A 260,126-nucleotide genomic window follows, 5' to 3' on the forward strand; every position below is an offset into this window, starting at 1 on the left:
ACACATGGTTATTGTAGGAAATCCATGTTAGCCACACATTAACCATGGTTTTGCTACACTATTTTTTTCGTGGCTTTGTACACTAACTGAATGTGACACAAGTTGTAATGTTCTAAAAAGCTTATCATTTGTGTGCGTGCGTGCTTATGTGTGTGTGTGTGTCCTGCAATGGGCTCATAGATAGGACTAGCATAACCCCAGTGGGCTGCCAGCGCAGGGCATTGAGAGACTGCTCACTAGCAAAATTGTTGTCCCCTTAGTGCTGGCCCCTATGGGCAGCCCTCAGGAAGCCCTGACTAGGCTCACACAGTAATTTTGCTTGATGGCGGCAGGTGTTTATCATCAATTTTCAGAAACACTCAGTTAGCTTACTTATCACATTAACTTCATCAATGCATCTGTGTTTTTGAATCTGTTTCAATCATCGATAAAACATTTTTAGAGGGTGTAAAGCTGATGAAAACCTTGAAATTCCAACCTTTTGGCTGATTAAATGCTAACTCAACAAAGGTCTGCTATTTGGGGTTCAGCCTCAACCCCAGGTAATTGTTTAAAATAGTTCAGATTTTAGTTGTATGAGAGGTTTGGAAGTGTTAACAGAATGACACAAAATTAACTGTAGTAAGAAAGGTGTATTCACAAACAACTCAATAAACCAAGAATCTCAATCTGTTGAAAGCATATAATTCAATGCGCCATACCCTAAAAGCAGTTCAAAAATCAAGCTAGCCTATGCTGTAAACGTTTGACAAACAACAAGCTTGCAAGATTATTCTAGAAAGGTAAGTACGGATGAAGGAATCTCTACAATCCAGAAATGTTGGGAAGCTGTTAGTAGCCCTGAGTGGTCTTCCTCCATACTGTTCTAAAGACATAAGCTGTGTCTCAAATGGCACACTATAAACTATGCATTTATGCACTATGTTCTTATGCACTTACACACTCAACAGCACAGTACATGTATGCAGTGTCGTCCCAAATGGAACACTAATTTCCGTTTCCCTGATGGCATTTGACAGTTGCCAAATCAGTGAAATAAATGACCAAACTATTAAATAATACTTGCCATGAGTATAACCGCATTCACCATCGGGAGGCGCTATAATCACTCTCGTAGGAGAATTTTGCTTTCACCATCCAAAATAAATAAAGTTATCCAACATGTGCGCCCGACAGCTCCGCCCCTTCCGCAACGTGAGCAAACCTGCTTTCCTTGAGTGTGTGAAGTCATTACACACTTCATTTTACCGGCTGAATGAGTGCATCACCCGGGTAATTAAAGTGAACTTATTATTTTTAGAGTTTTCAGTGTGAACGCACTACTTACACTATTTATACTACAAAATGGCGTAGAATAGTGCATAAGTATGCGATTTGGGACACATCTATACACACACTAGAATGTTAAGAGAAATAAAATGGACTGACAGTATGGTAAAACATGTCTCTCACGTGACAGTGTCATTCATATACAAGACTTCCATGCCACAAATCAGGGAAGGGACCATTTCAGATCTTCAAACTTAAAAGTGGATCCTGCCCATCTTGGGCCAGTGTGGGCCTACATTGAAAAAAAATATTCATTTATTTCGTTAACTTTTTTTAAGGTAAGTGGTTGCAAACAATTTATATGGGCTAAATTTAAACAAACAAATTAAATTTAGTAATGTTCAACTTTGAGTGGTTAGCACTGTCGCCTCACAGTAAGAAGGTCACTGGTTTGAGTCCCGGCTGGGTCAGTTGGCATTTCTGTGTGGAGTTTGCATGTTCTTCCGGTGTTAGCGTGGGTTTCCTCCGGGTGCTCTGGTTTCCCAGTACTGGATTGCAGCTGGAAGGGCATCCGCTGTGTAAAACATATGCTGGATAAGTTGGCGATTCATTCCTCTGTGGCGACCCCTGATGAATAAAGGGACTAAGTTGAAGGAAAATAAATGAATGAATGAATGAATGAATTCACCTTAATTTGTTAACTTGTGACCTTAAAAAAATTTAGTAAATGCAATGAATATTTTGTCGATGTTTAGTGAGGCCTGTGAGCTAGGTGTAGGCTGCCCATTCAGGGCAAACACCAATGCCTCCACATTTAGCCATTAATCAAAGTCTCAAGGGCTCTGAGCTCACAGCCTGCTGTGGGCCTAAATGTAGGCTGTTCACTAGTGTGGGCTGCTCATATACAGAGCCCGCTGTGCAGCTGTGGGCAATACCTGGGCTAGCATGCACCGGACCTGTTTAGATTTGGTTTGGGCTTGCTGTAGCCAGCGTAGTGCCTGCAAAGAGCCAGCATGGGCCCTGAACGACCATGTTTGCTGTGTGTGTGTATTCCATCTCTTATCAAAATCATTGATGGATTCATTATTGTTAAAACGTGAGACAAACGCAAGTCATACATTCCACATGTATGGTGTTAGTTTTCTCAGATGAAATTGTGGCGCCATCTTTTGGTAAGCACCCGTGATCAACACCAGAAATTTTTAGCTCAAGTTACTAAAATGATTAGAAGTTATGTTATTTAGACAAATCTAAAATAATCTAAAATATAAATACTGGATTAAAAGTTGAAATAAAATGATTTGCCTTTTAAATATATAATTTTAAGATCTAAAATTATTAAAACTCATTATTAGAAAATTAAAAATTATATTATATAAAAAATATTTAAAAAGCAGAAATATTTATAAATCTAAAACTAATAACAAAAATAACCAGAACATAAGCTATGACTAAAATGAACTTCTACTGTGGTGTTAACAACACGTAATAAAGTAAGCTGTTACTAAATATTTTACTACAAATATTTTAGATTTTAAACCAAAACTGTGTTGTTTCACATTGCAGTATAATAATGCCATCATTAGACTTAAGAACAGCGGTGTTAAACTCGGTCCTGATGGGCGGTGTCCTGCTGAGTTTAGCACCAACTTGTTTTAACACACCTGCCAGGAAGTTTCTAGTATATCAAGAGATTTAGTTGGTTCAGGTGTGTTTGATTAGGGTTGGAGCTAAACTCTCCAGGACAACCCTGAGTTTGGACACACCTGGTTTAGAACAATACTGTGGTGACTACCAACATAATCTGTGTCGTCATATTTTGAATTAAAAAAAAAAACCATATTATAAGACCATTAAATAACCAGTCCAAAACCTTGTTGCCATGTACTATTTGTATTTATTTATTCAAAATAAGCTGCAGACATCCTGTAATGCTCTTTGTGTCCACTAGAGGCAGTATTGATGCACACTTAAGAGTACACGTGTTCAGTGCATCAACAGGGAACAGCACACAAGTTTGACCTGCATTGTGTGACCTTGGCACTAAACATGGTAAATCACTGACAGCAGTTTTACTTTGTATTCCAAAAACACCACAGTGAAGTTTGTCAGCGCATGGCAAATCTGTATATAATGTGGGAAGGCAACGCAAGCCTTTGTCTTCAAGGTTTAGTATGCAGGATTGACTTTCACAAACTGAGGAGCCTGGAACAAACTGGCTGAATACGAGATTAGATTTCCAGCTTCCAGTATATCAGCCCATGGGTAAACTTTAAACTCCTTGGAGACATTTCTTCTGCTAAGTTTGAATCATATTGGTGTCTCAGATGTGTGTTTTGATGGTCCACCACAGCAGGGTCTAAATTAAATCAAAAGGGGTGTTTTAAAGTATATTATATATAGTAAGTCCGATGTTTTGACCAGAACAGCTCATGATAACATGTTTAAATGTTTTCCGGTTGTTTGATTTGCTGTATATTAACTTCATATTTGTAAGATCTCAAACTGAAGTTGCTTATGTGCATTTGAAGAATGCATAATGCAACAAACATCTTCAAATAATCACGCTTGTTATAAGAATGATTTATGAATTAGAGAAGCCAATTTAAAATGAAAAGTGAAAGCTTGGTGGTTTTGAAAAATTTTACAGTTGTGATTTATTATAAATAATTGTATGAATTATAAATAAGGAATTTGGAAATATATTGCAATAAGGAAAAGTGAGTCTTACTTTAATAAATAAACAAATAGTACTTTTTATCATTTTTATTTTTTAGATTTAATCCCACCTGCAGCTTGACTCTGCTTTTATAATCATCTTTGTAGCTAAAAGTGTTTGTATAAATATCCATAAGCAGATTATCCCTATATTGTCATAGTGTTTCTATTAAATTGTGTCTGCAGCCTACTTTTCTTCTGCTTGTAATACTCTTCAATGGAGATATGTGTTCAAGGGGATGTGTTGTGTGGCTCTGTTCATGTATAGGGCTACATGTGCTGCTGAACTGGGCCAGTGTCACTATATTGCAATGGATGATGTAAAGCTCACTATTAAAGAGCACTTTGTGTTTGGAACAGAAGGCCATTGATGAAGAATGAGTGTGTTTCAGCATATCATGATAAAGATATTGTTTTGAATAATCAAGAGTCTAATGTCCCTCATAGGTTGGGTATTTGTTTGTTTGTTTGTTTATTTATTTATTTATTTATTTATTTATAATATGATATATATATATATATATATATATATATATATATATATATATATATATATATATATATATATATATATACATTATTTAAATACATTATATAAATACATTATTTAAAAGTAAAACCTGCGTTTATTTGATAATAAATAAATAAAAAAAACTGTATATCTTTGGATATACAGCTGAAGTCAGAATTATTAGCCCCTCTAAATTATTAGCTCCCTGTTTATTTTTTTCCCCAATTTCTGTTTAATGGAGAGAAGATTTTTTTAAACAAATTTCTAAACATAATAGTTTTAACGACTCATTTAAATAACGCAACTAATAACATTTGACTGGATATTTTTCAAGGCACTTCTATACAGATTAAAGTGACATTTAAAGGCTTAACTAGGTTAATTAGGTTAACTAGGCAGGTTAGGGTAATTAGGCAAGTTATTGTATAATGATGGTTTGTTCTGTAGACTATCTAAAAAATATAGCTTAAGGGGGCTAATAATTTTGACCTTAAAATGTTTTTTTTTTTTATTTAAAACTGCTTTTATTCTAGCCAAAATAAAACAAGACTTTCTCCAGAAGAAAAAATATTATCAGACATACTGTGAAAATTTCCTTGCTCTGTTAAACATTATTTAGGAAATATTTTAATTTAAAGGGGTATTAATAATTCTGACTTCAACTGTATTCTGATTTTTTTTTTTCATAAATTTATATTCGTGTATAAACAGTTGAAGCAATATTTTTGTGAAAATATTTTTTTGTATTTTTTTGGTGAATTGAAAACTCAGGAATAGTAATTTAAACAGATTTTGCATTAGTAACAGAATTCCTTATTGTCACTGTTAGTGTATATACAATTGAAGTCAAAATTATTAGTCCTCCTGTGATTTTGTTTCTTTCTTTTTATAACATTTACCAAATGATGTTTAACAAATCAAGGCTTTTTTCACAGTATGTCCGACAATAATTTTATTTCTGGAAAAAGTCTTATTTGCTTTACTTCTGCTTGAACAAAAGCTGTTTTAATTTTTTTTTCTAAACAATTTTAAGGACAATATTATTAATCCCCTTCAGCAATATATTTTGACTGTCTACAGAAAAGGCGACACGGTGGCGCAGGTTGCTGATTCGAACCCCAGCTGAGTCAGTTGGTATTTCTGTGTGAAGTTTGCATGTTCTCCCCGTGTTCGCGTGGGTTTCCACCGGGTGCTCCGTTTTCCCCCACAGCCGAAAGACATGCAGTATAATTGAATAAGCTAAATTGGCTGTAGTGTATAAATGTGAATGCAAGAGTGTATTAGTGTTTCCCAGTGATGGGTTGCAGCTGGAAGGGCATCCACTGTTCAAAACATATGGTGGATAAGTTGGCAGTTCATTCCCCTGTGGCAACCCCTGATTAATAAAGGGACTAAGCTGAAAAGAAAATGACTGTCTACAGAAAAAACATAATTATACAATGATTTGCCTAATTACCCTAACTCGCCAAAATAACCTAATTAACCTAGTTAAGCCTTTAAATAGCACTTTAAGCCAAATACTAATGTCTTGAAAATATCTACTAAAATATTATTTACTGTCATCATAGCAAAGATAAAAGAAATCAGTTATTAGAAATGAGTTTAAAACTATTTGATTAAAACTGTTATGTTTAGAAATGTGTTGAAAAAAAAATCTTTTTGTTAAACAGAAATTGGGGAAAAATATACAAAGGGGCTAATACTTCAGGAGGGTTTATTTTTGTAACTTTAACTGTATATAATGCATCACTGATTAATAAAATAATATTTACATTTTTTTTTTGAAGAAGAAGAAGAAATGTAGCAGTGCATTTTGTTTTAGTATCAGATGAAATGTTTAATTTGTGTAACCAGTAATCAGCACCAGATTACAAACACACATTTGGGTTTACATGCACTGCACATGTAAGACTTTAAGTCCTATTTGTAGCTATAATCCTGTCAAAAATATTAGGCTACTATAAAAATAAAGCAGCCTATAATCCATTTGCCTGTATCAAAATACTGTGTATGTGACCCTATATGATTTAATTTGCTATGTTTTCTATTTTATGTATTTTTTTTTATAAAAAGTGTTTTATTTTATCTTAATCCACGTTGTGTGTTTTTGCTCGTAACATTACATTTAAGGTATTTTTTGTATTATGAATACATGCATACATCACGTGGGGTTACTCTGACGCTTTTCTTTGTATGACGTTATTGAAGTGCAGCACGAATGCAGATGATCGGAACACCTGTCCGGCTGGAGGAGTCGGGGGCGCGCCCGCAGGAGCGAGCTTCGGGAAGCGAGCGCGCGCTCTGCTGGAAGGGACGCACAGGCAGACAGAGCGGTGCGAGGAGAGAAAATTACCCGCCTTTACCGCATTACAGTGCTGCATATGGGAGAGCATCACACCGCATCATATGTGGCCAACCCGGCAGCGACACAGGTAAGAGGAGCGATGTGATCACAACACTGTCAGGGTCAGTGATTTGCAAGCAACTGTCCTCGTTCCAGAGCAGATGAAAGCAGGCTAGATCTGTGCTTCTTTAATTCGGCCACTGCTGGTAATCCTCGCGCATCCCGCGTGTTCAGCCTCTCTGCGCATCCCTGAGTGATGCGGTCTTATTTCTGCTGCTCTGCGCAAATCATACCAGTCTCTCTCTGTTGAAGATCAGGGCAAATTCTCGCTGAATGATGGATAAACGTGAGCGCGGCTTCATCTGATGTGAACGTGCATGTTAAGATGCTTAAAGCCGGGCGTTTTTGAGGCTGTCAAGTTAGTTGTTTTTGAGGCCGAGTGTCGGGCACGGATGCCGGAGGGAGTGAAAGTGTCATCGGCCCGCGCAGGACGCCGCTTTTAGCTCAAGGATACTCGGAGAACAGGACGAACATTTGCTGCTTCATTACACGAGGGACATTGAGGTCACTTTTGTCGGTAAATATCGCATTGTAATGTAATTAACTTTTACAGGGTGTTATAGTTTGGCCTGTGTGGAAGAACTTTTACATATAGCCTGCAGGGCTCAGATAATCATATCAGCCATGAATATTATAGATGTAGGCCTACATTTATATTGAAAAAGTGGTTTAGGCTAGGCTTTATGAACTTTAATCGCAGGAAGAAAAGTTGTAGGCCTTCAATCTATCTATCTATCTATCTATCTATCTATCTATCTATCTATCTATCTATCTATCTATCTATCTATCTATCTATCTATCTATCTATCTATCTATCTATATGTCTGTCTGTCTGTCTGTCTGTTAGGATCTGTTCTATCTGTCTGTCTGTTAGGATCTATCTATTTATCTATCTATCTATCTATCTATCTATCTATCTATCTATCTATCTATCTATCTATCTATCTATCTATCTGTCTGTCTGTCTGTCTGTCTGTCTGTCTGTCTGTCTGTCTGTCTGTCTGTCTGTCTGTCTGTCTGTCTGGATCTGTTTTATCTGTCTGTCTGTTAGGATCTATCTATCTATCTATCTATCTATCTATCTATCTATCTATCTATCTGTCTGTCTGTCTGTCTGTCTGTCTGTCTGTCTGTCTGTCTGTCTGTCTGTCTGTCTGTCTGTCTGTCTGTCTGTCTGTTAGGATCTGTTCTGTCTGTCTGTCTGTCTGTTAGGATCTGTTCTGTCTGTCTGTCTGTCTGTCTGTCTGTCTGTCTGTCTGTCTGTCTGTTAGGATCTATCTGTCTGTCTATCTATCTGTCTGTCTGTCTGTCTGTCTCTCTGTCTGTCTGTCTGTCATGTCTGTCTCTATCTACATTAAAATTACTTTAGCTGCTTGTTCAAACGGCATATTTAAATTGAAACAACACAATTCCTCATGTTTTTTGAGAGACAGCTAACTTTTTTATGTTCAATCCACTTAAACTTGTATAAACAATTAAGTTAACTTATTGTTAAGTTAACTTACTGAAGGAATTGTGTGGAACTCATATTTTTACAGTTTATCCATTCATGTCTAATGTAAGCATACAGCATGTGCTCTGGGACTCCTCTTGAATACTGGTGATTATGAACTATTCTGTTTGATCTATGATTCTACATATGAACTCTATATGTAAACAGCTGTAGATCTGCTGGGAAAAGGTTTCCATTTTTAATTTTTGACTGAAGCTTGGGGAAACTCGGAGCAGCTGAATTGGAACACTAGCCAAACTCTTTTTTTTCCCATCATGAATTAAAGATGCAAAGCTGCCCACATCAGATGATATCTGAGGCCATGTGACCTGGCCTGAGCCCATATTCTCAGTGAGCTGGACCACGGGCTGAATGATCCAGAGATGCACATGTCATTGCCCATTCAGTAGTCTTTATGATATTGTGTTGCAATCATTCATGGAGGCATTTCATTGAACTTAGAAGGTAGTGAAATATGATAACCTTTGGCAACCCGAGAAAGGTCTCTATATTCTGATTAGGAATAGCTAATGGGTAAATTAATGAGAACAGTGTCAGATTAAAGATTAGATTTGTCAGAGCAATGCATTTAAACTGGTAACAAGGGTTATTTTAGTGTCACTGGGTAATTATTGTAGTTTTCAGTAATAGTTTTAATTATTTATTTGTTTTATAATTTTGTTTTAATTTTGTTAAGCAAGTTTTACCACTTTAATATTTCTAAATACTTATAATTAAATATTCATGTTATTTAGTTTATTTATTTATTTTTTTTATTAAATTTAAGAAAATTCTAAATATATCTTTGCTAAAATATTATATTTTAAAAATATTCCCTTAAAAAAGCTTTTTCAGTTAATAATTTAACAGTTTTAGTAATACTGGTAACATTGTACATATTTAAAGCATGGAAGTTGAATCAAATAACATACCAAATATATTGTCTCTAACATAAACGTTTGTAGAGAAATATTGTTCTATTTTTTGCTCTTTTTGATAATAAATAATAGAACTTCATTATTGGATGAAGTTGTAGTGACTTCATCACACCACTTGATGTCGATATTCATCTTGCTTTCTATTGCTCGCTTTGATCGTATTGCAGTATAACCACCAGAAAACTCATACATTCATGCATCATACACATATTGACGTTTACTAAGATATTACAAGCTATAAAGTTGATTTATTATAAATTTTGTATAGAAATTATCTTCCACAACTGATGACCACATGCTTTTACCTGCATGGCTCCTCTCACAGAGGTATTTTCTGCCATATGGCGAATTCTGAAGAAATCCTTACACTTGGCAACATGCTAGTTATGGCTCACCCCTGTAGATATTCCCACTGAGCCCACAATTAAAACAGCATTAGAGAAACCTGCGATTCTCCCCCAACACCTTCTGCCACATCAAACACAACTTTAAATGGGCAGAATCTTGCGTTTTTAGTCAAATTCATGTAAATAGCCCTACCTTTGCTTTCAAGATGGATACACAAACAAGACTAATTAGGTTTTTTGGGAAGATTGAGGAACTTGTACACTGTAAACATGATATAAACAATAATAATGACAATGTTTATGTTAATTTTACTTAATAAAATAGGTAAATGTTTTAACTTAAAAAAACATAAGAGATGTTTTAAGTAAGTTTAATATAATGTAAGTTAAAATTATGGCCACACTTTATTTTATTTGACTTTATTTTACCATTACTAATACTTTTAGCTCAATAAACTACTTATTAGCTGTTTACTAATAAGGTGGCAATTAGGTTTAGGTATTGGATAGGATTAGGGATGTAAAATAAGATCATACTTTATAAGTGTTAATATATAGTTAATATGTCAATAATAGGCAGGTAATAAGCCACATGGGTGTGAATTGTTACTTAAACTAAAGTGTTACCAAAATTACAACCTCAAATTATTTACAGTATATGTCATGATTTACTCACTCACAACACAGAAGATATTTCGAAAGATGTTGGAAACTGATATCTATTTACTTTAATAGTATTTTCTTTTTCTTATTCTGAATGTCAATGGTTACCGGTTTCCAACATCTAACACAACTTTATATGGGCAGAATATTGTGTTTTTAGTCAATTTTATGTAAATAACCCTACCTTGGCTTTCAAGATGGATACACAAACAAGACTAATTAGTTTTTTTGGGAAGATTGATGAACTTGTACACTGTAAAAATGATATAAACAATAATAAATGACAATGTTTATGTTAATTTGACTTAATAAAATAGGTTGATCATGTTTCAACTTAATAAAAAAAACATAAGATATGTTTTAAGTAAGTTTAATGTAAAGTAAGTTAAAATTATGGCCACACTTTATTTTATGTGACTTTATTTTACCATTAACTAAGACTTTTCGCTCAATAAACTACTTATTAGCTGTTTACTAATAGTAAGGTAGCAATTGGGTTTAGGTATTGGGTAGGATTAGGGATTTAAAATAAGATCATACTTTACAAGTGTTAATACACAGTTAATATGTCAATAATAGGCAGGTAATAAGCCACATGGGTGTGAATTGTTACTTAAAATAAAGTGTTACCAAAATTAAAACCTCAAATTATTTACAGTATATGTCATGATTTACTCAAAGCACAAAAGAAGATATTTAGAAAGATGATGGAAACCAATATACATTTACTTCAGTAGTATTTATTCATTTATTCATTTTCATTTCGGCTCAGTCCCTTTATTAATCAGGGGACGCCACAGCCGAATGAACCGCCAACCTATTCAGCATATATTTTCCGCAGCGAATGCCCTTCCAGTTGCAACCCATCTCTGGGAAATCAATAGTATTTACTTTTTCTTATTCTGAATGTAAATGGTTACCGGTTTCCAGCATTCTTCTAAATATCTTCTTTTGTGTCTAACAGACATAAAAAAAGAAACTCATAAAAGTTTGAAACCACTTCAGGCTGAGTAAATACTAAAGTAAGTAAATGTTCATTTTTGGGTGAACTATCCCTTTAATGACTGCACTGAAATAAGGTCAAGAGATGACAAACAGTATACATATATACAGCATTCCCATCATCCCCCTCCTCCACAGTTCAGATTCAGCCAGTCTCAGGTTTCCCACACTGCAACGGGATGCTCACCTTGTACTTCTCAGGGTTTTTGTTTCCAGAGGTGCTATTTTTAACCGTATAGCAGCAGCTTTCCTCCAGAGGGGGGGTGAAAGGTGCGTCTGGAAGTGGAGTCTGGCCCGCTGCCCATTTGATCTGTTGCACACTGGAGGCTGATAAACAAGATGGAGCCCTCAGTCTAGTCCCCAATCCCTGTTTCTTCTTCAGACAGCAACAGAAAATGAGGAAGACTGTTACAATGGGGTCATCTGAAGCAGTTGGTTGTTTTAGGAGACACTCCAAGGCCTCGAGGCTCGAATGGAGCGCTAATGGAAGATTGTTATGGCCAGTAAAGTGCTCTTCAACTGGATTCAGCTGAGTCAAGGCGCTTGAAAGTTATGGATTTCAGCCTGGCCTAAAACAAGGAGGACAGATTACTAGCTGCATTTGCATTGATTTTTGCAGAGCGCTAGAAGAAAAACATTAGAGTAGGGGGGTGTGACAACAAATTATATTCCAATATGTTTGGAATTGGAATATTTTTATTGTATTGTATTGGATAACAATAATTAAACTATTGTCATGTTTTGTGCTTGTACCTTGGCACTAAAACTGACTGTTTGCAGTAAGTTCCTGTCTTGATGACTGATTCATTTAATCATTTGTTCGAATGATTCATTCAAAATTCTTGATTCATTTACAACAAAAAGAAAGTAAATGATTTTAAATGATTAATAACTCCACCACCATTAAAAAGGTCCAACATAGGCTCTTTATAAAAAACGTAACCCTTTAAACGATTTTAGAGATCGCAAATTATGTAGCCAGAGCTACGAATGGCTGCATTTCATCTTTAAAACGAATGCCATGGGGTCATTATGACGCCATTCCTTTTCTCACTTCCCAGCTGACTGCTAACTTCCATATGGACGGCTTTTCTATTGGCTGACAGTACCAGGAGAGGATGCTTTAAGTGCATGTGATTATGCAGAGCAGATGTTGACAGATGTTTGATATCTCTGCCTCTGCTGATTTGACTTTTGCACACATTACATATCACTTGTAAAAGGCTTCCACACAGAACTTGAGCAAGTTTTTTTTGGCTGGTGGAGGACCAAGAGATGGCTCAACAGCATCCACATTCTTTCCTATTTGATTGCCCAAATCCATGTGAGGAGTTTCAACTAAGTTAATGAGTGACGGGAAGCTATGCTAAGGTTAACTAGCCTATAGCCTACATCTTGCTGTCTGCAAAAGACAGAGTAATTTAAATGCACCATATAACTATCGACACAACTACACAAGCATTGTTTTAACCTTTTTAACCGAATGTTAACATTACTCTGTTAACAGCCTATTGCCAAAATTACCGCGCTAAGAGCTTCGCGAACAGAGCGAATACGAGGGTGCAGACGTCAATAATGCAGCGTAATGAAAAAATCTCCCAACCAAACTCCGCTTTCCAAAAGTTATAAACTGCCTCCGGAACCCAGTTAAGGGACAATCTTGAATCTATTCAACGATTATAGTGATGCATTGAAGTCTTTTTTCGCTCAGCCGAGCCTTATTTGTTGCTGTGTGAAGCAGCCTGTGTCAGTCACCTTTGCTACCCTCACCCCCCGACTCCTGAATGCCACTCACTCACTCACTCACTCACTCATGCCGGCATGCACTGCGTTCTCATGAGAAAACGCAGCTTTTTTGAATTGAAGTTTTTCTTGTTATCGAATATAATTTTTTTAAAAAGTATTTGTTCGAAATAACTAAAAAACCTTTCTGAATACCGTATTCGGGTTTGGCTCCAACCCAATGGTTGGGTAAAGGGAAGGAGGATGAATCAGTCAATCGGTCAGTCAGTCAGTTGACAGCGGCTTCTGGTGGATTTACACGAGAAGAGCAGGCGTGAATGCCACTCTCAAAATAAATTTGAGATCTGAAAATGCATACACAGCGCCCTCTGGTGGTTTCATGAAAACAAAAACTGCAAAAAACGTAGCTCCTAGTACATATTCTGCTCTTTCCAGAAATGTGTATAGGGGCACTTAATCAGAACGAGCCTGGGTTGAAAAGTACATTCCATATATTATGAATCTAATCTGGACTATATTCATTATGTTGACATTGTAGTTTTTTTAACAACTTTGAATTCAAACATTATTGTGTTTACACCTTACTATGTTGGCATCTTTGAAAGCCACTATTGTGTGAACGAATCACTAAATTACTGACTCAAAAATGATTCAGTGATTTTGAATTCAATCTAACGGGCTTCTTAGGGCAGTCAATGCTCACAAATATTGTTACCAATAATATTTTTTTCTATTGATTATTATACATTGATTGATTTACCATAAGATAATGTACACATTTTCATTTAAGAGATATATACATACAAGCCCGAAATAAAGTTTTATTCAGAAAATATCTTTTTTATTATAAATAATTTTATTTTTAATTAAATTGCATAAAAATAAGTTTTAATTATTTTAAATTAGTATTGTGCAAATATTTCAGTAAAATTTGTTCTATATTTCTATATTTGTTCTCGCATATATTGATCCTTGCCTGTCCTGTAGCGCTGTCACTCATAATCGTCATGCACAGCAGAAATTCACAGTTAATATCATTACAGAGAACATGAAGTTACCCATGCATCTCACTGCATGACTCACTCTTGTTTCCTTATTAAGCTGGTCCTGTCTGCTGCAATGACCGAATACATTATCATTGCTCAGTTGCTCAAAATCCAACAGAATAAGTGAACGTGAGGCACCGGCAATGTTTGTATTTGCCACACCTTCACGTTAAGTGTGGTTCAGATGTGCTCTTCTGTTTGATCTATAGTAAAGCTCACCTTTTTCTTTCCTACAGTGACCTGTGACTTATGACTGGGGTTTTGATGTACAACTTCAAAGCATTGGCAGTGCATTGTACTGTATATGCACCTTTATTCGTCTTGTTTCAAAGCGTTCAAGCATTATAGACACTATGAGAACAGTCCTCCACTGGCCTTTTTGCTGCAGTCTGTGTCTGTTCTGTTTCTCCTAGTGATTTTAGCAGAATGCACATGGTGCCCTTCACCCGCAGGGGTCCCATTGGCTCTGTGAAGCCAGCAGCTCTGCACCTGCACAGGCTTCTGAAGCAGAGGGTCATTCGTATGCATCCGGGACAGAGTTTTCCCAAAGGAAAAGCTACTAATAGATTAAGCCCATGAATTAAGCATGGGGAGTACAGAAAATACTGTCCATAACAATTACTGAGGAGAGTGATGAGACTAATGATTGTGTATGTGTGTGTGTGGGAGAGAGAGAGATGTAATCAGAAAATGTAATACTGTGGTATACATTATATATAAAATTTCTTATATTTCTGATATTTCTTCCAAAGTTCCAATAGAAATATGGTCATAAATTTTGACCATAAAAATATTGAAAATATTAAAATATTGCCTTAAAATAAATGTCTGAAAAATACATTTGTTCAAACATGTTTATATTGATATGTATACATCACATTTTTATATAATAGCAGTGTTTTGACTCCTGAAGAGTTATGAAATCAATATTTGGTGGAATATTCCTGATTTTCAATCACAACTTGAATCAATGATTAATTAATTAATTCTTTAAAAAATGCTAAGGTTTTATGACAAAGTTTTTCAGTGTTATGAAATGTTATCAAATCTTTATAGAATAAAACTAATTTGAACATTTTACATTTTCTAACTGAAACATGTATTGTTTAGTGTGTGTGTGTTTAGTAATGCTTAATTATTGTTATTCAGATTGGATTCCCTCCAGTGTAACATATGTTGACATCAGGATTGATTCAGTTGACCTGTTTTTGTTTTTAATTAGTTGCATGTTTTGCTAGCCAGCGTCAGGACATGAACACACTGGGGCGCTGTTTTTGAACAAGTCAATGTTTACGAATAAATTACACCAAAAAGAACATGAGTAGTCTTGACAAACTATACATCAGTATAAAGCTACAACCCTCAAGCACCAATTGTAGCTAGTTGTTTTTTTTAATAGAAAGCTTATAAAGAATGTATTTGCTAAATTTGTACACAGTGGAGTACATACATTTATCACACATACGCATTCAGTTCTGTACGTTGTGGCTTATTTTGAAAGGTAAGGGTGAATTACAATACAATACAATATTTATTTATAAAGCACATTTAAAAACAACCAAAGTTGACCAAAGTGCTGTACATAGGAGTACTAAAGACAGAGAAGAATTTTAGACAGAGAAGAAGATTACGTACCCCTATATAAATTTCTGGAGAGAGCAAAATGCGTTGCAGGAGCTATGTTTTTTGCAGTTTTTGTTTTCGCAAATTCGCCAGAGGGCGCTGTGTACACCTTTTGAGATCTCAAATTTCTCTCGCCAGTGCCATTGACACCTGCTCTTCTCACGTAAATCCTCCAGAGGCCGATGTCGACTTACTGTCTACTCACTGAATGACTGACTGACCCTGCCCTAAATCCAACCGTAGTGTTTTAAAACGCAATCCAGAAAAAGAAAAGCCTCCTGATTTTTACCACCTTTTCAGATTTTACCACATTCTTACCCTGTTATTTACTTGTTTATTTTATTTTTTAGCTTTTGATTTTGTCTTACCTGCTTTCTGAATCCCTTCTTCATCAGACTCAAATCCCGTTGTCACAGTCAACTTGAGGGATAAGTTTTCAGAATGAGAAAACGTTAGACATTTAGTCCAACAACACAATAATGTTGAATTATGGATGGTTATTCATATGTTTACATCACCATTTCTTCCAGAGACCTATTGAAATGACGTCTTCATAGTGAAAAGCAACACATTTCTTAGATTACGGTGTGAGACCATGAACTGAATAAAAAGGGATTTTCACATACTTACCTTTAACAAAGTAACAGTTCTTGACCCAAGTAAGCTACAAACAAAAATTATGGCCCATTTCCACTAAGTGGTTCGGTTCGGTACGCTTTTATGGTGTCAAAAAGTACCAAAAAGCGAACCTCTCGGAAGGGTACCCAGCACAACAAAAGGGTAACAAAAGGTGGAGCAAGACGCACAGCTGAACGCCATTGGTTTACAGAGAAACGTCACTAGCGTGTGTACAAGCTAGGAGAATAAAAACAAAGGAAGCGCCATTTTTAAATACACAGCCGAGACATTACATCGTAATAATATATACGTATAATAATGAGCCATGGTCGACCTGAGCTCAAACAAACCTTGTCGTCGTCTTGATGAACAGCCTTAAAGCTAAGGAGAAGAGCAAAATCTACCCTGTCTTAGTGTCCACTTAAAAAAATCCAGCAAGCTTTCATTCATTACACGCAATCAACCATAATCACCTTTTTAGAAAGTATAGTCAAACTCTTTATCAACATTCAGTAAAAGCCAAGTTTCCTTCTGTTCAAATGAACTCATTCTAGAGTTTTAATATAGTTGTGCTGTATAGTGGCTACAAAAAGAAAGGAGTCTTCCATTGATTGCCTTTGTGAATCATTTTAAAAGTATTTCTTTTCAGAATCTCTATATAGTCAGATGCTGCTTCCTTTGACTATCAAACAAAACAGACATCAGAGAGGCTCTTTAATCACATAAGTTGACACAGGTTTTACATTGTACATACTAAACATGACTTTGAAAGGTTATAATATACCTTTTATGTGGCTTCTTGTTGTATTTACACTATTGTTTATTGCTAAAGGCAGGAAATCTTTTTAACAGAGAGCTTCTCTTTACAGTGAAGGACCGTTTCTTTAGGAGTTTGTTTTGTTAAAAGTCATTGAATGGCACATGTTTGAGCTTTCAAAGTCAAAGAAAGCTAAAGACTAGATGGTTCACATTAGCTAAAAAAGCTAACCATTAACTAGGCCATGAGAGCATTTGTTAGCCTTTGTTGAAGACACGGATACAATGAAGGAAAGTTGTATTGTATTTGATTGGCTTGTAATATTTACAATAGGTTAGGTCAATTGAAAATGTAAAGAACCCATACGGAAGTCTTTATATACATGCTTTTGTTTTGTATGTCATTTTATTCTAGCCAGATTGCTTCTAAAGTGCTCCTGTTTATAACATCTGGAGGTCGTTTTCTACCTAAAGTGACCTATTTGAACTCAAAAACATTGGTTGTTACTGTCATTGTTTGTTGTTTACCAAGTATTTAGGTCTCAGTGTGCAGTTGTATGGCTCATTATCTCAGTTTTGTAGATATATGTTATTTTACAGAGCACAATAACAAATCTAATGTGTTGTTTACCTAAAAGTTTCCAAGTATAGCATACATTTAAAGGCATGGCTTAATTTAGTTCTACATTTTTTTGAGCAAAGCTTATTAACGAAGAGAGAGTAAAGTGTACTTGAAACAAATTATCAAAAAAGTTAACTTTAAATTATTACATAGAGATGGGAAGCAATAATACAGACTTCTCACAGTTTGCTTCGGTTTTCAGTCATGGTTTTGGTGCAGTTCAGTATATGATATATTTGGTAAAAAAAGCCCTATCAGAAAAAAAGCAAGACTTAATTTGCGTTGTGCTAGGTCTTGTTCTGGACTTCAATACTCACGATGCGGCCCACACTTTTATTTTCACTTAAGTGCTCACTGATGGGACATTTACTTGCAGGGAGCCATGTTTCAGCACATGGACATGCATTCTAACATGCACAGAGCCAGTTTAGAGAGTAATAAAAGGAATTGGGTAAGTGCAAAATAGAATTTTTTTTTACTTTAATGCAAACCACAAAAACCATAATATCCATATCCAATATGTATTGAACCGTTGAGGTCGTACCAAATGGTTCAATATTATATTGAGTACTGCAGCATCCCTAAAAGGGATTCAACAGTGTTACTTTTACACAGTTAAATAGACTTTACTTCATACTAAATTGACATCTATCTGAGGGCAAAAAGACTTGCCAAAGAAAATAAAACAGCAAATTCGTACTTCCAATGAAACTTTAAAATAGCATAATGGGAACACTTTGATTTTGAGTGCCACTTTACAAGCTTTAATTGACAATTAACATATCATTTGGGCAGAGTTGAGGCTGATATGTTTCAGTTTTTAGATCAATGGCGTTGATTCAGTGTATTGAACAGAGCTGCCAGTCATGGGAAATCCTTTTATAATGTAAAAGGGATGCTGCAACCAAGATATCAGTTTCAACTTCTGACAGCTCATGGAAAACCGGTTATACTCATTAGTGAAGAAGGTCAAAAGTAATTGCACATCTTCAGTTCCTCTGTGCATGTGTGGGTAAAAGCTGACATTTTTAAACATTTTTTGGTGGATTGGCATGTGTTTTGTAGGATTGGGTTAGGGTATAGAAAAAGTGTTTGGTCATTATAAAAACAATAGGAATCTATGGAAAGTTCCTACAATTCACATAAACCTAATGTGTGTGGGGTATGTTATATGGGGACCAATAGTCCTCACAACTATAATAAAACTTGATATTTTTATGGAGGCTGGTCAGTCAGGGAAATAAATACACTTACTAAATGATGTCTGAAAGAATTAGCAATATATATGCTATGCTATATCTGAAAGATTTAGCAAAAACGCTTTATGTGAGGATTAGATGGAGGGTCAGATTAGTTTTGGTGGAATGGAATGAATTTTTATATGTCCCTCCCTTTTCAGATGGGATGGCAGGCCATATCAAATGGCCCAACTTTGGCCCACAAGCCCTACTTTGGGCGTCTCTGATATAGGAATTAGTAAACGAGTGGATGATTGAGTGGTTTTGGACACAGCAAACTTTTCCTTGGTTGTCCAGTAACTGTTTTATACCTGTGATTCATTTCACTTTAAAATATTCTAAATAAAGGTACTTCGCTGGCATCAGTTGTTCTATAAAGAACCTTTAAAGGGCACCTATGATGAAAATCATCTTTTTTAAGCTGTTTGGACAGAACTGATTGTAGGTATAGTTTATCCACAGTCATATTAGGGTGATATAAAGACAATAAGTATCTTTTTTTACATTTCCTGACGTTAAAATAGAATCCAAATCCCTCCCATTTTGAGGCAGACCGCAACTTGATGGAGGAGTGCGGCTTCCCCGCCCACTGAATTGATTGAGAGCTGCGTATTAACATGTCAGTTCAATCATTTCATTTTGTTCATATGTTCTGTGAGCATATATAAAATACAATAACCATGGCTCTTAAAATATTAAAAGTAACACATTTAGAAAGGTTTTACTATCATCAAAAAAGATCAAAGTAAAATGATAGACAGACAGACAGACAGACAGACAGACAGACAGACAGACAGACAGACAGATAGATAGATAGATAGATAGATAGATAGATAGATAGATAGATAGATAGATAGATAGATAGATAGATAGATAGATAATTTATTTTATCAGAATTGCTTGTCATAATGAATAAGTCAGTGGTTGAATTGAATAACAGATTATAAACTGCTAAGTTAGCCTATAGATAGAAAATCAATGACTCTAATCAAGTCAGCAATGAATTCATCCGATATGACACATTTTCAGCTTGTTGGTCTTCATTAGATCCATGCTTCCCTTGGGATCACAGACAGCCAGAAAACCCTGGAATTTCCCCATCAAACCTGGAAACACCTGTCGTGGCAAACAATGTAGAAAACACAACACATGCCTTGTCTTGCTCTCTAGTGTGAATGGAAGTACAAATGGACAATAACAAGCCATCTTTATCAACGCTGATGAGATCGGAGGTCAAGATGTGAGCTTTTCTTGTTACTTTCAGGTGCGCTTGATTCCGTTTGTAATAGAAACAAACACAGAGCCTCCATGACAGATTAAAATTGTCCTCTCTGTTCTTATTAGTGTGGTTTGAGATGTGTTGTAGAGTCACTTGGGACAGAAAAAGCTCAGGGATAGTACAGATGATTCTTCATTAATGTCAGCAGTTTTGTACAGCCACCTCGCCGTTACCGTGAGATTGTGTCATGTTGTCATTCACAGAAAAAAAAAAGAAGACTCATTCTTGGTGAGAAACCTGAGCCTCAGGGCTTGAGGGGAGGGAGGATTCGAGAAAGAGAAAGATTGTTTGTGTCCTCAAATGTTGTTTTGGGATGATCTATCTATCTATCTATCTATCTATCTATCTATCTATCTATCTATCTATCTATCTATCTATCTATCTATCTATCTATCTATCTATCTATCTATCTATCTATCTATCTATCTATCTATCTATCTATCTATCTATCTATCTATCTATCTATCTATCTATCTATCTATATGTCTGTCTGTCTGTCATGTCTCTATCTATCTATCTATCTATCTATCTATCTATCTATCTGTCTGTCTGTCCGTCCGTCCGTCCGTCCGTCCGTCCGCCCAACATGTTGTATAGATGAATTGAATAAGCTAAATTGGCCATAGTGTATGTATGTGGGGCAGCGCGGTGGCGCAGTGGGTAGCGCTGTTGCCTCACAGCAAGATGGTCGCTGGTTCGAGCCTCGGCTGGGTCAATTGGCATTTCTGTGTGGAGTTTGCATCTTCTCCCCATGTTCAAATGGATTTCCTCCGGGTGCTCTGGTTTCCACCACAAGTCAAAAGACATGCACTAGAGGTGAATTGGGTAAGCTAAATTGTCCATAGTGTATGTGTGTGAATGAGAGTGTATGGGTGTTTCCCAGTGATGGGTTGCAGCTGGAAGGGCATCCACTGAGTAAAACATATGCTGGACAAGTTGGCAGTTCATTCCGCTGTGGCCATTCCTGATGAATAAAGGGACTAAGCTGAAAAGAAAATGAATGAATGATTTTTGATGTATTTAAAACCATTCAACATCTTATTAACAGGTTTGTCTTTTAAGAATGTTCTGTACAGGCAAATGTAAGAAAATAAGAACGATTGATAAAAGCATCTCGTATTTTGTTTTAATTTAAACTAGTCTAGTTTTTTCTATTGGTGACCTCTGATAAATGATAAATAAGAGACTAAGCTGAAGGAAAATAAATGAACGAATCAAAGTTTTTTTTTCTAATTTATTAAATACTTTAACACTGAAAAATACTATTTTATAAGCTGGGAACACTTTAGGAACATCAACCAAATGTTAATAATTTCAATACATTTTTACAAAGAAAAAAAAATACACCAATATATTGAAAACTGAAAGAAAGCTGTCCAAATGAACTCAACTGTAAAAATTGGTATCAGCTATCATATTTTTCCTCACATGAGGGACCCAAATGGCATCATTTGACAGCTGACATAGAGAAGCACGACTGACTTGTTCAAAACAATAAGAAAAAGCGAGAAAGAAGCGAGAGACGAAAGTCTGTCATCATCGTGTCTCCTTTCTCACTATCGCTCCGTCTTCCCTCATTTCTCCCGTTATAAGCAGATGGACAGTGGGGGCTGAGGAAAGCAGCTCTCGGAGTCTGGCGTGGTGTCCATTGTGGGCTTTTGATATTTAAACTCACCCTCCTTAGCCCTCAGGGGATGCCCGATTGTCTCCATTGTTCAGTCGAAAGTGGGCCAAGAAAGAGAGAAATGAAGAGGGGGATCAGATTGACATAAAAGGGGAGGGAATGATTGGTAAGATAAAAAAAACTGAGGCAAACAATCTCTGACTGACAGTTTTTTTCTGGTTCAGCCAGATTTGTACCGAAGTGTGTTTTGTGGAGAATGTGACATGATGGACAGGAGCACAGAAAGACGGTGGCGAGGGAGTTTTCCCACATCGTGAGAGGATTTTCTTATTTATTGTCAGCAAATAAGAAAGATGAAAAAGTCTCTTGAAATTACTAGATGAGCTGCTTGATAAAAGCAAAATCAATTGAATGTACATCAAGTTAATTCTGCATAGAGCTGCTCTATTAAAGCCAAAAAGGTTGCAAGATTTGACGCAGATATAATTGCAATATTACGATTTGTATTGTCCGTATTCTTAATAGTGTGCAGGACACAATTTAAAATACAACATATTTTTAACTGTACATCTATATAAACATGCATTTACATTTCAGCCCTGTGTTATTAACTAATCCTAATGTTACAGGATTTATCACGAGTTATCAAAATCACTATAATCAATCACACTTTCGGTGGTAATAAATCTTTTTTAACAGTAATTCTAACCATCAGAAAATTTACCATGGTGTATCTTGAAACCAGTAATCATGTCAAAACTGATATAAATATACTCATTTATAAATTATGATATGATGGTTTTGTTCATACCTATTGTTTATACCTATGATGCTTTATGATGCTTTATGACCTAAAGATAATTTATCTTCATCTTTTTTTTATTATTATTTTTTATAAATAATTAACATTTTGGTTGCAGCATGTCCAAAAAATGTTTTGTAAAATACATGCTTTAATGTGTAAGATGATTAAATTTTAAATAAATTTTCATTTTTTCCTCATGCTATTGTTTTGATGAAAAGACGTAAGCCGCTGTTTTTAGTACTATTAAATGTAAATGGTGTAAATCTGTTATGCTGCAGAACATATCGGCCCAAAAGGGCGCACTAATGTTTACAGTAACAGTAAAGGGTTGTCTTAAATGGCTATTGAGTAGAGCCTTGGACCTAGAAACAGTATTACATGTTGCCACAACCTAACAAACGAATTAAAATAAAATTTATGTTCGGTAGATGATTATTTTAAATCAAGATGTTTCGAAGAATGTTGAAAACCAATATATTTTTATAAAATGTTGATGAATGTCATGAATGATGAATGAATGTTGATAAATGTCTATAATTGTTGATGGTTACCAGTTTCAAGTCAAGTCGAGCTTTATTGTCATTCCGCTACATGTGTGGACATACAGAGGAACAAAATGACGTGTCTCGAAGGACAACGGTGCTACATAAACGAATCATAAACACAAAGACAACACTGGACATAAGAGCTATTTTAAAAAAAACCTATGCATAGCTAACATATTCTATAAGATACTTAACTATAAGACAGGCTATACACGTACTTTTACATGAGACTGAACAATGTTGTGCAGGATATTGTGCAAGAAAAGTATTAAAGGTGAATATTGTGCAAAAGAGGTGTTAAAGGTTTAAAAGTTTCCAACATTCTTCAAAATATCTTCTTTTGCCTTCAACGGAAGAAACTCATAAAGGTTTGAAGTAAATGCTGAGTAAATTAAAATGATTGGTTGAACTATCTCTTTATCATTTAATGTGCAGTTTCATACATCCTCGGTTTTGTATTAATGTTTTGGTGTTTCAGTTCACCTCAGTGCTGACATGAATAAACAGACAGCGCAGATGCATGAGAGAGAAAAGGCTTTCCAGTGCCACTGCCAGATGTATGGCTGTGGGGTTTTTAGGGAAAGACCAGCCAAATTGCACACAATCCCATCTGTACACTAAATAGAGAGAGAGCGCAGATACAGAAGAGTATCAAATGTGAAATCAGCCTCTGAGACAACAGTGTCTGCTAAATTGGCCTCTAAAGGCTCAGTAAATGTCCAGAGCATGCTTTGGTTATGAGTTTATTGAGTTTAAGCTGCCCATTTTTCGGTTCGAAAGGATCAGAATGAGATTATGATGAATGGAAAATCTTATCTAGAAATGAATCAGCGCTTGAGGAAATTTGAATTCATAGACCAGTGGGTATAATAAGATATCACGGACCAGAAAGAAACAACACTATTTTATTTATTTGTTTTATTTTATTTTATTTTATTTTATTTTATTTTATTTTATTTTATTTTATTTTATTTTCTTTTATTTATTTTATTTTCTTTTTTTATTTTCTTTTTTTATTTTATTTTATTTTCTTTTTTTATTTTATTTATTTATTTATTTTATTTTATTTTTTTATTTTATTTTATTTTATTATTTTATTTTATTTTATTTTATTTTATTTATTTTATTTTATTTATTTAATTTTTTTATTTTATTTTATTTTATTTTATTTTATTTTATTTTATTTTATTTTATTTTATTCACAGGTCTCTATAAATATTCAGGACCGTTTAGTTCTACTTTAACCAGTTTTTATGGGAAACTGTTCTGATTTGTATTTGTCTGTCTTTCATATTTAATTAAGCTGAATATTGTTGCATTCAAACATGCCATCAGATAAAGCATTAGTGTGTAACCTGCATTGACATGAACTGACCTAAATGCAAACAGCGACTGTTAAATTATTCATGTGTACATTTGCTCAATGAAAACTTTATCTTAGGTCAATTTTTTGGCTTAAAACAGCAGACATTCATACACCAGACATTCGTTCATACATTCAATTCATATATATAATCCTCATATGAATTTAATTATTACATTATTATGTTACAAATAAAAGTTACAAATATAATTTAGAATAAATGCTACAATGAAGTTTCAGACTAAAAACCAATGAATTAAAAAACAAACAAACATAATATTAAGATTTTTGTGACAGTTAACAAACAAAAGTAAAATAAAATGAGGCTACAAATAGAAAATAAAAATATATAACAGAATAAAATTGATTAAATAATAAATAAATAAACCACACTATAACCCTCATTTTTCCAGTGTTGGGTTGCAGCTGGAAGGACATTCGCTGCTTAAAACATATGCTGGAAAAGTTGGCGGTTCATTCCGCTGTGGTGACCCCTGATTAATAGAGACTAAGCCAATAAGAAAATTAATGAATACTCTCATATTGTGCAACACAGATATGCATAAACGATATATGATGTGCATTCATTTTACAAGTTAATCATATAAACAAGTCAGTACTGAAAGTTGAGGTTGGCAACATGGTTTATTAAGTAAATAAACAATGATAATAAAAGAAAATAGAAAGAACAAATTAAAAGAGAGAGAAAAGGGAAAATATATTAAACTGTATAGACTGTGGGGTGGCACATTCTTCAAACTTGGGGTTTTATGTCAAGAAAGAGTTGTATGCTTGTGCTATATTAGCACTAGTACTCATCTGGAAGGTACAGACGAAAAGTGCAAGATAGGCAAACATTCATTCTACAGTAACTGCATCAAGTTTCAGTGATTTAACATCCTCAAAAAAATGTTAGAAAATTCAATCACTGAACCTCGAAGACTACATTTAATTTTTTGTAATGTTTTAAAAGTATTTTTGTGTGACATTGATCTATCATTTAATAATTTTAAATACTTGACTTTAATCATAAACATTTCTACACAAGCAATACTAGCTGTTTTAATGAAATAAAGAGTGCTCAGTAAATTCATTTGTTTACTAAATTTCATGATGTCAAATAACATTCACCACACTGACAATGATTGCTCATTTCGTTGTTAGCTTTAGCGCTAACTCCATTGTGCCCCACAAAATACAGGTCATATTGACCTCAGGCTAAATACGTGCGAGTCCGTCATGTCATTTAAGTTGTTTAGACTGCTAGTTACATGCTGCAGCTCCTCGTTTATGATGTTTTAATTGGGTCACCACAGGCTAGCGGCTAATGTGTTCAGACAGTCCTATCCTGAGCATTGCTAAATGGCTAATCTCAGCAAAGGTCAGGAAATGAGGGTTTGTTAATGTCAGGATGTCCATCAACCATCAGTCTCCGTTTCATCTCCTTTATATCACTCTTCCTCATCTCCTTACGCTGCTGTTAATTAAACTAGCATCTCCTTTTAGGGGATGTGGATCGATCTGTTTGTCATTGTGATTGCTCGCAGATGACACAGATTGCTCTTTATCTCGGCGAGGTTACGACATGCGGTTTATTTTTCCTTCTCCAGGGCCGTAACCCAAAGGTCAATGTCACCACGGCTGTTTCGGAGGTCATAATGTGCAGAAGTGCCACACTGTTTTGCTTTTGGCATTTCATGTTGGTGAGTCAGCCAGAAGGTGACTGTGTTTATAAGCTAATGCAATGGTGCAGGTCAGCTGGAAATGTCAGGGTTTAATTTGGATTACAGAACAAATTTCTAAGATTCATTTTGATGACTTGGTTGCTCGACGAGATGTAATAACTACAGATGGAGGTTGTGGCTGAGGTTGAAGTATCAAGGGGGAGGTGAAAGATTTATGTAGACACAAGACATTTAATTTAAGTGTGTCGAATGAAGAGTAATTTTTCCAGTAATGGGGTTTTCATAGAGTCTATTTAAAAGGTCATCTGAAGTTCTTTGAAATGTGCATGTTTTTATTTGAATTTTGAAGTAATCTCAACTTAAACATGAAGACAGGGCGGGACATAAAGTAGCCCCTCCCCTTTATAAAAAAAGGCCAATAGCGTTATGTTTTTATCACACTTTGCCACTAAGAGTGGTTGAGACCAAGCACATCAAATGAAATGCAAATGACAAGCATCTTGAAGAGGGTGTGGCATGTCAGATACTAGAGATCATTTGATTGGTGAAAAGATATGATGAGAAACTGAGGTATGAGGTGATGTCAAAAACATTGTTGACCCATTTAGGCGGAAGTGACAAACTGCAAGTTTTTGATGTTTAAATCTTCTAATTGCAAATCATGTCACCTTTTTGTAGCACACTAGCTTTTAGATATTAGATATTCTTTGTTTGGATCATGATTATAATGTAGTGGTTGCCTCTCAAAACACAGACAAGGCCTTTGTTTATATGAAGAAATTTCTTTAATTTGCGTAAAGTACTCATTTAATTTGTGGTCTGTTTTAAATTAGACTTAGTTTTGTTGTATTTAAATTTTAAAAATAAACGTGTATCAGTAAACTAATAAAAGTAAACCTTAATGTTTCATGTCCTCAATCTCATTTGAAAAATGAATTGTGAAAGCAAAATCATAAATCCGTGAATCCTTTCATCCTTACACATTTTTTTGTGATAACTTTCAAAATAACTTAAATTAAATAGTCTATAATTAGTCGTAAACATAAATGTTTCAGTTGTATATATATATATATATATATATATATATATATATATATATATATATATATATATATATATATATATATATATATATTGATAATTGCAACAAAATGTTTTTTTCTTTTTTGTTTTTTTTTTAAATACAACAAACAGTGTCTGCTGTCTGTCTCATTTGTCTTCTCTTAACATTAATAGATGATTGAAGGATCCCAAATGCGATTTATGTGTGTTTTCATCAAGTTATCAGAGTGGCTGACTATAGTATTGGTGACCTAGTAACCAAATGAAAACAAAGCAAGCGTAATGGAGACTGCTGATTAGTCACGTGATCTGGGTGTAATGTTCGCTGCAATATATCAGAGTTTATTTTGCAAATGCGCTTCATCTCACAATTTTCACACTCATTTTTTGCACAATTTCAAAACCACCATAAAAACCTTTTTTTGCTAATTAAGGGATATTTAATCAAAATTTTTCATTTCAATAACTAGTTTTTTTATACGATACTTTAAACTCTGTATTAACACAGGGTGATGGGAACCCAGCTTGTGACAACAGCATGAAAGCTAATTTATTAATTGCTGCTTCTTTGAATTACCCACTTTCCCAAAAGTGTTATGCTGATATATTTAAAACTCATGGGTGTCTCTGCCTGCATTCATTCCATCAAATTAGTTGAGATGTGATAACCTTGGTTTGGCACAAGCGTTTTGTCGCTAGAAATAATAACCGCGCCTGCAGGTGTTTCTCAGAGGGGGTGTCTGTAATTCGACGCATCTAAAATAACCTTATGGTAAGCAGTGACACTTTTATCCTTGTCTTTTCCCACGGCTCTAAGGAGGATGAGACTGCAGTTGTACTGGCATTCGTTGTCTTTGTTTTTGTTGGCGTTTATTGTGATCAAATTTGACAGCAAAGAGATTATTGTTACATAGACACTATTACTGTTTCACACTGTTGTAGATATGAAAATATTTAGCAGCATAACCATTTTCAATGTTGATAGTAATAATATCTGTTTCTTTAAACCCAGTCAGCATATTGTACTGTAAAAAAGTATCTGTTAAGTTGTTTCAATGTAATTTTTTAACAGAAATAATCTTTAGTTCATGGTTCACGGGTGTTTTTTGTTTATTTACTCTAACTTTAACTTCAGCTTCTGATGCCTGACAATTACTCTGCAGTTTCACAAAGTAAATGTAATTAACATTTTAGATAAGCCAGTCATTTAAATTGTCATACAAAAATATTAGGAGCTGCCAGTGTCTTATATTTTACAGCTTAATTTCTTCAAATTTAATTTCTAAAGAATCACGTGCACTTAAAAAATGACTTTTGCTACTTATTTAAAAATGAGTTGAAACAGCACAGTTCTTAAGGTTTTTTTTGGGACAACTTAATTGTTTTAGGTTCAATTCACTTAAATGTGTAAAAAAAATGATTAAGTTAACTTAAGCGGATTGTGTTGGGACAACATTAAGGAATTATGTAAAACCCAACATTTTTTTTAGACATTTACGCTTGCTTTTGCTTGCTAAATAAATAGATAGTCTGGGGATTTTAAAATAAATAAATAGATACAGTTGAAGTCAGAATTATTCGCCCCCCCTTTTGCATTTTTCTTTTCTTTTTTAAATTTTTCCCAAATGATGTTTAACAGAGCAAGGAAATTTTCACAGTATGTCTGATAATATTTTTTCTTCTAAAGAAAGTCTTATTTGTTTTACTTCGGCTAGAAAAAAAGCAGTTTTTAATTTTTTTTGATAGTCTACAGAATAAACCATCGTTATACAATAACTTGTCTAATTACCCTAACCTGCCTAGTTAGCCTTATTAACCTGGTTAAGCCTTTAAGTGTCACTTTAAGCTGTATAGAAGTGTCTTGAAAAACATCTAGTAAAATATTATGTACTGTCATCATGGCAAAGATGAAATAAATTAGTTATTAAAACTATAATGTTAAGAAATGTGTTGAAAAAAAATCTTATCTCCGTTAAGCCGTGATTGGGGAAAAAAATAAACAGGGGGGCTAATAATTCTGACTTCAACTGTAGTCAGGAGATTTAAAAATAAATAAATAGATAGTCAGGGGATTTAAAAATAAATAAACTAACAATAGTCATAATACACAATGACAAGTTTACTAAATTAGAAAACAAGCTAAGGAGTTCAAAACTCTTTTTAAATAAGTAGAATTAACTTTCTGTAAATTTTGAGTTAACTACACTCATTTCATTTGATAAAGTTGACTGTTGGGTATATATTGCAGCAAAACAAAATATTGCAATGTCAGATTTTTCCAATATTGTGCAGCCCTACTTCCACGTAATTTCTTCTTGTCGTCCAAACACAAATCAATTAATTTAACTATATTGTTTTTATAAATTGAAGTGGATTGAACATTAATTATATTGGCAAGAATTGATTTTCAGCTTGTATTTAAATACATAGTCTGAACAAGCAGATTTATTTGTTTTCAGTGTGTGTTTACTGTGTTTTTGATCAAATAATGCAGTCTTGTTGAGTAATATTTTATCATATCTATCATATCTTGTAATATTAATTAGATATTTTAGGATGTTCTCAGTCTATCAAGAGAGCTCCATTCGTGGTCCTATTTACATCCTCAATTTTGTATGAGGCAAAAAAATCTAAATAAACCAAAGTGATTAACCACACAAACCAACTAGACCTTCTGTGACCTGCATTGGCTTAAAAGTCACTATCCATTTTCTTCAACAACAGGTGTCCATTGGTCCCACTGGGAGGTTACATCACTTCCAGTCCTCTTGTATTATTACTTCAGAGGCTTAACCCGCCTGTTATGTCATACTGTAAGGAAAGGAAGCTTTGAATTGATGTATTAGGATACTTTTAGATAAAAAAACACAATCCTCTTTCTTTATTTGTCCATGTTATTGATCTAAAGCAGATGTTGAGATCTCTATGGCACAGATGGCTTGTCTTGGTTTTGTAATTACGCTTGCTGGACTCTCTTGCGGTTCTGCAGTCCAGCTGCTTTCCCCATTGTATTCAGAGACGTTGGTGTGAGCGTGTGTGTGTGTGCGCGTGTGTGTGTGTGTGTGTGTGTATTTGGGGGATACACACACACGCTCTGGCAGGACACCAAAGCTTTCCGTCCCCTGTCCAGACCTCTCGAGGGCAGATCGGGCCTCCGCCAGCAATTAACTGAAGAAATGACAACAGCTCCTGAAGAACCGAGAGGGGGGTTTAACGCGTCTTGACCCACAAGAATGGAAAGCTTTTTTTTTTTTTGGTTAACACTCTGAGTCAGCCTTCTGTCAGTGTGGATGTAAAGTAGACTAAACTGAAGCGCGACCCCTGGGCTTAACAACACGCTGCGGTTGACTCTTCAGCTGACACGGTTAAACGCTCGTCCTCGTCTGTGGAGCGTTTCAGTCTGATCCATATGTTTCTGATGTCTGGGTTATAAGTTTGATTTATAGGTCAAGTGTGTGTGTGTGTGCATGTGTTTAGTTTCTTGTTGACTGATTGGTTTATAGTATAGTCAACTGAGGCTTAATAAATTTAGTGTGGATGTATATGCTGCAGATTTGGCGTATGCTTTTTTGTTTTGTGTGGAAGTTGCTTCATATTTTTATGGTTGGCTTATATCATTTGAGGTATTCATCATGATTAAGATGTAATTTGTTGTTTTTTATATAGATTTGTTTTGTTTATTTGTTCAATTTGTTTGGTAGTGTTGGAAAAATGTGTATATACTGTAGCTGGACAAACTAAAATCCATGGATATATGTGAGTAAAACTATATAAATGCATAATAAAACCATAAATGTTAACTAAATTTTATTATACATTACAAAATAATAATAATAAGTAAATAAAATATAAAATAAAAGGTAATACCCAGGGAAATATTTGTCATTTATTAGCTTTAAAAACTAACAAAAATTGCTCAATTAAAACGAATGCAGGAAATGTAAAAGTAAAAACTATTTAAACCTACTAACAATAGTTACTAAATGATAGTATATCGTCGAATTGACAATTGACGTCAAATATTTTACATTTCAATGAGAGAAAAACTGAGCTGGTCTGGTTTGGGGATCTTGCTTCTCCAGAATTATCAGCTTTTGGTGAGCTATCAACTTATCAAAAACCTGTCGTTAGAAACCTACTCTTACCCTAACAAACAAGTAAATTCAGTTGTAAAATCCAGTTTTTCCAATTTATGACTTGGGAAAAGTAAAGTCGTTTCTTTTTTGAATGACCTTGAGTTTTTTGAATGAGAATTGACTATTACACCTCTTTGTTTGTGGGTATCAGTCAAAATGCCCTGAATAGACTGCAATTAGTCCAAAATGCGGCTGCGAGACTTCTGAAATATCCCCAATTCTTTCCTCTCTGGGCTGGCGGGCTGTTATGTCACGGATTGATTTTAAACGATAAATTTTTGTTTATAAATCATCAAATAGTCTGGCACTATCGTATTTATTAGATCTCCATGTATATAGCTCCTGTTATGTCACTATAAGGTCTTCTGATCAGTTTATTCTTTCTGTACCAAGGTCTCAGTGTAAGTGAAGTGGGAATCAGGCTTTTGCTGTTCTCGCCCCAAAATACTGGACCAAGCCTCCACCACATATTAGACACGCTCCAACTTTATCTGTTTTCAAAAACCTTTTGAAACTGCATCTTTTGTTCTTTATCATTTGAGTCTTTTCAATAAGACATTGGGTCTTATGTTTTAATTGTTATGTATGTGCTGTAGGTATTGATTGTGTTCAGCACTTTGGGCAATGTTGTGTTGTAAAAAAAGTGCTATGTAAATAAAAATAAATATATATAATAAAATATTAATGACATTTGAAATAACTAACTAAAAGTGGCATTAAATAGTTAATTTTATGAAAAATATAATATGAAAAGATATATAGTAATAAAATAAGCACATTAATGTTTTACATAATCTGTTTTTTCTGTCTTTTTGTACAAAATTAAATTACTAAAACCAGTGATATAACTGTGTATTCAAGATTAAAAGGAGTGTATGAGATGATCATTGAAAACTTATAGTACTGATCTCAAAATGTTGTATTTGTTCATAAAAAAATCTGGATTGTCCAATCAGCATCCAGGACTGTTTCATAAATATGGATATAAAATTATCCGGAGGTTATGTCCTTTCTTGACCATCTGCTTGCATAATGCTTTCCACTCTCATTCCCTATCACTTTACAGAAACCATCTCCGTCACCTTCTGATCCAAATACTCAGACATTTTACACAGTCATGCTGTTGAGGGTGTTCCTTGAATTACAGAGTCGTCTTCTTGCTTCACTAACTCATGTGCCGGCAGGTTTTGGGGGGAAACTTAGACATCCAGGTATCCTGCTGTTAGAGATATTGTGTTTGTGTCAAAGTTGCGGCCTACATGACATCTGCTCTGTGGTCTGGACAAGGCACATGAGCTTAACCTGTGACCTTTCAGCTATTTAATGCTTTACATGACTGATGATGTCACGACCCAGGTCATGTGACACTTTCTATTGAAATTTCTCTGTGGAAATTTTTTCTGAAATGATATTATGTTGTTTTTTGTATATTTCAGAGCAAATACAAAGTAAATTGTTTAATGAGTGATGCTAAAAATCATGCTTTGTTTTCTCAGAAATAGACAAATAAGACATGTTATGATGTTAGTTTATGCACATATTGAAGCAATTCAAAAATGTCAATGCTTCTTGAGTGAACCAATAAGTTAATGCTTTATTATGTCTGAAAATAACATACAACCCTAAACCTTACTCTAAGCTTTATCGATAAAGTTTGAGAAAAACATGTTTATCTTTATGGAAAGTAGTCGATGAATGCTTGTTCTGATGTTATCGTTTTGGCCCAATAAGAAAATAAATCATTGGCCAATAAATTATGGTTGATGTTTTGATTGGTGCATTATAAAAGACATGACTTTTCTGAACGGATCAGATGCACATGTTTGAAGAGTTTATGCTAGAGGGAAGTAGGGCTGGACGACTAATCGTATGTGATTTTCACGTTCATTTTGTTAGTAAAGTAGGTTCTAAAGCTCCAGCATGTGTTTTCAGATGGAGCAGCATTTACTACACAGAGCCGTAGTTCACTGACAAGCTACATTTCATTCCAAATTAAAGTTGACTTAGTTAAACAATAATGTTAAAGACACAATTGTTCTGTACAGTTGAAATTCAGCCCCCCTTTGATTTTTTTTTCTTTTTTTTAAATATTTGCCAAATGATGTTTAACAGAGCAAAGAAATTTTCACAGTATGTCTGATAATATTTTTTCTTCTGGAGAAAGTCTTACTTGTTTTATTTCAGCTAGAATAAAAGCAGTTTTTAATTTTTTTGATAAACATTTTAAGGTCAAAATTATTAGCCCCTTTAAGCAATTTTTTTGCACAAACCATCGATATACAATAACTTGCCTAATTACCCCAACCAGTTAACCTAATTAACCTAGTTAAGCCTTTAAATGTCACTTTAAGCTGTATAGAAGTGTCTTGAAAATCTAGTCAAATATTATTTACTGTCATCACAGCAAAGATAAAATAATCAGTTATTAGAAATGAGTTATTAAAACTATTATGTTTAGCAATGTAAAAAAATCTTCTCTCTGTTAAACAGAAATTGGGGAAAAAAATAAACAGGGGGGTTAACAATTCTGACTTCAACTGTAATAATGACATCTGCTTCTAAATAAAGTACAGCTATGTGCAGTAAATACTTCTAGTGAAAATACCACATACACTCTCAGCAAATAAAGGTACATGCGCTGTCACTGGGGTGGTATCTTTTCAAAAGGAACAAATTTGTACCTAAAAGGTCCATATTATTACCTCAAGGGTACATATTAGTACCTAAAAGGTATAAAAGTGTTCCTCTTAATTTTTTAGGTACTAATATATACTTTTGAGGTACCAATATGGACCCTTTAAGTACAAATGTGTACCTTTTGAAAAGGTACCACCCCAGTGACAGCTCGTGTACCTTTATTTCTGAGAGTGTATAATAATTCTTTTACTGCTAATAATGCTTCATAACTATTAGGGATGGTTCGGAACACACATGGCCCACGGATTAATAAATTTTCTTTTACTGGTAGTTTAATCCTAAATTTTTAATAATTACAGAGAGATCGCCTCTCGTGTCATTCAAATCACATGTATGAAAGCATTAAGGCTTTCCTGTAAAATACAATGATGACAGAAGAAGTTGTGGTAGGTCATTCAGGATGGAGTTATGGTATTTAGGTTATTAAAGGTGTTTTCTGTCACTACTTGTTTAGCCTGCATCAATGTACTCAGTGTAAGCTGCACAATTAATCATTAAAATATCGGAATCTCAACAACCATGCAACATAAATTATAAATGGTGGTGATTTGCATATGTTTATACTCCTGTTTGTTAGTCACGCTGAATGGGGTTAAATCTTCTGTTTATATTGCACTGCTATGCGGATTTCTTGGGTTTCTTCTTCGTGGGTGTTTGGAGTTTCCATGTGAAAGCGCCCTCTGGCCTTCGGAAGAGATTTCACAGAACTGACAAGATTTGCTCAATCGCATTTGTGATTTCAATTCGATTAATCGTCCAGTCGGAGGGTAGATAGGAAATGAAAGAATTTGTAAGTAATTGCAATTTGTAAATTATTTTCAGAAGGATCAAGACGAATCTTGTTTTCTTTGCAGTTTTATTTCTGTAATGACCAAATTAGTTTTTGTATTTGGGTTCCATATGTAAACATATATTACGATTATAGCCAACATTTCTATAACTACCATTCAGTTTTAATGGATAGTTTATAATTTGGGCGACACAGTGGCTCAGTGATTAGCACTGTCGGCTCACAGCAAAAAGGTCGCTGGTTCGAGTCTTGACTGGGTCAGTTGGCATTTCTGTGTGGAGTTTGCATGTTCTCCCGTGTTCGCGAGGGTTTCCCTTGGGGTGCTTCGGTTTCCCCCACAGTCCAAAGATATGCGCTACAGGGAAACTGAATAAACTAAATTGGCCATAGTGTATTGTATGTGTGTGTGTGTGCATGTGCGTGTGTGTGAATGAGTGTGTATGCATGTTTCCCAGTACTGGGTTGCAGCTGGAAGGGTACCTGCTGTGTAAAACATATGCTGAATAAGTTGACGGTTGATTCTGCTCTGGCGACCCCTGATGAATAAAGGGACTAAGCTGAAGGAAAATGAATGAATGAGTGTGACCCAGGTAAACATGTTTAGTCAGATTGTGAACCTGGCTTTGTTTCACAATCGGTTCAGAAGCACTGTATAAAAAGTAGAGTAAAAATTGTTCTAAGTTAAAGCTAGGACCATTTTCACTTCAAATTGGCCAAAAGAAGGGCTTCAGGATATTTGGAAGAGGATCAATATAATTGATCAGAATATAATTTATGTTGTTTCAGGTCATAAAAAATCCTCTTTATTCTTTCTTTGATTTTTGCTGTCTTTTTATGTGCCTGTTAAATAAATGTAAGACAAGAGTGAATTGGATCATGGAAGAAAGGAAGGACTGTCTCAAGAGTCGGCAGACTAATGTGGATGTTTCTGCTTAGCCCTTCGGCGGCAGCTGTTCTGAAGGGCCGCCATTAATCTGACCCTCTGACCGGCTCTGTCCACAGCAGGATAAGTGGAAAGGGGTCTTCAGATCAATGGAGGGTGGGACAGACAGGGACAGAATGTGTGTGGAGAGGAATGGACCTCATAAACGAAAGACCAGCTGTCCTTAAGAGCTCCCAGGCCCCATCAACAGGATCAGAGGGAAATTTGGGATGCCCTTGTCAGCTATTTGTACTTCTTAAAGGTCTTTTAGGTTTGAATTAGGTATTCATATTCAGTCTGAATAGGTTAGTTCACAGAACAGTTATTATTCTCTAAACATTTACATACATTCATATCATTCTAAACCAGTGTGACTTTTTCCTGTAGAACAACTGAAATATTGTCAATGGAGTCTAAAACGGCATTCAACACCATTGATATTCTTTCAATGTTTTCATGTTGGGTAAACTGCTTAATTTTTTTAATTATAGGGCATGTTATAGGGCATGGCAATATTGCAAAAAAAAAAAAAAGTATCACAATATCATGCTTCATATCATTCAGTATAGATAATTATTGAATATTATTTAACAATACATTTAGGTATATTAGGATTTTTTTATTTTTATTTAACCACTTTATTTTAATTTACCAACATTACTAAGTCAAATAGTTTTAATAGTCAAAAACAAAAATATTTAAACAAAATATCTCATCTCTTTATAATAAAATAAACATAAGTGTTAAATAGACTCTTGATAAAATGTTACAAAGTGTGTGCAGTGGTAAAGTGTAAATACTGAACAATCAAAGCAAACTTTAAGTGTGAATAATAATGATACAGTAAACGAAATTATGATAATCAAATCTGAGCTTTCAAGTAAAGGAACCAGCCATCATTATTCAAATACATATAACAATATTACAAATTGTAAAACTGAATGACTATATTAACCTCTATGCTAAAAAATCCTTCAGATGGGGAGCTAGTAACTGGGATGCACAAGAAAAGATACCAAAAAGCCACTCTGGTGACATCCTTACATCCTTTTTTATTTACAATCTCCACACTGCTGCTAGCCACCGCACCTCATTTCTGCGTGTGTTGTTATTCTAACGTTTAGTGACAAGCACGAGTGCGTGGTTTCCTTGCATTTACAATGGATTTTCTCAGAGGATGACAAATAGACAAATCATTGCTGTAGCTCTGATGCAAGTTTATGAAGAAAAGTAAAAACCGCTGCAGTGTTTGGGTGTGCTGTGTTTGTCTGCTGTTACTGAAATGTGTATATTCTATACAAGATTGGTTAGTTCTTCGTAGATGAATTGCGGTGCGCTCAAGGCATTCTAAAAAATTTTGATGTTTTTCAACTAGGTGCAGCTGGAAATTGTGCGCGGTTCACGTGTGCGCCTCCATTGAAAATGACAAACTTACACCCTACACTGTAAAAAAACGGCAGCTGTGGTTAAAAATACAGTACAAACCATAAAAGTAATTCCTCATTTTTACAGTAAACCACCGTATTTCATTAATTTATAGATGTAATATGTCTGTATTTTGAATTAGCAATATCTACACATCTTTTGTTACACAGATAGACACCTTAACACAACCATATGCTGGTGGCAATGAGTTACATAATGAACCAATGCTCATCACAAACAACTCATCTCACAAGCAGAAAAGAGTATCAGTGTATAGAAGGTGCTCAGTGTCATTCACACAGCTACTAAACACCAGTATGGTGACACGCATAAAATTAAAGTCATGAAATAAACATTGTTTATCAACATTAGATGTAACATAAATCTCTAATGTACATAACTGATGTGGAAACATCTAAAAAGATCCATAGTAATGTCAACAAAAAGATAAAACGTAATGTGCCATGCAGGGATTTCTTACAGTTATTCGCCGTATATATTAAGGAAACATACTGCTAACCAGTTTACCATTGAAATCACGGCCATTTTTTTACAGTGTAAGCATATTAGCATTGCATCCAAGGCGCGCATTCAGCAGCCACATTTTAATAAAACTATAGCACTTCATAACGAAACTACATACCGAATCTTGCACTAAAAAGCAATTAGATGACTTTACCTTAAAAAAAGTGAGAAACCAGTTGCCTTTAAAATTATTAAGTAAATGAATTATAATAATTATAAAATTTCAACTTAAGAATTTCAAGTTACAAAGGGTTTACTTACTTTTTAAGTAAAGTCAACTTGTCGCTTTTAAGTCAATGGGTTTACTCACTTATTTTAAAGTGAAGTTACGAATCGCTTTTCATAAAATATGTTTTATGTGGTGCTTTTGGTGTTGGAAAAGCTGGCTCATTTGTGATATATATAAGGCCTCTCATTGGCTGTGGAAATGATATATCACATTAACAGATGGGAGGCATGAGAACCACATACAGTACACACCTGGATCCTACTTTGTCTAGATGACTTTAACACTTTGTTGACCTGACCAACCACTGAGAACGGGATCATTGCCATGTGCCATTAGCTAACATGCAGCATACATCACACTTATACACATGCTGTCTTTGGCTACGTCTGCACTAATGGAAACACTGACAAATGGTGTTACGCTTGAAAAACGCTCTTCGTTCACATTAGCATCTTCAAGCGTTATCCAAATTTTGCTCATCCACACTGAAATGTTGAAACAAGCTTACGTCCCTGTACTGCATTTTGCTGCCAGACAACACATGTGAGTAAACGTTCCATCTCCATTGAGGAAATGCAATATAAAGTATGTACACAACTGGCATTAATCTTTAACAGTGCTAGCAAACTGGATAGCAGCCAAAACAACAGTGCTACAGTATCGTCTAGCAACTTGCTTTTGGGCTGATAGGTGACATCACATGATTAAAAATCCACCATTGTTTGCAAAGGCCTCCATTTTCAGAAATGTATCCACTTTAGAGAACATTTGCACAAAGCTTTGTTTCCATTGACAAAAATGCAGTTTCAGTGTGTATGGAAGGCCAAAATGGAAAGAGATTTTTTTTTTTCAAATGGAAACGATCGTGGACAAGGCCTTTGAAACAAGTCAGACGTTGTAACTGTTGTTGTTTATTCTTAAAACTGTTGTTACACTACTGTTAAAAGGTTGGAGTCAGTAACTGTAAGGAAAGAAATGTATACCTTTATTAGGCAAGGATGTATAAAACAAATAAATGTGACAGTCAACTTTAATTCATTTTAAAAATAGGATGACATTTTTTCCCTTTTGTATTTATTTAAATATAAATATTTATTCACTAATCAACATAACTAACTACATCAGCAGAACACAAGTAAAATCCAACAGCATCAGCATCATTTTGTCCACTTACAAAAACATTTGGCTTTAGAAATAATTTCTGAAAGGGCGCCACATGGCAGTGAACTTGGACCCGGAACCATTTAAATTATCTTTTTTTTTTCCAATTAAAGAACTGCAACAGATCATTGGCCCACTCTTTCAAAGATGAGGCAAATGATTGTTTCCAAATTCAAACGTCTTGCCAAAAAAAGAAGTAAAGGCAATGCAGTGCAATCCATTTTTTGACAAATTGTAATTTTCACACACAATACCCAAAAAAGCAGTTAAAGGACTTGCACAAACATCTTTACAAAATATTCTGGAGTAAGATAAAAAATTATTAAGATGACATTTAAAATTGGACTGAGCTAACAAGAATGATTGACATTTAGAATTAAAGAAGATTTCTGTTTGGACCTAATTCTATGATCCAATACAACACCAAGAAACTTAATTACATATACTTTTTCTATAACTTCATTATCAATGTGTAAATCTTTATTATGACTACTTTTTAATTTCCTAAACAACATAACCTTTGATTTACTTATATTTAATGACAATATGTTTACGTCAAACCACAATTTAAATTTATTAAGTTCTGTTTCAATCAACTCTATAAGTTTTGGTAAATTATCCCCAGAACAAAAGATACTTGTATCATACACAATTAAAATAAACTTATCAAAATAATGATATATGATATAAATTATATTTAAATAGAAAACTGTTATTTTAAAATATAATATAATTTTTTTCAATATTACATAATTTTTACTGTATTTGATTTATTTTTATGCCTTTTGTGAGGATCAAGGAAGAAAAGGCTTACTACTACTCTTCTAACTGACATAAGAGTAAATACCAGTAAAACTGCCATTATGTGTATCTGTCTGTCTGTTATCTGGTGCTTTGACACACAAAACAAGTGCTCAATAGAGTCTGATTTACACGACCGAACATGTCAGAGTGGGATTCACTCCAGTGGGATTCACATGGACCCGTTTCAACTCATTACTGACAGCTTTTGTACATGGCCTCTCTCATAAACTTGGCAGCTCCCGGCCTTCCCAAGTGTGCTCTTCAGACCTCTCGTTAGTTTCTAATGAGCCGCCCCGTTGATTACTGGGAGAGGAGAAAAAAAAACATCCAGAACATCCAGTTTGTCCCATTCCATCTTTCATTCCTCCCGACACAAACAAAAGAAGCCTTACTTTGCTCAAACAGCCATGATGCTCCACCGCCGCTTCTCTTTGTTTCGCTCATGTCCTGTCCTGGAGTTCGGCAAACAACAAGATCCTTTCTTTCCATCTTTCTCAAATGCATCCATATTCCTCTTTCCTTTTTTCTCCTGTCATCTCTTTCTCTTTTTTCCACCCCCTCACCCGCTCTTGCTCTTTTTAACCCGTGCCCCTCCTCTGTGTCCCTATCGCTTTGTGTCCCTCAAGCTGGTTTAAATATTTAAACAATGCAATTAGCGTTACACCTGATGCAATTGAAAGACGGGCCCTTTGTGACCGTATGCTGTGGCACGGCAACACAGCAGGAATGTCTTTGCCCATAGCCTTTTAATGTCAGTTACGAATAAATGCAGGTTTCTTAAGAGCTAAACTAGTCAGTGAATTAAAATGGCTTCATGTCACTGAAAAAAAATTCCATTATAACATGTTGTACATCTTGTTTAGCTCCTAATAATCTGTGATTATTAAAGAGTGGAATATTTCTGAAGCAGAAACATTCAGGGTAACCAATGTACAATATTGTAATAAATAAATAAACAATAAAACGTAAGTCCGTTACCTAATAAATAACTCTTGTGAGCTGATTCTTTTATTTGAATCAGAAACCTCTAGATTAACCACTGTACACCAGTCTGATTCTCTAGCAATTAACCCTAAGGTATTAGTCTATATTGTTGTTTGATTCCCCAACACATGACCGTAATTAGTCTGATTCTGTAACAAATTATTCTTTCAAATTTATTATTTTTAGTGAATATGAAGATGCAGCACAGCCAGTGCATAGTGATTCTAATTCCCTAACAAGTGATTCTTTTGAACTAGTGAATCACGGTTAAGTCAATCAGAAACATCTTGATTAAAGAGTGTACAGTAAACTGATTCTGCTGTTTTTCAGCACAGCAAGTATATAGTGATTCAGATTCCTATTCAAATGATTCTGTTAAACTTCTAGATCTAGATCAACTAGTGTAGTGCATTTATTCTTTTGAACTAGTTCTTTTAAGTAAATCACAAACATCTAGAGAGCCATTACTATACAGTAGACTACAGACATACTGTACTACAATATCACGGAACTGGACTTCAAATCCCATCATGCACCTCACACACACGCCAGTTCCAGTTCTCTCCCCGATTGCATATTAACAGCTGGAAGCGAATCCTAGACTGATTACATGGACTCTATATTCACCTCTTACACACACACACACACACACACACATTGCTGAGTCTTGTTGTATGTTTACCTGTAACACTGCAAACAGTTTTCTTTGTCTGTCTTTTCTGTGTTTGATCCTAGCCTTGTTTTTTGGTGTATGTTGTTAGCTGTCTGTATCGACCTCTTCGCCTGTGACTTTGACTACGCTTCTGGATTACCCCATAATACTGTTTGTGCCCATTTGACCATTGCCTGACCATTCTCTGTTTAATAAGCTACACGTGGATCCTCAACTCCGCTGTCCAGCATCTATCAGTTATAAGTAGACTGATTCTAAAACAAAAGATTTAGTCTGAAAGATGCAGCACAAACAGTTTATAATGATTCTGATTCCCTTAAAAATTATTTTTTAAAACTAATTCTTTTAAGTGAATCAGAAACAACTTGATCAACTAGTGTACAGTAGCCCAATTCCCTAACAAATGTCTCTTTTGAGTCAGTTTTTTTTAGGTAAATCGAGAGCAATGACTGTAGTAAAGTAGACAGATTCTGAAATAAAAGGTTATTTTGAACTGGTTCCAGCACAGATCCACCACAGCAAGTGTATAGTGTTTCCAGTTTCCTAAAAATATGACTCTTTGGAGTTGGTCCTTTTAAGTACAAGTATATTATTATCACAATCACTTGCGATCTAGTCCTTGTAGATCGCTGGTAAACACGCAGATTGCTATAGCACTACAAATCTGCAGTTATTTGGACTACATATTCAGTCATGCACCACTCACATGCACCTGTTCCAGTTTCCATTGAATACACAAACACACACACACAGCCGGAGGATCATTATGGATTGATTACAAGGACAATTTAAACAGCACACACACATGCATCAGTGCTGAGTCTTGTTAAACTGTACTGTGACGTTTACGACACTTTTTCTTGCCTTGTCTTGTCGTGTTTGACATTCGCTTTGTTTTATTTTTTTATTTTTTTATTTTATTTGTCTATCGCTTCTTTTAAAAGGCTGCCTGCCTTTTGACCGTCCACATGTTTATGACCACGACTGTTTGACCCTGTTGGCCATTGCTTGCCTTACCATTCTTGTTAATAAACCTGCATTTGGATCCGCACCTTAGTTGTCATATTAGTTGTGTGCTGTTTAAATTGTCCTTGTAATTAGTCCATAACTATCCTTCGGCTGTGTGTGTGTGTGTGTGTGTGTGTGTGTGTGTGTGTGTGTGTGTGTGTGTGTGTGTGTGTGCGTGTGTGCGTGTGTGCGTGTGTAATCAGTGGAAACTGAAACAGGTGCGTGTGAGCGGTGCATTACTGGATATGTAGTCTAAAAAACTGTGGATATGTAGTTCTATAGCGATCTGCGTGTTTGCCAGTGATCTACAAAGATTAGATCGCTGATGGTTGTGATAGTTATATATAAGTATATTATCTTATTTAGATTTATCCTGGGCATATTATTAAACATTTATGGGTGAAAACTCTTTGTAAACCCTGTGTCTCATTACTGATTTCTTTGTTCTATTAAATTCTAAAATGATTTCATCTTTTGGCAGCAGATTTCTGATGACACTAAATGCAGATAGAAAAATGTGATGCATTTCTTTCATATTTCTTCATCAAAAGTAATAAAACGTATCCAAATCAGAGTAAGAATCATTAAAAAGCCTATACATAATGATTCCCAGCTCTGTCATGTGTAACGTTGCGTCTGGAAGCTTTGGCTCTGTTTCTACTATTACTTTTTCATAAACATTTTCATGCCAATCATGAGGAACTGAAACAAACCTTGTATTTAGTCTCACTCCCTCTGTTTTGCATCTGCCAACACAGGAGCCCCCACAACAGACGTCAATGGAAAGGAAAAAATGCCAACCATTTCTCATAATAAGGGAAACCCATTCTGTGCTTGGACTGTACTTGCTTGAGGTCACAAGCAAACATGCTTCAACAGCACGCACAGTTTAATCTCGACATTTCTTGATTTGTGTTGCAAACTGGGGAGTTGAGAAGTCGCTGCAGTGTTTAATCTCACTTTGCACTGAAATTAGCGGTTGAGCTATTATCTTTGCATTCATGTTCAGGGTTACACGGTTAGATATGCAGTCACAGAAGAGACTTCTTATCATAATTTAATGGGCTTAAAATGGAGAACTAAATGCCTTCAAATTGCAAATCCACCTTAGAGACACAGCATCAAGGGTCCTGCTTTGAGTCAAGCTGTCAGTCACCTGCAGTCCATAGTTTGAAGATGGCAAATGCTTAGCTATAGTAATTTCACTTGAACTCTTCACTAATATGGGTTGTTCATCCCAAAATGAAAATATGGTGTCACACTTTATTTTAAGGTACAATTCTCGCTATTAACAAACTATTGACTAAGACTTTTGGCTCAATTACGCATGGCCCGGTGTAAGATTCTGATGGTATGAAAACCAGGATGCGCACTACGGGGAAGCTAGGTTGAGCTCGGCTCCTCTAAAAAAGACATGGGCTCCTCTGAAAACATGATTTGTGAAATTGTTGGGGTCTCAAAAAATATTCACAATGTGTTATTGTGACGTGTGGTTTCAGTATTGTGTAATGTGATCTTGGATTATTATGTGTAAAAGTGCAAAAAGTGTCATTCATTCATGCATGATGGCAATTTACGCCACACTTGAAAAGAAGAAAACTACACATGCTTTTCTTGTCATGAGCATCAAGCTGAAAAGCAAAGTCCAGTCATGTCAAAGACTGACAGTCAGATGCTTTCATGTTGAAACCAAGCAGCAACCTCCCGCTCTCTCTCGTGAAGCAAATACGGAAGTAACTGAAACTGCAATTCATTGAAATTCCGCTAGACCTGGCTCCATAATAGAGCAAATTTCTATTGAGCCCACTGTTAAAATGGCCAACTTTACAGCAAAAAAAATGTGTTTACAGCCATTTACAAAGAACGATTTTGGTTCCTATATAGCTAATATTACCCTTCATGACAACTTTAAGGTTTTTTTTTTTTTTTGTAACTCATCCGTTTCGTTCATATTAAGTTATATTAAGTCTGCATAATTAAGGGCGTTGCCATTTGAGTGACAGCTAGGTCTCGCTGGTCGCCATCACTTTGAACTACACTGTTCCTATTTACTGTGACCTTTTATGTGAAGCTGCTTTGACACAATCTACATTGTATAAGCGCTATACAAATAAAGGTGAATTGAATTGAATTGAATTGAATTCACCTTAGCTGATTCCAGCTCATTAGCTGCTGAGCTTGACATATACATCGTATTTTTGTTTTGTTTTATGTGGCTTTACACAGTCAATTGCTTTTTGGAATTATTATTCTTACAATTATCAGATGATATGGTATGCTGTCCGCACTTATTTGTGCTCACAATCCATACAAGGGGCCTAATTTCCCAGGTGAGTGAAATTATATACTTCTTATATATCTCTATAAATGTATTTGTTTTATTTAAGATCATAGATCATTTATATTTTTCTTTACAACTGTAATGCACTCCATAATCTGAAAGATTGATTAGCTGTAGGCCTGAGAACAGTCATCTGAAACGTTGTCATACAGTGTTATGCCTGGATTTCATCGATAGCCTTGAATTTTCTAACACAGACTAAATTTGAAGTTTTTGTAAGTATTTTGCGTTTTCCTCCAGTAGAAAAATGTCATCAGAGCAATGCTTTGTGGCTCAGTGTATATCAACAGTGTTTTTAAAAGTCTAAACACTTTTATTGATGTAGTATACAACTAAACACATGTGGTCAGAACACAAACGAGACACAGGTAATGAAGTATTAAGCATTTCTCCCAAAGAAAATCCAGTCTAAGCAAGATGCTAGCAGGCGTGTGTAGCTCTGCTCACACTCCGCCTCTTTGCCCTTGTTTGGTATCCCCCGGTCGGTCCGATGACGTGCGAATAAAATGGCGACGGTTGGCCACGCCTACTTGTAGCTTCTTTTGCGTTCTTCAGAAACCTATGGGTGATGTCACGAATACTACATCCATATCTTTTACAGTCTATGGTTGAAACACTGCTTGATGAACGCAGCTAAACTTGACAAAATGGAACCCCTTTCAATAGTGTTTCTTTCATTTTTGAATTGCGATTATGTTTTACCGGAGTAAGAAGGGAGATCCCATGACAATCTATAGGCCTATGTAAAATAAAAAACATGCTGTCCTTGGTGCCATCATGTTGAACTTTACAGAGCAAATAAAAAATTGAAAGGCTACATGACGAGGTTATTTATTCTGTCGTTAAGTGAAATACATTTATGTTTGTTGATTTTATATAAATAAATGAATTCTTATCACAGAAGCACTGCTGGTAAAATTAGACAAAGATGTTCTGTTCTTTAGGCTGCTGCTGTTTGTGCATGTAAAAATAAATCCCTCAAAAGATATTTTTAAGGGTCAATGAAAGTTATTGATGGGAAAACGAGCACTTTTTAGCGAGAAGGTAAACCGAAACTATTGTGGTGTTTTGTTCATTTAGCCTACTTTTTAATATTAGTTACAATTATATAAATATTTTTCTTATATTTATAGATTTTTATAGGCATCCTGTGTGTTTTATAGCCTACATCATTGTGGCAAGGTCAAGATCAACACCTTGCCCCATCCCCCCTTAGAAAAACCGTGGGCTCCCCCAAAGGTCACAGTATAGTTTGAACATGATAACCCCATTAAACACAATATATTTTATTTTAAGAAACATTTAAAATATTTTGAAACTGTAAACATGTCAGGCTAAATAATTCAAATAAATCATTGACTTCTGCAGCCTTCATTAGTTTCAAAAACACTGATTTCTTTACAATTTGAAAAGTCATCTTTAGATATCTTTATTTTTGGTGTATAAGCATATTGTGTTTCAAGTGTTTGCTGTATTGTGGGCTGACCAGTAGATTTTGATGTGGTATCTCCTTTGCTGCTGGAGATACTGTTGCCCTTTTAATACCTTGACATTTCTAAACTGCTGTAAACCTTGAAACCGGTTATCATCCCATGCTTAGGCTCAATTTAGTACAAATTAGCTGCTTATTAATAGTAATGTAATAGTTGGGTTTAGGTATTAAGTAGGTAGGTGTAAGAATGCAGAATAAGATCCTACTTTTAAAGTACTAATAAACAGGCTATATCTTAATAATAGGCAGGTACACGAGTACTTAATCTAAAGTGTTAGCGTATATGCTGTTTGACATTAGAAGTTTTTCTGAATGGTTATTTATCACTGATGGCTGGATTGAAGATGCTACAAAAATCAGCTTTGAAATGTATATATAAATAGAAATAATTTAAAATAAATACAATTAAAAAACATAAATAAATATATAACAATTCTTAGCTTGTATGATTATTACAAAATCCAATGCTGTCATGTCTGACTACAGTAATGATAAACCTTTTGTTTGGAGAATTCACGACATTCAGTTATTATTGCTGTGCATTATCTAACACCTCATTTTAATTAGACTGATCTCAGAAGGCGTTTACTTTATTAGATCGTTTTTAATGATGTTGCTAGCAAAAATGAAAGTGTATGACCTTGCTAGCACATCCCAATATGTTACAACATACATTAAGCCAGGGATGCAAGCTAATAGCGAAAGGCCGATCGACTCATTGGCAAACATTGCTAAATGAAGTCATCAACGTGTGAAGACATCATTACATAAACAGAAAGATGATTCAAATGAACTGCTCATTTGCAGTTTGATTTTATACATATTCTGTGTATTATTAAATGGCACATAGCAGCATTATAAAAGAACCTTAAATATATTTAGTATGATAAAACAGCGCTGCTTCTTCCCTACGAGATCAAGAACCAGAAATGGCCAACAGTGGCAAAATAAAAGTGATGCGCTCGTCTCTCATCAACAAGTCTAATTTCAATGTCTTTCAGCCTAATTCTACTTCATACTACTATGATACATTTTGAATGCTTTAGCTCGTCCATGATAAGGATTTCTACAGGAGTCCAATAGGATATACTGACGGTGAAAACTTCCATGATTCCATCACCATTATCTACATTATCTACACAAATACTCTTTTGTTTGTTGTGAATATGTGCCCTCTAGCTGTGAAAATGACTTTAAAACTACATGTTTTTAACACTTCTTGATTTTTAATTTTAATTTTTAAGCGGTTAGTGATAATAAGTTGCCAGTTCAATGTTTTTTTCATTACAGTCAATTTTTAAAAGTTGCTAAAAGCTGCCAAATTATTGTTACATTTCCTAACTATCTTTATTTAATTAATTAATTAATTAATTTAAAAAATCCTTTTCATAACATTTTTTACATTGGCACAAAAATTCTGAGACAATCTTTTAGTTACAGTCACCAGCGGTCTAGTTTCTGCGGATCGCTGGAGAACTACAAATCTGCCACCAAATGAGCTACAGTGCCCAGCATGCACCGCACACACACCAGTTCCTGATCCCGACTGATTACAATCACGCACAGCTGAAGCTGCTCAAGGACCCATTACATGGACTATTTATACAGCACACACTGACATTGCTGAGACTTGTTTTTGCCTGCAACCATTACGAAGCGACTTGTTTTGTTGCCATGTTTCTAGACCCTTGCTTTGTTTATGGTTTTTGCTGCTGGCCGCCTGAACTGATCTCTTGCCTGTTTTTGACTGCTCTTTTGGATTGCCCTTTATAATTCTGTTTGCTCCTGTTGGACCATTCTTTGTCAATTAAAAACACTGCCATTGGATCCTCACCTCCGTTGTTCAGCATCCTATGTTAAACATTTACATATGTATACAATTTTTTTTTTACAGTTTTTAACATCACAAACTGTATATGAGGTATAGGGAAGAATGAAACAAAAAAGAAATTCAGGGGAAAATAGGAAAAACTAAATATAAAAGGAAAAGAGAAATAAATAAACTGGGCTTTTTCTGCCATAGTCTTCAATTGCTGCTTTCTTGTTAAAGTATTCAATAAATTGATTCCATGTTACATACATTTTTTGTTTTATTTAAGGGATACTCTAATCTTTTCAAGCTGCAGGTAACATTTTTTTAATCATAAGTTTATTTTAATAGTAGTCAGAGTTAACCATTCATATTTTAATTAGCCCATTTTTAAAATTAGAAGCATTGGGTAAAATATCTTCATCACCCAACTTTCGCTCTCGCTTACCGGCTGTCACTGACATCTATCAATATCTGTCTGTATTAGGCTTTTCTAGTCATATACAGTGAGCATTTGCATGTATTGATTTGTCAGTAGGTGACACGAGGGTGGGCGGTGAGCGAAAAGAGCTTCAGACATACATGAGAATGAGATGCGGATCATAATGGAGAGGTCAAGCTCACAGGGGAAGCCCAGAGGAGGGGAGAGCCTGAGAAATACTAAATTCCCCCCAGCTGTGAGCACCCAGTGTCCCGTCCCCCCACTCTCGCTTTTACATATCCGTTTTTCCCTCAATCGACCTCTGCATTCAGAACCGAAACAAATCATTTCAGATACTAAGGCCGCACTACAGATAAACCAGGTACATAATAATGAAAAATGATTTAGAGGTATGTTTAGTTTAGCTTTATTTCATCTGTTACATCCGTATCATGAGCATATCTGTGGCAAAACTAATTTAAGTTCCAGATTATATTTTCTTTGTGTTTCCTACAGTAAAGTATCATTTAATACATGTTGTTTTAGTGTTTTGAGATTATTCAAGGTCTGCCAAAAGTAATTTTTCAATGGAAAAACTATGAGGGGAACAATGCATCCTCTCTGTGATTACTTGTAGTTTAATGAAAGTTACTTCCATAAGTTAAAGCATCAAGGGATGTAGTAAATGATATGCTGATATGTCATGTGTTACGAACTCTGTCTCAAAAATAATAATTTACTAAATAAAATATTTACTTGCACACAACAATTCCCATTTACAAAATCCAATTTGTAAATTCAAAACACAATTCTTAAATGCACAAATACCATTTGTAAATTGATTTCACACGTTTAATGATGTTTTGCATTTTGTCACCTTAGAATTATGAGGTTCCATCTGACAGTTTTGTCAAAATTTGAGTTATTGACATATTCTTATTAAATGACAACTTATTTACATTACGGGATCTTTTTTAAAAAGTTGTTTACATTTTAAGACTTTTTTTTTTTTTAAAACAAATGTTACACATAAACTGTTTGCTATGGAATACAAAATCATGGAAGCTCAATATCTCAAAATCAATCAGAACGCAGATAGAACCTTATAATTCCAATGTGACGATTTAGCATGGAATTTGTTTGTCGTTTGAGTGCACCATGCATTTCGAGCATGCAGCTGTAACATCAAAGGCTTGTTCCATGTGCCCCACACTATCCACACAAGATCTGCTGATTACAGGTGTGGGAGGAGTTTAGAGACTGCAGTCTGGTCGCACACTGTGCTGTCAGTATGGTGTGCTAAACCAACTAAATGAAACTTTTGTTGCTGTATTTAATGTCTGAAAAAATACAGAGTATCTTATTTTGAACTGTTTCTCCAGTTTACAATATTTGCTAATAATTTTCAGCAACTTTTTTTCACAATATAATTGTTAATATCCATTTTTGACATCAACATTTACATTGATATCAAAATTTGAATTGTTGATATCTAAATTTGAGTTGTTGATATCAAACTTTGAATTGTTGAGTACATTTACAGAAAATGTGTTTTTTTTTACATCAATCATTCAAATTTAGATATCAACAATTTCCTTTTGATATCAACGATTGAATTGTTGAGATCATATATTTACATTTTGATATCAACAATTCAATGGAATCAAATATTTGTAGTTGATTTAAAAAATCTGTTTTTGATATCAACAATTTGTGTCCACAATTTTTGAAATCAGACATTGAATTGTTGATATCAACAGTACAATTATGTCAATAATTAAAATTTAGATGACAACAATTGCATTTCTGACATCAACAATTGAATTGTTTATATCAAATATTTACATTTTCATACAAAAAAGAGTAAGTTGGTTGTTGATATCAAAAATTCAGTTGTTGATTTAATAAATTCACTTCTTGATGTCAACAATTCTATATTTTTGTATATAAAAGACGTAGTAGTAGTCGTCGTTGTTGTAGTAGTAGTAGTAGACATTGTAGGAGTAGTATCAATAGTAGTAGACGTTGTAGTAGTAGATGTTGTAGTAGTAGTAGTAGTAGTAGTAGTCATTGTTGTACTATCAGTAGTAGAAGACGTTGTATTAGTAGACATAGTAGACGTTGTTGTAGTAGTAGATGTAGTAGTTGTCATTGTTGTAGTAGCATCAGTAGACGTTGTAGTAGTATCAGTAGTAGTAGACGTTGTAGTAGATGTTGTAGTAGTAGTAGATGTTGTTGTTGTTGTTGTAGTAGTAGTAGTCATTGTTGTAGTATCAGTAGTAGTAGACGTTGTAGTAGTAGTGGATGTTGTTGTAGTAGTCAATGTTGTAGTAGTCATTTTTGTAGTATCAGTAGTAGTAGACGTCGTAGTAGTATCAGCAGTAGTAGACGTTGTAGTAGTAGATGTTGTAGTAGTAGTAGTCGTTGCAGTAGTATCAGCAATAGTAGACGTTGTAATAGATGTTGCAGTAGTAGATGTTGTAGTAGTAGTAGACACTGTTGTAGTAGACGTAGTAGTAGCCATTGTTGTAGTATGAGTAGTAGTAGATGTTGTTGTATTAGTAGTAGACGTTGTAATAGTAGTAGATGTTGTTGTAGTAGTAGTTGTTGTAGTAGTAGTAGTAGTCATTGTTGTGGCTGTAGCAGCAGCAACAGCAGCAATAGTAGTTGCTGTAGTAGTAGCATAAGTAATTTCTGTAGTAGTTGTAGCTAGTGTAGTACTTGTTGTTGAAATGATTATTATTATTTGTCGTTGCTGGTGGTGTTATTATTACTGTTGTCCTGTTTTACTGTCATTATTACTATCTTTACATTACTATCATGTTGTTACTTATTTTATATCTTTTAATTGATATTTGTTGTATATATGTATATGCATATGTATATAATAATAATGATATTATTATTATTATTATTATTAATAATAACAATAATAATAATAATATAATATATATATATATATATATATATATATATATATATATATATATATATATATATATATATATATATATATATATATATATATATATATATTTTAGATATCAGTAATTGACCGTTAAACACGGTTACATTTTGCTTTGAGACTGATCTGGCTCAATGTTTGTGTTTGGCTGAATGAGCACGCGTGTGTGTGAGGATCTTTTTCCAAGAGGGGGAGGCGTTTGCCCACATGGTCATTAATTATTCATGAGATGGGCAGGGACATGGTAGTTGTAGGAGGTGTCAGACGGGGGAATCTGTGTTTGTTGTGTGTGAGGGAGGCAGAAAGACAGAGGGAACATCAGAGACAGTTAGCAAGGGCTGGAGGTGAGGATGCACAGACACACAACAGCCCCCAGAAGACACGTCATTAAGGAACTACACACATGCTTTGCTTCTTCATGGCACAGATTGTAAGCCTCAGTGACCTACTGGTCTAGTCAAAGGATTTAAACCAAATGAAAGAGGAATCTACTTTGATAGAGATGACAGGCCAGCTGATTTTCACCAGATACTGAGACCTACTTGTCTGAAAAGGTAAATTGGGTTTTCTTGTGTATTTATTGGTGTGTGTTTGTGTGGACTGAATAGCAGACACAGATTGGAGCGGGCTGATAATTGGCTTTTTTTTGTTTCTGAAAGGAGGGAGAGGGTTGCCAGCATGGCTCTGTTCTCTTTCATTCATTCTTATGTGCATTTCATCCCACATGCTGACTGTGATACGCTGGGCTTTGTTGGTCTGACACGTTTGGACTTGTGGCTCTTTTTCTATAAGTTGCATTGAGCTTAAACGTTATAATAAAATGTAGCCTTAATATGAAATGTGTGGGGTTTTTTATTAATAATTTGTATCTTGCAGTTTGCATTTAATGGTTTCAAAAGGGAGATTTTAATTGTGGTATTGCAATTTTTAAATTTTAAATATAAATGTCTACTGATGGGTTAAAAAGCTTTTGTCTGCATTAAATTATGTTTTTAAAAATAATATATACATAATATATACATAATATATACACAATGTATACAATAATATATTAATATATAATTGGATGCAAATAAATTGTCTACTCTGGAAATAAAATGGAAGTGACGCGGTGGCGCAGTAGGTAGTGCTGTCGCCTCACAGCAAGAAGGTCGCTGGTTTGAGCCTCGGCTGGGTCAGTTGGCATTTCTGTGTGGAGTTTGCATGTTCTCCCTGCGTTCGCATGGGGTTCCTCTGGGTGCTCCGGTTTCCCCCACAGTCAAAAGACATGTGGTTCAGGTGAATTGGGTAGGCTAAATTGTTCGTAGTGTATGAGAGTGTAGGAGTGTTTCCCAGTGATGGGTGGCAGCTGGAAAGGCATCCACTGCGTAAAACATGTGCTGGATAAGTTGGCGGTTCATTCCGCTGTGGTGACGCCAGATTAATAAAGGGACTAAGCCGAAAAGAAAAATGAATGAATGAATGAATGAAATAAAATGGGAAAATATGGATGAAATAATGTTTTGTTTTCTTTAAGTGCAACAGATATATTTACGTAAAAAATGAACATCCATATATTTTCTGACCTGTAATTACAAATAAATTATAGAATAAGTAAATATACTAAATGTAATTATGATTTATATGATCAAAGACAGATTGATCAAATCTAATGGTTTAATGGAAGATTTCTGTTATATGTAAACTATTGTTATCCTAAATTACATTTTAATGTCGTTGGAAGGGCATCCACCCTTATATAAAACATATACCAGAGTAATTAGTGGTTCGTTCTGCTGTGGCAACCCCTGGTAAGTCAGGGTCTAAGGCGAAGGAAAGTGAGTGAGTGAGTTATATGGTTGACTTAAGTAAATGATGGTTAAAAAATGTATGATAGTCATCAAATTCATAGTCATTGGTTGTACATCTTTGCGTCGAAAAATGTAAACATGACATATTCTAGAGGAAAATATTTAAAGCTGTAGCTCTCTCTTTTTTATTGCTCTTTTCAAAACGTCTTTTTGCCTCTGCTCCTTATATAAAATACATGCATTTAAATCCCTCATATAATCAATTTAGTTCTTGCTTTTCAACAATTACCTAAAAAAATTCTGTTAAGTGATTTGCTCAAAAATGAACTCTTTATTGTTTGTCTGACAGGTAGCCCCGCCTCCAAACTTTTGTGACTGGTTAAACCGAAATATTTATTCATATTTTAAAAGTTTCTTAGTGTTTAGACATTGGAAGAAGTACAAAGTTGAAACGGTAAAGTAAAATTTATTTCATTAATGACTTTGTTTAAAAATGCTGTTTTATGTAAACGGTGATGTCCGTTCATGTGTGTATCACATGTTCTGGGATGTATGAGTATTTTTTTTTTAATCAAAACTGATGAATAGCATAGCATAGATGCATATCATTTTTTACGAAGCAACATCGCCAACTACTGACCTGCATACATAATACAACATTTTAGTCGTTTTTTGCAGATCTGTGTGCACAAGGCTTGTTTTGCAACAGTGTCGCTTGCATGCCAAAGAAGAACTGGTTAAATCGGCTGTTTCAGGTTCACAACATATACCATCTGAAAAAATCTGGGGTGTATTTAACAAATAATAACATAGTTTGATGCCGAACTCTCATTGTTTGATGCATTGCTGGAGAAACTACCTAGCAAACTACTACTGTTTCCCGAACTGCATCATTACATTGATGCATCGCTTAAACCACGTAGGTTACAACTGATGTTAATGACATCACACCGGTGGTGGAGTGATAACATTTGCTAATTAAAGGTAAAGGCATGGATGGCGTCAAATGACTACTTCTCTGTTCACACAAAACACTTTAAATCTCCAAACAAAACTTAGACAGAATAAACTCTGTGTGCCAATATGGAAATCTGATATGTTGAAAAATATGTGACAGTAAATAATATTTGATTAGATATTTTGCAAGACACTTCTATACAGCTTAAAGTGACATTTAAAAGCTTAACTAGATTAATTAGGTTAACTAGGCAGGTTAGGGTAATTAGGCAAGTTATTGTATAACGATGGTTTGTTCTGTAGACTATCGAAAAAGAAATGAGCTTAAAGGGGCTAATAATTTTGACCTTAAAATGGTTTTAAAAAAAATAAAAACTGCTTTTATTCTAGCCGAAATAAAACAAATAAGACTTTCTCCAGAAGAAAAAATATTATCAGACATATTGTGAAAATTTCTTTGCTCTGTTAAACATCATTTGGGAATTATTTAAAAAAGAAAAACTAATTCAAAGGGGGGCTAATAATTCTGACTTCAACTGTGTATGCTCATATTTAAGACTCTTTCCATACATATTAAAACCTCATCACCACTTTAGGTTTTAATCAGTAACATTGGTTACTGATTACAGTAACAATAACAATAACAGTAACAGTAACAATTCCTTATCGATGCAACATCATTCTAAAGGATAGGAAACAAAGCTAATTATTTGGGTTATGACAACTATGCAAGGTTTATAATAAAGAGAAATAATAAATCATAATTAGACCAATAAACAAAACAAATATGGCTTTCCATAAACTTTTAGGTTCTATAAACTCTAGAATCTCATTTGCCTACACAATGATTGAATTCAGACAAGGCTTTTAGATTATAAATATACATGTATAATGAACAGATTAAACAATACCTTGGAAAATAACACGGAACATTTATAAATACTTTTTAAGGGCCTTGATTTTTTTTTTACCAACTATGTAAGTGTACTGTATGGAATGATAATTACACATTGTACTGCATGTTAGCTGTTTATTATTTATTTTTTCATGCTTTATTTAAGTCCATTTGTCATAATATGAGGTAACTTCTAACTACAAATCAAAAGCTTTAGTTTCAACCACCACATAAGTTTGTGACGTTGTTTGCAATTGTTAGTAACATGAACAATGGATTCTGGAAACACATCACAGAACTGTTTGTAACAAGAGAAATTGCAACCCTAGTTGGATAACAATGTTTTTTTGGAAACGCAGCCCAGTTTGGTTGTTCAGAATCTAGTTTAGACTAGTCAAATTGCATTTACCATTATTGTCTCGCTAACAATAATTGTGTGCCTCGGAGCTGTGTTTTTGGCTGTTCATTGTGGCTGCGTGCTATCCCAGTAAACAGGAGACTTAGGAAGCCCACTTTTAAATGGGTTGTGTCATTTCTCAAATAATATACAAATATAGGATAAGTTAATCATTTCCTAAATGCGTCAGACGCTTATTGACGAGTGGTCTGCTACAGATGAGGACATATTGATCGGGCTCTGGGTCTGGTAAACTTTACTAGCTCTGGCATTGATAATAATAACCCTTCTGAACTCTGTTGCATTGCACTCTCACACTGCTTCAAAAGTCTCTGTATGTCGGAATACATCAGAATCACTGAACCTCAGCTTCTGTCAGAATGAGGAAGAGTCTTTGTTTTCCCCTAAAATTAGAGCAGAGCTGTCAGTCGGATGCGTGTACTGTATAAAGCATGTGGCTCGCGCTCTGAAGTAAACACTCATTTACTGAAGCACAAACAGCAACACTCACCAGCTGCCCTTGACAACCTCTTGTTTTTCCTATTTGAGCCGTCATTTTCCGCGTTTGCGGGGTTGTGTTTCAGTCTTTGTCTCTATGTGGTTCAAGTCAGACTGCAAGATTGCAACCGTTTAACAAGGCCTGATTAGAATACTCTCTATTTATTTCCACAGACCATTTAACAGCAATTAGAGCACACTAATGAAGCTGTTTAGGGGGTTTCTCTCATTTTGTGGTTCTTTTATTCACTTTGTATATATTTTCTCTTCGTCTGCCTTTCTTTGTTTATACATACTTTATATAAACATATTTTTAAATGAGTGTATTTAATATCCTATTATAAATGACTTTTTTTGTGGTATTGTAATTCTGAAACTGTAAATTTAAGGGTGCATGCAGTGTGAATTTTAAAACAGCCATTATAAAACATAAAACACTTTAGTTAGTTCAATTGAATGTAACTGACATTTTGGGATTTTTATTTTGCTTTGTTTATTTGTTTCTCCTTTTGGTTCTTTTATTACCTTCCTCTGTACACTCTCAGAAATAATGGTACAAGATAGGTCATTGGGACGGTACCTTATAGACGGTTTTCACTTTTCAGTTTTGTTCCTAACAGGTTCTTAAAGGTACACATTAATACCTAAAAAGTACAAATGTCCACAGTCCAAAGACATGCAATATCAGCCTGATCTCACAAGAAAACGTAAGTATTTTACGTTTTGTCAGTTTTGTGGCTAATTCGTACGAATTCGTACGAGTTCAGTTGTACGAAATTGTACGATTTTAAAAAGGAGGCGTGGCACCTAACCCCACCCCTTAACCCAACCGTCATTGGCGGATGAGCAAATCGTACTAAATTGTACGAATTAGATCGTACGAATTCGTACGAATTAGCCACTAAATCAAAAAGTTACGAATTGCCGTGAGATTGTGTTGGCAATATAGGTGAATTGAATAAACTGAATTTGGCCTCAGTGTATGAGTGTGTGAATGCCAGAGTGTGTATGGGTGTTTCCCAGTACTGGGTTGCAGCTGGAAGGGCATCCGCTACATAAAAACAAATGCTTGAATAGTTGGCGGGTCATTCCGCTGTGGCGAGCCCTGATAAATAAGGGACTAAGCTGAAGGAAAATGAATGAATGAAGCACCTCATAGTGCCTTGGGGTGTTTTCACACCTGCCTTATTTAGTTCTGTTGAATCATATAAGAGTTCGTTTTCTATCTTGGTGCGGTTTGTTTGGGCAGGTGTAAATGTAGGTGAGTGCGCACCAAAAGCGGACCAAAAAAAGCACACCGAGACCTCCTTGAAGAGGTGGTCTTGGTACGCTTTTAAACGAACTTTGGAGCGGTTCGTTTGTGGTGAAAACATGATTCGAACTAAAACAGCAAAAAGTACTGTGCTTTTTTGGACTAATCTAGCTGCTGTAGTCTGTCCCATCTTATGGGCTGTGGAGGAAAAATATTTGTTGACTGCGCTTTACCTACAATTTTAAACAGAGAAAGAGGGAAAATATTACCTGATGGATTGTTGGCAATATTTCTGGAAGATGACCATGACGCAATTTGTGCCGCCTCCTAAAGTGACTTGCGATTTGCAATACATTAAAACATTGTTTTCCAGCCGCAGCCACGCTTCATTCTCGAATTGTATGGTTTCTCTAAAGTGATGTATACAAACTAGTATACTATGACCAGGGATACAATCAGCCGGTTTGTTTACTTGCGGGAGTTTCATTGGCATTTTCCCGCACGTTAATTCTGACCAATCGAAAAGCAGTTTCGAAAACACATTCAATAACATCTGGCCAATGAGTGATGTGGATTTTGTCACATGACTGCATTTTGGTTCTTTTCAACTGGTTCGGACCAAAGCAATCAGTGTGGTGTAAAAAGGACCCAAAAACAGCAGAAAAGTTCTACAATGCATCATTTGTTGCCTTGGTCTGGACCAAATGAACCACAGATGTGAAAGCACTCTATGAAGGTACAAAAGTGAATCTTCAAAGGTACAAATGTGTATCCCAAAGGTATGGTACAAACGTGTACTTTTTGAAAAGGTACTGTCTCAGTGACTAATTTTATACCTTTATTTATGAGTGTGTAATGTGTTTGTAATGCTAAAATCATAAGGTGAAGTGTGTATTTTTAAAGATATTTAAAATATCCATTTAAACCTATTCAAGTTAATGCAGGAGTTTAAATAAGTAAAAAAAGAAAATACAAGTTCTACACTTTTAAAATATATATTCTTGTAATATATAAATATAAACTCTGAATTTTCCATCTATTCCACGAATTCCATATATTTTCATTTTTTTTTTTATTTAAAAATGTTCAAAATGAACATTCAAAAAGGTTGTAAGCAGTGGAAAAGGCAAGATGGACTAAAGTGTTTTGTTTTTTTATCTGAGCAACTTTAACTTACATATACATTTAAGCCATTTTAATTCAGTCCCACATTTATAAGATGTAGTTTCATCTGTGAACAATCAGACACATTCATTTAATGAACATTTACATAAAAAAAACATGGAAAAGTAGTCAATGGAATGGAGCAGTATTGTCTTATAGTTGTCTTTTCTCATTGATGCAGCAATAAATGACTCATTCACCCCTTAAGAATTGAAATATGTGCTGTGGTGAAAGCGAGTTATTCATTTTTGCAGCTCAGCAGCCATGAGCAAACATCATCAGCTTTCATTCATTCGGTCTTCACGTGTCTAGCGACATGTCAGGATTTGTATCTCATGGAAATAAATAACCCACTCACTGTCATTTTACAGAACAGCTTCTGTCGTGCCATATTGTAAATATTATTAGTGGCTCAGACCAAATTTAGATACATATAGAGGGAAGTTCTGGATGAATGCACATGAGAAAGGGACAAAAAACATGCCGGCTTTGTGACAATTACATTATGACGTTGCGTAATATCATCAGCGCTGTTGAATTACCCATACATCCGGACTTGCAATACAAGGGGATGATTGTGCGGATGATCCGTGTGTGTTTCTGTGTATGTTTCTTTTGTGTGGGAAGAACAGGGGGAGGTTAATGCACTGATTGAAAGAGCATCTCTGTGCATTATCTCTGTAAATATTTAAACTGATCACTCAAAGACCCATCAGTAAGCTAAAATAAACTGCATTTACTGTACATTCACCGGCCACTTTATTAGGTACACCTTACTAGTAGCGGGTTAGACCCCCTTTTGCCTTCAGAACTGCCTTAATCCTTCGTGGCATAGATTCAACAAGGTACTAGAAATATTCCTCCGAGATTTTGGTTCATATTGCATCACGCAGTTGCTGCAGATAAATTTGCATTAACAAGCAGTTGGACAGCTGTACCTAATAAAGTGGCCGGTGACTGTATGCGTGGAAAGGATGAAAATTCACTTGAAAATTTTCTGTTTTTTATAATTGACTGTTTTTTTTAGGTACAGTGTGTGTTTGAATAAAACGTTAACATCGTTTTAATTCTATAAAGGTTTGATATAACATTTCATTTAAATCTCAAATAAAAATATTGTCATTTAGAGCTTTCCCCCTACAGAAAATAACAAAAGGTCACAACAACATGTTTTCATTTGTTGTAATTAAAAATCGGGGTTATTCCACCAAATATTGATTATTTTTTTCATGTCTGTGAAACATCAATATTGAACTTATGAAGTTAAAATATTGGGTTACACTTTTTACAATAAAGTTGTATTAGTTAATGTAAGTTAATGCTTTTACTAGCATGTACAAGCAATGATAAATACGTTCATTACAGTATATATTAATCTTTGTTAACATTAGTTAATGGAAAGTTCATTGTTAGTTCATGTTTACTCACAGTCCATTAACTAATGTTAACAAGCATTCATTTCATTAATGCATTAGTAAATGTTAAACTAAGATTAACAAATGCTGTGCTAGTATTGCTCATTCTTAGTACATATTAGGAAATACATCATCTAACATTAACTAGTACTCTCTCACCCAGAACACAGCCTCTTTGAACTTTTACCTTCTGGTCGACGCTACAGTGCATTGTGCACCAGCACAGCCTGACACAGAAACGTTTCTTCCCTCCATCTCATGAACACCTTATGATAGTAATTGTGAAACAAACATCACTACTTTTTTTTACACGTATACACTTTAACAACATACTTCACCAACAACAACTGCACATATAACGTATATTGTAATATACCTGTACCTACACTTGTCAATTTGTATATTTACATTAACTATTTCTATTTTTAAAATATATTTATTATCTGTTTTTGTCCTGTCTTTGTCAATCTGTTGCACTGTAGAAGCTCTGTCATGAAAACAAATTCCTCATATGTGTAAACACACCTGCTCTTTCTGATTTTGATTCTAGTAAAACCTTATTGTAAAGTCTTCCCAAAATATTGGTGCTGTGTTAATGGTTAAAAATGAATATAATTCTCCAATAATATGGCATTTTTGGTTCTTTTATGGCAGAATTTTGTAACATGCTCAAATACATTTTATTTTAAATTGGATTAAGAAGTGAGATATAGATAATGCGAGAAATTAGATATAAAATATGTATTAAAAAATAGCAAAATACTAATAAAAATAGTATTCTAGTATGCTAGTCATTTTGTTCTTCACTCCAAACTAACAGGCCTGTCATGACTGAATTTCTACCGATAATATCCTCTCTGATTGCTCAAAAGACTGAATTGCTTTATAAATTCTCTGTCTTGATTTACCCCTGCTGCCTCTCCTGTTGTATAAACGCCTTGTTATAAAGTTACATAGTGGTCTGGTTTTGCTCATTTGTGTCCAGAGATTGGCTCCAGAACGTCTCCAATTAGCCCTGGTCTGTCCTTTAAAAAGCCTTCTGCTTTCCATAATGAGAGATTTAGCACTGGTTGACACTGGCGATGCTCTTCTGGAGTATTAATGGTTTGCCTTGTGTTTGTGTCAACATTAGTGAAGCGCTTCTGCCTGTTGTGTTGTGAGTCTCAGCAGATTTACCTTCATATGCAGCAGAAATGAACACACAGGGCTGTTAGTCAGCACTTCTAGACCTTTTGCTTCTGTCTGTAATGTGGCGTAATAGTCTTACAGGTAGACTACAGTAAGATTATACTGTAAGAAATTACCTTTTGAAGAGAGTATCGAGTCAGATGCTCAAATGCCAGATGGGGAACAGCTGCTGGACCCTTGAGCATTATGCTTTTTTTTCTGCTGAAAGTGTGAGAGTGAGTTAGTAATTTCATGCAATGTATTTTAATATTCTTATTTTTATTATAAAAATATGTATTGTTGTTTATTATTTAGTTATATTTTAGTTTTAATAAAATGTGCGTTTGAAAAAAATGTTAACATGGTTTATCCTGTAAAAGTCTGATATAACATTTCTTTTGCATTTTAAATGGAAATACTTTCATTTAAAGCCTTTTCTCCCAGAAAATAGCAGTAAGTCAGAATAAAACCATTTCATTGGTTGATTAAAACAAATGAGGTATATCCCACCAAATGTTGATTTTCAGTTACAATATTGGGTCAAGCTTAGGGCTGGGTGATATGGACTTTTCACAATTCACGTTGTTAAAAAATAAAATAGATTTAAAAATTTAAATCAATTTCCCCCACAAAAAATGGTTGAAGGTTATTAACCTATATAATTAGCATAAGCATATAGGCTAATTATGGAATATATGAAATGATAGAGAAAAAAACCCTTTCCCTCAAGAACCTTGCTAGCTGTCATTTAAAGATCAAACTGCACAAGATCTATTAATAATAAAAAAATGGATAATATTGTATGTTAAATAATATTAATTAAGCCATTTTATAAAATTACACTGCAAGTATACAAAAAAATGTTTTCCTAAAAACAAATTGATGCAAACTCCACATAAGCTCATAACTGTGCTGTGCATTTATTTCATGGCCATGTAAACACACGAAAACAACATTAACATTGTAACAGACACTGTAAAAATGTCATTCCCAGCCACTAGACTTTTCTGACAGGGATTCGAGAGTCATCGAGTGACAGAATGTTGTGGAACTACTACACAAGAATTATTATTAGGGATTTAACCTCCTAGGGCTTGAGTGTCCACAAACGTGGACAGCACATTTTAGCTCTTAAGTGGCTATTTAAAATACTTTAAATGTTTTATATTTTGCTACAGACATACAGTGCCATCCTGCATGGATCCTGTCTGTTTTTTGTCCTAAAAATGTCCCAAACACTATTTTTAACTATACAAAATGGGAAAAAAATTTTGTTTTTACTCTCTGATAGTCAAATAAAAAAAATTTCTATGTTAAATATGCATAAAAAAATTCAGGAAAAAGTGTTTTATGTAAATTCGGACAACGAGTCCACACATTTTTCTCTAAAAGTATGTTGGATTCAAACATGATACTTAGGTTTTCATTGTAATTAGGTTCTAATAAGCCCAAATAGCAAAGCGAAAAAAAAAATGCATGTAAAAAAACACCTTGGGCCTTAAGAGGTTATGATAGCGTAATTTAGCGATTTCTATTTTAGCTTTTTTTTAAAAGCATGACGGTAAAACACAAACAAAAAAAATGTTGTAAAAAAAACATAATAATGACAAAAAATACTAACTTGTGCATCTCCTAACTTCCGTGTGCATCCATGCTGCCATTGTAGATGGTGTATGATCCTGGAAAATCTCAGTTTTAAGGGGTATCTAGCCCTTCCCCTTAGCCCTACGCCTTCAAGCTAAAGAGAATCGGGACACCCTTACCCCTTCATGTGAACGCGCAAAATGAAGGGTAGGGGTACGGGGAAGGGCTAAGGGGTAGAATTGGGATTTTGCCTGAATATGTTGGATTTAATGTTGTGAAATAAGTTTTATTTGTTACAAATAAACTGTCACTGACTTACTGCATAAAAATAAATTTATTATACTTAAGCATATTCATACTTGTGTAAACATGTCTAATCGAGCAGCTTATTTTTTCCCTCCTGAAAGTGTGTTTGTAAATAATAATAATAAAAAAAAACATATAAATGTAAAATGATCCTTTAGAAGCATCCTGAGAAACGCTGAAAACCTATAAATGTATTTCCCAGATCACCAGAAATCCAAGACTAATCTAAAAGAGACTCGGCTGTGGGATTAGTGTGAACGTCTACAGTGTTTGCGCACCATCAAAAGCTTAAGTGTATGTCTCATTTCCTCCATTTTTGAGTCATTATTGTAGCTCCAAGCTGTCAGAGCACGTTTTATGGATGTCACATGACGGACGACAACAGAAACATGGTACTAGCATGCAGAAATAATCCACATGCTATTTATATGACTGTGGAGGATATAGGCTGAATTATATGATTATATCCACATTTTTCTGAAAGCCCCATGATGCTTTGCGTGAATTTATAGGAGCAACTTCCATTAAACTGTATCAATCAGTAAAGTGATTTATATAACTGGGTATGATTAGGTGGCAATATATTCCTCACAGTTTATCCATCAAATATTACAAGGCAACAAGGCAACTTACTGTATTAGAATGGACCCTTTACACATTTACAGGTTTCTCAGTAGCCATAGTCGTCATAGTTGTGTAAACTTAGAGCGAAGTGAACATTTTTTTACAATCCTATTTGCTGAAATAGTAAAAAAAAGCTAAACAACAAAAATTGTGTGAGACACTGCATTAGAAACACCTTGCACAAGCAGAAATTCGTCTTTTTGTAACTTGATGCAAAGATGTTATAATACATACAGTATGTGAATACATATGTTTAAAAAAATCTAAATATTAAAAACTTTCAAGGATTTAATATTATGATGACCACTAATTGCTGATTACCTTGAGAAAAGAGTCCATTAAAAAATTTGCTCATTTGACCAACATCTCAGGCCTGGTCTTGGATATGGACCCTCTGTCTCTGCTCCTGTGTTTTTCCTTGCAAGCGTATTAGTAACAAGCATAAACAATGTTTGTTTTCCCTGTTAACTTTTGCTGCCAGGAAGAATTAATGACATGAATCTGTGGTAAATACCCTTCCATAAAAGAATTGAATTCAATTATTAGAGCAGCTATTCCTCTGGAACTTCTTACGCCACAAATGATACTTTTATTTGCATTTGGACAACGACATGAGCCGGTATAAAATTCTGACAGTATGATAACCGTGGGTTAAAATATTACAGTTTCACGGTATTGTGATTACTACTCAAAAGTAACTTCTTTTTAAATATCTGGGTAAAAAAACAACTACTTTTCTGTTTGATAGGAAGTAAACCACTGCACCATTCAGGTCCATAGCATGCTTGGATGTAGGTGCATAAGCGATTTGTTTTTTAAATGTTTGCTAACTTGTCTATGCTGCTGGAGATACTGTTGTCCTAAATAAATAAATATAATCTTTGACAACAAAAAACATGCATATACCACAGGAACGTTTAGTAACCAGAAATTTTTGTGGTGTTAAAACCTTGACTTTTCCAAACCATGGTTAACCTTGAAAGCGGTTATCATCCCATGCCTGTTTGAACAGTATAAACACCTCTGTGTGATATCTTGAGATTTGGAATGATTTGGAATGATTTAGAATGTTTTTTTAGGGGTATTCGGTTGTCTTCTATTCACACCCTATGTTCTATTGGTCCTGCCTTACTGTTTTGCTTGTGGTGCAATGCTCTATGGATATTAACATATACTTCTGTTTGTGTACTTTTGTTACTGTGTCAGGGATTTCCTGATAATGTATTTGTACTTTTGTTTTGGGTTTGTTAAAAAAGAAATACTTTCAGCTGACCTCAAATAACCTCAAACAAGTCTTTCTTTCAACCCAGGCTCATTCTGAAAACGTACCTCTATATACATGTCTGGAGACCGTCAAATATCCCCAGGAGGTATGTTTTTTTGCAGTTTTTGTTTTTGCGAATCCACGAGAGGCCACTGTGTATGCTTTTTCAGATCTCTTGCAAGTGTCGTTTGCGCCTGTTGTTCTCTCGTAAATCCACCAGAAGCTGCTGTTGATTGACTGACCGATCGACTGACCCACCATCCACCTTCCCTTAACACAACCAATAGTATTTTAAAAAGCACAGATTGACCCGCCCACCCACTTTCCTAAACCCAACCGACAAATTCAAAAGCAATTCAGAAAAAGAAAAACCCTCGTCTGACTTTTACCACGTTTCACCACATTCTTACTCTGTTACTTACTTTATTTTTTGGCTTCTGTTTGGCATCTTTCTGTAACCGTTCTTTACCAGACCCGAACCCCGCCGTCGTGGTCATCTCCACTCTGTGTCTCAAATCCATCGATGTACACAGCCTGATCTCACGAGAAAACGTAAGTATTTTACGTTTTGACAGTTTAGTGGCTAATTCGTACGAATTCGAACGAGTTCAGTCGTACGAAATGGTACGATTTTAAAAAGGAGGCGTGGCACCTAACCCCGCCCCTAAACCCAACCGTCATTGGAGGATGAGCAAATCGTACTAAATTGTACGAATTAGATTGTAGGAATTCGTACGAATTAGCCACTAAAAAAAAGTTACGAATTGCCGTGAGATTGTGTTGATGTACATGGTGAACTAAATGGACAAACTGGTAACAGCAGGAAAACCATCCATACAGAGGTAAGCGGTCAGCTGGTAAGCGCGAAAAGGAATGGCATCATACCGCCGAGTGGCGTTCATTTAAAAAATCAAATGCAGCCATACCTACTTCTGGCTACATAATTCACGATCTCCAGAAATGTATATAGGGCTACAATTTCTGAATGAGCCTATGTTGCTTTCTTTAGCAATATTTAAATGTTTTGAATATTTCTGTATTATATGAAATGCAAAGAGAGAATAATCCAGACGAACAAATCACCAAAATAATTTGGCTTTGGCCACAGTTAAAACTAATGTCATAATAAAATACCAAGTGTATTTATACGATGGATACAAATAAAGCAATCCTACTGTATCTCTCAGTTTTCATTATTAAAAAAAATTATAGCACAACCGTATTGCTATTCAAAATGATTTGTTTTAGTTCTTTTAAATGGCAGTTTCCCTTAATTTGCAATCCATCATTCGATTAAAAAAACATGTCAGAAAAAAGTGAGAAATGAAATCAGAGGTACGATTTATGTCAGTAAAAGGCATTGACCTGAATAATGACCTCATGCGCACAATCACATGGCCTGAAGGCAGCAGGACGAGCTGAAGCAGACATGAAGTTCAGTCTGATTCACCAAAACATCAGTGATTTGACTGTGATTTGCTGGACGCTTCAGAACTGGAGGCTTTAGCATAAACGACAGAATTAAGAAAGCAGGTAAATGACATGCGCATATATTATGTTGAATGTTGACCCTGTGGCGTTTGGATCTGCTTCAGTCGGTGTGGTTCAGGACAGTGATGGTCTTCTGTAAAGCTGCTTGTCTCTGGGCTTCAGGCTCTTGAAACCTCTGGATCCTCTAAGGCGAAGCATGGGTAATTAGCAGTATTTCTTAGGGATCGTCTCTTTGTTTGAATATGATTAGCAAAAAATGTTTGTGTGAAATGTGTTTCAAGTGTGATTATGAGTTTCCTAGTGACATGTCTGTCATGTTTTAGCTTTGGTTGCTTTTTAGGAGGCTTTTGTTTAAGAATTTGTACTAGTGCTGCACAATACAACGTTTCAGCATCGATTTCGCAATGTGATCATTCGCAATAGTCACATCGCGAGTTAGAATTTATGATTTCGCAAGCTTTTTTTAGGTCTGTGACTGTTTGAGGGTTTTAAAAGCAGTCAGGCATAAGAAATTGTACCATTTGTAACTTTGACAAATATTAACGACTAATTTTATTGAATTGTTTACAAAACGAAGACTATGCAGTATTATTTTACATTTACTGTATAGCTGAATACGGTTCAGTCTTCAGACAACAATAAAACACTGTTTGCATATATGTTTTATAAGCTGTAAAATGAAAGCTATAGCCTATTTGTTGTGTTTATGATGCAGATCCAGAAGGCAATCAGCATCAGCGCTGGTTTGGCATCAACTTGTCTGTGTCAAACTGCAATATTCTTCTTCAATTTTGCTTCTTTGGCAAATATGTCTGTAGACACGTGTGGTTGCACATTACTCTCCCACAAGTTAACAAAAATGTGTTGTACTTGCACATTTAGGGACCGATCAAAGCTAACGCGCTTTTCCATTCCAAAAATGCATGGCGCATCACACTGCCTATTATGTTGGCAAGAAAAAAAGAAACGCGGTGCTCTTTTTTTATGTCACTATAGGAAACGACTGAATCAGCTGGGTATTGATTGTGGACGAGTGTTGCAACACAAACAGCACATTCGCTGTGATCGGCCCCTTATGCAGCCAAACTTTAAATATACAAAATAATAGTTTTAATCGTTTAACTGATATCATTAATCGTTTACAAACGCACCCTTTCGGTTAACGGTTAATTTATTATTTTGAGCATCCCTAATCTAAATTGATACATTATTTCCAAATACAGAAATTCAAGTCATCTGGTGAAACTGTATTCATATCACAATATATATCGGAGAATAAAAAAATCGCAATATTAGATTTTTTCAATATCATGCAGCCTAAGTTGTACTATATTTTTCAACACAATCTTACAGTTCATAACGTTTGGATTTAGTGGCTAATTTGTTGGGATTTGTATGATCTCATTCATACACTTTAGTATGATTTGCTCATGTCCAATGTCCAATAGTGATTGGCTTTAGGGGTGGGGTTTGGAGGCCCGCCTCTTTTTATAAATGGTACATATTCGTTTGAATAAAATCATATTTTTGAGTTTGTATGTATTAGCAACGTTTTTTTAAATGCTTAACGTTGTTTTTAATAAATTATTGTTATTATGAGTTTATGTTATTGATGAATAAAATTATTGAACTATTTAGGGCTGGACAATTTCGAAATCAAAATCTTGATTAATTGAACATTTTAACTCAACTGCAATTGATAAACAATTAAACAATTTATTTATTTTATGTTTTTGCCTTCAAAGTTCACTGACAAGTTTTGTACAGTAAATATGCTCACATATTACATGTGAGAGATTTCTGAGTGCATTACTTGATTTTAAAATAATAGAAGTAAACTCCCACTATCTGCTATCTATGATTATTTATTGAACATCAACGCTAAACAAGTGAAATTAAAACACACATTGCCTAAAACGTGGCTCTCCAAACCAACCAATCACAAAGCTTGCGTCATGTGTTGTTGTAAGGTGTAGTTATATATTTTTTTGAGAGGTGAGCGGGCATGTGAAGGCTGCGACAGATCGTCCACATGCGCTTGGCATAAGAATAATATCAGAATAATATAATAAGTATAAATTAGCCTTAACAGAGTGAGGTCATGTGACTCCACAAACGGTAGGGAAAGTAATTGAAAAAATTGACCTGGAAAAATGAGATTGATTATAGGTTCTGAATGTCAGTTTCGATTACTTTTCGGTTAATCAGCCAACCTTAGTTGTAACTAATTTAGTAATTATCATTTACATTTTTTTTTACATATTCATAATTGTCAATGTTATATTTTTGTAATATTTTTTTATTTATTTATTAGGAATTCATAATAATTCTAAGAAGAATGTTGTATTTGTTTTTGAAAAGGGCATAATGTCCCAAAGACACTTTCTGTATGACTTTTTTTTAGTTATTTTGTTTTTGCACTGCATTGCATTGTGTTTTTATGCTTCTTAAAAGGTCAAAATGGTCTTTTTTATTAGTGTGTAACAAAGCTAAATATTAAATTTACACAAATACCTTGCTCTATGGAACCATTGTTCAGATTGATACATTAATTCCACCACAAATGGTGGTTACTCATTGATGTTAAAACATGTCTGTCCTTTGTCTTTGCGAGAAAAGCCATATTCTCCATTTCCATCTCAATGGCTGGTTGACTTTCTCTATTCTGAGAGCTTTTAATGGCAGCTTGTGTCCAGAATAATCACCAAAGACTGAAAAGCCTCACCTCCTAAATGAGCTCTGGGGGTGTTTCTTGTAGATGTCATTGTGTGCTGCATAGATTTCTGAGCTTTAATTAATGGATTTGTCAGCAGCTCATCTCTGGAACCCCCCTCTCTTCTGTCCCGCACTCATTCACACATGCAGATTCAATCAAACACGCACACACATATACAAATGCACGTGTGTTATCTAGTTTCTCTAGAGAGTATATTCACACTCTTCAGTCTCCTCTAGTTGCTCCTTATGTGTATTGTGAATGAAGGAGGGGCGGGATGGGCACTCGTGTGCCAGGAGACAGGATGGCACTTCTATCAGCATAAAGAAATGCAAAAAACATTTAATCAGCACTGTAACCCCAGGCAGATGCAGGAAATGAATCCCAGCAGCTGTTTTTTGTACTTTTACTCATGCACTTTTATATAGAATTATTAATGGTACTTTATAGAATTTCTATTGTTTTATATTTAATTTGATTTGATTTTTATTTGATATTCAATTTTACATTAATCTATAGTGTTTGATTTATGTAAGAAGCTAATTTATTATTATTTATTTGTCATTCTCTACTGGAAAAAAGTTATAAAAGGATCCAGCTAAACTAAAATTTCTGGATAATAATGAATATTTTCAACACAAAACTATATAGTAAGTAGTAAATGTTTTTATATCTAAACATAGATGTTTAAACAGATTTACAAATAGATTCATATTAATAATTTGTGATTGGAGTAATTAGAGCTGCACGATTCTGGCTACAATGAGAATCACAAATGTTTTTGATTAAAATCAAGATCATGATTTTTTCACAATTCTGTAGATGTAAAATAAAGCTTAATATGAGTAGGCTATTATTATTGTTAATTCTCAAACATATGGTAAAGCAGCAGTAATAATATTAGGCCTATGTCTAGGTCTACTGTTGGTTCTAATGCTACATTTTGTATAGACTTGAAATGGTGGACTGGAATAGACTTTATATTTTTTCTAGTTGTTCATGCACAGTAAAGTGATGACATCAGAATACAACTATTCATAATTCTAAAGTTGATTTATTATGGTGGCTTGAAAAGCCAGCATACTGTTATCTATCTTAAACTTATTATTATTATGGTGGCTTGAAAAGCCAGCATATTGTTATCTATCTTAAACTTATTATTATTCTTCTTCTTCTTCTGAGACTAATTTCTAAGTGTATCTCCTCCTAGGCCTTTCAAGCTACATACTTCAAACTTTCGTCAAACCTTCGAACTGGTCTGACTCGGGTTGCTATATCTTTTCTAACTGATCCGACCTTGGGTTTTCCGAAAAACGACCCAGAAAAATCCCAAAAGTCCCATTGACTTAACATTGGGTCAAACTTTGTGAGCTCATAACTCTGCATCAGACTGTCCTACAGACTTCTAACTGGACTCATTTAACTCAGTCTAGCCAGCAGCCAATAACTGATGACTTTTTAACTTACTAGCCACTCCCTAGCAACCACTTACAGCACCCTAGCAACTGCCCATAGACTTCCATTGTAAAAGACTCCCATTTACTTAACATTGGATCAACCTTTGTGAGCTCATAACTCTGCATCAGACTGTCCTACAGACTAGAGTCTGGCCTCATTCAACTCAGTCTAGCCAGCAGCCAATCACTGATTACCTTTAAACTTACTAGCCACTCCCTAGCAACCAATTTCAGCACCCTAGCAACTGTCCCAGAGACTGTGACTAGCTATTCTAACACACGCTAACAGTTTTAACATCCTACTGACATGCTAATCTTGCTAAAAAGGTGCTAGCAACACGATAGTGACATGCTAGTCATGCTAGTAACATGCTAATTCATGCTAGAATCATGCTAACAACATGCTAATTCATGCTAGAAACAAGCTGATTCATGCTAGAATCATGCTAGTGACATGCTAGTTACATGCTAATTAATGGTAGAATCATGCTAGTTACATGCTAATTCATGCTAGAAACATGCTAATTAATGCTAGAATCATGCTAACAACATGCTAATTCATGCTAGAAACATGCTAGTAACATGCAAATTCATGCTAGAAACATGCTAGTAACATGCTAGAATCATGCTAGTAACATGTTAATTCATGCTAGAAACATGCTAGTAACATGCTAATTCATGCTAGAATCATGCTAGTAACATGCTAATCCATGCTAGAATCATGCTAGTAACATGCTAATTCATGCTAGAATCATGCTAGTAACATGCTAATTCATGGTAGAATCATGCTAGTAACATGCTAATTCATGATAGAATCATGCTAGAAACATGCTAATTCATGCTAGAAACATGCTAATTCATGCTAGAATCATGCTAATAACATGCTAATTCATGCTAGAGACATGCTAGTAACATGCTAATTCATGCTAGAATCATGCTAGTAACATGCTAATTCATGCTAGAAACATGCTAGTAACATGCTAATTCATGCTAGAATCATGCTAGTAACATGCTAATTCATGCTAGAATCATGCTAATAACATGCTAATTCATGCTAGAAACATGCTAATTCATGCTAGAATCATGCTAATAACATGCTAAATCATGCTAGTAACATGCTAATTCATGCTAGAAACATGCTAGTAACATGCTAATTCATGCTAGAATCATGCTAGTTACATGCTAATTCATGCTAGAAGCATGCTAGTAACATGCTAATTCGTGCTAGAAACATGCTAGTAACATGCTAGTAACATGCTAGAATCATGCTAGAAACATGCTAATTCATGCTAACAACATGCTAACTCATGCTAGAAACATGCTAGTAACATGCTAATTCATGCTAGAATCATGCTAACAACATGCTAATTCATGCTAGAAACATGCTAGTAACATGCTAATTCATGCTAGAAACATGCTAGTAACATGCTAGAATCATGCTAGTAACATGCTAATTCGTGCTAGAAACATGCTAGTAACATGCTAATTCATGCTAGTAACATGCTAATTCATGCTAAAATCATGCTAGTAACATGCTAATTCATGCTAGAAACATGCTAGTAACATGCTAATTCATGCTAGAAACATGCTAGTAACATGCTAATTCATGCTAGAATCATGCTAATAACATGCTGATTCATGCTACAAACATGCTAATTCATGTTAGAATCATGCTAATAACATGCTAATTCATGTTAGAATCATGCTAATAACATGCTAAATCATGCTAGAAACATGCTAGTAACATGCTAATTCATGCTAGAAACATGCTAGTAACATGCTAATTCATGCTAGAAACATGCTAGTAACATGCTAATTCATGCTAGAATCATGCTAATTCATGCTAGAAACATGCTAGTAACATGCTAATTCATGCTAGAATCATGCTAGTTACATGCTAATTCATGTTAGAATCATGCTAGTTACTTGCTAATTCATGCTAGAATCATGCTAGTAACATGCTAATTCATGCTAGAAACATGCTAGTAACATGCTAATTAATGCTAGAATCATGCTAATTTATGTTAGCAACTGCCTAGCAACCACTCAGAATACTTTAGCAACCGCCTAGCAACAACCTAGAAACATGCTAACATATATGTACTTATCTATGCCGACTGTTTCAAACTTCATAAAAACTGCTTCAGTTATTTACACTTTAAAATGACTTCAAACTTTTAGACTCGGCTTTTCAAGCCACCATAAAGTTTGTCCTCAAACTTTAATATCTAGTTATGTTTGAGACATGTGCTTGCCATCTGTCATTGACAACATTATTAGACCATTTTTTCACTGGTAAAATGAGACATTTGTCATTATCAGATTCCCTCTTGCATTATATTCAACATTATATAGGCTAGAGTAGTTATACGGACACTGTTAAACATTTATTTTCATGCACAACACTTTGTGTTAGCTATGAAAGAAAAAACATATCAAATGCTTGTCGGTATTATAACTCTAAAATGTGAAATGATCATTTAAATGATGTGTGCGCCTTTGGTTTCACTTTCACAGCCGAGGTGCGGTTCATGTCATGGCTGCCATCACTCTGAGGGAAAAAAAAATTACATGCTAATCATACTTCCCGCACGGCTCCCAAACGATCGCTCTGTACAACAAACTGAACGTTAATTACAACGTTATTACCTGTTATTCACAGCCTATGCAGGTTCTGCTCACTAAAGTACATCATTCGGGGACACGTGCGAGTCCTCTGAGTAGTAAACAAACAGTGCGCCAGCTCACGTGTGATTTCATGGCCACAGAAATTACATTTTGGGTGAATTTATAAATACAGTATGTGACACTTTCAACATCATTTGGATGTGTCCACATTGCTGAGCAATGTATGTAAAACAGTGTGAAGACTTGTGCGACCTCCTTTATGCATCTCCTGAACTTGAAAATATAATTGGCTGAATCGTAGAGATGCTGGATTAAGATCGTGAAGGGGGCCGAATCGAGATCGTAATCTTTTTTCGATTAATTATTCAGCCCTAAATAAGTTCATTTTAATAAAATATATATTTTTAAATAGGTATAATTGCAAAACAATGTAGACAGCATGTTATAGAATATAAATAGCATATATATTCAAAATTATTAGCCCTCCTGTAAATATTTTTCTTTTTCAAATATTTGCCAAATGATGTTTAAGCAAAGACATTTTCACAGTATTTCCTATAATCTTTTTTTTTCTGGAGAAAGTTTTATTTGTTTTATTTCAGCTAGAATAAAAGCAGTTTTTAATATTTAAACAAACATTTTAAGGTCAAATATTGTTATTCCCCTTAAGGAATATTTTCTTTTTAAATAGTCTACCATTGTTATACATTGACTTGCCTAACTAACTTGCCTAGTTAACCTAATTAACCTAGTTAAGACTTTAAATTGGAATTTAAGCTGAATAGTATCTTGAAAAATATCTTGGAAAATATTATGCACTGTCATCATGACAAAGATCTGTTATTAGAAATTAGTTATTAAATGATTATATTTAGAAATGTGTTGAAGAAATCTCTCTGTTAAACAGTAATTGGGGAAAATAATAAAAGAATTAAAAATAACAGGAGGACTAATAATTCAGGAGGACAACATATAATATCTTAATTTTAGTGGAAAATGAAGGCAAAACAATTGCATTATTTGAAATTGTTATAATACAATATATTAAATACATTCAGTCTATCAACTGGGGAAAACAAGTTGCCATTTCTTTTCTTCTGTGGTCCGTAACGCACTACTATCTGGAGCTGCACAGGAATCAGCATGTATTAAATATTCATGATGGCCTGGATGTGACCTCTTAATCTATATGTATCAAACACACAGAAGACAGTTTCTAAGGCTGTTTTATAAGCCAATGTTTCTTTTGAATCCACTATATTTGCTCCTTAAAATAGAGAAGTCGTTCGGAAATATGTTGTTCAGTTTATTTTGAGCTGAATATTTTTTGTCCCGTGCGGTGCATTTTCACCAGCTGCTGTGCCTCTAATGAACACTTATTGCTTAGTATCCCAGCAACAGCACACAGGTGCATTTTATACATTTTCAGTTTTACTTCCCATTTTTTATGCCTTCATAAGCCTGCCATTATAAAGTCTAATTTAACAATGTGGTGCCTGACAGACCTAACAATGTAAAATGGGCTGGATGTTTTTTTTTACCTTCCATTTTGACTTAAAAAGCACATAACGCACACACACACACTGCATGGGTAATGGGCGTAGCACACACACCTCCTCTGGGACAAGCTTTATTCTGAAGCACACATATATACTCACAAACACCCCTTACCCGATGCTGTTGCTATGGAGTCCTAGCGACCAGGTTGTCTACTATTGGCCACGGCAGGGACTCGGGTTTGATGAAGAAGCTATTGGATTGCATTTGTGTCCAGATGAAGGCAGGAAGAAAGTGAGATGAAAAGAAAGATGGATAGAACATAGAAATAAGCAATATAAAAAAAAGAAAACTAAAATGCAAAATTATTAGAACTTTCGTAAAATTATTATTAATATTTTCCAAGTGCTGCTGAAGAGATGTTTTCTAAACACATTTTTATAACTAACTACTAATAACTCATTTCTTTTGTGTTTGCCATGAAGACAATACATAGTATTTTATGTATTAAAGTGCAATTTAAAGACTAAACTAGGTTAAACTAGGCAAGATAGGTTAGTTAAGCAAGTCATTGGTGAACAGTGGATATATTAATATTGACCTTAAAATCATTTAAAATTAATTTTAAAACTTCTTTTATTCAAGCTAAACTAAATAAAATAAGACCAAAAGAAAAAAATATAATAGGAAATACTGTGAAATTTCCCTTGCTCTGTTAAATGTCACTTCAGGATTCAGGTTCCATGGGCTTTTGTTTAATCATGTAATTGCTTTGTTCTGTTTTCCCGCCATTTGTTAGTATTTATTAGTTTCACCTGTGTTCACTCCCCTGATTGTCATTAGTTAATCATGTCTTGTATGTTTGTACTCCCTAGTTTTGGTTATTCTTGTATTGTCAACCTCCTGGTCTGTGATGCTGCGGTCATGCTAAGCGAGCGATTGCTCCATATTTTAAATTTCTGTACAGTGAGGTCGTGTTTTTATCTTCTATTGGTATTGTGCAGTCTTGTGATGTGATTTCACAGGTAAGAGTTCACCAAGCTTGAACTTTCTAAGTGTGACCTTGGATTTAGCTGGTCCTGTGGTCCTGTTGCCCACGATAATATTAATAATTAGTAGATAAAACCAGATAATATTGGTTTCTTGTGCGTTTGTGTAGTATACACATGTGACAGGGAAATATTAAAAAAAGAATAAAAATTTAACAAGAGGGCTAATTATTTTTCCTTTAACAGTAAATTTTACAATTATGAGTTTGTATCTTGCAAGATTTTCCTAAGTTTGTTTCACAAATGTCTTTCTTCAAATGTCTGTGTCCATGATCCACAATTTATATAGCTAAATTGTATTGTTTTTGCTGTCTAGTTTTGAGATAAGGCGTCACGGTGGCGCAGTGGGTAGCATGATCGCCTCACAGCTAGAAGGTCGCTGGTTCAAGCCCCAGCCTGGTCCCCAGTTTCACGTGGATTTCCTCTAAGTGCTCCGGTTTCCTCCACAGTCCAAATATGTGCAGTAAATCGGCCTTGCCTTGAATGTAAGAGTGTTTCCCAGTATTGGGTTGTGGCTGGAAGGGCATCCGCTGTGTAAAACATATGCTGGATAAGTTGGCGGTTAATAAGGGACTAAGCCAAAAGAAAATGATTGAATGAGTTTTCAGATAGAACCTCTAAGAACAAGGTCTGAATTGTCTGATAAAAAGTTTTTTTTCAAAGGCATTAATGGCTTTCTGTAGTGTCTAATTGTAACATTTTTCATTCGATTTTGTGATTTTTGTCTTTTTAAATCAAATGAATTGTGGCAAAACAATACATTCAATTAAATCAATAGTATAAGAACAATCACCATCACTAGAAAAAGAAAGAAAGAAATGAAGTAAAAGTGAAGAAGAAGTTTAAGACGTGATTGTGTGAATTGGTTTCTGGGTCATTAGTGTTTTGAGTGTGTCGTAGAAATGATTCTTTTAATAATTAAAGTCCTGGAGAGAACAAGAGAAGCCCATTCAAGGTAATGTCCACAGATAATTAAAAACACAGCTCAAATACACTTCTGTGCAAATGGATCAGAAAAAGGAACTTCAGCTTGACTTTAGTTATGATTTTTCAACATGCAGTTGAAGTCAGAATTATTAGCCCCCTTTGAAATTCTTTTCCTTTTTTAAATATTTCTCAAATTTTGTTTAATAGAGCAAGGAAATTTTCACAGTATGCCTGATAATATTTTTTCTTCTGGAGAAAGTCTTATTTGTTTATTTCGGCTAGAATAAAAGCAGTTTTTAATTTTTTCAAAGCCATTTTAAGGACAAAATTATTAGTCCCTTTAAGCACATTTTTCTCAATAGTCTACAGAACAAACCATCATTATACAATAACTTGCCTAATTACCCTAACCTGCCTAGTTAAACTAATTAACCTAGTTAAGCCTTTAAATGTCACTTTAAGCTGTAAGTGTCTTGAAAAACATCTAGTCAAATATTATTTTCTGTCATGGCAAAGATAAAATAAATCAGTTATTAGAAATAGAATGAGTTATTAAAACTATTATGTTGAAAAAATCTTCTCTCTGTTAAACAGAAATTGGGGAAAAAAATAAACAGGGAGGCTAATAATTCAGGGGGGCTAATAATTCTGACTTCAACTGTATATAACATCTTTATGGAAAAACTGGAACATCGTGCGGCATTTAAACATGTAACACCATATAAACTGAACATCTTATAAAGCAAATATAACAAACAAAGTAGACATTTCCCATTACATTTGTGTGCAGTAGGATTTGTTTCTGTTGTCTCCTCAGGCACAAACACATCTCATTTATTGAGTTACTGGTCATCCGCACGGCGAACCAGATTTTTATAATCCACTAAGGTAGAACAATTGAGATCAAATATAAAATCAATACAAAAACACCACGGAGAAGCTTTTCTATTGGACTGCTTACTTGAATGTGTGACCTTTGTGCAATTGAATGAATGCTGAATTAAACAGTGCAGGAGGAAATGAGGGGAAACAGAATGTGCTGGCGGAGATTAGACAGAATCCAATTTCACTGAAGACTGAAGCTGCGCTGAAAGAGTGTAGGAGGGTGGTCTTCTTTAAGGGTATACGAGAGGAAGGGGGTCTTAAATATTTCAGTTGTGGCACAGTGGGTTTTGGTCATGAAGCTGGCTGATAAAGCACTGCTAGGTTAGTATATGATGAACATGGAATGAGAATTTAATCTTATATAGCTCTTAGATTACTGTATAGTGGTATACAAAACAGCATGCTTTCTGGGTTATAAAGATATCACCCAAAATTGAAATTGAATCATTTCTCTTTTATTTTGAGTATTGAATTAAGGCATTTTAAGCTAGTGATTGTTATGATGCATGTCAATGGATGCTTCCAACTTAAGAGTTAAAGAAATACGTACAAGCTAAGCAAAATTCACACTTGGTAGTATGTTGAGCTCTTATGAAGTCTAGGTTTGTGCAAGACTGGACATTACTTCCAATATTGTTTCTCTGCGTCTACATATATGAGAGATCCACGCTTATGAATAGTATATTACATGTCCTTTTGCTGAGGCTGCGGATAAAAGTTAAATAACATTGCAAATATTGTTCAGTTTCTCACAGAGAGTTATCGTTTTGCTTCATAAGACCTCAGTTTGACACCAAGAGCCACAAGTATTGCATTTGTTTTGGTCAAATTGGTATTGGCTTGCATTTAATAAATCACCAAGGTCCAGTTTCGTCTAAAAATCCTTTTTAATATATTAGTCAAGGAATAGTCATCTTGAATGGGCTACAGTTGAATAAATTAACAGCAAATTGTCATTTTTAGGTGCACTGCCCTGATTTGGCTTGTTTTAAGATCATGTGATAAGTAGTGCACTATGATGTATTTCTGGTATGATGGTAAGATTTAGGATAAATCTGAATGACTGTTTTGAGTTGTATAAAAGGGTTTGTGTGTTTATTGTAGAAGATTCTTTCAGACATAATGCTTGTATAAATCTTAGTTATTTCATTTTACTTGGCCCTATGTACATGATGATGTACAGTATACAAATATAATAAATAGTTTCAAATCTATGTTAAATATTCAACATTTCATTAAAGTTTTCATTTAAATTGTTTATATCGACTTTAAGGGATAGTTTATCCCAAAATGAACATTTACTCATACCACTCACACTCAAGTGTTTTTTGTGGGACTTTTATGACTTACTTTTTGCTGTTGAACACAAAATGAGGTATTTTGAAAAAAGTTGGTAAAAAGCTGTCTTTGTCTGTGAACAGAAAAATACTATGGAAGTCAATGGTTGTTATTTCCAACATTCTTCAGTAAACCTGCCTTTGTGTTCAACAGAAGAAAGAAACTCAAACATGTTTGGAATTATTATAATTTTGGGTGAGATATTCCATTAAGCACAACTGTTAAAATTTTTATGTAATTTTTAAATGCTTTGGAAGCTTTTAAAGAGAAGTCTCTTATGCTTCACTACCACACCTATACTGCATTTACTTGATTAAAAATAGAATTTTAAAAAATTGTCAGTGCCAATAGCTTTAGTTAACTTTGGTTGGTGCATCGGCACATAGCATGGTGTTCATGGCAACCTTAAGTTGATTTTTGGCTCAAGGTCCTTTGCCAGGTTAAAGGTGAAAATCCCTAAAAAATTATTTTAAAAATGAATTAAAATTTGGTAATATTGTTGAAAATAAAAAGATATTCTTTAAGCACTTCCTAAGATTTTAAATATCAATAACGTTCACAACTTTCGAAATGTAATTTTTTAAAATCAGAAATAGAAATCTTTTGCCCTTAACTTTTTGTTATTATTAATATTATTTTACTTTTAATCTATTTAATGCATTCTTGAAAATTGATACTTGCCCCAAACATTAAAGATTTTTAGCTTATATTGCTTTTAGCATGATAAAACTTTTTGCATGTTGTCTCTTTAAAGAACAAAATTTAGATTTTCTTCATTTAAACTAATCAAACATTCTCCGTAATCATCCATCCTTAAAGTACTTCAAAATAGTAAAGTCTTTGAATTTCATGTGATGAAGTGCTCAATGTCAGGTCTGTTCAAATCTATGCTTTCAAAAAAGTGTTAGAAATGTGTTTATTTGTCACTACAAACTCATCAAAGCATCATGACCCAGATCTTCTCCTTGCCGCAAGGATCTGTCTCTCTCATACCACCTTTAGAAGAGTAGGTCAGCATCTGGCAGCTTCCGGTAAAACATTCAGGCAGCTCTTCTGCTCAGGAGAATAGTGGTTGCATAAACTAAATCTGCTTTGAATCTACACCAGATGCCTTTTATGTCATTGCATATAACCAAATCTGTTTGGATTCAAACCAGAAAATATTTACATACCTCAAACCAATGGTTTAGTGGACAGTATAGGCAGGTATACAGTTTATGAGTTTATGACTTGCTGAAACCCACTTCCAAATGCTCTCTGATGCACACCGTTCAGAAGTTTAGTTCTATGGCCTCTGTCAAACAGAATGTGTATTTGGTGTTGAGAGGCACCTTTTAAAAATATTTTCTGCTTGCAGTGAGTCTATTGGCATTTTGTGCACAGTTTTGTTTTACCCACCTGCTTAAATCACCTGTTTTGCCTCACATTTTTATCGAAGCACTCACAAATCGAGGGGAATGAATGGAGAGGAGGGCCTTCTGATGTGGCAATCCGTGGGCCAGAATTGATAGCAAAATCAACAGCTCTTCTGTGACTAATAGTGACCCAATACTGACCCATTTTTATGTGACTTAATGGGTTATTTTACCCAATTATTTTATTTGGTAACACTTTATAATCGTTTTATCTCAACAGCTGTATTTCTAAACTGCTTTTTTGCTGAGAATTTTGTAAAAAATTTGCAGATTTATGCAGAATTATTTTAGGAGTATCATAACTAAAAACTTAATATATGAAATCAAAATAATATATTTTTAACTTTAATGTTTACAATGCAAATCCAATGAGACCCACTTATTTGGTAACAAAGAAAGTCTTTATAATAAATCTACTAAAAGACAGAAATTTTTACTTTACTAACTGAATTGTAAATAAATCAAATGAACATTTTAATATTACTATTATTGTATCACAATAATATTAGTGAAATTAATTTTAAAACTGAATAAAAATGTCGGAGCCAATGGTGTAGTGGTTAGTGCGTCGACACATGCACCCAGGTGCTCACGGCGACACGAGTTTGATTCCCGCCTCGAGGTCCTGTGCCGATCCTTCCCCTCTCTCTGCTCCCCACACTTTCCTGTCAATACTTTACTGTCCTATACATTAAAGGTGAAAAACCCTGAAAAAAATTATAATAAAATATATATATAAAAATATAAATTTACACAAGTGAAAACACAGACTCAATGATGGGCTAAAAATCTATGGAAATTTGCGGATTTCTGCATGCAGATTCCATGTTTGCCTACTAATGTCTAGTTAATGTAGTTAATGCTTAACAAATGATGAAATCACTCTTTTCTAATGCTTAATAAATGATTCATAGTGTGTAGTTATTATAAAATGTTACTGAAAATTGGCGGTTCATTCTGCGGTGGCGACCCCAGATTAATAAATGGAGTACTGAATGGATGTTACTGAAAATTATTTTATTAATTACTCACTATCATAATGATATTCCATTCCTTTGTTATTTCAGATGAAATCCAAGAGCTCTCTCATCCTCCATTTATAGCAATGGTTCTGAGATGTTCAAAGTGCAGAAAAGTAGCCAAAAAGTTTGGCAAAGCATTCCATGTCTTCAGTTGTTCAACTGTAATCATATGAAGCTCCACGAACACTCTTGTGCTCAAAAATAACTGTAAAAATGACATTGTTTGCCAGTGTCATTACAGGGTGCATGTTTACTACTAGATCCTATAGCAAATACACCCTGATCCGAGGTGCAAGACATTGGCAAACAAATGGTTTCTTGGAGCACAAAGTTTCGTATGATTACAGGTAAACTATTGAAGTCATATGGATTGTTTTGCCAAAATGTTTCGCTCCTTTTCTGGGCATCTCAAGACCATTGCTGTCTGTGGAGAGTCAGGGAGCTCTCAGATTTCTATCTAAAATAACTTCCTTTGTGTTTCAAAGATGAACGAAGATCTTGTTACAACAAGTGGGTAAGTAATTAATAACAGAGTTTTAATTATTGGGTGAACTAAATCTTTAAATATGCAAATCTAGTCTTACATATCACGTTATAGCACATGACATTCATTCCTTGCTTTAAAAAATATATGTATAAAAAATATATTGGGTTAAATATTGGTATAATTTAACAGTAAACTCACTTCACCAAGCACCAGTGCCTCAAAGGTGTCATTTTCCAGGTTTTTTCTGGTCTAAATTATTCTTGGATTTACATCAGGTAAAAACTGACAGCAGTAAGTGGGAGGAAGAGGTGGAGGAGGAAGAGTTTCGGCTCTAATCAGGAAGAGGCGGGATTGATTTATCGTTCCCCTTAGGGCTATAGATGCGCCTCTTCATCCCTCCCCCGTCTTCTTCCCGCTCTCCATCAAACTGCTCCTCATTCTGCTCTTCCGTGGTCCCCCTTTTCTCAGTCTCCTCCCTCTCATCTCTCTGCCGCCCCCCATCCATGCCTCTGTTCTCTCCATCCTCTCTCCTGGTAGAACTAGGTCATTCTGCAACACTGAACCATCGCTCCTGCCAACCATAAGAGCCGCACACTCATCTGTCCTCTCTGTCTTACCTTAACTGTAGTCTTTTATGTGTGTATCTAGCTCATTTGTCTGTTTTTTTATCCTTATTAGGTTTGGTTAGAGTGTGTGCATGTCCTTAAGTCAACTTTGAAGATAGGATTTTTAGTATGTTGACGTTGCATTTTCTTGTAAAACCACTGCCTATCTAACTGACCCATTATTGCTTTGATTTTTCTGACTGTGGGCTGGTTCTCTAGGTGGTTTTCAGGGTGTACTTCTATTTGAGTTTGTTGCTATACAGTTGCTTGGATGTTCTTGGGATAATTATACATTTGATGGTTTGAATGGTTGCCATGTGGTTGCTAGGATGTTCTGACTGTTTTTTAGCTTGTCTTGCTGGTTCAAGGATCTTGTTGTGCATTTAGGGTTCTAGAGGTTGTCAGGATGTTCCACCTGTTTTTGAGGTTGTTGTTTTGCAGTTGCTAGGATGATTTTGGTGTTGCTGTAATACATCTAGAGACCAGTACCTGTCCGTGGATCTATTGGTACCTGGCCACACTAGAAATAATGAAGTATTTCCGTTTTATTTATTATCTGACTCTGAACGATCTTTTATTTTGAAAAATCCTTTATTTTGAAAAATGACTGTATTCTCTTGGTTACATCCCAGTCACTTGAGTGCCCAATTCTGACCCAAAAGCAGCAAAATGAGTAAGAAACAAACATCTTTGGAAAGTTTCTTTGCCAAGGGGAAAAGGCCCTGCGAAGGACCCACGAAGTGCCAAGGAATGGATCCGCATTTGTCATCAAATCAGATGAATCCAGCATGTCTGTGCAAGAATAAGATCAACTGCTGGAGATCACAAATGACTGCAGCCTTTCAGAGGCAGTTCGCATATCGCGTCCTTTATAGAGTTCGTGCAAGTTTGTTATTTCCATTGGAGGTGCGTGGCTTGCATGCTCGCGCCTTCCAGGTGCACACAGTTAATTGAATGCAAACACAGAACACCCAAACACTGCAGTGCTTTGTAATTTCTCCATAAATAAAACTTGTTAAATGATTAATTATGGCCTAGCAACCTACAAACCACCACAAACCACCACAAATCCCCCCAGCCCCTGTTATAAAATTGTCTAGCATTGACTGGTCCGCCGTGGTAAAAAAGATCAAGAGTTCTGGCAGATGCAAGAGTTTGATGCAATCCAAGACCTGTGGAGAAATTATGCCAAGGTATCCATAATCCTGGACCAGGCTGTATCCTGAGCTGATGCTGTGGTGTCATGGAGGAATGGAGTGCATGAGACTGATTCCAGATAGACCACAGTGACAAACAGGTCCCCGCATGCATCCTGTGGGCTAGCCTTACCACTCAGTGTGATCTACTCACACCTGCAGTTCTCCACGATGGACGTCCAGCTTCTCCGGCGGCTAGACTTCAGCTCCACGCAGGAAGTTTGGCTAGAAGAATAATGGTCTTGCCCAACTGAGCCTGGTTTCTCTCTATAGGTTTTTTCCCCTTCACTTTGTCAATTGGTGAAGTTTTTTTTTTTCCTCGCCACTGTTGCCACTGGTTTGCTCTGATCGGGACTTGTGGAGCTGTGCATCGATGGATTTGCTCTTCAGTGTTTGAACTTTCAGCAGTGAAATTTAAACCACACTGAAATGAACTAAACTGAACTTCATCTCTGAAATCTGGACTGTACTAGAATTTTGTTAAGCTGCTTGGACACGATCTACATTGTAAAACTGCTATATAAAAAAATAAATTGAAATGAATGTTTAGTGGTTGCTAGGGTGTGCTTGTCATTTTTGAACTTATTGCTTTTCCAGTTACTAGGATTTTTGTTGGTGTTCTGTGGGTTTTTGAATGTTGCTAGGTATTTTTGGGGGGAGCTTTTTGCTGTGCAGTTGCTAGGATGTTCTTGGGGTTGTTTACACTTGGTGTTCTCGATAGTTGCTGGGATGAGTGGTTGATAGTGGTTGACTTTTTTCACTGTTTCTGAGCTTCTTACTAGGCAGTTGTTAATATGATTTTGTGGTTGTTATGCCTTTGTTGTTTTGAGGGTTGCTAGGGTGTTCTAATGTTTTTTGAGCTTGTTGCTCAGCAGTTGCTAGAATGTTCTCACAGTTGTTAAACAATTGGATTTCAGAGGGGTTGGAAGGATGTTTTAATATAATATTTAGCTCATTACTGAACAGCTTCTAGGATGCTTTTGAAATTGTTATAGAGTTGGTGTCCTGGAGGTGGTTGCTAGGATGTTGTTATTGTTTTCAATGCATGTGTTGGGATACATTTAGTGTTCTAGGGTTGTCTTGATGTTTCTGAGCTTGTTTCTACTCAGTTGCTAGGATGTTCTTGGGGTAGTTGTACTGGTGTTGTTCTGGAAGGTTTCTAGGTGGTTGTTAGGGTAATCTTTTTTTTTGTTGTTGAGCGTGTTACTATTTATTTATTGAGTGTTCTGGGAATGTCTAATGTAGTGTTTTTGAGGGTTGCCCTGATGTTGCTTGGGTATTCTGACTGTTTTTGCTAGGTGGTTGCTAGGATGTTTTGCAGAGAGATTTGTTTGAAGGGTGTCCTCAATTATCCTCAAGTCAACCTGGCCATCTGTGTGGCCTGTTATTTCTATGGCCTTGTGACCTGTAAAGGCTAATAAGATCCGGTAATGGATGGTGTTAGAGGTCGGACAGGAAGAGTATTCTGTAAGGAGCAGATGTTACTGGACAATTTTTGGGGGACAAACAGACAATAGATGTAAAACTAAAGAAGCATGTAAACATTGCGCTTAAAGGGGAGGCAAGAAAAACCTTTTGCGCCCTCCTGGGAAGAGCTCTAGTGAAGTGTGAGCAAGAGGCTGTGTGTGTGTGTTTGCGTGACTGGACTGGTTGTCTGGTTGTCAACAAGAACAAAGGTTCATACCACCTTCCTCAATGCTTTTGTAGGTTGCCTTTGGTTTGAAGTGTCGTGTCTGTTCTTCATGTCAGAACTTTCAATTTTTTTCACATAAAAGCACTCAGTGTTTATTTATCATTTTAGATCTGACTGCTCTGAAAGGTCACATTAGGTCTTGTTAGCCAACACACCGACTACATTTACATGGACACCAATAATTCGATTTTAATGTGATTAAGACAATACTCTGATTAAGAGTCTACTATGTAAACAGCGATTTTTTTTTTTTTGATTAGCTTAATCAGATCAAGGTCATAATCAAACAAAAGAGAAATTGAAATAGGACGTTTGGTGTATGCCGATTTTAGTCGCATTATCGAAGTGCAGTACAGGCATGTAAACACCTTAATCGAACTATTACCGTCATGTAGGACTTTTCGCCGCGTTTTGATAGTCCACACACACACGTTTGTTTGACACTCTACCCAGTTAGTGCAGACCACAGACACCTGCATCGTGAAATGCGAAGGTTTTTTTTTTTCCATTCATCATGCGGTATGAACTTCCAATAAAACAACACTTCCAGCAGTTCATAGTTGCATCCAATATCTCGATTGTCACGGAGGGTGTGCATGAAATGTTCGTGAATGAAAGTGAAAGTGCCAAACTGCAGTTAAAGTTGACAAATTAAAAATAAAATACCCGAAATTGCATGAAACTCCAGAGGAAATGCGAACAGCGTGGTGAGGCAATGACGTTAATCAAATTATGTGCTATAACATGTAAAACGGGATTATGAAAGCAACATTCAAAAAGCAACTCATGTAAACCCCTTAGTATTATTATTCTCTTAATTAAAGCAAATAATTCGATTACTGATGTCCATGTAAACGTAATCAATGTGACTGTTAACTTAAAAGGTTAGTTCCCTGAACTCTAGACCTTTTATCTGCTGATAATAAAGGAACAACACACACCTGGCCATGGAACAGCTTAGAAGCCAATTGTCCAATTACTTTTGGACCCTTAACAAGTGGGAGGCACATATGCAAACTGTTGTAATTTCTACACCGTTCACTTGATTTGGCTGTAAATATCCTCAAATTAAAGCTGACAGTCTGCAGTTAAAGCACATCCTGATTCATTTTAAATCCATTTTGTTAGTGTATAGAGCCAATGTTAGAATTGTGTTGATGTCCCAATATTTATGGATCTAACTTTATATTGGTTATCAGCTTCCAATTATCAAAAGTTTAGTTTAAACAAAATGTATTCATTTTTTCCCTTTTTAAAAATGTATTACTGTCAGTGACGACACATTGATCATTTCAAGATGGCCAATGTGTCTAGAAAGGTTGAATATGAAATCTACTGTGTGTGTGTGTAGATCTATTGGTAAATAGGATGTACTACATAAAGTAAAAGTACCCTCTCTGATATTCTATGAAGTATAACTGTCTTATGACCTTGACTCAATATAAATCGAGATTATTAACCATTTTTTATTTTCTATCAGGCAGAAACGTACTAAGTACACCTCTCCTCAGCCATTAATGTGATGCATCATTCATACTCATAGCACAAATGGGGTTACGAATAGCATTTGGAGTTAGGTCAAGTTGTGTGAAGCAAAAAAAAGCAACAACATTGTCAACATTTCAGAACTGTGCTACTAGGAAATGTAATGGACACAGACAAGCTGTCCCCAAGTCGCACACATCTTGTATGTCTTGAGTAAACTGGCGCTGAGTATTTCATGTATGTTCTCCTACTCAGCATCTGTAATGTCCGTAGAGATCAATCTGTGCCACTAGAGAGTGAGACGTCAGCAGGATTCACTCTAGACATCTATCAGCACTTCATCCATCGCTCTGTATTAGTCACATCTCTCTTGCCCGCTTATTTCAGTTTCATTTTTATTTCTGCTTTACTTTCTTTCTCAATATAGTGCAGTGTTGAAGTGCCTTGTAGTGCCTCTGTTTGACAGATGTCGAGATTTCATGCCTTTGAGGTCATGGTTACATTTATGGCTACTCAAGTACTCAGTCATTTGAGCTGGTGATTTGATAAGGTCATTTGTGATGGTTTGATAAGGTTAGATCAATAATAATAAATGACAAAGGTGAACAATTTTAAAATGTTTGTTTGGAAATTGTTATATCCCTGTTTTTTTTGTGTCTTTACAGGTCTTACAAGTCTCTTCCATCATCACCATTGAAACTGGTCAGATTTCCAAAACTTTTGTGTAAGTAAATCTTTATTATGTTGTTGTTTTGCAGCTGTTTTATTTTATTATTTATTTTGTAATTGCTTATTTTAAAGCGTTTTTTGTTAATTACAATAGATAATATTACACTTATATAATAATAATTATCATAATAATAAAAGTAATAATAATAATAATACAATTAATTTTCATTATACATTATTTATTTCTATATTGTTTATGATTAATGTGCTGATTAATTTGCAGATTTTTAATTTAATTTAATTTAATTTTATTTTATTTTATTTTATTTAGCTTATTCCAGTGCATTTTTAAATTAATTATGATAAATAATATTTATTATGCATTATTTATTTATTAATTTATTATATTGTTTATGATTAATGTGCAGATTGATTTGTGTTCTGTTTAATTTAATTTAATTTAATTTTATTTTATTTTATTTTATTTTATTTTATTTTATTTTATTTTATTTTATTTTATTTTATTTTATTTTATTTTATTTTATTTTATTTTGCTTATTCCAGTGCATTTTTAAATTAATTATAATAGATAATATTTATTATGCATTATTTATTTATTTATTATATTGTTTATGATTAATGTGCAGATTGATTTGTGTTCTATTTTATTTTATTTTATTTTATATTTGCTTATTCCAATAAGTTTTGTTTTATTAATTATAAGAGATAATATTTATTATACATTATTTATTTTATATTGTTTATGCTTATTATGTTGATTAGTTTGTGTTCTGTTTAATTTAATTTTATTTTATTTTTGCTTATTCCAATAAGTTTTGTTTTAATTAATTATAATGCATAATATTAAATGTATATAATAATAATATACATATTTTTTATTATAGATGATTTGTATCTATTGGTGGTCATTGATCATTATACAAAATATTGCTGATACTGATCAGAATGGAGCATTTCAGAGAGTGATTTTGTAACTGCAACATTTATTTACTTTTTTTGGTTTATTTATTTTGTACATATTATTTGTATATTTATCTACAGTATATTTGATTGCAGAATGATTAATTAGTTAGTTAGTCAGTTAATTGAGTTATCCCAAATGTATTATGTTATAATATCCATCTGCATTTACACATTGCCCCTGTGTTCCTACATGCATATTATCACAAATCAACATATTATAGTATCTGAGGGCGTTTTTAAGTACAGAAAATTTCCTTCATGCCCTCAGGTAAAATGAGTTATATTTTTGACGTCTGTTGAAAGTGGAGTGTTAAACTTGCATATGGTGTGTGTAAGTGACAGCTGTAGGGGCTTGTAGTCGGGCCTCCTAAGACACTGTGCCAGTGCTGAAGGGGGTCCGGCGAGGGTGAGAGGGGCGTCTGGGGCACAGAGAGGCACAACTCCGCTGAGGGTAATTGGCTGTGATGGGCATGAGAGTATTTATAGAGCGGGAGTGTGTGTGTGTGTGTTTGGATGTGAAGACTGCCTGGGGCAATACTACCATCATTACACGAGGGACATGATGAGAGAGAGAGAGATGAAACACTAAATTGCTGGACCTTCAACCTACAGTGACACCAAGGACATTATTCTTCACTGTGCCATTTAGGGTTTTCTCGTTCATGTTTAAGCTGCTTTAATGGTCATTGGTCAATGGTCATAAACCTTTAGATTGCACTTTAAGCTGAATACTAGTATCTTGCAAAATAACTATAAAAATATGATATACCGTTATCATGGCAAAGACAAAAGAAATTAATTAATAAAATGATCATTTATTTGAATAATTGAGTTTCAAGTGCGGTGAAAAAAATCTTCTCTACTTTAAAAAGCACTCGAGAAATATTTAAAAAAAGAATTAATAATTTTGACTGCAATTTAACTGTATCTTTCTACGTTATTGGTTTTACATTAGTTGCTTTATTGGTTTCACAGTAAATTATTCTGCACCAAAGCTAAAACTGGAACTACTCTAACAAAATAACTTAAGATTATGGTGCATAAATTAGGACACCCCAATGAGTGTGTTAGGAGAAAGCATGAAATTATATGGTAATTCGTTTAAATCAAGCAAAATTTGTGTAATATGGAAATAATAATGTAATATTATGTAATAAAACATGAAGAGTTAAATAAATATACTGCACATTAATACATACAATAAATGAGGTTATATTAGTTAATGTCAGTTAATGTATTTACTGATTGTACAGACAATGAACAATACATTATTACAGTTTATTCAATTCATCATTGTTAACATTAGTTAATAAAAATAAAGTTGCTGATTGTTAAATCATGTTAACCTACAGTGCATTAACTATTGTTAACAGAAAAGAATTTGGAATTTAATAATCCATAAGTAAAGGTTGAGTATGAGTAATAAATTCTGTACAAATGCTGTTTATAATCAGTTCATGTTGGTAAATACATTAACTAATGAAACCTTATTGTAAAGTGTGACTAGCGGACTTACCTTGAATTAACTGATGTTGGATATATTTGGATTCAGAACAGCAGATTGCACAAAACTGTTAATAAAAGCTGATTTGATTGGCTGTTTTACGGTTAGCTCACATATAAGTACCACTTACATATAATATAATATATAATATATATATATTTTGATTTTGATTTGGCAGAAAGTACCTGCACCCTTTTTATTTGATTATATTTTCCAGAAAACGAAAAGTCTTGGATGTAGTGTTGTCATGAAGTGCAACTACTACCAAATGTGTGTCTTTTGTCACTGAGTGTGGTTTTCCAGTGGTTGCTGTTGCCTTCCTGCATTAATAAGCTGTGATAACTGTCAGCATTTCTGAGTCAAGAGTCCAGCACTCGCCTGCTCTGATGGAGCTCAAGTGGGTTTCAGGACTATTATGTTTTTAATCACTGTTTCAGTTCTACACGGAAGCCCATCTCACCTCAGAAAACCATTTGGGTAAAAGCATGGTTATTCGTTTTTTCTACAGTATTTTTCTTTTCTTTTTTGTGGTTGTTGAGGAAAGGATATTAACTTAATTAGGTGTTAAAAAGGTGTTAACATAATTAAATGTGAGAGTTAAATAATGAAAATAATTTAACTAAGGACTTGATTTAACAGGATCTTGATGTGATTTGACAAATCTTTTTCTGTCCAAAAATGGGGTTCAAAATGAACCAATAATGACAAGAACATTTAGACTCATAAATATTCCATGGACATCATTTTGACTCATATCTTTTCTTAATTATTTAGTGGTCTTTGTCTTGTGGATACTTAAAAGAAAAACTACAGATTTCAGTGTTTTTGCAGGGATGTCATTTTTGTCCAACATTTAAGGGTACAAAAAACTCAATTTTTCAAGAACTATTTTTGAAGGAGACATAAATAGTACACCTAAAGCCGTTCTAATATTAGTTTAACAGGGAGATACCATGTCATTATCCTCCTCTTTTTATCTCTGGTTCATGGAAAATTGAACAAACAATTTTTTTCAAGCTTTTATGTTCGTGCCACAACAGAAATCATGTCCATTGTAGACATTACTATCTGTCAGGATGATTATTGCTAACACAGTAGACTCATCGTACTATAAATACATTGGCACCATCTGTATTAAAAAGAAAATAATCACTTTATTTAATGTTTAAGTGATTACTATTAACTCTGTTGTTCTTGATGGACTCATGTGTGTATTTTGCCCAGTTTGTGCTATTTTGAACACTTACACAATTATTTAAAGTATAATTTTTTTATTTATTTATGATATACAGAATGGCTTTTAATAAAAGATTTAAGGTGGAATTTAATTTTTAAAATATTTACGTATAATTTAAAGTTTTAATTTAAATAGTTTCTTACTTAGTTTAATTATAATTTTCAGTAGATTTTCAATATCTTTTATGTGCTTTTGTCACTTTTATTATTCAATTAGCCACTGAGGTAAACTTTTCATTTTTCCACCTACTGCTTTATTATAATTATGAAATAGTTTTATTTTTTATGCTTTTAAATAACTTAAAAATGAGGAATGAAAGAAGGGGATTTATCATAAATATCCAAATAATCATGTGAAGTGCTAGTAACCAGCAAGGAACAGTAAATGAGAAGGTCCTGGATGCTGTTTTTGGTTTTTCTGTGATTAGTAGCGTGAGGTGAAGCTGATTTACTGACATGGATAGAAGTCATTTTGTCATAGAGCCCATTTAGTTCTTAGTATTAAATGCCTCAATTCATTGATCCAATCACAAGTGATCAGCCAAGTCACATTGCTGTTCCCAGTCTTTTTTTAATTTCATCACACTTCTTCATCACACATTCAGTATGGCTGCATGATTGGAAAAAAACTGATATTGCGATATTTTGTTTTTCTGTGATATATATTGCAGTTTTGATATAGTTTTACAAGATGACTTGAGTACCTCTACTTAAAAAGTTATTTATAATTTTAGGGGAGTGCATCTGCATAAAATAAACAAAATTATACAAAAGCATAACAACAGGAGTTTAACAGCGTTGCGGTTCAGAAATGCAGTAATCAAATGTAAATGAACATTGTATAGTCTTCATTGTATAAATAATTAAACAAGTAATCTTTCTTAAAGCGGTAAACTTTAGAATTTCTTGTGCCCAAATGGTTTAAATTTGCTTGAAATCTTACACTCACAGGGCTTAAAAATACATTAAAATGAAAGACACTATTAGATCCTATTAGATTAGGTCAAGTTTTATTAATCCCAACATCTCATTGCAGATCCTGCAATGTGACTATTGCAGATTTGCACATTGCAATATCAATGCTGAAACAATATATTGTGCAGCTCTAGCGTTCAGTGCATTTCATGTGTACTATTGCATGAACATCACAACAATCACATTTTCAATAACTGAAGCGGACAGATATGGACAAGCTGAAAATGTTTTGGACCATGTCATATTTAGCATTGTTCATTTGTGATTAGATTGACTGAAAGAGGCCATTAAACTTATTTAGTACACTATTTTTATCTTTTGGTTTTATTATGCTTAAGTCAACAATTGTCTAACTACTAAATAACCTGCTAGTTAATCATTTTATTTACTCTTTATAGCTATTTTTAATCTCATCTATCATGACTGTGTTGTTGAATTATACACAGTGAATGAATGTTGGTTATCTACTCATTGAGTGACTAAAGCATGTCTTGTCTGGCTTTAGGCAGTAAGTGAACCTTTTTCCACCCCGTCTAGGATGTGTGCCATGAATCCTCCCTTCAGATTGCTGGGGTTCACTGAGGAAGGCTTTGACACATGCTATTAGCCCACATGCTTTTCTATAATCTCAATATACTACAACTCACCGAGCACTTCATCAGATGTATCTAAACCTCTATCAGAATCAACTGAAACTTTTTTTTTCCATAATTTGGATTAGATTATTTACTTTACTGACTGGACATATGCCTATATTCAATAATTCAATATATAGTTTATAATAATTAATATTATAATAATTCAATATATAATTTTATTATCTTGCCTAATAACTAATAATGCCCAATAACTAGTGTTGTGTATCGTTTGGGGATATTTTCTCAAAAATGTAGTAAGCAATCACTACATCTTTCTTGTATTTTGTTTGGGGTTATTATACACTGTGTTTGTGGTCCTTTAAGCTAATCAAAATTCGCTGCTTACATAGTAGACTCATAATCAGAGTATTGTTTTAATCATATTAAATCAGAGTATTTGGTGTCTATGTAAACGTACTAAGTGTAAGTGTCAGATAATGTTGCAAGCTATCAAAGACAGTGCATCCTGTGCCTTTAAGTTGATTCCCAGTGCCCTCAAATGTTTCATTCGACTTGTTTCCCCCCTTACGCAATGTTTGTAAAGCATCTGCTTCACGTTGGTGTTTCAATATATAACCATTGTTTAGAACAGGGGTTTTCAACCTTTTCAACCTAAATATATAGCTTAACTGATTCATTTGTGATGGCTGAGTCTGTTTCTGGGAGGACAACATGGTTGGATTCCCGACACAACTAACCGTAAATTATCTTCCACTGTCAATAAGTGTGAGCCATACAGTAGCATACTTGCTTTTGATGTAGGCTACATACATACAGAAATTGCTGCTTCGCAAAGCCAAGTTCGCAGAGCCCTGATGGTGCGGTTGAGTCGAAGTTCGAACATTATTGACTACGTTTACATGGACACCAATACTTTAACAGATTTTTAATACAATTAAGACAATACTTTGATCAAGAGTCACCATGTAAACAGTCATTTTTGATTACCTAAATACGACTAAAATATTGAAGTAAACACTGCAATCAAACTATTACCGTCATGTAGAACTTTTCACTACATTTTCCGACAAGATCCACACAAGCGGCTGTCAGTAAAGGATCACAGACACGCACATCGCGAAATGCTGAAGTTTTTCTTCTTTCCATTCGGCGTGTGGTATTAAATTCCATAACACTCTTCCACCAGTCCTTACTGCTGTAAACGTAAATGTCCATGTAAACGTAGTCAGTAGTGTCTTCAAAGTTAGTGAAAGATCCAGAAGGGCATCCTGCTGATTTGATTCAGAAGGGTGCTTTTTTTGCCAGACGGCTCACCGATTTTACTTTCATTCATCGTCATTCATTTTAAAAACTACTCAGTGCATTTTATTTGTATACGTATGAGTATACTTGAACGCATTAAGTCTACAGGTGCCTGATAGTTAGATGTGGAGCTAACATTAATCAGATTCACTATAGTGAACACATAAAAATCGTCATCAAATTTTGATGTGTGTTGAAGAAGGCAGTCGCTCACTGGATGCGCTGTACTTAGCACGTCGCTAAGAACAAGAACAAATGCTTAACATCGACGACAGTTCCGTATTCCTCAAAGTTGTTTAGAATTAAATGTTTAGAAATTGTGGGACACAACGCGCACCTACTGTACAGTACGTGTGTCTTTGATGTATCCCTTGTTGTCTCTTATGTCCTTGTCACAGCACCGGTGGCACCAAAATTAGGCACCGAAATTCATATGCTGATTTGGTGCATACTGGTTACAGAGGTACCATATTGGCACCGGGTTTCATTATCCAACTCTACTAATAATGCATTAAAAGCATTTTATTAAATGCAGTTAATACCTATGTGAATAACTTGTAATTAATATATTAACTGTAACAGATCTGGCTTATTCTCACTGCTTATTTCAATCTATTGACTAACATTTGCTAATGATATTTTATTGTAAAGTGCATCTATAGTAGTTTATCATTCTTTTTCAATTAAATTTAGTATACACTTTTTTTTTTACTCTGAACATACAAATATAATAAAGCAATACACTAATATACACTGTGAAAAATGCAGAGCTCCACACAACTCATTCATGTTTTCCCAACACAAATTGATTAAGTTAACTTAACAAATGTAAGTGGATTGAACATAAAACAATTAAGTTGTCCCAAGCAAATCTCAATAATTGTGTTGTTTCAGCTCATTTTAAATAAGTAGTTTGAACAAGCAGGAAAAAAATGAGTGTACCTGTTAAATTAACGTTTTTTTGCAGCTTAAGTCAAAATTGTGGTAAGACCATATAATGTGATGAAAGCTCCCCAATTACTCGCAACAATAAACTATGCTACCGCCATAAGCCGAGTACTGACATTCAACATATTTGGATATTCTTAGCTTGCCAAAGAAATCCTACTGGAGTTTAATCTAAAAGCCTTGTGTGCTATGTAAATGTGTATTTGTAAGCATATGCATCAGACCTACATATTGATACATCGCAAGTTATTTTATATTGAGACCAAAGCAGTGATGGACTTAAAATGTTTCTATAATTTTGCTTATGCGATTCCCAATAGCTTAAGAGATTCTGGCTCTTTGAAAGAGTTTGAGTGAGAAATGAAAGGATGCTGGTGTCCCTGGGCTGACGGTGACCTCTCTGGCAGATTGGTGTTGGCGTAAGCCCATCTTCTCTCCGGGCCTCAGACTGTCTCTCTTTCTAACCACCTGGACTCTGTTATGACGGGTTTGATGGTCAGGATGAAGGACATTTTTGAGATCACTACATCTCTCTTGTATATTGTACTACTGTCCAACTTTGCCTCTTCACATTAATGTACAGTACGTATAACAAGGCATTTAATCTAGTGAACATTCTAGTGCCTATTACATGCTACTTGGCTATAGATACTAGTTTCCATTAAGTACTAGAACGTACAGTATTCATTAGCCTTTATTATGGTGATCCTTGTGTTGTGGCATTTAGGAAACCAAATGACACAACGACTGGTGCTAAAAGACCAATGCTTTATCATGTTTGAAAATAACATACAACAACAAAATGTTAAAGGAAGTACAATAAAAATGGATTTGCTGAAGCAACTATTGCACTTTACCTTGTTTTTACATGGCTTGAAACATATTTCAGCACTCTACATGGTCAGCCAAGCAAGATTACGGTTAAAAAACCATAGAGCTTGGAGATAGTGTATAAATTATGCATTATGATGAAAGTGTTTTGAGGTGGATGGGACTGTGCAGAAATAAACTTAAACTAATATTCTACTTGGTAATAATTTGTGATAAAAGGAATAAATGTTGATGGTGATTTACTGCCTCTTATGGTACGGTGTGGTATGGGTCGGTACGGGTCCCCTTTATCAGGCTTGCATTTCCACTGCCAAAAGGGTACCCTTCTGGTGGGCATGGTGTATGACAGAAAGTTTCAGTCGCAGTCATTCTCGCTCGAGAAAATGTCAATGTAAAGCTGTATGGGTCGTTCACATTTTATATGAGAAGCACTTCTCACAAAACAAATGTTTTCTACACATAAATACTTCTGTATAAATGTTCATTACTGAACATGATTTGATGATAACTGCAGATTAATGATTAATGAAATAGGCTACTGTAACGTCTGCAATTATATTAAATAAATAAATGCAGCGTATATGAACACATACAGTCTCTAATATATTACCAATTACAGAAAAACTACACACAGCATGCATTTAGTCCTTATTTGGGTTAAAAAACAACATGAAAAATAGCTCACAGTCAGTGCAAAGATCTCATCTGTATCTTTAATATTCGCCAGAACATGTAACCTCTGTTAGAGAATAATTCCATCATTCAGAGTTCATAATAGTCCAAAAGGTGATGATAATAGTTAAACATGGCAGTTTGTTCATGTGTTAGGTTGCTGAAAGAATTTGCTCCTTTGTTTTTTCCGGCTTCTCCTTTGTCTTTTCGCACTTCACTCTCACATTTGTCCATTTATGAAAGGATCAGATGTCAGAAGGGCTTCAATAATTATGCGGACATTATTATCATGAGCTCAAAAAGTTAGTTACTTCAAATAGACACGCACACGAGCTCTATCGAGAAAGTGAAACTGCTCGCGCATTAGACGACCTTGTAAACAACTACAGGGAAGAAGATCCTGCTTTTCTTCTTGGCTTTATGGCTGTTCATGAAAACGATGACAAGGTTTGTTTAAGCTCAGGTCGACCATGGTTCATTATTATATGTATATATTATTACGGTGTAATGTCTCGGCTGTGTATTTAAAAATGGCGGTTTCTTTGTTTTCATTCTCCTGGATTGTTGCACTAGCGAGTGACGTATCTCTGTAAACCAATAGCGTTCAATTGCACGTCTTTCTCTGCCTTTTGGTACCATTTTGTTTTGCAGAAAATGGTACGGTTCGCTTTTAGGGACCTTTTGACAGTGGAAACGGCCATAAAAGTGTGCCGAACCGTACCGTACCGTACCACTCAGTGAAAATGGGCCATTAATGTTTATTTACATTAAAAACTGCTATGAATTATATATGTGGGTTTTGAAGTTTTACAAAAATGTCAGTACAGGCATTTTTACAATGAGCCTGAGTAGGTAAATTAGTGTTTTCTTGCATTATTAGTGGTATTTAGTGTAGTAAAAGGTTAAATGTTAGATATTCTCATTGTTTTAATGGTAGAAAAAGCTGCTCTGAAGGGACAAAAAGGGTTACGTTTTCTGTCATTTGGTCAAATTTTGTATCTCAAATCTAATTATTGTTTTAATGGGCAACAGTGCATTAAGAGAACGGTCTGCTTGAGCATTCTGTCTTTATAATAATTACATATTGTGACATGCTGTTGTCTATTTATTTTTAGTCAATTTTGCTTTTAAATTTTTTCTAACCCACACCAGAGTTTGGACTGTGGGCTGGGACTCATATATTCAGTGGTCTTTTGTTTGGAAGACAGCATTCATTTATCACTTTTTTTTTTTTTTTCAAATGAAGCGCACTAACAGAGCAGTCGCACCAGAGTTCGTTTTGATGGAAGCAAACCTGCCAAGTGTGAACACACCATTACAGTGTTAAAATAGTTTTAGCCCTTGACTGGATGACATGAAGGCATGTGTTGTTTCCCCCTTGGGACAGATGAGGTTCTCCTGCAGCAGATGGCTTGTGTGTGGCTATTTAATAATGATCACATCAATGTGTGTAGAAAAAAGTCTGCACTCTATCCAGCTCTCAGTTTTCCATCTGTTTAGTTCATTTCGCACTTTGAACTGACAGAGAACGTACAGTTTGTAATATTTAATTAATCAGACTACAAACCACAAGAGCAGAATGCTGGAACATCATCGTTCCAGACTCATTGTGTTCAGTGGAGAGGAAGAGAAAGCGGTGAAATATATGCCAACCTCCAGCCACTGATCATGTTCCTGGAATTGCATTTTGCATATAATAAAGGGTCTTGCTATCCAGATCACCCTAGGCATGTGAATTACAACACCATATCTTCTCATTTACATAATGGTATAAGATCAAGTAGTCCAAGTTGATGGTATCTAGAGGCAAGGGTTTGTTACTGACCTCTACAGTCAAATATTAATATTAAACATTATAATTAACACAATTTAACAGTGTAAACACGAATGTTAACCTTAATCCAGTCAAAATCATACTCACAATAAACACAAATCAAAAGAGATAGTCCACTCCCAAAAATGTATTCTGCCATCATTTACACACTTTTCACTATTTCAAAACCTACACTCTAAAATATATTGTTTAGACCAAACAAAAAAAAATAATGCAACAGTTTGCATCAATATATTCAAGTTACGACAACATTTGACAAAATGAAGTTCAGACAACAAACTTTATAATGTTAGCCAAATGACCTCCTCTTTAATCAGAGGCATTATTACATAGCATAAATTCTATTTTTAAGTTTAGTACTCAAAAAATTATTCAACAATTTTTTTTTGTTAAAATTTAAAATAAATCCAGTGTTGTGTACTTAATTAACATAACTATACTGTACATGCAAGTTTTCAAGTTTAGAAACTCAAATAAATTAAGTAGCTGAAATTGTTTCATTTTTTGTGTTTTCAAATTTACTGTTCGTTTATTTGTTTGTAAGAAATACATTCAACAACATTTTTGTGTTTCACTAATGTTTTATTTATTTTTACCACAGTTTTTCAGTATTTTACAAAACAAAAGTGTGTACTGTCCCATTTAAACAGTGTGAAAAATAACAAAAAGCATCAGTGTGTGGACTTAAAAATACAAAATAGTGCATCATAAAGAGCAAAATCTACTCTGAAATAAGTAGACTTCAGAAAATAATGTTCTTCAGATGCATAACTTTTTGCACTGGGCTTCAGTCAATCAAGTTCGAGAAACATCACAGTATATTTAAATTCCTTGAGGAAGCTTAGATTCAGAGCATATATTATGCCCATCAGCAGAGCATGGGATATCCATTCCATTTAGGATTCTGATGCCCTCAACCAGGATGGTTTGCATCTTGTGGTTCAATTCCTAGGTAGACCAATGATGGCAATTGTCATCGCTTGCCTTTCAATGTCCTCCTCAAACTCTTGTGTATTGATGTAAAGCAAGAAAAAAACTTTTCAAAACACTGCTAACATCAACTGTATTTACCATGAGTAATTGACACTCTAGTGGAATGGAGAAAGTTGATTTGGAAATTAAATAAAACTCGGACATCTCACCCTAAATTGTCCTTTGTGCCATTCAGTCTGCCTAAAACTTGTCCAGACTTGCTTCTTGCTTGTTCAGTGGGGTGGGGGTAAGGTTTAAAATCCAGAACTCCATTTGTGTGGAAAAATTGAGCTATCAACCCAGTTTCTTTAGGTTGCTACAAGTTGAATGTTGTTTCAAACTAATTGATAGACTTATTTACCTTTTAAATTAGCCACATTTTTAGTTGATGTAATTATCAATGTTTTCCTGTTGTAAATTATTCTGACAACTTAAAAGTTTTAATCTAATCAGCAATTTAGAATTTGAAAGTTACAACAATGTATTAAACTATATAGTGGTAACCGATATCTTGAGTTATTTTTTTAGAGTGTATATGAGTTGTTGTTTTCTGCTGAACACAAAAGAAGGTATTTTGAATGATGCGGGTAGCTGGGATCCATTGACTTCCTTGGTCATTTTTCTCCTACAATGTGTCGGAAGTGTAAAATATCTCCTTTTGTGTTCAACAGAAGAAATAAACTCATTAACTCATAAAACCATATGTAAATAATGAGGTAATATCATATATATGATATGTGAGGTATAACCAATACTATTATAATACAAGTGCAGTATAGGCATGTACACAGCAAAATCACACTATTACCGTGTAGGACATTTTTCCTCAATTTGCGACAGATTCACATGCGGCAGCAAACAAAAGAACATCATTCATAATCTGTTTGCACATATAGCATGACAAATGATTTCCTACACTTGATGTTTTTTACAAATGAAAAATTAAGCATCCAAAATGATACCGTAACAAAGACAAACTGTATACATTGATATGCTAAATTTTGGAGGGAACTGTGAATGTCGTTACGGGGGTATGTTATAATGTGTGCTATTGATCAATCTGTGTACTATAACATGTAAAAGGTAACATTCTAAAAGCTACTGCATATTGTAAACTTAATCATAGTGTTGTCTTATTTCTGATGTCCTTGTGATTTCTGAAATGTATACCCAGTGAGAAAGTCTGTAGAGACTGTCAGTTTTCTGAAGGATTTGACAGGTGTACCAGTGCAGATACACAGAGATGCCAGAGCATACAGCTAAAGCCAGAAGACTTCTATCAAAAGTGGCTATCAAACCTCAGTGGCTATCAGCCTCGTCCTCCATCTTAGGGTTCGGTGCACCCTGTCAAAGGTGTTTTATTTATTTTTTTCTTCCTGCTGTGGAGGTTTGCATGGTGTTGTGTAGGTGTGGTGATGCGCTGATGCCGCATTCATCTGTAAGAAGGCCATTGGCTCCGGGGAAATGCTAGTGTCAACTGCAAATATAGGCCAGCTGAAAACCTCCACACACTCCAAGCCCACGCCTGCAGTATTCGTGAACACATTAAACACACAGAATACACTCGCAGGGCATTTGAGATTGAAAATTGCCCTGTGCAACTGTGAAAAAAATATTCAGATGTAGCTACTGGTGGCACTCTTAAAAGTAAAGGTGCTAGTAAGAACCAAAAAGGCTTTTTCACATTGATGCCATATAATCATGTTTTTTTGTTTGTTTGGTTGTTTCCTTTGTAAAAAAAAAAAAAGACATCATCGAAGAACCATTTTTTCTTTGTGTGAAGTTCATTTTATTAATCTAAGGAATCCCTTTGCACTGAACCTTTTGTGGGTTGAAAAGCTATGCATGTTAAAGGTTATGAAACCATTGATGCCAGTAAAGTATTTTAATAGTGTGTTCAGAGTTTTTATCTGCAATATAAATACTAGGAATGCACCAATAGGATTTTTTTAAACCTTGGCAGAGTACAGATATCAGCAAAAATGTATCAATTCAGACACTGATATTATACAGTACAATACAGTTCAAGCTGGTTCTTTCTTCATTGAAATCATTTGACTGAATATGGATTGAAGTCATTTAACATTCAATTGTCCAACATTTTAAGAGGCACAATTTAAGACAAAGAAAATATTATTTGACAATTGCTGATTTTTGCTATTCAGTATTTCTGTTAACAGCATTAACTTTTATTTGACCTATAATAGAATATAATGGTTTAATAATCTGAACAAATAAAGCCAGAGCTGTAGCTGTTGGTTAATTAAATTTTTTGCTTTTCCAGAAAAATATTCACTAAAATGCCGTTTTATCGTCCAAGACGTTTTAGCTCTAACTAATCAAAACATGGTGCACATCAGTTGCTTTACTGATGCACCTCTGATATTTTGAACTGATTATTATGTTGTTGTTTTTTGGCAAGTATTTAATGACTTTGCTCAGAGAAAAAATTTTTGGATTGTTCAAAAAAATTGCAACTTATTGCCATGCAATTATTAACCATCGATATTGGCCTTTTTCATGTTATTGCAGATATGCCCATCACTTTTAATTAATCCAACATCACCCAATAAATATTGACAGCGATACATTACTACACATCCCTAACCCTCCTGTCGTGTTCACCTCCCAACTCTTACTTTAGTGTTCCTAGTCAAAATTGACCAATCTGCTTTAACCAGCTCTTAATTTAGCACAAAAAACATTTTTCAAAACCAAATTTTTATTCATCATTCCTCAGCTGTGAACAATGCCTCAAAGTAGTGTTTAACATCAATTTATAGAATTCGACATAATAAATAACTGCAGTGAAACTACAAATAGTGAGTGAGTTGGGGTGGTGTACAGTATATGGGATGTTTTCTGTCTGATGGATGAATATAGTCCCATTCGTTTCCTATGGCGGTAACTTTTGAACCCCACAGGTGTAACAAGGTTGACTAAAACACTCAAAATTCAATGAAAGAGATGATCGGCACTTTTATAAGTTCATATGCAGTGCGGAGTAAATCATTAATCCTTGAGGCAATCAGATGTAAAGCACAATATTTAAAAGTGATTTAAGTTGTAAATCGGTCACATTTGACCCGATTAAGGTTAATAATTGACATTGTTATATATTCAAATTTAAAAACTACAATACCCAAGTATGCCTAAACTTACATTTTTAATGTGCAACATAATGTATGCTACAGAGACATTTTGCAGATGTTCATTCTAGTCAACTGATAGTAACAACAACAGCAAACCATACTAACATTGTTACTTGCTTGTGATTTAAGAGAATCTGTCAGATTTTAAAAGTTCAACTTGGTAAAGTTAGTTTCTTGTTTGAGATTTCCTATTTACTACATTAATCTAAACTGCTGATTACATCCACAGTGCAAAAAATGTAAGCAAAGTCATAAGATATCATATTGATACTTGAATTAGGGTTAGGCGATGTCGACCAATTTGGCATGGTATGATGTCTAATGTGAAACATCGCGATGGACGATGGCATCGTCGTCGTAAGTGGCGGTGAATTAATTATTTATGAATAATTAATTAATTCATAACAAATTAATTATCTGTAGCCTACCGTTTCAACTACCTGACCGCATGGTCTTTGTTTTACCCATAACCAAATCATAAATAAATAAAGATAAGTTACACACAAATTACTACCTGTCAATTACTTTTTTTGCGGGACTCTGGCATGATTAGGCAAAGTGATCTGTGTCGTTATAATGGCGTCGTCAAACTTGGTAAAAAAGGTGCACAACCAACCAACAATATCTGATATCTGACAATATCAATATCAATTTTCGCTAAAATAACTAAGTACAAGCGTGAAAACGAAAGATTGAAGCAGTGTTGACGTTGTGACATGTTACCTGTTAGATTCAAAAGACAGAAGAGTCATTAGGTAGAGACAAGATGAATTAAATATCATGTTAAAACTAAGACGTATTAGTGTAAATGTGGTCTAAGTGTGTATTTTTCATGAGCGGGTTGCTGCTGTGATGGGGGCTGGGTGGAGGATCGCGATGCCGGCTCAGCATTGTGATATCTATCGGCCATCGGCGATGGCAGCGTCTATCGACCCAACCCTAACTTGAATACAGGGGATATTTCACTTATAGCTTCCTTCATATACTGTATAAATACTATACTGTACATTATTCTAGATTCAATATACAGTATATTGCTGTAATTCACCTACATGTCATTTTCCTTTCTAAAGTCTGTAGTTCATTCTTAGTGACCAGACTGATTTACTACTGATGGCATTATGACCTTCCTTAATGTGTATATAGTACAATATAATATATAGTACAAAATAAATAGGATCCAAAGCATAAAAAGCAGCCAAGAGTCTCCCTCAAAATTTGAATAAACGGGGCTCTATGTGGAGTCCTTTTTTTGGAAGTCCAGTGGCACAATCTAAATGTCACAGTAATGTCAAAATATTCAGTGAGGGTGTTTAATAAGCTTTTTTTTTTTCTTTTCACAGGTCATCTAACACAACTGAATCTGTGCAAGTGAGTCACTAGGGAGCTGGACGGGTGGAGTCAGCCAATTGTAGGAGAGAGATGTGGACACAGAGGCGGTGGGCGGCACTCGCAGTGTTGTCAATAATCTCACTGCTGTCAGAGGAGGCGGCTACTATTGAAGTCCCTCTGGACCGTAAGTCATCATTTATATCATAACTCAGAATATGATTTATTGAAGACACACACTCAAATGTCATTCAGTGTAATAATAGTTTAATATAACAAAACATCAACAATATTTGCAACAAGAACTATTTGATTACATATTAAACATAACTTTTTTGGAGTAAAATTGTTTTATTTGTGTTCTGTTTTATAAACTAATGATAAGTTATCTTTAAAATGTTAAAATAAACATACTATTTTTATTACATTTAGATCATTTGTTTGCAGAAAATTATACAGTATGTTGCATACACAGCTGAAGTCAAAATAATTAGCCCTCTCGTGTATATATATATATATATATATATATATATATATATATATATATATATATATATATATATATATATATATATATATATATATATATATATATATACATTGTTGTTGAAAAAAAAATGTACAATACACATTTACAATACACATATGGGGCAGAGATTCACGTGCAATCCCATCCCCCGGTTACACACAAACTCACACGCATATTCAGGCCTCCGTTGCGTGCCACTTCAACTCACAGCATAAATTATATACTCTGCACTAATGTGCGTTTTTGATGTTTGATGGTTTTAAACCACTTTGTGGCTGTAATGAAGTTATTGTTTTGTCATTATGCTCTAAATAATAGAAGTGCCATCCATTTAAAACTTTTTCATATATTTTTTACGTGAGTCTGAGTATACTTTATTAAACATACTTTCATAAACAGACTAAACCAATATTGCAAGGCATATTTTAATCAACAAACCTGAAATTATAATGCTGGTTGTCAACTGTTTTCACGTCAGGATAGGACTTGATTGCTGTGCACAAAATATAATCTCAGTGGTTTCCTAGTGTCTTCACAGTGGGTAAATTCAAGCAGGAAAATTGACAATATCATAAAGGCTAGACACTGCAATTGAATTGGAGAAAAAATAACTAGTTAGTTAAAAATAAATCCGGTTTCCAATTATCCAGTGGGTAACTTGATGTCAAAACAACATGAAAAAAACACATCAAAAATGCTAATCAATTTGATGTCAATTGTGTCTATCTTGATGTCAAAATGACATTATATTGATATCTAACTTTGGAATCAAAAACATGTCAAAAGCTGATTACATGACTGTACTGTAATTGATTCTGTAATTGGCACCAATGTTAGGTGTCAATTTGATGTCATTTTAGAGATACAAAATATTAGACAATATAATAGTTTCACACATTATTTTGTGTATTGCATGGATGTATAATTGCTGAATAAATATGTTTTCAAGAGTTCACACTTAGATATTGCTTCATAATAACAGCAGGTTTGGCATGCTGTCCTTGGAGAGAACCCTGAGCTCGGAGATAAATGAGCCCAGGACTCCCGCCTGGTCAATGAGTATGTGAGGGGGTATGAGATCAGGAACTTCTCGAGAGCTCCCCCTGGTAAAGGAGAAAAGGAGGAGATGGGGTGGATCCGGGGATTCTTCAAAAAATTAAGATGAGGGAGTAATGCTAATCGGGCTATTTTGGAATGATCTGATTGGCTTACTAATGATTACAGATGAGAGACCAGCTGCGATCAATCATATCACGTGCTCCTCTCGAAATTAGTTTTTGAAACTTCACTTAAAAATACCGTCATGTTCCTTTAAACTAATGCTACTCAGACTTCATGAGCTCCAAATAGGACAAAAAGTAATTTGTAAGACCTATGTGCTACTGTATATTTCATGCTGAAGAAAAAAATCCAGTGAAAATTTGGAATTGAAGCTTTCAGATTAATATATCTTTTTTTATATTTTAATACTTTTGGTGGTCAAAAGAGAATCGATTGGTAGAGATCAAATAGATGTCAAGGTTTTGACATCGAGTCAATTAGCATCTTTTGACGTACATTAAGAATAAAAAAAATTGTTTTACAACAAATGCTTTTTTTTTCTAAAATGTTATATTTTATACACAAATAGGTCATTATTTAATTAATGTGACATTTTGCATATACAGTATTTCTATCACAGTAAACCTAAACATTGAATCAAGCCTGGTTCAGTTATTTGACATATTAGAGTCACAAGTTTTTCTTTTGGATTTTTTATTATTTTTTTATTTTGGTAATCTATTTTTAATACTCAACATTTCAGATTTTTTTAATAGAATTAAAGTAGTATATAATGAAGCAAATTATGTATTAACATATACTTCTGTAAAAAACTATGATATGAATAAAACAAATATATAGAACCGGGAGGTTTGATGTACTTTGGTGTATGTATAGTAAGTCAGAGTCAGAATTAAGTCAGAATTATTAAACCCCTGTATTATTAGCCCCCTGTTTATTTTTCCCCCAATTTCAGTTTAACGGAGAGATTATTTTCAACAAATTTCTAAACATAATAAATTTAATAACTCATCTCCAATTACTGATTTTGGATTTTTTTTTTTATCTTTGCCATGATGACAGTAAATATTGTTCAAGACACTTCTATACAGCTTAAAATGACATTTAAAGGCTTAACCAGGTTAATTGGGTTAACTAGGCAGATCATTGTATTACAGTGGTTTGTTCTGTAGACTATTGAAAAAATATATAGCTTAAAGGGGCTAATAATTTTAACCTTAAAATTGTTTTTAAAAAATTAAAACTGGTTTTATTGTAGCTGAAATAAAACAAATAGGTTAAACATCATGTCTGTTAAACATCATGTGGGAAATATAAAAATAAATATTTTTTAATAATTCTGACTTCAACTGTAAGTGATGCTAAAGTGAAGATTTATGGCTCTGTGCAGGAGAAAAAACTCTTTTTGACAAAAATATCTAAATCCAAAGCACTTAAAAGTGTATTGCAGATGTTTTCTTTACATTAGACAAAAAAAAAAAAGACTTTTATAAAAAGCCAAACAAGTCCAAAATCTCAACATCGACAGGTGCATGAACAATGAGTGTTTTTGTCTGCAGCATCTCCCCTTAAAATCTAAATGAAAAAAAAAAAATACTGCATCTCAAACAAAGAAACCAATAAATCCAGTCCGCCTTCTGTTGTCAAACCGTATCTGTTTTACGTCTCAGTTTTATTTAATTTTTTTTTTCACTTTCCTTCTAATAATAGCAGTCCAGGTTTGGCTTTCCCTCTTATGAAAAATGATTTGAAAGCTCATAGAGAGCGAAACAACCCCAGCGGCGCTCGGCTCACCAGTTTCAACAATAGAGCGAGATTCAGTCTGACCAGAGGCTGTCAGCACCTCCTTCTCCTCCTCTATTCCCATGGCTCCGTCATTCGCTTTTCTCTTTTTCTCATTTTCTCTTCTTCTTCTTGCATCTCCCCCTCCTCTGTCTCCAGCTTTCACTACAGGCTCTGTGTGAATCTCTATTGATCTGTGTAGATGGAGGAGATTGGAGCACTGATCCTGTCTTTCTGAGCTCTTCATAATAACGCTCTGACCTTTTGACCTCTCTGAATGTATTCAGCAGCAGGGGTGACTGGGAAAATGACAAGCATCTGATCGCACTATTAGTGACTGGGTTGTGTCTTCATTTATACGGTTGTACTCCATATTACACGGATCACCACATGCAAGGATCTGAAATGTTCAGACCTAAGACCCATGTTTGGATTGAGACAAATCAGCTATTTTTAGGATAAAATTGAGTTTATGAGACCATTTTAGTCATTTATGTGGATTACAATACATAGAAATTACTTTTAGTATGTGATGTTTTATAAACAAATTTCGGGAGACGGACAGTCAGGCTAATTCATCATTGACAATCATTCTATTATCCAATCAGCTCAAGACCAAAGACTTACAGATTGTCAAACAAGTCATACCTCCGTTTTCTCTTGACTTCAGCATCCCTCGTGGGGAGGACATTCTGGTGCTGGGCTAGACACTGCGCTCGGACCCTATCTCTCTCTATACTGATAAGGGGAATCTCATGGCAATTCGTAACTTTTTGATTTAGTGGCTAATTCGTATGAATTCGTATGATCTAATTCGTACAATTTACTATGATTTTCTCATTACCCTATGATGGTTGGGTTTAGGGGTGGGGTTGGGTGCCACGCCTCTTTCTAAAATCGTACATTTTTGTACGACTCAATTCGTACGTATTTGTACGAATTAGCCACTAAACTGACAAAACGTAAAATACTTACGTTTCCTCGTGAGATCAGGGTGGAATAATACAAGTTAGGGTGTCTTTTCGAGCTCAGAGCCCTCTCCCCGGACAGCACACCAAATACACAAATTCCATTCAGTCAAATATTTGTGCATGTGAACTCGTGAAATGTAATTTAAATAATATTCCTTTGAGAGGATTATCTAAAGTACATCATGCTCAAAAAGTTAACATTTATCTGATCAACAACACAGAGAAAAAGAGGTATGTCATGATGTTTCGTAGCATTAAATAATTTTTTTATTTGAATCTATTTTATTTCTTTGATGAACAGCTGAATTTTCAGCAAATATTATTCCTTTATTAATTATTTTAACTTGCTGATTTGAAAAACTGTTTTTTTATTAATGCTAACAATAATTGTGACGCTTAAGGGGCCGTTCACATATCGAGTCTAAATCTATGTGGAAGGTGCTCCTATTATCGGCTGCCATTGCTAGGTGCCCATCAACCATTTTCTCACAGGATGACAAACTAACAAAACATTGTTATAGCTCTGATACAAGTTTTATTAATGGAGAAAATAAAAAGCACTGCAGTGTTTGGGTGTTCTGTGTTTGTCTGAGGTTAGTAGTCCTAAATGTGTATATTCAATACAAAGTATGAAGCTGATCGGTCAGTTCTTGTCACATGACTCGCGATGTGCTTGCGGCATTCTGAAAATTTGAGATGTTTTCCAGGTGCCCCTGGAAAATGCGTCACTTCCAGTATGCACGCGCAAGCCACGCGCCTCCTTTGGAACTTGTGCGTGCAAAAGACGCGATATGTAAACGACCTCTAATGCAGTTTATTTACTGATATTTTTTTTTTCAAAATCATCAATTAGTTGAAAGAAATCAGTTTTCATCACAATGCAGGAGGCTTTACTGCCACTTTTGCTCAATCTGAATAAATTGTTAATCAGTTTAAAAAATGACAAACTACTATAACTTACTGTGCGTTCACACCAAAAGCTGCGAGAGTGTCAAAGTAGCCTGAAGTTATTCATTTTCAATGGCAGCCAGTGTTAATAAGCATCAAGCAGCGGCACGGCGCGTGTTCGCCGGTGTGGCTATCAAGGAGAGTTGAAATCAAGTCAAATTTATGGTAACGAGCTATGATGTCATTCGGCGGCAACCAGTCGAAATGTAGAGGTCCACCTCTTGAGAGGATTCCAAAGAACACAGTCCTGTAAACTTTGGTTCTTACCGAAGTTGTTCCCAAGGCAACAACTTGATCTTTCATAGTTAAATTCCATGGATAAATTTGATCAACAACATTTTCACATTAGAAAACTTGATTTTATGGGGAAAATTAAAGCTGTGAAGGGCAGACAGCATTGTCGCCAGAGTGGCCAGAGTGAACTTTGATGCTCTCGCCATCTTTGGTGTGAACGCACAGTTAAACTTCATGAACTCCAAATATATATTCTTGCAGATTTTAAGTTTACGAATGAGGAATATCGTTTTTCAGTACAGAGTAATTGTAATTTTATAGCCTATTTGACAATATAATAGTTTCACACATTAATTTGTGTATTATTTGGATGTATAATTGCTGAATAAATATGTTTTCATGAGTTCACACTTAGATATTGCTTGATAATAATAGCAGTTTTGACATGCTGTCCTTGGAGAAAACCCTAAGCTCGGAGATAAATGAGCCCAGGGCTCCCGCCTGGTCAATAAGCATGTGAGGGGGTACCAGATCAGGAACTTCTCGAGAGCTCCCCCTGGTAAAGGAGGAAAGGAGGAAATAGGGTGGATGGGGGGATTCTTCAAAAAACAAAAATAAGGGAATAATGCTAGTCTGGCTATTTATAGTGAGTTTGGAATGATCTGATTGGCTTACTAATGATTACAGATGAGAGACCAGTTAAACTTCACATAAAATATCGTCATGTTCCTTTAAACTAATGCTACTCAGACTTCATGAGCTCCAAATGGGACAAGAAGTAATTGATAAGACCTATATGCTACTGTATATTTCATGTCTGCTGAAGAATAATACTTTTGTACAGTTTACTTCAAAAGTAAAAATAAATTAAAAGTTTAAAAAACTACATTTTACTAGAATCTCACACTAAAAATTTTAGTCACCTTTCAATTCCATTGTACAGAAAACAGAAGCTTGACCTGTCAATTAAGAGCATGTAAGAATGTTTTTTTTATTGTATTCAATTTTCTTGAATGTTTTTTCACATGAATTGGATTGATCATCCTGCAACAAATGTCAGACCCCCTGCAGAACACGCTTGATCTAAATGATGTATTGAACTTAAGATGTGACATTTCTCCTTTGTCTTCCCTAATGATCCTACACTCATAATTTCTGCCCTCCCCAAATGCAATTTCTATTGATGAGGGTTATCATCGGCTCCCAGCTGACTGACACACACACTCACACTGACACATATGTTGCTCATGACATCCCATCCCCCTGTGACCTTGCATATGTGCTATGATTGATGTCAGATGATGAATGGCAGGGAGCCAGAGATGCACCTGTCGCTATCCCATGAAAAACACCACTGACACATGGATGCTTTCTGCTACTAGAACCTGAGGATGGAGGTCATATTCCTTTAATTAGCAAAGCACTTTTGCAAAAAGCATTTCTTGACTCTTCTGAGAACATGCATCACATTGATCGAGGTTATTATGGAATATGAGCAAACCCCCCTGCAGGGCCTGTCACTTTAACAGACTGACAAAGAAAGACAGTCGAAGATTAAACATGCTGCCATATGGGAAGACAAATGCACCGATTATAATTTGCTAATGTGACAGTGATGTATTTTGGGTATGATGCTTTAAATTTTTTCACAATTGTTTTAAAATTAATATCCTGTCTCTGTCTATTTGCATATTTCTCTCTGCATCATTCGTCTGGTGGCCCATTAACAGGTAGGTTTATTTGTTTGGTTGCTATTATGGTGTTATTATGTTGAGATGGCTTTTAAAAAGTAAAATTAAGGTTCTAAAAAATTATTTCTTTGCAGTCCTGTATAAAAACAAGAACCATTTTTTGGTTCCCTAAAGGACCTTTCTTAAAACATTTATTATCCTTTAACCTTTATTTTTTGTGGTGTGAAAAACATTTAAGTAATCTAAAAGTTTTTTTACAATTTAAATTACATTTACGGAATGAAAAAAATCTTGTCTTAAAAATGAAGGTTCCAACACGAACCTGCCATAAAATAACCATTTTAGGTTCGAAAAGAACTATTCAGATAACAGTTCTTTAAAAAAAAACTATTTTTTGCTTAGTGTGAATTAATGTCAATAATTTTTTTTTATTATGAAGAACTTTTTGTGGAATGTAAAGTTTGAAAGTTAAAAGTTCTACTGTAGGGTTGGGTTGATAGACGATGCCATCGTCCATCGCCGATGGCCGATAGACATCACGATGCTGAGCAGGCATTGCAATCCTCCACCCTACCCCCGTCACAGCAGCAATTCTCTTGCAAAAAATACACATGGCCCTGTTTAAACTAATGCGTCGTAGTTTCAAAATGGTATTTTAGAATGACAACGATCCACGTCCACACTGGCGTTTCATCTAGCATAGCCCTCCTTCCACACTATGCCACTGAAAACACACATCATGTGACCACACACACACTCTGTCATGTGCTGCACTGTACACATGCATCTGAGCAGTCCAGCATCCAGCAGTCAGCAGGTGCTTTGAGCTCAAACTCCCAGGGAGCAGTGCACGTTGGACAGTTTATCAAGGATGTATCACTATATTTGATAAACGTGATGTTTAATTAATCTTGTCTCTATCTAACGACTCTTCAGTCTTTTGAATCTATCAGGTAACATGTCACAGCATCAGTACACTGCTTCAATCTTTCGCTTTCATGCTTGTACTTAGTAATTTTAGCGAAAACCTCAGAGACTGTTGGTTGTGCACCTTTTTTACCAACAAAGTTTGTCGACACCATTATAATGACACAGATCACTTTGCCTAATCATGCCAGAGTCCCGCGGAAAAAGTATTGACAGGTGGTAATTTGTGTGTCACTTATCTTTATTTATTTATGATTTGGTTATGGGTAAAACAAAGACCATGCGGGTTAGGTAGTTGAAACGGTAGGCTACAAATAATTAATTTGTTATGAATTAATTAATTATTTATGAATAATTAATTCTCCGCCACCTATGACGACGATGCCATCGTCCATCGCAATGTTGTACGATGCCAAATTGATCGAAATTTCCCAACCTTATTCTACAGTGAACCATTGATAACTGTAAATATTTATTTTAACAGTCTGTAGATGTTAAGTTCTTCATGGACTTACTGATACCAATAATGAACCTTCATTTTTAAGAATGTAAACAGTTATTGTGTGTATAATATTTGTACTAAAGTGTAACTCATTGACTAAAACAAATGTATGTCTTGTCTTGTAACAGTAGCTCTGTTGATGTATTACAGTAAAAAATACCAATAAATAAAAATTTGCTGTTAAACACCCTCAGACTATCTCACATGTACTGCACATGTAGGTGACTTTAGTTCTTCAGAGAACATTAATGGTGATTTTAGCTTAAATTGTGGTCCTTTGTGAGTCATAAAATGCAAATCAATTCTACACTTTAAGAAAATGAAATAAAAAACACCCTTGGCTTCTGGCGATACACTTTAATTAACAGCAAAATTTTATTTTGGGGTAAACCATCCATTTAATGTGAGTGTTTTTTTTATTGTCACAGCTATAGTCATTATTCCACATCTAACATGTATCCTCACTCTCTTTTAACTATTCCCACAATTAATCTGTTTTTCTCTCCATCCGCCCCTCCTTGGAACTAACAGCAAAGATCCAGCAAGAGCGTAAGTGCTTCATTAACACGGATTAACTTGTTCATTAATCGAGCGGATTGGTTTTAACACAGCTTACAACAAAACTTATCACATTAGAAATCTCAAGAACAGAGCGTTACTGTTGGACGTTGCCAGATCTCTTTTTACAATTACAGAAAAAATACAGTTCACAAAACAAAAACATGGAAAAGACACAATCTCAAGAGAGCTTTCACAAGTTCACTGTGCTACTTCAGAGAAATTATAAAGTCTATCACTTATTAAAGCTGATTAATATTCTAATGTAAGCCCATGAGCATGTCTTTTTGGCAGGCCACGTCTTTGAGAGGAAGGATTACTTCAGGGGTTTGTTAGCCGTGCCAGAGTACCCACGGTTTTCAGCCAGCTAGAAGTAGAGTAGAGCAGTCAGGAATCTTGTGGCTAATCGTGTATCAAGTTCAGTGAGTATAATGCAGTGAACAAAAAGGCTAATAGCTACAATTTAGTGGATTGCAAAAGAGTACAACAATGTCCGCCCACATTTTTTAGGGGCCCTGGTTTTGAAAGTTTTTAATAATTTGTTCTTGAGAGATTTAAATATTAAAGATTTTAAATTTGGGAAAGAGTTGTAAGCCAAGAATGAAACCAACTTGCTGTGAGGTGAAAAAAAAGCAATTACAAACTTAGATTTAAAGAAAAATGTATTTTGAAAATGCGTTAAGAATAACGGTACAAAGCTATTAGCTTATATATTACAGCATATGTGATATTAGCATAATAGCTGCTCGCTAGAACTCTGTTTTAGTGTTATTTGTATATTTTACTAACTAATTCCCATGCTGAATGTGCACAATTGTAAATAATTTTTGTGCTAATAAGTTGGTTTTAGCATGGTAAAGCGATAACTGTGGCTGACGGTACAATAATCTTAATGCTAGCTGATAGCATTGTCATGTTAGCCTGTTTTTTTCTGTGAAAACACACAAGCTTATGTAATGAATAATGAATTAATGATTTATGTTGTATTTCAATCAAAACTTTGTCTGTGGTAATGGTGTCAATATTTTGAATGTTACGTTAAGAGTACATTGAGCAACCTTTTGTTCAGTTCTCAGACAGTAGCAAGAAATGCGTCGCTTGCGTATGTATGCATAACATTGAGAGAGTGTTCTTCCACAGCGCTGGTGAGATAAGACTGTCTCTTTGTCCCTCCCTCCACAGTGAAACAGCCCCCCACCATTGTGAAGCAGTCACTAAAGGACTACATTGTGGACCCCAGAGATAACATCATCATTGAATGCGAGGCCAAGGGGAACCCAGTGCCAACGTGAGAATGGATGAAACCTTTTTTTCTTTGTGTCGTTTTGTTCTTTCTTTCTTCAGCTCTCTACATTTTTACATTTACAGTTTGTCAGCAAGTTCTTATTATGTATACAACCACTTTCACATTTCTTCTCTGTCTGTCTTTCATTCTTCTTCAACTCCCGCTTACTAATTAAATCCAACGTCCATTAGTCTAGGCACTGACAAAGACCAGCGCATTTTTTGTGAGAGTGACACCCAATGTCCCAACCTGACAGTGGCACTGCCAGCTTTGTCCACTCTCTCTCCCTCTTGTTCCCTTCTCATGCCATCAGATATGCAGGGGCGCTCACTCTGGCTCCAGTCCCTTGTGCTTGTTTGTGAAAAGTAGGCCTGACCAGCTCAACACAGTGTGACCATTCAGAGGGCCTGTTTTTGTTTGGTGGTCTGTTGGGCTTTACAAAACCTTCCACTCAGGCTGGTCCGCAAAACCATTGTGGTTTCATAATACGATCAGTTTAGTGTTCACGCTCACAGAATATTTAGTAGGTTAGTAGATGGCACCCGGTCAACTCCAAGCATGCAAGCCTACAAAGTTTGAAGGTCAAAATGAAATGTAAACCGAACGGTTCTTTAATCTTGTGGCTTGCATTCAGATTGTTCTTGCATTCAAATTTTTGGACCGAACTAAGTCCATTAATCAGAATTAGGTGCAAATCTAAATGAAAGCTTGTAGGTGATTATTAAAAGGACCCATGCATATGAGGATGAAATTATTTGAGCGTCTTGGAGCTAGAAGGAACTATAAATGTAAACCTTACTCCCCAGGCCTCAAGAGGCCCACTGATGATAAAGCAGGGGTCTCATCCTGGGTGCCCGATTCTGTTTTTTGAGGATCAACACTCCAAAAATGTTTGCTCTAAAACACCTTGACATTTGTAAAGGGTCTAAAAACCTTGGTTTGCTGGCTATGTTCAGTTAGGGGCTGCAGACCACTGCCTCTCTAGGAATAAGGGTGGGGACCTGTGTACTAGGATTAGTGGTCTTTAGCATCCTTGATAGTGTACCTGCCTTTCATACCTGAAAAAACTGATTTCATCCTGCTCAAAGCAGGGCTAATAGAAAAGGAGGGGTTGCATTGATGCCATGACTCAGAAGGGAGCGATCTTTGTAGATGAGTATTACAGAGACCAACTAGTAAGAATGGTGTAGGGAAACCTCACTGATCTGGCCTCAGGAGGAACACTAGAATGTGTTGTCTTTAACATACTTGTTAGTGTACCAGCTAGGGGTGTGAACCTACACTGGTCTCTCAGTTCGGGTTTGATTATCATGTCACCCATTCGGTTCAATACGATATCTCGGGCTCAACAGAAAGGGCTGTGATTGGCTATGAAATGTCAATGCTGTTCACTGAGCAGTGACACGGACACTGAAGAACAGTCGCAGCTGTCACTGCTGATCCATGATGGACGCGGTGAAGAAAACTCGCTCTGCAGATATGCTTCCACAAATATTACAGTAACAATCGGGATAGGAGAGAAAATGATACCTCATGGACATGCCAGCAGGTCAAGGGCTCCACAGTGAGAGAGAGGGAGAAATGGAGCTTTACAGCTTTCATTTTCTACTGTGTCAGAAAAAGACACAAGCAGTGAATTGAGCTAAGTTGTCTGCTTTTTAAGTAGTTAGAGCATTTTAGTTCCCCTCCCTCACCATAGTAAATGTTATCAGTACGTAATAACCACTTATGATCTTTTACTCAACTGATACTGAATCGTCTGTGACAGCATTGCGGTGCATTTAAGAAACAATTGTGACACTCCTAGTGCCAAGCCTCCCTTGCTGGAAACATGGTTTAAAACCCACTCCGAACAGGGCTTGTGGGGTTACCCTGGTGCCGTGACCCAGAAGGGAGTGAGGTTAAGGCGGGTGAGTAAAACAGAAGTCAACTAGTAAGAGATGTGTGAGGCTTCCTCACTCCATTGGCCTCAAGAGGTGCATGAGAGGCTGCGTGTTAGCATCTTATTAGTGCAACTGTCCAGAAAGAAAGAGAAGCTGGGTTGAAACCCACTCTGAGTAGGGTAAATTGAACTGGATGAATTAAATTGGTGCCATGACTTGGAAAAGAGTAAGGTTTAGGGGGTGAGTGTGACAGAAGCCAACAAGTAAGAGCTGGCCTCAAGATACACACTAGAATCTGTGGTCTTTGGTGACATTATTTGTGTGCCCACATCCCATGCTGGATTATTCAGATCCCACTTAAAGCATGGTGAGTATACCAGGAGGTGTTACAACCAGAATACTGATGGTCTGACATTTAGATTAAAATTACAAGGTTAAAATACCCTTGAATTGGTTTAGCATTCATGTTCTTTTATTTGCCAGTCTGATGTGTATGTAAATCACCTTGTTTAAAAGCTCCAAAAATTGACCTATTACATAAACAGCTTCAATTTGGCTCATTTCCTGTTTGGGCCCGGTCTGTGCAGGTTTCAGTGGCGGCGGAATGGAAAGTTCTTTAACGTGGGGAAGGACCCACGGGTGACCATGAGGAGTCGATCTGGAACACTGGAGATCAGAAGCAGCGGGAAACCAGAAGATTATGAAGGAGAATACCAGTGCTTCGCCTCCAACAACTTGGGCACAGCCATTTCCAACAAAATCCTGCTTCGAGTGTCAAGTAAGGGTGAATTTAACTTGAAAGGATAGTTTCACCAAAAATTTAATTATGATGTTTTAAAACCACTATTCTGCTGAATACAAAAAAGCCTAAAAAGTATAATAGAACTAGTGTAATTTGAGCTATTTGCATGATCAGTGTTAAAGTTTGTTCTGTTACTCATAAAAAACATGTATGAAATCAGAACATTAATAATATAGTGCTACAAACATTCTTTATATCATTTCTGATTACAAAAAGGGAAGAAAGTGGGGATACATGATGTATTGGCGGACAAAATCTGTATCTATTGTTATATGATTATTTATTATGTTATTGTTATCAGCCTGAAATATTAAACAAGCTAGGTTATGCATGATTTCCACCAGTAGATCCACTTCACTATCATGCTGCTGGTCGTAAGACCCTAGTTTCAGTTATTAATTTTAAAATAACATCAGTAGTCCACTGCATTTATTTGCTTTTTGTTTTTTTATAATCAATCCTACAAATACTTATGTTAATCCATTTCCAAATCTTCTTTGTAAACACATTTCATATCATTGCATCCCTAAAAGAAATCCATAAGCCTATGGAATTATTTAACATTTAATAATATAATTGCATAAACTATGCCTTGAAAAGTAACATGCACATTAACTTATAAAATGAGCATTATCTCTCATATTGTGATGGTGTTATGCCATATTCTCTAATCTGGTGAACTTGTCTCCATTACTCAGAGTCTCCACTGTGGCCAAAGGAGGTTTTGGAGCCAGTGACTGTGCGTGAGGGATCATCACTCGTCCTGGCCTGCAACCCTCCTCCTGGTCTTCCCCCTCCTGAAACCTTCTGGATGGACAGCTGTGAGTGCGATTGATTGTGTCTTATTTCTTAACCGTACTCCTCTTCTCCATTACCTTGTCATTGAGTCTTCACCTTCACGCTTTCTTTAACCTCTTCTTTCTATCTCCCCCTCACTTCCTCGGTCAGTCCTGCAGTCTGTGTCCTCTGCAGAGCAGTGTGTGTTACTGCATTAGTGCTGAGCTGGTGCATGTATGCGAATCTGCACTACCTGACAAAAAGCTGAGCGAGCAGAAACAAGCATTGTGCTGAGCATTTCAGCAGGCCCAGAATCACATGGACGCACAGTTTACAAAGCGTTTAGTGTACATCTTGACTGTATTTATAATTGTTACAGACACAGATAGCTATTGAATTGTGTTATTGGTAATGAAAATGGAAATATTTGGAAGGTAAAGTAATATATCTAAATTCCTACACTTTCATAGTATGCAGTCAATTTAGGTAATACTTGCATCATAATTATGTCTTTTTACTGCTGTAATATCATGAAGTTATAATTTACTGATTACTGATTTCTTATTTGTTTGCATGTTTGTCACACTTTAATGTTTCATATCAACAAACTAATTTAAATATTAGTCAAAGATAACACTAGTAAACACATAATTCAGTTTTGAAATGAATATTTTTATTATTAACGGAAGAATAAACAAAAAACTACGTAAGCTTGTGTGGAAATACCGTTTGCCTCCTAAACATAATAACAGGTTTGCAACAACTGCAATCAAGTTTCTGTTAAAGCGCTGTGGAGGAATTTTGGCCCATTCATCTTTGCAGAATTATTGTAATTCAGGCACATAGGAGGGGTTTCTAGCATGAACCAGCTTTTTAAGATCATCATCTCAATTGGATTCAGGTCAGGATTTTGACTTGGCCACTCCAAAGTCTTATACTGTATATTACATGTCTATATGTAAAAAAAAGTACTTTTTATACTAAAAAAGTACTAAGATACTCTAAAACTGCTTTGCACATGAGACAATATCCATCACCAGAATGTTATTTAATCATTACACTGTCTCTAGTACACACATGATTAAATCCAGGCTAGCTACTGACCAGTTTTGAAGTCTCATATTCGTCTCAGACTCTTCCACACTGCTTCTCTTCCCCCGAGTGACATGTTTGCTGAGCCTTGTTATGTTTCCGGCCTGAAGATGATAACCATGCCTCTGTGATTTTCACACTCATCTTGAGCATCATCACTTCGTCTGCTGCCTGTCAGCTATTGCACATCAAATTAAGTATAACAAATGAGTCTGTATTCTATTCTCTTTTTCTCCACAGTCATCATGCCTATAGCACAGGACAGTAGGGTGTCAATGGGCCTGAACGGTGACTTGTTCTTCTCCAACGTGCTGGCTAAAGATGCCAAGACTGACTACAGCTGCAATGCTCGCTTCGAGTTCACACACACCATACAGCAGAAGAACCCCTACACACTTAAAGTGCAAACAAGTGAGTAGAGATTTCTGATGATTTATCGTTGTGGCTGCAACTTATATCATAACGTCCAGGTATACCTGGTTTTATTCATACCATATACAAAGCAGATGGAAAAACTGGACTCCTGTTGACCAAATGTTTGTCACCATTTGTGCTTGTTGACTTATTTTGGACTGAATTTTGAGGCAGAATAATGCTCTATTTGTCAGAACTGAGGTGGCAAACAAATCGTTTCTGCATTGATTCTGATATTTTTTAAATGCATTTTGTCTCTTAAATCGATTTTGGGCCTAGTCTTTAACAGCAGATGGCGCTCTAGGCTGCTGTAGTTTACACCTCACACTGTTCGTTAGAAAGAATGTTTGTGTGTTTGGCGGTAAAGTCTAAAAGGGATACATCTGCGGCTAATTTGTTAATATTATTACAACAATACATTTACCATACAACAATAATTATTGCTTTTACATTACAGTGAGGGTTGGGTTTAGGGTTGGGGGGGATAATGGGTAATGTAAGAAAATAATATAACTAATTCTCGTTAACCTCCGTCCACAGCTGCATCACTTGCCGCAACAACCATGTTTGGCTAAGTTATGTAAATCTGCGTTTATATCATGAGATTAATGTAAACACTGCTTACTATATGATCTTGTAACTCTCTAAGAAAATTGCTTTTAAGTTTGATTATTTTAGGGTCAGGTTGTATTTGTAAGTAATTAGATGGAAGCAGAGAACTGCTGTTTGTAAAGCATATATCGCCATCTGCTGTTAAAAAATAATCTCAGAATCAATTTAAGAAAGAATAGCGATGCATTTTGAAAATCTCAGATTCGTTGCAGATTCAATTTTCCAAACAATTTTTCGCCACATAATAAATGTTAAACATACAAGAGAGAACTTTGATGAAATCTTCATGAACATTTAGTAACTACAACACAAGTGTACCCAGACTTATAAGGCTTAGAGTCAGACCAACCCAGACAATATGTTGATTTAAACTACTAAAAATGTCACTTTTCAACTTAAAAAGTTGTAAGAGCTGAGATCTAGATCCCATCATGAAATTTAAAACATAAATAAACAAACAAAAAAAAAAAACACACACAAGAATCACAAGCTACAGCAACTATTACTGTGTAATACACATACACTTGCCTCTTTAAAGGGGCTAGTTAATGGACAGATAATCCAGAAAAATACAAATGTAATTTATGAAATTAATCCTCGTTCATTTAATTCTGTGATGTTTTCAGCATTAAATAAATAAAAATGAATATGAAAAATGTATTAAAAATGTGTTTGAGCAGTTTTCAAGATCTTTATCTAACATTTATGTTTTAGCCAAAGAGAAAAAAAGCTGAATAATGTAGTTTTAAATGGCAGTGTCTAATACGGAGAAAAAAAATAATTAGAAACATAAATCGGAACTTATGTACCAAATGCTACTTATAGAAACAACATTTAGTTAAATTAAAAAATCTTGATAAGTTTTTGAAAGCAGTACAGATGTGATCTGAAAGTTGTAGCTGATTGTCTGCTTTTACAAATGGAACCAACTTTTGAAGTCATTTCTAAGCTTCATTCTCTCAAAAGCTCTCTTTATTTTTTTTAATAGCTCAATAAAACAATACTCTACCTCAGAAGTCTGTCCAAAATCAGTTTTGTGAGCTGCTTTTGTGCATAAGAACTGCCTGTATCCATTAAGCTGAATGCTTTTAGAAGGCATAAAGTAGATTTTTCCTTCTCAGTCTAGTGATATTCATCATCCCGTGCATTTGATTTAATGGCAGTTGGTGGTCATATAGCCACTGACATTTATGGTGGCCAGTCAGTGACTAAATGAGCTTTTTTTGAACCAAATATTTCCATTTTAAGGTTATTTCTTGCAAGGAACTAGTATTGTTGTAATTAAATATTTGCTTAGTTCCCACCAACGTTCTTTATGCTTTGTTGTGGATCATTAAACCATTATGTTGCCTCAGAATGAAAGCAGCTTTTGGAAGCAGCCTGGATCGCTTGTTATCTTTAATTGGATGTTACTTGTTTCTGTGCTGCTCTCAATGGTAGGCTATGGTATCAATGAATAGTGTGGTCCATCTAGTGGTGAGGATGTAGCAGTGCATTACAGTATCTGATGGTTGTCTTTTTGTCTCATTTGAAGACTCACTTCACTGATTACCATCACAGTTCCACGTTTTGATTTATTTTATCCAGTATTGTTATTCCTAGTGTATTACTTTTTTCAGCATGTGTCTGTATGTTGACGAAACTGCAACTTTATTCACAGAAGAACCTTATAATGACACCTTTCTCAACTCCACTGATGTGTATGGTGGTGAGTTCAACAAACCTAGCGTGCTAACTTGTGTAATACAACACTAACTGAGTTAGCAATCATCTCTCTAACAGCTTACAGCGGAGATAATGTGTCTGTTATATAATACACAATGTAAAAGTCAAAAGATGTTCCATGTTGTGTTTATAGACTGTAGTAAAGCTTATGTTTTTTATATACAGTAACTGTCTAAGCAATTTTTGGGGTCAGCTAAAATGTGTTGTAGTTTGAAGAGCAAGAATTCTGATCTGTGGTAATTGCTTAATTATCCTAATCAGGCTGCTCATTACCGAGATATGAAAATGGAAGAAAGCAGATTAGGCAAGAGGCTAGAGGTGCTCATTAATATTTCAGTAAATTTAATCCAATGATAACCATGTGCAAATCCGCACACATGTATCCAAGGATATGGCCTACGGGAGATACTGAAAATATGAGGAAAATGTGTAAATTGCAAACCCTGTCAAAAACAAGTCTAAATCACATTTCATTCCAAAAACAAATGAGAAAATGGGGAATTAATTATGTATTTATTAATTTGTTTCTTTCTTTGTATATGTAGCAATAGAAGAAATTAAGAAACCACTTTAAAAGTCTAAGTTTCTCTAGAAAATAGTTTTTTTTCCTTCTAACTACTGTCAATTATTACAAATGTAAATACCAGTGTTGTCACATAGATAACATATAGATATTTTTTAGATTTGTTTTAAAGGTAATGTTTTTAGACCTTTATAGAATAAAACAAATATAACATTTTTAATAAAATTTTATACAATTTTTAACTAAAAAAAAAGGGGTTGATTTAATTTGTACAATTAATTATATTCATATAAGTTATATAATATAATGTAGTTTAAAGCTATATTAATCCCCCTGGGGCAATTCATTCTGACATGGTGGTTCTTTACATATAACAAGAATGACACACTCAACCCAATAAACACCAACACTTAACATCAAGTACACAAACATAAAACTGAAAATAATAATAATAATAATAGTATATAATGTAAACAATAATATTATAATATTATAAAATATAATAAAATTATATAATGTAAACAATAATATTATAATATTATAAAATATTATAATATTATATAATGGAAACAATAATATTATAATATTATAAAATATAATAATGTAATATAATGTAAACAATAAAATTATAATATTATAAAATGTAATAATATTATATAATGTAAACAATAATATTATAATGTTTTAAAATATAATGACCCTGTATTTAATTTTTTATATTTAAAATGTGCTTCATAAAATGAAAAATCTACATTAAAAAAATCAATTTAAAATCACTAATTTTTGAGATTCATCTAAGTATTGATATTCATTGATAGTCATTTTGACGATATTGTGAGGACCAGGGTTTAACGGGGTATATGCACGTGGATTTTTAATTTCAGTCAGCCAGCCCCAGGTCTTCTGGTTAATTGTCATCCCATAAAAAATCGCCATGTTTAAGATCTGATTTCTTTTTAAAAAAAACAGCGATCTTCACTGCCTGGCTGATTCGATATAAAGTTGGTATCATACCAAACAAGAAGCACTGCATTAAATGCTATTTTTGCACGGCATGTCTTTAAAATATGGAAATTTATTTTACCCCAGTATTTTTTTGTGCTAGCCTTCTGCTAATTACGGCGCCTGCATTTAAATGGTTTTTCATCCCTTTTTACGCATAAACTACCAAATGGATGCTTAAGTCTATTTAACTGAATGTATTGTAATTACATTAAAGCATTGATGCTAAAAAAGGAACCTTATGAAATTGAAAATAGTCACATAAAAAACCTTCCCCGGATTTCATCATTGGCTAAAAAACACTAGCAATGCATACTGTAGCCCATTTAAATCAAGTATTCTCTTAGTTCCTGACTCAAACGTATAGCATTGTGGGTTCCCTCTGTCAGTGAACGGACATCGCTGTCGTCACAGACACACGTGACAATGGCATGAAACATGTGTTCACAGTCTAATCTCTCAGGCTTCGTCCTCCCACTAATGTCACCAACAAAGGCTGTTGCCAGCACCTCTCCAATGCTAATGGCTCACAGCTAATCTTACTAGATATACATTACAATAGAGACTAATACTGCCCTGCTCATCAAGTCTTCCTCAGGGAGAAGATTGTCTGTCTTTACAAAACCATTTTTTTTTTGTCCACAACTAACCATCTGTCTGTCCTCACAGCTTTATGATTATTTTTTATGCTTGTATTATTTATGCATACAGAATTCAAATGATTATGGTGGTACAGTATAATGGAGGAGTTTGATGATAGAAAAATACAACAGCGATTTACTGTTTTTTTTAGCATTTGTTTGAAATAACCTGGTAAAATCTATCATTCAGAAGTTTCAGATCAGTAGGATATTTATTGTTTTTATGCAGAAATTATGCATTCAATTTCAGGCAAGACATTACCATTTGAAGGGCAATTCAGCATTATAGAAAGATTTCTGAAGACTGGATGCTGAAATTCAGCTTTGAATCAAAGAAATATATATATATATATATATATATATATATATATATATATATATATATATATATATATATATATATTTATTATTATTATTATTTTTTTTTTTAAATGAACACTTTAACAATAGTAACTTATTTGTTCAGTATTAATATGTTGAATGGTTATTATTTTGTATTATTTATTCAAATCATTATTACTAGTTTAGTGTATTTATAATCACACAAATGCAAAAGCTATTGATCTGTAGTGTACAATATATTTATATAAAATTAAAATATTATATTATAATTATAAAATATTTGTTAAACTCTATTTAAAGATTTGTAGCTTTTAATTTAGTGTAATGTTAATTATACATTTTATTTTTCTTCAATTCTTAAAAAAAAAAAGAAATCACTGACTAAAATATTAATTAGTTTCTTTACATAAAAGAAATGTAATATTTGTTCATGTGAGAGACATAATTATTGTCTTACTGCATATTAAAGCCTATTTCCATCTCTGAGTAAAACAGTGAAAGCAAAAATGTAATTCTGACATTGTTTATTTACTTTGTATCATAATATATTAACTTATGTTTTATCTCATTATATCTATTAAAATGAAGTGCAGAAATATGCATCCATATATTCCAACACATTAATACATGTATATTGCGCAATTGCAAACTGGATCTAAAATTAATCTATGAAATAATTAAAGCATAAAATACCTTGGTGTTCTCTCCCACCTCAAGCATTTTTGTCTCTTTTTTTTTGTATGTTAATACGTTTTTTTCTTCTATTTCACAGTGCGTAATATACCAGAAACCCAGCCCACCTTTCTATCTCCAACGGGCTTGTCCAGCTCCAAGATGGTGCTCAGAGGAGAAGAGCTTCTCCTGGAGTGTATAGCAGCTGGAGTGTGAGTGTATACCAGTGTTTTTAAGTACTATATAAACTGTTCTATTTGTTAATACTTACAATAAATACACATTTATTTTGATTGTCTGTAAATTTTAATAGGAAAAAGCACAAAAATAAAATAAAAGCATTTAATACTTAATAGCAAAGCATCAATACAAAGCTGCTTTTTACACTTCATAAAAGCAGTCATTTTTAAATGGAGAGATTGTCACCTGCTCAGAAACACAATAATGTGGTTCAAATTGTGAACAAGCTTATTCTGTTAAATCAGATTCATTGATACGTTCAGAGTTAGTCTCCATTAAAACAAAATTTCAACTGTCAAAACCTTTTTAGCTGTAGTTTTAGCTGTACTCAACAATTGCAACACTGATGCATCCACATATTCATTTCCCAAATGCAGAATGTATTTAGGTAGTATAGTAATTTCTCAATGAAATACATCTGTTTTGTTTCTTCAACTGGTTCCTCAGACCAACTCCTACCATTACCTGGTCCAAAAGAGGAGGAGACCTGCCAGCGAAAAAAGTCAGGATTGGGAACTTCGACAAAACCTTACGCATCCTCAATGTGTCTGAGGAAGACATTGGCAGCTACACCTGCATGGCCAGCAACAGAATTGGCAGCATTCGCCACACCGTTGAAGTCCAGGTCAAAGGTGAGCAATTGAGAAAACACAACTGATGCCCATTATGTCTGAAAAAACTGATTATTTTATTCCACTGTCTTAAATTCCATTTACAGCTGCTCCGTTTTGGCTAGAAAAGCCCAGCAATCTGGTTCTTGCGCCTGAGGAGAGTGGACGATTAGTGTGTCGTGCCAACGGGAGTCCCAAACCCACTATTCAATGGCTGGTGAATGGAGAACCCATTGAAAGTCAGTCAACTTTTGCTTGTCATGTTTGAACAGATTGAGTTTTAAATCATAAGCAACAATGTGTATATATTTCTGTTTTTTTTTGTGTGTGTGTGTGTGTAACTTCAGGTTCACTGCCCAACCCAAATCGGAGAGTTCTTGATGACACAATCATATTTGAGACGGTTCAGTTTGAAAGCAGTGCAGTTTACCAGTGTAACGCCTCCAATGAGCATGGTTATCTACTGGCCAATGCTTTCGTCAGCGTTTTGGGTAGGACAGGATGAAGCGAATTGGTGCAGAATGTCCATATAGCTCACATGGTGTGCAAATTGTGAGATGTTGATGTTGTTGTGTTTTTCCCTAGATATGGCACCACGGATGCTTGGCCCGAAAAACCAGCTGATCAAAGTCATTGAAAACAACAGGACCTTTCTCGAGTGTCCTTTCTTTGGCTCACCGCTCCCTTTACTTCGCTGGTACGTTTACATTCAATTGTTGTAAACGGTACTTGTTCACAATATTTGATCAATTATTTGATCAAAAATACAGTAACACCAATGTAAATATTGTAAAATATTGTTACAATTTAAAATAAATGATTCCTATTTTGAAATGTTGCTTACATGTGATGAATTTAAATCAGCCTTTGCTTTTGGCTCATATTTAGGCATATTTAGAGCAAGAATCATTTGATGACATTAACACTCCATTTAAGGATTATAGTGCAGACCCAAAACATATACAGTATATTTTTCCTCATTTTATACATTAATACTAATTCTTTCAAAGCACTGTTGGAATATCTAGCCAATTCCATGCGTGTTCAATAAAAAAAGGGTCAGGAGAGAGTTTTCTTCAATGTCAAAAATATTAGCAATTTATTAGATACAAATTAATAATTCGAGGACAGAGCTCTGGGTTACGTTACCCCAATGCAGTACAAGATTTACACCCTGGAGGTTCGTAACTAACTTACATTTCCCTTACTCCAGCATATATACACAACTGATATTAATAGGTGGAGTTTTGGTGTAACGTCACTTATCAGTCATTCTGCAGTCCTTTGGCTGTTGGACCCAAACATGCTTCCTCTTTCTGCAACTTTTCTCCACATACCAGAACTGAACAGTTAAGTGCATCTTCAATATATTTCACAACTTCTACAAGCACCCAGCTCCTTGTGACATGTCTAGACTTCTTGTTAGACAGAAGTCTGGAGTAAGGCCCCCCCGCACTATGTTTATTCGTATTCTGCTATTTCCCTCTTGTCAGCAGTTCCATCTAAGAAGTATGCAGCACAGTAAGAAAGAATTATGTTTGGTTAATATATGGTATCATACAAAAGAAAAAAAAATATTAATCTGTTGTTAGTCTAAACATTTTTTTTTATAAAAAATAAAGACACAAAGGTGATAAAATAAATTCCTTTCACACTTGTTCAAAACATAAATATGATCACTTATTGGTTTATATAGTTTTATAAGTTTACTTCAGAGTATGTTGTTTCAATTTTACCCTAAATATGTTACACTGAAAAATGATTAAATCATTTTCCTCCCAATTGTAAATGAAATTATACTGTATTATAAAGAATTGGTGTCTGCCTCAAATCAAATGTTCTTTTCTGTACTTATTGTAAAAGAATTCTATGTTTCAGGTAAATTTTGTGACCTGTACTTATTAAAATATATTAAAGAATAGTTGAATATACCTAATTTAATTATATTCCTGACAAAAGGGTAAACATAGTAGGTTAAACAAAAGTGGAATGGAAATTTATTTTAAATTATTATTTAAAATAAAAAAGGAATTTAAAATGTAAAATAGCCAGTATATTTGAGACTGCAATCCTTAAATACATAATTTTTGATATGTAATCTAAGGTTTCTTGTTCTAATTTTTTTATATAAAAATTTATAAAAATGGATATAAACTACTGTTACAGACAGTGAATGGCATTTTAGTGGGTCTTTAGTGGGTCTGTAAATCATGGTAAAAAATGTAAGATAGTCATTATAGATCTTTTAAAGGTGCTGTATGTTTTTGACTCTTCTAAAGCATAAATATACCATAATAAGCTTAATATTTAAGAAACATGCTAAGTGAACGTTCTTGTTTATCTGAAAAACAATGCTGAAGTCAGTTATTCTGCTTTGAAAATGTCTTTAACGTGTCTTGTTTTGGTTCTTTTAAGCCGTCCACTGCCAATTTAACCAATTATATTTCAGCACCCCGGGTTGCCTTGGTGGAAAACCGTGTATTTCATTCATTCATTCAGAAAGGCTGTGCATGGCCTAAATGCGGCCTCTGGTGGACAGTTGCATACTCCGAAATGAGACACAGATTCAGAGTTTCACGTGAGGTTATTAATTAACAAACAATATAAGTATTCCAAATGTTAACATTAGGTGAGCAGGTTGCATTGTAACCCCGTCTCCTAACAACACGCTACGTGAGGAGATTTAAATACAGCCATTCAGAAGCACAGAATATGCACTCACTCATGAAATGGTAAGGTTTATAATCAAATTAATACATATTAAGCCTCTTTAACATTATTAAATGTAGATGCTGAATCACTGATATGTGTTGGTTTGCATTATTTCACATTTCTAAAGTTCAATTTCAAACGGTTTATTTTATTTTCAAGATTTGAGGTGAACTATCTGCAGCTGCTTTCAGTAGTATGGCAATAGATGTCATGTAAAATGCCATTCAAACTCACATGTTAGCATTTTACACTGAATAAAGCACAAGAGGTTTTCTGTTGTTTAGCTGCAAGAAAAAGAAGCTGTTTCTAATATATCAATTCGAGGAGTTGGTTGGAACAAAAGCTCCTTTTAATATTAAAAACATATTCCTTCTATCGTGTGCTGTTGCTTTTATATAGAACATGATTTAAATCAGCCTTTAGTCTCGATAGTCAGGCTCGCTTCTGTTGGTCCTCAATATGGCAAGCTGCTCTTGAGTTTGTTTTGATCCAGAAATGAAATCCCTAGTTCAACCACTGGGTGTCAAACTTACATACTGCACCTTTAATGTTTTGTTTAAACAGAACACATTCTAATGCATAAATCAAAATTCAGCTAAATTAGACTTTATTGTTTGTTATTTATGTGTTCAGGTTTAAGAACGGCCTTGGCAGTGGTTTGGATGGTGGTCACTACAGGCTATACCACAACGGCACTTTGGAGATCAAACAGGCCCGGACAGAAGACCAGGGCACCTACACCTGTGTTGCCAGCAACATTCTGGGCAAGATGGAGAATCAAGTGCGCCTGGAGGTTAAAGGTGAGACCCTAAGGAAATATATCTTGTTGTCTCTGTGTGAAATTATGAATGCCCTTGTTTCCTATATGATTGTTGTGATCCATTTCAGAGCCCACAAGAATAGTCCGCGCACCTGAACATGTGACCGAACCCAGAGGAACCACAGTTCGATTCGACTGTCGAGTTAAACATGATCCTTCCCTTCTTGCTACAGTCACATGGCTGAAAGATGACAAGCCTCTGAGCTTCAGCTGGATGTAATGGCACATAACATTATATCTATGATACACTCAAACTATTTCTCTGCTTATTATCACAAATTAATTTTTGTGAATTTATTAGCATTATAATATACAATTTATTTTATTTACTTGCTATTTATTCACCTTTAAGTGGTTTCAAGCCTTTGTGTTTAAGACAATCAATATTTTGAAAATGTTGAGAATCAGTTGTCATTGCAGAAATAAAATTAATACAATGTAATATTATGCCTTACATTCAGATGTGTATAATAATTAAACAAGTTCTCCTTTATATGTAAAATGGCCTCAAAATGAGACTTAACTTACACTGAAAAGTAAAGAAAAAAAATATATATAAATTTAATACTATAGAAAGAACAAAATTGTTAATGTATTAATTTTATAATTATATTGTTATTAATCTTGTATTGTTATTAATCTATTAAGATATATATTGATGTTGAATTGGTAAAATGTGCCTGAGAACAAAATATGGTACAGTATAAGAATATTAGCAATATTAGAATATCGATGAACTGTATTTATTCAATTTAATGCATCCTTTCTGAAAAAAAATGTTACTTACCTTTTTTTAAGAATGAAAAATCTATCTACTTAAAAGCTTATACACTGTACATGACGTCTAATTCCTGTATGTTTTAGTGGCCGGTTGAAAAAGGATGATGAGTCCTTGACCATTTACAATGTCAATCCAGACGATGGAGGAACCTACACATGCACAGCCAAAACTGAGATAGACGAGGACACTGCCTCAGCTCGCCTTACAGTTACAGGTACACACACTTTCACACACATGCACGCACGCACATCTACACACACACACACACACACACACCTTACAATAGATGTAGATGTACAATAGATACCTCTCTTTATGGACTCATTCCATGTTGCTAATTGCTTGAAACTGACTTGATAATAGATACTAAGTGGATATGGACATGTCAAATAGAACATGAACCATATCCAAACACTCCCTAAACCCTTTTTATTTACATGTGCAGCTACTAGATTAATTCCACTTAAAATTAACACCACAAAACACCTTTTACAAAATAGAGCATGCTTTTGTTAATTCTTTGCTTGAATAGTGTACTTCTGTGCCTTTTATAGCTACTGTATAGTGTTTGTCTCTTATTACACTTATCTACTAATAGTCAAACTAACCCTTGACCTCTGACCTTTGACCTTTACCTCGTAGATAATGACAGCTCGTCTGCTTCAAATCGTAGTGCCTCTGCAGGTAACATATCTAGGATGGTTCTTTTTAATGTTCACTTAAAGCCTCTAACAGTCAGTCTCTATTTTGTGTTCTTATTGCGAACTTCTGAGAATTATTAGCACTTGTTTAAGTTAATGTAGTTGTTCTGTTCTCCACAGGTCGACCCGACCCACCTCAGGATCTGGAGCTCTCTGACCCTTTAGCACGCAGTGTCAGACTCACCTGGGTGCCCGGAAATGAAAACAACAGTCCTGTTACACGTAAGTAAAGAGCCCAAAGAAAAAGAAAATTTCAAGTTTTCGTAAGTTAAGCATTTAGGCTTAATCCAAAATCTATTTTTGTACCCCTAATCTTGAAGCCCGTCCCCTTCACACACTGTTTCAAGGGCCAATGGGAAGGGGAAGGGCTTCAAAATGTACCCTTAAGAAATGGGACACCACTACAACACCTGCACACATCTTCATATGTCTTCGCAATCTCTTGCTTCATATGAGACTGACGATGGCGACTGCTGTAGTTATTCCAGTTGCATAATTTTTTTTGGTATTGATCTTCAGGAAATCTCTGAAGGCAATGATATCATGTTATCATAATGATATAATGTGGCAATGAGCTCATAACTGTACTGTGCATTTACACCCGGGCCATCTTCATCTATGTAAACAAACGAAAACAACATTAACATTATACCAGACACTGTAAAAAGGTCATTCCCAGCCACTAGACTTTTCTGACAGGGTATTCAAGTGTCATCGAGTGTCAGAATGTTGTGGGACTATAATCCAGGAGTTATTATTAGGGATTACAGATAGCGATATTTATCGGTCTTTATTTTAGCCTTTTTTTTTTTTAAACCATGACGGCAAAACATGTACGCCATTATAAATGTATTAAAACATATGCTTGTTTGTTGTAAAGTTTGTAATAATGACAAATATACTAATTTGTGCATCTCCTGACTTTTCAATACCCCTTGGTTTTGAGTGTGGTCCTGAAAAATCTCTGTTTCAGGGGCTATCTAGCCCTTCCCCTTAGCCCTACGCCTTCAACTAAAGAAAGGGGGAAGGACTAAGGGGTAGAATTGGGATTGTGCCTTAGTCACCTCTTTTCATTTTTCTTTAGGTCACGATTGTTATTTAATGTCATTATTATTATTATTATTTGTATTTGTAGGAAAAAAGAGCTACAGTGGTTTCCATGGTTATTGACATATTTAATATTGGCAATTTTTGCAGGAAGGGCCAATTTGTTATTATTCATATTATTCTTTTTGACAATGACTTTCAGGCAATCATTTTAAGTTTGATTATATTATGTCTAAAAATGTAAAAATCAATATTTACCATATTTATTTCTTACTTTTGAGTTATTTTTAAACTATTAGGTATAACAACCAGGGTGTTAAGCGGGGTCTTAAAAAAGTACATTTCCCTATGTTCACCTAAAGTTACCCAATTGGACCAACACCCATCTAATCAAAGTTTTATTCATTGACTCTATTTACCAGCATGGTAATACATTTAAATACATTTAGATTATTATAGTTTTTAAAACAAGTCAAATTTGTTTTAAAGAGCAGCGAATTTCATCCAAATAAAACAATATGAAAATAAAAATTTATCCTAGAGCACAGTTGCAGGTTTTAAAGAATTAGGCATGTTAATGGTTAATAAAAGAGTGTGATTAATAAAATTAGGAATGATATGTAAAAAGTTTAATAATATAGTTTGCAGTTATTTGCTGAACTATTTTCAAATGGTGAGGTAACAGCATGCATATAGTACTAGGGGTTGGGATTTTAATTTATATTTATTTATTTTTAGATAAATAAATATTTAGAAGTGTAGTAGGGAAACATGTTTTTCTACAACAGTACAATCATGTGGAACAAATGACCAAAACCGATCAAGGAAATAAAAGACTTAATGAGGTTCAAAGAAGCCATCAAAAGATGGTTGTTTGATCATGATAGTAAGTTTGCATGGTGGATGATGATGTTTTTTGATATTTTATTTTAGTTTCTGTTTTAAAACGTGGAGGTACAGTTTGTTTTATGCATAACTGTACTTTGCAGCCATACATTGTTTATTAACAGCGAGGACCACAATGGAAACAAACTCAGGGCTTTATTGTGTTTTTATTCTTGACAATTGTATGTCAAAATGTATGGGATACTTGTCTTTTATACAGTTTGTTCAAAATCGGTCAAATAAGATTCAATTCAATTAAAAAAGAAACGTTATGTTGAAAAAAATGTCTATGTATACAACTAGAGTTTGCTTGCTTTGACACATTATTTAAAATTTATGGCTAAGAAATACTTTTTTTTTTTTAATAGAGCAAGTAAAGATCTTTTCCATTTTTCCATTAGAAAAGTCTGGTGAAATCTGCAGAAACCCTGTATAATCCTCACGGTCTTTTCCCTTGCATTACTGCAGATTTCCTAGTCCAGTTTGAAGAGGACAGGTGGGAGCCAGGGAAGTGGCAGAACCTGTCAATTTATGATTGGAATCTAAACTCAGTTAACCTTCAGCTATCACCATTCGTCAACTACCAGTTCAGAGTGATTGCGATCAATGCTGTGGGTCAGAGTCAACCCAGCCACCCCTCTGCACGTTATCAGACCAGTGGAGCCCGTAAGACATTGCTTATATTGTGTATATTGACTAGTATTAGTGGTCAAAATACAAGTTGATACATTTACTAATATAAAAGCATCTGTTTTAGCTCCTGATGTTGTCCCAAGTGGACTTAAAGGGTGGGGAAGCAAGAAAAACAACATGGAGATCACATGGCAGGTAAAGTGAATGGTCAATTTTAGGAAGAAAAAAAGAAGATAGATGTGACTTTCATTGACTTAATTTACCTTTACATGTCACAGGCCATGCAGAACACAGAAAGGAATGGGCCAAACCTGCGATATGTGCTCTCCTGGAGAAGTAAAGAAACAGGAGAAGAGTGGAATAACATCACCACAGCCAAAACAAAACACATTGTCCATAATACAGACACCTACGTCCCTTATGAGATCAAAATACAGGCTGTCAATGACTTTGGACATGGCCCAGAGTCAAACATGGTCATTGGTTATTCTGGGGAAGACAGTAAGTACTATCATTTCATCTTTAATGACACTTTTGAGGCCCAAATATGCTCAAAGAACAAACCAGGGAAAGGCTTTACAGAAAAAAGTAGACATCTAATTGTTAGCACTGTTTTATGTGTTTTAAATAAACATGATGTGACTTAGCTGGAGTGTAGAATTGTAGAGATATTCACATTTCTATATCAGATGCTTTCTTAACTGCTGTTTTCTCACAGCTCACAGACATTTTACCTCTAAACAAAAATGCAAAAGAGCTAGCTTGGTTGGGAGTAAATTGGAACCTGCTTTGTCATTCACAGATACTGTTGTGTTTGCTGCTTCATTTGGTACTAATAATAATTTTCCCCTTCAGAACCATCCACTGCACCAACAGATCTCAGGGTGTCAAAGATCAACAGTACAAAAGTCAATGTTCACTGGGAGCCTGTGGAGCCCAGCAGTGTAAATGGAGAATTTAAAGAATACAAGGTGAGTGACTTTATATCTGCCAGACACAAAACAGATAGAAACATCTCGTTCACCAACCATGCATTTGCACATATGTGTGCGAAAATGTATGTGCAAATGTGTTCTTGCAGATATTTACCTTATGATTATATTGCACTATGTCTATTAAATTTGCTAGGACAGCTAATTGATATCTCTTTTCATCATATTCTCAGTTGTACTACTGGCGGGAGGCCAGTCTAATAAAGGGCCTGAAAGTAAATAAGACAAAGTTGCATAAGGGATTCTTTACCACGGCAGAACATCCCTCTGGCATCCTGACAGAGCTCTATCCATACAGCAAATACAAAATGTACATGGTGGTTGCTAACCGAGAACATGAAGGGCCGCAAAGCAATACTGTGGAATTTTACACCAAGGAGGGAGGTATGATTTGTCATGCGCTGCTGTAATGGTGTAGAATAATGAGTTATTAAATAGGTGGTGTTTAAAACAAAAAGCAGAATATGAATAGTTTTTTTTAATCCTTTCACAGAGCCAGGGGCTCCAAAATACTTCAGGATTCTGAGGCACACGGACGTGGTTCACCTGAAGTGGGACAAACCACTGGAGCCAAACGGTGTCCTGATTGGATACACACTTCAGTACCACACAGGTAAGCTCACCTTCCCAACAAATTATAAACATGCTGAATACACTCAAAAAGCCAGAACATGAAAGAAAATGAAAATAAGCATGCTATATGCACTCAGAATACTTTAACAAACAATTAGAAACATGTTACATGAACTCAAAACATGCTAACAAATGATTAGAAACAATACATGTACTCAGAACTTACTAGAAACTTATTATTAGCATGTTATGTCCACTCAGAACATGCTAGTGAACAGTTATGAACTTGCTATGTGTTTTCAGAACATGCTAGCAAACAGATGTAAACATGTTGTAGCTACATGCTCATAACACCCCAGTAACAGAGTAGAAACATGCTGTGTGCACTCAGAACATATTAGCAAACCTTTAGAAACATGCTACATTTTCTCAGCACACCCAAGCAAACCATTATAAACATACTACATGCACTCAGAAAATGCTAGCAAATTACTATTAGCATAGTATGTGCACATGGAACATGGTAACGAACAGTTATAAACATGCTATGTGTATTCAGAACATGCTAGCAAACAGATATAAACAAGTTGTAGCTACATGTTCGTAACACCCTAGTAAGGGAGTAGAAACATGCTGTGTGCACTCAGAACATATTGGCAAACCTTTAGAAACATGCTACATTTACTCAGCACACCCAAGCAAACCATTATAAACATACTACATATCTCAGTACGTGCTAGCAAACCTTTAGAAACATGCTACATACAGTACATTAAGCATGTTAGCAAATGGTTAGAAATATGCTACATACATTATTAGCATACTATTAGAAAACTGAGGCTGAGAGTTTTGCATAATTAAAGCACCACTCAAAGTTTCTCACAAAATTTGAGGTTTCTGTTACTATTCTTGTCCACAGAAGAACACGTCTTCATTTTCTTGTGCTTTTTCTGTTCCAGTGAACGGCACACAGGCAGGAGAGAGGAAAGTCCAGAGTTTCCCACCCAATGTGACGGAGTACGTCATGAATCTGCCTCACCGCTTCACGCGCTTCAAGTTTTTCCTAGCAGCCCGTACGCAGGTCGGAGCAGGAGAAGTGTACGCCGTCGAGTCTCCGCACTTCGCTAATGAAGGTTAGAAAGCAGGTCTTTTGTCTCCTGTGAGTTGTTATAGTGAATCTGAGAGCAGAATCATTGCGTGTTCCTGTCTGTGCTCCACCCTGTCAATCTCTGTCTCCTTTTAATAATACTTGTCTGTCTCATTCACACTGTTGTTTCCTGATGCTCTGTGGTGTCTTTTAACTCTCTTAACTGCTGGATTTCTTCTTTGTCTTCTCTGACTTGCATGTCTGCCCTCTTCTCCTCCTGTCTTTCCTGTGGTGTTGACTGAAGGCACCCCAGATACTGACTCTACAGTTGTAGGTAATGGGGGAATGAATGGACTGCCGGGCTGCCCGTCTGTCTCTGCTTCTGCCTTACTGTCTGCCTTTTTTGTCCAATTCTGGATGTTTGTTTTCGAAAAACTCAAGAGTGCAGCTGAGCATGTAAACATACTACCGTGTTTTGGATTTCTAGGCAAACTCAAGTAGCCCAAATACTGTGCTCAAGTAAACAGAATAACAAACACATTTGGTATACATTTGTTTAATTAAAGGAGAAGTGTGTAAGTTGAACAGTAGCAACCTGTTTTATTGAATAGCCTGGTTATGAAAAATAAATGCGAAATCAGTCAGAAAAAAAAACAATTGGATATTTTGGATGAAACTAACTTTCTTTTCAGAAGTTTATTAAATTATATTTTGTAGAAAATAGGGCTATAAGCAGAGCAAACCTGGATTTTTTTAAATATATATATATTTTTCCTACCAATTGTGCCATTGTAATTCAGAATGTACTTGAAATAATGAATCATACATTTCTTAGTTTATTTTACCTATTTTCTATCTCAAATAAATATCCCAGCAGGCACAGGACGATACCACGACGTGGACCAACATACCCAAACAATGTGGGGACATAGCATTAAGTATGGAAATGAAATTTGACGTCAGAACACAGCGTCAGGCTGACGTAAATGTCCAACGTCCAAGCTAAAAACAACATAAATATCAATGTCTAATGATGTTATTATGACGTCAGATTCCAACATAGCGCAACGTCGTAGGGACATAGCATAAAGTTTAAGAATGAAAATTGATATCAGAACACAGCATCAGGCCGACGTCAATGTCCAACATCCAACCTGAAAACAACCAAATATCAATGTCTAATGATGTTACAGCTTGATGTTATGTTGACATTACCACTATGACGTCTATCAGACGTTGGATTTTGGTTCCCATACCTGACGAATAAACGTCAGTATTTGACGTTAATATGACGTTGGTTTAAGATGTTGGCTTAAGATGTTGACTCAACATTAGATTTTAGTCACTTTTTCAACAACCTAAAATCAACCAAATATCAATGTCATTTGAAATTGTTATCGGACATCAAAATATCATTGTCCTTAGACACTGGCTAGATATTGAATTTTGGTCAACTGGTGTCACAACCTAAATCTAACCTAATATAATAACGCTGAAATGCCTGCTGGAATTGCTCTCAAAAGTTACTGTATCATTAGTTACTATTACTGTATCGAAAGTTACATAATTTTGCTTCTTAGGTAGGCTTTCTTCAAGGATATTTTTCCTGTGAAAATTAAATTGGGGTTAGAAAATTAAGATTTATTGATTATTTTATTATTATTATTATGAGTCGTAGTAGTAGTAGATGATGACGTAATAGTAATAGTTGTATTTGAGTTCATTGTCTTTAGTTCCTGATTTGCACACTTCACCTTTAAATCTTCTTATTTGCTCCTATGAAAAACAATGCTCATCTGCACTGCATTCTAATGCCTGTCCCTCTCCGTCTGGTTGTCCGTCTGCTCTCATCCATATATCACTGTGTGCTTTCAGGGATGGGCTACACTTCTGCACTTTTGTGAAGTTATTGAATCTGCTCTCAGTCTAGATGATTACAGTTTGATCTCTTTATGATGCTACTATGATGATATTGTCCCTTAAGCGACACACAAATAAGTTTGTGCGATTCTGATGCAATGCGATCCATTCAGTTGACCCGTAATCCCTGATGGCACCTTGCAACTTCAGCCCTGACATCACTTCCTACCACATGCCTTGCTTGGCATATCCCAGCATGCTCTTCTCATCATTTTGGTTTGAAATCTAGCCAGAATGAAAGTGTTGTTCTGGTTTGGGAAACAGAGACCTCTAGGGGCAATGCGTGGATACTGCAGTTTGTTTAAGAAAGGATAGTTCACCCAAAAATGAAAACGTACTCAATATTTACTAATCCACAAGTGTTCATAAATGTTTATGAGCTCACTCCTCTGTTGAAGACAAAAGAAGATATTAAAAAAATTTATCAAAATAAAAATTTACTTGTAACCATTGACGTCCATAGTAGGGAAAACAATAGTACACCGTATTCCATACATTCGATTTGTGTTGAGCAGTGATGGGAATAACGGCGCTATAAATAAATGGTGTCACTAAGTAATGGCGATACTTTTTTCTGTAAGGAGTTATCAAATTAATTACTGTTTCCCCCATTACAATGCTGTTAACTTTACTAACAATAAAATGTGCGTTACTATAATTGAGAACACTGAAGCGGTTTGAAGCACACACCAACAACCAGGAGTCAGAATGATGGCAAATCCAACAAGTTCAAAGGTAGTGTTTCCTAACTGGAAATCTAAGCATTACTTTTCCCTTGTTAAGGTTAAAGGCAAGAATGTTTATGTATCGTGCAACTTATGCCAAGGAAAAAAGGAGTCTCTTCATCAGTGACAAATAATTCTAATCTAATAAAGCACCTGACGTCGTCGCATCCCGCCACAGAATTAGTGGCTACGCAGGTGAAAACGGAGGAGATGAAGCCATGACATCAAGCTAATAAAGCTTAGTTTCTCTCCACCGCAAACACTTATCACTCAGACAAAATTAAACAATATAATATCTAGATATATACTGTAGTTGAGGACATGCTGCCGTTGATCCTCACATTGTCCCACAACATTAAAATAGTGTAGATTAGTATACAATGTTTTTTATTTATTTCGTCATTTATTTAATCATTCGATTTTTTTAAAAGTAACTCAATAGTTACTTTCCCTGGTAATCAGTTACTTTTATAATTATGGAAGTCAATTACTAAATCAGTTACTATTTGTGAGAAGTAACTGTAACAAATTATTCTTAAATGAACGTGCCCAACACTGATGTTGAGACAACATGAAGGAATAAAGTTAGCGTATCGGTTTTTACAAATTTAAGTGGATTGAACTTAAAAAATTAAGTTGTCCCCCTAAAAAACTCAAGAATTGTGTTGTTTTAGCCTAATTTAAATAAGTGGTTTGAACAAACAGCAAATATCATTTTTTGAGTGTAAGTCAATGGTTACTTTCTTCAAAATATCTTTGTTTTCAACAGAATAAAAAGAAACTCAAAGCTTTGGAATAAGAGAAGGGAGAGTAAATGACAGATCATTTTTGGGTGAACTGTGCCTTCAAGGGAAGGAATCATGTTCAGGTTAGGCAAGGAAAATAATAAAGAATTAATAACATTAAAAAGAATTGTTACTTTTGTGAAGAGAATGCTGTTACAGAAGCAAATGACTATGGCAAACAATTGGTCATGTTATTTTGATGGTCCGTTTGTTGAATTGAAGTTACATTGCATCTACATGCCAACTAATTCTCATTAGATTATAAGTAGGTTGGGGTTAGGGTTAGTGTAAGTTGACATGCACTTGCAAAGTTTCTTAGGATCAGTTAAATGTCTGTTTAGCAGCAGTATCCACAGATATTTAGCAGACAGTCTACTAATACTCAAATGGACCATCAAAATAAAGTGTTACCAAACAATTAATCAGTTGCTTGTGTGGTTGACACCAATTTCTCCAAATTGCTGTAGTACTGTAGAAATGGTCAAACTGTTGACTAGTCAAAAGATTTGGGTAATGATACATTTCAGTTCCTCTTGCGGAAATAGATGGCAAATTATTATTATAATATATTGATTAATTTATGGTTTGTTATAATACAACAATATTTGATTATCTGGAGTCTGAGGGTTTCAAAAAATCTTGAGAAAATCACCTTTAAAGTTGTTCAAATTAAGTTTTTAGCAATACATATTATACTGTAACTAATCAAAAGTGAAGTTTTGATACTGTGGAACATTTATAAAATGTCTTGATGTAAGATGATCTTTACTTAATATTTTAGTGATTTTTGACATAAAATATTAGTCTATAATTAAGATTTATACAATGTAATTTGGGGCTATTCCAAAAAATCTACCCATGCAAGGCTGATTTTGTGGTTCAGGGTCATATTTGCTGTGGATTTTACATGCTGAATTAAGACTACTTCCTTTGAATGGATGCAAATGATCCAAAATTATGAAACAGGCTTGAAAGTGTCAAATCTGTCAGTATTTTCATAGTTAATTAACATTGTGAACATGCAAGTATTTTTCTCTTTTCAGTCATGCAAACTGCACTGTGCAACAAAAATGTAGTTCAGTTATTTATGCATGTAGTCGCCTATGGAGGATTATTATTAGAACTATTCTGTTTGGATATGAATTCATCCATAGCAAAGAGCATTAGTGAAGTAATTATGGGTTATTTTCTAGTGTGTTCCTCCAGATTGATGTTTACGTGTTGCTTTAACAAGGACAAAGTCAGGTGTCAAGCAATGATACATGGAATTCAGATTAGATTAGGAAAAGCTGCAGATAGTCAGTGTTGTGCTGCTGAAATATTCAAAAGAAATGTTAAGTCAGCTCACCAGAAAATATGGCTTTTGCAATGCACGCCGCCGCTTCTGCTTGTGCCACCTTTATTTCTTTTATCATTTTGTGTCAGTCTTATGGAGAAATGCAGGTAAGATTGCTCTGAGTTGTTGGCTTATTGGCTGTGTTGATCTGAAACCACATCACTGCGCTAAAGATTCACATCCATAGCATGTCTTGGTCTGGCAAAACATACTGTCACCAAGCTCAAACATTCTGTCTGGCTCATCCTTGCTGATTTACTGGAGTATGGATTGCTTTCACTTTTTAGTTTGGAAACTGCTTATGGGTCAAAGACGAAAAGGGATTTTCAAGCATTAAAACTTTCAAATATGTTTTAGTACATTAGAATGTGTCCTGTCTCATTTTATTTTCTTCCGAGTAAAGAAAAAATGCAGTTTTACCATTACAGAAGACACAATGTAAAGTGTCATTTAGTGTGCCGATAATTTATAAACCAAAAAATCTAGGCATATTTAGAACATGAAAGACAAATAATAGTATTAATTGCCAATTTAAATCTTTATTATGTTTCAGTATTTTCCAAAGAACACATTTTTATACATTAAGAGACACAATTTATGATGATCACTTATTATTTTATATATTTCAATGAGTGCAGGCCAGAAAAAACTATGTTGCTTCATGTTTACAAGAATATGTTACACTAAATGAATATTAAAAATGATTAAATAAATGATTTTGATCACCCATATTTTGACATTTGTTTTTACAAATGTTATTAATACAAAATAAATTGATGCAGAAACCAAAATAGAACACATGTACCCCAGTACAATATTGCTGATACATCCTCATGTGTCAATTAAGATTACCACATAATCTGATAATATCTTTTTTTTATTGATTGATCTATCTATTTTGGGGGATTTTTTTGTTCTTAATTTTTTTTTTTAGTCAACGGGGTTTCAAAAGAGACCGAAACTATATGTGATGTCATTGGATTTATTAGGACAGTTCATATATAATAAAAATAATAAATTTTAATAATATTAAATATATTTATAAGGCCCAATAACAGTGATTATGCTGATATTTATTTACCTACACTGTAAAAAATGCAGGATTCCACACAATTAATGAATGGTGTCCCAACAACAAGTCCATTAAGTTAACTTAACAAATTCAAGTGGATTTGACATAGAACAATTAAGTTGTCCCAAAAAAATCAGCTCATTTTAAATAGTTTGAACCAGCAGAAACTTTTTATGTACTAATTGTCGGTGGATAAGCAGCTTTTTTGATTATATATGAAAATAGATTGACTCTCTGCTGCAGGCAAAGGCTGTTTATTCACATTTAAAACAGTGTCTTAAAAGAGTATGGCAATATCCTCTATGTTCCAGTACTGATAAAGGGCTAGAAACTCCCCTGATAGCATCTTTGACCCTTATAAGGTTTTCATTATTGAGTCAGTTCGTAAAGTGTCATTTGTTTCTGAGGAAAATTCTTGTACGAGAATATGCACTGTGTGTTCTAATGGATTTCCACACATTTTCTCTTTTTGTGTTGACAGCCGTGCAAGTACAGTATATTGTTTGTAATGTTTAGGAGATATTTATGATTATATTTTTTCACTTGTTTTAAAATGCAGAGATATCTGAGAATACTGTAGCATTTTGCAGTCGGGTCAGTGAGAGAGTTGCATTAGCTTAGTGCATTGTAGTGACCCTATTTTTCCCCTTGGTGGTGCACAACAATCAATTTCTGGATACCCTCCACACAACCTCTGCAGTTTTCTTCTGAGGCATGACATTCTCGCTCATAAATATCACAAAGAAAGTTGTTGCACCTTTTCAGTAGATGTTTTATAATGTAATACAAGCTAAAACTATGCAGAACAATAGAAATATTATATATTTTGTTATTTAGATATGCATTAAAACTGCACTACATCTTGGAATTTCTATATATTCTTATATACTGTATGGATGTAGTGTATATACTGCTGTTCAAATGTTTGGTGGTAGTATGATTTATCAGATATTTTTTGGAGAAATAAAAATTATCACTTTTATTAATATAGATTAAAAGCTGCAACACTGAATATTATCACAAATTGTCAAAACTTGATGTATATTTTAATCTATAATTAACATTTCTGTGGTGCAAGTCAGATTTTTTCAGCACATGGTCCTTCAGATATCATTCTAACAATATTTTGACATAATACAATTCTAAAATTCTTAAAAACCTATGAACCATGTTGAAAACAGGCATCCGCTGCATAAAACATATGCCAGAGTAGTTGGCTGTTCATTCCGCTGTGGCGACCACTGATTAACAGGGTGTCTGCGGGGTCTTAAAAAGTCTTCAATTCACTGATATATTGTGTTGTAAGGCTTAAATCATTTAAAAAAGAGGTCTTGGTTTTCCTCTGTCCAAGTAATGCTACTCAATCGGCCCGACATCCATCAATCACCAACAATCCTTCTCAATTAAATCAACGGAAGAAAACTGAAAACAATTACACAGTTGCTCATGATTATAACAGAGCAATATATCCCTTTACATTTTCTTTCATTAAAACATTTTTTTTCAACAAAACTATTTACAGAAGTAAGGGGGAGAAGACATCAGTTTTATAAATAGGCTTGAAACTTAAGGTTTTACAACAGAAACTCATTAGGTTGAATAGAAGTTTTACTCAATCAATTGAGACCAAAAGCCAGCAAATATATATTTGTGATTATTTATTTAATTGCAAATTAAAACAATTTTTGTTTTTGTTTGACACATTAAAGTATGTCACTAAGAAGTGAAGTTTCATTTTAAATTTCAACAGGATCACGTGTTTATTTACCACAGCCAATCTCCCATTAGCTGATCATAATCCAACAATCATATGATTCCTAAGTTACTATAAATAACCACAGTCTTCATTCAACATTTATTTTCGTCTGGAAGGAACCCCCCTTCTTCCCCTTCTCCTCTTTTTTTCTCATAGATTTGGCAGCATGGCGGCCCAGTGATTAGCACTGTTAGCCAACAGCAAAAACACTGCCGACCCTGGTCCTCCAGTGCCAGTGTGTGTTTCTGTGTGGAGTTTATATGTTCTCCCCGTGTCCTTGTGGGTTTCCGCTGGGTTTTCCGGTTTTCTCCTACCATCCAAAGATATGCATAATACATAACAGACTAAGCAAAACAGGCACTTTGTCTAGCTCCCGTCCTTCCCAATGTAGTTTACTTTAGCCACTTCAGCCGGGGAGTTTTTGAGATCTACCTGAGCTCAACTTCTCCTCTCGCTCTGCGAACGGGAGGCAGCTCTCCTGATACAGCATGCCAAACAAGCTTATGATAAATCATCATCTAAATTTGAACTCTTGAAATAAATTTTAATGGCAAACCAGGCCATTAGAAATGATCATTAGTGTTTAGCCTTGTATACGTCTAAAATTTCATTCATAATGGTCTTAAAAATGTCTTAAAGTCTTAAATTTGACTTAATGGAATCTGCAGATACCCTGAATAAAGGGACTAAGCCGAAGGAAAATGAATGAATGAATGAATGAATGAATGAATGAATGAATGAATGTTGAAAACAGGCATCTGCTACACTGAAAAAAATTACTCAAAGATGATTCCTTGGATTTACTCTATTTTTTTATTTTAAGTGGTTGTAAACAATTTATTTTGGCTGAATTTAAACAAACAAATTAAGTTGAACATTGCTCAATTTAATTTATTTGTTTAAATTCAACACAAATAAATTGTTTGCAACAGTTTAGCATGCAACACTTTTTTCAGTGTACATTAAACATGCCAGAGTAGTTGGCGGTTCATTCAGCTGTGGCAACTTTTGATAAATTAGGGACTTAGCCAAAGGAAAATGAATGAATGAATGTTGAAAACAATGATATAATATGGAAACAAATATATTTTTATGGAAAGTATCTTTTTTAACACTACAATATCTTTACTGTCACTAATGTATAAACAAATAAATTTCCTGAAAATCATACTCGCTGAACATTTGAACTGTAGTATTTTTATTTATTTTTTTTTTTTGCAATTTGCAGATTGCAGTACATAATATTAATGGCAGGTGGAATCCATTAGATGCAGTATTCCAATATTACATCCAGTCCAGATTCGCATTCTTCCACTCAATACATGGAAAAGGGGATTTGTGGGAATTTCATATTATTAACTCTTTTTCTGTCTTTTCTCGCATCTCTTTGTCTCTCTTGTGCTTAACCTCTGGATCCTCTGTGTTCTTCCTCTCAGCCGTTAACTTTACAGATGGCTTGATGTTCGAAATTCCTCCTCCTCCCCTCCCCCCCTCCACTGACCCAAACCCAACAATACTGACCCCAGAACCAACTACACCAGTTCCTACAACTGCTGCTCCAACCAAACCTACTACCACCACCACCACCACCACCACTACTACTACAACTTCTACAACTACTACAACTACCACAACTACTACAACAACTACCACTACTACAGCAGCTTCCACCACAGTAGCTCCAGTTCGGCCCGTGCCTCCCAAAACAGTGGATTGGAAAATACTGGGTATCTGATAATGATAACAATTTTGAAAAAGCCCACAGTATAGATAATAAATAGATGAAATTAGTTTATCTTCTTGGATAGATGACATGTATTGTGTATGTTCGACTTAGCCATGATTGATGTTCGCCCTGTGACAAAACACTCGGATTCCACGCAATTAGTATTGACATTTGCTTTACAAACAGCCTAGTTGCATTAAACTAGTCTAGCTTAGTTGTTTATTGGTAATCTGAGATATTCTGTAGAAATTGTTATAATTAAAAGCACACATTTGAGCAAATATTGTTAACATTTTGTAATTTAAAGACCCCATGAAATTTTTATTGTTTTGTCGAACTTTGTACTTAATTTGACTTAATCGGCGACTTGATTCTCTGCCAACCAGAGAGGTATTGAAAATAGCATGTGAAAGGCAAGAACATTTAAAAAGTATAAGATAACACTTTACAATAAGATTGTATTAGTTAGTGTTAGTTAATACATTAGCTAACGTGAATTAACAGTGAACAACACATCTGTTAAGCATTAATTGATCTTTGATAATGTTAATTTGCTCATATTCTAATGTATCTCTTTGCATTAACAGTTTAATTAGTTTATTTTTACTTCCACAAACACTTATGTATTTGTTAATGGATAAGAAAACATGACCTAACTATATTTATAATACTAAATCTTTGTTAATGTAAACATACAAATAGCAATGTGCTAGTTAATACATTAGTTAACATGAACAAACAATGAGCAATGACTCAGCAATATACACAAAAACAAGAACAATTTTGTTTGAGCAGCTAAAAATATTAAGTTGGGCTAACTAGTAAAATTGGAGTAATCGATTAAATTGGGGTAATTATTAAAATTCAGTTGGGGCAACTAGAAAAATTAAGTTGGAGCAGCTAGAAAAATAAAGTTGGGCTAAGTAGTAAAATTGGAGTAACTAATGAAATTAAATTAGGGTAACTATTAAAATTCATTTGGGGCAACTAGAAAAAATAAGTTGGGCTAACTAGTAAAACTGGAGTTACTAGTAAAATCAAGGTTGGGTATCTAGCAAAGTTGTGGCAAAAAAAAATAAGTTGGAGCAACTAGAAAAATTGAAGTACATAGGAAAATTACATTGGTGCAGCTAGAAAAATTCAGTTTGGGTACATAGAAAGCGTAAGTTGGAAGACTAGACAACTTAAGTTGGGGCAACTAGAAAAAAAACAACTTATAAAAACAAGAAAAATTAAGTTGTGGTAACTAGAAAATTTAATTGAGACATCTAGAAACATTTATTTGGGGTAAATAGAACAATTAAGTTGGAGAAGCCAGAAAAATTCAGTTGGGCTAACTATTAAAATTGGAGTAACTAGTCAATTAAATTGGGCTAACTAGTAAAATTCAGTTGGGGCAACTAGAAAAAATTAAGTTGGAGCAGCTAGAAAAATTAAGTTGGGGTACATAGAAAACCCAAGTTAGAAGTTAGAGCAACTAGAAAAATAAATTGGGCTAACAAGTAAAACTGGAGTAACTAATAAAGTTGGGTTAACTATAAAAATTCTGTTGAGATTACAAAAAAATAAGTTGGGGTACTTAGAAAAGTTAAGAAACTAGACAAATTAAGTTGGCAACTAGAAAAAATATGTTATAAAAACAAGAAATACTAAGTTGTGGTAACTAGAAAATTAAATTTGGACATCTGGAAAAATGAAGTTGGACTAACTAGTAAAATTGAAGTAACTAGTAAAATTGAATTAGGCTAACTAGTAAAATTCAGTTAGGGCGACTAGAAAAATTTAGTTGGACTACATAAAAAAATAAGTTGGTGGAACTAGAAAAAAAAAAGTTGTGGTACATTTAAAAGTTAGAGAAACTAAAAATCAAGTTGGGATAACTTTTTTTTACAATTCAGTTGGATCAACTAGTAAAATTATGTTGGACAAACTAGAAGGTTGAAGCAATTAGAAAAAATAAGTTGTGCTTGCGGGCGATGCAGAGGTTTTTAAAATTTTAAATATAAATGTCTACTGATGGGTTAAAAAGCTTTTAGTGTCTGCATTAAATTATGTTTTTAAAAAGTGGTCATATATACATTATAAGCATCTTGAATTTTAAATTCTACTCTGGAAATAAAATGGAAGTGACGTGGTGGCGCGGTAGGTAGTGCTGTCGCCTCAAAGCAAAAAGGTCGCTGCTTCGAGCCTCGGCTGGGTCAGTTGGCGTTTCTGTATGGAGTTTGCATGTTCTCTCTGCGTTTGCGTGGGTTTCCTCCGGGTCCAAAAACATGTGGTACAGGTGAATTAGGTAGGCTAAATTGTCCATAGTGTATGAGTGTGAATGAGAGTGTATGGATGTTTCCCAGAGATGGGTTGCAGCTAGAAGGGAATGCGCTGCGTAAAACATGTGATGGATAAGTTGGTGGTTCATTCCGCTGTGGTGACCCCAGATTAATAAAGGGACTAAGCCGAAAAGAAAATAAATTAATGAAGTTGTGCTTGCTGGCAAAATTGATTTGGGTCAACTAGAAAAACATTAAGTTGAGCTAACTACACTCAAAAAATATCCACTGTGTGGAAAATATTTTTGTCCCAACACTGTATGGAAAATAATAATTTACTAATTTACTATAGTAAAATTATAAATTTTTTATCATTATTATTTTTTCATTAGTACATGTGCACTATATTTATTGTTCACAACTGAACTATTGTTATACAGTAAAAAAAATTGCACAAACAAAATAACACGAAAAAACTCTTGACTAAGGTTAATCTTACAGTATGTGCATTTTGTTATGGTACTAGTATGTTTAAAACTAGTAAATAGAAACATGCAATTGTACATGCAAAAGTAGTAGCATGAAAATATATTCTAGTACATTTTATTGATTATATTTTAAAACATGTTTACTTTACCTCACGCACTATCAACATTAACTAAAAATACCATGTTTCATGGGGTCTTTAAGTTCAAGCATATTTATATATTCTAACCAGTGTCTGTATGAAATATCTGAGTGCTCTCCTCTCCCACCTGTTCTGCATAGCCCCGAATGTAAAGATCTGGAATCTGACGGTGGATGCTAACAATGACAATGCTAACGTCAGCTGGAAGCACAACTTCTCCGTTGACAGCAGCAAGTTTGTTGTAGAGTTCACACTGGACAGTAAGAGCCAGATAAACCTGCCGAGAGCTTATAAAGGGAACGCTAGATTTTACTGGGCCTGCTGGAGACCCAAAGTCATCCTCTAGTAACATTTAATTGGGCCTCGTTTTATAGCAAATTTACAGAACATCACATTACAGGGAGCTCAGGTTTATTCCGAAGGGAGGTATTGTAAATGTTATGAGGATTGTTCAACATTTATGATATCTCCTTGCTGTGATTCCCTGTAATGTTCTCTTAAAATGCGTTTTAATACTAAACTGAGGCAGTGCTCCAGCACGGTACTCAATAATATCATGTGTAACTGCAATACCGCATCCTGCTTTGTCATGCATGTTCCCTTTAGAAAGCCCTGTTTCTGACTGGTGGCTGAGAACAGGGAGAGATTTGACTGAATCTGTGAGAGAGAGAGAGACTATGAGACTGAACAAGAGACCAACAAGACCTGCTTGTTTCACTCTAATTGGGGTTCTTTTGATGCTGCCCGACTTTAAAACACTTATTATATAAAGTACAGCACTCTCTTGAGTCATTTTATCCTTTTTTTTCTTAGAAAACAAAGCTTATATGTAAATTTACTCTGGAAACATTTTATTTTTTGTAAAACACTTGATTTCAGAAAATGTTACTAATGTACTAATTTATAATTTGATTAGCTTGCTTATATACAATATATTTATAGTCATACAGTATTTAAAATATATATTTATTATTTTAAGTGTACTTTATACTATTATAATATTACATATTACATAATATTTACAATTCATTTACAAACCATTAGGTTTATGGTCATAAATATGGTCTGGAAAAAGACATATCATTGTATACAAATTTATAACTTCTTTATATGTTATATTATATTATATTATATTATATTATATTATATTATATTATATTATATTATATTATATTATATTATATTATAGTTTACTTATATTTAACAACAGCAGTAATATTATAATAAAAAATGTGATAATAATATTAATATTGTTAATATAATTTGTATTGTTTATTTAGATATTTTTACTGAAAATAGGACAAATTTATAATTTGATTAGCTTATATACAATATATGAAGAGTGCAAAAACCTCTAAATGCCGTCTGAAATTTCTTTCTAAATTGGCAATTTATATCAGGCTCCTGTGTATAGGTTTAGTATTTTAACTTTTTTGGCGAAGAATCTTTTCATGGTCTTTAAAGTGAAATAACTTAACATTAACAAAGGAGGCTGAATAATGCTTATTTTTGATGGAAATTTGAGATGGCACTTAGAGGTTTTTGCATCTGAACTTGATTATACAATTTTTACAATGTATATTTATTATTTTAAGTGTGAACCATATGAAATATTGATAGGTTTATGGTCATAAATATGGTCTGAAAAAAAAACATATTGTACAGAAATGTATAACTTCTTATATATTATATTATATTATATTATATTATATTATATTATATTATATTATATTATATTATATTATATTATATTATATTATATTATATTATATTATATTATATTATATTATATTATATTATACCATATATTATTAGTGTGAACATTATTAAATATAGTTAGGTTTATGATCTTAAAATTTCAATATGGTTTGAAGGCGAATTATATTATATTATATTATATTATATTATATTATATTATATTATATTATATTATATTATATTATATTATATTATATTATATTATATTATATTAATAAATAATTCACAGCCTTTACTTTCTTTAGGCAATTTAGTACACTCTCAGAAATATAGACTGATTTAGAACTAATTTAGATGAGTCACCAAATGTACATGTTTGCACCTTACATTTTAGGTACTAATATGTGCATTTAAGGTAAAAATGTGGACGTGTTTGATGCAAAACTTACACATTAATGACAGTGTTTCCACTTTTGTTTCTGAAAGTTAACTCAGTTTTTTTTATTGCACAGATAAATCCAAATTTGATTATAATTTATATTATTTCTCCATATCACATCAATGTTCTATTGTGTCCATGCATGATTAAATCAGTCATAACACCGTCTGATACATGACTAGTAAATATTCCTCTACAAAAGTCTCTCTCTCTCACTCACTCATGTTCTTACTGTCTCTCGCTCACTTCTTCGTCCTTGAGCTCTATCTGTTGAACACATCAGACGTGATCGCTCTCTCCACCTTTATTACCCCAACCATTGGCTTCCCAGCAGCACTTGTCTTGTTGTCTGGCTGCCCACAGCTTCTTGGCTTATTGTTCATATTGGCCACCATCGCCCCCATCCCACGATTAGATTATGCCAGCAAAGCCTGCCATATCTGATTGATGCCCTGCTTTTAAATCTCTGGTGGAAATGTTTCAGAGAGAGAGATAATGGCGAGGTTATCATTTCTTACCCAAGGTCTCCTCAAGGGGAGAGTCGGAGTAACAGGTTTAACCTTGAAGCATGTTGTACATCCTGATGCAATACTAAACCAAACAGGTGAAAATATAGCTATTGGGGATCTGAGTTTCATCCAAGAACTGCTGTGAACGGCATTTTTATGGGATTAAATGACAGCAGAACCAAGACGCACACATTCTCCAAAAGTACTTCCCCTTGTAGACTTCCTATGCCATTATATAACATCCCTATTCGTTTCTCTCCCCCTTTCTCATCTTCTCACCACGTGCTGTCAAGATTGTGGCAGATGCATGCAGTCTGTGTCGTGATGTCTAAAAGTGAGAGACGTAGAAGTTTTGTTGATCTCAAAGAAGCAGATTGTGATATTGAAGGGTTTAAGGTGCATTTTGTGCACTTTATATGGGAATAGATGTCATTTAAATGCATGCAGCGAGAATAGGAGAATAACAAACAACTCCTTAATTCAGTTTTCAAACAACTAGATGTGTAGACCTTGTTTACACCTTGGATTGAGATGTGTTTTCTCAAACTGATACTAAATACAGGTGTGTATGGGGACTGAAAGGTTTTGCGCTTGTCCACTTTTGACCACATTTAAAGGGTTTTAAAAATTCATTTGAACAGATTGATAGAAGCATCCAAACTGGTGTAAAAGACCATCTTTTTCTACTGACTATCGCATTAGCCAGTCTAAAAATGATTTTGTTTTTTTTGCAGCTAAAATGATTGATTATGTGGTGAGTTTTTGCTAAATTTAAAGCCAATTTCATGCCATTTATTTTATTGTTTTGCTGTGAAAATATATACAAATGTACAATGACAATTTGCGGCATTGCATGTCAGATGAGCACATCCCACATAGCAAAATAGATCTGGCCCAGCTGTGGCCCACACAATCAGCTTTTGCTTGGCCCACAGGCTGCAGTGAATTACAGTACATGACTGGACCAAGTCTGGCTTCCAGACAAGAGCCAAACATGGACCATATCTGGGCCAAGTCTCAGCCAAGTTATTAACCCATAACTAGGCCCACACGGAATCTGCGCACGGAGAAATCCGCAGATTTCCGCAGATTTTAAGCCCTTAGTTGAGTCTATGTATTTACTTGTGTAAATGTGTTTAAATATTCATTCAGTTTTTAAATTAATTTCTCTAATATTATTGTGATATAATAATAGTAATATTAAAATGTTCATAGGATTTATTTGCAATGCAGTTTGTAAAGTAATATTTTCTTTCTTTTAGTAGATATATTATATGAGAGACTTGCTTTGTTTACCAAATAAGTGGATCCAACTGGATTTGCAGTGTAAACATTAAATAAAAGTTAAACAAGTATTCGTATATTAAGTTTTTAGTTATGATACTCCTAAATTCATTCCGCATTATCCACAGATTTTTCACAAAATTCTCCACAGAAATAGCAAAAAATGTCCGCAGATTCTGTCTGACCCTACCCATAACTGAGCCTAAACTGGGCCAGATATGTCGGTGTGTCATGACTGCAGTGAAATTGATAAACCCATGAATCTTTGTGCTTTAGGCATGCTATGGGCATGCTATGGGCATGCTTTTTTATGTGGTGACCTGATTGGTAGATTTTTTTTTTTTTTTTTTTTTTTTAAATTAAAAAAAAAAGTATTTTAAATGTGGGTCAAGATAAGCCAAACTTACATGGCCCACATATCAATTATTAACATTTGGGCCAAATACTACATTTTACATCTTGTGTGCCACCTTAAAGACAGTGCCACCTCTGCCAAACCAGGGCCATGTTTGGCCCACATGCTGTATGCTAGTGCCAGATGAATGTCTGCTGTGGCAGATTTATGACCAAATCTGGGCCAGAATTCTTTGCTACCTGGGATTTTTTTTTTTTGCAAATACTATAATCTTTTGAGTTTTTGAATGTAAAACTATTCAGATGGCACCCTGTGCCACGGTGGGAATTTAAGCAGTGTCCCAACTGTCCAAAATATGCAAGAAATCTGCAGCACTTAAAAAAAGGTTAACTCTACAAAATTGTGCTACATCTGATTAACCAGACAGAGTTTACATTTTACCATCTGAAATCCAGTGTTTGTTTTGAAGGTGAAATTAAATGCAAGTAGCTGTAATTTTAACACAAACCCAGATTTTTGTTGTAGTTTTCGGCTATTTTTATATTGTTTTTCATTGTATGAACTCACATGTAAATTGCAAAAGTTTGTTTCACAATATTTGATCAAAATATCAGAAAAGGATGATTCATACACCTGCCTATACAAGTTAATAAAGTGGTCAAAAGTGGGTTAAAGAAACAAGTTAAAACACCAGCTGTAAATGGCCTTGTCTACTAGTGATCTAATTGACTAAAATGCTTAATACCAGGTGTAAACAGAGCCTTACAATTTCAGGAAAGAAATGTCAGTACTTGCAAGGCCTCACATGTTAAATAAGGCCATTTTCATACCTAAATTTGTTAATACAAATTATTGGTCAGAGCTCATCTGCACTCTTAAGCGATATAAATTCTTTATTATCATCAATAGATGCATGAACAACCTTGAAGGAAAAGGTTGTATTAATTGTTTATATATTCTTCAAATGAAAAACTTTCTAAAAAAGTTTTCTCTATGGCATCAGCTTTTTCAAATGGACAGAATCATGGAACGTACAGTGTCTGTTATGTGAGATTGCTTTCTCATCACAAGCGAAGCAGCTGAATTTGTTTTGAGTCTGGCTAAGATTTTAGTTTTTTGTTTTTTTTTTTGTATCAGAGTGCAATCACCATGCTCATATATGCCTAAACGAACTGTATCAGGTTCCAAAACAAACACTCCAAACAAGTCAGGTGTGAAATTGCCATATTATGAAATAACAGTACTACATCAACTATGAATTAATATTAGGCCACGTTTACACTGTCAGATCTTGATGCATAACTCCGATTTGTTGTCTATATCTGATTTGTTTGCCTGTCCTGTCATTCATGTGTTTACACTTGTCATACAATTTACAACATGAATAAAGGTGGGTTCTAGCATCTACGCCACACTAGCCACGATGGAAGAAATTGTCTTGCTTTAAGCTATGCGAAATATGCGAAGTTCACCCAACTTTAAATTCATTTTTATGCGGAGGAGGAGGGAAAGGGCCGTCATCGCAGCTTGCGCCTTTTATAAGGTGTCCTCCACCATTCAAAGGAATTTGTGGGTACGAGAGATATCACAGGTCTGGTGGGAGCAAATTGTGACAAGCAGTGTGTCTGAAATTTTAGGATGAGCACACACAAGCCCTTCCTTCTACATCATTAAACCGCGGAGAAGTACCACATTGTCGCAAGTTTAATGACGTACAAAACAGAACGCCTCAATATATCCGATCTGCCTGTTTACATGATAGTTGCATTGTCACATATCCGATTTATATCTGATTTATTTCCACATATGAAGGAGGCCTGAAACCGATCTCTGAATATCCGAATGCATGCATTTTTATTTTTATTTTTACACGGTCATAGAACAGATCCGATCTGTGTCACATGTGAGCAAAAAATTGGGGTTGGGTCACATTCAACTGGCAGTGTCAACGGGGCCTTAGACTACACGTTTGATATCAGTAGATACTGGATATTTAATTGTGCATGCTTAATTCGATTTTACATTATATTTGTTGTAGTTTAACGCTCAATCTAGCACTTAATTTTCGAAAACATGAAAGTATTTTATTATTGACTATAATTATAAAATACTAATTTAATCAGTCTGAATGCTTTTTATGGTTAGTGTTGAAGTTGGAGGTACATTTAGATGTTAGGCTTTTGTTTAGACTAAACTAATGCAGCTGTTTTACTATGAATTGAGTGACATTAGCCGCATTTCCACTATCGGGCCAGTGCGAGCCAGGGCTTTAATCGGGCCAGGCCAGGCCAATAGCCCGGGAGGTTGAGAAATGAGGCCGAAATCATGTCGCGTTTCCACTGTCGGGCTAATTGCTCGCAGCGCGTCACGCAAACACTGCCCCCAGAACGTCAAGAACGCCAAGAATGCTTTTTTACTGTTTGTGGTCTGTTGGTGTAAGGCCAGACAGCGATCCCTGGATAAGGACATTCGAGTTCGGCGGCATTTACTTCGAACACATATTTTGGCTGCAAGGCGCAAAAGAGCAGCCGAGCGACGAGAACGACGATAGCAAAACAAATGTAAGGGAAGAATGCATCTTGTCTCCTCTTTACCTGACAGGAAAACTCTGCCTTTGTACGTAACCCCGCCCCGAAGCCCCAGTTGGCCCTCCTTGGCCCAAGGTATTCGGCGGGCCGAAAAAGGCCGGACGCTGGCCCCAAGGAAGCCCCGCTTTGGCCCGATTACGCCCCGGAAGTGATAGTGGAAATGCGACTGGCCTTGGCTCGCCCTGGCTCGCTCGCTTTAGGCGCGATAGTGGAAACGCGGCTATTGTGTTCCTCAACTGAATTGTGGGTCTGTCGAGTCACATTGGGTCCATTACTCACAGCAGAAATTGTAAAACGTTCACCTTTTCAAGTGCCAACACAGGCGTCAGCCAATCAGATGACTTTATGCAAATATATTAGTGTAGATGCTAGCCAGCTAAATTTGTGTAGCATCAGAGAATTAAGTTTCTCAAAACATCTATGCCTTGCAAGCACTGAAATTAAAGCTAAACCTACAAAACACTGAAAGATATCGAGGTTTTTTGTTTGTTGGTTGGTTTTTTGCATAGATGGTAATTGTGAAAGTAGTACTTTTCATCTTTGCAGTAGTTTACAGTACGTTTGCTGGTCCTGGATCTGCACTTTCAGACACTGCAATTAAATTTTGCCATGCATATTGTATAATCCAATGGCTGCTTGCTTCAAAGGTTGGTCACATTGTGAATATGCAGGCTCGAAGCCAATGAGTTGCATAGTGCATGCTGATTTCATTTTTGGGTTCCTCATGTACATCATGGAACCTCACTGGAACATCACGCCCACCTCTTGACAATGCCATTGGGATTTGTGGGATTTGTCTATCCACTTCCTCTGAGTTGAAATGAGGTCTATGAGTAATTGAGACAAGGTGCGCCTCCCTCCACTCCATACTTCATTACAGCAAATCCAGTGTGAGATATTAAGCAGCAGCTTCACTTCAAAGCTTTTAACAGGCATCACTGAAGCAAATGATGCCCCTAATACTCCAGTGCCAGACTTTGATGTGCGCCGAGCGAAGATATTCTGGTATTTTCGCTCCCAGCGTGCTTAAAATATGCTTGCATAGAGTGAAAGGGATGCAGCACATTTCCTCAATTGACAAACATGGCCTGCCGTCGTGCTCTTAGCTTAGCCTGGTTTGATGGGCACCTCTCTTGTGTCTCCTCTTGAAGGTAATGGGTCGATGACGAGCATTCAAGTAAACCAGCAGCCTCACATTAAGCTGGCTGGGCTGGTGGCTGGGGCCAAGTATCGGTTGCGGGTCTATTCCCATGAGCACAACTCCATCAGCAGCGACTATGTCACGTTCGAGACAGGCAGAGGTGAGGGGTGGCCAGAACCTGAGGGAGGAGGAAAGGGTTCAACGTGTGACCTTCTGAACCAAATGGACTTACTGATGGGTTACTATCAATGGTATCTTGTATAGGATGGCATTAGGGTATGGGTTCGATTCCTGAAAAACAAACTGGAAAAATAGCTAAACATCAGTATTAATTCACCTCAAAATGAATATTCTGTCATCACTCACTCAGTCTCATGTTATTCTAAAACAATAACGAAGATAATTTTACTGACTTCTGTCTTTGCACTTAACGTCTGTTCACCCAAAACTTCATAAAAAAAAATCTAAAAATGAATTTTTTAAATCTTTGCATAATTATATGAATAGATTTAGGCTGTTGTTTAATTCACATATAAACGTTGATCAGTAAATAATGTTTATGGCATTAAAATTTGGTCACAGAAGTTCAAATATATTTGCTTGATGCTCAAAAACCAATGAGATTCATTCTTGAATGCCACATTGCACGTTTGAGCTCCGGCAAAAACAAATAAGGTTTGTTTTCATGTGTCGATCAGGGACCTGTATCATGAAGCTGGATCAGCTGGATAGGCAGTTAACTTTCAGTTTAGTTTGCACCAATCTTGAGTTTTAGGTAACATTAAGGCAGCTAGACTTTCATTACACTTTTGGTGCCATGGAATTATGGAGCAGCTGAGCTGAGCTACCGTCATGGGACCTAAAACCCAGAATTGGTGCAAACTAAACAGAAACTTGGTATGTTTATGCTGGTTGAGGTTCTGTTTACGTTAGCTATTATTTTGATCCCCCATGGCCCTCTTCGTGGTTCACACTTGGATCCTTTTGACCAAACCTATCTGAATTATGTTTATGACATTTTGTATGTTAATTTATGTAATGTGATAAAAAGTCACCAAGTGTCATCCCATTCTTACGAAGCAAAAACATTTAAAATGTAAAACTTTTGTAGCCCTCCTTTTAATTTTTTTTTCTTTTTCAAATATTTCCCAAATGATGTTCAACAGAGCAAGGAAATTTTCACAATATGTCTGATAATATTTTTTTCTTTTGTAGAAAGTCTTAATTGTTTTATTTCGGCTGGAATAAAAGCAGTTTGTATTTTTTTCTAAAACATTTTAAGGTCAAAATTATTCGCCCCTTCAAGCTAGATTTTTTTTTTTGATTGTCTACAGAACAAGCCATCGTTATACAATAACTTGCCTAATTACCCTAACCTGCCTAGTTAACTTAATTAACCTAGTTAAACCTTTAAATGTCACTTTAAGCTGTATAGAAGTATCTTTAAAAATATATAGTCAAATACTAGTTACTGTCATCATGGCAAAGATTAAATAAATCAGTTATTAGAAATGAGTTATGAAAACTATTATGTTTAGAAATGTGTTTAAAAATATTTTCTGCGTTAAACAGAAATTGGGGAAAAAAACAAACGGGGGGCTAATAATTCAGGAGGGCTAATAATTCTGACTTCAACTATATATAAATAAAAATCTGTTGAAGTTAACAGAATCACATAAAAATGATCATATAAGAATTATATTGATCTCTTTATTAAAGTTTTAAAGCGTCAGCAGTGGTGTAAAGTAATGAATACACATGCTCAATTTACTGTAATTGAGTAGTTTGTCTCCAGGATTGTAATTGACTGAGTAGTTTAAAAAATACTTTTACCTTTGAGCACATTTTTAGTGCTGTACTGCTGCTTTTACTACACTACTTTTCTTCAACCTGCAGTCACTACTTTATGCGTTTTGTTTTCTTGTCTAGCTAAGTAGAATTTAGTGATTTAAATGAAATAAAATGTAAGGTACATTTTTTTAATTTGCAGGGAATAAGACAGAATAATTTCCACAGCATAATGCACGCTACTCTTGAGCACTGGCAAATTTTTACTCATATTTGGGTAGTATTTATCAGATACTTTCACTCAATCTCTTCTACATTAATTAGGAAGTAATGATACTTGTATTTAAGTGTGATTTTTCAGTACTCTTTTTATCACTGAAGGTCAGAGTTTGGGTGAACAGTCTTTCAATGGAAGGACAGAAATATCTGAATTTGTTTTCCATAGATGATCGGGTTTCTGGAACAGCATGAGGGAGAGTAAATGATGACAGAAATTACATTTAGATGTTTACTAACTCTTTGGCACATCGTTCTCATTATTTTCAAAGCTTCAGATGCATTAGCAAACTTATTTTCCCAGCAAGATGCATATGCGCCTAAGGTGGCGTGACCAAGATGAAATCTCACAGCATTTTCAATAAGGTATTGATCATTGTGGTGATATGGATCCTTGAGCCGTGTAAATGTCATTTTAAGTGGGATGTTTGCTCTGTTTATCAGATATAGAAGTTCCAGCTCATAATAATCCAAGCCATCAGCTTTGTTGTTTGTTCCTCTCATTGACAGATCCTTCTGTGTTTTTACACACATAAAACAACACTATTATCAGGCAAATTAAGATAGAATTTTTGGGTGATATTACATTGTTATATATTATAACAGACTTTAGTGTCCACTGTTTTTACCAGAAATGGATTCAGAAAAAGGAAAAAAAACTTTTTTTCTTAAAGCCATTAAACAAACTAACCAGGTACAATGTGAATTATAAGTTTGAAAATTGGACAAAAAATAAGTAAAAAATCTAATGAGAAAATATACAATTATTAATTTAAAATTGTTGGTTGTTTCTATATAAATAATATATTTCAAGTGTATTTTAAAATATGCACATGTGTTGTGAGAGTATATGGAGAATGGCTTGATTATGCAATTTGTAAGGATTCACAGAAGTGGGTGGAGCCAGGGATGTAGCAACCAGGGGGACGGGGGGATACGTCCCCCGCACTTTTAGAGACAGACCATTTAGAAACAGGTGATTAAAAATGTAAACCTTTGGATTTCATACAGCTGTCCCCCCCCACTTTTAAAATGTCCACTACACCCCTGGGTGGAGCTAAAGTGCTGCCTCGTGTTTTTTAGTGCCACTCTGATTGCTTTATTGCATCGGTTCATTTTGTGTACAGCATCATGGGTAATGTAGTTTTTCTGCACAAATTTAACTAAAACACCACTGTTTTTGTAATTTTAATACAATTTTAAAACAAATTTAATACAAATTGATAGTAAAGGTTGTGCAAAATATATATTTGGAATAAATTATGTTTTTTTTACTTTCTATTCATTTAAACAATCATCATTTCCACAAAAGCAGCACAACAGTTGTCAACTTTGATAGTAATACATTTTTTTAAATAATAGCATATAAGATAGAATTAGCACATAGCATATTAGCACATAGTTATTTGAATGAACTTTATTTTTGTCATTAGCTTTTAACTGTGGCATTTGAAAAGTAAGCTTTAAAATTTGTAGAAATGTTATATTTATAGTTTCTGTTGGTAAAATCAGCACAACTGTTTTCAATTATCAATTCATCTTTATTTTTATAGTGCTTTTACAATGTAGATTGTGTCAAAAAAAGCAGCTTAACATAGATGGAGAAAATAGAAGAAAAGCCTTAACAATATTTCAAATAGTGGAACATTCCAGCATACCAGGCAGGCAGGAGAGTAGTGATAGAATGCTGGTGTAATTTCAACATTGATAATATATATATATTTTTCAATTCAGCATATTAGAATGGTTTCTTTAGAATATAAAATGTCTTACTGTTCTTTTGAGCAAAAGACATCTTTCAAAAAAATATCATCGTCTCACAAAAAATCTTATCATCTCACTTACCGCTTTATAATATCAGGATAGACAAAGTAGTACGCTGCTATTAAAACAAGTGGTTTTTGAAAAGGAGAGTATTTGCTGCTGGCTTTTACTGGGTTTCCGTTTTCATCAGATAACTCTTCCTGTGCTCTGATGTTATTATCAGGATGGGTAATTCAAATCCAGAACCAATGTTCTCACTGCTAATGTGTTTTTGATAAAGGATGGCTGTCAAATGACTCCAGCATGTTGCTGAGAGTCAGTGAGATTTATTAGGCTCTCGCTTTGGTGTTTCTGCGTTCAGCTGTTCTCCTGCCTCGATAAATCATGCAGGAACAGAACCAGGTTTTTAATGTGTGAGATGATCTGTGGAAGTTGCTTATTCTATTCTTGATGTTGTGAAACTTAAACTTTTTTGTGTGCTTCTCTTTTTCTCTCTTCTCTCCTTCTGTGTTTGTATGTTAACAGCCTATAAGGAGCAGGAAGACATCGCTACTCAGGGCTGGTTCATTGGGTTGATGTGTGCCGTTGCTTTATTGGTTCTCATTCTGCTCATTGTTTGCTTTATCAAGAGGAGTCGTGGAGGAAAATACCCAGGTAAATAAACAGCGGAGTTAATCAATATATATATAGTCAGAATTATTAGCCCCCTGTATATTTCCCCCCAATTTCTGCTTAATGTAAAAAAGGTTTTAACACATTTCTTAACATATTTGTTTTAATAACTAAATTATAATAACTGATTTCTTTTAGCATTGCCATGATGACAGCACATAATATTTTACTAGATATTTTCAAGATACTAGTATTCAGCTTAAAGTGCTATTTAAAGGCTTAAATAGATTAATAAGGAAAGTTAGGGAAATTAGGCAAGTCATTGAATAACAATGGTTTGTTTGTCTGTAGACAATTGGAAAAAATATTGCTTAAGGGGGCTAATAATGTTGACCTGAATGTTTCTAGCCAAAATAAAACAAAGAAGACTTTCTCCAAAAAAAAATATTGTGGGAAATACTGTGAAAAATTCATCGCTCTGTTAAACATAATCTGGGACATATTTGAAAAAGAAAAAAATCACAGGAGGGCTGATCACTTTGACTTCAACTGCATATATAAGGCTAAATAATTAGCCATCGTGTAAAATTTGAATTCCTTTTTAAAATATTCCTCTCTGTTACGTGATGTTAACAGAACAGGGAAATCTTTTGTTTTAGAGAGAGCCTTACTTTTTTTTGTTTAGTTTATAACTCATTCATTTATTTTATTTTCGGCTTAGTTCCTTTATTAATCTGGGGTGGCCACAGCAGTATGAACCATCAACTTATCCAGCATATGTTTTACACAGCGGATGCCGTTCCAGCTGCAACCCATCACTGGGAAACACCCATGCACTCCCATTCACACACATACACTACAAACAATTTAGCTTACCCAATTCACCTATAGCGCTTGTCTTTGGACTTGTGGGGGAAACTGGAGCACCCGGAGGAAACCCACGCGAAAACAGAGAGAACATACAACTCCACACAGAAATGGCATCTGACCCAGCCAAGGCTAGAAGTAGCAACCTTCTTGCTGTGAGGCAATCGTGCTACCCACTGCGCCACCCCAAATGAGTTTTTCATTCATTCATTTTTTTTCAGCTTAGTCCTTTTATTAATCAGGGGTTACCACGGCAGAACGAACCGCCAACTTATCCAGCAAGTTTTTATGTAGCAGATGCCCTTCCAGTCGCAACCCAACACTGGGAAACACCCACACACTCTTGCACACACCCACATACACTACGGCCAATTTACTGTAGCTTATTCAATTCACCAACACCACATGTCTTTGGACTGTGGGGGAAACCAGAACACCCGGAGGAAACCCACACAAACACGGGAAGGACCTTGCTGTGAGCCGATCGTGCTACCCACTGCGCCACCGTGTCTCCCCAAAGCAGTTTTTAAAGTTTCAAAATAATTTTAAGGTCAATATTATGAATTATTAGTTATTAATGAGTTAATAAAACTATTATCTGTTAAAAATGTGTTGGAAAAAATCTCCTATAGACAGAACTTGGCAAATATTTTTTAAGGGCTAATCATTTTGTCTTGAACTGTATATATTGTTTGATCAATAACCATTTTATTTTATTAAATTTTATTTTATTCAAAAAAACATTGTTTTATTTTTAAATGAGGAACCATAATTAGATCCAATCTGTTTTATTTTATTTAATATTTTCATGATTATTATATTTAGATAGTTTAGATCAATTTACCTTGCTTTGAGTAATGTAGTTATTTGCCTCAGTTATGTTTATGAATAATGTCTTTACATTAATAGCTTTGCACCCTCACATGACCCTTCTCATATTTGTTGTGTATTTTGTTATCAGTGAGAGAGAAGAAAGACCTCCCCTTAGATCCTGTCGACCATAAAGACCAAGATGGATCATTTGACTATCAGTAAGTTTGTCACTTTTGATTAAATCTTTAAGAAGTGAAGTTTTTGATCTCACTTTATTTAAAAGTGAAAAGAAAAAAGCATTGTGTGCTATATTCCTTAGTGTTTATATGCCATCTGTGCTGTTTGTGCTGTTGATGAATTATTTTGTTTCACCCATTACAGGTTCCGAAAATAGCTCTCTCTACGCCGAGGGGAAAATATCTATCTCTTTCTAATTTTAAACAAATAATAACATCTAACCATTTAAACCAAAGCAATACTAAACAGCAAATGACATAAACATTACATTTAATGAGTCCTCTGTTTTACTTGCTGAAGTATAATACTTCTCAGTTCAATGACCAGAGACTGGAAATCAGTGCTGTAGAGCCTCAGGAAACTGCGGTTGTCATGAAGTTAAAGACTCTCCAGTGAGCATCTGATCAGCAGCTTCTGAAACATCAGCTTCTGTAAATGAGTTCTGTACTGATCCACATCACATCTCTATAGCAGGCTGAGCTCATAACTATACAAACCCTGCAGACCTGTAATAATGGCAGGAGGAAATCAGTAAAACTTCAAAGTTTAATATTCCCCAACAAACAGTAACATCAAGCACTTCACAGTGTTACTTTAGTATACTTTAGATATTTTATTATGTTTTATTAATATTTTTGTTAGTAGCTTTAGATGATTTGATTCAGATTACATTTGCAAAGTCTCATTTCAATTTAATTCTTCATTTAATTCTTGATTCTTGTTTCGATTTGACTACAATAAAACAAAAAGTGACCATATTGTATTGTTTTACTTATTGTTTTATTTTTATTATATATATATATATATATATATATATATATATATATATATATATATATATATATATATCCCTTCAGTTTTAGTTTTAGAGATTGTACTAGTCCAACATGTTTAAATTAGTTGCCATGGCAATTTTTATATGAAATAAAATAATTCAGGTAACAAAAAACAACACTGGTGCTCGATGGCTTTTTTTTTTTAGTTCCCATGTTCTGCTGGTTACATTTCATTGCCAATCTTAAGCCAATTGTAATTGTTCATTTATTGGTTCAATTTGGAATTTCCCCAACCATTGCAGAGCCAGGGGATCAGGGTGAGGGCTCCAGCTTGGCCCCTCCCTGATCCCGTTGGCTTTTGTTTACATTAGCTGGTGTTCATTGAGGCCATGTTAAAAAACAAACATCTTTCTATAATTTTGTTGCAAGTGTATGTTTCAAATTTCTCTATATATGACAACCTGAGAACAAAAGGTTTGCGAGTTTTCTAGTTCAAAAAGCTAACAGCTATCTGTCATGTTGCTTATGCAGTGTTGGGAAAAAACATTGTATATATTGGATGACAGTGTAGATTGTTGTAGCATTGTCATGAGCTACTTTTGTTAACAGCTTTTGACTTTGATGTTTGGTGTATAATCTTTTACATTTCACATATTAATACTTTGTTTTGTCATAATCCTCTAAATCAGTGTTTCTTAACCACATTCCTGGAGGGCCACCAGCTCTGCACACTGTCCATGTCTCCTTAACCAAACTCACCTGATTCAGATCATCAGCTCGTTAGCAGAGACTGAAAGACCTGTTATAGGTGTGACAGACAAAGGAGACATCTAAAACATGCAGTGTTAGTGGGCCTCCAGGAACATGGTTGAGAAACACCGTTCTAAATCACTAATATAAAACATTCTCTAACAGTTTTGACTATGTTTAATAAAACCGCTCATGTCCCTTTTCAGCTGTTTCTCACGTAAAAACATTTTGCCTTTTGTCAAAGCTAATTCTTTGAGACCACAGATGTTCAATAACTAATTAGCTTAGTTATGCTAAGGCTTATGCAGCGACTCTAGCGCTAACTTCTCTTTCCATATAACATGTGAATGACCAACTCCATCTTCATGAACCCTTTTCTTCCCTCTCGTCTTTCAAATTGGCGGCTGGGTTTTTAAGGAACGAGAACAGGTATTTGGTTTCAGCACATCATCTCAGCCTGAGCATGTTATCGGTTAGCTTAAAAGTGGATGACAGAACAGTGGCTAATGCTGCCGTCTGATCAGTGTTTGAGGGACTAAAGCTGCTGTCTGATCAGCGATTGAGCTCTTCAAAGGTGTTAAACTTCACAATCCCTCTATTATGGGATGCAATCCAGCAATTTTACAAAAGCAAATACTTGTGTCCTAACCAAACACAATGCGATAAAGCAGCTAGTGCTAAAAGGTGGATGCTAGCAGCTCAGGTGTAGCTAGGATGTTTTCAGGTTTATATATTAGCCATAAATGGCTGTTACTGTGTGGCATTTAGCAGATATTTTGCTTTTGAGGGACAGCAAACTGCTTAACATGTTCTCACTCCAAACTTGAAGTTTGGGTTAAACAGAGTAAATCTTTGGTGTCATATTTTTAACATGCAGTGTACTCCCTTATTTAGGCCCTTTTCAAAATGAATCATTCTGTTTTTATTGTAACAACCATAGTAGTAACCATAGTTTTATTATAAAGTAATACAGATACCTTGGTAGGATTATGGTTAGTGTAGCAAAACCATTGTAAATTTACGGTTACCATTGTTTGCCTTTTTTGTAATAAAAATAAGGTTATTTTTTAATGGGTAAATTTCCATTTGTTTTTCTATTTTTTTGTTTTGTTTTTGTTGTTCTTTGCATTTGTAAACAACGTAATTATACCTTCATTATTAATTATTATAACCACCAAACCATAAACATAACAATTTCTCAATAAATAGGAAAACATGTCAGGTTAAGAGAAAACTACCCAATTTAACCTCATTTAGAAAATGAATATTTTTATCCATTTGTTAGTGAATATAGGTAATATAATTTGGTGCATTTGAACTAAATAGATTTATTAAAGAGATATTATTTATTAAAATAATATTTTAGCCATTGAACGTCTTTAGAAATAGAAAGATAAAACATTTAAATTCATGCAGATTTCTGTTTCTCTTGATTTTTGCTCTTTTTAAATTAGTAATATTAAGTCATATTTTTCCCTCATGTTATATTTTAACATAAAATTGGGCTACTAATTTTTGGACTGTTATCAAAAGTTATTTTTGTCAGATTGGCTGCAGAATTGGCTTCAGTACTGACTAAACTAATGTATATGCACAAATGTAATATTGCAAAGCATCCTATAGAAAATATTCATTTAAATGAGATATTAGTGAAGCATGTACTTATAGGACCGGGTGATATGGCAAAAGAAATTATCACAATATTTTTTTTCATATCAGTCGATATCGATAATTATTACTATAAATATCAAATCTTTATATCTGTCCATTTGAAAGGATTTTCAGCATGCCAATCCCTTTGTGCAGCTGATTTAACACATTTTGTTAAATGTTTTAGCTGTCTGACAATATAAATAAAAAATAGTAAACAAAAGAACAATCTTAATTTTTCAGCATTTGCTGTTCAAGTTGGTTTACCAACACTTGTGTGGGACTATAATTTTTTAGCATCTTCACAAGGGTGGCATTGTTTTAAATGAGGAAACAGGTTTGTGGTGTTGACTGTTTTTGATGGCACGAGTCGTCTGCGCAGTTTGCAGTGCACGTTGCTCTGTTTTGTGTCGGATTGTAAAAAAACTAAGTAGCTCCAGACTACTGAAGTTTAGTGATGTTTCAACAGTGTCTGTGACTGTAACCTTATTTATTGATTTTTTACTTATTTTTTTTCGTACTCCTCCAAGTGCAACTAACACTGTATGGCTGTAAACTTACTATGTGCGGCATCCAGAAGTGCAGGCTGCAAAATTCCTGTTCAGCGTCACGCATAGTGCAGAAATATTATTGAGCACTTATAAAACTGCCATTTTAGTTTTACCAAAAAAAAAAAATATATAATGATAATTATTGTTATTGAATTATCGCCCGGGCCTACATGCTGAGCACTCGTATTGTATTCCAAGTCTTCTGGAGACTGAAGGAATTTAGTGAATTTAATGGTGTTACCCCATAAGAATTGTCCTACACAATAGTAATCATGTCTTATACCTTATACCTATAAATGTATTTATCCACAGTGCAACAGTTGTTATATGAATTCAATATAACACTGCAAGCATGGATATAAACAAGTTGTTTTAATCACTGACAAATCATCATCCAAAAAATGAAAAAATGTAATGTGACACTTTTGTTTCGGAATGGTCCAAAATACCCGAGGAATGTTTCCAGAACCTTGTTCAATCTGTGCCACAACAAATAAGTCAGCATTGAAGCCAAAAAGTGTTCCTAATAAAGTGACCATTTGGTTTATGTAATAATTAGGACACTGCATGTCGAAAAATGACCAAAGACCTGCTAAAAAAAGTGACCAAGTGTTCAAATTTTACAAGTTAGGAGTGGGAATGTGTCGAAACTACTTGTCGCTGGGAACATTGCGCCTGGTTAGGACACAGTGTGTTATAACCGTCAGCCTGCTTCACTTACAAGAGTGCACTTTTAATATGCTTCATAAAAAGACATTCCTTTATGAGAGTGAATTGGAGTAAGTGTTAAAAGCTTTGACCTGAACTAAAATGTCAAGTACTCAAGCATTTTATTCCCTTTTAAAATATTTTTTTGTCTTTTGTTATATACAAAAACTATATATTTATAATCATGATTCATTGGTTTTCATTATAAGATTAATATTTTAAAAGCCAGCATTGTGATGTCAAGGTTAAATTGATTTAAAGTTCTTCCTCACGTTTAACACCCTTGAAATGTTGTTCAATAGAAAACGCAGAACACAGTATTCGATGGCAGGACGACTGTGGCCAGAAACATGCATGAAACATGAAAATGATTCTGCTTTATTTTTTCTGAGAGGAAACTCAGCTGAACGTGTACTTGCATGCAATTGGACTTTTGCTAGAAAAATGAATTTTCAGTCGGTTGAGTCTTTGATACCCTTTGGCTTTCAGAATTGATAATGCATTTCCTACAATCCAAGAGGAGAGTCTGCTGGAGATCAGAGCCCTAATCTGTATTCAATAGAATGCCACATGTAGAAAATAAACAAACACAAAGCTTATTGTTTGACAGATTATTTGCTGAGAGCTTTTTATAATTGTGATGTTTGCCGCATCGTTTAATTTTTTCCTTCTAGTAGTGGTGCCTCTTTGATGACACAGATGTTTTGTTTTATTCATCATTTTGTTCTCACTTTTTTCCCCTCCCTTAATTGTATTTTATTCTTGGGTGTTTTCCATTCCCGTTGGTCCAATGAAGGTCTCTTGAAAGGGAAAGGTATGGAAAGAGCGGCACTTTGGACTCGCTAATCCTTTTTTTTTTTTTTTTTGAGCTGTTGATTTTAATCGATTAATACATGTCCTTCTCCATTAGCGTTGATTAATGATTGAAAGCATAGCATTTATTGTTAACTCATACTTTCCTGTCATTCTAACATGCGCGATTTTCAAATTGTGATTTTGTCACAGTATTACTGTTTGATAAGTGAATGCATTAACTAAATTTATTGCTTTCAATGTAATGTGTTTAATGCAATTCAAAATAGAGCAAGACTAGTATTGAATGTATAGTATTTATGTTCACTGTAAAACCCAACAGTCAACTTTATCAAATGAAATGAGTGTAGTTAACTCAAAATTTACAGAAAGTTAATTCTGGTCATTTGAAAAGAGTTTTGACCTCAGTGTTGAAGGTAATTAGATACCTTATTACTTTAACTTAAATGAAGTAAGTTCACAGTACTCATATAGATTAGTTTTTTTTAACTCAAATGGTTTATTGCAATCGGTTTCCTCAAACACTTTGAGTTGCCTTAACTTATTGGGTTTTACAGTACTCAGTTGGTTTGAGTTCTCCTCATTTATTGGGTTTTACTGTGCTCAAATTTGCTTTATTTACTCAAATGGATTAAGTTTACAGTACTCATTAGGATTAGTTTTTGAACTTAAATGGTTTCTCGCAATCGGTTTCCTCAAATGGTTTGAGTTACCTTAACTTTTGGGGTTTAACAGTGCATCAATGTAGATTTTATTAACAGTTTGAATTAGACTTTATTTTTAGTTCATTTTCTTTCTTTTTGTAGCCATGTTTGAGAAAGGTTGGGTTCTTGTCAGTTTTAGTTTTATTAAAATGACCATGCTTAAATTAATTTGTGTTTTAGGGTTTTGTATTTTTTTTTTTAATACATCAAGTTAAGCTAAATGAAAATAACAAAAATAGAAATATTTTATATTTATTTGAAATAAAAGAAAATGTGTATTTATTATTCTTATACATATTTTATTCATGATTGTATTTTTATTACATTTGTTTTATATATTATATATATATATATATATATATATATATATATATATATATATATATATATATATATATATATATATATATATATATATATATATATATATATATATATATATATATATATATATATATATTGTTTTATATATATATATATATCTTTTCCCAAATGATGTTTAACAGAGCAAGGAAATTTTCACAGTATGTCTGATAATACTTTTTTCTTCTGGAGAAAGTTTTATTTGTTTTATTTCAGCTAGAATAAAAGCCGTTTTTAATTTTTTAAAGCCCTTTTAAGGTCAAAATTATTAGCCCCTTTAAGCTATATATTTTTTCAATTGTCTACAGAACAAACCATCATTATACCATAACTTGCCTAATTACCCTAACTTGCCTATAGTTGACCTAATTAACCTAGTTAAGCCTTTAAATGTCACTTTAAGCTGAAAATTTGTGTCTTGAAAAATATCTAGTAAAATATTATTTACTGTCATAATAGCAATGATAAAAGAAATCAATCATTAGAAAGGAGTTTATACTATTAAGTTTATAAATGTGTCAAAACACTGTTAAACAGAAATTGGTGAAATAATTAAAAGAGAGGCTAATAATTCAGGGGAAGTAATAATTCTGACTTCAACTGTACATTTTTTGCTCATTAATGCATTTCTGTAATTCTCTAATATGTTTTTTTAAACATTACCATTATGATTAATTTGGTTTAACATAGTTTAACTACAGTAAGTAATAATAACTAACAATAAACAATACTACACCATGTATTAATCTTAATTAATATCTGTTCATAAATTATAAACAAATATTAAGAAAGGTTAATGCTGTAAAAACTATAAACACTGTAAAATATATATTTTTATCACTCTTAATGTTACTTATGTTAGCAAATAAGACCTTATTGTACAATGTAACCAAATAATAAATATAAATAACTAAATATAAATCAAATATGTAGTATAAAACAAACCCTTATTAATATCAAAGTTTGCGTTATATCATCTCATCAAATTCTGTCAAAAATGCTCAAATATAATACAGGTTGCTTTCTCTCATCAAAAGTAGTTTAGTGTCCACTTTCTAAGATAATAAAAATGTGTGAGAGTGTGAGAACTGATCGATTAAATCAAAAACACTCATCAAAAACATTCTTATGATGATTGCCTGAACTCTTGCTGGTGCACAGAGTTCATTTGTTAAAAAAATAGCAAGATTTTTTTTGGATGTGCTTTACGACTCTAAAGATAATAACTAAATGGCCATGAATTTCCAATTGTCATGGTGCATGCAGAGAACCATATCATAATACTATCATACTAATAAATGTAATGTACACACGTCTGACGCAGAGCTGCTTCTTGTTTATAGAGGACGTGTGCAGTTGGTAAAAGCATTTTTATGACCCGCAGAAATGAATAATACCATGGAGCTTGGTTGTAAACCATGTTTTGTGAGCAGACAAAGTGCATTATTTACAATATTTCGATCTAACATCGCATCTGTAAAGCAGTTTACAACAAGGTCCATAGGTATTACATGAAATTAAAGAAGGACCTCAGTGCAAAGTCAGCAGTTTTGTAGAATTGATAAGTGTTGCATTGATTTTTTTTCTGTTTTTCTGATGCTTCTGGGTAGATGTAGGTCCCAGATCATAATGCATGACACTCCAGAGGTCCAGTTTAATAGCGAACGCATGCGTTTGATGAAAGATCTACCTGTAATAATATACTACAACCATCAACCATTTATAGCCATGATTTATAGGATACAGAGAGCTGAGGAGCTGAAAGTTTGTCATTGTCTTTAAATTTCACCTTTGGGTTTTCTTTTCTCTTTGAAGCTTCTCAAGTGTTTTTTATTCAGAATGGTAAAGTCGAAAATGCAAAACAGTTAAATATTTTAAATATCTTCTGATTAATTTCAGACTCCACACATCAGGGATGTAGCAGTTTGACATTGTAATGTTCTTTGTTGGGTTTCTCCTCCCTTCAAAATTCCAAATTCATTGAATAACTTTAAGAGATTTCAGCATTTGGTTTACAGTTAGCATTGCCATTAATCTCTATAGCATTAACAGCGATTATTTTATGTTATATATATGTATTATATACAATTGTATAAATACTGAATGTGTAAATATTTATATGTACTATATAAATGTGTATATTTATTTATAGGCAGAAAGAGATACACTGCTGTTCAGAAGTTTGGATATTTTTTTTAAGCAAGGATGCATTAAATAGATCAAGCACAACAGCTTTGAACGATGTATACATAAAAATATAATATAATATAACATAATATAATATGCGCTGAAAAAAGTACATTTGTTGTTGCCATAACAAGAATAAATGACATTTAAAATATATACTGTAATAATTTAACAATATTGAATTTTTCTCTGTATGTTTTCATACAATGCAGCCCTGGGGTGCTTTTCCCAAACAACGACGTAACTCGTCTGAACTATCATAGTACGATCGTTTGGGAAAAGAGTCATGTAGTGACGAGTGTTTCCCCAAACCTGTAGTTTCTTTGTCGCAGATCCATCGTTTGAACCAGTTATAACTAGGCTCACACAGAATCTGCGAGCGCAGAATTCCGCAGATTTTTAGCCCATTAATAATTTTGTTTATTTACTTGAGTAAATGTGTGTAAATCTAAATTTATTCAGTTTTTTAATTAATTACAGTAATATCATTGACTAATATGAAAATGTTCATCTGACTTATGTACAATGCAGTTTGTACAGTAATATTTTCTGTCTTTTGGCTAACAATCGTTTCAGAAACGCACCTCTGGTTAGAACAAAAACGTACAAATTGGTTATTAATATAATATAATATAATACAATATAATATAATATAATATATATTAAATTACTTCCAATGGAGAAGCATGCTTTTTGCAACCTGACAGTGCAGTTCCACCGTCTACCAGCAGGTGCGAACTGCGCAATTCTTAATAGCCAAACCGTCAGACCTTTTGTCATTTATTCTAACTCTTATTCTCTTCCTCCTAACAGCAGCGACGAAGACAACAAGCCATTACAGGGCAGCCAAACATCCCTGGACGGGAACGTAAAAGAAAGCGACGACAGTCTCGTGGACTACGGTGAAGGAGGAGATGGCCAATTCAACGAGGACGGTTCCTTCATCGGCCAATACACAGTAAAGAAGGACAAAGAGGAGACAGAAGGAAACGAGAGCTCAGAAGCCACATCACCTGTCAATGCCATCTACTCTTTGGCATAGCAACTCCACCTGGGCACGGCGCCCCCCAGCGGGCCGGAGGGTGCCATTACACGCATAGAAAATAAATATATATATACACAGAGAATTACGAGTATTCACATAGAACGCACTGGAGTGCATGATCCTACTGAACAAGGGATGGGGAGCCGAAACGGCGTTCAGAAACCTTTGTTTGAGGCGTCCCCATGCCCCACACAGACTTTAGTGTGCCTTTAGGGCGACGGGGCAAACTTTTTGAGCTTTTCGTGTGGCTTACGCTCTTCTTTTTTTATTTTGGAAATCTGCCTTTTCCTCCTTCTTCCTCCTACTGTAGCTACTAGCATCAAAGAAATGGATATACAAGCACCAGACCTGTGACATATCAACTGTGGGTCGACTCAATTGCAGAACGTCGGCAGATAGGTTTATCATATTGATATTTCCGCAGTGAATGATCCCTTTATTTGTTTTCGACACTAAAATTGATTTATCCCAAAACAACAAACAAAGAAACAAATGAAATTCTTATAGCGTGCTGGCACAGTTTGCTGTGCTTTGTAAAACTATGCACTATGTATTATTGTTAGTATGATTTGGGGTTATAATTGGACGTTAGAATCTTCATCATTTTGTTTTTCACGAAAACGAATCTAGTCCTGGATTTATTCTTCTATGTGCGACAGGACTAATATCATGCTTTCATCTGCCATTGCTTTGTTAATATATTTTCACTGGCTGCAACTGTAAAATGCCACCAATATTTATAGGCTGAGGCTAGATGGCGCCACTTGTAAATGAAAAAAAAAAACGTTATTTTGAAGCATGGTAGTATTTTAGTGCAAAAGACAATGGAGAGGTTGTAATACGAAGAGTTAAATACACGATAATATATTCCTTTTTTTATAAGATACTTGCTTTATATAGTCCTCAAAAGAGAATGATGATAATAATGATGATGATGATGATGATGATGAAATCACTTTTTTCTTTCTTCATTTTTTAAATCAGCTTGGTGAAGATTCCGATGTCAGAATAAGTTTATATAAGGAGTCTACAAAGGTTTGGGGTGCATCAATACATCAGTGGGTTGTTCCATGGGGATTTCTAGATATAACTCAGTAGGTAAAGATAAGTGTATATATTGTTTGGGGTTGATCCAGTGTTCATTCTCTTTGCGGCTGAGACACTGCCCTGAAGACATGTCACTGTAACTGTAGTTACTTCTCTACCTGTGCTCCAACATTATTACTTCATCTTCTGCACTGCTGTGTACTTATAGTTGGGTTCAAAAGTCTGAGGCCACTTTGAAAGTCTGGAAAGCTTTTTTATTTGTGCCTGGAAATAAGTAACATTTGACGATTTTGGAAAATATTAGAACCTCATATAAAATTATTTGAAGTCTTTTGTGATTCATTACAGATGGTCAGATGTTCTTCTTTCTTTTGATCATCAATCGCTTTTGCACTAATAACAAATAATCATATTTAATTCAGTGAAAACAAGGTTGTGAGTGATAGAAATACATGATACATCAATATGTCAAGGTACACTTGACAAAAATTCCTTTCAAAAAAGCTTTACAATTAGTTACTTTACTTAAAAAAGTGAGTAAATCCATTTCCTTAAAAGTGACGAGTTGACTTTACTTAAATAAAGTGAGAAAACCATTGGAACTTGAAATGTGCACTGTAAAAAAAGCAACATTCCACACAATTATTTTATATTGGCACAACTAAAATCAATAAGTTAACCTAATAGTTTTTACAAATTTAAGTGGTTTCCACATAAAACATTTAGGTTTTCATTTTAGGGTTTCCCACAGCTTTAGAATTGTGTCATTTCAACCCATTTTAAAAAAGTAGTTTGAACAAGCAAAAAAAATGATTCATAGATGATTCCTTGGATTTGCTAAGTTTTTTAAAGTTAAGTGGATGTAAACAATTTATTTGGGATGAATTTAAACAAATTAAGTTATACATTACACAATTTAATTTGTTTGTTTACATTTAACATTTGAATTATTTGCCACAATTTTGGAGTTTAAATTTTTTTTTTTACAATTTTAACCATTTTAATTTACTTAAAAAGTGAGGAAACATGTTTAATTAAATTATTAAGTACAGTCAACTTATTGTTTTTCACAGTGTGTAAAATATTGTAATATTGGACATTATCACACTGCACTGTATTGTAACAACTGTAAGTCTATTCTTCAAAGCCTTGTTTTCATTCGTGTTCATTTTGTCGTCTGCAACTTTAACGTTGTCGATTCTGATTGGCTGTCAATGATTTAATTATTCATTAGCTGAAAAAAAAATCTGTTATCCTTATTTATCATTTACAGCTGTGTATTGTGGCTTTTGCTATTCTTGAACATGGACATTTTTAAAAAACAATGTATTCATTGTTCACAGGCCTCGAGTTTGTTAAAACAAAAGCGCAACAAACCAAATATGAAGAGGTTCTAACACTGAAACTATTTTAATCTTCATTTGTATTGAAAAGTGCTGTATAAAATGACAAAACAACACTACATTTTCACTGGTGATCTCAAACTTTTGGACGCCTCTACGTATTTATCTTGATTTTATTTATAAAAAAAAAATCAGTAGGGACTAATATATTAATAATTTATTGACGACTGCACAATGCCTACTCAAAAGTCTGAGTCTTTTAGCACATTATAAAAGCTTCTCTGTGTAATTTAGGATGAAAACATGCTTTACTGATGGAGAACCATGTTTGTGGCGATGTAAAATAATGAAATGTGTTGTCACCATTAAAGGGAGAGTACGTCTTATTCGTTTATTGTGCTGCTCTTTTTAGTATTAATGTCGTATCACACTGCTATTGTGTTAACATATTAGAATTTATTTAACAATTTCTACATAACATAAAATGGAAATATTGTGTATTTATTTTGCTTATTTTTTTTCCTCAAATAAGGCCTCGTTGTGTACATATTGTTTAAGTGAATAATTCATAATAAAAATGCTTTTTGGTGCATCCCAAAATGGAGGACTCCATGCACAGTTGTGGATTCGGGATCAGCCAGTGATTTTTGTGGGTGTTTAAATTTGTGTCTTGCCATTTAAATCGTGACATAATTTGTCACCCACGTCTTGATTTCGCCCGGCTGATGATGTAAATAGCAAAAAAAAAAAAGCTGTAGAGTTGTACCATTGTAGCATTCTGCACTGAGGATGATACTTTTGTAAACAATTTTTGAATTGTGTTATGCAAGAGAAAATGGTTTGTAATTTTGTTTTGTTCTTGAACCACTGCACCAAACACTGTACAAAAACGATAAGTTACTTAAAAAAGTGAGTTAACCCGTTGACTTAAAAGCGACAAGTTGACTTTACTTGAAAAAATTAGTAAATCAGTTGTAATTTGGAAGCACTGTCAAAAATGCTGGGTTCCACCCAATTCCTTCATGCTGTCCCAATATAAATCGATTGTTAACTTCATTGTTTTTGCAAATTTAAGTGGATTGAACACAATTAATTTGTCCCCAAAAAACTCAAGATTGTATTGATTCATCTTATTTGAAATAAGTACTTTGAACAAGCAACAAAAATCATTTTTGAGTGAGAGTTAAGTTGTCTTAACTAAACAATATTCATAATTAAGCACATAGTTACTTAAAGTAAAATAAAAATGCGCAATGTTTATTTTTAATCATAATTTGCATTGAAATGTGTTGTGTAAAATTACAAAAACAACATTACATTTTTACTTTACTTTAAAAGCTGAGTAAACCAGTTGCAACTTGGAATTGTTAAGTTGACTTAATATTTATGATTGTACAAACTAAATCTCACGAAAATTCGTAACTTTTTGATTTAGTGGCTAATTTGCATGAATTCGTATAATCTAGTTTGCTTATCATCCAATAATGGTTGGGTTTAGGGCTGGGGTTGGGTGCCACAACTCGTACTTAAAATCGTACATTTTTGTACAACTGAACAAATTCGTACGAATTAAATACTACACTTACGTTTTCTCGTGAGATCAGGCTGGATTATATAAATAGTGTGTTTGCTTGCATTAAAATTTACAATGCTTATTTTTCTTTTGTAGTTTTTCTGTCACGTTGTTATTCTCTAAGTGAACAATAAATCCGTGAACATATTAATAAAAGTAAAAAAAAAAATAGTTTTGGCAAATTTTGGCCATTTGTCTCCAATCTGGAGTGGTGGTCTTTTTTTGTTGACATCAGTTTGACGGCTTCAGCCACAATATAATATAATGTTTTTAGCCACACCCCTCTTACCGTTAGTTTGCTATGAGGAAATGATGCTCAAAAAGAAAGCCCCACCCCTACTCAATTTTCCACTTCATTTTTTTAAAGTAAAGTCAACCAATCGTTTTAAAACCAACAGGTTTACTCATTTTTTCTTAGTAAAGCCAACTAATCACTTTTTACAGTGTAGACTCCCATAATGCCTTTCTCCTGTGACACGGCCAGGCTGATCATGCTCTTTACAAGGGCTGAAAATCAGGTCGTGACTTCCTGATAGGAATTCAATGTCCTTTATGATGCCTTCGTACTTTAAGTCGTGTTCACGAAACTCATTGAGTCCATCAGATCAGCTTTTTTTTCTCCAGTACCTCAAAGCAATACTCTCCTCGTTTGCCTTTCACTGTTTTACTCTGTACGGTAGGCCTTGCTTTTGTTTGACTTATACATAAACAGAAAACTAGATCACGGTAAGGTAAAGTCAAGGTAATCGCAAGTCATCTTGACCAAATTTTCTCCAACCTTGTTTTGTATTTCAGCAGCCACTTTTACCGTCTTTGCATATTGTTCCCTCGGTCCATAAGCTGTAGTGTACTGGCAATGTTCCTAAAATATATAACTACAGTATATATTTGTCGGTATATTGCTTATTCTGTCTTTTTCCTGCCAATGTCAAGATTATTTTGTGTATTTGTTAACCGGTAACATGCATAATCTAGTAAAAACCCTTAAAAACGGAGAGGAGAATAACCGCCACAGCTGTTCCCTTTTGATTCTTAGAGTAAAGTCATATTTATGTTGATTATGATTGATTTATTATTAGACGTTTGTGCATTGAAGAAGCTTTTTATATACTGTATATCATGCAGGTTAACTGTTTGTTTTTTTTCTTCTTCTGTAAGTCTGGCCCGAGGAATGGTCAGTCATTATTGTTCACCATGTATGCGTGTATGACGAGATGCTGCAACTTAATCTGCTCGAGACGCCTTTCTTTATAGTAAAGCTGTGTCATTTTCTCAACTTTCTGATTTGGTGTCAATTGATTGATAAATGGTTCATACACCTTTTTAAATACTTTATATTGTGGTTTGAAACTTTACACATTCTCACTGTTTATACATTTTTAGGGTGGAGGAAATTTTACTGATGATATTTAATGAGCTATTTAGAATTTGATTGTTAGTTTGCAATTAAAAAAAAAAAAAATTTTTGTTCTTGAAATAAAATAAACATTAGCTGAAAATAATGTTTTTTAAGTAAAAGTAATATGCTAGTAACAGTATTATATAAAAAAATATATCATTTTACACACATTTAAAATTAGGATGTTTTTTATTTCATTCAAAGACTGTAAAAAACATCTGTTAATGAATAGTTTCTGTATCTTGTGATTCACAAGTGTTTTTTTGTTTTGTTTTGTTTTTTACGGTTGTTAATTGCATTATGGGATGGTGATCTCTGTTCTGTCGACTTTTGATGTTGAAACTAAAAACTATAGACTATAAACTCTGACTAAAGTGTATTGACATTTTAGTAGTTTGAAATAAGAATTAATATATAGAGAGAAATAATAGTAAAAACATGAATCACAAAATACGGAAAATTGCTAATTTATGGATATTCTTTACAGTGTATAACTTAAGGCTCTAAAATTACTACAACAAAACATGAAAGTATTAATAAAAACTACAATAGTTGCTAATGACGTTTTTATTGTGTGACATTTATCTGTCAAAATCTGTTATTTTACGTTTTTTTTTTCTGGCAGCTGGGGTGCCGAAAAAAAACGTAAAATAACACCCGTTAAATTGTAGACATTTACCATAAAATAAAGGACGTTAAATTACATACATTTACCGAAAATAACGGCTGTTAAATTACAAACATTTACCATAAAAAAACGGATGTTAAATTACAGACATTTACCAAAAATAACGTACGTTAAATTACAGACATTTACCGTAAAATAAGAGACGTTAAATTACAGACATTTACCAAAAATAACGAACGTTAAATTACAGAGATTTACCGTAAAAAAATGGGAGTTAAATTACAGACATTTACCATAAAAAATGGGAGTTAAATTACAGACATTTACCAAAAATAACGGACGTTAAATTACAGACATTTACCGTAAAATAACGGACGTTAAATTACAGACATCTACCGAAAATAATGAACGTTAAATTACAGACATTTACCGTAAAATAACGGATGTTAAATTAGAGACATTTACCGAAAATAACGAACATTAAATTACAGACATTTACCGTAAAATAATGGATGTTAAATTTCAGACATTTACCGAAAATAACAAACGTTGAATTACAGACATCTACCGAAAATAACAGATGTTAAATTACAGACAATTACCAAAAATAACAGACGTTAAATTACAGACATTTACCGTAAAATAATGGATGTTAAATTATAGACATTTACCGAAAAATAACGGACGTGAAATTACAGGCATTTACCATAAAATAACGACGTTAAATTACAGAAATTTCCTTAAAATTAAGTTTTCGGTAAATTTCTGTAATATACAGTCCGTTATTTTACTGTAAATTTCTGTAATTTAACGCTCGTTATTTTATTATTTTTATCCAGCAGTGAATGCTTAAAAAACGTAAAATAGATGATTTTTTTTTTACAGTGTGGTGTACTAAAATATCAAAAACTAAAGCAAAATATTAATAACAATACAGATATCTAAAAAAGAAAATGACAAATGACTTTCTCTAGAAGAAAATAAATACAGTAGGAAATACTGTGAATATGCTGTTAACAGCCCCTTAGCAAATATTTGAAAAATAATCACAATTTCACATGCAGGACTAATAACTTTGTCTTCAACTTCTAATTTATTTATTTATAGCACGCACACCCCTAACAGTATGATACAGATTCATTTATCATATTCTCCAATAAACGGCCCCTGGTTGCAAAAACCAACCCATCATCCACACCACATTTCACTGAGCCTCTGCTCTCCCATTGATTTTGCCCACATCCGGATGAACAAAATGACTGTTACAGCTTAATGTTGCCGATACAACTTCTCTCCTTTACTCAAATGGCAGGAGGCACACACACAAAAAACGAATGGTGAAATGAATAACAAGCCCATGACGATAAATCTTTTGTGGAGCCCGGAAAGTGCAGCACACATATATTTTATTTAGGAGAGATGAATACATTTTGCTTTGACCCCCAGAGACTGGTAAATATTAATGCCCTCTGCCTTTCGCCGTCTGAGAGAAAGAAAAAAAAAAAAGCCAGGCCTTTTAAACACCTGTCACATATATCTCTCACGGACACCATTAGCTAAAATGTCCTCAGTCAGAGCTTTAAGCCACCTTTCAGTATACCAGAGAGGATTCTGTAATTACTGCTTTAAATGAATGGGGTTAAGTTACTCTCTTACTATATAGGTGCATCGACAAAGTGAAGTCCGGTGATTCATGTGAATGCATGGAGCAACATTAAGTGTTAATTAAATCCAATTTAATTAAGTGGTTAAAAGTGTTTTCTGCTTCCCTTAAGCTACACGGTAGAATTCAAAATTAAAGAACAGCCTATACAGTTCCCTAAATTTCATGGTCACTGCTTATGAACACTATGAAGTCGTTCTAACATGAGTAAAGAAGTGGTTTTTACATTCTGTGATGACAATTCTTTTAAAAGTTTGCTAACCAAAAACGTAATAGTTTGTTCTCTTTTGCTCAACTTATTTCAAACCTGAGTTTCCTTTTTCTGATGAACACGAAAGAAAATATTGAATATTTGTTTTTCCTACTATGGGAGTCAATGGTTATAAAAGGGTTTTAAAAATAAAGTGCTTTATTTTAACGATTTAAGCTCAAAGTGTAAGTGTCCAAACCCACTTTTGCTATTATATATGGATATTATAAGTTATTAAATTATTATTATTACTACTACTTATAATATCATTCATTCATTCATTTTCTTTTCGGCTTAGTCCCTTTATTTATCTGGGGTCGCCACAGCGGAATGAACCGCCAACTTATCCAGCATTTGTTTTATGCAGCGGATGCCGTTCCAGCTGCAACCCATCCCTGGGAAACACATACACACACACTCTCATTCACACACACACATACACTACGGACAATTTAGACTACCCAATTCACCTGTACCACATGTCTTTGGACAACGATTGAGTTTGTTTATTTTATTTTATTTTTTGCGGATTCTAAAAATGTTGTGTCCATACACCCATCATCTTAAGAAATGTCTGCATACAGACAGAAACAAGTACATTACACTGTATTTCCTCTATTTTCCTGTTGTGCTGCCAATAAGCCTGTCAGAGGCTTTCTGTGATAACAACCGCCTGGATGTATACTTTATCTTTTACATATAGTTTGAAAAACAAGTTATGTACACCCACTTAACGAGATAGTTTTCCCGAAAACGAAAATCACTTACTCATTCTCTATTTTCAAACCTTAGTTTCTTTCTTGAACACAAAGGAAGATATACTGAAGTACGTGGGTAAAAATACCTTTTGGACTTCCATGGTATTTTTTTGTTCCTATTATGAATGTCGGAGACACGCTGGCACTGTGGTTAGCATTGTCGCCTCACAGCAAGAAGGTTGCTGGTTCGAAGGTCGCTGGTTCTCTCCATGTTAGCATGAGTTTTCCTTCGAGTGCTCTGGTTTCCCCCACAGTCCAAAGACATGAGGTATAGGTGAATTGAACAAATAAACTGGCTGTAGTGTATGAGTGTGAGTATGCGTGTGTCTGGGTGTTTCCCAGTACTGGGTTGCGGCTGAAAATGCATCCGCTTCCTGGTAGAATAGTTGGATGTTCATTCCACTGTGGTGACCTCTGAAAAAGAGACTATAGGGCGATGGAAAATGATTGAATGAATGACTACGGATGTCAATGACTGCTTTTTCCAACATTCTTCAGAATATCTTCTTTTGGGTTCAACCGAAGAAAGAAATTCCTAAAAGTTTAGAATCACTTGGTGTGAATAAATGATGAGGACATTTTGCTGAACTATAACCTATTTTTAAACCTGATGTGTTATTAGTAGATTACCTTCACACATCATCAACTTAATTTTTCTTCTGATTATGAATTCTATAAACATTGACAGAATTTCAAGCGGCAGAATTAATTGCACTTTCAATACACAAAACAAAATGGTGCATTGATGTGGATGATAATATAGGTACATAGTTAGATTAAAAAAAAACTTACTTTAATGAGTGTGAATGCTTAAAGTGACCATCACAGTAAACAGAAAGCTATCGTGTGTTACTGGATGTTTATTTTTTATCATTCTTTGTGTGAACTGGATTTTAGACTATAGGAGTAGCCCTTTTTATATCTTCAGAAACTTCAAAAGAAGCTCATAATATTCTGTTCTAGAGTCCTGAGAGAAAAATCAAAGGATTATGAAGCTCTTTGAGATAATTAGGATAAACACGGGCAGATGCTCCTGTGATAAACTCAACGCCAGTCAGTGCATTTCAACCTGTCCTGAGAGTCCGGCCTAGTTTAATCATTCTGAGTGCTCTCACACTTCTGCATTTCAAGTCGCTCCTTAATTTAGTTTTCCCTCCATCAAGAGGCTAGACTTCAGGTACCACTGCCAAAAATCTGACTGATTCATTTTGCTAGTGCAAGCGTTCCACGTGTCAAGGCAAAGTGGGCAATATTTTAGAGAGTTTCATAATGGAATTGAATCCTTTCTTGAGGTTATTCACTGCAAAGTGACAAGTAAAGTTTTAGTGGGAAAAGCACTTTATCAGACAACACATTATAAACAATGAGAATCCATGAAATTCCCAAGATCCAAATATTGCATAGTGACAGGCAAATTATTGAAAGTACACTTGGTAAAATACAAGGTTGGGGAGTACCAGAATATATGTAATTATAAATAATGCATATTTTAGTTAATTATAGTTAAATATTTTTAAAAATGTGCATGCTAAGCATATTTAAAAATAAAAAAATGTGATGGGGGATTACTTGTTATTTTTTATAAATATAGTTTATATTTTGCATCAAATATAATAAACAAGTATTTTTATACAGACTGAAGGAATCCAAAAGTAATCTGATTACTTTCTTTTTGTGGTGCTTGGATTTCATTGGCAAATAATTCATAAAGTAATTTGTATGTAATGTAAACAGGGACACTGACAATGGAGTTGCGGATCAGGCAGGCAATTTTAGCCCCCTGAATTATTAGCCCCCTTGTTTATTTTTTTCCCCGATTTTTGTTTAACAGAGAGAAGATTTTTTCAACACATTTCTAAACATAATAGTTTTAATAACTCTAAATAATTCTGGCTTCAACTGTATATAGGCAATCCAAAGTCATAGTCATTAAACAGGCGAATGGTCAGTACAGGCAGCAAGCAACGTAATCAAACAAGGCGAGGGTCAAAACACGACAAGGCAAGGGGAATGCATTGTAATGTTCACAGTAACAGTATAACATGACTTAGCCCAGATGTGTGCATGTGTGCTGTGTATATAGTCATTGTAATCAGCTCATAACCCTCTGGCTGTGTGTGTGAAATCAATGAAACCCGGAGCAGGTGCGTGCGAGCGGCGCATGACTAGTTATGTAGTTCTTTTGCTGGCAGATTTGTAGTTCTCCAGTGATCTGCATCGGCTAGATTGCTGGTGACTGTGACATTGCAGCTGTAATGGAATACACTTTTAAAGTAAAGTTAGCTAAAATAATGTTTCCCGTTTCTGTATTGATTCTCTCTATACCTTACGCTGGCCACATTTTTAGCCGGCCACATTTGGCAGCTTTAAAATGTTATTTTTAAGATAACATTTAAAATATGTATATACAGTAGCTTGCTTTATTCACATAAATCACTCAACATAAGTTATTTATGGAGCTGCAAGTACTTTTTTCTGTCTTCAATTGGGCTTATTTCAATGTAATGTATTCATTCTGCAGTATTTTTTTTAACTATGACAAAAATACTAACTTTGTTAACCTGCAGAGTTCTTTCCAACAGCTAAACTCAGTTTGCAATTAAAGGTCCCATAATGCAATTCTAAAATGTGAAAACAAAAACATAAATACAAGTAATAGTGCAATCAAACACTGATATAAATAAATACATTTTAATTAATTTCAGAATAAAATGCATTACTAATAACAACACATATATATATATATATATATACCTTTCAACTTAAGGAGTCATGTATGTTTTCGTATATTTTCAAGCCGTGTGAACCTGTTGTTAACATGGTCATCAAAATAAAATATATGCTCATCTTAAAACCTGCTTGCATGTGTGGTGTGAAACAGACCTGTAACACTTACTTAGATTGAACACTTTCAACTCATCCATGTTCATGATGCTCCAGTGGATCCATTTGTGCTTATTGATTATTCTGTTAGTGAACGATATTTCACATGACATCAGGCGAAACTGTCCAATCTGTAAACTGCAAACATTAGCTGTTCGCTTCTTTATAAGGGCAATAAAATCAACAATAACTCTTTTTTGCAAAGACACTTTTACCCATGCAGCTCAAATAGAACTAAGCCAAACACTGGGTAAAACAAGATAAAACAAGGCACAGGTGAACATAATGGGTTACCATGACAGCATAAGCCCTTTTTTCAATTAAATCAATGGGTTGTTCAGGTTTTTACATAAAAATTTTTTGTTATCAAGTGTAAACACACTACCTGCAGTATTTAACTTAAAACAGTAGTGCATAATATACCCCTGGCCTTCAATCACTAACATTCTTTGTTTTGATTTGATTATATTTATTTACTTTTTTGGTTAAAAAAATGTATTCTACCACTCTCCTACCTTTTTTCTATTCTACCTACTATATATAAAACTACTTTTATATGAACTTAACTTTTATTATACGCTCACTCAACGGGCACTTTTTTAGGTACACCTGTCCAACCGCTCATTAACACAAATTTTTAATCAGCCAATCACATGGCAGCAACTCAATGCATTTAGGCAAGTAGACATGGACAAGACGATCTGCTGCAGATCAAACTGAGCATCAGAATGGGGAAGAAAGGTGATTTAAGTGACTTTGAACGTGGCATGGTTGTTGCTGCCAGACGGGCTGGTCTAAGCATTTAATCTACTGGGATTTTCACGCACAACCCTACCTGAGTATTGTGTCATAAAGTACGAATCTCAGACTGGTTCCTGAACATGACAATGAGTTCACTGTACTTCAATGGCCTCCACCGTCACCAGATCTCAATCCAATAGAGCACCTTTGGGATGTCATGGAACCGGAGATTCCAGCCTGATTTCATGAGAAAAGATATGCATTTTATGTTATGTCAATTTAGTGGTACAGAGCTCAGTCTTACAAAATTGTAAGATTTTAAAAAGAAGGCGTGGTACCCAACCCCACCCCTAAACGCAACCATCATTGGGTGATGAGGAAATCGTACTAAATTTTACAAATTAGATTGTACGAATTCATACGAATTAGCCACTAAATCAAAAAGTTACGAATTGACGTGAGATTGCATTGGAGATTCGCATCATGGATGTGCAGCCCACAAATCTGCAGCAACTGTGTGATGCTATCATGTCAATATGGACCAAAATCTCTGAGGAATATTTCCAGTACCTGGTTGAGTCTATACCACAAAGGATTAAGGCAGTTCTGAAGGCAAAAGGGGGTCCAACCCAGTACTGGTAATGTGTACTAATAAAGTGGTTGGTGAGTGTATGTATTTATCAGCCTGATCTCACGAGAAAACCTAAGTATTTTACGTTTTGTCAGTTGAGTGGCTAATTCAGTTAATTAATGAAATGAGTTCAGTCGTACGAAATTGTATGATTTTAAAAAGGAGACGTGGCACCTAACCCCACCCCTAACCCCAACCGTCATTGGGGGATAAGCAAATCATACAAAATTGTCAGAATCAGAATCAGAAAGAGCTTTATTGCCAGGTATGTTCACACATACGAGGAATTTGTTTTCGTGACAGAGCTTCTACAGTGCAACAGGATTACAGAGACAGGGCAAAAAACAGATAATAAATATATTAAAAAAAAAAATATGTATGTACATGTTTATTACTATATACAACGTTATATGTGCAGCTGTTATGTGCAAATTGGCATGTATAGTGTGTTGTTAAATAAGTGTATATGTGTATAAAAGTGTATAGTAGTAGTGATGTTGGTTCCACAATTATTATCATCAAGTGTTCATGAGATGGATTGCCTGAGGGAAGAAACTGTTTCTGTGTCGGGCTGTTCTGGTGCGCAGTGCTCTGTAGCGTCGACCAGAAGGTAAAAGTTCAAAGAGGCAGTGTGCTGGGTGTGAGGGGTCCAGAGTGATTTTGGCAGCCCTTCTGCTCGCTCTGGATAAGTACAGTTCTTGGGGAGTAGGAAGGGTTGTACCAGTGATTCGCTCAGCAGTCCGAACTATTCGCCGTAGTCTTTGGAGATCGTATTTAGTAGCTGAGCTGAACCAGACAGTTATTGATGTGCAGATGACTGATTCAATGATGGAGGTGTAGAACTGTTTCAGCAGCTCCTTTGGGAGGTTAAACTTCCTCAGCTGACAAAGAAAGTACAGCCTCTGTTGAGCTTTTTTGACAATGGAGTCAATGTGAGTGTCCCACTTAATTAGAATTAGAATAGAACTGTACGAATTAGAATACGAATTAGCCACTAAATCAAAAAGTTACGAATTGCCGTGAGATTGTGTTGGTATTTATATATTTTTGTTCATTTGTTGCTTTTATTTCTTTTATTGTCCTCATTTGTAATTTGCCGTAAATGGCCCAAAGCGCTGTGTACACTAGTGTGGACAGGTTTTTTTCTGAAACGCTGTAAAAATGGCAATATGCAAAAAGCCATTTGATCTACTTGTAATTGTATTATCAGAGAATGAAGCTCATGCTGTAGAAGGTCAGGCTGGATGTAATTTTGCAGTTCTCCTTTAAAAGCTCCATGCAGCGGGAATGAAGAGCGTGAGGAGGAAGACAGGGCTGATGTTAGTTTCACAGACACCTGCAGCTTCAAAGCTGAAGACAGAAAGACTGAGACTGCTGTGTTTTGCCCAGCACTTTGCTCTCCGGCCAGAAGTCAGTGGGGGACGGAGACCACCTGGAAAGCTACTCTGACAGATCAGCCGCATGACGTCCTTCATCAAAGTCACACATTGAGATTTGTCAGCTGTGCTGTTAGCTCATTGTTGTAGTGTTTTATTACATTTGAAGTTTAGACAAGGACGGATGCAAGCAAAAACAATGGCGCAGCTTATTTCTTTTGTGTAATTGGAAGTAAAATATAAAGTAAATAATTATCTTGAGAATATAGCTCTGAGTGTTTTTATATTCAATTCAAATTAAAATAAATATAGAGTGAATTAAGGCATTTATTTGTCCTGATCCATATAACTGGGCAACCCTTCAAAGGTAGCCTATGTCCATCAGTTATGTTTGGTTGAGGGTCCAAGATTGGTAGACTATACAAAGTAATAATTACATTCATTTATTCAATAAATGTCTTTAAACCAGTGATTTTTTAAAATTGTTTTTTTGCTTTTGGTCCTGATCGACTTCCAGTCTTTGTTTTCTATGTGCTTACCATTTTAACATATGGAGACGGCAAGTTGTGTTCGACGACACGCAACAACACCGTAAGTGTCAATCATCAGTCAAAGCCCCTCCTCCTCTGACGACATCACTAAGCATGACACACTGCAGTTCAGCTGCGTTTTCCATCACTGCCTAAATTACGATAAATGTATGTGGAAAATGAATGCCAGCGCCCGTAATATGAGTGTGAGATCACAGGAATGAGGTAAGAGTCAAGCTGTCACTCTGAGGACCTAAAAGATTTTTTCAGTAAAACGACTAGGCCTGCTGCTTGTAGCGTGCTCTCCTTCAGTTTGTCTCGCAAACACAAACGGTATTGATTTATATGCAGATATAGGCTAGCTATATGCTTTTAAATACTAATAATTAGAAACTGAAAACGTGGTGCGTTTATATAATTAGAAAATGACTTTGTATTTCATTTTACTATTTTACGAAAGACAATGTAGCTCAGGTGTACAAAATACAGACATAAAAAATATTTTAAAAATCAGAGTTTAGTGAATTTTAACATATTATATTTATTATTATAACTTATATTATAACATATTATATTATTAACATATTATAACTTTTTATAATGTAATTTATTTCATTTTTGTGAAAATTAAATGCCATTTAACTGTATAAAAATATTTTAAATATATGTACAGTATTAGTTAAAACACTTTCTTATGACTTCAAATCATAATCAGAGTGGTGAAATTACACTATATGTAACTATATATACAGTTGAAGTCAGAATTATTAGCCACCCTTTGAATTTTTTCTTTTTTAAATATTTCCCAAATAATGTTTAAACAGAGCAAGGAAATTTTCAAAGTATGTCTGATAATATTTTTTCTTCTGAGGGAAGTGTTATTTGTTTTATTTCGGCTAGAATAAAAGCAGTTTAAAAAAATGTTTAAACCCATTTTAAAGTCAAAATTATTAGCCCCTTTAAGCTATATATTTTTGATAGTCTACAGAACAAATCATCCTCATACAATAACTTGCCTAATTACCCTAACCTGCCTAATTAACCTAGTTAAGTCTTTAAATGTCACTTGAAGCTGTATAGAAGTGTCTTGAAAACTACCTAGTAAAATATTATTTACTGTCATCATGGTAAAGATAAAATAAATCAGTTCTTAGAAATTAGTTATTAAAACTATTATGTTTAGAAATGTGTTTAAAAAAAATCTCTCTGTTAAACAGAAATTGGGGGGAAAAAACAGCGGGCTAATAATTAAGGGGGGCTAATAATTCTGACTTCAAGTAGTGTATATATATATATATATATATATATATATATATATATACTTGCTGAATCATTGTCCGTGTGTTGAGAAAACAGACTTTTGAAATTATATATTTTTCTTTTTGTTTATAATATATGTTTTTTATATATTTTATATAAAGGCACCAGAAAGGCTATAAACATGCTTGTTTTCCAGCCTCTCCTTCTGTCGCTCTCACTAACATGAGCAGTATTGATCTCCACCGATGGACATACAGTTGTCTGTCAGTCAGCATCTGCTCCAAACTCACAATGTTCAATCTCTCTGAGTGCTCCATATGCTATCAGTCTTCCTGCAGGACGCTAAATTAAACCTCTGCTTTTGTCCCTGTGTTTATTGTGTTTGAATGACATTCATCAAACACAGTGTCACTTCAGATATATCCAATACATATATGGGTCAATGACATCACTGTTTTCCTTTTGTGGTCAGATCTAAATATATATTAAAACTGTAATCCGTACAGACAGTAATGACTTGAACAAAAGTCTTCTATTTTTCTATTAGTTTGTTATAATGAAATATTTTAATGACTTGTTTTCTTTTTGAGTATTTTGAAAAACAAATGTTTTTAATATATTTATGATTATTTCAAAAAAAAAATACAAAAAAATTCTATTAAATGTTACTAAAGTATGCATCAAATCATGATAAATGTGGTGAAACAATATAAGTTTCTAATTATTACACAACAATAAATTATTTGATCTTTCTTTGTTTTGTTTACTGTATTATATATGCCGTATATTGACATTCATGATTATGATTTTCATGATATTTGCTGCTGTTGTTGTTGTTGTTTTCTGAAAAACACAACAAACTCATTCAGATCTTTTTAATAGCAAAATACTTACAGGTTGTGGCTCACAATCCACAGCTTCTTCTATTATGGTTGGACCTGTTCCTCTTTTGAGGAGTTTTAGCTGAATCCAGCACTTAACTGAGAGATTCTTAAAGCTGTCCTTTGTCAAATGCTAGCTTTATATTTGGAACATAATTAAAGTAAAATTGTAAGCACTTCTCTCTTTGTGTCATGTTTTTTGGAAGCCCAAATACAGAAACAGAAGCAAAGCATAGCAGCATTTGGACGACATTTTAGCTTTCTCTGCGATAACATCACAGCACATCTGGCCACATGCCTTCGATGCACAGGGTGTTTGCTTGTAACCTGAAGGGTTTATGATTTCATTAGGCTTTGCTAAGCTAACTCTGTAAAAGCCTATGTTTCCCTTTGCATTGAACTTTGAGCATATTTCCTTCAGAGATGTTGTTTGTGTTTACACAGCTACATTACACATCAACTAAAGTTTAAAATGTAATATCGTAGTAGATTTAAACATGCAATGTTTAGACAAAAAAAACATCAACGCTTTAAACCTCACCATCAAATCATAGTTTTTCCATTTCAGTAACCTGACAGACTCCAGTGTTGTAATAAATGTATCTTTCCACCTTTCAGCATTAATCAGAGACATGCGGCGTTTGTCACCCACCGATCATTAATCAAGGAGGAAAAACAGAAAGCAGCGGTGAGTAATCTTATTACCATTCATTTGTCAAGCGGACCTGGTCTGAAAGTCAGACGACACTCTGTGCTTAAAAGCTGCAGCTTCCATCATTCATTGAGCTCTCAATAATTGATGCCACTCACAGCATCTGACCGACAGACACCACACTAATACCATGCATGATGGAGACCACTTCCATCCTTCTGTCTGTCCATCCAAATGTCCCACGTCTGAGGAGGAAGTAGAAGGAGGAGAAGTAGGGGGGATTCTTTCCCTCAGGCCAAATGAAGGCAGATCAGACTGAACAGTCCCAGCTGGCACAATATGGGTGGATGCCACTGGAAGTCAATTAGCTCACATGTCAGAGAGAAACGCCTCCCTCCTCCTTTCTTCACCCGTCCTGTCCTGACAGTGTGGTGCCATCGAAGAAGTGAAGAGCGACTAATCACCCAGCTGAAGGGAAGGGGGTCTAAAATAAATACATATGCTATTAATAATTCATTTAGGGCCCTCAAAGTCAGAGATATTAATCTTTCAAATACGCATTTCATTACTTGCGCATGCCGTCATCTGGTGTTTTCCAAGTCAGCAGATAATTGGGTTTTTTGATGCGAGACGGCATCGTTTATTTCTACCTGTGTGACTTTTTTTAACTGCGCATTCAGTTGTTTTGATTTTTAGCAGTGTAAATTATTTTTATAAGCTGTTGGAAAATGTAGACGGTACATATTTGGCCTTTTCACACTACACTTAACCCAGAGTTATTGCCATTTTAAACACAGATTTTAACTCTGGGTTTAAACGTTTGACACTTGTTACTTGAAAGTGGTGTTGCGAAATATCTTTTTTGTGTTCAACAAAAATACTCCGTAAATTTTCATTTGAGGGTGAACCTTACATTTGATATCAAAATCAGAGAAGCCCAAACTAGTGCCCGCAGGCCAAAGTTGACCCATGGTAACTAGGGTTGGGTGATGTCGACCAATTTGGCATGATACGATATCTAATGTGCAACATCTGAAACATGTGAAAGGCAGCGGTGAGTTAATTATTTATAAATAATTAATTAATTACTTCATAATTAATTAATTATTTGTGGCCTACCGTTTAAACTGCCTAACCCGCATGGTCTTTGTTTTGCCCATTTACCCATTTTACACACACTATACCACCTGTCAATCACTTTTTTTCCGCGGGACTCTGGCGTGAATAGGCAGATCGATCTGTGTTGTTATAAAGGCGTCAACATACTTGGTTGGTAAAAAGATGCACAACCAACAGTGTCTGAGGTTTTCGCTAAAATGACTAAGTACAAGCATGAAAGATTGAAGCAGTGTACTGATGCTGTGACACGTTTCCTGATGCATTCAAAAGACAGAAGAGTCGTTACATAGAGACAAGATTAATTAAATATCACTACAGGTATAGTGAGATGTGATCCAGCGGTACATCCTTGATAAACTGTCTGACGTGCACTGCTCTCTGGTGTTTAGTGCTCAAAGCATCTGTTGACTGCCTGGAGCTCAGACGTGCGCTGCGACTACACTGCAGTGCAGCACATGCCAGTGTGTGTGTGTTTGTATGTGTGTGGTCACGTGATGTGCGTTTTCAGCGGTATAGTGTGGAAGGAGAGCTTTTCAGAAATGCTAGATGAAACGCCAGTGTGGACGTGTATCGTTTTAGTTCTAAAATGGCATTTTAAAACTAAGATGTATTAGTGTAAACAGGGCCTAATTGTGTATTTTTTGTGAGCGGGTTGCTGGTGTGATGGGGCAGGGTGGAGGATTGCGATGCTGGCTCAGCAGCGTGATGGCTATCGGCGATATGGTGTAAATTAATCAGATTGTGTTTAAATGTACATACTATCACTCGACAATGCAAAGACTTTGGTGAGCAAATCAAGTCAAAGGCAGATTCTGCTTGACTAGTGTGTTCAGAATTGAACTCCTCTGTGTTATAAATGTGATTTTTTTTTTTTATTGCAATCATTTAAAAAGTTATACTGCTTTAGTTAATACGATTAAAAGTAATGTTTTATTTTTATTTTGAAATATTATGAAGTTAATTAAGAAATTAACCCTTGCGACTTTAATGTAATATAGTTTGATATATTTACCTTCGGCCCACGGCTCTCGTTGATATTTGGTTTTTGGCCCTTTTATACAGTACGAAAAAATGTTGACACCCCTGGTCTAAACCCACTCTACATATTATAATGGACAGACATACAGTATTTAAAACTAAATCCTGATTTAAAGCAATTCTACAATCGATTTTAACTTTAATTAGTAAATGCAAACCTTTTTTCTATACAATCTATTGATCATAATATATATTTCAGAAAAGTAATAATATTAATCATCTTAAAAATTTATATTCTCCTGCTACTTATGTAAAACATGAAGGCAGGTTTTCCATACAGGTGCCAAAGAAATGAGAACTGGTTCTCCATTGACTTACCTGGTTAAATAAAAGATGTTATTATTATTATTAAGATGTACATGTTTTAAAATTAATTTCTATTGAACGTGCAGACTGAGAAGTCCAATCCAGTCTGCATCCAACTATGTGGCGAAGATAGTTTCCTGTCGCCTCATCAGCCAATGAGCTTGCTCCTCAATATTTTTACCTTTTTTTAGATCTTACAGTGTATAGAAAACACTCGTCCACTCCTGTGCCACCTGTTTATAGATCTACTATGAACTAGGAAGCTTCATGTTTTGTTATATTTCAATGTGTTATATTCTTAGACAACATGTCTGTGAATGTGCTGGCAATAGCACGTCTCTGTACTTGTTTTGCACCAATAATCAAAGCAGAAGCAGCATAACAGATCTATGCTGCCAAGATCAAACATATAAACACTGCCGCATACATATTCATTACTATACCAAATCTTTAAGAATTGTCCTGACAGATAGACAGACAGACAGACAGACAGACAGACAGACAGACAGACAGACAGACAGACAGACAGACAGACAGACAGACAGACAGACAGACAGAGAGATAGACAGACAGATAGACAGACAGACAGATAGATAGATAGATAGATAGATAGATAGATAGATAGATAGATAGATAGATAGATAGATAGATAGATAGATAGACGGACGGACGGACGGACGGACAGACAGTTAGTGGTTTATTATATAATTATTTTTATTGAATAAAATGTTTGTTTTTTTTTTGTTATTGTTTTTTGGGGGTTTTTTGTTATTATTTTTTGTGCTAAATTTGCACCATAATGTAAGGGCTCAAGAAAATGATGTTGTTTCATGCTAATTTTTATTAAATATGGACAAACCCAACCGTTGAGGTACATTGTTTTTAAAACCTAGTTTTAATAAATATTTTAACCCAGGGCATAGGTTGGTTGAGGGAAAACAACCCAGAATTCCTTAGAGTGTACAGTAAAAAAAGTGAAGTCTAACTCTTTCAAACGTCTAAGCTGTCAAGTGAATTCAGGCAAGTAACATGGAAAGCAAGTGTGTTCTGTCAATCTCACTAATCATCACACGCGAAGGCTTTTTTATCTCGACATCTGAGCCACAGCACACCTCCACATCCACAATTCAGAACACCACTTTCATCTGGAGGGAAACTTCATCTTATTCCACAATTAAAAATCTTCTCTATCCACCTCTTTTTCTGCATGCTGCATTTTAAATACATGGTTTCACTTCCAGTATGGAAAAACATCCATTTAAAAGAATTGAAACCGATCGCACCACGTTAAGTTGGGCTACCATAATGAAAACTGAGTAACTGCTTTACAACTAAATTACATTTGATGTTTTATTTTTATCAGTCACCAAAATAATGGTATGCTATTTTAATGTGACATTAGTTTCATAAGCATTTGTGGCCAAAGCTCTTTTGAGAGCTCTATCTGTTTTCTCTTTGTATTCCCTACAGTACATTAATATTCAACACATCCATTATATTGCTGCAAAAAGCATCATCTTTCTGCGTTTCTGTGGGTACTCTTTCAAGGAGTTTTTTGTGGTTATTCTTGGTCTGTTGAAAGTAATTTGTTCATTCTAATAAGTTGCCTTTTAATATTGAATGGATGGACTGTGAGGAGAATAAATGGCACCTCATTGTACCCAGATTTTAAAATACTTCACTAAATGTTTACAGTTAACAGATATAACAGATCGCATAATTCACACCCATATAGAAATGTGACTCATAGAAATATATGCAAATTACATATGACATACAAGCCATATTTTGTGTGTATATATATATATATATATATATATATATATATATATATATATATATATATATATATATATATATATATATATATATATATATATATATATATATATATATAAATATAAATATATATATAAATATAAATGTGTGTGTGTGTGTATACATGTATGTTATACAAATTTTAAATAAAAGTAGCCAAAGAAATGATGAAAGTCAATGTTTCTTTGATTCATTATATATATATATATATATATATATATATATATATATATATATATATATATATATATATATATTTATATATTTTATATATATATATATATATATATTTATATATATAATATATATATATATTTTATATTATATTATATATAATATATATATATATATATATATATATATATATATATATATATTTTTTTTTTTTTTATATATATATATATTTATATATTTTTTTATATATATATATCTATTTTTATATATATATATATATATATATATATATATATATATAATATATATATATATATATATATATATATATATTTTTTTTTTTATTATATATATATATATATATATATATATATATATATATATATATATATATATATATATATGATTTGCTAATAGTGCACCCAGTAAATCCTGGCTGAATATATTAAGCTGTGGTAAAAAGCCAACTGTTTTACTCTAGGGGACTTATAAAATGAATTGCCTATTTTTTAAAAAAGAACTTATTTCGAGACATTTATATCAAGTATTTTATGTTGTTAACATAAACTGTAAATTTAAAATAAACAAAAAAAATAAAAAATAAAAATCAGGAAAACAAAAGCAAAGCACACTTCTCCAAAAACTCAACTACTATAGGCCTAAAAGTACAAGTAGTTTATCCATGTGTCAAATAAATAAAACTGCCACATTTAAAAACATATAAAAACATACAGGCTAATTTACATATTTCAATATAAAAAAAGTCATAATAGGAAATAGTTTGTAATACAACACATGATGTTTCACTCTGATGTCACTCTGATATGCAGTCAAAATGATATGATACATTCACTGAGTGCTTGTGTCCTGTGCATGAATGTATGATATAGTAATGCCACATGCACTGTAACGTGTTTTCTGTTCATAGTTAGTTTTGAAATAAACATAGCGAAATGTTCGTTAAAAGTTACATTTTCGCTGGAGGAAACAGCTGTGATGATTAGGGGAGCACCGAGGAAACAGTAGATGGGGAAACCTGATTGCTACTACACGACACATTGTACCCATTGGGGTACAGGTGATGCAAGTGTTTCTGTAGCAAATAACTGCAAATAAGCAGATATTATAACAATCTATCGATAAACACACCTTCTGCTCTTGCTCTAAACAGCTGTGGTTTGCTGATTAAATGAAAAACGAGTTGAAAACGGAGGAGCGAAAGTCTGCTACTGTTTTTATATCAAATTTAAAGGGCACTGAGAGGCGATCATTTAGTAGTGTACATAGTTCATGAGCAAATCGCAAAACTTTAGAGAGGCTGAATAGAAATTATATATTTGTCATTTTTACAAATGTGTATAATTTTTCTAGCAATATTTCAATATATGTGTTGACTATATGACATACATTTATAAATATGAACTTGTATGTTATGTGTGTAATTTGCAAATGTTGCCATATATTCGATTTCTATGTAAGAGCATCATGGGGTCAAGGAAAAAGGTGGATGGTGGCTGAAATCTGTAAAAGAGTCCCTGCTTCGGTCGATGTTCATTCGGTAAATGCTTGATGAGCTGAGGTTTGGGCCAAACCCGATGTCAGATGGACACAAAGCTGCTGTCTTTTGACAAAGCAGTGTCACCTCCAGACTTCTGAGGGCCTCCAAAAATGTCAGCCTCCCCAGGAAGATCAGCCAGGAGACAAGAGATGATAGCCATCTTCTACCCCCCTTCCTTTGACAGATCAATGGTCCTGCTCTCTCATATTCTCTCTATCTAGATAATGGGGTTTAATGGGTCGCGTCCCATGGGATTCATCCGCTGTGATAAGAGCCGAGAGTTGGAGTGTGTGTTTAGGGTCCGAGCGGCTCATCTGTTGGAGGTCCAATACTGAACTGAACTCCTTTCTTTTCATGTCAGAATTTTATTACATTATTAATACGCGCATCAGGAGCGAAGAATTAATCAGAGTCGAATTACATATGCAACCATCTGCACACGCTGCTTCAAATGACAAAGATTAATTTTGTTTGCATGGCTAATTTTCTAATCTGTCTAGAGCTCAGTATGAACGCACATTTCTCTACAAAAGATTTTGATTATAACCCATTGTGTTTCCTGGAGCTGGTGTTTAAATGGAGAAAGGCAAGTGCACTTGTGGTTATTGAAGTTTAACATGCTTCAGAGCAGAATTGCTTATATATTCATGAATATTACAGGTGAAGAAAATTTGTTCTGTGTATCAATATTTTACATTATTTGAAGATGTTTTATTTTGCGTAAAATATATATATATATATATATATATATATATATATATATATATATATATATATATATATATATATATATATATATATATATATATATATATATATATATGTATAATATATACAGTTTAACGGAGAGAAGATTTTTTTCAACACATTTCTAAGTGTAATAGTTTAGATAACTCATTTCTAATAACTGATTTCTTTTATCTTTGCCATGATGACAGTAACTAGTATTTGACTATATATTTTTCAAGACACTTCTATACAGCTTGAAGTGACATTTGAAGGCTTAGTCAGGTTAATTAGGTTAACTAGGCAAGTTAGGGTTATTAGGCAAGTTATTGTATAACGATGGTTTGTTCTGTAGAATATAGCTTAAAAAATATAGCTTAAATGGGCCAATACTTTTGACCTTTAAAATGTTTTAAAACAATTAAAAACTGCTTTTATTGTAGCTGAAACAAAAAAATAAGACTTTCTCCAGAAGAAAAAATATTATCAGACATACTGTGAAAATTTCCTTATGTGTGTGTATATATATATATATATTATATATATATAGTCAGAATTAATAGCCCCACTTTGTTTTTTTTTTTCTTTTTTAAATATTTCCCAAATGAAATTATGTTTAACAGAGCAAGGAAATTTTCACAGTATGTCTGATAATATTTTTTCTTCTGGAGAAAGTCTTATTTGTTTTTGTTTGTTTGTTTGTTTTTCCCCAGTACTGGGTTGCAGCTGGAAGGGCATCCGCTGCGTAAAACATGCTGGATAAGTTGGCGATTCGTTCCGTTGTGGCGACCCCTAATTAATAAAGGGACTAAGCTGAAAAAAATTTACACACAGCAACCCATATTGACATTAACACAGAACTGTTAACATTTTTGCAGATTTATTAAAAAAGAAAAACTGAAATATCAGATGACTTATTTAACTCAGGTGCTGTCCATTTGTTCTCATCATCCTTGAGAGTCCAGCTGTCTTTGATTATTCTGATTGGACTTGATTAGGAAAGCCACACTCCTGTTTATATAAGTCCCCACAGCTCACAATGCATGTCAGAGCAAATGATAATCATGAGGTCAAAGGATCTGCCTGAAGAGCTCAGAGACAGAATTGTTTCAAGGCACAGATCTGGCTAAGGTTGCAAAACAATTCTGCTGCACCTAAGGTTCCTAAGAGCACAGTGGCCTCCATAATCCTTAAATGGAAGATGTTTGGGACAACTATAAGCATTCCTAGAGCTGGCCGTCTGGCCAAACTAAGCTATCGGGGGAGAGGAGGCTTGGAGAGAGAGCAAAAAAAAGAACTCAAAATCTTACTGTGGCTGAGCTCCAGTTGGGTGTTTGTGTACCCAAATAAAAATCTTGATTATTTACATATTATTTTTTAATCAACCACATAGGTATTTTGTTACATACACCAGTTGCCATGTTATAAATTACTGTTTTTTTTTTTGCAATGTTGGGTAAAATGGTCAAACACAATCGTTGAGTTAAAATGTATCATTTACATTTTAATTGAAAATCGTAACCCAACATTGGGTTATGAGAAACCAACATTTTTTACAGTGTATTAGAATGATTTTTGAAGGATCTAGTCACTTAAGAATGGAAGAGTGGAATATTCCAACCCAGGCTCATTCCGAAAATGTAGTCGCAAGGACGTTTCTGGAGACCGCGAAATACGTCCCGGGAGGTACGTATTTTTGCAGATTTTGGTTTTCACGAATCCACGAGAGAACGCTGTGTGGGCCTTTTTGGCTTCTCAGACGTCTCCCGCGAGTGCAGTTCACGCCCGCGCTGTTCTCGTGTGAACCCACCAGAGGTCGCTGTCGAACGAACGTCTGTCTGTCCGACTGGCTGAATGATTGACTGGGCGACCGGCCAATCGGCCGGCCGACCCACCCTCCTTCTTCCCTGAACACAACCATTTTACCGATTGACCCGCCCCCGCCCTAAATCCAACCAACGATTTACAAAAGCCGTCTGGAAAAAGAAAAGTCCTCTTCCGATTTTATTTTTATTTTATTTTTTTTTTCGGATTTTATCACATTCTCACCCTGTTATGAACCTCTTCGCTTTCTTTCTTGGATTCTGCTGTAGTCTTACCTGATTTCTAGAACCGCTCTTCCCCGGACTTGAACCCGGTCGTCGTCGTCGTGGTCAGCTCCTCTCTGCGTCTCGAGTCCGCCGACGCACAGGACGAGCTAACCGGACAAACTGGTTGCGGCGGGAAAGCCCTCCACACGAAGGCAAGCGGTCAGCCGGCGAGCGCTAAAAGGAACGGCATCATACCGCCCCGCAGCGTTAGCTAAAAAAGTCCTCGGGACTACATTTTCGGAATGAGCCTGGGTTGGAATATTCAGTATATGTATATACGTGTGTGTATATGTGTAAATCATGATTATTCACAGACTTTCCCCTAAAGTTACAGTAGGGTTTTGATAATCAACATCTTAATGTTGACACTTTTGTAATCCATAATGTTCATTTCAAATACCCTTAATGCAAAATCCTGTAACTCATCTGCATAAACACTTTCTAGAAAACAGTAATGAGTTTTTGTCTATTTAAATGCATAAAATGTGTTATGCAAACATTGTCTTAGTGAGTCCAAACAGAACACTCCTTGTTCTTATTTTCGCTGTATGCCCCAGCTGTTTTAACGCAGGTGTGTGCTGACTCCGCGTCCCATCACGTGTTCAGTGCTGGCAGCGCCCCGGCGAGCCGTCACGATATGCCCTGTAGGCAGATGGCATTACGACTGCCAGCCCGCGCATCTTCAATTCCCCGCGCAGGGATTTGCTGGTCTATAGCAGGCAGCCTGGCCTGACACTTTCTAAAGATAAAGATGCTTGAAACTGCTCAGAGCTTCATGTTTTTCGTTTCCCCTGTTGTTTCCCGGGTGGCAGGGATAAACAGCCCTGCGTTGGCAAGCTTTGCCCACACCCTTCGACTTATGCAATGAGATGTTGTGTTCGAGAAATAGTGAGCGGTGTGCGATTCAAGAGCAGGATGTGCAAAAGCCAGCCACCGATCACTGGTGTATTCATGTCAGATATGTTTATGTCTTATTCTGAAGATAAATATCCCAACAGCACAGTAAAACTCTGAGGGCGAATTTAGTAAACAATTGTGCCACTTGTATGCGAGTGTAGGGATTTACTTATGATTATTTCTAAACATTTAATCATTTGACAGATGCTTTTATCCAGTGACTTACATATGAGGACAATAGAAGCAAATTAAATCAAGAAAAGAGCAGCAGTATGTTGTCAGGACAAGTCAAATTGTTGTTGGCTAAACAAAGTACTTGTAGCAAATAGTTTTGATGATATTTTTGATCATACTTTATTTTAATGTACAACTTATGCTATTGACAAACCATTAATTAAGATTTTTACTTCAATAAAATACTGATTAGTTGCTTCTTAATAGTAAGGTAGTACTTGGGTTTAGGTATTGTAATGTAATGTAATGTAGTTCATTTACTGTGTATGGCCATACACCCAAAGCAGTTCACAATCATGAGGTGGTCTCTCCACACCACCACCAGTGTGCAGCAGCCACAGGACAATGGCGCCTGTGCACTCACCACACACCAGCTATTGGTGGAGTGGAGAGACAGTGATACAGCCAACTCAGTGGATGGGGATGATTGGGAGGCCATGATTTGTGAGAGTCAAGGGCCGATGGAGGGAATTTGGCCAGGACACTGGGATTACACCCCTACTCTTTACGAGAAGTGCCTAGGTATTTAAATGACCACTGAGAGTCAGGACCTCGGTTTAACGTCTCATCGAAAGATGGCACTAACTGGCAGTATAGTGTCCCCTTCACTATACTGAGGCATTAAGACTCACACAGGTCGCAGGTTGAGCGCCCCCTGCTGGCCTCACTAACACCACTTCCAACAGCAACCTAGTTTTCCCATGTGGTCTCCCAGTACTGACCTGGCTCAGCCCTGCCTAGCTTCAGTGAGTAACCTGTCTTGTCCTGCAGGGTGACATGGCTGTTCATTCATTCATTCATTCATTCATTCATTCATTTTCTTTTCGGCTTAGTCCCTTTATTAACCTGGGGTCGCCACAGCGGAATGAACCGCCAACTTATCCAGCACATGTTTTACGCAGGGCATACCCATCTCTGGGAAATGACATGGCTGTATTGGGTAGAATTAAGGATGTAACATAGGATCATACATTATAATTGCCAATGAACAGTTAATATCTTAGTAATAGGCAGATAATAAGTCAGTAGTAAATGGTGTGAATTGTTACTTAAACTAAAGTGGTACCTTTTAGATAAATTAGGATGTAGTAAAGAAGTTGGTAGAAATATAATAGGAAGCGTTTAAAGGGCACAAGTGTGCCTTTAGACATTTTTGAAAACTGCTTTAGTCAATTTATGCAAGTCGATTCATCAAATGGAAGTGTAAAGGTGAAAGTTGTTCAATGTGATTTTGTTTCTGTATTGAGATCCACCATATTGCACCATTTACTTTCAGTGTTGCCACTATTTTCAAAGAAAGAGCACTAAGCTCTGCCCGAAAAAAGTTGTTTAAATGTCGCTAGATTACGGCAGTTGTCAATTTGCATATTACTGACGTCATCACGTCCAACTGTTTCTGTTTAACAGCCTATGGTAATAAGGGTATTTATATTTGCGCTACGCTTTATGTATGCATGTCAATTTATCTAAACTTATTGCCATTTGAATACAGCAGGGCTCTTCAATTAGTTTGTCATCGGGGCCAGTTCATGAAAAGCAACACAAATGAGGGGCCGGAGATATATGACTTGCAATATAAGTAATGACACAACAGCAATATAAGAGCCCATATGCTGTATTTTTTGCTCCTTAAGACACCGGTGTTGGCTTTTTCTACATTAAAACATTAATATATTGTATTTTGAAATGCAGCAATTATAGATTTTGGTTGTACCATTATAGTCTGAAGAATAATCATGGTTTCACGGTTATCAAAATTATTTTGCATTTATTAAATTCAAAACACTACTAGTTTAGAAAATCACAAGAAACTGCTAATATTTTAAAGTGTTTATTGCTGCTCAGTAACCAAATACTATAACACAACAAATTAATAAAAAAACAACAATAGTCCATTTCTCTCTTTGGACTTAAAGACAGAAATGACAGAAGAATGAATAAATAAATAAAATAAGAGTAAATGAAAAGTAGTATTTCTCTAATGTTAATTATAACTATATATAGCTAAGAATTTAAATAAACTGTTGTTATTATCTACGCTCATACATACATAATCATTTTAATAATTTGTAATAATTCGTCTGACGTATCTTTTGTTTACGTTGCACTGAAAGCCACACACAACTCTCTCCACAACAGCGAGAGATCTTTCTGTGTGCACCTGTCTCCGTTGGAAATTGCGTGTGGAAAAGACGCAATATGTGAACGGCCTGCTGCTATAGTTAATCCAGTGTGCATGCGTATTAGCCTCGGTTAAAAGCTCGGAACTTTAAACTAGCACAGTTGACATAACTTTGTTTAGCTGCAGCAGTTTTGTTTTGTGTAACAGAAACGTGTCGTTGAGAAGCCTTTACGATTAATTAACCATAATGAGCGCGGTTAATAGTGAAATCGGCTAATCATTGCATCCCTATTAACGATATCAGGCATTGTACAAAGGCCTTTTCTACAAACATATCCAAATGTTTTCAGCTGCCCACGCCACTCGCTTTGTCACTTGACTCACTCTCTGCGCAGCCTTCAACTGCAGCTCGTGCTGCATTGAACGACGCACGTCACTTCATAACTATAGCGGCCGTTTTTCAACTGAACTAAATTTATTTTGTCTTGGTCACACTATTGTTGGGCCGGAACAAATTGCCTCGGGGGCCGGGTTCGGCCTGTGGCCGCCAATTGAATAGCTCTGGAATACAGTATATCAGTATAGTATGTACACAGTATGTTCACTACACAGAATGTGTAGTGAATTTGCAGTATCTTTCAGACGTGATAAATGCAGACAAATTCTGAAACTGTAACTTAAACTTCTGTGATTGTGAGCAAAAAAACCGAATAAACGGTCAAATTAATGTTTAATTTTAAACAAAGGACAAGCAGACCAGTTTGACTGTACAGGGAAAATACCTCACACTCGCGGTGCTAATCATTTGTCGTCGATACGCAGAGGGCTGATCAGCTCTCAGGCTGCAGGTGGGAGAGATTGCTGTGCTAGGACTGGGCTGCCAGCATCACCCGTAGATGTTGAGAAGAGTAGAACGGTACGGTATGGACACATGAGAGTCAAACAATCTCCAATAACACCAAAAAAACTTTAAAAGTCGCTAAGTTGGCAACACTGTTTACTTGTAGAATGCAAGAAACAATTAAATATTAAATTGTTGAATTTACAGTAAACGATGCAAATTCAGTGATATTTTTTCAAACAGTCTTATTCATTATGCGAGTGACCATGTTTACTGCTTGTTAAATGCCATTCTTGCTAGCACATTCTCGATTAGTTGCAGAGGTTTGATCGAAGAAGAGCTTGAAGAAGGAGTTGTGTAGCATGTTCGGATAACAAGGGTCTAATATTCCCAATGTTGAACAGAGCAAATCTACAGGTACCAAGACAATCACAATATACTCTATCAAACTTCTCATACTCTCTACAAACTTCTATATTACTAAATTAAGTTTTACTATACATTTGAAAATAAAAAATAAAGGTATTTCTAGTTGGTATTGTTATTGGATTCTATCATTTGTCCTGCCTCATGAGACTATAGTTACTATAGTATACTAGTAGAATAGTATACTATATACTAGTTTAAATAGATGAATTTTGGAATTGAAAATATTACTAAACTTTTTGAAAAGGGGTGGATGCTAAATTGTTTTATAAATCTTCAAAGACTTGCAGGTTTTTATTCTGTTAGTTCATACGTATATAATGAAATCATGAAGTTTAATTTTTCAAAAAAATAATGCTCACCTGAGATATATATGTATGCGTTAAAATCTTGGTAATTCAATCAGAATCAAGTATTTAACAGGCCCCATAGTAAACAATATGTATGTTTTAACTTTAACATTATATTAACATTTCAATTAAATATAAATAAATAACCAAATAAACAAATAGCAAAAGTTCAGCCTCTCTCCAATGATCCTCTATAGGTTTGACTAATGAACCATGTTTTTTTGTGCAAGTGTGTCTGTCTGCTCTGGGAATGTGTTTACAGACTGTTGCAGTCTGACAGGCAGAGCCCAGCAGGACCTCTGATCAACTCAGTCTGTCTCTGCTCAAGTCATGCACACACACATACGCACACGTACATATACAGCTGGGGGCCATAGAGCCCATTTAAGAGATATGACAGACGGTCCCTAGAGGATGGGTGTCCAGGTGCCATCCTTCAGGTAAGAGTGGCAGTGCTGCTTTCGGCTGCTGCCACTGATTCTGTGTCTCCAGGGTAAGAAGAGTTTTTCAGAAAGGGCCAGACATGCAGTGTTTGGGCTATCCTAGAGTACTTCCTATCTAAATGCTAATTGTCCCTTTGCCTGGAGATGAAAGGAAGATAGGGAAACAGAATGAAAAGGTCTCCATCGATTGGACGTATGGAGGACTTTGTTATGGAATATATATTTTTTCTGTTTTCTGCATTTTCTTATTCATTCTTTTTATTTGAGCAACAGATCCATAGCACCACAGCAAACGCTTGCTATTTGTAGTGTGCTGTGATGCTTTTTTTTGTATTTTGATATGTGCTGATACTGAGAAGTGAAAGGCAGATCCTGACATTTTGAATTATAGCTTTTCTCAGTATTGATTTGAGCCATTTTTGCAAGAATCGAACTTTCAAACAAATGTTTTGCAGTAGCTTATAAACTCTTAAAAAGTATAACAGGACATGCAAGACCTAAAATATCATTATTATTACAACTTTCAAGGTATTTTAGACAATACAGTGTGCATACTGTTATACACTCTGTAAGTAAAAAATATGGCGTGCATTATTATTATTATTATTATTACATATCAGGCTTGTAGCCAGGGGTGGTTCATGTGGCTTGAAAGACCCACCCCCCACTTACAAAGGCCCAGAGTTTGTCCCATTGATCTTTTGTCCTATTTTGACTGCTATTCCATCTGCGAATACTCTGTTGGCTGTCATGACTTAGCTGATCAGTTTTGACCAATGAAAACAAATATTTTTCTATTTTTATCTGTGCAAGAAAACATACAATCTGACGAAATTAGTCATCTTACACTACTGACCTACTGTATTGTTGTTAAATAGAGAAAATATTTTACTTTTATTCTAAATTTTGGACATTATTCATGAAACAATCACCAATAGAAAGGTGTGAAGAACCAAAAACAGCCCATATTAAAGTTGGTTTTTAATACTAATGGGACTATTGTTGTAATCCATGAATTATTAATTTAACTTTTTTTTACAGAAGAAAAATCTAGAAAAAAAATGTGAAGCTCTACATTATTATTATTGTTTTATTTTATTATTATTCAAATGGCCAAATTCCAACGGAGGAAAGTTGAATGTGCTGGCCAGTCTGTTATTTGCCTAATAAATAAAAATAAGCTTCAGTTTTTAATTAAAACCGAATCCTATTTTTTTCTTATTAATATATCATGTAATAAATAAGTATTTTAAAGTATATTTTTACAAAAATTTTAAGGAAATGTTTTAGTACCTCGCAAAGTTTGGTTCTGATGACCATCTGACAAAGCAAAAAAGTGCTTAAAATGTCACTAAAATGCAGTATTTAAATATCATAATTAAACAGAAAATGAGGTAAATAACTGCAAAAAGGTCCACTTTTTGAGAAGAAAGAACCACCCCTTTCACCAGGCTGGCTATGGACCTGATTTCTAACTTGTATTATGTAAGAAAATGCATATAACTTGTTACACTGAAAAAAAATATTCAAAGATGATTCCTTGGATTTATACATTTTTTTAAGGTAAGTGGTTGTAAACAATTTATTTGGGCTGAACTTTATTAAGTTGATTTGTTTACATTCAACACATATAAATTGCAACAATTTTGCAGAAATAATTTGTCTGTGTATTATTAGTAGTAAATTAGTAGTAATTTTCCAATTAAATAATTTTTTTAACTATTAATTGTCCATTTCTGAGGTGAAAAATTAACAGAAGAAAGTACTAGAATGTATAAACACATGTTTTTTGCATTGTAAGTTTGCATATAAGGAGTTAATACTCATTTTAATACACTTATATAGGACACTTATACACTCATTTTAAATTGGAAAGAATGTTAAGGCTAATCTCACCATAGTGTGAAGTTTAAATAATTTAATTGTGATATTTTAAAATGTTGCATGTTGCAATGTAAACTTTAAGCTCTATGTTTAGACACATATGATGTGCATGTGAATATGTATTAGCAATGTATCTCTATTCTCTTACATTATAGACCCTTTTCACATTTCCGGTAGCAGTAGGCATTATAGTTGGGTAACATAGAGCGCAGAGAATCAGAGAATACAACAAACAATATTTTTACAGTCTTATTTGCTGAAATAATAAAAGAAAAAACTCCACGATGGTGTTACCAAGACTTTCAGAAAAAAAGGGAAAAAAATAGCTTGAGACTGATGATGGCAGCCAGAGGAGAGGCTTTACTCTCAGCCTCAAATTGACTCTCAGCCTAGACGGTGTTTTAGAAACACCTCGCATAAGCGGATTTTTTTTTGTAATTTGACGCAAAGATGGTATAATACATACATAAATGCATATAAATGTTCATACATTTATTAAAAATCTAAATATCAAGGATTTAAGATTATGATGACCGTTAAACGCATCATAAAGGTCCTGTAAAAAGAGTCCATTTCTACTAACTCATAACTAAGGCTTTGATGGGTTTAGTATCGAGACTGGGTGACCTCTGCATGGGCACAGGGGTTGTTCGTCAGTGGGGCCTTGGGAAGAATGCTCAAGTTACCCAGAGCTTTTAGACATCATTAGAAATCACAACTATTGATCCCTCTGAAGGCAACAGATGGAGCTGAGCTCGCCTGCAGAGGGTTTGGAGCCAGCCGATACAGTAAGCTTGCAATGACCAGACAGAAACACTATCAGAGTAATATTCAATTCAAGTTGTCAACATGCTTTGTAAGATGTTTTTTGTTTATGTCGCAGACTACAACTATTGGCATGAATGAACCATTGCTGAAAAGTATACTTCTTAAAGTGCAGTTGCATGCATATTTTTCATGTGATTTATTTAGTCTGTCGTTCACCAAAGGATGACAAAAATGTAAAGTTTTTCTCCCTGATGTATGATACATTTGGTCAGTTGTACGATTACAATAATATGAACTTCATGTGCAGGCCTGTAGTCAGCCTGGTGAAAGGGGTGATTCTTTTTACCTCAAAAAGTTGACCTTTTTGCAGTTATACGCCTTATCTTCTATTTAATTATGAGATTTAAATACTGCACTGTATTGACATTCATTCATTCATTCATTCATTCATTTTCGTTTCGGCTTAGTCCCTTTACTGTATTGACATATTAAACAGTATTTTTAGTTGAATTAGCTTGTCGCATGGTCGTAACCACAGTTTTTGATATGTTTTTGATTCATTACATCATATATCATTAGAAAAAAAAAATAGCAATCTGCCTATTGTCATTTATTAGGCAAATAACAGCACATTAGTCAGCACATTTAACTTTCCAAAGTCAGAACTTGACCATTTGAATATAAAAAAAAATAATAAACAATAATAATTATAATAATAATATAGAGCTTCAATTTTTTTTTAGCCTAAATAGGACAAAATTAATGAGCTCATGTATGGGACAATTCTGGACCTTGTCAGTGAGGAGTGGGTCTTCCGAACCCCTCCTGGCTATGAGCCTGATTTGACCTGAGTCAATCTAAACTGTTAACAATTTCTTGTAAAATCTTCAGTAACTTAGTTTAAATCAATTACAGCAAGAATACAACATTTACAGCATCATTTATCTAGCTGTATATGCATTACAGTATTGTATATATTTACTGTAAATATACAGTAATTTTCCACAATGCAAACTTTAAAATACATTAACATTCTGCATAACTGTCTTACAGTAAAATACAGTTCATATTACAGTTAAATACTGTGAAATTTACATAAAACCGTTAACAGCGTATTTATTTTTGCCACATTATTTGTCAGAAACCTGTAAATAAAAACGTAATCCATATATTGCAATCTCAGTTGCGATATATACAATCAAAATTTTACAGTATAGGGCAAAAATAAGAAATCAAGACAATAAAAAATAAAAAGTCAGAATTTTACATTTTTATTTTTACAAATAAGCTCACAATTCAGAGAAAACAGTCAGAGTTTAGTCAGAAAATACAATAATTTAGACTACTTGTCACAATTCTGGTGGCTCAGTGGTTAGCTCTGTCCGCCTCACAGCAAGAAGGTCGCTGGTTCAAGTCCTGACTGGGCCATGAGGCATTTCTTTGTGGAGTTTGCATGTTCTCCCCATGTTTGCGTAGGTTTCCTCCGGGTGCTTCAGTTTCCCCACAATCCAAAGACATGTGCTATAGGTGAATTGAATAAACTAAATTGTCCGTTGTCTATGGGTCTGTGTGTGTGAATGTGAGTGTATGGGTGTTTCTCAGTATTGGGTAGCAGCTGGAAGGGCATCGCTGTGTAAAACATATGCTGGAATAGTTGGTGATTCATTCTGTTGGGGCGACCTCTGAAACAGAGACTAAAATAAAATGAAAGAATGAATGAACAACCTCTGAAATAGAGACTAAGCTAAAATGAATGAATGAATGTCACAATGCTGAGATTTTTTTTCTCAAATTGCAATTTTTTTCTGTTCTATAATTCTTACTTACGCTGCACAATGGCGCGATGGGTAGCATGTTCGCCTCACAGCAAGAGGTCGCTGGTTCGAGAAATGTGTTTAGAAAAAATCTCTCCGTTAAACAGAAATTGGGGAAAAAATTAACAGGGGGCTAATAATACAGGGGGTTTAATAATTCTGACTTCAACTGTAAATATATATATATATATATATAATATATATATATATATATATATATATATATATATATATATATATGTGTGTATATATATGTGTATGTGTGTATGTATATATGTATGTGTGTGTGTGCATTTTTAAAACAAGTTACAGTCATAGCATCCTCAAGTTTTCATTTTGGCAAAGAGTCATAAAGCTCTCTGTCTTTTGTGTTCTTTCAGCAACACGTAAACATACACTGAGTGACAGCTTTTCTTGTGACATCAATAGCTATTCATTACATGGCCTGAACAAAGAGAATAAGAATACGTATCCCATCAGGCAGGCGAACACACACACCACGGGCTCAGTGCCTGAATCACATGCACGTCGCCACGGTCTGTGACAGCACAGATGAGATTTGCAAAGGCTCCAGCAGTCAAAATGAAAATTAATACGACAGCAGGGACCGAAGCGCACAGTCAATCAGGGGCTACAGGCGCTCTGTCCCGGCCTGGAGAGGTCCGGCAGTGTTGGTCTCAGGGGACGAGGGCACTGAAAAATGATCGCATCCTCTTATCCGTGTACAGAAGAGCCGGGGGAGAATGAGGAGTCTGGAACTTCCTGGAATCTTGTAGAATAAATTCATTTAAAACCATCATGCTCTAGCATCATTTGCCACAGCCTGACAAGCTATTTAATCTCTGCTTTCATGACTTCATGCTGAGACAACACGATCAATTAACAAATCTCTTTGTCTTCATCTGTGCCAAACATCTCCCGTTGGATTCTGTGATTTCTCTGTACTTCGCATATAGGCATCTGAAGTTCAATTTCAAGATTGGTTTATTACTGGATTAGACCCTTGAGCAATTTTTGCCTCAAACTACTTTTTTAATCTTGTCATGTCTGTGTATTTGTGCTCCAGCATCCAATTTTTTCAAAACCAATTATGAGAAAGAATGAAATTGGATGTCATATCTATAGTCTGTCTATCTTTGCGCTTTTATAAAGAAAACATCCTTTGGCGTTTAATCAAACGAGCGATTGTCTAAGTTTGTTTTTTCAGACTTGAGTTTGGGTTAGATTTATTAAGCTTCTGTAGTCTTTGCTCTCGTAGAGTCATGGGCATTAATTTGGTATTTTCAGTTTTTTACCAATTCAACCTTTCTCAGCAAATCTCCTGTGACTACAGGTATTACCAATAAAAAGGTTAAAAACACCTGAGGGAGACTTTTATTGCATGGATGTTGTTCTTTTATTGCTTGTGAGCCTTAATTGGGTTACGTTTCAAGAAAATATTTCCTTTATTTCAGATCTTTCTCATTTAATTCTTCTAGTGTAATAAATAAACATATTTGACACTAATGTTGACACCGTAAAAGTCAAGAGATATACATTTAAAAGATAATGTATCCTTCATCTGAGATGCCTTACTTTCATTGCAAATTTACTCTTAAAACTCAAAATAAAGGCAATGTCATATCCGTTTTGGGTTACCAAAGCATCTTTAAATTCTTTAACATTCATGGAACCATTGGTGTAATGTGAACAGGACCGCTGACAACAGGGAATGAGGATCCAAACGCCGGGTTTATTATACAGAGATGGTCAGGCAAGCAACGGTCAACCATGCCTGTCAACATTGGGATGTGAATATAAGGGATTCCCCCGACCCACTTTAATGTTTATTTGCCACCCTTCAGAGAAAGACTGAAAATACGGGAGAAATACGGGAAAATACTTTTACTACTTTTACGGGATATAGTGGGATATAACTGTAAAATACGAGAGAATGCCGGGGAAAAACGGGAGGGTTGACACAGAGGCAAACGGGTGTATACAGGAAATACAGAGTCGTGGTCAATAAACCAGGCAGATGGTCCAAAAGGCAGGCAGCAAGCAACGTAACCAGATGAAACAAAGCAAGGTTAAAACACGGAAGGCAAGGCAAGGAAAATGCGTGTTTTGTTCACAAGCAGTAAAACAAGACTCAACCCCTTCTGTGTGTTTGAGTGCTGACTTTATAGTCAAGGTAATTAGTTCATGAGAGGCTTCAGCTGTGAGTGTTTGCAATCAGGCAGGATCTAGGGCAGATGTGTGAGTGGTGCATGACTGGATCTTGTAGTTCTTCGGCTGGCAGATTTGTAGTTCTCCAGCGATCTGCATGGGCTAGATTGCTGGTGACTGTAACAACTACATTGCACAAAAGATTCTTTAAAGTGATAAGATACTTAAAGAGCCCCTATTATTTATTATAAATGATCATATTTTGGTTTTGGGGGTCTCCAACAACAGGCTGATATGCATGCAAGGTCAAAAAACACTTTCAGTGTCTTACATATGTATTTATTTTTATCTAATTATTAAGGTCTGACAAAGTCCCATACATTAATAGTCTTTGGTGCTGATACTTCCTTTAATAACAAACAGCCAGTGAATCCCAGGTTGCAGGGTATTATTGTATTAATCATCAGAAAAATGACAGGAGCAAACACAGCACAAGGTTGGCTTGGCTATACTGTGGTATTGTTGTGAAAATGAACTTTAACCATTTAATCCTTACAACCCTGCATCTCTGGCCACATCACAGTGATCAGTGAGCACTCATTTTCAGTCATGATTAAACCTATCACCCACACTCCGCTGAAGATTAAAGGGAAGGGCTGGTTCAAATTTTCCCACTTCTGGCACCTCATATGTTTTGTGTGGATCTCAATACGAAATGGCTCAAAACGAATCATATAAATGACTCATATAGTCGACTTTTTTTTAGAATTAATGATTTTAAACAAGGTGCATTTTCAGATTTAAACCTCAGCGGGATGTTTTCATTCACTTTAAACACTGCACTTACACATGAAAGGTCATTTGCAAAAACCCACTATTAGGGAACTTTAAGAATCTTAACATTTTGTTCATGCTAAGAAAAAAATGGTTGTTCTTCTGTGGCATCACTGTGAAAATTCTATTTTGGAAGCTTTATTATTTGAATGTTAATGGATCTTCATTGAATCACAGATGCCAATAAAGAATGTTTCTTTTTAATAGTGTTGTACCTTAGAAAACTGGAACGCAGTTTGGGATGCAAATACACAGATGGATCATTAGTGGCAGCATCAATAGGTTACTGTGCTTAAGCTGTCCACTGTATGTGAGTAGAATTTGCTGATTTAGCTAACCTACCACAATACATTTAGACAAAGACATTAGCTCAGACAACATTTAAAAAGTTATCACAGCTTGAAAACTGTAAAATTGATATATAAACTCACAATATAAAACATCTGTCACCTGAGGAAAGTTGCCCTATTTCTTTAGAAGATAAATCTTGATGTTTTACAACTGCATAATGTTATGACATATGGAAATTGAATGTTAGAATTTACAAGATGGCTACACATCATTGTATTCGGAGGGGTGGCATAAATATTTGTTTGAGATATCTTCTGATATCGTCACCTTTGAATTATAAGGTTCTGTCTGACATTTTGTCAAATTAAGTTGTTTTCTTATTCTTATTAAATAACAATTTATTTACATTATGTGATGTTTTTATAAGTTGTTTACATTTCAAGACTTTTTATTTTTAAAAAAGGTTTTATCTATAAGGTTCTTTCTGTAAGCTAATCAGCATTTTGAATGCACGCACGAGGCCAATCAGGATCAGCTTTCATTGTCATTTCGCCGCATTGCTCCATTGACAGCGGGAAAAGCCCAGAAAGAAACACAAATCTGTCAACTAAATAATGGCGCACCACATAAAATTGAAATGAAACCTGAAACAGATGAACCCAGAAAAAATGTATGTAAATGTGAATAATTTAAAGTGTTTTTGACATTGAGATGAAATGTTACATTTTACATTGTTGAAAAAGAAACAGTTATTAAAATGTATTAAATGTGAATTATTTTTTTTTTTGTATAAATAGTCAGTGAAACATTTTTCAGTGTTTATTAAACTCATTTGCTTATTGTCTGTTCCCTTTTAAAGTCTTTAAATTTAATATTAAGCCTGGAAGAGCAAATACTAATTCATGGGGCATATAATTTAATAAATATAATTTAATAATTCATATAAAGCGTTTAATTCATATTAATTACGTAAAATTAACAGCTGCACTGGACAAAATATTTAGCACAGCCTTGTATGCTTAATTTGAACAAGAAAGAAATATTCATCCTAAAACATTAACTAAATGTTATAGAAAGCAAATAAATGAATATTCTCAAACATCAATATATTGTTACAACATCATTTTTTAAAATTAAATGAATAAGCAGACTGATTCTTGACAAGTAATGCTTCAGTTAATGATCTGCCAGATAGAACCTTATAATTCCATGCAGAAAATGACTTTTTAGGATTAGAAGGTTCTATCTGCATTTGTTCTGTTTGTTTTACCTCAATTTTCAAATTGAAGAAAACTTGATCAATTATATTTAGAGTAGATTTAGGGTCTCTGTCATGTTAATGTATAAAAGAGAACTGTTACACACATATGTATTGTTTTGTTATTTGGAATGCAAAAACTTTGAAGCTCACTATATAAAAATCATTTAGACTGTAGATTAAATCCTTATAATTCTAAGGCGACGATATGTAATTACAAACTTTTATTTTTGATGTAATGACGTCATAATTACGTTTTTTAAAATTGTATTTACATCTGAGATGTAATACTGTGTCATTATAAACGTGTGCAATTACTGTGTTGTTTCACTGTAATTATTATGCCATTAAATTGTAATAATATTGTACTTACAGCCAAGATAATATTTATAAATGTATATATTTCTTTGTATAATGCATGTACAGTGTTTGTTTACTTATAGTTGTATACGTAAATATACACAGTACACATGTAATCACAAACATAATTACTATGTCATTACATTATAATTGCATTGCTATTGCATTGTAATTACATCCAAGATAATATTTATAACTTAAATGTTTCTTTGTATATTTCATGTACAGTATTTGTGGATTTATATTTAAATATACGATGTAGATATGTAATTACATGTAACAACATAGTAGTTAATGCAAGATAAATGTTGTAAATACATACAATTTTAAAACATTGTAACAACATGGTTATTTACATTGTATCTACATTGTTATAACATTGTTATTACATTGTTAAAACATTGTATTTACATTGTTATAAACATTGTTATTACATTGTTATAACACTGTAATTACATTGTTATAACATTGCAATTACATTGTTATTACATTGTAATTTGTAATTACAAACATATCTTGGATTTAATAACTATGTTGTTACATGTGTTTTCATTGTAGTTACAATCCAAGATAATATTTATAAATGTAATTATTTCATTGTATATTGCATGTACAGTGTCTGTTTATTAATTGTCATACATAAATTAAACTTTATCTTGTGTGCAATAACTGTGTTGTTACATGTTAATTACTATGTCTTCACATTGCTATTAATTGTAATTATTTCAGGTACAGTATTTGTGTATTTACACTTAAATATACGCAGTAGATGTGTAATAACAATTTTTCGTTTGGATGTATTTACTATGTAATAACATTGTTAATACATTGTAATAACATTGTTATAGCATTGTAATTACCATGGTTATAACACTGTACAACATTGTAATTACATTGTTATAACATGCAATATGTAATTACAAACATTTATCTTGGATTAATAAACTATGTTGTTACATGTTTTTTTCATTGTAGTTACTTCCAAGATAATATTCATAAATGTAAATCTTCATTGTATATTGCATGTACAGTGTTTGTTTATTAATTGTCGTAACATAATTACAAAACTTTATCTTGTGTGCAATACGTGTTGTTAATGGTAATTACTATGTCTTTCGTTGCTATTAATTGTAATTATTTCAGGTACAGTATTTGTGTATTTACACCTACACTATACGCAGTAGATGTGTAATTACAAACTTTTAGCTTGGATGTATTTACAATGTATACATATAATAAATTAACATTATTACATTCTATTACATTATGTTCTAACACTGTAAATTACATTGTTTTAACACTGTAATAGCAGTGTTATTACATTGTTTCTCACATTGTAATTACTTTGTTATAACACTGTAATAGCACTGTTATTACATTGTTATAACACTGTAATTACATTGTTATAACACTGCAATAGCACTGTTATTACATTGTTTTAACATTGTAATTACATTGTATAACACTGTAATAGCATTGTATTACATTGTTATAATGTTGTGATAACATTGTTATAACACTGTAATAGCATTGTAATTACATTGTTATAACAATGTTTACTGTACTTACATTGTTATAACATTGTAGTTACATATATATTAGTTTTGTAAATGTGTTTTTCGTATATATCAGGTACAGTATAGTATTGTCACTTCAGAATTATAAGGTTCTGTCTGCCATTTTTTGTCAAAATTGAGTTATTCACATATTCTTATTAAATGAAACTTATTTACATTATGTGATATTTTTGTCGTTTACATTTTAATACCTTTTATTAAAAAAACAAAAAAGGTTTTATCTACAAAGTCGAATTCTAGCTTGGCTAGAAAGACCAGAAAGAAACGAAATCAGACTTTACTAAATAATGCCGCACCACATAATAATGAAAAGAAACCTGAAAAACATAAACAGCGTTTATTGACATTGAGATGAAATGTTACATTTTACATTGTTGAAAAAGAAACAGTTATTAAAATGTATTAAATGTGAAATATTTTTATTTGTGTATAAATAGTCAGTAAAAATATTTTTCAGTGTTTAATAAACTTATTTGCTTATTGTCTGTTCCCTTTTAAAGTCTTTAAATTTGATATTAAGCTTTGAAGGGCAAATACTAATTCATGGGGCATATAATTCAATAAATATAATTTACTAAATCATATAAAGCGTTAATTCATATTAATTACGTAAAATTAACAGCTGCACTGGACAAAATATTTAGCACAGCCTTGTATGCTTAATTTGAACAAGAAAGAAATATTCATCCTAAAACATTAACTAAATGTTATAGAAAGCAAATAAATGAATATTCTCAAACATCAATATATTGTTACAACATCATTTTTTAAAATTAATGAATAAGCAGACTGATTCTTGACAAGTAATGCTTCAGTTAATGATCTTCCAGATAGAACCTTATAATTCCATGCAAAAATGACTTTTTAGGATTAGAAGGTTCTATCTGCATTTGTTCTGTTTGTTTTACCTCAATTTTCAAATTGAAGAAAACTTTGATCAATTATATTTAGAGTAGATTTAGGGTCTCTGTCATGTTAATGTATAAAAGAGAACTGTTACACCATATTGTATTGTTTGTTATTTGGAATGCAAAAACTTTGAAGCTCACTATATAAAAATCATTTAGACTGTAGATTAAATCCTTATAATTCTAAGGCGACGATATGTAATTACAAACTTTTATTTTTGTAATGACGTCATAATTACGTTTTTTTAAAATTGTATTTACATCTGAGATGTAATACTGTGTCATTATAAACGTGTGCAATTACTGTGTTGTTTCACTGTAATTATTATGCCATTAAATTGTAATAATATTGTACTTACAGCCAAGATATATTTATAAATGTATATATTTCTTTGTATAATGCATGTACAGTGTTGGTTTACTTATAGTTGTATACGTAAATATACACAGTACACATGTAATCACAAACATAATTACTATGTCATTACATTATAATTGCATTGCTATTGCATTGTAATTACATCCAAGATAATATTTATAAACTTAAATGTTTCTTTGTATATTTCATGTACAGTATTTGTGGATTTATATTTAAATATACGATGTAGATATGTAATTACATGTAACAACATAGTAGTTAAATGCAAGATAAATGTTTGTAAATACATTACAATTTTAAAACATTGTAACAACATGGTTATTTACATTGTATCTACATTGTTATAACATTGTTATTACATTGTTAAAACATTGTATTTACATTGTTATAACATTGTTATTACATTGTTATAACACTGTAATTACATTGTTATAACATTGCAATTACATTGTTATTACATTGTAATTTGTAATTACAAACATATCTTGGATTTAATAACTATGTTGTTACATGTGTTTTCATTGTAGTTACATCCAAGATAATATTTATAAATGTAATTATTTCATTGTATATTGCATGTACAGTGTCTGTTTATTAATTGTCGTATACATAATTACAAACTTTATCTTGTGTGCAATAACTGTTGTTACATGTTAATTACTATGTCTTCACATTGCTATTACATTGTAATTATTTCAGGTACAGTATTTGTGTATTTACACTTAAATATACGCAGTAGATGTGTAATTAAAATTTTTCGTTTGGATGTATTTACTATGTATAACATTGTTAATACATTGTAATAACATTGTTATAGCATTGTAATTACATGGTTATAACACTGTAAAATTGTAATTACATTGTTATAACATTGCAATATGTAATTACAAACATTTATCTTGGATTTAATAACTATGTTGTTACATGTTTTTTCATTGTAGTTACTTCCAAGATAATATTCATAAATGTAAATTTCATTGTATATTGCATGTACAGTGTTTGTTTATTAATTGTCGTATACATAATTACAAACTTTATCTTGTGTGCAATTACTGTGTTGTTACATGGTAATTACTATGTCTTTACGTTGCTATTACATTGTAATTATTTCAGGTACAGTATTTGTGTATTTACACCTACATATACGCAGTAGATGTGTAATTACAAACTTTTAGCTTGGATGTATTTACAATGTATACATAATAAATAACATTATTACATTCTAATTACATTGTTCTAACATTGTAATTACATTGTTTTAACACTGTAATAGCATTGTTATTACATTGTTCTCACATTGTAATTACATTGTTATAACACTGTAATAGCACTGTTATTACATGTTATAACACTGTAATTACATGTTATAACACTGCAATAGCACTGTTATTACATTGTTTTAACATTGTAATTACATTGTTATAACACTGTAATAGCATTGTTATTACATTGTTATAATGTTGTGATAACATTGTTATAACACTGTAATAGCATTGTAATTACATTGTTATAACAATGTTTTACTGTACTTACATTGTTATAACATTGTAGTTACATATATATTAGTTTTGTAAATGTGTTTTCGTATATATCATGTACAGTATAGTATTGTCACTTCAGAATTATAAGGTTCTGTCTGCCATTTTTTGTCAAAATTGAGTTATTCACATATTCTTATTAAATGACAACTTATTTACATTGTGATATTTTTGTCGTTTACATTTTAATACCTTTTATTAAAAAAACAAAAAAGGTTTTATCTACAAAGTCGAATTTAGCTTGGCTAGAAAGACCAGAAAGAAACGAAATCAGACTTTACTAAATAATGCCGCACCACATAATAATGAAAAGAAACCTGAAAACAATAAACAGCGTTTATTGACATTGAGATGAAATGTTACATTTTACATTGTTGAAAAAGAAACAGTTATTAAAATGTATTAAATGTGAAATATTTTATTTGTGTATAAATAGTCAGTAAAAATATTTTTCAGTGTTTAATAAACTTATTTGCTTATTGTCTGTTCCCTTTTAAAGTCTTTAAATTTGATATTAAGCTTTGAAGGGCAAATACTAATTCATGGGGCATAAATTCAATAAATATAATTTACTAAATCATATAAAGCGTTTAATTCATATAATTACGTAAAATTAACAGCTGCACTGGACAAATATTTAGCAGCCTTGTATGCTTAATTTGAACAAGAAAGAAATATTCATCCTAAAACATTAACTAAATGTTATAGAAAGCAAATAAATGAATATTCTCAAACATCAATATATTGTTACAACATCATTTTTTAAAATTAAATGAATAAGCAGACTGATTCTTGACAAGTAATGCTTCAGTTAATGATCTGCCAGATAGAACCTTATAATTCCATGCAGAAAATGACTTTTTAGGATTAGAAGGTTCTATCTGCATTTGTTCTGTTTGTTTTACCTCAATTTCAATTGAAGAAAACTTTGATCAATTATTTAGAGTAGATTTAGGGTCTCTGTCATGTTAATGTATAAAAGAGAACTGTTACACACATATTGTATTGTTTGTTATTTGGAATGCAAAAACTTTGAAGCTCACTATATAAAATCATTTAGACTGTAGATTAAATCCTTATAATTCTAAGGCGACGATATGTAATTACAAACTTTTATTTTTGATGTAATGACGTCATAATTATTTTTTTAAAATTGTATTTACATCTGAGATGTAATACTGTGTCATTATAAACGTGTGCAATTACTGTGTTGTTTCACTGTAATTATTATGCCATTAAATTGTAATAATATTGTACTTACAGCCAAGATAATATTTATAAATGTTATATTTCTTTGTATAATGCATGTACAGTGTTGGTTTACTTATAGTTGTATACGTAATATACACAGTACACATGTAATCACAAACATAATTACTATGTCATTACATTATAATTGCATTGCTATTGCATTGTAATTACATCCAAGATAATATTTTATAAACTTAAAGTTTCTTTGTATATTTCATGTACAGTATTTGTGGATTTATATTTAAATATACGATGTAGATATGTAATTACATGTAACACATAGTAGTTAAGCAAGATAAATGTTTGTAAATACATTACATTTTAAAACATTGTAACAACATGGTTATTTACATTGTATCTACATTGTTATAACTTTTATTACATTGTTAAAACATTGTATTTACATTGTTATAACATTGTTATTACATTGTTATAACACTGTAATTACATTGTTATAACATTGCAATTACATTGTTATTACATTGTAATTTGTAATTACAAACATATCTTGGATTTAATAACTATGTTTACATGTGTTTTCATTGTAGTTACATCCAAGATAATATTTATAATGTAATTATTTCATTGTATTGCATGTACAGTGTCTGTTTATTAATTGTCGTATACTAATTACAAACTTTATCTTGTGTGCAATAACTGTGTTGTTACATGTTAATTACTATGTCTTCACATTGCTATTACATGTAATTATTTCAGGTACAGTATTTGTGTATTTACACTTAAATATACAGCAGTAGATGTGTAATTAAAAATTTTTCGTTTGGATGTATTTACTATGTAATAACATTGTTAATACATTGTAATAACATTGTTATAGCATTGTAATTACATGGTCATAACACTGTAATAACATTGTAATTACATTGTTAACATTGCAATATGTAATTACAAACATTTATCTTGGATTAATAACTATGTTGTTGTTTTTTCATTGTAGTTACTTCCAAGATAATATTCATAAATGTAAATATTTCTTGTATTGCATTACAGTGTTTGTTTATTAATTGTCGTATACATATTACAAACTTATCTTGTGTGCAATTACTGTGTTGTTACATGGTAATTACTATGTCTTTACGTTGCTATTACATTGTAATTATTTCAGGTACAGTATTGTGTATTTACAACATATACGCAGTAGATGTGTAATTACAAACTTTTAGCTTGGATGTATTTACAATGACATAATAAATAACATTATTACTAATTACATTGTTCTAACATTGTAATTACATTGTTTTAACACTGAATAGCATTGTTATTACATTGTTCTCACATTGTAATTACATTGTTATAACACTGTAATAGCACTGTTATTACATTGTTATAACACTGTAATTACATTGTTATAACACTGCAATAGCACTGTTATTACATTGTTTTAACATTGTAAATTACATTGTTATATGATAGCCATCTTCTACCCCCCTTCCTTTGACAGATCAATGGTCCTGCTCTCTCATATTCTCTCTATCTAGATAATGGGGTTTAATGGGTCGCGTCCCATGGGATTCATCCGCTGTGATAAGAGCCGAGAGTTGGAGTGTGTGTTTAGGGTCCGAGCGGCTCATCTGTTGGAGGTCCAATACTGAACTGAACTCCTTTTCTTTTCATGTCAGAATTTTATTACATTATTAATACGCGCATCAGGAGCGAAGAATTAATCAGAGTCGAATTACATATGCAACCATCTGCACACGCTGCTTCAAATGACAAAGATTAATTTTGTTTGCATGGCTAATTTTCTAATCTGTCTAGAGCTCAGTATGAACGCACATTTCTCTACAAAAGATTTTGATTATAACCCATTGTGTTTCCTGGAGCTGGTGTTTAAATGGAGAAAGGCAAGTGCACTTGTGGTTATTGAAGTTTAACATGCTTCAGAGCAGAATTGCTTATATATTCATGAATATTACAGGTGAAGAAAATTTGTTCTGTGTATCAAATATTTTACATTATTTGAAGATGTTTTATTTTGCGTAAAATATATATATATATAGATATATATATATATATATATATAATATATATTATATATATATATATATTATATATATTATATATATATATATATATATGTATATATACAGTTTAACGGAGAGAAGATTTTTTTCAACACATTTCTAAGTGTAATAGTTTAGATAACTCATTTCTAATAACTGATTTCTTTTATCTTTGCCATGATGACAGTAACTAGTATTTGACTATATATTTTTCAAGACACTTCTATACAGCTTGAAGTGACATTTGAAGGCTTAGTCAGGTTAATTAGGTTAACTAGGCAAGTTAGGGTTATTAGGCAAGTTATTGTATAACGATGGTTTGTTCTGTAGAATATAGCTTAAAAAATATAGCTTAAATGGGCCAATACTTTTGACCTTTAAAATGTTTTAAACAATTAAAAACTGCTTTTATTGTAGCTGAAACAAAAAAATAAGACTTTCTCCAGAAGAAAAAATATTATCAGACATACTGTGAAAATTTCCTTATGTGTGTGTATATATATATATATATTATATATATAGTCAGAATTAATAGCCCCACTTTGTTTTTTTTTTTCTTTTTAAATATTTCCCAAATGAAATTATGTTTAACAGAGCAAGGAAATTTTCACAGTATGTCTGATAATATTTTTTCTTCTGGAGAAAGTCTTATTTGTTTTTGTTTGTTTGTTTGTTTTTCCCCAGTACTGGGTTGCAGCTGGAAGGGCATCCGCTGCGTAAAACATGCTGGATAAGTTGGCGATTCGTTCCGTTGTGGCGACCCCTAATTAATAAAGGGACTAAGCTGAAAAAAATTTAACACAGCAACCCATATTGACATTAACACAGAACTGTTAACATTTTTGCAGATTTATTAAAAAAGAAAAACTGAAATATCAGATGACTTATTTAACTCAGGTGCTGTCCATTTGTTCTCATCATCCTTGAGAGTCCAGCTGTCTTTGATTATTCTGATTGGACTTGATTAGGAAAGCCACACTCCTGTTTATATAAGTCCCCACAGCTCACAATGCATGTCAGAGCAAATGATAATCATGAGGTCAAAGGATCTGCCTGAAGAGCTCAGAGACAGAATTGTTTCAAGGCACAGATCTGGCTAAGGTTGCAAAACAATTCTGCTGCACCTAAGGTTCCTAAGAGCACAGTGGCCTCCATAATCCTTAAATGGAAGATGTTTGGGACAACTATAAGCATTCCTAGAGCTGGCCGTCTGGCCAAACTAAGCTATCGGGGGAGAGGAGGCTTGGAGAGAGAGCAAAAAAAAGAACTCAAAATCTTACTGTGGCTGAGCTCCAGTTGGGTGTTTGTGTACCCAAATAAAAATCTTGATTATTTACATATTATTTTTAATCAACCACATAGGTATTTTGTTACATACACCAGTTGCCATGTTATAAATTACTGTTTTTTTTTTGCAATGTTGGGTAAAATGGTCAAACACAATCGTTGAGTTAAAATGTATCATTTACATTTTAATTGAAAATCGTAACCCAACATTGGGTTATGAGAAACCAACATTTTTTACAGTGTATTAGAATGATTTTTGAAGGATCTAGTCACTTAAGAATGGAAGAGTGGAATATTCCAACCCAGGCTCATTCCGAAAATGTAGTCGCAAGGACGTTTCTGGAGACCGCGAAATACGTCCCGGGAGGTACGTATTTTTGCAGATTTTGGTTTTCACGAATCCACGAGAGAACGCTGTGTGGGCCTTTTTGGCTTCTCAGACGTCTCCCGCGAGTGCAGTTCACGCCCGCGCTGTTCTCGTGTGAACCCACCAGAGGTCGCTGTCGAACGAACGTCTGTCTGTCCGACTGGCTGAATGATTGACTGGGCGACCGGCCAATCGGCCGGCCGACCCACCCTCCTTCTTCCCTGAACACAACCAATTTTACCGATTGACCCGCCCGCCCTAAATCCAACCAACGATTTACAAAAGCCGTCTGGAAAAAGAAAAGTCCTCTTCCGATTTTATTTTTATTTTATTTTTTTTTCGGATTTTATCACATTCTCACCCTGTTATGAACCTCTTCGCTTTCTTTCTTGGATTCTGCTGTAGTCTTACCTGATTTCTAGAACCGCTCTTCCCCGGACTTGAACCCGGTCGTCGTCGTCGTGGTCAGCTCCTCTCTGCGTCTCGAGTCCGCCGACGCACAGGACGAGCTAACCGGACAAACTGGTTGCGGCGGGAAAGCCCTCCACACGAAGGCAAGCGGTCAGCCGGCGAGCGCTAAAAGGAACGGCATCATACCGCCCCGCAGCGTTAGCTAAAAAAGTCCTCGGGACTACATTTTCGGAATGAGCCTGGGTTGGAATATTCAGTATATGTATATACGTGTGTGTATATGTGTAAATCATGATTATTCACAGACTTTCCCCTAAAGTTACAGTAGGGTTTTGATAATCAACATCTTAATGTTGACACTTTTGTAATCCATAATGTTCATTTCAAATACCCTTAATGCAAAATCCTGTAACTCATCTGCATAAACACTTTCTAGAAAACAGTAATGAGTTTTTGTCTATTTAAATGCATAAAATGTGTTATGCAAACATTGTCTTAGTGAGTCCAAACAGAACACTCCTTGTTCTTATTTTCGCTGTATGCCCCAGCTGTTTTAACGCAGGTGTGTGCTGACTCCGCGTCCCATCACGTGTTCAGTGCTGGCAGCGCCCCGGCGAGCCGTCACGATATGCCCTGTAGGCAGATGGCATTACGACTGCCAGCCCGCGCATCTTCAATTCCCCGCGCAGGGATTTGCTGGTCTATAGCAGGCAGCCTGGCCTGACACTTTCTAAAGATAAAGATGCTGAAACTGCTCAGAGCTTCATGTTTTTCGTTTCCCCTGTTGTTCCCGGGTGGCAGGGATAAACAGCCCTGCGTTGGCAAGCTTTGCCCACACCCTTCGACTTATGCAATGAGATGTTGTGTTCGAGAAATAGTGAGCGGTGTGCGATTCAAGAGCAGGATGTGCAAAAGCCAGCCACCGATCACTGGTGTATTCATGTCAGATATGTTTATGTCTTATTCTGAAGATAAATATCCCAACAGCACAGTAAAACTCTGAGGGCGAATTTAGTAAACAATTGTGCCACTTGTATGCGAGTGTAGGGATTTACTTGTATTTCTAAACATTTAATCATTTGACAGATGCTTTTATCCAGTGACTTACATATGAGGACAATAGAAGCAAATTAAATCAAGAAAAGAGCAGCAGTATGTTGTCAGGACAAGTCAAATTGTTGTTGGCTAAACAAAGTACTTGTAGCAAATAGTTTTGATGATATTTTTGATCATACTTTATTTTAATGTACAACTTATGCTATTGACAAACCATTAATTAAGATTTTTACTTCAATAAAATACTGATTAGTTGCTTCTTAATAGTAAGGTAGTACTTGGGTTTAGGTATTGTAATGTAATGTAATGTAGTTCATTTACTGTGTATGGCCATACACCCAAAGCAGTTCACAATCATGAGGTGGTCTCTCCACACCACCACCAGTGTGCAGCAGCCACAGGACAATGGCGCCTGTGCACTCACCACACACCAGCTATTGGTGGAGTGGAGAGACAGTGATACAGCCAACTCAGTGGATGGGGATGATTGGGAGGCCATGATTTGTGAGAGTCAAGGGCCGATGGAGGGAATTTGGCCAGGACACTGGGATTACACCCCTACTCTTTACGAGAAGTGCCTAGGTATTTAAATGACCACTGAGAGTCAGGACCTCGGTTTAACGTCTCATCGAAAGATGGCACTAACTGGCAGTATAGTGTCCCCTTCACTATACTGAGGCATTAAGACTCACACAGGTCGCAGGTTGAGCGCCCCCTGCTGGCCTCACTAACACCACTTCCAACAGCAACCTAGTTTTCCCATGTGGTCTCCCAGTACTGACCTGGCTCAGCCCTGCCTAGCTTCAGTGAGTAACCTGTCTTGTCCTGCAGGGTGACATGGCTGTTCATTCATTCATTCATTCATTCATTCATTTTCTTTTCGGCTTAGTCCCTTTATTAACCTGGGGTCGCCACAGCGGAATGAACCGCCAACTTATCCAGCACATGTTTTACGCAGGGCATACCCATCTCTGGGAAATGACATGGCTGTATTGGGTAGAATTAAGGATGTAACATAGGATCATACATTATAATTGCCAATGAACAGTTAATATCTTAGTAATAGGCAGATAATAAGTCAGTAGTAAATGGTGTGAATTGTTACTTAAACTAAAGTGTTACCTTTTAGATAAATTAGGATGTAGTAAAGAAGTTGGTAGAAATATAATAGGAAGCGTTAAAGGGCCACAAGTGTGCCTTTAGACATTTTTTGAAAACTGCTTTAGTCAATTTATGCAAGTCGATTCATCAAATGGAAGTGTAAAGGTGAAAGTTGTTCAATGTGATTTTGTTTCTGTATTGAGATCCACCATATTGCACCATTTACTTTCAGTGTTGCCACTATTTTCAAAGAAAGAGCACTAAGCTCTGCCCGAAAAAAGTTGTTAAATGTCGCTAGATTACGGCAGTTGTCAATTTGCATATTACTGACGTCATCACGTCCAACTGTTTCTGTTTAACAGCCTATGGTTAATAAGGGGTATTTATATTTGCGCTACGCTTTATGTATGCATGTCAATTTATCTAAACTTATTGCCATTTGAATACAGCAGGGCTCTTCAATTAGTTTGTCATCGGGGCCAGTTCATGAAAAGCAACACAAATGAGGGGCCGGAGATATATGACTTGCAATATAAGTAATGACACAACAGCAATATAAGAGCCCATATGCTGTATTTTTGCTCCTTAAGACACCGGTGTTGGCTTTTTCTACATTAAAACATTAATATATTGTATTTTGAAATGCAGCAATTATAGATTTTGGTTGTACCATTATAGTCTGAAGAATAATCATGGTTTCACGGTTATCAAAATTATTTTGCATTTATTAAATTCAAAACACTACTAGTTTAGAAAATCACAAGAAAACTGCTAATATTTTAAAGTGTTTATTGCTGCTCAGTAACCAAATACTATAACACAACAAATTAATAAAAAACAAACAATAGTCCATTTCTCTCTTTGGACTTAAAGACAGAAATGACAGAAGAATGAATAAATAAATAAAAATAAGAGTAAATGAAAAGTAGTATTTCTCTAATGTTAATTTAAACTATATATTAGCTAAGAATTTAAATAAACTGTTGTTATTATCTACGCTCATACATACATAATCATTTTAATAATTTGTAATAATTCGTCTGACGTATCTTTTGTTTACGTTGCACTGAAAGCCACACACAACTCTCTCCACAACAGCGAGAGATCATTTCTGTGTGCACCTGTCTCCGTTGGAAATTGCGTGTGGAAAAGACGCAATATGTGAACGGCCTGCTGCTATAGTTAATCCAGTGTGCATGCGTATTAGCCTCGGTAAAAGCTCGGAACTTTAAACTAGCACAGTTGACATAACTTTGTTTAGCTGCAGCAGTTTTGTTTTGTGTAACAGAAACGTGTCGTTGAGAAGCCTTTACGATTAATTAACCATAATGAGCGCGGTTAATAGTGAAATCGGCTAATCATTGCATCCCTATTAACGATATCAGTGCATTGTACAAAAGGCCTTTTCTACAAACATATCCAAATGTTTTCAGCTGCCCACGCCACTCGCTTTGTCACTTGACTCACTCTCTGCGCAGCCTTCAACTGCAGCTCGTGCTGCATTGAACAGACGCACGTCACTTCATAACTATAGCGGCCGTTTTTCAACTGAACTAAATTTATTTTTGTCTTGGTCACACTATTTGTTGGGCCGGAACAAATTGCCTCGGGGGCCGGGTTCGGCCTGTGGGCCGCCAATTGAATAGCTCTGGAATACAGTATATCAGTATAGTATGTACACAGTATGTTCACTACACAGAATGTGTAGTGAATTTGCAGTAATCTTTCAGACGTGATAAATGCAGACAAATTCTGAAACTGTAACTTAAACTTCTGTGATTGTGAGCAAAAAAAACCGAATAAACGGTCAAATTAAATTGTTTAATTTTAAACAAAGGACAAGCAGACCAGTTTGACTGTACAGGGAAAATACCTCACACTCGCGGTGCTAAATCATTTGTCGTCGATACGCAGAGGGCTGATCAGCTCTCAGGCTGCAGGTGGGAGAGATTGCTGTGCTAGGACTGGGCTGCCAGCATCACCCGTAGATTGTTGAGAAGAGTAGGAACGGTACGGTATGGACACATGAGAGTCAAACAATCTCCAATAACACCAAAAAAACTTTAAAAGTCGCTAAGTTGGCAACACTGTTTACTTGTAGAATGCAAGAAACAATTAAATATTAAATTGTTGAATTTACAGTAAACGATGCAAATTCAGTGATATTTTTTCAAACAGTCTTATTCATTATGCGAGTGACCATGTTTACTGCTTGTTAAATGCCATTCTTGCTAGCACATTCTCGATTAGTTGCAGAGGTTTGATCGAAGAAGAGCTTGAAGAAGGAGTTGTGTAGCATGTTCGGATAACAAGGGTCTAATATTCCCAATGTTGAACAGAGCAAATCTACAGGTACCAAGACAATCACAATATACTCTATCAAACTTCTCATACTCTCTACAAACTTCTATATTACTAAATTAAGTTTTACTATACATTTGAAAATAAAAAATAAAGGTATTTCTAGTTGGTATTGTTATTGGATTCTATCATTTGTCCTGCCTCATGAGGACTATAGTTACTATAGTATACTAGTAGAATAGTATACTATATACTAGTTTAAATAGATGAATTTTGGAATTGAAAATATTACTAAACTTTTTGAAAGGGGTGGATGCTAAATTGTTTTATAAATCTTCAAAGACTTGCAGGTTTTTATTCTGTTAGTTCATACGTATATAATGAAATCATGAAGTTTAATTTTCAAAAAAATAATGCTCACCTGAGATATATATGTATGCGTTAAATCTTGGTAATTCAATCAGAATCAAGTATTTAACAGGCCCCAATAGTAAACAATATGTATGTTTTAACTTAACATTATATTAACATTTCAATTAAATATAAATAAATAACCAAATAAAACAAATAGCAAAAGTTCAGCCTCTCTCCAATGATCCTCTATAGGTTTGACTAATGAACCATGTTTTTTTGTGCAAGTGTGTCTGTCTGCTCTGGGAATGTGTTTACAGACTGTTGCAGTCTGACAGGCAGAGCCCAGCAGGACCTCTGATCAACTCAGTCTGTCTCTGCTCAAGTCATGCACACACACATACGCACACGTACATATACAGCTGGGGGCCATAGAGCCCATTTAAGAGATATGACAGACGGTCCCTAGAGGATGGGTGTCCAGGTGCCATCCTTCAGGTAAGAGTGGCAGTGCTGCTTTCGGCTGCTGCCACTGATTCTGTGTCTCCAGGGTAAGAAGAGTTTTTCAGAAAGGGCCAGACATGCAGTGTTTGGGCTATCCTAGAGTACTTCCTATCTAAATGCTAATTGTCCCTTTGCCTGGAGATGAAAGGAAGATAGGGAAACAGAATGAAAAGGTCTCCATCGATTGGACGTATGGAGGACTTTGTTATGGAATATATATTTTTTCTGTTTTCTGCATTTTCTTATTCATTCTTTTTATTTGAGCAACAGATCCATAGCACCACAGCAAACGCTTGCTATTTGTAGTGTGCTGTGATGCTTTTTTTTGTATTTTGATATGTGCTGATACTGAGAAGTGAAAAGGCAGATCCTGACATTTTGAATTATAGCTTTTCTCAGTATTGATTTGAGCCATTTTTTGCAAGAATCGAACTTTCAAACAAATGTTTTGCAGTAGCTTATAAACTCTTAAAAAGTATAACAGGACATGCAAGACCTAAAATATCATTATTATTACAACTTTCAAGGTATTTTAGACAATACAGTGTGCATACTGTTATACACTCTGTAAGTAAAAAATATGGCGTGCATTATTATTATTATTATTATTACATATCAGGCTTGTAGCCAGGGGTGGTTCATGTGGCTTGAAAGACCCACCCCCCACTTACAAAGGCCCAGAGTTTGTCCCATTGATCTTTTGTCCTATTTTGACTGCTATTCCATCTGCGAATACTCTGTTGGCTGTCATGACTTAGCTGATCAGTTTTGACCAATGAAAACAAATATTTTTCTATTTTTATCTGTGCAAGAAAACATACAATCTGACGAAATTAGTCATCTTACACTACTGACCTACTGTATTGTTGTTAAATAGAGAAAATATTTTACTTTTATTCTAAATTTTGGACATTATTCATGAAACAATCACCATAGAAAGGTGTGAAGAACCAAAAACAGCCCATATTAAAGTTGGTTTTTAATACTAATGGGACTATTGTTGTAATCCATGAATTATTAATTTAAACTTTTTTTTACAGAAGAAAAATCTAGAAAAAAAATGTGAAGCTCTACATTATTATTATGTTTTATTTATTATTATTCAAATGGCCAAATTCCAACGGAGGAAAGTTGAATGTGCTGGCCAGTCTGTTATTTGCCTAATAAATAAAAATAAGCTTCAGTTTTTTAATTAAACCGAATCCTATTTTTTTCTTATTAATATATCATGTAATAAATAAGTATTTTAAAGTATATTTTTACAAAAATTTAAGGAAATGTTTTAGTACCTCGCAAAGTTTGGTGTCTGATGACCATCTGACAAAGCAAAAAAGTGCTTAAATGTCACTAAAATGCCAGTATTTAAATATCATAATAAACAGAAAATGAGGTAAATAACTGCAAAAAGGTCCACTTTTTGAGAAGAAAGAACCACCCCTTTCACCAGGCTGGCTATGGACCTGATTTCTAACTTGTATTATGTAAGAAAATGCATATAACTTGTTACACTGAAAAAAAATATTCAAAGATGATTCCTTGGATTTATACATTTTTTTAAGGTAAGTGGTTGTAAACAATTTATTTGGGCTGAACTTTATTAAGTGATTTGTTTACATTCAACACATATAAATTGCAACAATTTTGCAGAAATAATTTGTCTGTGTATTATTAGTAGTAAATTAGTAGTAATTTTCCAATTAAATAATTTTTTTAACTATTAATTGTCCATTTCTGAGGTGAAAAATTAACAGAAGAAAGTACTAGAATGTATAAACAACATGTTTTTGCATTGTAAGTTTGCATATAAGGAGTTAATACTCATTTTAATACACTTATATAGGACACTTATACACTCATTTTAAATTGGAAAAGAATGTTAAGGCTAATCTCACCATAGTGTGAAGTTTAAATAATTTAATTGTGATATTTTAAAATGTTGCATGTTGCAATGTAAACTTTAAGCTCTATGTTTAGACACATATGATGTGCATGTGAATATGTATTAGCAATGTATCTCTATTCTCTTACATTATAGACCCTTTTCACATTTCCGGTAGCAGTAGGCATTATAGTTGGGTAAACATAGAGCGCAGAGAATCAGAGAATACAACAAACAATATTTTTACAGTCTTATTTGCTGAAATAATAAAAGAAAAACTCCACGATGGTGTTACCAAGACTTTCAGAAAAAAGGGAAAAAAATAGCTTGAGACTGATGATGGCAGCCAGAGGAGAGGCTTTACTCTCAGCCTCAAATTGACTCTCAGCCTAGACGGTGTTTTAGAAACACCTCGCATAAGCGGATTTTTTTTTGTAATTTGACGCAAAGATGGTATAATACATACATAAATGCATATAAATGTTCATACATTTATTAAAAAATCTAAATATCAAGGATTTAAGATTATGATGACCGTTAAACGCATCATAAAGGTCCTGTAAAAAGAGTCCATTTCTACTAACTCATAACTAAGGCTTTGATGGGTTTAGTATCGAGACTGGGTGACCTCTGCATGGGCACAGGGGTTGTTCGTCAGTGGGGCCTTGGGAAGAATGCTCAAGTTACCCAGAGCTTTTAGACATCATTAGAAATCACAACTATTGATCCCTCTGAAGGCAACAGATGGAGCTGAGCTCGCCTGCAGAGGGTTTGGAGCCAGCCGATACAGTAAGCTTGCAATGACCAGACAGAAACACTATCAGAGTAATATTCAATTCAAGTTGTCAACATGCTTTGTAAGATGTTTTTTGTTTATGTCGCAGACTACAACTATTGGCATGAATGAACCATTGCTGAAAAGTATACTTCTTAAAGTGCAGTTGCATGCATATTTTTCATGTGATTTATTTAGTCTGTCGTTCACCCAAAGGATGACAAAAATGTAAGTTTTTCTCCCTGATGTATGATACATTGGTCAGTTGTACGATTACAATAATATGAACTTCATGTGCAGGCCTGTAGTCAGCCTGGTGAAAGGGGTGATTCTTTTTACCTCAAAAAGTTGACCTTTTTGCAGTTATACGCCTTATCTTCTATTTAATTATGAGATTTAAATACTGCACTGTATTGACATTCATTCATTCATTCATTCATTCATTTTCGTTTCGGCTTAGTCCCTTTACTGTATTGACATATTAAACAGTATTTTTAGTTGAATTAGCTTGTCGCATGGTCGTAACCACAGTTTTTGATATGTTTTTGATTCATTACATCATATATCATTAGAAAAAAAAATAGCAATCTGCCTATTGTCATTTATTAGGCAAATAACAGCACATTAGTCAGCACATTTAACTTTCCAAAGTCAGAACTTGACCATTTGAATATAAAAAAAAATAATAAACAATAATAATTATAATAATAATATAGAGCTTCAATTTTTTTTTAGCCTAAATAGGACAAAATTAATGAGCTCATGTATGGGACAAATTCTGGACCTTTGTCAGTGAGGAGTGGGTCTTCCGAACCCCTCCTGGCTATGAGCCTGATTTGACCTGAGTCAATCTAAACTGTTAACAATTTCTTGTAAAATCTTCAGTAACTTAGTTTAAATCAATTACAGCAAGAATACAACATTTACAGCATCATTTATCTAGCTGTATATGCATTTACAGTATTGTATATATTTACTGTAAAATATACAGTAATTTTCCACAATGCAACTTTAAAATACATTAACATTCTGCATAACTGTCTTACAGTAAAATACAGTTCATATTACAGTTAAATACTGTGAAATTTACATAAAACGTTAACAGCGTATTTTATTTTTGCCACATTATTTGTCAGAAACCTGTAAATAAAAACGTAATCCATATATTGCAATCTCAGTTGCGATATATACAATCAAAATTTTACAGTATAGGGCAAAAATAAGAAATCAAGACAATAAAAAATAAAAAGTCAGAATTTTACATTTTTATTTTTACAAATAAGCTCACAATTCAGAGAAAACAGTCAGAGTTTAGTCAGAAAATACAATAATTTTAGACTACTTGTCACAATTCTGGTGGCTCAGTGGTTAGCTCTGTCGCCTCACAGCAAGAAGGTCGCTGGTTCAAGTCCTGACTGGGCCATGAGGCATTTCTTTGTGGAGTTTGCATGTTCTCCCCATGTTTGCGTAGGTTTCCTCCGGGTGCTTCAGTTTCCCCCACAATCCAAAGACATGTGCTATAGGTGAATTGAATAAACTAAATTGTCCGTTGTCTATGGGTCTGTGTGTGTGAATGTGAGTGTATGGGTGTTTCTCAGTATTGGGTAGCAGCTGGAAGGGCATCCGCTGTGTAAAACATATGCTGGAATAGTTGGTGATTCATTCTGTTGGGGCGACCTCTGAAACAGAGACTAAAATAAAATGAAAGAATGAATGAACAACCTCTGAAATAGAGACTAAGCTAAAATGAATGAATGAATGTCACAATGCTGAGATTTTTTTTCTCAAATTGCAATTTTTTTCTGTTCTATAATTCTTACTTACGCTGCACAATGGCGCGATGGGTAGCATGTTCGCCTCACAGCAAGAAGGTCGCTGGTTCGAGAAATGTGTTTAGAAAAAATCTCTCCGTTAAACAGAAATTGGGGAAAAAATTAAACAGGGGGCTAATAATACAGGGGGTTTAATAATTCTGACTTCAACTGTAAATATATATATATATATATATATATATATATATATATATATATATATATATATATATATATATGTGTGTATATATATGTGTATGTGTGTATGTATATATGTATGTGTGTGTGTGCATTTTTAAAACAAGTTACAGTCATAGCATCCTCAAGTTTTCATTTTGGCAAAGAGTCATAAAGCTCTCTGTCTTTTGTGTTCTTTCAGCAACACGTAAACATACACTGAGTGACAGCTTTTCTTGTGACATCAATAGCTATTCATTACATGGCCTGAACAAAGAGAATAAGAATACGTATCCCATCAGGCAGGCGAACACACACACACGGGCTCAGTGCCTGAATCACATGCACGTCGCCACGGTCTGTGACAGCACAGATGAGATTTGCAAAGGCTCCAGCAGTCAAAATGAAAATTAATACGACAGCAGGGACCGAAGCGCACAGTCAATCAGGGGCTACAGGCGCTCTGTCCCGGCCTGGAGAGGTCCGGCAGTGTTGGTCTCAGGGGACGAGGGCACTGAAAAATGATCGCATCCTCTTATCCGTGTACAGAAGAGCCGGGGGAGAATGAGGAGTCTGGAACTTCCTGGAATCTTGTAGAATAAATTCATTTAAAACCATCATGCTCTAGCATCATTTGCCACAGCCTGACAGCTATTTAATCTCTGCTTTCATGACTTCATGCTGAGACAACACGATCAATTAACAAATCTCTTTGTCTTCATCTGTGCCAAACATCTCCCGTTGGATTCTGTGATTTCTCTGTACTTCGCATATAGGCATCTGAAGTTCAATTTCAAGATTGGTTTATTACTGGATTAGACCCTTGAGCAATTTTTGCCTCAAACTACTTTTTTAATCTTGTCATGTCTGTGTATTTGTGCTCCAGCATCCAATTTTTTCAAAACCAATTATGAGAAAGAATGAAATTGGATGTCATATCTATAGTCTGTCTATCTTTGCGCTTTTATAAAGAAAACATCCTTTGGCGTTTAATCAAACGAGCGATTGTCTAAGTTTGTTTTTTCAGACTTGAGTTTGGGTTAGATTTATTAAGCTTCTGTAGTCTTTGCTCTCGTAGAGTCATGGGCATTAATTTGGTATTTTCAGTTTTTTACCAATTCAACCTTTCTCAGCAAATCTCCTGTGACTACAGGTATTACCAATAAAAAGGTTAAAAACACCTGAGGGAGACTTTTATTGCATGGATGTTGTTCTTTTATTGCTTGTGAGCCTTAATTGGGTTACGTTTCAAGAAAATATTTCCTTTATTTCAGATCTTTCTCATTTAATTCTTCTAGTGTAATAAATAAACATATTTGACACTAATGTTGACACCGTAAAAGTCAAGAGATATACATTTAAAAGATAATGTATCCTTCATCTTGAGATGCCTTACTTTTCATTGCAAATTTACTCTTAAAACTCAAAATAAAGGCAATGTCATATCCGTTTTGGGTTACCAAAGCATCTTTAAATTCTTTAACATTCATGGAACCATTGGTGTAATGTGAACAGGACGCTGACAACAGGGAATGAGGATCCAAACGCCGGGTTTATTATACAGAGATGGTCAGGCAAGCAACGGTCAACCATGCCTGTCAACATTGGGATGTGAATATAAGGGATTCCCCCGACCCACTTTAATGTTTATTTGCCACCCTTCAGAGAAAGACTGAAAATACGGGAGAAATACGGGAAAATACTTTTACTACTTTTACGGGATGATAGTGGGATATAACTGTAAAATACGAGAGAATGCCGGGAAAAACGGGAGGGTTGACACAGAGGCAAACGGGTGTATACAGGAAATACAGAGTCGTGGTCAATAAACCAGGCAGATGGTCAAAAGGCAGGCAGCAAGCAACGTAACCAGATGAAACAAAGCAAGGTTAAAACACGGAAGGCAAGGCAAGGAAAATGCGTTGTTTTGTTCACAAGCAGTAAAACAAGACTCAACCCCTTCTGTGTGTTTGAGTGCTGACTTTATAGTCAAGGTAATTAGTTCATGAGAGGCTTCAGCTGTGAGTGTTTGCAATCAGGCAGGATCTAGGGCAGATGTGTGAGTGGTGCATGACTGGATCTTGTAGTTCTTCGGCTGGCAGATTTGTAGTTCTCCAGCGATCTGCATGGGCTAGATTGCTGGTGACTGTAACAACTACATTGCACAAAAGATTCTTTAAAGTGATAAGATACTTAAAGAGCCCCTATTATTTATTATAAATGATCATATTTTGGTTTTGGGGGTCTCCAACAACAGGCTGATATGCATGCAAGGTCAAAAAACACTTTCAGTGTCTTACAATATGTATTTATTTTTATCTAATTATTAAGGTCTGACAAAGTCCCATACATTAATAGTCTTTGGTGCTGATACTTCCTTTAATAACAAACAGCCAGTGAATCCCAGGTTGCAGGGTATTATTGTATTAATCATCAGAAAAATGACAGGAGCAAACACAGCACAAGGTTGGCTTGGCTATACTGTGGTATTGTTGTGAAAATGAACTTTAACCATTTAATCCTTACAACCCTGCATCTCTGGCCACATCACAGTGATCAGTGAGCACTCATTTCAGTCATGATTAACCTATCACCCACACTCCGCTGAAGATTAAAGGGAAGGGCTGGTTCAAATTTTCCCACTTCTGGCACCTCATATGTTTTGTGTGGATCTCAATACGAAATGGCTCAAAACGAATCATATAAATGACTCATATAGTCGACTTTTTTTTAGAATTAATGATTTTAAACAAGGTGCATTTTCAGATTTAAACCTCAGCGGGATGTTTTCATTCACTTTAAACACTGCCACTACAAATGAAAGGTCATTTGCAAAAAACCCACTATTAGGGAACTTTAAGAATCTTAACATTTTGTTCATGCTAAGAAAAAAATGGTTGTTCTTCTGTGGCATCACTGTGAAAATTCTATTTTGGAAGCTTTATTATTTGAATGTTAATGGATCTTCATTGAATCACAGATGCCAATAAAGAATGTTTCTTTTTAATAGTGTTGTACCTTAGAAAACTGGAACGCAGTTTGGGATGCAAATACACAGAATGGATCATTAGTGGCAGCATCAATAGGTTACTGTGCTTAAGCTGTCCACTGTATGTGAGTAGATTTGCTGATTAGCTAACCTACCACAATACATTAGACAAAGACATTAGCTCAGACAACATTTAAAAAGTTATCACAGCTTGAAAAACTGTAAAATTGATATATAAACTCACAATATAAAACATCTGTCACCTGAGGAAAGTTGCCCTATTTCTTTAGAAGATAAAATCTTGATGTTTTTACAACTGCATAATGTTATGACATATTGGAAATTGAATGTTAGAATTTACAAGATGGCTACACATCATTGTATTCGGAGGGGTGGCATAAATATTTGTTTGAGATATCTTCTGATATCGTCACCTTTGAATTATAAGGTTCTGTCTGACATTTTTGTCAAAATTAAGTTGTTTTCTTATTCTTATTAAATAACAATTTATTTACATTATGTGATGTTTTTATAAGTTGTTTACATTTCAAGACTTTTTATTTTTAAAAAAAGGTTTTATCTATAAGGTTCTTTCTGTAAGCTAATCAGCATTTTGAATGCACGCACGAGGGCCAATCAGGATCAGCTTTCATTGTCATTTCGCCGCATTGCTCCATTGACAGCGGGAAAGCCCAGAAAGAAACACAAAATCTGTCAACTAAATAATGGCGCACCACAATAAAATTGAAATGAAACCTGAACAGATGAACCCAGAAAAAATGTATGTAAATGTGATAATTTAAAGTGTTTTTTGACATTGAGATGAAATGTTACATTTTACATTGTTGAAAAAGAAACAGTTATTAAAATGTATTAAATGTGAATTATTTTTTTTTTTGTATAAATAGTCAGTGAAACATTTTTCAGTGTTTATTAAACTCATTGCTTATTGTCTGTTTCCCTTTTAAAGTCTTTAAATTTAATATTAAGCCTGGAAGAGCAAATACTAATTCATGGGGCATATAATTTAATAAATATAATTTAATAATTCATATAAAGCGTTTAATTCATATTAATTACGTAAAATTAACAGCTGCACTGGACAAAATATTTAGCACAGCCTTGTATGCTTAATTTGAACAAGAAAGAAATATTCATCCTAAAACATTAACTAAATGTTATAGAAAGCAATAAATGAATATTCTCAAACATCAATATATTGTTACAACATCATTTTTTAAAATTAAATGAATAAGCAGACTGATTCTTGACAAGTAATGCTTCAGTTAATGATCTGCCAGATAGAACCTTATAATTCCATGCAGAAAATGACTTTTTAGGATTAGAAGGTTCTATCTGCATTTGTTCTGTTTGTTTTACCTCAATTTTCAAATTGAAGAAAACTTTGATCAATTATATTTAGAGTAGATTTAGGGTCTCTGTCATGTTAATGTATAAAAGAGAACTGTTACACACATATTGTATTGTTTGTTATTTGGAATGCAAAAACTTTGAAGCTCACTATATAAAAATCATTTAGACTGTAGATTAAATCCTTATAATTCTAAGGCGACGATATGTAATTACAAACTTTTATTTTTGATGTAATGACGTCATAATTACGTTTTTTTAAAATTGTATTTACATCTGAGATGTAATACTGTGTCATTATAACGTGTGCAATTACTGTGTTGTTTCACTGTAATTATTATGCCATTAAATTGTAATAATATTGTACTTACAGCCAAGATAATATTTATAAATGTATATATTTCTTTGTATAATGCATGTACAGTGTTTGTTTACTTATAGTTGTATACGTAAATATACACAGTACACATGTAATCACAAACATAATTACTATGTCATTACATTATAATTGCATTGCTATTGCATTGTAATTACATCCAAGATAATATTTATAACTTAAATGTTTCTTTGTATATTTCATGTACAGTATTTGTGGATTTATATTTAAATATACGATGTAGATATGTAATTACATGTAACAAACATAGTAGTTAAATGCAAGATAAATGTTTGTAAATACATTACAATTTTAAAACATTGTAACAACATGGTTATTTACATTGTATCTACATTGTTATAACATTGTTATTACATTGTTAAAAACATTGTATTTACATTGTTATAACATTGTTATTACATTGTTATAACACTGTAATTACATTGTTATAACATTGCAATTACATTGTTATTACATTGTAATTTGTAATTACAAACATATCTTGGATTTAATAACTATGTTGTTACATGTGTTTTCATTGTAGTTACATCCAAGATAATATTTATAAATGTAATTATTTCATTGTATATTGCATGTACAGTGTCTGTTTATTAATTGTCATACATAATTACAAACTTTATCTTGTGTGCAATAACTGTGTTGTTACATGTTAATTACTATGTCTTCACATTGCTATTACATTGTAATTATTTCAGGTACAGTATTTGTGTATTTACACTTAAATATACGCAGTAGATGTGTAATTAACAATTTTTCGTTTGGATGTATTTACTATGTAATAACATTGTTAATACATTGTAATAACATTGTTATAGCATTGTAATTACATGGTTATAACACTGTAATAACATTGTAATTACATTGTTATAACATTGCAATATGTAATTACAAACATTTATCTTGGATTTAATAACTATGTTGTTACATGTTTTTTCATTGTAGTTACTTCCAAGATAATATTCATAAATGTAAATATTTCATTGTATATTGCATGTACAGTGTTTGTTTATTAATTGTCGTATACATAATTACAAACTTTATCTTGTGTGCAATTACTGTGTTGTTACATGGTAATTACTATGTCTTTACGTTGCTATTACATTGTAATTATTTCAGGTACAGTATTTGTGTATTTACACCTACATATACGCAGTAGATGTGTAATTACAAACTTTTAGCTTGGATGTATTTACAATGTATACATAATAAATAACATTATTACATTCTAATTACATTGTTCTAACATTGTAATTACATTGTTTTAACACTGTAATTACATTGTTTTAACACTGTAATAGCATTGTTATTACATTGTTCTCACATTGTAATTACTTTGTTATAACACTGTAATAGCACTGTTATTACATTGTTATAACACTGTAATTACATTGTTATAACACTGCAATAGCACTGTTATTACATTGTTTTAACATTGTAATTACATTGTTATAACACTGTAATAGCATTGTTATTACATTGTTATAATGTTGTGATAACATTGTTATAACACTGTAATAGCATTGTAATTACATTGTTATAACAATGTTTACTGTACTTACATTGTTATAACATTGTAGTTACATATATATTAGTTTTGTAAATGTGTTTTCGTATATATCATGTACAGTATAGTATTGTCACTTCAGAATTATAAGGTTCTGTCTGCCATTTTTGTCAAAATTGAGTTATTCACATATTCTTATTAATGACAACTTATTTACATTATGTGATATTTTTGTCGTTTACATTTTAATACCTTTTATTAAAAAAACAAAAAAGGTTTTATCTACAAAGTCGAATTCTAGCTTGGCTAGAAAGACCAGAAAGAAACGAAATCAGACTTTACTAAATAATGCCGCACCACATAATAATGAAAAGAAACCTGAAAACAATAAACAGCGTTTATTGACATTGAGATGAAATGTTACATTTTACATTGTTGAAAAAGAAACAGTTATTAAAATGTATTAAATGTGAAATATTTTTATTTGTGTATAAATAGTCAGTAAAAATATTTTTCAGTGTTTAATAAACTTATTTGCTTATTGTCTGTTCCCTTTTAAAGTCTTTAAATTTGATATTAAGCTTTGAAGGGCAAATACTAATTCATGGGGCATATAATTCAATAAATATAATTTACTAAATCATATAAAGCGTTTAATTCATATTAATTACGTAAAATTAACAGCTGCACTGGACAAAATATTTAGCACAGCCTTGTATGCTTAATTTGAACAAGAAAGAAATATTCATCCTAAAACATTAACTAAATGTTATAGAAAGCAAATAAATGAATATTCTCAAACATCAATATATTGTTACAACATCATTTTTTAAAATTAAATGAATAAGCAGACTGATTCTTGACAAGTAATGCTTCAGTTAATGATCTTCCAGATAGAACCTTATAATTCCATGCAGAAAATGACTTTTAGGATTAGAAGGTTCTATCTGCATTTGTTCTGTTTGTTTTACCTCAATTTTCAAATTGAAGAAAACTTTGATCAATTATATTTAGAGTAGATTTAGGGTCTCTGTCATGTTAATGTATAAAAGAGAACTGTTACACACATATTGTATTGTTTGTTATTTGGAATGCAAAACTTTGAAGCTCACTATATAAAAATCATTTAGACTGTAGATTAAATCCTTATAATTCTAAGGCGACGATATGTAATTACAAACTTTTATTTTTGATGTAATGACGTCATAATTACGTTTTTTTAAAATTGTATTTACATCTGAGATGTAATACTGTGTCATTATAAACGTGTGCAATTACTGTGTTGTTTCACTGTAATTATTATGCCATTAAATTGTAATAATATTGTACTTACAGCCAAGATAATATTTATAAATGTATATATTTCTTTGTATAATGCATGTACAGTGTTGGTTTACTTATAGTTGTATACGTAAATATACACAGTACACATGTAATCACAAACATAATTACTATGTCATTACATTATAATTGCATTGCTATTGCATTGTAATTACATCCAAGATAATATTTATAAACTTAAATGTTTCTTTGTATATTTCATGTACAGTATTTGTGGATTTATATTTAAATATACGATGTAGATATGTAATTACATGTAACAACATAGTAGTTAAATGCAAGATAAATGTTTGTAAATACATTACAATTTTAAAACATTGTAACAACATGGTTATTTACATTGTATCTACATTGTTATAACATTGTTATTACATTGTTAAAACATTGTATTTACATTGTTATAACATTGTTATTACATTGTTATAACACTGTAATTACATTGTTATAACATTGCAATTACATTGTTATTACATTGTAATTTGTAATTACAAACATATCTTGGATTTAATAACTATGTTGTTACATGTGTTTTCATTGTAGTTACATCCAAGATAATATTTATAAATGTAATTATTTCATTGTATATTGCATGTACAGTGTCTGTTTATTAATTGTCGTATACATAATTACAAACTTTATCTTGTGTGCAATAACTGTGTTGTTACATGTTAATTACTATGTCTTCACATTGCTATTACATTGTAATTATTTCAGGTACAGTATTTGTGTATTTACACTTAAATATACGCAGTAGATGTGTAATTAAAAATTTTTCGTTTGGATGTATTTACTATGTAATAACATTGTTAATACATTGTAATAACATTGTTATAGCATTGTAATTACATGGTTATAACACTGTAATAACATTGTAATTACATTGTTATAACATTGCAATATGTAATTACAAACATTTATCTTGGATTTAATAACTATGTTGTTACATGTTTTTTCATTGTAGTTACTTCCAAGATAATATTCATAAATGTAAATATTTCATTGTATATTGCATGTACAGTGTTTGTTTATTAATTGTCGTATACATAATTACAAACTTTATCTTGTGTGCAATTACTGTGTTGTTACATGGTAATTACTATGTCTTTACGTTGCTATTACATTGTAATTATTTCAGGTACAGTATTTGTGTATTTACACCTACATATACGCAGTAGATGTGTAATTACAAACTTTTAGCTTGGATGTATTTACAATGTATACATAATAAATAACATTATTACATTCTAATTACATTGTTCTAACATTGTAATTACATTGTTTTAACACTGTAATAGCATTGTTATTACATTGTTCTCACATTGTAATTACATTGTTATAACACTGTAATAGCACTGTTATTACATTGTTATAACACTGTAATTACATTGTTATAACACTGCAATAGCACTGTTATTACATTGTTTTAACATTGTAATTACATTGTTATAACACTGTAATAGCATTGTTATTACATTGTTATAATGTTGTGATAACATTGTTATAACACTGTAATAGCATTGTAATTACATTGTTATAACAATGTTTTACTGTACTTACATTGTTATAACATTGTAGTTACATATATATTAGTTTTGTAAATGTGTTTTCGTATATATCATGTACAGTATAGTATTGTCACTTCAGAATTATAAGGTTCTGTCTGCCATTTTTTGTCAAAATTGAGTTATTCACATATTCTTATTAAATGACAACTTATTTACATTATGTGATATTTTTGTCGTTTACATTTTAATACCTTTTATTAAAAAAACAAAAAAGGTTTTATCTACAAAGTCGAATTGTAGCTTGGCTAGAAAGACCAGAAAGAAACGAAATCAGACTTTACTAAATAATGCCGCACCACATAATAATGAAAAGAAACCTGAAAACAATAAACAGCGTTTATTGACATTGAGATGAAATGTTACATTTTACATTGTTGAAAAAGAAACAGTTATTAAAATGTATTAAATGTGAAATATTTTTATTTGTGTATAAATAGTCAGTAAAAATATTTTTCAGTGTTTAATAAACTTATTTGCTTATTGTCTGTTCCCTTTTAAAGTCTTTAAATTTGATATTAAGCTTTGAAGGGCAAATACTAATTCATGGGGCATATAATTCAATAAATATAATTTACTAAATCATATAAAGCGTTTAATTCATATTAATTACGTAAAATTAACAGCTGCACTGGACAAAATATTTAGCACAGCCTTGTATGCTTAATTTGAACAAGAAAGAAATATTCATCCTAAAACATTAACTAAATGTTATAGAAAGCAAATAAATGAATATTCTCAAACATCAATATATTGTTACAACATCATTTTTTAAAATTAAATGAATAAGCAGACTGATTCTTGACAAGTAATGCTTCAGTTAATGATCTGCCAGATAGAACCTTATAATTCCATGCAGAAAATGACTTTTTAGGATTAGAAGGTTCTATCTGCATTTGTTCTGTTTGTTTTACCTCAATTTTCAAATTGAAGAAAACTTTGATCAATTATATTTAGAGTAGATTTAGGGTCTCTGTCATGTTAATGTATAAAAGAGAACTGTTACACACATATTGTATTGTTTGTTATTTGGAATGCAAAAACTTTGAAGCTCACTATATAAAAATCATTTAGACTGTAGATTAAATCCTTATAATTCTAAGGCGACGATATGTAATTACAAACTTTTATTTTTGATGTAATGACGTCATAATTACGTTTTTTTAAAATTGTATTTACATCTGAGATGTAATACTGTGTCATTATAAACGTGTGCAATTACTGTGTTGTTTCACTGTAATTATTATGCCATTAAATTGTAATAATATTGTACTTACAGCCAAGATAATATTTATAAATGTATATATTTCTTTGTATAATGCATGTACAGTGTTGGTTTACTTATAGTTGTATACGTAAATATACACAGTACACATGTAATCACAAACATAATTACTATGTCATTACATTATAATTGCATTGCTATTGCATTGTAATTACATCCAAGATAATATTTATAAACTTAAATGTTTCTTTGTATATTTCATGTACAGTATTTGTGGATTTATATTTAAATATACGATGTAGATATGTAATTACATGTAACAACATAGTAGTTAAATGCAAGATAAATGTTTGTAAATACATTACAATTTTAAAACATTGTAACAACATGGTTATTTACATTGTATCTACATTGTTATAACATTGTTATTACATTGTTAAAACATTGTATTTACATTGTTATAACATTGTTATTACATTGTTATAACACTGTAATTACATTGTTATAACATTGCAATTACATTGTTATTACATTGTAATTTGTAATTACAAACATATCTTGGATTTAATAACTATGTTGTTACATGTGTTTTCATTGTAGTTACATCCAAGATAATATTTATAAATGTAATTATTTCATTGTATATTGCATGTACAGTGTCTGTTTATTAATTGTCGTATACATAATTACAAACTTTATCTTGTGTGCAATAACTGTGTTGTTACATGTTAATTACTATGTCTTCACATTGCTATTACATTGTAATTATTTCAGGTACAGTATTTGTGTATTTACACTTAAATATACGCAGTAGATGTGTAATTAAAAATTTTTCGTTTGGATGTATTTACTATGTAATAACATTGTTAATACATTGTAATAACATTGTTATAGCATTGTAATTACATGGTCATAACACTGTAATAACATTGTAATTACATTGTTATAACATTGCAATATGTAATTACAAACATTTATCTTGGATTTAATAACTATGTTGTTACATGTTTTTTCATTGTAGTTACTTCCAAGATAATATTCATAAATGTAAATATTTCATTGTATATTGCATGTACAGTGTTTGTTTATTAATTGTCGTATACATAATTACAAACTTTATCTTGTGTGCAATTACTGTGTTGTTACATGGTAATTACTATGTCTTTACGTTGCTATTACATTGTAATTATTTCAGGTACAGTATTTGTGTATTTACACCTACATATACGCAGTAGATGTGTAATTACAAACTTTTAGCTTGGATGTATTTACAATGTATACATAATAAATAACATTATTACATTCTAATTACATTGTTCTAACATTGTAATTACATTGTTTTAACACTGTAATAGCATTGTTATTACATTGTTCTCACATTGTAATTACATTGTTATAACACTGTAATAGCACTGTTATTACATTGTTATAACACTGTAATTACATTGTTATAACACTGCAATAGCACTGTTATTACATTGTTTTAACATTGTAATTACATTGTTATAACACTGTAATAGCATTGTTATTACATTGTTATAATGTTGTGATAACATTGTTATAACACTGTAATAGCATTGTAATTACATTGTTATAACAATGTTTTACTGTACTTACATTGTTATAACATTGTAGTTACATATATATTAGTTTTGTAAATGTGTTTTCGTATATATCATGTACAGTATAGTATTGTCACTTCAGAATTATAAGGTTCTGTCTGCCATTTTTTGTCAAAATTGAGTTATTCACATATTCTTATTAAATGACAACTTATTTACATTATGTGATATTTTTGTCGTTTACATTTTAATACCTTTTATTAAAAAAAACAAAAAAGGTTTTATCTACAAAGTCGAATTGTAGCTTGGCTAGAAAGACCAGAAAGAAACGAAATCAGACTTTACTAAATAATGCCGCACCACATAATAATGAAAAGAAACCTGAAAACAATAAACAGCGTTTATTGACATTGAGATGAAATGTTACATTTTACATTGTTGAAAAAGAAACAGTTATTAAAATGTATTAAATGTGAAATATTTTTATTTGTGTATAAATAGTCAGTAAAAATATTTTTCAGTGTTTAATAAACTTATTTGCTTATTGTCTGTTCCCTTTTAAAGTCTTTAAATTTGATATTAAGCTTTGAAGGGCAAATACTAATTCATGGGGCATATAATTCAATAAATATAATTTACTAAATCATATAAAGCGTTTAATTCATATTAATTACGTAAAATTAACAGCTGCACTGGACAAAATATTTAGCACAGCCTTGTATGCTTAATTTGAACAAGAAAGAAATATTCATCCTAAAACATTAACTAAATGTTATAGAAAGCAAATAAATGAATATTCTCAAACATCAATATATTGTTACAACATCATTTTTAAAATTAAATGAATAAGCAGACTGATTCTTGACAAGTAATGCTTCAGTTAATGATCTGCCAGATAGAACCTTATAATTCCATGCAGAAAATGACTTTTTAGGATTAGAAGGTTCTATCTGCATTTGTTCTGTTTGTTTTACCTCAATTTTCAAATTGAAGAAAACTTTGATCAATTATATTTAGAGTAGATTTAGGGTCTCTGTCATGTTAATGTATAAAAGAGAACTGTTACACACATATTGTATTGTTTGTTATTTGGAATGCAAAAACTTTGAAGCTCACTATATAAAAATCATTTAGACTGTAGATTAAATCCTTATAATTCTAAGGCGACGATATGTAATTACAAACTTTTATTTTTGATGTAATGACGTCATAATTACGTTTTTTTAAAATTGTATTTACATCTGAGATGTAATACTGTGTCATTATAAACGTGTGCAATTACTGTGTTGTTTCACTGTAATTATTATGCCATTAAATTGTAATAATATTGTACTTACAGCCAAGATAATATTTATAAATGTATATATTTCTTTGTATAATGCATGTACAGTGTTTGTTTACTTATAGTTGTATACGTAAATATACACAGTACACATGTAATCACAAACATAATTACTATGTCATTACATTATAATTGCATTGCTATTGCATTGTAATTACATCCAAGATAATATTTATAAACTTAAATGTTTCTTTGTATATTTCATGTACAGTATTTGTGGATTTATATTTAAATATACGATGTAGATATGTAATTACATGTAACAACATAGTAGTTAAATGCAAGATAAATGTTTGTAAATACATTACAATTTTAAAACATTGTAACAACATGGTTATTTACATTGTATCTACATTGTTATAACATTGTTATTACATTGTTAAAACATTGTATTTACATTGTTATAACATTGTTATTACATTGTTATAACACTGTAATTACATTGTTATAACATTGCAATTACATTGTTATTACATTGTAATTTGTAATTACAAACATATCTTGGATTTAATAACTATGTTGTTACATGTGTTTTCATTGTAGTTACATCCAAGATAATATTTATAAATGTAATTATTTCATTGTATATTGCATGTACAGTGTCTGTTTATTAATTGTCGTATACATAATTACAAACTTTATCTTGTGTGCAATAACTGTGTTGTTACATGTTAATTACTATGTCTTCACATTGCTATTACATTGTAATTATTTCAGGTACAGTATTTGTGTATTTACACTTAAATATACGCAGTAGATGTGTAATTACAAATTTTTCGTTTGGATGTATTTACTATGTAATAACATTGTTAATACATTGTAATAACATTGTTATAGCATTGTAATTACATGGTTATAACACTGTAATAACATTGTAATTACATTGTTATAACATTGCAATATGTAATTACAAACATTTATCTTGGATTTAATAACTATGTTGTTACATGTTTTTTCATTGTAGTTACATCCAAGATAATATTCATAAATGTAAATATTTCATTGTATATTGCATGTACAGTGTTTGTTTATTAATTGTCGTATACATAATTACAAACTTTATCTTGTGTGCAATTACTGTGTTGTTACATGGTAATTACTATGTCTTTACGTTGCTATTACATTGTAATTATTTCAGGTACAGTATTTGTGTATTTACACCTACATATACGCAGTAGATGTGTAATTACAAACTTTTAGCTTGGATGTATTTACAATGTATACATAATAAATAACATTATTACATTCTAATTACATTGTTCTAACATTGTAATTACATTGTTTTAACACTGTAATAGCATTGTTATTACATTGTTCTCACATTGTAATTACATTGTTATAACACTGTAATAGCACTGTTATTACATTGTTATAACACTGTAATTACATTGTTATAACACTGCAATAGCACTGTTATTACATTGTTTTAACATTGTAATTACATTGTTATAACACTGTAATAGCATTGTTATTACATTGTTATAATGTTGTGATAACATTGTTATAACACTGTAATAGCATTGTAATTACATTGTTATAACAATGTTTTACTGTACTTACATTGTTATAACATTGTAGTTACATATATATTAGTTTTGTAAATGTGTTTTCGTATATATCATGTACAGTATAGTATTGTCACTTCAGAATTATAAGGTTCTGTCTGCCATTTTTTGTCAAAATTGAGTTATTCACATATTCTTATTAAATGACAACTTATTTACATTATGTGATATTTTTGTCGTTTACATTTTAATACCTTTTATTAAAAAAACAAAAAAGGTTTTATCTACAAAGTCGAATTGTAGCTTGGCTAGAAAGACCAGAAAGAAACGAAATCAGACTTTACTAAATAATGCCGCACCACATAATAATGAAAAGAAACCTGAAAACAATAAACAGCGTTTATTGACATTGAGATGAAATGTTACATTTTACATTGTTGAAAAAGAAACAGTTATTAAAATGTATTAAATGTGAAATATTTTTATTTGTGTATAAATAGTCAGTAAAAATATTTTTCAGTGTTTAATAAACTTATTTGCTTATTGTCTGTTCCCTTTTAAAGTCTTTAAATTTGATATTAAGCTTTGAAGGGCAAATACTAATTCATGGGGCATATAATTCAATAAATATAATTTACTAAATCATATAAAGCGTTTAATTCATATTAATTACGTAAAATTAACAGCTGCACTGGACAAAATATTTAGCACAGCCTTGTATGCTTAATTTGAACAAGAAAGAAATATTCATCCTAAAACATTAACTAAATGTTATAGAAAGCAAATAAATGAATATTCTCAAACATCAATATATTGTTACAACATCATTTTTTAAAATTAAATGAATAAGCAGACTGATTCTTGACAAGTAATGCTTCAGTTAATGATCTGCCAGATAGAACCTTATAATTCCATGCAGAAAATGACTTTTTAGGATTAGAAGGTTCTATCTGCATTTGTTCTGTTTGTTTTACCTCAATTTTCAAATTGAAGAAAACTTTGATCAATTATATTTAGAGTAGATTTAGGGTCTCTGTCATGTTAATGTATAAAAGAGAACTGTTACACACATATTGTATTGTTTGTTATTTGGAATGCAAAAACTTTGAAGCTCACTATATAAAAATCATTTAGACTGTAGATTAAATCCTTATAATTCTAAGGCGACGATATGTAATTACAAACTTTTATTTTTGATGTAATGACGTCATAATTACGTTTTTTTAAAATTGTATTTACATCTGAGATGTAATACTGTGTCATTATAAACGTGTGCAATTACTGTGTTGTTTCACTGTAATTATTATGCCATTAAATTGTAATAATATTGTACTTACAGCCAAGATAATATTTATAAATGTATATATTTCTTTGTATAATGCATGTACAGTGTTGGTTTACTTATAGTTGTATACGTAAATATACACAGTACACATGTAATCACAAACATAATTACTATGTCATTACATTATAATTGCATTGCTATTGCATTGTAATTACATCCAAGATAATATTTATAAACTTAAATGTTTCTTTGTATATTTCATGTACAGTATTTGTGGATTTATATTTAAATATACGATGTAGATATGTAATTACATGTAACAACATAGTAGTTAAATGCAAGATAAATGTTTGTAAATACATTACAATTTTAAAACATTGTAACAACATGGTTATTTACATTGTATCTACATTGTTATAACATTGTTATTACATTGTTAAAACATTGTATTTACATTGTTATAACATTGTTATTACATTGTTATAACACTGTAATTACATTGTTATAACATTGCAATTACATTGTTATTACATTGTAATTTGTAATTACAAACATATCTTGGATTTAATAACTATGTTGTTACATGTGTTTTCATTGTAGTTACATCCAAGATAATATTTATAAATGTAATTATTTCATTGTATATTGCATGTACAGTGTCTGTTTATTAATTGTCGTATACATAATTACAAACTTTATCTTGTGTGCAATAACTGTGTTGTTACATGTTAATTACTATGTCTTCACATTGCTATTACATTGTAATTATTTCAGGTACAGTATTTGTGTATTTACACTTAAATATACGCAGTAGATGTGTAATTACAAATTTTTCGTTTGGATGTATTTACTATGTAATAACATTGTTAATACATTGTAATAACATTGTTATAGCATTGTAATTACATGGTTATAACACTGTAATAACATTGTAATTACATTGTTATAACATTGCAATATGTAATTACAAACATTTATCTTGGATTTAATAACTATGTTGTTACATGTTTTTTCATTGTAGTTACTTCCAAGATAATATTCATAAATGTAAATATTTCATTGTATATTGCATGTACAGTGTTTGTTTATTAATTGTCGTATACATAATTACAAACTTTATCTTGTGTGCAATTACTGTGTTGTTACATGGTAATTACTATGTCTTTACGTTGCTATTACATTGTAATTATTTCAGGTACAGTATTTGTGTATTTACACCTACATATACGCAGTAGATGTGTAATTACAAACTTTTAGCTTGGATGTATTTACAATGTATACATAATAAATAACATTATTACATTCTAATTACATTGTTCTAACATTGTAATTACATTGTTTTAACACTGTAATAGCATTGTTATTACATTGTTCTCACATTGTAATTACATTGTTATAACACTGTAATAGCACTGTTATTACATTGTTATAACACTGTAATTACATTGTTATAACACTGCAATAGCACTGTTATTACATTGTTTTAACATTGTAATTACATTGTTATAACACTGTTATAGCATTGTTATTACATTGTTATAATGTTGTGATTACATTGTTATAACACTGTTATAGCATTGTAATTACATTGTTATAACAATGTTTTACTGTACTTACATTGTTATAACATTGTAGTTACATATATATTAGTTTTGTAAATGTGTTTTCGTATATATCATGTACAGTACAGTATTGTCACTTCAGAATTATAAGGTTCTGTCTGCCATTTATTGTCAAAATTGAGTTATTCACATATTCTTATTAAATGACAACTTATTTACATTATGTGATGTTTTTGTCATTTACCTTTTAATAACTTTTATTAAAAAAACAAAAAAGGTTTTATCTACAAAGTCGAATTGTAGGTTGGCTAGAAAGACCAGAAAGAAACGAAATCAGACTTTACTAAATAATGCCGCACCACATAATAATGAAAAGAAACCTGAAAACAATAAACAGCGTTTATTGACATTGAGATGAAATGTTACATTTTACATTGTTGAAAAAGAAACAGTTATTAAAATGTATTAAATGTGAAATATTTTTATTTGTGTATAAATAGTCAGTAAAAATATTTTTCAGTGTTTAATAAACTTATTTGCTTATTGTCTGTTCCCTTTTAAAGTCTTTAAATTTGATATTAAGCTTTGAAGGGCAAATACTAATTCATGGGGCATATAATTCAATAAATATAATTTACTAAATCATATAAAGCGTTTAATTCATATTAATTACGTAAAATTAACAGCTGCACTGGACAAAATATTTAGCACAGCCTTGTATGCTTAATTTGAACAAGAAAGAAATATTCATCCTAAAACATTAACTAAATGTTATAGAAAGCAAATAAATGAATATTCTCAAACATTAATATATTGTTACAACATCATTTTTTAAAATTAAATGAATAAGCAGACTGATTCTTGACAAGTAATGCTTCAGTTAATGATCTGCCAGATAGAACCTTATAATTCCATGCAGAAAATGACTTTTTAGGATTAGAAGGTTCTATCTGCATTTGTTCTGTTTGTTTTACCTCAATTTTCAAATTGAAGAAAACTTTGATCAATTATATTTAGAGTAGATTTAGGGTCTCTGTCATGTTAATGTATAAAAGAGAACTGTTACACACATATTGTATTGTTTGTTATTTGGAATGCAAAAACTTTGAAGCTCACTATATAAAAATCATTTAGACTGTAGATTAAATCCTTATAATTCTAAGGCGACGATATGTAATTACAAACTTTTATTTTTGATGTAATGACGTCATAATTACGTTTTTTTTAAATTGTATTTACATCTGAGATGTAATACTGTGTCATTATAAACGTGTGCAATTACTGTGTTGTTTCACTGTAATTATTATGCCATTAAATTGTAATAATATTGTACTTACAGCCAAGATAATATTTATAAATGTATATATTTCTTTGTATAATGCATGTACAGTGTTTGTTTACTTATAGTTGTATACGTAAATATACACAGTACACATGTAATCACAAACATAATTACTATGTCATTACATTATAATTGCATTGCTATTGCATTGTAATTACATCCAAGATAATATTTATAAACTTAAATGTTTCTTTGTATATTTCATGTACAGTATTTGTGGATTTATATTTAAATATACGATGTAGATATGTAATTACATGTAACAACATAGTAGTTAAATGCAAGATAAATGTTTGTAAATACATTACAATTTTAAAACATTGTAACAACATGGTTATTTACATTGTATCTACATTGTTATAACATTGTTATTACATTGTTAAAACATTGTATTTACATTGTTATAACATTGTTATTACATTGTTATAACACTGTAATTACATTGTTATAACATTGCAATTACATTGTTATTACATTGTAATTTGTAATTACAAACATATCTTGGATTTAATAACTATGTTGTTACATGTGTTTTCATTGTAGTTACATCCAAGATAATATTTATAAATGTAATTATTTCATTGTATATTGCATGTACAGTGTCTGTTTATTAATTGTCGTATACATAATTACAAACTTTATCTTGTGTGCAATAACTGTGTTGTTACATGTTAATTACTATGTCTTCACATTGCTATTACATTGTAATTATTTCAGGTACAGTATTTGTGTATTTACACTTAAATATACGCAGTAGATGTGTAATTAAAAATTTTTCGTTTGGATGTATTTACTATGTAATAACATTGTTAATACATTGTAATAACATTGTTATAGCATTGTAATTACATGGTTATAACACTGTAATAACATTGTAATTACATTGTTATAACATTGCAATATGTAATTACAAACATTTATCTTGGATTTAATAACTATGTTGTTACATGTTTTTTCATTGTAGTTACTTCCAAGATAATATTCATAAATGTAAATATTTCATTGTATATTGCATGTACAGTGTTTGTTTATTAATTGTCGTATACATAATTACAAACTTTATCTTGTGTGCAATTACTGTGTTGTTACATGGTAATTACTATGTCTTTACGTTGCTATTACATTGTAATTATTTCAGGTACAGTATTTGTGTATTTACACCTACATATACGCAGTAGATGTGTAATTACAAACTTTTAGCTTGGATGTATTTACAATGTATACATAATAAATAACATTATTACATTCTAATTACATTGTTCTAACATTGTAATTACATTGTTTTAACACTGTAATAGCATTGTTATTACATTGTTCTCACATTGTAATTACATTGTTATAACACTGTAATAGCACTGTTATTACATTGTTATAACACTGTAATTACATTGTTATAACACTGCAATAGCACTGTTATTACATTGTTTTAACATTGTAATTACATTGTTATAACACTGTTATAGCATTGTTATTACATTGTTATAATGTTGTGATTACATTGTTATAACACTGTTATAGCATTGTAATTACATTGTTATAACAATGTTTTACTGTACTTACATTGTTATAACATTGTAGTTACTTATATATTAGTTTTGTAAATGTGTTTTCGTATATATCATGTACAGTACAGTATTGTCACTTCAGAATTATAAGGTTCTGTCTGCCATTTATTGTCAAAATTGAGTTATTCACATATTCTTATTAAATGACAACTTATTTACATTATGTGATGTTTTTGTCATTTACCTTTTAATAACTTTTATTAAAAAAACAAAAAGGTTTTATCTACAAAGTCGAATTGTAGCTTGGCTAGAAAGACCAGAAAGAAACGAAATCAGACTTTACTAAATAATGCCGCACCACATAAAATTGAAAAGAAACCTGAAAACAATAAACAGCGTTTATTGACATTGAGATGAAATGTTACATTTTACATTGTTGAAAAAGAAACAGTTATTAAAATGTATTAAATGTGAAATATTTTTATTTGTGTATAAATAGTCAGTGAAATATTTTTCAGTGTTTATTAAACTCATTTGCTTATTGTCTGTTCCCTTTTAAAGTCTTTAAATTTGATATTAAGCCTTGAAGGGCAAATACTAATTCATGGGGCTTAAAATTCAATAAATATAATTTACTAAATCATATAAAGCGTTTAATTCATATTAATTACGTAAAATTAACAGCTGCACTGGACAAAATATTTAGCACAGCCTTGTATGCTTAATTTGAACAAGAAAGAAATATTCATCCTAAAACATTAATTAAATGTTATAGAAAGCAAATAAATTAACTTTCTCAAACATCAATATATTGTTACAACATCATTTTTTTAAATTAAATGAATAAGCAGACTGATTCTTGACAAGTAATGCTTCAGTTAATGATCTGCCAGATAGAACCTTATAATTCCATGCAGAAAATGACTTTTTAGGATTAGAAGGTTCTATCTGCATTTGTTCTGTTTGTTTTACCTCAATTTTCAAATTGAAGAAAACTTTGATCAATTATATTTAGAGTAGATTTAGGGTCTCTGTCATGTTAATGTATAAAAGAGAACTGTTACACACATATTGTATTGTTTGTTATTTGGAATGCAAAAGCTTTGAAGCTCACTATATAAAAATCATTTAGACTGTAGATTAAATCCTTATAATTCAAAGGTGGCAATATGTAATTGCAAACTTTTATTTAGGAAGTAATGACGTCATAATTACATTTTTGTAAAATTGTATTTACATCTGAGATGTAATACTGTATGTCATTATAAACGTGTGCAATTACTGTGTTGTTACACTGTAATTATTATGCCATTAAATTGTAATAATATTGTACTTACATCCAAGATAATATTTATAAATGTATATATTTTTTTGTATAATGCATGTACAGTGTTTGGTATAGTTGTATACGTAAATATACACAGTACACATGTAATCACAAACATAATTACTATGTCATTACATTATAATTGCATTGCTATTGCATTGTAATTACATCCAAGATAATATTTATAAACTTAAATGTTTCTTTGTATATTTCATGTACAGTATTTGTGGATTTATATTTAAATATACGATGTAGATATGTAATTACATGTAACAACATAGTAGTTAAATGCAAGATAAATGTTTGTAATTACATTACAACGTTAAAACATTGTAACAACATCATTATAACATTGCAATTACATTGTTATAACATTGCAATATGTAATTACAAACATTTATCTTGAATTTAAATACTATGTTGTTACATGTGTTTTCATTGTAGTTACATCCAAGATAATATTCATAAATGTAAATATTTCATTGTATATTGCATGTACAGTGTTTGTTTATTAATTGTCGTATACATAATTACAAACTTTATCTTGTGTGCAATTACTGTGTTGTTACATGGTAATTACTATGTCTTTACATTGCTATTACATTGTAATTATTTTAGGTACAGTATTTGTGTATTTACACCTACATATACGCAGTAGATGTGTAATTACAAACTTTTAGTTTGGATGTATTTACAACGTATACATAATAAATAACATTGTTATTACATTGTAATTACATTGTTCTAACATTGTAATTACATTGTTTTAACACTTTAATAGCATTGTTATTACATCGTTCTAACATTGTAATTACATTGTTATAACACTGTAATAGCACTGTTGTTACATTGTTATAACATTGTACTTACATTGTTATAACACTGTAATAGCATTGTTATAACATTGTTATAACATTGTAATTACATTGTTATAACACTGTAATAGCATTGTAATTACATTGTTATAACAATGTTTTACTGTACTTACATTGTTATAACATTGTAGTTACATATATATTAGTTTTGTAAATGTGTTTTCGTATATATCATGTACAGTATAGTATTGTCACTTCAGAATTATAAGGTTCTGTCTGCCATTTTTTGTCAAAATTGAGTTATTCACATATTCTTATTAAATGACAACTTATTTACATTATGTGCTATTTTTGTCATTTACAGTTTAATACCTTTTATTAAAAAAACAAAAAAGGTTTTGTCTACAAAGTCGAATTGTCGCTTGGCTAGAAAGACCAGAAAGAAACGAAATCAGACTTTACTAAATAATGTCGCACCACATAAAATTGAAAAGAAACCTGAAAACAATAAACAGCGTTTATTGACATTGAGATGAAATGTTACATTTTACATTGTTGAAAAAGAAACAGTTATTAAAATGTATTAAATGTAAAATATTTTTATTTGTGTATAAATAGTCAGTGAAACATTTTTCAGTGTTTATTAAACTCATTTGCTTATTGTCTGTTCCTTTTTAAAGTCTTTAAATTTGATATTAAGCCTTGAAGGGCAAATACTAATTCATGGGGCATATAATTCAATAAATATAATTTTATAAATCATATAAAGCATTTAATTCATATTAATTACGTAAAATTAACAGCTGCACTGGACAAAATATTTAGCACAGCCTTGTATGCTTAATTTGAACAAGAAAGAAATATTCATCCTAAAACATTAATTAAATGTTATAGAAAGCAAATAAATGAACTTTCTCAAACATTAATATATTGTTACAACATCATTTTTTTAAATTAAATGAATAAGCAGACTGATTCTTGACAAGTAATGCTTCAGTTAATGATCTGCCAGATAGAACCTTATAATTCCATGCAGAAAATGACTTTTTAGGATTAGAAGGTTCTATCTGCATTTGTTCTGTTTGTTTTACCTCAATTTTTACATTTAAGAAAACTTTGATCAATTATATTTAGAGTAGATTTAGGGTCTCTGTCATGTTAATGTATAAAAGTGAACTGTTACACACATATTGTATTGTTTGTTATTTGGAATGCAAAAACTTTGAAGCTCACTATATAAAAATCATTTAGACTGTAGATTAAATCCTTATAATTCAAAGGTGGCAATATGTAATTGCAAACTTTTATTTAGGAAGTAATGACATCATAATTACATTTTTGTAAAATTGTATTTACATCTGAGATGTAATACTGTATGCCATTATAAACGTGTGCAATTACTGTGTTGTTTCACTGCAATTATTATGCCATTAAATTGTAATAATGTTGTAGTTACATCCATGATAATATTTATAAATGTAATTTTTTTTGTATAATGCATGTACAGTGTTTGTTTACTTATAGTTGTATACGTAAATATACACAGTACACATGTAATCACAAACATAATTACTATGTCATTACATTATAATTGCATTGCTATTGCATTGTAATTACATCCAAGATAATATTTATAAACTTAAATGTTTCTTTGTATATTTCATGTACAGTATTTGTGGATTTATATTTAAATATACGATGTAGATATGTAATTACATGTAACGACATAGTAGTTAAATGCAAGATAAATGTTTGTAATTACATTACAATGTGAAAACATTGTAACAACATCATTATAACATTGCAATTACATTGTTATAACATTGCAATATGTAATTACAAACATTTATCTTGAATTTAAATACTATGTTGTTACATGTTTTTTCATTGTAGTTACATCCAAGATAATATTCATAAATGTAAATATTTCATTGTATATTGCATGTACAGTCTTTGTTTATTAATTGTCGTATACATAGTTACAAACTTTATCTTGTGTGCAATTACTGTGTTGTTACATGGTAATTACTATGTCTTTACATTGCTATTACATTGTAATTATTTCAGGTACAGTATTTGTGTATTTACACCTACATATACGCAGTAGATGTGTAATTACAAACTTTTAGATTGGATGTACTTACAATGTATACATAATAAATAACATTGTTTTTACATTGTAATTACATTGTTCTAACATTGTACTTACATTGTTTTAACACTGTAATAGCATTGTTACATTGTTCTCACGTTGTAATTACATTGTTATAACACTGTAATAGCACTGTTATTACATTGTTATAACATTGTAATTACATTGTTATAACACTGTAATAGCACTGTTATTACATTGTAATAATATGCCATTACATTGTAAACTTGTAAGAAAACTTTGATCAATTATATTTAGAGTAGATTTAGGGTCTCTGTCATGTTAATGTATAAAAGAGAACTGTTACACACATATTGTATTGTTTGTTATTTGGAATGCAAAAACTTTGAAGCTCTGTATTTAAAAATCATTTAGACTGTAGATCAAATCCTAATAATTCTAAGGCGGCGATATGTAATTACAAACTTTGGTAACACTTTATAATAACTACACACTATGAATCATTTACTAAGCATTAGCATCTAGTGAATTCATTATTCATTACTCTACATTAATAAACGTTAGTAAGCAGTTTATAACTGCAGCTACAAATGCTGTATTCTTGACTTATAAGCACCTATGTACTGTGCTTAATATTTGTATTTTCATACTTTGTTAATGATTTATTTTTCAATATTAAATTAAGTATTGCATTATTTACAAACCATTTGTATTTAAGAGTAGTTGAGGGTTTTTAGGATCATTCAGAATGTGCAAGTAAATGATTAATAAACTATTAAAATCAACATTTATATATCTTATGATTTAGGCATATACTAATAGTTAACTAATATGTTAATAAATGCTTTATTAACTCAACTTCGTGCAATTTTGTGACCTAATCTAAATTGAGGACTATTTATGCTTTATAAATCCCTTATAAATGACAAATTAAAGGCTCAGAATCAAATGAACAATAATCTTTTCTTAAAAATAAAATTACTGTAAAGTTTAAACATTGCCAAATAACAGGAGTGTCAAAATACGACAAAAAAGTGGATAAAACAACAACAACAACAGTATAATAATTTAACAATATAATAAGATGCAATTTTTAAACTGTACCGTAATTTTATTTTAGATAAGTTTGCAAAGATTTATTTTTCATTTGAAGTACAGTTTTATTTGTGTATCTTTAAATGAAAAAGAATGAACAATGTCAATTTTCCTGTTTAGAATTTAACTGAGCCTTAATTTGTCATTTATAAGGGATTTATAAAGCATAAATAGTCCTCACTTTAGATTAGGTCACAAAATTGCATGAAGTTGAGTTAATAAAGCATTTATTAAAATATTAGTTAACTATTAGTATATGCCTGAATAATAAGATATATAAACGCTGATTTCAATAGTTTATTAATCATTTACTAACTCATTCTGAATGATCCTAAAAACCCTCAACTACTCTTAAATACAAATAGTTTGTAAAAAATGCAATACTTAATTTAGTAATGAAAAATAAATCATTAACAAAGTTTGAAAGTACAACACATTATAAATATGTTTGTAAGTCAAGAATACAGCATTTGTAGCTGCAGTTATAAACTGCTTACTAACGCTTATTAATGTAGAGTTAATGCTTAACAGATAATGAATTAACTATTTGCTAATGCTTAATAAATGATTTATAGTGTGTAGTTATTATAAAGTGTTACCCAAACGTTTATTTTGGATGTAATGACGTTGTAATTACGTTTTTGTAAAATTGTATTTACATCTGAGATGTAATACTGTATGTCATTATAGACGTGTGCAATACTGTGTTGTTACACTGTAATTATGCCATTAAATTGTAATAATGTTGCAGTTGCATCCAAGATAATATTTATAAATGTATATATTTCTTTGTATAACGCATGTACTGTGTTTGTTTACTTATAGTTATATACGTAAATATACACAGTACACATGTAATCACAAACTTAATTACTATGTCATTACATTATAATTGCATTGCTATTGCATTGTAATAACATCCAAGATAATATTTATATACTTAAATGTTTCTTTGTGTATTTCATGTACAGTATTTGTGGATTTATATTTAAATATACGATGTAGATATGTAATTACAAACTATTATTTTGGATGTAAATACTATGTAATAACATTGTAATTACATTGCTATTACATAGTTATAACATTGTAATTACTATGTTATAACATTGTTATTACGTTGTTATAAGTGTTTTAATTCTACTTACATTGTTATAACGTTGTAATTACAGCTATGATAGTAATGTTAATGTGCTTCTTATATATTTTATGTACAGTACAGTATGCCATGCATTTATGCTAAGAATGCTTTTCTTAATAAGAGATATCTGTGAAACAGATGCTCATTGTTGATCTGGTCTTAAATAGCTGGTCACATAAATTTGCCATGGTGACCCAAC

The 260,126-nt window shown here is 33.6% G+C and overlaps 1 protein-coding gene across 11 annotated transcripts; it reads left to right on the plus strand.

Annotated features, from left to right (window-relative positions):
* The first annotated feature begins 6,830 nt into the window (after positions 1-6,830).
* Positions 6,831-174,080, plus strand: nfasca (neurofascin homolog (chicken) a). 11 transcript variants are annotated; one of them, XM_056467947.1, is made up of 34 exons: positions 6,831-6,930; positions 87,606-87,664; positions 103,962-104,134; positions 113,125-113,142; positions 114,334-114,439; positions 116,907-117,097; positions 117,820-117,942; positions 119,231-119,401; positions 125,022-125,133; positions 125,609-125,793; positions 125,880-126,011; positions 126,120-126,263; positions 126,358-126,469; positions 129,118-129,284; positions 129,373-129,520; positions 130,169-130,299; positions 130,728-130,769; positions 130,907-131,008; positions 133,187-133,384; positions 133,476-133,546; positions 133,630-133,852; positions 134,207-134,322; positions 134,517-134,727; positions 134,837-134,956; positions 135,876-136,049; positions 136,308-136,337; positions 145,034-145,324; positions 148,356-148,475; positions 156,240-156,389; positions 160,583-160,711; positions 162,498-162,567; positions 164,530-164,541; positions 167,818-167,835; positions 171,902-174,080. In XM_056467947.1, the coding sequence occupies exons 3-34, from the start codon at positions 104,041-104,043 to the stop codon at positions 172,128-172,130; spliced, it is 4,140 nt and encodes a 1,379-aa protein (XP_056323922.1). In that variant the 5' UTR covers positions 6,831-6,930; positions 87,606-87,664; positions 103,962-104,040; the 3' UTR covers positions 172,131-174,080. The 11 variants fall into 11 exon arrangements, with proteins under 11 accessions (XP_056323922.1, XP_056323913.1, XP_056323918.1 ...); XM_056467938.1 differs by lacking the exons at positions 164,530-164,541; positions 167,818-167,835 and adding an exon at positions 121,677-121,724; XM_056467943.1 differs by lacking the exons at positions 164,530-164,541; positions 167,818-167,835; positions 171,902-174,080 and adding exons at positions 121,677-121,724; positions 162,731-163,215.
* The last annotated feature ends 86,046 nt before the right edge of the window (positions 174,081-260,126 follow it).

Source organism: Danio aesculapii, chromosome 11 (assembly GCF_903798145.1).
Source record: "Danio aesculapii chromosome 11, fDanAes4.1, whole genome shotgun sequence".
In the NCBI taxonomy this organism is placed as follows: Eukaryota; Metazoa; Chordata; class Actinopteri; order Cypriniformes; family Danionidae; genus Danio; species Danio aesculapii.

Coding starts and splice junctions, on each gene's coding strand:
- nfasca (XM_056467938.1), top strand. CDS start 104,041: ATGTGGACACAGAGGCGGTGGGCGGCACTCGCAGTGTTGTCAATAATC. Junction 119,402..121,676: donor CACACTTAAAGTGCAAACAA/GTGAGTAGAGAT, acceptor CTTTATTCACAG/AAGAACCTTATAATGACACC. Junction 133,853..134,206: donor TGGTTATTCTGGGGAAGACA/GTAAGTACTATC, acceptor TTTCCCCTTCAG/AACCATCCACTGCACCAACA.